The 288,358-nt window shown below is 42.4% G+C and overlaps 8 protein-coding genes, 1 long non-coding RNA gene and 1 other non-coding gene across 14 annotated transcripts in view; 2 read left to right on the top strand and 8 right to left on the bottom strand.

Annotated features, from left to right (window-relative positions):
* Window positions 1-911, top strand: part of LOC106565308 (sodium- and chloride-dependent neutral and basic amino acid transporter B(0+)) — a gene marked incomplete at its 5' end in the record, with an annotated part of 16,869 nt that extends 15,958 nt beyond the window's left edge. Inside the window, 2 exons of the mRNA XM_014132254.3 lie at window positions 1-100; window positions 279-911. The exon at window positions 1-100 is cut by the window's left edge and continues 68 nt beyond it. Of these exons, the coding sequence (XP_013987729.3) occupies window positions 1-100; window positions 279-440 (262 nt within the window). The remainder of the gene's footprint in view (window positions 101-278) is intronic.
* Window positions 912-19,919: 19,008 nt separating this feature from the next.
* LOC106565087 (acidic mammalian chitinase) lies at window positions 19,920-23,842 on the bottom strand. Its single transcript, XM_014131770.3, has 11 exons — window positions 23,774-23,842; window positions 23,336-23,365; window positions 22,943-23,144; window positions 22,499-22,555; window positions 22,249-22,414; window positions 21,936-22,060; window positions 21,667-21,790; window positions 21,320-21,505; window positions 20,983-21,105; window positions 20,520-20,658; window positions 19,920-20,352 (listed from the first exon to the last, which is right to left on the bottom strand). The coding sequence occupies exons 1-11, from the start codon at window positions 23,811-23,813 to the stop codon at window positions 20,066-20,068; spliced, it is 1,479 nt and encodes a 492-aa protein (XP_013987245.1). The 5' UTR covers window positions 23,814-23,842; the 3' UTR covers window positions 19,920-20,065.
* A 22,539-nt stretch (window positions 23,843-46,381) lies between these two features.
* On the bottom strand, window positions 46,382-50,357 carry LOC106565088 (acidic mammalian chitinase). Its single transcript, XM_014131771.3, has 11 exons — window positions 50,294-50,357; window positions 49,833-49,862; window positions 49,440-49,641; window positions 49,005-49,061; window positions 48,753-48,918; window positions 48,387-48,511; window positions 48,130-48,253; window positions 47,783-47,968; window positions 47,438-47,560; window positions 46,975-47,113; window positions 46,382-46,808 (listed from the first exon to the last, which is right to left on the bottom strand). The coding sequence occupies exons 1-11, from the start codon at window positions 50,331-50,333 to the stop codon at window positions 46,552-46,554; spliced, it is 1,449 nt and encodes a 482-aa protein (XP_013987246.1). The 5' UTR covers window positions 50,334-50,357; the 3' UTR covers window positions 46,382-46,551.
* Window positions 50,358-79,157: 28,800 nt separating this feature from the next.
* Window positions 79,158-81,387, top strand: LOC106565089 (uncharacterized). Its single transcript, XR_014379736.1, has 2 exons — window positions 79,158-79,471; window positions 79,820-81,387. It is a non-coding gene; the product is annotated as an uncharacterized LOC106565089 (transcript).
* Window positions 81,388-81,593: 206 nt separating this feature from the next.
* On the bottom strand, window positions 81,594-84,691 carry LOC106565091 (uncharacterized). Its single transcript, XM_014131773.3, has 2 exons — window positions 84,381-84,691; window positions 81,594-83,139 (listed from the first exon to the last, which is right to left on the bottom strand). The coding sequence occupies exons 1-2, from the start codon at window positions 84,604-84,606 to the stop codon at window positions 82,256-82,258; spliced, it is 1,110 nt and encodes a 369-aa protein (XP_013987248.1). The 5' UTR covers window positions 84,607-84,691; the 3' UTR covers window positions 81,594-82,255.
* A 367-nt stretch (window positions 84,692-85,058) lies between these two features.
* On the bottom strand, window positions 85,059-106,346 carry LOC106565092 (zinc finger CCCH domain-containing protein 11A). Of its 5 annotated transcripts, none has more exons than XM_014131775.3 (19): window positions 106,240-106,346; window positions 105,470-105,516; window positions 104,137-104,691; window positions 99,899-100,025; window positions 99,659-99,778; window positions 99,120-99,243; window positions 98,694-98,876; window positions 98,202-98,291; window positions 93,911-93,991; window positions 93,702-93,809; window positions 93,489-93,560; window positions 93,001-93,096; window positions 89,537-89,599; window positions 88,852-89,376; window positions 88,652-88,719; window positions 87,964-88,546; window positions 87,683-87,852; window positions 86,987-87,171; window positions 85,059-86,863 (listed from the first exon to the last, which is right to left on the bottom strand). In XM_014131775.3, exons 4-19 carry the CDS (start codon window positions 99,950-99,952, stop codon window positions 86,635-86,637), a joined length of 2,751 nt encoding a protein of 916 aa, XP_013987250.1. In that variant the 5' UTR covers window positions 99,953-100,025; window positions 104,137-104,691; window positions 105,470-105,516; window positions 106,240-106,346; the 3' UTR covers window positions 85,059-86,634. The 5 variants fall into 5 exon arrangements, with proteins under 5 accessions (XP_013987250.1, XP_013987251.1, XP_013987249.1 ...); XM_014131776.3 differs by having other exon boundaries at window positions 104,137-104,207; XM_014131774.3 differs by having other exon boundaries at window positions 104,137-105,516.
* Window positions 106,347-125,537: 19,191 nt separating this feature from the next.
* On the bottom strand, window positions 125,538-127,652 carry LOC145859335 (uncharacterized). Its single transcript, XR_014379538.1, has 3 exons — window positions 127,477-127,652; window positions 125,824-125,910; window positions 125,538-125,677 (listed from the first exon to the last, which is right to left on the bottom strand). It is a non-coding gene; the product is annotated as an uncharacterized LOC145859335 (long non-coding RNA).
* Window positions 127,653-144,206: 16,554 nt separating this feature from the next.
* On the bottom strand, window positions 144,207-149,667 carry LOC106565093 (acidic mammalian chitinase). Its single transcript, XM_014131779.3, has 11 exons — window positions 149,542-149,667; window positions 148,871-148,907; window positions 148,467-148,728; window positions 148,175-148,231; window positions 147,433-147,598; window positions 147,058-147,182; window positions 146,802-146,925; window positions 146,279-146,461; window positions 146,005-146,121; window positions 145,689-145,821; window positions 144,207-145,466 (listed from the first exon to the last, which is right to left on the bottom strand). Exons 2-11 carry the CDS (start codon window positions 148,893-148,895, stop codon window positions 145,219-145,221), a joined length of 1,440 nt encoding a protein of 479 aa, XP_013987254.2. The 5' UTR covers window positions 148,896-148,907; window positions 149,542-149,667; the 3' UTR covers window positions 144,207-145,218.
* A 5,969-nt stretch (window positions 149,668-155,636) lies between these two features.
* Window positions 155,637-160,196, bottom strand: LOC106565309 (acidic mammalian chitinase-like). The gene is made up of 12 exons (XM_014132255.3): window positions 159,950-160,196; window positions 158,923-158,989; window positions 158,749-158,778; window positions 158,282-158,486; window positions 158,124-158,180; window positions 157,728-157,893; window positions 157,394-157,518; window positions 157,048-157,171; window positions 156,683-156,865; window positions 156,424-156,540; window positions 156,191-156,317; window positions 155,637-156,050 (listed from the first exon to the last, which is right to left on the bottom strand). Exons 2-12 carry the CDS (start codon window positions 158,945-158,947, stop codon window positions 155,842-155,844), a joined length of 1,368 nt encoding a protein of 455 aa, XP_013987730.1. The 5' UTR covers window positions 158,948-158,989; window positions 159,950-160,196; the 3' UTR covers window positions 155,637-155,841.
* A 72-nt stretch (window positions 160,197-160,268) lies between these two features.
* LOC106565094 (contactin-2) lies at window positions 160,269-278,143 on the bottom strand. Its single transcript, XM_014131780.3, has 22 exons — window positions 277,847-278,143; window positions 189,939-190,067; window positions 181,542-181,683; window positions 181,243-181,415; window positions 180,856-180,951; window positions 179,809-180,021; window positions 179,299-179,401; window positions 178,788-178,969; window positions 177,004-177,140; window positions 176,724-176,853; window positions 176,447-176,597; window positions 175,911-176,038; window positions 175,540-175,715; window positions 172,454-172,574; window positions 172,029-172,187; window positions 171,714-171,934; window positions 171,356-171,590; window positions 171,050-171,165; window positions 170,126-170,312; window positions 169,065-169,177; window positions 168,437-168,605; window positions 160,269-165,381 (listed from the first exon to the last, which is right to left on the bottom strand). Exons 2-22 carry the CDS (start codon window positions 189,994-189,996, stop codon window positions 165,272-165,274), a joined length of 3,120 nt encoding a protein of 1,039 aa, XP_013987255.1. The 5' UTR covers window positions 189,997-190,067; window positions 277,847-278,143; the 3' UTR covers window positions 160,269-165,271.
* Window positions 278,144-288,358: the final 10,215 nt, after the last annotated feature.

Genomic DNA, 288,358 nt, shown 5'->3' with positions numbered 1-288,358 from the left:
GGGCGTGGCACTAGGATGGTGTATGATCGCCTTCTGTCTCATCTGGATCCCCCTCATCGCTGTCTGGAAAATACGCACCTCCCAAGGAAACCCCTGGCAGGTGGGTGTGGTTGGCAGAGATGTGGATCCTTAGGACGTCTGAGAGTGTTTGGAACTCCTCCTGCAATTGTCAGAATCTTTTTTTAGGATCTAGCATCTAAAGTCTCTGTCTGTGTGTCTCCAAGTGTTTGAAGTGGGTGTGCATCCATTACAGTACATGGATGTGTCTCTGTCTGCAGCGTCTGTGTGCTGTTTGTTCTCCTGTGGAGAGTTGGGGTCCGTACCTGGAGGTCCACCATGGCGAGCGTTATGCAGACGGACGACGGTACTACAGGAAGAACTCTGTCCACCTGCAAGACAACAATGTTTACATCATCCCCAACAACCTCACACGCCTCTAACCCCAGTGTGTGTGTGTGTGTGTGTGTGTGTGTGTGTGTGTGTGTGCGTGTGTGTGTGTGTGTGTGTGTGTGTGTGTGTGTGTGTGTGTGTGTGTGTGTGTGTGTGTGTGTGTGTGTGTGTGTGTGTGTGTGTGTGTGTGTGTGTGTGTGTGTGTGTGTGTTTTAGTGTAAGCTGCTTAGGAGGACGGCTCATAATACTGGCTGAAACGGAGAGAATGGAATCAAACCATGTGTTTGATGTATTGATACCATTCCACTCCTTCCGATCCAGTCATTACCACGAGCCCGTCCTCCCCAATTAAGGTGCCACCAGCTGGGTGTGTGTGCGTGTCTGCATGCGTGCGTGTGCACTAGATGACAAATCTGTCATTGTGCCCATTGTGCCCAAATCTGTCATTTCGCTACACTCGCATTAACATCTGCTAACACACGTGTATGTGACCAATAAAATTTGATTTGATTTAACCCTAATTGCTCATGTAAGTCACTCTGGATAAGAGAATCTGCTAAATGACTAAAATGTAAATATGCTATCACCAATTTTAATAAGATTTCAAAAACGTTTTATACGTACACTCCCCTACGTATTTAGTTGGACAGTGAAGCTAAAATGTTTAATTTGGCTCTACGTTTTATATTTGACCTATGTCACAGAATGCCACCTTTTATTTGAAGGTATTTTCATACATATCTGTTTTACCGTTTATTTATGAATACACTTTATGTATCGAGTCCCCTCATTTGAAGGTGTCATAAGTATTTGGACAAATTAATTTGTAATTTAGTTAAGAGTTTAGTATTTTGTCCCATATTCCGAGCACGCAATGACTACATCAAGCTTGTGATACTCAAAAGGTCAAATAGGGTGTGCTTATATTTATCCTGCATGTACAAGTGGGTAACTTGTACAAGTGTGAAATGAAAATGTGTTTTTTGTATATTGCCAGCAGCATACCACCCTGCATCCCACTGCTGGCTTTCTTCTGAAGCTAAGCAGGGTTGGTCCTGGTCAGTCCCTGGATGGGAGACCAGGTGGTGTTGGAGGGCCAGCAGGAGGCACTCTTTCTGTGTGTCCCTCGCCAGCCTGGTGGGGAGGGACATGTGTAGGGTGCTGTCTTTCTGATGAGATGTTAAATGGGTGTCCTGACTCTCTGAGGTCATTAAAGATCCCATGGCACTTTATTGTAAGAGTAGGGGTGTTGACACTGGTGTCCTGGCTAAATTCCCAAGCTATCCAGCATACCATCATGGTCACCTATTCATCCCTCTCCCCTGTAACTATTCCCCAGGTTGTTGCTGTAAATCAGAATGTGTTCTCAGTCAACTTACCTAGTAAAATAAAAAAAATATTGCAACTCCCCCTGAGAGTTGGGTCAGAGCCAGGGATTAGCCGTTATTGACAGGGACCCTGGCGGAATTAGCTTTAAGTGCAGATCAACAGATTTTTTTATCATGTCGGCTCCGGGATTCGAAATAGCAACCTTTCAGTTACTGTTCCAACGCTCTAAACACTGTCATCTCTAGGCTACTTGCCGCTCTCTACAACCTTGTTGGATGCATTTGCAGTTTGTTTTGGTTGTGTTTCAGAATGTTGTACCCAATAGAAATGAATGCTAATTAATGTATTATGCCAGATTGGAGTAACCTTTATTGTAAATAAGAATAGAATATGTTTCTGAACACTTCTACATTAATTCTACCATAATTAATAGTGAATAATGATGACTAAAAAAGTTTTGACTACAAAAGTTGACTACTTTAGTACATTTCTCCAAATACTTGACACCTTCAAATGGGCGGACTAGATACATAAAGTGATATCATTTTTAAACGGTAAAACGGATATGTATGAAAATACGCTAAAATAAAATTCGACATTCTTTACTGTTGCCTCATGTAAAACATTTAAGTATAGAGCCAAATTAAACGTTTTAAATTTACTGTCCAAATAAATATGTAAGGGAGTGTATGTGTGTATATCATACGTGTGGTGTCATCATTATGATTTATTGTGATTTACTTAATTATTTAATTATGAATTCTTAGTTTCACTTTGCACTGTGGTCTTGTCTGTTGTTTTTAATATTTTAATTCTTAAAACCACAGGTTTTACATGAAGTTGAAGTAGTTTTCTATTTACTGTTGTCTACATGATGTTTACTATGTTCCCTTTCAGTTAGTCACTCGGTATCACATACTATGGGGAGTCAACAACCAATCCTATCACTTGAAGCAAACTAAAATCACGCCCAGCAGGTCAATGGATGCAGAGCCCGCCCTCGGAAGCCCCACCTTCCTGGCTATAATACCAGGGCTCGCATCCATTTCCTCAATTCTTCACTCTTCAGCTCGCTTGAAGCAATTTGATTGTGATCGGATGACATCAGTCCGGGGCAGCCTGAAGCCCCGACTTCGGATTTGGTGGGGGAGAGTGAACCATTGGTGGTGAATGCACCATTGATGGCATTTTTTCCCCCACAGCGGAGTTACTCCAGGATTGGGGGAGGTATTTACCTCTTGTCCCTGCAACTTTGAAGTGTCACTTACCTCTGTTGAACCTCTCTGGGGTATGTGGGATGGTAGCATCCCACTCGCCAATAGCCAGTGAAATAGCAGAGCGCCAAATTCAAAACAACAAAAATCTCATAATTGAAATTTCTCACACATTCAAGTATTATACACCATTTTAAAGATAAACTTCTCGTTAATCCAACCACAGTGTCCGGTTTCAAAAAGCATAGCATTAGATTATGTTAGGACAGCACCTAGACAAGAAAAACCACACAGCCATTTTCCAAGCAAGGAGATGTGTCACAAAAACCAGAAATACAGCTAAAATGAATCACTAACCTTTGATGATCTTCATCAGATGGCACTCATAGGACTTCATGTTACACAATACATGTATGTTTTGCTCGATAAAGTTCATATTTATATCCAAAAAACCCATTTTACATTGGCGTGTAATGTTCAGAAATGTTTTGCCTCCAAAACCACCGGTGAATGAGCACATCAATTTACAGAAATACTCATCATAAACGTTAATAAAATACACAACTGTTATGAATAGAATTAAAGATACACTTTTCCTTAATGCAACCGCTGTGTCAGATTTCCAAAAAGCTTTATGGCAAAAGCACACTTTGCAGTAATCTGAGTACAGCGCTCAGTCACCAACACAAGCCATACAGATACCCGCCATGTTGTGGAGTCAACAAAACTCAGAAATAGCATTATAAATATTCACTAACCTTTGATGATCTTCATCAGATCGCACTCATAGGACTTCATGTTACACAATACATGTATGTTTTGCTCGATAAAGTTCATATTTATATCCAAAAAAGTGGTCGATCAGAGAACAATGAGACTGAGGCGCGTGCATGAGGCGACACCATGTTTTTATTTTTTCGTCTTTGAACTAAAACAGGGTTTCCCGGTCGGAATATTATCGCTTTTTTACGAGAAAAATCGCATAAAAATAGATTTTAAACAGAGGTTGACATGCTTCGAAGTACGGTAATGGAATATTTAGAAATGTTTTGTCACGAAACGCATCGGGTGCGTCACCCTTCGTCACCCTTCGGATAGTGTCTTGAACGCACAAACATAACAGAGGATATTTGAACATAACTATGGATTATTTTGAACCAAACCAACATTTGTTATTGAAGTAGAAGTCCTGGGAGTGCATTCTGACGAAGAACAGCAAAGGTAATCACATTTTTCTAATAGTAAATCGGAGTTTGGTGAGGGCCAAACTTGGTGGGTGTCAAATTAGCTAGCCGTGATGGCCGGGCTATGTACTCAGAATATTGAAAAATTTGCTTTTGCCGAAAAGCTATTTTAAAATCGGACATAGCGATTGCATAAAGGAGTTCTGTATCTATAATTCTTAAAATAATTGTTATGTTTTTTGTGAACGTTTATCGTGAGTAATTTAGTAAATTCACCGGAAGTTTGCGGGGGGTATGCTAGTTCTGAACGTCACATGCTAATGTAAAAAGCTGTTTTTTGATATAAATATGAACTTGATTGAACAAAACATGCATGTATTGTATAACATAATGTCCTAGGAGTGTCATCTGATGAGGATCATCAAATGTTAGTGCTGCATTTAGCTGTGGTTTGGGTTTATGTGACATTATATGCTAGCTTGAAAAATGGGTGTCTGATTATTTCTGGCTGGGTACTCTGCTGACATAATCTAATGTTTTGCTTTCATTGTAAAGCCTTTTTGAAATCGGCATTTCTAAGGTATTTGAATAACGCGCCACGGGATTCCACTGGCTGTTGAGTAGGTGGGACGATTTCGTCCCACATACCCTAGAGAGGTTAATCTAACCACACTGTCCGATTTCAAAAAGGTTTTACAACGAAAGCAAAACATTAGATTATGTCAGCAGAGTACCCAGCCAGAAATAATCAGACACCCATTTTTCTTAATGACTTTGCCGATGAGTAGCAAGTTACTTAGCTCCAGAGGCTAAGAAGGGCGATAATCCTGGCATGGTGCTTCAGAGGAAACAGCGCCGGTTCTCAGGATTCCTGAGATGGACAGGCAGATGTATTTGGATGAGCCAGTTTTGCCAACAAGTTTCTATGGCTCTGGGCCTTCGTCCCCAAGCATTTACTGTTCTAATAGTGCTCCCAAGTGGCTCAGTCAATGGGGCAAGTTACTGGTTGCAGAGGTCCCCATAGCTGGTGTTTGCCTGGTATCAGAATGCACAGTTCCTTCCCCACGTTCGGACACACGGTTGTGGAACACTGACCTGTTCACCGGACGTGCTACCTGTCCCAGACCTGCTGTTTTCAACTCTCTAGAGACAGCAGGAGCGGTAGAGATACTCTCAATGATCAGCTATGAAAAGCCAACTGACATTTACTCTTGAGGTGCTGACTTGTTTCACCCTCGACAACTATCAAATCAATCAATCAAATTTATTTTTATATAGCCCTTCGTACATCAGCTGATATCTCAAAGTGCTGTACAGAAACCCAGCCTAAAACCCCAAACAGCAAGCAAAGCATGTGAAAGAAGCACGGTGGCTAGGAAAAACTCCCTAGGAAAAACTCCCTAGAAAGGCCAAAAACCTAGGAAGAAACCTAGAGAGGAACCAGGCTATGAGGGGTGGCCAGTCCTCTTCTGGCTGTGCAAGGTGGATATTATAACATAACATGGTCAAGATGTTAAAATGTTCATAAATGACCAGCATGGTCAAATAATAATAATCATAGTAGTTGTCGAGGGTGCAACAAGCACGTCCAGTGAACAGGTCAGGGTTCCATAGCCGCAGGCAGAACAGTTGAAACTGGAGCAGCAGCACGGCCAGGTGGACTGGGGACAGCAAGGAGTCATCATACCAGGTAGTCCTGAGGCATGGTCCTAGGGCTCAGGTCCTCCGAGAGAAAGACAGAAAGAGAGAATTAGAGAGAGCATATTTAAATTCACACAGGACACCGGATAAGACAAGAGAAATACTCCAGATGTAACAGACTGACCCTAGCCCCCCGACACATAAACTACTGCAGCATAAATACTGGAGGCTGAGACAGGAGGGATCAGAAGACACTGTGGCCCCGTCCGATGATACCCCCGGACAGGGCCAAACAGGCAGGATATAACCCCACCCACTTTGCCAAAGCACAGCCCCCACACCACTAGAGGGATGTCTCCAACCACCAACTTACCGTCCTAAGACAAGGCCGAGTATAGCCCTCAACGATCTCCGCCATGGCACAACCCAAGGGGGGGGGGCGCCAACCCAGACAGGAAGACCACGTCAGTGACTCAACCCACTCAAGTGACGCACCCCTCCCATGGACGGCATGGAAGAACACCAGTAAGCCAGTGACTCAGCCCCTGTAAAAGGGTTAGAGGCAGAGAATCCCAGTGGAAAGAGGGGAACCGGCAAGGCAGAGACAGCAAGGGCGGTTCGTTGCTCCAGCCTTTCCGTTCACCTTCACACTCCTGGGCCAGACTATACTTAATCATAGGACCTACTGAAGAGATAAGTCTTCAGTAAAGACTTAAAGGTTGAGACTGAGTCTGCGTCTCTCACATTGGTAGGCAGACCATTCCATAAAAATGGAGCTCTATAGGAGAAAGCCCTACCTCCAGCCGTTTGCTTAGAAATTCTAGGGATAATTAGGAGGCCTGCGTCTTGTGACCGTAGCGTACGTGTAGGTATGTACGGCAGGACCAAATCGGAAAGATAGGTAGGAGCAAGCCCATGTAATGCTTTGTAGGTTAGCAGTAAAACCTTGAAATCAGCCCTTGCCTTAACAGGAAGCCAGTGTAGGGAGGCTAGCACTGGAGTAATATGATCAATTTTTTTGGTTCTAGTCAGGATTCTAGCAGCCGTATTTAGCACTAACTGAAGTTTATTTAGTGCTTTATCCGGGTAGCCGGAAAGTAGAGCATTGCAGTAGTCCAGCCTAGAAGTAACAAAAGCATGGATTAATTTTTCTGCGTCATTTTTGGACAGAAAGTTTCTGATTTTTGCAATGTTACGTAGATGGAAAAAAGCTGTCCTTGAAACAGTCTTGATATGTTCTTCAAAAGAGAGATCAGGGTCCAGAGTAACGCCGAGGTCCTTCACAGTTTTATTTGAGACGACTGTACAACCATCCAGATTAATTGTCAGATTCAACAGAAGATCTCTTTGTTTCTTGGGACCTAGAACAAGCATCTCTGTTTTGTCCGAGTTTAAAAGTAGAAAGTTTGCAGCCATCCACTTCTTTATGTCTGAAACACAGGCTTCTAGCGAGGGCAATTTTGGGGCTTCACCATGTTTCATTGAAATGTACAGCTGTGTGTCGTCCGCATAGCAGTGAAATTTAACATTATGTTTTCGAATGACATCCCCAAGAGGTAAAATATATAGTGAAAACAATAGTGGTCCTAAAACGGAACCTTGAGGAACACCGAAATTTACAATTGATTTGTCAGAGGACAAACCATTCACAGAGACAAACTGATATCTTTCCGACAGATAAGATCTAAACCAGGCCAGAACTTGTCCATGTAGACCAATTTGGGTTTCCAATCTCTCCAAAAGAATGTGGTGATCGATGGTATCAAAAGCGGCACTAAGATCTAGGAGCACGAGGACAGATGCAGAGCCTCGGTCTGACGTCATTAAAAGGTCATTTACCACCTTCACAAGTGCAGTCTCAGTGCTATGATGGGGTCTAAAACCAGACTAAAGCGTTTCGTATACATTGTTTGTCTTCAGGAAGGCAGTGAGTTGCTGTGCAACAGCTTTTTCTAACATTTTTGAGAGGAATGGAAGATTCGATATAGGCCGATAGTTTTTTATAATTTCTGGATCAAGATTCGGCTTTTTCAAGAGAGGCTTTATTACTGCCACTTTTAGTGAGCTTGGTACACATTCGGTGGATAGAGAGCCGTTTATTATGTTCAACATAGGAGGGCCAAGCACAGGAAGCAGCTCTTTCAGTAGTTTAGTTGGAATAGGGTCCAGTATGCAGCTTGAGGGTTTGGAGGCCATGATTATTTTCATCATTTTGTCAAGAGATATAGTACTAAAACACTTTAGTATCTCCCTTGATCCTAGGTCCTGGCAGAGTTGTGTAGACTCAGGACAATGGAGCTTTGGAGGAATACCCAGATTTAAAGAGGAGTCTGTAATTTGCTTTCTAATGATCATGATCTTTTCCTCAAAGAAGTTCATAAATGTATTACTGCTGAAGTGAAAGCCATCCTCCATTTGCGAAGGCTGCTTTTTAGTTAGCTTTGCGACAGTATCAAAAAGAAATTTCGGATTCTTCTTGTTTTCCTCAATTAAGTTGGAAAAATAGGATGATCGAGCAGCAGTGAGGGCTCTTCGATACTGCACGGTACTGTCTTTCCAAGCTAGTCGGAAGACTTCCAGTTTGGTGTGGCGCCATTTCCGTTCCAATTTTCTGGAAGCTTGCTTCAGAGCTCGTGTATTTTCTGTATACCAGGGAGCTAGTTTCTTATGGCAGATGTTTTTAGTTTTTAGGGGTGCAACTGGATCTAGGGTATTGCGCAAGGTTAAATTGAGTTCCTCGGTTAGGTGGTTAACCTCTTGGGGCTAGGTGGGACGCTAGCGTGCCACCCGTGGTGCACTCCATCAACAGCAGGTGCATTTCAAGAGCGGCAAATTTGAATCCAAATAAATGTCAAAATTCAAATTTTTCAAAAATACAACTATGTTACACCATTTGAAAGATAAACATCTCCTTAATCTAACCACGTTTTACGATTTCAAAAAGGTTTTACGGCGAAAGCATAAATTTAGAGTATGTTAGGACAGTACATTTACAAGAGTTGTGTGTAATGTTTTGTCAAGTCAAAGACAGGGTCACCAAAACCATAAAACCAGCTAAAATTATGCACTAACCTTTTACAATCTCCATCAGATGACACTCCTAGGACATTATGTTAGACAATGCATGCATTTTTAGTTCTATCAAGTTCATATTTATATCCAAAAACAGCGTTTTACTATGGCATTGATGTTGAGGAAATCGTTTCCCTCCAATAACCGGCAGTCAAGTCAGCGTCAGAAATTAAATAATTAAAATTAGAAAACATTGGTAAAATATTATATTGTCATTTAAAGAATTATAGATTTACATCTCTTGAACGCAATCAACTTGCCAGATTTAAAAATAACCTTACTGGGAAATCACACTTTGCAATAATCTGAGCACTGCGCCCAGAAAAATACGCGTTGCGATACAGACTAGACGTCATGTTGGGGAGATCTAAAATCGAAAATACTATGTAAATAATCCATTACCTTTGATTCTCTTCATCAGATGTCACTTCCAGGTATCACAGGTCCATAACGAATGTAGTTTTGTTCAAAAAAGCTCATCATTTATGTCCAAAAATCTCCGTCTCGTTAGCACATGATGTAAGCCAGCCGGACTTCTCGTCATGAACGAGGGGAAAAAATATATTTCCGTTCGTTCAAACATGTCAAACGTTGTATAGCATAAATCATTAGGGCCTTTTTTAACCAGAACATGAATAATATTCAAGGTGGACGAATGCATACTCTTTTATAACGTATTGGAACGAGGGTACCCAACATGAACTAGCGCGCCAGGTGTCTAATGGGACATCACCGTTCCATGGCTCTTGTTCGGTCAGATCTCCCTCCAGAAGACTCAAAACACTTTGTAAAGGCTGGTGACATCTAGTGGAAGCAATAGGAAGTGCCAAAATATTCCTAAACCCCTGTGTTTTTCAATGGGATAGGTTTAAAGTCAATACAACACATCAGGTATCCACTTCCTGTCAGAAAATGTCTCAGGGTTTTGCCTGCCAAATGAGTTCTGTTATACTCACAGACACCATTCAAACAGTTTTGGAAACTTTAGAGTGTTTTCTATCCATATATAATAAGTATATGCATATTCTAGTTACTGGGTAGGATTAGTAACCAGATGAAATCGGGTACATTTTTTTTATCCAGACGTGCAAATGCTGCCCCCTAGACCCAACAGGTTAACTGATTTTTGTCCTCTGACGTCCTTGGGTAGGCAGAGGCAGTCTGGAAGGGCATCAAGGAATCTTTGGGTTGTCTGAGAATTTATAGCATGACTTTTAATGCTCCTTGGTTGGGGTCTGAGCAGATTATTTGTTGCAATTACAAACGTAATAAAATGGTGGTCATATAGTCCAGGATTATGAGGAAAAACATTAAGATCCACAACATTTATTCCATGGGACAAAACTTGGTCCAGAGTATGACTGTGGCAGGTCCAGAGACATGTTGGACAAAACCCACTGAGTCGATGATGGCTCCGAAAGCCTTTTGGAGTGGGTCTGTGGACTTTTCCATGTGAATGTTAAAGTCACCAAAAATTAGAATATTATCTGTTATGACTACAAGATCCGATAGGAATTCAGGGAACTCAGTGAGGAACACTGCATATGGCCCAGGAGGCCTGTAAACAGTAGCTATAAAAAGTGAGTGAGTAGGCTGCATAGATTTCATGACTAGAAGCTCAAAAGACGAAAACGTCATTGTTTATTTTTTTGTAAATTGAAATTTGCTATCGTAAATGTTAGCAACACCTCCGCCTTTGCCGGATGCACGGGGGGTATGGTCACTAGTGTAACCAGGGGGTGAGGCCTCATTTAACACAGTAAATTCATCAGGCTTAAGCCATGTTTCAGTCAGGCCAATCACATCAAGATTATGATCAGTGATTAGTTCATTGACTATAACTGCCTTGGAAGTGAGGGATCTAACATTAAGTAACCCAATTTTGAGATGTGAGGTATCACAATCTCTTTCAATAATGGCAGGAATGGAGGAGGTCTTTATACTAGTGAGATTGCTAAAGCGAACACCTCCATTTTTAATTTTGCCCAACCTAGATCGAGGCACAGACACGGTCTCAATGGGGAAAGCTGAGCTGACTACGCTGACTGTGCTAGTGGCAGACTCCACTAAGCTGGCAGGCTGGCTAACAGCCTGCTGCCTGGCCTGCACCCTATTTCATAGTGGAGCTAGAGGAGTTAGAGCCCTGTCTATGTTCGTAGATAAGATGAGAGCACCCCTCCAGCTAGGATGGAGTCCGTCACTCCTCAACAGGCCAGGCTTGGTCCTGTTTGTGGGTGAGTCCCAGAAAGAGGGCCAATTATCTACAAATTCTATCTTTTGGGAGGGGCAGAAAACAGTTTTCAACCAGCGATTGAGTTGTGAGACTCTGCTGTAGAGCTCATCACTCCCCCTAACTGGGAGGGGGCCAGAGACAATTAATCGATGCCGACACATCTTTCTAGCTGATTTACACGCTGAAGCTATGTTGCGCTTGGTGACCTCTGACTGTTTCATCCTAACATCGTTAGTGCCGACGTGGATAACAATATCTCTATACTCTCTACACTCGCCAGTTTTAGCTTTAGCCAGCACCATCTTTAGATTAGCCTTAACGTCGGTAGCCCTGCCCCCTGGTAAACAGTGTATGATCGCTGGATGATTAGTTTTAAGTCTAATACTGCGGGTAATGGAGTCGCCAATGACTAGGGTTTTCAATTTGTCAGAGCTAATGGTGGGAGCCGTCGGCGTCTCAGACCCCACAACGGGAGGAGTAGGGACCAGAGAAGTCTCGGCCTCCGACTCCGACTCGCTTAATGGGGAGAACCGGTTGAACGTTTCTGTCGGCTGAATAAGCGACACCGGTTGAGCATTCCTACAGCGTTTCCCTCCAGAAGCCATGAGAAAGTTGTCCGGCTGCGTGGACCGTGCGAGGGGGTTTATACTAACGTTACTATCTGTACTTACTGGTGGCACAGACGCTGTTTCATCCTTTCCTACACTGAAATTACCCTTGCCTAACGATTGCGTCTGAAGCTGGGCTTGCAGCACAGCTATCCTTGCCGTAAGGCGATCGTTCTACCCTGTATATTATAAGTACAACGACTGCAATTAGAGGGCATCATGTTAATGTTACTTAGCTTCGGCTGTTTGAAGTCCTGACGAACCATGTCCAGATAAAACCTCCGGGGTGAAAAAGTTGAATGGAAAAAGTTGAGTGAGGGAAAAAGTAAAAATATGAATGAAAAAAGTTGAGTGAGGGAAAAAGTAAAAATATACGGTAATGAAAAAGTAAAAAACCGTCAGGTAGCAAAGTAAGATCGGCAACAAAACGCACAGCAGCGTAAACAAGTCTGCAAGTTGTGACCGGAAACAGGAAACCGGTTGTGTATTAGTTTGCAGAATATTCTCCCAATCTGGCCCATGAAAGGAAAAAAGCCGTAATACTGTGAGTATTATTATTTGACCATGCTGGTAATTTATGAACATTTGAACATCTTGGCCATGTTCTGTTATAATCTCCACCCGGCACAGCCAGAAGAGGACTGTGGTGTGGGGGCTGTGCTTTGGCAAAGTGGGTGGGGTTATATCCTGCATGTTTGGCCCTGTCCGGGGGTATCATCGGACGGGGCCACAGTGTCTTCTGATCCCTCCTGTCTCAGCCTCCAGTATTTATGCTGCAGTAGTTTATGTGTCGGGGGGCTAGGGTCAGTCTGTTACATCTGGAGTATTTCTCTTGTCTTATCCGGTGTCCTGTGTGAATTTAAATATGCTCTCTCTAATTCTCTCTTTCTCTCTTTCTGTCTTTCTCTCGGAGGACCTGAGCCCTAGGACCATGCCTCAGGACTACCTGGTATGATGACTCCTTGCTGTCCCCAGTCCACCTGGCCGTGCTGCTGCTCCAGTTTCAACTGTTCTGCCTGCGGCTATGGAACCCTGACCTGTTCACCGGACATGCTTGTTGCACCCTCGACAACTACTATGATTATTATTATTTGACCATGCTGGTCATTTATGAACATTTTAACATCTTGACCATGTTCTGTTATAATATCCACCCTGCACAGCCAGAAGAGGACTGGCCACCCCTCATAGCCTGGTTCCTCTCTAGGTTTCTTCCTAGGTTTTGGCCTTTCTAGGGAGTTTTTCCTAGCCACCGTGCTTCTACACCTGCATTGCTTGCTGTTTGGGGTTTTAGGCTGGGTTTCTGTACAGCACTTTGAGATATCAGCTGATGTACGAAGGGCTATATGAATACATTTGATTTGATTTGATTTGACTGGCCAGAGGAAACAGCGCCTGGTTCCTCTCTAGGTTTCTTCCTAGGTTTTTGGCCTTTCTAGGGAGTTTTTCCTAGGGAGTTTTTCCTAGCCACCGTGCTTCTTTCACATGCATTGCTTGCTGTTTGGGGTTTTAGGCTGGGTTTCTGTACAGCACTTTGAGATGTCAGCTGATGTAAGAAGGGCTATATAAATCGATTTGATTTGATTTGTCAAGAGTGGTGGATATGAAAACGAGCATAACAAAATATAATAATATATATATTATCCCAGCAGTCAGGGTGGCCTTTTACCCCTTCAGGAGATAATTTATGGGAGACTGGCAGCGTGCTTTGTCCAGTGGCGGGCATGCAGTGTTTCACCATGGGTGATGAAAACTGTGACACAGGGGTAGGGTCTGCAGTTCGCTGTGCTTCCTCCTCATTTTCGTGGCGTCATTACATCATTGGGTCCCCAAGGTCCTAGCGTCTGTCTTGAGAGAGGAGATTTCCTCTCTCCTTCAAAAGTGGGGTATTCAGTTGGTCCCTATGTCAGAAGTACAGAGTGGTTGGTACAGCTGGTACTTCTTAGTTTTCAAGAGTGATGTAACGTTGCATCCTATCCTGGACTTGCGTGTTATAAAGAAGCACCTCAAAATGCTCACACTTCACCCGCTATTGGTTCATGTCCATAGATCTGAAGGATACATATTTTCATGTGCTATACATCCTCCCCATCTCCCTATTGCCTGCACCTTTTCTATAGTGGTGGAAGCGGCTTTGTGACCGGTGTGGTGCCAGGGGATCCGAGTATTGGCCTCTCTGGATGATTGTCAAGAAACCAGGTGCCAGCAGCATACCACCCTGCATCCCATTGCTGGCTTGCCTCTGAAACTTAGCAGGGTTGGTCCTGATTGGTCCCTGGATGGGGGACCAGACATTGCTGATGGTAGGAGGCACTTTTTCTTCTGGTTTAAAAAAATATACCAACTCCCCAGGGCAGTGATTGGGGACTTTGCCCTGTGTAGAGTCCTGCTTGTGTGGAGCGGTGCGCATTCCCTGTTACTCAGGGCAACGTATCTTCTCAGATCTCTCAACGTGTGTGCGGATCAACTTTACAGGTGGTCCTATCTCTATGGAGTGGAGACTGCACCCCTCGGTTGGAGCCTAGATATGGGATCGGGCCCAGACAACCCTGGTTCCCGGAGATCATCCGCCTGGTGGGCGGGGACGCATGGTGGGTTCCGTTTCGTCTGGATGTATTGTCCCTGGCGCACGGGAGGATTTGGCACCCATGAAGGTTGAAGATTTACATGGCAGCCATTTTGGTATTTTATGTAGGGATGGCTCTACCCTGGGATCTCATCCTCTGGTGGTGTGGTTCCTGAAAGGCCCGGACCATAGAGTCAATGCGTATGACACCGACCTGGGACCTGCCGTTGGTCCTGGACACTCTGTATGAGCCTCCGTTTGAACCATTGGAGTCTGTGGACCTGAAGGTCCTTTCCTACAGCACTGCCCTGCTCATGACCTTTGCGTCGGCCAAGACCGTTGGGGATCAGTACACTCTTCCTGTTCAGAGTTTGCGTCTGTTTACTCCAAAGTGTGGTTAAGTCCTAATGCAGTTGCTCCTAAGTTTATGCCTATGAGTAGGGTAGCTCCTGTCTAACTATCTTTCACACCTCGTTGATTTATGAGGGGGGCGGGACTTCCGCCTAGGATTTGAATATCACAACCAGGTGTGACTTCACACCAGGATGTAGTAAATATCACACCCATTGTTCTGAGTGGACGGGGCATTACCACATGTTGTATATAAACATCCCACCCCACTGTTCTGATTACAGTATTGTGGATGTGAGGAGGGGTGCTAGTGTCTGTGTGCAGACATGTTGTGAAAGGTGTTGGTGGGGTGACAGAGACTATTGTGTTGAACAAGGGGCTATTGTATTGGGGCCTATGGTGAGACCGTAGGGGTTGATGTGATGGGTTAGTTAGGATGAGGGTTCCATGTCTTGGCATAACACTTATACTCCTTTGTCCAAATTCCTTAAGTGAGAATTCTTGAAGTTGTGATGGGCTAGTCAGGATGGTTTGTGTGTTTGTGTGTATTGGTGGGGAAGGGCTGGTGATGTGGGTCTGGACAGTTCAACTCTAAAAATGCTTGGTTGACAAATCTTGCGATTTATTAGGGCGTGGGAGGTCATACCAAGATGTACATTTCACACCCATTGTTCTGAGTGGCCGGGGCTTCACACTAGGATGCAAATATCTCACCCATGTGATTTCCCATAAGGATGTGAATATCACATCCTCATGTTTTGAATTTATGTACCACGATTTGTATGTAAATATCATACCCCACTGTTCTGATTATTGTACTCTGGATGTGATGGGTTAGTTAGGAGGGGGTCCGTGTGTCTGTGTGCGACATGTTGTAAAAGGTGTTGGTTGGGGGACCAAGACTATAGTGTTGATCAAGGGCTAATGTATGCATGTCGCGTCTGGGCATGAACACTGTACATTTCTATATTGTATACCTCATAAATGTATCAAATTGACATCAATTTATGTTTACATTTACATTTTAGTCATTTAGCAGACACTCTTATCCAGAATGACTTACAGAAGCAATTAGGGTTAAGTGCCGTGCTCAAGGGAATCAAGTCATATATGGATGTGGCTGCACTACATCATCATTCTCCATCTACCAGCTTCAATAGGACAAAGTGGCAAGAGTCACTCATGTGCTACCATTTGGAATTATAGTGTACTATAAACTGGGTGGTTCAAGCCATGAATACTTATTGGCTGAAAGCTGTGTTACGACAGACCGTATGCCACAGGTATGACTAAATATTTATTTGTACTGTTCTAATTATGTTGGTAACCAGTTTATAATAGCAATAAGGCACCTCAAGGGTTTGTGGTATATGGCCAGTACACCACGGCTATGGGCTGTGTACAGGCACTTCATGTTGAATTATAAACTTGATCTCCATTATAAAAAACATTTAGACTTTCGATCGCCAGCTGTCCCATAGTAATGAATGTGTCAGGAGTCAGGACAAGACAGACAGGCAGACAGCTTTTCTCAACCATTCGAAATTATGAATCAGCTGGCATTATTTTTATGGGTATATACAAAGAAATGTCAATAGAAAACAGGTAAAACCAAATGAAGTGTAGTTAGTTTGCAGTCTTTCCAGCTTCAGTTTGAAGTGATTGTGTTAGCTGTGCTGTTGGCTAGCTCCTCTGAACAAGTGTCCTGAGGAGAGAGCACATTCTCTATGCCAGGCAAAATCGCGCATCATTTGCTCATTGTTATGGATGTATCCAAATAAATGTCACTAGAAAACAGCTTAAACAAACACAAGTGCAGCTACTTTGCTCTTATTCTGGCTGCATTGTATGATGTGACTGTAAATTAGTCGTAGTTGGCTAGATATCAAACGTTACCAGCTAGTATGACAATGGAACATTTAGAACAAACGACTGGGTCGTGTTCATAGATACAGAACAAAAAGACTTAACAACTTTGTCGCATCTCTGGCAACTGAACCAATAGAACGAACGACTAGCCAACTTGGGTAGAAATCTTAGATTCGTGTCAGGACTATATCTCATGGAAGGATGAAATAGTATGAATAAATTCACCAAAATAATGTTTTTTATTTATCCAGGCAAGTCAGTTAAGAACATATTTTAATTTACAATAACGGCCTAACCCGGCCAAACCCTCACCTAACCAATTGTGCGCCGCCCTATGGGACTCCTGGTTGTGACACAGCCCGGGATCGAATCCGGGTCTGTAGTGATGCCTCCAGCACTGTGATGCAGTGCCATAGCCTGCTGCGTCACTCGAATGAATATGTTGGTAACCCGACTTCGTCTTGGGCCTAACAACACCCGTGCCAATATATCCTACAAACACCGGCTTCGAGGGAATTATCACTTAAATGCCACAGCCCCTCGTGCTTTATTGCTCAAGTGTACAATGCACTGCTTAAATTACCTGAGTTATATAAACTCTGCAAAAAAAGAAACGTCCCTTTTTTAGGACCCTGTCTTTCAATGATAATTCTCAAAAATCCAAATAACTGTCACGTCCTGACCAGTAGAGGGAGTATTTGTATTGTAGTTTGGTCAGGACGTGGCAGAAGGGTATTTGTTTCATATGGTTCGGGTTGTGTGTGTAGTATTAAAGGGGTGATTGGTTTATGTATTCCGGGGTTTTAGTGTATGTTCTGGTTTTGGTTATCTATGGTTTTCTGGTTTGTCTATTTCTTTGTTGTCTGTGTGGCTCCCGATCAGGAACAGCTGTACGTCATTGTTCCTGATTGGGAGTCATATATTAGGAGCTTGTTTTCACCTGGGGTTTTTGTGGGTAGTTGTTTTTTGCACTGCTAGTTGTCATAGCCTGTAAAACTGTCGTCTGCCATTCTTTGTTTTGTTATTTTTTTCGTGGTCTCTTTATTTAATAAATATAAAGATGAGCATCCACATTCCTGCTGCGTTTTGGTCATCAATACACAACGACACCCGTGACAATAACTTCACAGATCTTCATTGTAAAGGGTTTAAACACTGTTTCCCATGCTTGCTCAATGAACCATAAAGAATTAATGAACATGCACCTGTGAAACGGTTGTTAAGACACAGCTTGCGGTAGGCGGTAGGTGGTAGAAGGTAGGCAATTAAGGTTACAGTTATGAAAACTTAGCACACTAAAGGGGCCTTTCTACTGACTCTGAAAAACACCAAAAGAAAGATACCCAGGGTCCCTGCTCATCTGCGTGAACGTGCCTTAGGCATGCTGCAAGGAGGCATGAGGACTGCAGATGTGGCCAGGGCAATAAATTGCAATGTCCGTACTGTGAGATGCCTAAGACAGCGCTACAGGGAGACAGGACGGACAGCTGATCGTTCTCGCAGAGGCAGACCACATGTAACAACACCTGCACAGGATCGGTACATCCGAACATCACACCTGTGGGACAGGTACAGGATGACAACAACAACTGCCTGAGTTACACAAGGAATGCATAATCCCTCCGTCAGTGTCAGACTGTCCGCAATAGACTGAGAGAGTCTGGACTGAGGGCTTGTAGGCCTGTTGTAAGGCAGGTCCTCACCAGACAACATCGGCAATACCTATGTGAGAATGCTGTTCATTGACTACAGCTCAGCGTTCAACACCATAGTGCCCACAAAGCTCATCACTAAGCTAAGGACCCTGGGACTATACACCTCCCTCTGCAACTGGATCCTGGACTTCCTGATGTGCCACCCCCAGGTGGTAAGGGTAGGCAACAACACGTCTGCCATGCTGATCCTCAACACTTGGGCCCCTCAGGGGTGCATGCTTAGTTCCCTCCTGTACTCCCTGTTCACCTACGACGGAGTGGCCAAACACGACTCCAACGCCATCATTAAGTTTGCTGATGACACAACAGTGGTAGGCCTGATAACCAACAACGATGAGACAGCCTATAGGGAGGAAGTCAGAGACCTGGCAGTATGGTGCTAGGACAACAACCTCTCCCTGAATGTGAGCAAGAGAAAGGAGCTGATCATGGACTACAGGAAAAGGCGGACCGAACAGGCCCCCATTAACATTGACGGGGCTGTTGTGGAGCGGGTCGAGAGTTTCAAGTTCCTTGGTGTCCACATCACCAACGAACTATGATGGACCAAACACACCAAGACAGTTGTTAAGAGGGCACGACAACACCTTTTCCCCCTCAGGTGACTGAAAAGATTTGGGATAGGTCCCCAGATCCTCAAAAAGTTCTACAGCTGCACAATCGAGAGCATCTTGACCGGTTGCATTACTGTCTGGTATGGCAACTGCTCGGCATCTGACCGTAACGCGCTACAGAGGGTAGTGCGTACGGCCCAGTACATAACTGGGGTCAAGCTTTCTGCCATCCAGGACCTGTATACTAGGTGGTGTCAGAGGAAAGGCCAAAAAATTGTCAAAGACTCCAGCCACCCTAGTCATAGACTGTTCTCTCTGCTACCGCATGGCAAGCGGTACCGGAGCGCCAAGTCTAGGTCCAAAAGGCTCTTTAACAGCTTCTACCCCCAAGCCATAAGACTGCTGAACAATTAATCAAATGGCCACCACGGACTATTTACATTGACCCCCCCGTCCCCCCCCCCCCCCCGCCCTTTACCCCTACCTACATGAGCAAATTAACTTGACTAACCAGTACCCCTGCAAATTGACTCAGTACCAGTACCGCCTTCATATAGCCTCGTTAATATCTTATTGTGTTACTTTTTACTTGATAAATATTTTCTTAACTCTTTCTTGAACTGCATTGTTGGTTAAGGGCTTGTAAGTAAGCATTTCACTGTAAAGTCTACACCTGTTGTATTCGGCGCATGTGACAAAGAGTTTGATTTGAAATAAAACAATGTGCATGTCAAGTTATATTCAAATTCTGTATAGAAAATAATATTTACTATATATTCTTACTTTTCAGCATTTCAAAAATAACAGTTTTGAAATGGGTGTCTTGTATTTTTGATATAGGATTAAATGGTAGTTAAAAAGACAAATGGTGAGCCTATCATTATGTCATGGTAATGATGAGTCAGTCTAAGCTCTGCGTGCTTTATACCGTGTCTGTCAGCCTGGTAAAGTTTGACTGCAGTAAAGGACTTATCTTTTACTGCGATTCTCTGTTGTGGAATGAATTGTATAAAATCTAAACTGACAAAAGGTGTTTGAGGGAATCAGTTTGAGAAGGGCGAGGAGTAGAATTGCTATTCTTGTTCAGATAATGACTAGCTATGTGGGATACAAGGTGATTCTGCTCAAAGTACAATGAAGTTGACCTAAAACTCACACAGAGCAGAATAAGTAAAATTCCTGAGACAGCAGGATGCATTCATATGTTGGGAGTTTATTAGAGTGGATTTGACATGTTACATGGAGCTGATGTTAAAATAGGCCACGACAACAGTGGTCCTAACAACCACACAACCTTCAGACCCAGCTCCTTCATTAATAAGGGGGGAACCATGGTTTCTTAGGCCCAGTTGCAACACTTGCAGCTGGTGTCGAACACCAGGCCGGCAGCACACTGCTGGTCGTAGGTCTTGCCCTGGCTACAATTGTAGAAGTGGTTGGCATTGGTGGGGTCAGGGTATATTCCGTCAGCCTTCCCGGCGCAGAAGCCAGATCCGCTACTACTACTGCCACCGCCACTGCTGCCGCTGCCACCGCTGCTGCCACCTTGACCACCGGGCTGTGGGGGGTTAAGTGGGTGCTGGGTAGGGGTCACTGGGGCGATGGGGTCCTTACGGGCGGCACAACCTGGGAGATATGGAGGACATAGGAGTGGGGGGAGTTAGAAGAGAAAGGGGGTTGAGATCTTTTCAACTACTATTTCAACCCAGGTCTGGTTGAGATAGTGATAGAGAGGGTTGTTATTTTATGTTTGTGTGTGCATGCAGGCTTGCGTTTGTGTCTGTGTCTCTCACCGGCTCCGGTTCCCAGTCCAGATTTGAGGGTGTTGATCAGTGGGTATCTGCCCTGTCCGCAGAAGGTTCCAGAGAAGTCATCCAGATCCAGACTCCATACCATGGCTCCTCCGAAGCCAGTGTTCTTCAGCCACTCGATCTGTAGGGGAGAAAGAGAGGGGAGAGGAGGGTTTACTTAACTGGGTAAAATTGGATAAATATGTATAGGTGGTAGAACTTCATCATTTGCCCTATGTTGCTCAGTTGGTAGGGAATAGATCTTGCAACGACAGGATGGTGGATTCGATTCTCGCTGGTGTCACCCATAACAAAATGAATGCACTCACTACTGTAAATCACGAAGATAAAATCGACTGTTTAAATCCATATATTATTAGGCTTATTGTAACAGAGTAGGATGCTACGCCATTACCCTCTAGTTATATCTTTCCCCCAACAGACAAACACCCACACAAACACAGACCTTGTCCTGGTAACTCTTGACGTTGTCATAACCAACCCAGACGTTCTGCTGGGTGTAGCAGTAGGGCACCATCTGGGCAGAGTCCCAGGCCTGGGTAGCTCCCTGCTTCAGTAAGGTGCAGATCTAATGACACACACACACACTAACGTTAGGGTTGGAAGTTGCATGATTCAGGAAGCTGCAGATGTAATCACTCAAAAACATACACTGGGTTTGCGTCCAAAATGACACCCTGTTCCCCAGGACACTACCTTTGACCAGAGCACACAAGTAGTGCACTGTGTAGGGATTGGAAGAGGGTGTAATTTCAGACCCATCTTAATCCTGTGTCAATTACCTCGTAGTAGGCCAGGAAGCCAGACTGTCTGGTGAATGGTCCGGCAGGGCCGGGGCCATTGGCGGGAGCGCCCACTCCAGTGTTAGAGCCACTGGCCAACTGGAAGGTGTGGCCGTAGGTGGGGAATCCAACCAGGAGCTTCTCAGCGGGGGCACCATTGCTCTTCCAGTACTTCATAGCATAGTCCTGAGAACACACACAGTATGTGGTAGTGAGAACACTGGAGAGAGAAGAATTATTAAGAAATATGTGCTACTCACTCTCAGCTCAAAACTAAATAGGCAGGAAGAGATAGATGAGCAGAGGAAGAGAGAGAGGAAGAGATGGGTACAGAGAGAGAGACTCACCACATCGAAGTAGATGTAGGCTCCCTGATCAGCTGGTCCTCTGTAGAGAGGGCTGTTTTCTCCAGTGTTGTGTTCCCAAGATCCATGAAAGTCATAGGTCATCACATGCAGATAGTCCAACACCCTGAGAGGGAGAGAGAGAGGGAGAGAGAAGGGAGAAAGAGAGTTTCCAATATGCCAAGAAGTGTTTGATAGATCATGCATGTTTTAATGTACACATTTTTCCTAAGAACTAATATATGAATGAGACCCAGTGTGTATGTACTGACGATCCAATCTCGGCGATCTGGTATCCGGTGTCGATGGTTCCCTTTCCGGCAGACACAGCTGCAGTCAGCATCAGACGAGGACGGTTGGTGCTCTTTCCTTCAGCCTCAAAGGCAGCCATCAGCTCCTAGAGGGAGACAGTGCACAGAGGGGTGTGTGTGTTCATTTGGGTGTTCAAGTGTTCATTCTTGTCTGTGTGTTCATTTGTGTGTGCAAGAGCTATTTCGTGTGTGTGTGTGTGTGTGTGTGTGTGTCTGTGTGTGTGTGTGTGTGTGTCTGTGTGTGTGTGTGTGTGTGTGAGTGTTTGAGTCTAACCTGCAGCAAGGTGGTGAATCTGGCCTTGTCTGCGGGTGGGGAGCCTCTGGATCCGGGATACTCCCAGTCAATGTCCAGGCCGTCAAACTCGTACTGCCTCAGGAACTTGATAACACTGCTGATGAATGTCTGGCGGTTGGCTGCACTGGACACCATTGCTGTGAACCTGGGTACACACACAGAGCTCAGACACAGGGTGTGTGTGTAAATGTGTGTGTGCACTTGCATGTTTATATGCATCTCCACTTACGGCTGAGTGCCAAAATTCCATCCTCCAATGGCCAGCAGAGTCTTCAGGTTGCTGTTCCTGTTACCAAATACAAGAATTAGGGTTAGTCCTGGCTTAGGCGTGCATGTGTGTGTACCACGGGAGGCTGCTGAGGGGAGGACAGCTCATAAAAATGTCTGGAATGGAGCAAATGGAATGGCATCAAACACATGGAAACAATGTGTTTCACAAATTTGATACCATTCCACTAATTCCGCTCCAGCCCTTACCACGAGCCCGTCCTCCACAATTAAGGTGCCACCAACCTCCTGTGGTATGTACATGCCTGAATGAGAAATTGTTTGCCTGCATTTTATCTATGTGTGTGCGTGCCTGCATGCATGCATGCGTATGTGCATGTGTGCATGCCTGCTTGAGTGTGTGTTTGTGTGTGTGTGTTTGTGCATGTGTGTGTCTCTCTCTCACTGGTTCTTGAGAGCCTGGAACTGTCCGTAGAGTTTCTCATCGTCCCATTCGTAGGTCTTGATCTCGTTGTTGGCCATGCCGGCAAAGGCATAGATCAGATGGTCACAGAGACAGGGGTCCACGTTGGTGGGGAAATACTTGCCTGCTCCTGGCCGGTACTGGCCCCAGTTAGTGAAATAACAGGAGAGGATGTAGGAGGATCCTTTGGAAGGGTAGTAGTAATGTTAGAGTTTGGAGTTAGGCAGTTTTAGAGTCAGGGTTGTCATGCTCTCTAAGTTGAGTTATTGTTCTCTGATTGGCTACTTACCTAGATACTGGCTACATGTAAATGAAATGTACTTAAAACGTACCTAGATGCTGGCTACATGTAAATTAAATTAACTTAAAACTTACCTAGCTGCGCATGCAGCAGGAGAGCCAGTCCTAGAGAGGGAGAAAGAGGAGAATAGTGAGAGAGAAAGCGAGAGAGAGAAATAAAGAAGGGAGAAAGAAAAAGGGAGATTTTATGTTACCTTAAACTTTTTAAAAAGTCAACATAATTCAGAACTGTAATGATAATGATATAAAGTGCAGTTCTTCTCCTCAGACATGAATATAGGTTGGTCATGGGGCTGGCAACCTCAGTCCTTAGAAACAGACATTGAACACAGTAGCATAGACAAAATGCATAGCTAGAGGACATTCGTCAGTTGCCAATTCTCTCCATAGGGAGCCTTTTATGTTTGAATGTTGGTAATTGTTTTACAATGAAAATGTAAATGAAAGGTTTGAAAGAAAGATAGAGTAAAAGTACAGTTATACGCTAAGTAAGGCAAAATAAATTCCACTTACCAATGCAGATGAGTAGTTTGCCCATGTTTTCTCTGTACATTGCTCCATGGGCTGCTGGACCCTTTTATACTCTCAACGACCACTCCTATCTTTCACATATCTCCATGACTTTCCCATTCCGCAGCAAAACTCAATCAGCCTCAGTCACTTGTTTGAACAAGGGTTTCCACTGCCTTAACAAAAACACTGATAAACTTCATATGTCCTTGATTTAAGACATGATAAGCTGACAATTAAAAAAGCAAGTCTGTTTTTGGTTGTAATCATTTGGTGAAACTGACAACCATAGAGATGGGTGCATTAGTCACCCCTTAGCCTCTTCAGTATAGTCCCTACAACTAGCCCCTGCACCCTAGCTAGCACCTTTCTCCTACCACCAAACCACCTATGTACTTGTGGAGATTGCCTATTGTTCTTCTATATATTTTATATGTATATATTCCTATTCCAATCCTTTACTTAGATTTATGTGTATTAGGTAGTTGTTGTGGAAATGTTAGATAACTTGTTAGATATTGCTGCACTGTCAGAAATAGAAGCACAAGCATTTTGCTACACTAACAATAACATCTGCTAACCATGTGTATGGGACCAATACATTATCATTTGATTTGAGATTGACCTTGAAATGGGATAGATATAAAGAATATGGTGACCATTCTACCAAGTCAAGCTCAAGGTTGAGATTTCCCCATAATTAATTTATCTATCTTATGTTTCAGTTGTACTAGCAGTGGGCTGAAGTTTGGGGGGAAGTGCCTATGGGATAAGGGTAAAAGGTGTGACTAGAGGGTAAGGGGCAAGGGGTCTATTTAAAATTGAGCATCAGGCTTGAGACAGACCTGTATAACCTCATGGTCTGCCTAGCAAAAGTTTTGGTACTTGCCATAGCGTAATTGATAATAGTAATAATGTATTACAATGCAACCATATAACAAGTAATTATTAAGAAATCAAGTGTACTTTTCAGCATGTTACCATATTTGTTATAGTTTATTAGAATCTGTTATTATTAATAATAGTTATGACTTATCCACAATGTCAAAAAAAACAATTGTCAGAAAATAATGTTTATTTTTTTCATTACAGTCACAATCAGGTTAACTTATTTGTACTGGTGTTTCTGTAGCTATACAATGAATTGTTCAAAAGGAGTTAAGTGCTCTGATATCACATTTAACATAGTGTATCAGTCCTTATAAGTACCTTGAAAACAATCACTGCCTAAGTTGATATCTTGGTTGAAGGATAGCATGTGCACAGCACACTCTGACTAAGCGTTTTGTTGTTTGCAAAGTTTTTAACACATGCAAACTCTGCCTGATTTGCCCAGCGCAGGAAATGAATCAGGAACTAGTAAATGTCAAAGCATTGCTGGAACAGCGACGTGGAGCCTGGAAAGTCAGATTAAATGTCTGATGCCATACCGATTGCAAAACAGCTGTGTCTGATTCATTGGCGAGGGGAATTCTTAGTAATTTATTGGTAGCAAAAACTGATATGATTGGTTGTCGCAACCCAACATTTTCTAGACTCACACCTTTCGTGCCAGGGGGGAAGCACGTTCCGATGGCGAGGAATCGTCTTATGGAACAGTTCAATTAAACCATGCCTCCCCTGCACATCTGGTGGTCAACCAATAACTCGTGCTGACTCCAGATTAGAAGGTTGCGTGTTCAAATCATGTTGGGGTTAAGGTTTTTATGCACTCAGCCCTGGCTTAAGCTATGTACCTTTTATTCCTTTTATTGTATTATTCTTGTTTTTGTTTTGTAGTCTTTGCTGTAGTACAGTGTCCTTGAGTTTTTTGAATGGCGAGACTGAAAAAACAGCTTCTATCTCAAGGCCATCAGACTGTTAAATAGCCATCACTAGCCGGCTACCACCAGGTTACACAACCCTGCACCTTAGAGGCTGCTGCCCTCTATATACATAGACATGGAATCACTGGTCATGTTAATAATGGAACACTAGTCACTTTAATAAGGTTTACATATATATATATATATATATATATATATATATATATATATATATATATATATATATACTGTATTCTATTCTACTGTATTTTAGTCAGTGCCACTCCGACATTGCCCGTCCTTATATTTTTCTTAATACGATTCTTTTACTTTAGATGTGTGTGTATTGTTGTGAATTGTTAGATACTACTGCACTGTTGGAGCTAGGAACACAAGAGTTTCGCTACACCCGCAATAACATCTGCTAAATATGTGTATGTCACCAAAAAAATTGGATTTGATTTGACGGCACTGTAAATCCCATGTATTGTTTTTATTATTCTTACTATTATTTAGGAGTTAGGGACATCAGATCACAGGTGTGGAGGACAGCACAGATGTGGAGGACAGTACAGGTGTGAAGGACAGCACAGGCGTGGAGGACAGCCCAGGTATGGAGGACAGCCCAGGTATGGAGGACTGCACAGGTGTGGAGGACTGCACAGGTGCGGATTACAGAGGTCTTGGTGGAAGAGTAGAATGTGGAGGAGCGGAGGACAGCAGACTGACTGATGCGTGTAGAGGTGTGGACTGGATGCTGGCAGATGGGGTGGGAGCTCCAGGTACTCCTTGAAAGTAATATTATTGGCAGAATGCTTTTTTGTGTCATTCCTAGCTGGCTGAGAGACAGATTCTCGAATCTCTCTGCATCGATGCCACCAGCATAGCCCAGAGCATATTCAGCCACCCACTTGAAGGTCTGCTCCCTATAAAGGCTGAACTGCATTCTGTGTTGACCCAGCAAGTGTGCCCTGCTGTCAGAGAACTATAGCCCTCCTGGCTGAATTTATCAGGAGACATAGCCCTGGTGCACTCTCTTTAAGAACTGTCTCCTGAAATGGCAAGCATCCGTACCATCAAAAACCAAAAATTTGATTAAATCAAATACAAGTTTTTTCATCATATACACAGGATACAGTGGGGTGTAAAGCAGTACAATGAAATGTAAATTGCAAGCTACCTCTCAACATAGCCCTTGATCATGACTCTCAGTTCCATTGCATTACACATAAGCGCTATTGGATGAAGGTGTCTTCTGTACGGGGGAGATTTGTTATCCTCTTTGGGGTAGGGGGCAGTATTTTGACGTCCGGATGAAAAGCGTGCCCAAGGTAAACTGCCTGTTGCTCAGGCTCAGAAGCTAGGATATGCATATAATGAGTAGATCTGGATAGAAAACACTCTAAAGTTCCTAAAACTGTTAAAATATGTCTGTGAGTATAACACAACTGATATGACAGGCGAAACCCGAGGACAAACCATCCCCCCCAAAAAATAATTCTGCCTACCACTGTTTTCCATGGCTGTCACTTTTATTATAAGGCAAAATCCTCCCAGATTGCAGTTCCTAGGGCTTCCACTAGATGTCAACAGTCTTTAGAAAGAGTTTCATGCTGGTTTTTTGAAAAATTTGCCAGAAATTTTAGTTTTTCTAGGTTGCTCCAATTTTGGCTGTAGTGTTTCCAAGCGTGTGGAAGAGAGCGCGTTCTTTGGTATTTTTCTCCGGTAAAGACAATAACGATTCTCCGTCTTAAATTGTATCATTTATTTACGTATTAGGGTACCTATGGTTTGATTATAAACGTTGCTTGACTTGTTTGGAAAAGTTTATTAGTAACGTTTGGGATTCATTTTGTATGCAATTTGATGGAGGGAAACTGGGTGGATTATTGACTGAAGCGCGCCAGCTAAACTTTTTTATGTTTTACGGATATAAAGAACGACTTTATCGAACAAAAGGACAATTGGTGATGTAACTGGGACCTTTTGGAGTGCCAACAGAAGAAGATCATCAAAGGTAAGGCATGTATTATATCTCTATTTCTGACTTTCGTGGCGCACCTGCCTGGATGAAATATGTTTTTCATGCTTTTCTATGTGGGGCGCTGTCCTCAGATAATCGCATGGTGTGCTTTTGCCGTAAAGCCTTTTGGAAATCTGACACAGCGGCTGGATTAACAAGAAGTTAAGCTTTATTTTGATGTATTACACTTGTGATTTTATGAAAGTTAAATGTTTATAATTCTGTAGTTTGAATTTCGCGCTCTGCAATTTCACCGGATGTTGGCCAGGTGGGACGCTACCGTCCCCCTGCCCGTAAGAAGTTAAGAGCCCCAACGCTCGGTCTGAACATTAACTTCTTTGGGATAGGGGGCAGTATTTTCACGGCCGGATAAAAAACGTACCCGATTTAATCTGGTTATTACTCCTGCCCAGAAACTAGAATATGCATATAATTAGTAGATTTGGATAGAAAACACCCTAAAGTTTCTAAAACTGTTTGAATGGTGTCTGTGAGTATAACAGAATTCATATGGCAGGCCACAACCTGAGAAGATTCTATATGGGAAGTGCCCTGTCTGGCCTTCAGTAGCCTCTTTATCGAAAATACAGGATCTCTGCTGTAACGTGACATTTTCTAAGGCTTTCGTTGGCTCTAGGAAGGCGCAGAACGTGGAATGATAACTCTGCAGTCTCTGGGCGAAAAACAGTAGGGGTTTTGGAGAGTGGTACTTCTGAGAACAATGACACTGGCGCGCGCATGCATGTGACGACTCCATGTTTTACTTTCAGTGTTTGTACGGATACAACGTCTCCCGGTTGGAATATTATCGCTATTTTACGAGAAAAATCGCATAAAAATGTATTTTAACCTGTTGGGGATAGGGGGCAGTATTGACACGGCTGGATAAAAAACGTACCCGATTTAATCTGGTTACTACTCCTGCCCAGTAACTACAATATGCATATAATTATTGGCTTTGGATAGAAAACACCCTAAAGTTTCTAAAACTGTTTGAATGGTGTCTGTGAGTATAACAGAACTCATATGGCAGGCAAAAACCTGAGAAGATTTCATGCAGGAAGTGGCCTGTCTGACAAGGTGTCGTTCTTCTTGTCTCTGTTTATTGAAGAGTGAGGATCTTAGCTGTCCCGTGACACTTCCTACGGCTGCCATAGGGTCTCAGAAGGTGGCAAAAAGTTGAATCGTGGCTTTGCAGGCTCTGGCTGAAACAAAGTAGCGCGTTTGGGTAGTGGCTGGTTAAAGTACTGTGAGACTCAGGCTCGTGCCCGCGTCGACCGAAAGCTTTGTTTACTTTCCTCTGTTTAGCTAAATGGACATTCCCGGTCGGAATATTATCGCTTTTTTACGAGAAAAATGGCATAAAAATGGATTTTAAACAGCGGTTGACATCCTTCGAAGTACGCTAATGGAATATTTAGATTTTTTTTGTCACGAATTGCGCCATGCGCACCACCCTTATTTACGCCGCTATTCGGATATAACGATGGATTATTTTGGACCAAACCAACATTTGTTATTGAAGTAGCAGTCCTGGGAGTGCATTCTGACAAAGAACAGGAAAGGTTAGACCATTTTTGTTATAGTAAATGGGATTTTGGTGAAGGCTAAACTTGCCGGGTGTCTAAATAGCTAGCCCTGTGATGCCGGGCTATCTACTCAGAATACTGCAAAATGTGCTTCATCCGAAAAGCTATTTTAAAATCGGACATATCGAGTGCATAGAGGAGTAATGTATCTATAATTCTTAAAATAATTGTTATGCTTTTTGTGAACGTTTATCGTGAGTAGTTTAGTAAATTGTTAGTAAATTCCCCGGAAGTTTGCGGGGGGAATGCTTTTTCTGAACGTCACATGCTAATGTAAAAAGCTGGTTTTTGATATAAATATGAACTTGATTGAACAAAAAATGCATGTTTTGTGTAACATAATGTCCTAGGTGTGTCATCTGATGAAGATCATCAAAGGTTAGTGCTGCATTTAGCTGTTTTCTGGGTTTTTGTGACATTATATGCTAGCTTGAAAAATGGGTGTCTGATTATTTCTGGCTGTGTACTCTGCTGACATAATCTAATGTTTTGCTTTCGTTGTAAAGCCTTTTTGAAATCGGACAGTGTGGTTAGATTAACGAGAGTCTTGTCTTTAAATAGCTGTAAAATAGTCATATGTTTGAGAAATTGAAGTAATAGCATTTCAAAGGTTTTGAAAATCGCGCCACAGGATTCAACTGGCTGTTACGTAGGTGGGACGAATTTGTCCCGCCGGTCCCATAGAGGTTAAACAGCATTTGACATGCTTCGAAGTACGGTAATGGAATATTTTGAATTTCTTTGTCACGAAACACGCCGGCGCGTCACCCTTCGGATAGTGTCTTGAGCGCATGAACAAAACAGAGCTATTTGGATATAACTATGGATTATTTGGAACCAAAACAACTTTGGTTGTTGAAGTAGAATTCCTGGGAGTGCATTGAACAAAACATGCATGTATTGTATACCATAATGTCCTAGGAGTGTCATCTGATGAAGATCATCAAAGGTTAGTGCTGCATTTAGCTGTGGTTTTGGTTTTTGTGACATATATGCTTGCTTTGAAAATGGCTGTGTGATTATTTTTGGCAGGGTACTCTCCTGACATAATCTAATGTTTTGCTTTCGTTGTAAAGCCTTTTTGAAATCGGACAATGTGGTTAGATAAAGGAGAGTCTTGGTGAAAAATAGTCATATGTTTGAAAAATTAAAGTTTTTGCATTTTTGAGGTATTTGTAATTCGCGCCACTCTATGCCATTGTATATTGGTGAGGCGTTCCGCTAGCGGAACTTCTGTTCCTAACAGATTAAACAGAAGGCACTGTGAATTTTGGGCCTGCTCTGAAATGTGATAGTTGGCTTCTAAACGAGTTGGAAAAAGTGGGTGTGGTGTCAGTTTGTATCAGTATAGTGTCAGAATGATATCTAATTGACTGATGGACGGTGACTTGCTGGCTGACTTTTGTCCATTTGCAATATGTTTAAACAGTGATAGACCATCACCAAATTGACATTCTGAAATTAACACCAACGAGCGATGGAGAGGAACAAGAATCACTGCCCGGCCATCCCGAATTCATTGGGCCAGTCAATTTGGCATTCCTGCAGTTTTTTTGAGCATGTCAAATTCGTGATGGTAAATGCCCATTGAAACATATTGCAAATGGACAGCCAGGCACCTAATGATTGGAATGGGTTACAAGGAGCACATTTTTTAAATGTTTTTTAATGCCTTTAGGGGGTGCAAGGGGTCCACGGTTGGGACAGGGAGCACCCCCCACCCATGCCCATCTAATAAGGGGTGCCCCTGGTCATTTTGGACATTTTTCCAAAAATCATTAAAAAACAACAGAGTCCCACTTCTCCCATGTCACCATCCAGCGATGGAGAGGAACCACTATCACTGCCTGGCCATCCAGAGTTCATCGGGCCAGTCAATTTAGCATTTCTGCAGTATTTTTGAGCATGTCAAATTTGTGATGGTAAATGCAATAAGATTCAACAGTGAAAAAACATCACCAAATGGACATGATGAAATCAACACAACAAGCGATGGAGAGGAACCACTATCACTGCCCGGCCATCCCGAGTTCATCGGTGTAACGAATCTCATATGGAGTAGACCAAGGCGCAGCGGGTTGAGTGCTCATATTTACTTTATTGAATACTTAAACAACAAAACAACAAAACGAACGAACAACAAACAGTCTTGCAGGCTAAGTATGACTCCCAATCAGCAACAATGATGAACAGCTGTTCCTGATTGAGAGCCATACCAGGCCAACAAAGAAATACACAACATAGAAAACCCATACAAATACAAAACATAGAACAATACCCAAAAACCCCGGAACACATAAAACAAACACCCCTCTTACATAAATACATATCCCAACAAACCCTGAACCACATAAAACAAACACCCCCTGCCACGTCCTGACCAAACTACAATAACAAATAACCCCTTTACTGGTCAGGATGTGACAGTACCCCCCCCCCCCAAAGGTGCATACCCCGGATGCACCTCACACAAAAATAACCCCAAACTAAAGGGAGGGAAGGGAGGGTGGCCACTGTCACCGACGGTTCTTGTGCTACACCCCCCCTCCCCAACCCACCTACTATGGAGGTGGCTCAGGCTCCGGCCTTACTCCCCCACCTAACCTAACCACCCCAGCTAAATAATTATTAAATGTTACCCTTCCCGAAGTCTCTGGGCTATGGCGCATCGCTGAAGACCTCGGGCTGATGTGCGTTGCTGGAGACCTCAGGCTGATGCGCGTCGCTGGAGACCTCGGGCTGAAGGGCGACTCTGGCTGCGCCGATTCCGGACTGTAGGGCGACTACGCTGCGCCGATTCCGGACTGTAGGGCGACTCTGGCTGCGCCGATTCCGGACTGTAGGGTGACTCTCGCTGCGCCGATTCCGGACTGTAGGGTGACTCTCGCTGCGCCAATTCTGGACTGTAGGGCGACTCTCACTGCGCCGATTCCGGACTGTAGGGCGACTCTCGCTGCGCCGATTCCGGACTGTAGGCCGTCTCTCTCGGCTCCGGACTGTGGGCCGTCTCTCTCGGCTCCAGACTGTGGGCCGTCTCTGCTGGCTCTGGACTGTGGGCCATCTCTGCTGGCTCCGGACTGTGGGCCGTCTCTGCTGGCTCCAAACTGTGGGCCGTCTTTGCTGGCTCCGGACTGTGGGCTGTCTCTGCTGGCTCCGGACTGTGGGCCGTCTCTGCTGGCTCCGGACTGTGGGCCGTCTCTGCTGGCTCCGGACTGTGGGTCGTCTCTGCTGGCTCCGCACTGTGGGCCGTCTCTCTATTGGGCACTGTCGCCGGAAGCTCTGGACGAGGCACTGTTGCCGGAAGCTCTGGACGAGGCACTGTTGCCGGAAGCTCTGGACGAGGCACTGTTGCCGGAAGCTCTGGACGAGGCACTATCGTCGGAAGCTCTGGACGGGGACTGCGCACTGAAGGCCTGATGCGTGGGGCTGGCTTAGGATGCACCAGACTAAGGACACGCACCACAGGGCTAGTGCGAGGAGCAGGAGCAGGACTGGGCTGACGCACTAGAGGCCTGGTGCATGGGGCTGGTAGTGGAGGTACCAGATTGGAGACACGCACCCCAAGGCTAGTGCGAGGAGCAGGAACAGGACGAGCTGGACTGAGCTGATGCACTGGAGGCCTGTGCGTGGGGCAGGTAGTGGAGGTACCACAATGGAGACACGCACCCCAAGGCTAGTGCGAGGAGCAGGAACTGGATTCACCGGGCCATGGGTAAGCACTGGAGGTCTGGAGCGCACCTCCTGCACAACCCGTCCTGGCTGGATGGTAATAGCAGCCCTGCACGAGCGGAGTGCTGGCACAGGGCGAACTGGGCTGTGCAGAGGCCTGATGGTTGCCGTGCGTAGAGCAGGCGTAGGGTAGCCTGGGCCTAGGAGGCGCACCGGTGGCCAGATGCACTGTGCAGGCATCCTCCTTCCAAGCTGGATGCCCACTCTAGCACGGCACTTGCGAGGGGCTGGGATCACTCGCACCGGGCTGTGCATGCGCATGGGCGAGATCGTGCGCACTTCCACATACTCCGGCACTCTCCACTTCATATGCTCCCCATAATAAGCACGGGGAGTTGGCTTAGGGCTCACCCTTGGCCCAGCCAAACTACCCGTGTGCCCCCCAAAAAAATATTATTGGGGGTGCCTCTTGTACTTGCCCCTCGGCGCGTATAATGCCTCATAGCATCATCCCTCCGCCTTGGCTGCCTCTATTTCCTCCGGTGGGCGATGGTATTCACCAGCCTGGTGCCATGGTCCAGCCCCATCCAAAATTTCCTCCCATGTCCATGATTCCCCATAGTCCATATAGTTCCTCTGATGCTCCTTACCCCGCTGCTTGGTCCTTTGGTGGTGGGTAGTTCTGTAAGGGGTGTTGTAATGATTGGACCAAGGTGCAGCGGGAACGTGTATACTCATCTTCTTTAATTGGTAAAAAGAAGGAAAAAACAAACAAAACACGTATACAAACACAACGAATGACACTATCAGTCCTGTCATGTGCTCAGACACTAAACAAGGAGACAACTACCCACAAATCCTATTACAATAACACCCCTCTTAACCTGTTAGGGCTAGGGGGCAGTATTTGCACGGCTAAATAAAAAAAATGTACCCGATTTAATCTGGTTACTAATCCTACCCAGTAACTAGAATATGCATATTCTTATTATATATGGATAGAAAACACTCTAAAGTTTCTAAAACTGTTTGAATGGTGTCTGTGAGTATAACAGAACTCATTTGGCAGGCAAAACCCTGAGACATTTTCTGACAGGAAGTGGATACCTGATGTGTTGTATTACCTTTAAACCTATGCCATTGAAAAACACAGGGGCTGAGGAATATTTTGGCACTTCCTATTGCTTCCACTAGATGTCACCAGCCTTTACAAAGTGTTTTGAGTCTTCTGGAGGGAGATCTGACCGAACAAGAGCCATGGAACGATGATGGCCCATTAGACACCTGGCGCGCGAGTTCATGTTGGGTACCCTCGTTCCAATACGTTATAAAAGAGAATGCATTCGTCCACCTTGAATATTATTCATGTTCTGGTTAAAAAAGGCCCTAATGATTTATGCTATACAACGTTTGACATGTTTGAACGAACGTAAATATATTTTTTCCCCTCGTTCATGACGAGAAGTCCGGCTGGCTTAGATCATGTGTTAACAAGACGGAGATTTTTGGACATAAATGATGAGCTTTTTTGAACAAAACTACATTCGTTATGGACCTGTGATACCTGGAAGTGACATCTGATGAAGAGAATCAAAGGTAATGGATTATTTACATAGTATTTTCGATTTTAGATCTCCCCAACATGACGTCTAGTCTGTATCGCAACGCGTATTTTTCTGGGAGCAGTGCTCAGATTATTGCAAAGTGTGATTTCCCAGTAAGGTTATTTTTAAATCTGGCAAGTTGATTGCGTTCAAGAGATGTAAATCTATAATTCTTTAAATGACAATATAATATTTTACCAATGTTTTCTAATTTTAATTATTTAATTTGTGGTACTGACTTGACTGCCGGTTATTGGAGGGAAACGATTTCCTCAACATCAATGCCATATTAAAACGCTGTTTTTGGATATAAATATGAACTTGATAGAACTAAAAATGCATGCATTGTCTAACATAATGTCCTAGGAGTGTCATCTGATGGAGATTGTAAAAGGTTAGTGCATCATTTTAGCTGGTTTTATGGTTTTGGTGACCCTGTCTTTGAATTGACAAAACATTACACACAACTCTTGTAAATGTACTGTCCTAACATACTCTAAATTTATGCTTTCTCCGTAAAACCTTTTTGAAATCGTAAAACGTGGTTAGATTAAGGAGATGTTTATCTTTCAAAGGGTGTAAAATAGTTGTATGTTTGAAAAATTTGAATTATGACATTTAATTGTTTTCAAAATTGTCTCTCTTGATATTTCACCTGTTGTTGATAGGGTGTACCAGGGGTGGGACGCTTGCGTCCCACATAGCCCATAGAGGTTAAATAGTACCCACAAAACACCAGTCTCAACGTCAACGGTGAAGAGGCGACTCCAGGATGCTGGCCTTCTAGGCAGAGTTGCAAAGAAAAAGCCATATCTCAGACTGGCCAATAAAAAGAAAAGATAAGATGGGCAAAATAACAGACACTGGACAGAGGAACTCTGCCTAGAAGGCAAGCATCCCGGAGTTGAATTTTGACATTTATTTGGATTCAAATTTGCCGCTCTTGAAATGCACCTGCTGTTGATGGAGTGCACCACGGGTGGGACGCTTGCGTCCCACCTAGCCCATAGAGGTTAACATAGTGCTATATATCATTTGGGTAGTATAAATGCCATTTGGACATGGTTCACTGACTTTTAGGTTTGGAAACCGACTCCCTATGATCGTACATGGCAAATGGACATAACATCCTGATTTGGCACTTTCAATACTTTCATATTGCATTTGGACATTTCTTATGGCATTTGGTAATGGTTCACTGACTTTTGACTTCGACTTTTGACTTCCTATGAAATCATATTGCAAATGGACAAAACATATGCCTTATGGACAAGTAAAAAATATATGACAATACAATATGACAAAAGTATGTTCATACAGTTCTTATACATGTATAATTGACCAAAAAATCTAAAGAATTTCGAAAAACGGTCCAGAAAGCACTTTTTTAAGGGGGTGAAAAGTGATTCAAAATTTGACTCTTGGGTCTTGACTTGATGTGCATTTGCAATATGAAAATCTTCCGTGGAGCGCGCTCGCCATCTATAGGATTTTTGCTGTTTGACACTTGGCATTTGCCATATGACATTTGCAATAAGTTTTGAATGAAACGGCGTCCATTTGAGTGGTATTGTACATCGTGTATATGTTTCATACGGTGCCAATAAGATCCCATTCATTTTTGTCTGTTTCAGGGGGGTATTCCCTTACATAGGTATTCCTCTTATCCAGATGGGTTAGGGCAGTGTGCAGTGTGATTGCGATTGCGTCGTCTGTGGACCTATTGGGGCGGTAAGCAAATTGGAGTGGGTCTAGCGTGTCAGGTAGGGTGGAGGTGATATGATCCTCGGCTAGTCTCTCAAAGCACTTCATGATGACAGAAGTGAGTGCTACGGGACGATAGTCGTTTATCTCAATTACCTTAGCTTTCTTGGGAACAGGAACAATGGTGGCCCTCATGAAGCATGTGGGAAAAGCAGACTGGGATAGGGATTGATTGAGTATGTCCATAAACACACCAGCCAGCTGGTCTGCGCATGCTCCGAGGACGTGGCTAGGGATACCATCTGGGCCGGAAGCCATGCAAGGGTAAACATGTTTAAATGTTTTACTCATGTTAGCCGCAGTGAAGGACAGCCTGCAGGTTTTGCTAGCGGGCCATGTAAGTGGCACTGTATTGTCCTCAAAGCGGGAAAAGTAGTTGTTTAATTTGTCCGGGAGCAAGACGTTGGTGTCCGTGACGGGACTGGTTTTCTTTTGGTAATCCGTGATTGACTGTAGACCCTGCCACATACGTCTCGTGTCTGAGCCGTTGAATTGCGACTCTACTTCGTCTCTATACTGACGCTTAGCTTGTTTGATCGCCTTGTGGAGGGAATAGCTACACTGTTTGTATTCGGTCATGTTTCCAGTCGCCTTGCCATGATTAAAAACAGTGGTTCGCGCTTTTAGTTTTGCGCGAATGCTGTCATCAATCCACGGTTTCTGGTTGGGGAAGGTTTTAACCTCTATGGGACCGGCGGGACGAATTCGTCCCACCTACGTAACATCCACTGCCAGCCTGTGGCGCGATTTTCAAAATCTTCAAAATCCTATTACTTCAATTTCTCAAACATATGACTATTTTACAGCCATTTAAAGATAAGACTCTCGTTAATCTAACCACACTGTCCGATTTCAAAAAGGCTTTACAACGAAAGCAAAACATTAGATTATGTCAGCAGAGTACCAAGCCAGAAATAATCAGACACCCATTTTTCAAGCCAGCATATAATGTCACCAAAACCCAGAAGACAGCTAAATGCAGCACTCACCTTTGATGATCTTCATCAGATGACAACCCTAGGACATTATGTTATACAATACATGCATGTTTTGTTCAATCAAGTTCATATTTATATCAAAAACCAGCTTTTTACATTAGCATGTGACGTTCAGAACTAGCATACCCCCCGCAAACTTACGGGGAATTCGCTAACATTTTACTAAATTACTCACGATAAACGTTCACAAAAAGCATAACAATTATTTTAAGAATTATAGATACAGACCTCCTCTATGCACTCGATATGTCCGATTTTAAAATAGCTTTTTGGTGAAAGCACATTTTGCAATATTCTAAGTATATAGCCCAGGCATCACGGGCTCGCTATTTAGACACCCGGCAAGTTTAGCACTCACCATAATCATATTTACTATTATAAAAATGTCATTACCTTTTGTTGTCTTCGTCAGAATGCACACCCAGGACGTCTACTTCAATAACAAATGTTGGTTTGGTCCAAAATAATCCATCGTTATATCCGAATAGCGGCGTTTTGTTCGTGCGTTCCAGACACTATCCGAAATGGTAAAGAAGTGTCGCGCGCTTGGCGCAATTCCTGACAATAAAATTCAAAGTATTCAATTGCCGTACGTCGAAGCATGTCAACCGCTGTTTAAAATCAATTTTTACGTCATTTTTCTCGTAGAAAAGCGGTAAAATTCCGACAGGGAATCTCCTTTTCGGCAAACAGAGGAAAAAATCCCAAAGGCGGGGGCGGTCGGGGTCACGCGCATAAGCTAGTGTCTCTTGATGGGCCACTTGAGAAAGGCGATAATGTGTTTCAGCCTGGGGCTGGAATGACGACATTCTCTTTTTTCCCGGGCTATGAGAGCCTATGGACGACGTGGGAAGTGTCACGTTAGAGCAGAGATCCTTAGTAAATGATAGAGATGGCAAAGAAGTTCCAGAAATGGTCAGACAGGCCACTTCCTGTAAAGGAATCTCTCAGGTTTTGACCTGCCATTTGAGTTCTGTTATACTCACAGACACCATTCAAACAGTTTTAGAAAATTTAGGGTGTTTTCTATCCATATGTAATAAGTATATGCATATTCTAGTTACTGAGTAGGAGTGGTAACCAGATTAAATCGGGTATGTTTTTTATCCAGCCGTGTCAATGCTGCCCCCTAGCCCTAACAGGTTAACCTCTCTCGGGTATGTGGGACGAAATCGTCCCACCTAGTCAACAGCCAGTGGAATCGAGTGGCGCGATATTCAAAAACCTTAAAAATGCTATTACTTCAATTTCTCAAACATATGACTATTTTACACCATTTTAAAGACAAGACTCTCGTTAATCTAACCACATTGTCCGATTTCAAAAAGGCTTTACAACAAAAGCAAAACATTAGATTATGTCAGGAGAGTAGCCAGCCAGAAATAATCAGACACCCATTTTTCAAGCTAGCATATAATGTCACAAAAACCCAAACCACAGCTAAATGCAGCACTAACCTTTGATGATCTTCATCAGATGACACTCCTAGGACATTATGTTATACAATACATGCATATTTTGTTCAATCAAGTTCATATTTATATCAAAAAACAGCTTTTTACATTAGCATGTGACGTTCAGAACTAGCAAACATACCGAAAACTTCCGGTGAATTTACTAAATTACTCACGATAAACGTTCACAAAAAACATAACAATTATTTTAAGAATTATAGATACAGAACTCCTTTATGCAATCGCGGTGTCAGATTTTAAAATAGCTTTTCGGCAAAAGCACATTTTGCAATATTCCGAGTAGATAGCTCCGCCTTCCCGGGCTAGCTAATTTGACACCCACCAAGTTTGGCGTTCACTAAACTCAGAATTACTATAAGAAAAATTGGATTACCTTTGCTGTTCTTCGTCAGAATGCACTCCCAGGACTTCTACTTCATCCACAAATGTTGGTTTGGTTCAAAATAATCCATAGTTATGTTCAAATATCCTCTGTTTTGTTCTTGTGTTCAAGACACTATCCGGATGGTGACGCGCTGACGCATGTCGTGACATTAAAAATCAAAATATTCCATTACCGTACTTCGAAGCATGTCAAACGCTGTTTAAAATCAATTTTTATGCGATTTTTCTCGTAAAGTAGCGATAATATTCCGACCGGGAGACGTCGTTTTCGTTCAAAGACTCAAAGAAGAAAATGGACTCTTCAAGTGCACGCGCGCCCCCGTTTCATTGTTCTCAGATCGACCACTATCCAAATGCGCTACTGTTTTTCAGCCAGGGACTGCAGAGTCATCATTCAACGTTCTGGTGCCGTCTGAGAGCCTCTGGGAGTCTTAGAAAATGTCACGTTACAGTAGATATCCTCTGTTTGATAAAGAGGCTATAGAAGGCCAAGAAATGGTCAGAGAGGGCACTTCCTGTACAGAATCTTCTCAGGTTTTGGCCTGCCATATGAGTTCTGTTATACTCACAGACACCATTCAAACAGCTTTAGAAACTTTAGGGTGTTTTCTATCCAAATCAAACAATTATATGCATATTCTAGTTTCTGGGCAGGAGTAATAACCAGATTAAATCGGGTACGTTTTTTATCTGGATGTGAAAATACTGCCCCCTACCCTAGAGAGGTTAATAGTCACCGTGGGTACAACATCACCGATGCAGTTGCTAATAAACTCGCTCACTGAATCAGCGTATACATCAATGTTGTTGTTTGAGACTGTCCGGAACATATCCCAGTCCACGTGATCGAAGCAATGTTGAAGTGTGGAATCCGATTGGTCGGACCAGCGTTGAACAGACTTGAGCATGGACGTTTCCTGTTTTAGTTTATGTCTATAGGCTGGGAGCAACAAAATTGAGTCGTGGTCAGATTTGCCAAAATGAGGGCAAGGGAGGGCTTTGTATGCGTCGTGGATGTTAGAGTAGCAATGATCCAGCTTTGTTGTCAGATTAGCTTTGTTAAAATCCCCAGCTACAATAAATGCAGCCTCAGGATATAAGATTTCCAGTTTACATAGTGTCCAATGAAGTTCTTTCAGGGCTGTCGAGGTGTCTGCTTGGGGGGATATACACGGCTGTGATTATAATCAATGAGAATTCTCTTGGTAGATAATGCGGTCAGCATTTGATTGTAAGGAATTCTAGGTCAGGTGAACAAAAGGATTTGAGTTCCTGTATGTTGTTATGATCACACCACGACTCTTTAATTATAAGGCATACAACCCCGCCCTTCTTCTTACCAGAGAGATGTTTGTTTCTGTCGGCGCGATGCGTGAAGAAACCGGGTGGCTGTTCCGACTCTGATAACATATCCCGAGTGAGCCATGTTTCCGTGAAACAGAGAATGTTACAATCTCTGATGTCTCTCTGTAAGGCAACCCTTGCTCGAATTTTGTCAACCTTGTTGTCAAGAGACTGGACAATAGCGAGTAGTATACTCGGGAGCGGTGAGCGATGTGCCTGTCTACGGAGCCTGACTAGACCTGTCCCTTCTGCGGCACCGTTGTTTTGGGTCGCCTACTGGGATCTGATCCAATGTCCTGGGTGGTGGTCCAAACAGAGGATCCGCTTCGGAAAGTCGTATTCCTGGTCATAATGTTGGTAAGTTGACGTTGCTCTTATGTCCAATAGTTCTTCCCGGCTGTATGTAATAAGACTTGGGGTAACAATGTAAGAAATAATACATAAAAAAACAAAATACTGCATAGTTTCCTAAGAACGCGATGCAAGGCGACCATCTCTGTTGGCGCCATCAGGATCTTGTATTGAAACCTCAGCTTCTTCAAATTACTAAAACATTGCATCATTAACGTGCTATCCAAAGAGTCCACGAATAACATATTAACATTCACATACTGTCAAAAATCATTAAGTCAACCCTCCTTATCAACGTCTTTGTCACTGTCACCCATCGTAAGGTTTAGAAAATAAAATAAACCAAACCATGATTATTCTCTCCTTACTAGAAGGCAAGGTTTTCATTGTAGTCTACCCTAACAATATTACTCTACTTTTAATACCAACGTCTTCTTCACACTTATTAAACATCTATTAATTCAAGATTAACCTGTTTAGGATAGGGGGCAGTATTTTCACGGCCGGATAAAAAACGTACCCGATTTAATCTGGTTATTACTCCTGCCCAGAAACTAGAATATGCATATAATTGTTTGATTTGGATAGAAAACACCCTAAAGTTTCTAAAACTGTTTGAATGGTGTCTGTGAGTATAACATAACTCATATGGCTAGTTGACTAGTTGTGCTGCTGGCAATTATTGAATTATGTTCTTTTCTCTAATGTTTACTGACACCGGCTATATCCAACGGGTGTTGACCATTAGTGAATTCATCAGTTATTCTGCGCTCTGGTACATTCAGACGAGTGCTCTGAAATCCGAACAAATAGCCAGAGCAAATTTACAAAGCACCCCATTTAACAATGTCCATTGAGAATGCACAACGACTGTACCATTTAGCTAAGATAAAAATATAAAAATAATCAAGTCAACAAATGTTGGTAATTGGCTTGCTTATAGTTAACATACTAGCAAGTTCAATGAAATGATATGCTACGCAGTTCTGTCCCTGAACAAGGCAGTTTACACACTGTTCCCCGGAAGGCCATCATTGTAAATAAGAATTTGTTCTTCACTAACTTGCCTAGTTAAATAGCGTAACCAACTAATTTGTCAGCCAACTTAACCTGTTATGGCTAGGGGGCAGTATTTTCACGGCTGGATAAAAAACGTACCCGATTTAATCTGATTATTAGTCCTGCCCAGAAACTAGAATATGCATATAATTATTAGCTTTGGATAGAAAACACTCCAAAGTTTCTAAAACTGTTTGAATGGTGTCTGTGAGTATAACAGAACTCATTTGGCAGGCCAAAACGTGAGAAGATTCTGTACAGGAAGTACCCTGTCTGACCATTCCTTGAACTTCTTTGCCATCTCTATCCATTACAAAGGATCTCTGCTCTAACGTGACACTTCCTACGGCTCACATGGTCTCTCAGAGCCCGGGAAAAACCTGAATAACGTAATTCAAAGCCCTGGCTGAAACACACGAGCGCTTTTGCTAAGTGGTCTATCAGAGGACAAAGGGCTTAGGCTCGTGCACTGGCCACCCCCGTCTTTCTGTTTTTCCCTTTATTTGCCGAAACACAGATTCCCGGTCGGAATATTATCGCTTTTTTACGAGAAAAATGGCATAAAAAATGATTTTAAACAGCGGTTGACATGCTTCGAAGTACGGTAATGAAATATTTAGAAATCTTTTGTCACGAAATGCGCCATGCGCGCGACACTTATTTACCATTCGGATAGTGTCTAGAACGCACAAACAAAACGCCGCTATTTGGATATAACGATGGATTATTTTGGACCAAACCAACATTTGTTATTGAAGTAGAAGTCCTGGGAGTGCATTCTGACGAAGAACAGGAAAGGTAATCAAAGTTTTCTAATAGTAAATCTGATATTGGTGAGTGCTAAACTTGGTGGGTGTCTAAATAGCTAGCCCTGTGATGCCGGGCTATCTACTGAGAATATTGTAAAATGTGCTTTCACCGAAAAGCTATTTTAAAATCGGACATATCGAGTGCATAAAGGAGTTCTGTATCTATAATTCTTAAAATAATTGTTATGTTTCTTGTGAACGTTTATCGTGAGTAATTTAGTAAATTCACCGGAGGTTTGCGGGGGGTATGCTAGTTCTGAACGTCACATGCTAATGTAAAAAAGCTGGTTTTTGATATAAATATGAACTTTATCGAACAAAACTTACATGTATTGTGTAACATAATGTCCTAGGAGTGTCATCTGATGAAGATCTTCAAAGGTTAGAGCTTCATTTAGCTCTGTTTTGGGATTTATTGACACATGTCCTTGCTTGGAAAATGGCTGTGTGATTATTTTGGACTATGTACTCTCCTAACATAATCGAATGTTTTGCTTTCGCTGTAAAGCCTTTTTGAAATCGGACAATGTGGTTACATCAAGGAGAAGTGTATCTTTAAAATGGTGTAAAATAGTTGTATGTTTGAGAAAGTTGAATTATGACATTTTGTTTCACTGGCTGTGTCCCGCAGGTGGGGCAACTGCACCTCTTCAACCTCAGGAGGCTGAAGAAATTTGGATTGTCACCCAAAACCCTGACAAACTTTTACTGATGCACAAGCGAGAGCATCCCGTCGGGCTGTATCACCGCCTGGTACAGCAACTGCACCATCCTCAACCTCAAGGCTCTCTAGCGGGTGGTGCAGTCTGCACAATGCATCACCGAGGGTAAACTATCTGCCCCCCGTGACACCTACAGCCCCTGATGTCACAGGAAGTCCAAAAAGATCATCAAGGACAACAACCACCCGAGCCACTGCCTGTTCACACCGCTACCATCCAGAAGGCGAGGTCAGTACAGGTGCATCAAAGCTGGGACCAAGAGACTGAAAAACAGCTTCTATCTCAAGGCCATCAGACTGCTAAACAGCAATCACTAAAGAAGGAGGATGCTGCCTACATTGACATTCCAATCACTGCCACTTTAATAAATGGATAACTAGTCACTTAAACAATGCCACTTTAAATAATGCTACATTAATAATGTTTACATATCTTACATTACTCATATCATATGTATTTTATACCATCTATTGCACCTTGCCTATGCTGCTCGGCCATCGCTCATCCATATATCTATATGTACATATTCTCATTCACCCCTTTAGATTTGTGTATATTAGGTAGTTATTGGGAAATTGTTAGATAACTTGTTAGATATTACTGCACTGTCAGAACTAGAAGCACAAGAACTTCGCTACACTTGCATTAACATCTGCTAACCATGTGTATGTTACCAATAACATTTGATTTGATTTGATTTGTTACCGATGGGCTTTTGCAGCAGACGACCACACTGAGTTCCACTCCTATCAGCTAAAAACAAGGAGCGGCTCCAGTGGGCACGTGATCACCAACACTGGACAACTGAGTAGTGTAAAAACATTACCTGGTCCAAAGAATCCCGGTTCTTGTTGCGCCATGCCGATAGCAGAGTCAGAATATGGCCTAAGCAGCATGAGTCCATGGACCCATCGTGCCTGGTACGGTGGTATACTGGTGTAGGGAATGTTGTCCTGCCACACGTTAGGTCCCTTGATACCAATTGAGCAACAAACATTTCCAATACCTTGTAGAATCCATGCCCAGAGGCTGTTCTGGAGGCAAAGGGGGGTCCGACCCAGTCCTAGATGGGTGTACCTAATAAACTGGCCAGTGAGTGTATTTGTTTGGATAGTTCAGCTAATGTTTAATATTGTCCTAAACACCAGCATTTTAGATTTGAGATCAAATGTTTTATATGAGGCGACAGTGCAAAATGTAACCTTTTATTTGTGGGTATTTTCATACATATCTTTTTTACCGTTCAAAAATGAAAGACCTTTATGTTTCAAGTCCCCCCATTTCAAGGTGTCATAAGTGTTTGGACAAATTAAGTTGTATTGAATTTAGTGAAAAGTTTTGTATTTGGTCCCATATTTCTAGCATGCAATGATTACATCAAGCTTCTGACTCTCAAAAGGTAAAATAAGAGGTGCTTATATCTGTCCTGTTTCACTGCATGTACAACCTGTACGAGTGTGGAATGGAAATGTGTTTTTTGCATATCCCAACTACCCCTGAGAGTGGGGTCGTGGCCAAGGATAAGTCATTGTTAATGGGTACCCTGGAACAATTAGGATTAAGTGCCTTGCTCAAGGGCTGATCGACAAAATGTTCACATTGTCAGCTCAGAGATTTGAACTAGCAACTTTTCGGTTACTGGCCCAACACTCTAACCGCTCTAAATGCTGAGCTACTTGCCACCCTCTAAAATCTTGCTTGATGCATTTGCAATTTGTTTTGGTTGTGTTTCGGAATGTTGTGCCCAATAAAGTAAATAATGTATTGTTTCATTTTGGAGTCACTTCTAATCTAAATAAATGAACACTTCTACATTAATGTGGATGCTACCATGATTACGGATAATCATGAATGAATTGTACATAATGATGAGTTAGAAGTTACAGATGCACAAAGGTCATGCCCCCTAAACATGCTAACCTCTCAGTCTTACCAATGTCAGGGGAGGTTCACATTTTTTGATGGGGTAATAAATATGTATGCCTCTGTAACTCTCTCACTCATCATTATTCACGATCCATTCATGATTTCCATAAATGTCATAGCATCCATATTAATATAGAAGTATTCAGAAGCATACAATGTCACTTAGATTAAAAGTGATTCCAAAATGACACAACAGATTATTTACTATTAATTTCTATTGGGCACAACATTATCCGAAACTCAACCAAAACAAACTGCAAATGCAGCCTACAAGTTTATAGAGTCACTAACTTAATGTCATTGCATGCTTGGAATATGGGACCAAATACTAAACTTTTGACTACTTTAATACACATGTAAGTGAATTTGTCCAAATACTAGACACATTCAAATGGGTAGACTAGATACATACAGTGCTTTCATTTCTAAACGGTAAAACAGATATGTATGAAGATACCCTCAAATAATAAATTACATTTTGTACTGTCACCTCATTTAAAACACTTGATCTCAAATTGAAAAAGCTGTAGTACAGAGCCAAATTAAAAGTTTTAGCTTCACTGTCCAAATAAAAATGCAGGAGAGTGTATGTGTGTATTTTATACGTGTGTGTGTGATCATTGTGATTTACAATTATGAATGCTTAGTTTCACTTTGCACCGTGGTCTTGTCTGTTGTTTTACATTTTTGAACATCACAGATTTTACATTAAGTTGAAGTACTTTTCTATTTACCGTTGTCTATATCTTTATGTCAGTTGCTTAACTTTAACTGTCATGGTAATGATGAATCAGTCTAAGCTCTATGTGCTTTATACCGTGTCTATAAGCCTGGTAAAGTTTGACTGCAACAAAGGCCTTAACTTTTACTGCGATTCTCTGTGGTGGAAGGGAATTACTGATAAGGGAATTAGTGAGGGAATCAGTTTGAGAAGGCAAGGAGCAGAATTGCTTATCTTGTTCAGATAATGACTAGCTATGTGGGATGCAAGTTGATTTGTAGATAACAGATTTTTTGCAGTCAAAGCGCAATGAAGTTTACCTAAATCCCACACAGTGTGGATGAAGTAAAGTGACAGAGACAGCAGGATGCATTTATATGGTGGATGTTTATTGGAGTGGACTTTAAATGTTAAGTGGAGCTGATGATAGAATGGGCCATGACAACAGTGGACCTAACAACCACAAAACCTTTAGACCCAGCTCCTTCATGACATACGGGAGGGGTAGGAACCATTAATAGGGGGGAACCATGGTTTTTTAGGCCCAGTTGCAGCACTTGCAGCTGGTGTCGAACACCAGGCCGGCAGCACAGTGCTGGTCGTAGGTCTTGCCCTGGTTACAATTGTAGAAGTTGTTCTTATTGGTGGGGTCAGGGTATATGCCGTCAGCCTTGCCGGCGCAGAAGCCAGATCCCCCACTGCTACTGCCACTGCCGCTGCTGCCACCTTGACCTCCGGGCTGTGGGGGGTTGAGTGGTTGCTGGGGGGCGATGGGGTCCTTACGGGCGGCACAACCTGGGAGATATGGAGGACATAGGAGTGGGGGAGTTAGAAGAGAAAGGGGGTTGAGATCTTTTCAACTACTATTTCAACCCAGGTCTGGTTGGGATAGTGATAGAGAGGGTTGTTATTTTATGTTTGTGTGTGCATGCAGGCTTGCGTTTGTGTCTGTGTCTCTCACCGGCTCCGGTTCCCAGTCCAGACTTGAGGGTGTTGATCAGTGGGTATCTGCCCTGTCCACAGAAGGTTCCAGAGAAGTCATCCAGATCCAGACTCCATACCATGGCTCCTCCGAAGCCAGTGTTCTTCAGCCACTCGATCTGTAGGGGAGAAAGAGAGGGGAGAGGAGGGTTTATTTAACGGGGTCAAATTGGATAAATATGTATAGGTGGTAGAACTTCATCATTTGCCCTATGTTGCTCAGTTGGTAGGGAATGGATCTTGCAACGACAGGATGGTGGATTTGATTCTCGCTGGTGTCACCCATAACAAAATGTATGCACTCACTATTGTAAATCACAAAGATAAAATCTACTGTTTAATTCAATATATTATTAGGCTTATTGTAACAGAGTAGGATGCTACGCCATTACCCTCTAGTTATATCTTTCCACCAACAGACAAACACCCACACAAACACAGACCTTGCCCTGGTAACTCTTGACGTTGTCATATCCAACCCAGATGTTCTGCTGGGTGTAGCAGTAGGGCACCATCTGGGTAGAGTCCCAGGCCTGGGTAGCTCCCTGCTTCAGTAAGGTGCAGATCTAATGACACACACACACACACACACACTAACGTTAGGGTTGGAAGTTGCATGATTCAGGAAGCTGCAGATGTAATCACTCAAAAACATACACTGGGTTTGCGTCCAAAATGACACCCTGTTCCCCAGGACACTACCTTTGACCAGAGCACACAAGTAGTGCACTGTGTAGGGATTGGAAGAGGGTGTAATTTCAGAACTATCTTAATCCTGTGTCAATTACCTCGTAGTAGGCCAGGAAGCCAGACTGTCTGGTGAATGGTCCAGCGGGGCCGGGGCCAGTGGCGGGAGCGCCCACTCCAGTGTTAGAGCCACTGGCCAGCTGGAAGGTGTGGCCGTAGGTGGGGAATCCAACCAGGAGCTTCTCAGCGGGGGCACCATTGCTCTTCCAGTACTTCATAGCATAGTCCTGAGAACACACACAGTATGTGGTAGTGAGAACACTGGAGAGAGAAGAATTATTAAGAAATATGTTCTACTCACTCTCAGCTCAAAACTAAATAGGCAGGAAGAGATAGATTAGCAGAGGAAGAGAGAGAGGAAGAGATGGGTACAGAGAGAGAGACTCACCACATCGAAGTAGATGTAGGCTCCCTGATCAGCTGGTCCTCTGTAGAGAGGGCTGTTTTCTCCAGTGTTGTGTTCCCAAGATCCATGAAAGTCATAGCTCATCACATGCAGATAGTCCAACACCCTGAGAGGGAGAGAGAAGGGAGAAAGAGAGTTTCCAATATGCCAAGAAGTGTTTGATAGATCATGCATGTTTTAATGTACACATTTTTCCTAAGAACTAATATATGAATGAGACCCAGTGTGTATGTACTGACGATCCAATCTCGGCGATCTGGTATCCGGTGTCGATGGTTCCCTTTCCGGCAGACACAGCTGCAGTCAGCATCAGACGAGGACGGTTGGTGCTCTTTCCTTCAGCCTCAAAGGCAGCCATCAGCTCCTAGAGGGAGACAGTGCACAGAGGGGTGTGTGTGTTCATTTGGGTGTTCAAGTGTTCATTCTTGTCTGTGTGTTCAATTGTGTGTGCAAGAGCTATTTCGTGTGTGTGTGTGTGTGTGTGTGTGTGTGTGTGTGTGTGTGTGTGTGTGTGTGTGTGTGTGTGTGTGTGTGTGTGTGTGTGTGTGTGTGTGTGTGTGTGTGTGTGTGTGTGTGTGTGTGTGTGATGAGTGTTTGAGTCTAACCTGCAGCAAGGTGGTGAATCTGGCCTTGTCTGCGGGTGGGGAGCCTCTGGATCCGGGATACTCCCAGTCAATGTCCAGGCCGTCAAACTGGTACTGCCTCAGGAACTTGATAACGCTGCTGATGAACGTCTGGCGGTTGGCTGCACTGGACACCATTGCTGTGAACCTGGGTACACACACACAGCTCAGACACAGGGTGTGTGTGTAAATGTGTGTGTGCGCACTTGCATGTTTATATGCATCTCCACTTACGGCTGAGTGCCAAAATTCCATCCTCCAATGGCCAGCAGAGTCTTCAGGTTGCTGTTCCTGTTACCAAATACAAGACTTGGGGTTAGTCCTGGCTTTGGCGTGCATGTGTGTGTACCACAGGAGGCTGCTGTGGGGAGGACAGCTCATAAAAATGTCTGGAATGGAGCAAATGCAATGGCATCAAACACATGGAAACAATGTGTTTCACATATTTGATACCATTCCACTAATTCCGCTCCAGCCCTTACCACGAGCCCGTCCTCCACAATTAAGGTGTCACCAACCTCCTGTGGTGTGTACATGCCTGAATGAGAAAGTTTTTGCCTGCATTTGTCTATGTGTGTGTGTGCCTGCATGCATGCATGCGTATGTGCATGTCTGCTTGAGTGTGTGTTTGTGTGTGCGTGTTTGTGCATGTGTGTGTCTCTCTCTCACTGGTTCTTAAGAGCCTGGAACTGTCCGTAGAGTTTCTCATCGTCCCATTCGTAGGTCTTGATCTCGTTGTTGGCCATGCCGGCAAAGGCATAGATCAGATGGTCACAGAGACAGGGGTCCACGTTGGTGGGGAAATACTTGCCTGCTCCTGGCCGGTACTGGCCCCAGTTAGTGAAATAACAGGAGAGGATGTAGGAGGATCCTTTGGAAGGGTAGTAGTAATGTTAGAGTTTGGAGTTAGGCAGTTTTAGAGTCAGGGTTGTCATGCTCTGTAAATCGAGTTATTGTTCTATGATTGGCTACTTACCTACATGCTGGCTACATGTAAATGAAATGTACTTAAAACTTACCTAGCTGCTGACTACATGTAAATTAAATTAACTTAAAACGTACCTAGCTGCGCATGCAGCAGGAGAGCCAGTCCTAGAGAGAGAGAAAAGGAGAAAAGTGTGAGAGAAAGTGAGAGAGAGAAATAAAGAAGGGAGCAAAAGAAGGGAGGAAGAGAAAGGCAGAGGTTTTGTGTTATATTAAACTTTTTAAAAAGTCAACATAATTTAGAACTGTAATGATAATGATATAAGGTGCAGTTCTTCCCCTCAGACATGAATATAGGTGGGTCAACCTCAGTCCGTAGAAACAGAATTTGACCACAGTAGCATAGACAAAATGCATAGCTAGAGGACATTCGTCAGTTGCCAATTCTCCCCACAGGGAGCCAAAGCCTTAGCATAGAGCATAGTATGTCTGAATGTTGATAATTGTCATTACAATGAAAATGTAAATAAAATGTTTGAAATAAAGAATAAGCAATAGTACAGTTATAAGCTAAAGAAGCCAAAATAAATCCCACTTACCAACGCAGATGAGTAGTTTGCCCATGTTCGCTCTGTACATTGCTCCATGGGCTGCTGGACCCTTTTATACTCTCAACGACCACTCCTATCTCACTCATATCTCTATGACTTTCCCATTCCGCAGCAAAACTCAATCAGCCTCAGTCACTTGTTTGAACAAGGGTTTCCACTGCCTTAACAAAAACACAGATACACTTCATATGTCCTTGTTTTAAAACATGACTTGCTGACGATAAAAAAAAGCAAGTCTGTTTTCAGTTATAATAATTTGGTGAAATTGACAACCATAAAGATGGGTCCATTAGCCACCCCTTATGTAAGGGAGTGCGTAACTGGCGGCAGGGAAGTCAAAGCAAAACTTGGTAATCAACGGAGCAGTTTTATTTATAAAACCACCGGTAACTAGAACCCCAAACAAATGGGTACAAAAACCATCGCGCACCAGAGAAAACGTGCACATGCACTTACAATAAACAATTCCGCACAAAGACATGGGGGGAACAGAGGGTTAAATACACAACATGTAATTAGGAGAATTGAGACCAGGTGTGTGAGAAGACAAGACAAAACAAATGGAAAATTAAAAGTGGATCGATGATGGCTAGAAGACGGGCGATGCCGACCGCCGAGCGCCGCCCGAACAAGGAGAGGAACCGACTTTGGTGGAAGTCTTGACACCTTAGCCTCTTCAGTATAGCCTCTATGACTAGCCCCTGCACCCTAGCTAGCACCTTTCTCCTACCACCAAACCCACTATATACTTGTGGAGATTGACCTTGAAATGGGATGGATGTACAGAATATGGTGACCATTCTACCAACTCAAGCTCAAGGTTGAGATGTCCCCATAATTAATTTATCTATCTTATGTTTCAGTTCTTCTAGCAGTGACTTGAAGGTTTGGGGATAAGTGCTTAGGGGATAGGAATAAAAGGTGTAACTTGAGGTTAAGGAGCAAGGGGTCTATTTAAAATGAAGCATCAGGCTTGAGACAGACCTGTAAACCTCATGGTCTGCCTAGCAAAAGTTTTGGTACTTGCGGTAGCTTAAATGATAATCGTAATAATGTATCACAATGCAGCCATATAACAAGTAATTATTAAGAAATCAAGTGTACTTTTCAGTGTGTTACCATAGTGTTACCATATTTGTTTTAGTTTAATGGAATCTGTTATTATTACTAATAGTTATGATTTATCCACAATGTAAAAAAAAACAATTGTCAGCAAATATATATATATTTTCATTACAGATTCACAATCAGGTTAACTTGTTGTACTGGTGTTTCTGTAGCTGCATCATTAATTGTTCAAAAGGAGTTAAGTGCTCTGATATCTACCTTATCACATTTAACATAGTGTATCAGTCCTTCTAAGTACCTTGAAAACAATCACTGCCTAAGTTGATATCTTGTTTGAAGGATGGCATGTGCACAGTATACTCTGACTAAGCGTTTTGCTATCTGCAAAGTTTTTAACGCATGCAAACACTGCCTTCTTTGCTCAGCGTAGGAAATGAATCAGGAACTAGTAAATGACAAAGCAATGCCCGAACAGCGACGTGAAGCCTGGAAAGTCAGATTAAAAGTCTGATGCCATACCGATTGAACAACAGCTGTCTTTGATTCGTTGGCGAGGAGAATTCTTAGTAATATTTTGGTAGCAGAATTGTTATATGATTGGTTGTCGCAACCTGAAATGTTCTAGACTCCACTTTGTCAGGGGGTGCCATACGGGCACTGGACGTGCTGTCACATCCCTTTCGTGCCAGGGGGGAAGCACGTTCCGATGGCGAGGAATCATCTTGTGGAACAGTTCCATTAAACCATGCCTCCCCTGCAGATCTGGAGGTCAACCAAGACCTTGTGCTGCAACAGTAGTGGGCCTGACTCAAGATTAGAAAGGTGCATGTTTAAAAAATTTTGGGGTTAAGGTTTTTATGCTCTCAGCCCTGGCTTAAGCTATGTAGCTTTTATTCCTTTTATTGTATTATTCTTGTTTTTGTTTTATAGTCTGCTGTACAGCGTCCTTGGGTTTTTTGAATGGCGAGATACTGAAAAAACAGCATCTATCTCAAGGCTATCAGACTGTTAAATATCCATCACTAGCCGGCTACCACCCGTTTACTCAACACTGCACCTTAGAGGCTGCTAAACGCAGCAAAAAAAAAAAAATCCTCTCACTGTCAACTGCGTTTATTTCAGCAAACTTACCATGTGTAAATATTTGTATGAACATAACAAGATTCAACAACTAAAGAAACTTGCGTGGACTTATTGGAAGGTTCTGTAATAAATGTTTTATATATAAACTCAACAAAAAAATTAAAGTCCTCTCAGTGTCAACTGCGTTTATATTCAGCAAACTTAACATCTGTAAATATTTGTATGAACATAACAAGATTCATCAACTGAGACATAAACTGAACAAGTTCAACAGACATGTGACTAACAGAAATTGAATAATGTGTAATGTGTCCCTGAACAAAGGGGGGGTGTCAAAATTCTAAGTAACAGTCAGTATCTGGTGTGGCCGCCAGCTGCATTAAGTACTGCAGTGCATCTCTTCCTCATGGACTGCACCAGATTTGCCAGTTCTAGATGTGAGATGTTACCCCACTCTTCCACCAAGGCACCTGCAAGTTCCCATTTCTGGGGGTAATGGCCCTAGCCCTCACCCTCCGATCCAACAGGTCCCAGACGTGCTCAATGGGATTGAGATCCGGGCTCTTCGCTGGCCATAGCAGAACACTGACATTCCTGTCTTGCAGGAAATCACGCACAGAACAAGCAGTATGGCTGGTGGCATTGTCATGCTGAAGGGTCATGTCAGGATGAGCCTGCAGGAACGGTACCACATGAGGGAGGAGGATGTCTTCCCTGTAACGCATAGCGTTGAGATTGCATGTGTCATGACGTTGGCGTGTGGGTAAGGTTTATGACCCCCCCCCATAAATACCTTTCTCCCTTCCCCTCTCTTTCTGACCCTACTGAAGGACTTGAATAGCCTGTGTTAAATATAGAGAGTCTGGGAACATCAAACAAATGGGGAAAAGGAACCATATTTTGGTAATAAAACCAGTTGGAAATGTGCTTGGGAACGTAATGACTATGGATGTCAGTTCGGTTGTCATCTGAGACATTATGACTGATGACAGGACGACATAAACTGTACCTGAGAAAGTATACACTCTCTAGTTATCAGAGTAACATGGAATTGTTATGCAATTGAAATGTTTGATATCGAAATTGTTTGTTAGGAGATTAAATGTAATTTTAGCTTCCAAATGAGAGAATTGGGTTTTCATAAGGAAAGTGCCCTGCTTGATCAGTGGCCCACCCCTGTGAAGAGACAGGGGTTATAAACGATGAAACACATCCTTCCCCCTCTCCACTATATAAGCCTTTGACGAAAAGATAACCACATGTTCCAGTACGTGAGGTCTGCAGCCTCTACGTTAGAAGGACACACGTCAAGTACAGAACTAAGCCAACCTCAGCGTGAGCTTTGGTGGCGAATGGTATGAACTTTGAGCTTATTCACTACAGAAGTGATACTTCCTAGCCGTTGAGTTAGCAGCGGCCGCTGTAGACGTGGGCTAGGAAAGGACGGACGACGGATCCAGTCTAACAACCAGACGAAGATACCACCACGTATCCACTTTACCACCATTGACATTCTTCCGAGGACAGGAAGATCTGTTGCCAGCATCTACGACCAACCTACCGAAGCGCAGCTCAGAGTAAATATTTATTGCATTTTCCTTTTCCAAATGGGCGGTAATTTAGTAATGCATAAGATAATGTATTTACGTTAGCATAGCTGCTGTTTCTTTGTTCCTAAATCTTCCCGCTCTTTCATTCAAGCCCAACCCCCTTTCCTTTGTGTAACCAGCCATCATGTATGACATCATTTGTATTCGGTGTATTTGTAATTCTGTGTGATTAGTTTAGGTATTTAGTAAATAATTAAACCCAATTTTGTATTGCTGATTCAACTTGTTAGCCAGGGTTCGTGAAGATAGCCAAGAATTTACAACTTTCATTATGAGACTGAAAATAAGATAAGGGTTAATATTGACTGCTATCGATGTAAAATATGACTAAGTATTTTAAGAGTTTATTCGGAAGATAACGGCTCTATAAACGTTCTTCCGTGGTGCCCCGACTTTCTAGTTAATTACATTTACATGATTAGCTTAATCAGGTAATATTAATTACAGAGAAAGGATTTTATAGGTTAGCATGTCATATCACTTAATCCGGCATAGCCAAAGACACGACACATGCAATGACAACAAGCTCAGTCCGATGATGCTGTGACACACCGCCCCAGACCATGACAGACCCTCCACCTCCAAATCGATCCCGCTCCAGAGTACAGGCCTCGGTGTAACGCTCATTCCTTCGATGATAAACGGGAATTCAACCATTACCCCTGGTGAAACTTGCCAGTGAAGAGCACTTTTTGCCAGTCCTGTCTGGTCTAGCGACGGTGGGTTTGTGCCCATAGGCGGCGTTGTTGCCAGTGATGTCTGGTGAGGACCTGCCTTACAACAGGCCTATAAGCCCTCAGTCCAGCCTCTCTCAGCCTATTGCAGACAGTCTGAGCACTGATGGAGGGATTGTGCATTCCTGGTGTAACTCGGGCAGTTGTTGTTGTCATCCTGTACCTGTCCCACAGGTATGATGTTCAGATGTACCAATCCTGTGCAGGTGTTGTTACACGTGGTCTGCCACTGCGAGGACGATCAGCTCTACAGTCCTGTCTCCCTGTAGCGCTGTCTTAGGCGTCTCACAGTACAGACATTGCAATTTATTGCCCTGGCCACATCTGCAGTCCTCATGCCTCCTTGCAGCATGCCTAATTGCCTACAGTTTGTTAGCTGTTAGTGTCTTAATGACCGTCCACAGGTGCATGTTCATTAATTGTTTATGGTTCATTGAACAAGCATGGGAAACAGTGTTTAAACCCTTTACAATGAAGATCTGTGAAGTTATTTGGATTTTTACTTATTATCTTAGAAAGACAGTGTCCTGAAAAAGGGGTGTTTTTTATATATGTGAGTGAGTGAGAAGTTAATACAATTGCTGAACAGTGTTTTCATCATTCTTGATTGCAACCGCTAGCAACAAGAAGAAGCGTTGCGATATGTGTGGACCAAAGAAGAACAGGAAGTCACAGTACACATGCATCAAGTGCAAGAAATACATTTGCAACACACACACAGTAAAACTCTGTCCCTCATGTGGTGTGTAGACCGGCCTTAATTTGTGTTCAATGGGGCTCATTTAATATTTCCATAAAATACTGTATGTAAAATTTGTCCTTCCAAGCTGTTCAGTTCAAAGCAATAAACATCAATAGTGAGGAAAACCTTGTTTAATTTATATTTGTTCAAAATAAACATGATTTATTCTACCCATGTCTTGCTTAAAACAAATTTTTGTTTACAAAAATCACTTTTTTTTTTTTTTAAATAGCGCTTTTATTGATAAATGTGATCTAGCAGAGGTAAATGGCAAATATTAACCATGTATGCTGTCTATATTGGTTGTAATTGATATAAGTCAACATCTAAGTATTTTTATGTGAATTGTTATGGCTGTATTGTTTCAAAAAACCCAATAATGTTGTGCGTCCATCAGACCCGCGAACATTGGGTGAATTACAAAACATGAACACCACCAGGGGTTAAACTTTATTCCTCAATTTTACCGTTTATTGTAAAAGATAAATGCGAACTTCATCATCCAAGCATCACACGGAACACATGCACAGCCAAACTCATTCCATAAACCGGTCTAAATAACAGTTCGCGCTGACAAAGAAAACCCATAAGTTAGCCACCTAACAGCTAGACTTTACAATGTACCACAGCTCTGGTGAGCACAAGGGACTAATGTAATATGGTTTCTAAAATAAATTTGTGTCAGCTAAGCTAACAGCAGCTAAATTCTTTAAGATGACAGTCATGTTTGTTTATCTTTGACAAGAGAAAACTCCCCAATTCCAGAATGACATTCACTATAATGCCGCATTCAAAACAATTGGGAACTCGAAAATCTCTGACTTCAGTGATTTCAAAACAACTGGGAACTGAGCTCCGACTGGGAAAAATAGATTTGAACGGTCGTCCAACTCGGAATTCCAACTCTGGGCCTCTTTCTAGAGCTCCAACTTTCTGATCTAAATATCACTGATGTCATGCTTTTACCTTGTATTTTTCTGAGTTCCCAGTTGTTTTGAATGCAGCATAAGACACAAATAAACAAAGTAAAAAATGGCTGCGCTCATTGCCTGGAAAATATCAACTTAGTTTGGCCATTGTCGTCGAAATTCATAAACAATCATCATAAATTAATATTCTGCCCTCGCAAAATAGTCCCCTTCTTAAGCTTAGCAGATAGATTAACTCGGTACAGCTACTGTAGTGTTGAAGGATGATTTATTGCCACCGCTTCGTAGGTACAGTAATAGTGACTGAAATGATTAAAACTGAAATATAGAAAGTAAAGAACAATGAGTATGACTTATTGTATGCTAGCTGATTACTAGGCTTCATTCTCAATATGAATATGAACATGTATTTGTATACGTGTTCATAAACATAGAAATATGCAGCATTATGCATTAAATCAGATGTAAATGATTCCCCAAAACATGACAGATCAAATGCACTGAACAGATATCCATGTGGCTATCAAGAAGATTTATACATCTCATTAAAACGATCATCCGTACAAAATATCATTATGAATTGAATGCCAAATATGTTATGATTATTTTTACTTACAGACAATACTTATACAAAATGATAGCAAGAAGGATGGAGTTTGATAACGTCTGCAGCTCTACAGTGTGACTTTCACCATTTTGGAATGTAAACAATTCTTCTTCTACAGGGTTTAGCATATTAAACGAAACAACACACATCAACACAGGACAGTGGCCCCAAGTGGCGGTTTCAATGCACCTAGTCTTGCGACTCTGGGATATTTCTAAATGTCGCCATTTTCGTGATGGTCAAAATGATTGAACATATTGCAAATGTACGAGGCTGTTTCTCGGTCTGAGAACCTTCTAGAGCCACATAACTCACCGTGCACTATCGACTTGAGCTCTAGAACAGGTTTCTAAAGTTTCAGAGCTCTAGGTCTGACGGTTCTTTGATCGTTCGAACGAAGGTAACTATTGCAGGCAGTCTATGTCTCTGAGCCCCACACTGTCACTATGTCCTAGCTGTGTGTGTGTTAGTTTTTTTGCAAATCTGATGGGATAAATTACTGATTTACAGTTCATGAGGGTTACCTAGTCACACATATAAAGTTTTGAAATGATCTGACTTTTTTAACCCTTCGAAACAGCCCCTATAACCCATATGTAAGGCACTTCCGGTTGGCACAGGAAGCTTAGAATCTACTCATGTTGTCATTGGGGTAGGCTTTCACAGAATCCAGAGTTTTAAGTCTTTATGTTAAGAATTGACTGATTTACACAGGGTTGAATTCAGTGATTTTCACAATCAGTAGGTTGGTTATATCAAAACAACTTTAGGGTGTTTTTAACAACTTCCGGTTGCTCCAGGAAGCTTAGAATCGACACAGGTAGACCTCACAGTAGCAGTAAGGCATTCATAACCCACATATGTTTCAGGTTGAATTAAGGGGAATAGGCAATGTATTCCTATGGGGAGAGAAGTCATTGCAAACTGAGATTTAAACACCTTTTAATTGTTAAGGGTTAATGCCACACGGTCAAGGCTTGCACAGATCGGGAGGACCTAAGGAACGTTTCTGAGGTCGAATTGTGCTTCTAACCCTAACGGTTCTCTCGCTGTCACCCAAAAGCACTTGAAATGTAGGGCCAGGCTTCATTTTAGGCCTACTTTATCTCACGGTCGCTGCGCTTAGACCGAGCTAGCTACGGTCAAGCGGGGCATCTCGTTGAACTCGGCACAGCCTAGAGATAATGGTAATGCCATTGCAGACTCTGTGTGTCTTTAAGCACCGCACTCTGTCACTCCATCCTTGCTGCTGTGTGTGTGTGTGTGTGTGTGTGTGTGTGTGTGAGAGAGAGAGAGCTTTTCTTTGATATCTGTTTGAAGAAATGACTGATTTACAGTTCATGAGGGTTGCCTAATCACACATATGAAGTTGTGGAAAGATCTGACCTTTTTAACCCTTCGAAACAGCCCCTATGACACCATTTTAAGGCACTTCTGGTTGACACAGGAAGCTTAAAGTGAACACATATCCTCCTGGGGTTAGGTTCTTATAGAATATTGAGTTTTAAGTCTTTACGTTAAGAACTGACTTATTTACAGAGGGTTGAACGAGTGTGTGTTGTTTCAGAAAATCACAGAGAATCACAGAAATCTCACAGAGCTCCGAAACCCACCTTAACGGATTCATCTGAACACGCTGCAACTGGATCTGTAACTTTTTTGGGGAAAAAACTCATTTTTTTGAATATCACCAATTTGAAATTGTACGATTTCTCTTAACCTGTTAGGGCTAGGGGGCAGCATTTGCACGTCTGGATAAAAAAAATGTACCCGATTTAATCTGATTACTAATCCTACCCAGTAACTAGAATATGCATATACTTAGTATATATGGATAGAAAACACTCTAAAGTTTCTAAAACTGTTTGAATGGTGTCTGTGAGTATAACAGAACTCATTTGGCAGGCAAAACCCTGAGACATTTTCTGACAGGAAGTGGATACCTGATGTGTTGTATTGACTTTAAACCTATCCCATTGAAAAACACAGGGGCTGAGGAATATTTTGGCACTTCCTATTGCTTCCACTAGATGTCACCAGCCTTTACAAAGTGTTTTGAGTCTTCTGGAGGGAGATCTGACCGAACAAGAGCCATGGAACGATGATGTCCCATTAGACACCTGGCGCGCGAGTTCATGTTGGGTACCCTCGTTCCAATACGTTATAAAAGAGTATGCATTCGTCCACCTTGAATATTATTCATGTTCTGGTTAAAAAAGGCCCTAATGATTTATGCTATACAACGTTTGACATGTTTGAACGAACGTAAATATATTTTTTCCCCTCGTTCATGACGAGAAGTCCGGCTGGCTTAGATCATGTGCTAACAAGACGAGATTTTTGGAAATAAATGATGAGCTTTTTTGAACAAAACTACATTCGTTATGGACCTGTGATACCTGGAAGTGACATCTGATGAAGAGAATCAAAGGTAATGGATTATTTACATAGTATTTTCGATTTTAGATCTCCCCAACATGACGTCTAGTCTGTATCGCAACGCGTATTTTTCTGGGCGCAGTGCTCAGATTATTGCAAAGTGTGATTTCCCAGTAAGGTTATTTTTAAATCTGGCAAGTTGATTGCGTTCAAGAGATGTAAATCTATAATTCTTTAAATGACAATATAATATTTTACCAATGTTTTCTAATTTTAATTATTTAATTTGTGACGCTGACTTGACTGCCGGTTATTGGAGGGAAACGATTTCCTCAACATCAATGCCATAGTAAAACGCTGTTTTTGGATATAAATATGAACTTGATAGAACTAAAAATGCATGCATTGTCTAACATAATGTCCTAGGAGTGTCATCTGATGGAGATTGTAAAAGGTTAGTGCATCATTTTAGCTGGTTTTATGGTTTTGGTGACCCTGTCTTTGACTTGACAAAACATTACACACAACTCTTGTAAATGTACTGTCCTAACATACTCTAAATTTATGCTTTCGCCGTAAAACCTTTTTGAAATCGTAAAACGTGGTTAGATTAAGGAGATGTTTATCTTTCAAAGGGTGTAAAATAGTTGTATGTTTGAAAAAATTGAATTTTGACATTTATTTGGATTCAAATTTGCCGCTCTTGAAATGCACCTGCTGTTGATGGAGTGCACCACGGGTGGCACGCTAGCGTCCCACCTAGCCCATAGAGGTTAAATGACGATAGATAAATGTCTGGTTCTTTTTTACCTAACACCGTAGGCTCATGTACTTTGGCGTGAAGCGGTCAAATTAGCGATCTATTTTCATTTTTGACCTTTAATCCCAGAAAAATGGCCTTAACTCAAAAAGCGTTGAGGCCTCGACTCCATCTTGTTCGGGGCCAACTGCCCATTATGCCAAACCAATGCTCACCAAGTTTCGTCTTCGAAGTCTTTTCCGTTTAGGAGAAAAGGCCACGTCGTGATTGGTGATGTTTGTTACATTTGCAATATGATTTCATTCGCCCTCCTGTGGTATAATCCGTGACAGGTGAAAAATGACAAAGATTTCAACATTTTATAAAACGGAAACCGAATGTCCGAGAGACTCTGTTCGATGACTTCCCGGAAGATCCGGCCCCGGTGCACGGCCCGACGCCATCCGTGAATTTTACAAACGTTCGCGGACGTCTAGTAAGGGACCGTACATTTGCAATATGGACTTTCTCATCAACAATACAGCAAATGCCGAAATCTTCCCTTCATGTATGGAAAGTCACAGAAAATGCAAGTTTCGAAAGACTTGCTTCTGAAGGAAGGTGAGCATTAAAACAACACCCAAACAGGGACTTGAATCCTGGACCCTCAGATTAAAAGTCTGATGCTCTACCGACTGAGCTATCCGGGCTCTCCATTTGATTGTTTTCATACACCTAACCTGCCGGGCAGAGGCACGTGCTGACGAGTGGGCATTGTCAGATGGCACATTTCCCCAGAGAACGAGGCCTCCATTCCAAATGATACAGTCAACGAAATCTGAATTAGGCATCCTCTCCAAAGATGCAATTTATCCAAGACCTCGAGCAGGTTGCTGTCTTCAGATAATGGCATGGTATGCTTTCGCCGCAAAGCCTTTTTGAAATCTGACAAAGCGGCTGGATTAACAAAAAGGTAGTCTTTAAGCCAATGTATAACACTTGTATTTTTGTGAAGGTTTATTATGACTATTTCTGTATTCTGAATTTGGCGCTATACAATTTCACCGGATGTTGTCGAGGTGGGTTGCTAGCGGAACGCCTGCGCCAGAGATGTTAAACCTGGAGGTTCAGATTGAAAATCCTAAAGTCTTTAGACTAAGCTGTTTTGGCTCTAGGAGTGTCTTGTCCACAGGTGAACATGTCATGGAAAGTCATAGAAAATGCAAGTATAGAAAGACTGTCTAAAGAAGATGCTGTGTGATTGACAGACTTAAATCAGTCTTGGCGAGCGCGCTCCACAGCAAATTTTCAAATTGCTAATGGACATAAAGTCAAGACCCAAGTGTCAAATTTTGAAAATGTATCACCTTCTAAAAAAATGCCTTCTGGACCGTTTTTCGAAATTCTTTCAATTTTTTTGTTAACTATACATGAATTAGAACTGTATGAACATACCTTTGTCATATTTTATTGAGTTGTCCATAAGGAATATGCTTTGTCCATTTGCAATATACTACCATAGGAAGTCAAATGTCAGAAGTCAAAAGTCAGTGAACCATTGCCAAATGGCATAAGAAATGTACAAATGCAATATATAAGTATTGAAAGTGCCAAATCAGGATGTTATGTCCATTTGCCATATATGATCATAGGAAGTTGGCTTCCGAACCCAAGTCAGTGAACCTTGTCCAAATGGCATTTATACTGGCCAAATGATATATATCATTTTGTTAAGCCCTGAATCAACCTAGAAGGTCTATTTGTCATGCATGATGAGAGAGAAGTGGGTATCTGTCGTTTTTTAACCATTTTTTAAAAAACATCCAAAATGACCAGGGGCATTCACTATTGGATGGGCATGAGTGGGGGGGTGCTCCTTACCCAGCCGTGGACCCCTTGCACCCCCTAAAGGCATTGAAAACCATTTTAAAAAATGTGCTCCTGGTAACCCGTTCCAATCACAAGGTGCACGGCTGTCCATTTGCAATGTGTTTCAATGGGCATTTACTATCACGAATTTGACATGCTCAAAAATACTGCAGAAATGCGAAATTGACTGCCTCAATAAATTTGGAATGGCCGGGCAGTGAGAGTGGTTGCTCTCCATCATTCGTTGTGTTAATTTCATCATGTCCATTTGGTGATGGTTTATCACTGTTTAATCTTACTGCAAATGTACTGTCCATTTGCAATATGTTTCAATGGGCATTTACCATCATTAAATTGACATGCTCAAAAATACTGCAGAAATGTGAAATTGACTGGCCCAATGAACTCAGGATGGCCGGGCAGTGATAGTGGTTCCTCTCCATCGCCCGTTGTGTTGATTTCATCATGTGAATTTGGTGATGGTTTTTCACTGTTTAAACTTATTGCAAATGTACAAAAGTCAGACAGCAAGTCAGCGTCCATCAGTCAATAAGATATCATTCTGACACCAAACTGATACAAACTGACACCAAACCCACTTTGTCCAACCCAGTTAGAAGCCAACTATCACATATTTCAGGGAAGGCACAAAGTTCACAGCGCCTTCTGTTTAAACCATAATAAAAACATAAAACACGTAGTTATGTTCTAGCTGTGGGTCCAGTTCTGACATTATGTGTATGCCTAGCTGAGGCAACCCCGAATCCCGAGTTTTAGCTCGATAGGTCATTCGGAGCCCGAGCATTGACCTTAATTGGTGCTGAAAATCCACTTTTTCCGGGATTTGCTACGGGGTCCTTGAATGAGCTATCGGACAGAAACGTTAGGGTCCGTCTCTATGGGCCGAGGCGGTTTTAATGCACCTAGTCTTGCGAATCTGGGATTTTTCTAAATGTCGTCACTTTTGCGATGGTCAAAATTAATTGAAGTTATTGCAAATGTACGAGGCTGTTTCTCTATCTGAGAACCTTCTAGAGCCACATAACTCACCGTGCACTATTGACTAAAGTTTCAGAGCTCTAGGTCTAACAGGTTCTTTGATAGTTCTAACAAATGTAACTATTGCAGGCTCTGTGTGTCTGTAAGCCCCACACTGTGTCACTCCATCCTTGCTGTGTGTGTGTGAGTTTTTCTTGGAAATCTGATGGGAGAAATGACTGATTTACAGTTCACGAGGGTTGCCTAATCACACATATGAAGTTTTGGAAAGATGTGACGTTTTTAACCCTTAGAAACAGCCCCTACAACCCCAATTTAAGGCACTTCCGGTTGGCACAGGAAGCTGAAAGTAAACACATATCCTCATTGGGGTAGGCTTTAAGATGAAAGCACTAACTGTGGCAGACCAGGTGATTGGGTCAAAACATTTACACAGATCAGACACAGACAGAGTAGGATTAGCTCAGTTTCAAATGTGTTTATTAAAATCCAAAGTCCAAAAGAAAAGAATAGGTCTCCCCCAAGAGACCCTCTCTGGGATACCGTCTTCTGGGCTCCGGGTCTTGCTGTATCCTGTGGGGATCAAAAACTGAACTCCCTCCTGTTACCCCTGGTACCATCCCCAACTATACGGGAGTCATTTCCTCCCCCAGTCTCTCCTGTGTGCTGCCCTTCTGGCAGCTTTATGAGACTTGTACAGATGGTGAGCAATCAGCCCTTGACTACTCACCAATCCCCAATCAGCCCCAATTAGTCTTGGCCGGAGAGCCCATCGAGACCTGGCACGTCCAGCAGATGGAGCCATCGCCTCGTGATGTATACTCTGACTGTCACCAGGCCTCAACGAGTCTCCCCCTGGTGGCTGACCTGCTGTACGCCACAGTACACTACCGTTGAAAAGTTTGGGGTCACTGAGAAATGTCCTTGTTTTTTAAAGCAAATTTACAATTTTGTCCATTAAAATATCATCAAATTGATAGAAATAGAGTCTACACATTGTTAATGTTGTAAATGATAATGTAGCTGGAAACGACAGATTTTTTGTGGAATATCTACATCGGCGTACAGAGGCCCATAATCAGCAAACATCACTCCTGTGTTCCAATGGCACGCTGTGTTAGCTAATCCAAGTCTATCATTTTAAAAGGCGAATTGATCATTAGAAAACCCTTTTGCAATTATGTTAGCACAGCTGAAAACTGTAGTCCTGATTAAAGAAGCAATAAAACTGGCCTTCTTTAGACAAGTTGGGTATCTGGAGCATCAGCATTTGTGGGTTCGATTACAGGCTCAAAATGGTCAGAAACAAAGAACTGTCTGCTGAAACTCATCAGTCTATTCTTGTTCTGAGAAATGAAGGCTAACAGAATAGGAAGAGGAGTGGGAGACCCCTGTGCATAACTGAGCAAGAGGACAAGTACATTAGAGTGTATAGTTTGAGAAGCAGATGCCTCACAAGTCCTCAACTGGCAGCTTCATTAAATAGTACCCAAAAACACCAGTCTCAATGTCAACAGTGAAGAGGCAACTCCGGGATGCTTGCCTTCTAGGCAGAGTTCCTCTGTCCAGTGTCTGTTATTTTGCCCATCTTATCTTTTCTTTTTATTGGCCAGTCTGAGATATGGCTTTTTCTTTTCAACTCTGCCTAGAGGGCCGGCATCCCGGAGTCGCCTCTTCACTGTTGACGCTGAGACTGGTACTGCTCTCCCCGACATGTTGAACCGGTTCGTCTTCATCTACCTCGAGGACATCCTCGTCTTCTCCCGCTCCACCCAAGAACACATACTCCACATCCGACATGTTATCCAACGCCTCCTGGAGAACCAGATTTTTGTAAAAGCAGAGAAGTGCAAATTCCATCGCTGCACTATCCCCTTTCTGGGTTACATCATCGCTGCAGGGAGTGTACAGATGGATCACGGGAAGGTGAGAGTGGTGGTGGATTGGCCCCAGCCTACGTCCAGAATACAGCTGCAAAGATTCCTGGGATTCGCCAATTATTATCTCCGCTTTATCTGGGGCTACATCACTCTGGATTCCCCCGTATGAACTCGCTTCTCCCAAAGTTTCGTTCACATGGTCCCTAACTCCTGACCGGGCGTTCCGGAATCTCAAACATCTCTTCACCACAGCTCCCATCTTGGTTCATCCTGACCTGTCCCGCCAGTTCGTGTGGAGGGCGATGCTTCGGATGTCAGAGTGGGGGCTGTCAAATCAAATCAAATGTATTTATATAGCCCATCTTACATCAGCTGATATCTCAAAGTGCTGTACAGAAACCCAGCCTAAAACCCCAAACAGCAAGTAATGCAGGTGTAGAAGCACGTTGGAGGTGTAGAAGCACATCCCAGTGGTCTACCCTGGACCTCAAGTTATATCCCTGCACCTTCTTCTCCCACCGCCTCAACGCCATGGAGAGGAACTACGATATGGGGAATCGTGAGCTTCTCACGGTGAAGATGGTGTTGGAGAAGTGGAGGCACTGGCTGGAGGGGGTGGAACATCCTTTCATTGTGTGGACCGACCACAAGAACCTGGAATATCTCTGCACCGTCAAGCGCCTCAATTCCAGGCAAGCTAGGTGGGCCCTACTGTTCACCTGGTTCAACTTCTCCCTCTCATACCGGCCGGGGTTCAAGAATGTCAAGCCAGATGCGCTGTCACACTGCTATAGCCCCACGGCTACTACCCCAGAATATGACACCAGCCTTTCAACCTCGTGCCTGGCGACGGCACTCAGCTGGGAATAGGGAAGCAGGTTCGTGAGGCATAGCGTTCCAAGCTGATGTCACGTTCTGACCTGTAAAGAGGTTATTTGTTATTGTAGTTTGCTCAGGACGTGGCAGGGGGGTATTTGTTTTATGTAGTTCGGGGTTTGTTAGTATATGTGTTTATGTAGAGGGGTGTTTGGTTAGAGTATTCCGGGTTTTTTGAGTTATGTTCTTTATTTCATATTTCTATGTTCTGTCTATGTTGTGTATTTCTTTGTTGACCTGGTATGGCTCTCAATCAGGAACAGCTGTACATCGTTGTTGCTGATCTAGAGTCATACTTAGGTAGCCTGTTTTCACCTGTCCCTTTGTGGGAAGTTGTGGTTGCATAGCTGTGTGTTTAGCCTGCAATCCTGTTAGTTCGATCGTTTTCTTGTTTTGTTTGTTACGTGTTCAATAAAGTCACTATGAGCACTCAACCCGCTGCGCCTTGGTCCACTACGTACGACGACCATTACAGCTTAACCCTGGGGAGGGGGCGCAGATAACCAAATGTTAGTTCCTGACGCAGTTCATTCCTGACGCGGTCCGCTCCTCGGTCCTGGAGTAGGCCCACTCCTTCAGGCTTGCCTGCCACCCGGTCTCCCGTTGGACCCTGGCTTTTGTGCGACAATGCTTTTGGTGGCCTACCATGATTTCTGACATCTCCGCATTTGTTGCCGCTTGCATGGTCTGTGCACAGAACAAGACTTCTCGGCATGCTCTGGCTGGTCTCCTCCAACCTCTGCCTGTCCCTCACCGTCCTTGGTCTCGCATCTTCCTGGACTTTGTCACGAGTCTCCCCCACATCTGATGGCAACTCCGCCATCCTGACCTTAGTGGATCGGTTTTCCAAAGCCACCAACTTCATTCCTCTCCCCAAGCTACCCTCTGCCAAAGAGACGGCCCAGTTCATGGTGCAGCATGTCTTCCGGATCCATGAACTGCCAGTAGACATGGTCTCCGACCGGGGTCCTCAGTTCTCGTCCCGGTTCTGGAAGGCGTTCTGCACCCTCATTGGGTCGTCAGCCAGCCTGTCCTCCGGATTCCACCCCCAGTCCAACGGCCAGTCGGAGCGAGCCAGCCAGGAACTAGAGACTACTCTGCGCTGCCTGGTCTCCGCCAACCCCACCACCTGGACCCAGCAGCTTGTGTGGTTTGAAAATGCCCGCAACACCATTCCCTGCTCTGCCACGGGCCAATCACAGTTTGAGTGTTCCTTGGGGTATCAGCCCGTGCTCTTCCATGAACAAGAAGAAGAGGTAGGCATACCTTCGGCCCAGATGTTTGTCCGCCGCTGTCGTCGTACCTGGAGGAGAGCCCGGTTGGCCCTCCTCAAGACCACCTCCAGGTATCGACGACAAGCGGATCGCCACTGGACCCCGGCTCCCCGGTATCGTCTCGGGCAGAAGGTATGGCTGTCCACCCTGTCCAATCCCGCAAACTCTCCCCTCGGTTTATCAGCCATTTTCCCATCTCCAAGGTCATTAGCCCCTCTGCTGTTCGTCTTCTGTTTCCCCATACCCTACGTATACATCCCACCTTTCATGTGTCCAGAGTTAAACCCATGTATCACAGTCCTTTGTCTCCTGTTTCCAGGCTCACCCCTCTCCCCCATCTCATCGACGGCCAACCGGCATACACGGTGAGGCGTCTCCTGGAGATTCGACCTCGGGGCAGGGGGTTCCAGTACCTGGTTGACTGGGACGATTATGGCCCGGAGAAGGGGTGTTGGGTCCCCGCTAGGGACATCCTGGACCCAGGCCTCAACACGGATTTCCAACGCCAGCACCACGGTCAACCAGGTATGTGCCCAGGTAGGACGCCAGGTGGCACCCCTAGATGGGGGTTACTGTCACACACTAATCTGTTTCCCCTGTCTTTATGCTTGTCTCCACCCCCGCCAGGTGTCGCACGTCTTCCCAATTTTTATCTCCTGTGTATTTATACCTGTGTTCTGTTTGTCTGTTGCCAGTTTATTTTGTTTCGTGAAACATACCAGCGTTTGTTCCCCTGCTCCTGTCTGTCTTGTTCATGTTTTCTAGTCCTTCCCGGTTTTCACCGTTCTGCCTCCCTTGACCCTGAGCCTGCCTGCTGTGCTGTACCTTGCCCCACCTCACTGGATTATTGACCCCTGCCTGCCCTGACCCTGAGACTGCCTGCCGTTCTGGACCTTTTGCACCCTCTCTGGATTACTGACCTCTGCCTGTCGTTTGCCTGCCCTTGTACTAGAAATAAACGTTCGTTTTTTTCGACACTGTCTGCATCTGGGTAATACCTGAAACTTGATATTATGGTTAGATGATGTGGACCAGAGGTGATCTTTTAAACACTTTATAAAGTACTGTAATGTGTCATGTTTAATAATGTACTGCAATGTATCACATTTTATTATGTACAGTATTGTATCATGACATGTCCTTATGCATATGAGCCAAGGTGTTGTCGTACCGTGCTACCTTAGATGAATGAACCAACTGAAGCCTGAGTGGCTCTGGATAAGAGTGTGCTAAATTAATAAATTGTAAAAGAAAAAAGTAGGCCTAATATTCAAATAAGTCTAAACCTAAGAAGAAAAAACAATATGCCGGTGCGCTGGAATGGGTCCAAACTGTGAAGCTGTAGACTAGACTTAGTATAAATTGCTCTTAAAAAAAGATTATCTAAAGTTCTGAGAACATAGTATCCACATTCTGGGTATGTTCTATTTGACATTAAGGGAATGGTGTCTTGGAAACATTCCTTGCACATTACAGGAACATTCCTATGAAAATATTAGTTCATTACCTAATGAGACTCTAAGGGAACGTTCTCTAAAGTTGTGGGAATGCAATGAATACATCAAGCTTGTGACTCTACAAACTTGTTGAATACATTGGCAGGTTGTTTTGGTTGTGTTTCGTTTTATGTTGAGCCCAATAGAAATTAATTGTAAATAATGTATTGTCATTTTGGAGTCACTTTTTATTGTAAATAAGAATAGACTGTGTATCTGAACACTTCTACATTCATGTAGGATGCTACCATGATTGTGGATAATCATGAATGAATTGTGAGTAATGAGTGAGAAAGTTAGAGGTATAAATATCATACGGCCCCCCAAAAATGCTAAACTCGACGGATATTGGTAATGGTGAAAGGTTAGCATGATCTTTGTGCGTCTAAATTTCTCATTATTATCCATGATTCATTCATGATTATCGGAAATCATGGCATCTATGTAAAGCTGTTTTAACATGTATTCATAGAATTTATATCAATAATTGCATTTTCGACATCAATAATTACATTAAAAAAATAAAAAAATATTGATATGAAATGTCAATTAATATATGTTAAAACGGCTTTCCATATAGCATCCAAATTAATGTAGCAGTGTTCAGAAACATTCTATTCTTATTTACAAAAAGTGACTCCAAAATGATGCAATACAATACTCTGAAACACAACCGATTTGTAGAGTCAAAAGCTTGATGCAGGCCTAGTCATTGTGTGCTAGGAATATGGTAATAAATAATAAGTGAATTTGTCTAAAAACTTATGACATCTTGAAATGGGGTACTAGACACATAAAGTGCATTCATTTTTAAATGGTAAAACAGATGTGTATGAAAATACCTTAAAATTAAAGGTGATATTCTGTATAGGTCCCTTATATACAACATATTAACTAAAATACAAAATGCTGGAGTATAGAGCGAAATTAAACAGTTTAGCTGCTCTGTCCAAATAAATACGTAGGGGGTCATTCCACCTCAAAAAGTACAAAGAGGATTTCGACACCCACCATACAATAAGAAGCGTTTTTAGATCTCTGTTTACAAAACACAGCAAGATATGTCTTATGCGTTTTATTTACATTAGGGCGACCCTTAAGTTTAACTTAGTTATCTAAGTAAGTGGTGGAATTAATTAATCTAAGTAAGGGGTGGCACCATATTGTGTTCTTTCTGCCTTGTTTGAGAAGTTAAAGGACTTTGAATGAGTTATCTGTAGCTGCCACTGCAGCTTGATTTCCTTGCGTTTTTTCACCTCTCAGTTCTGGGCTGTCTGCTCCTCCCCTATCACTATCTTCTCTGAGCAGAACAGGCAGGGCTGTTGCACTAGCGACTCCCAGACTCCACACAGACAGTGCTGTTCTTCCTTCAGACAAAAATGCAGCAAATCTTTGTTCATTTGCCCAATGTCTCTTGTTCACATTCGCCTGTAAATGTCTAAACTCAAATGTCTAAATGCAAAAATGACATTCGGTACTCCTACCTATATACTGTATAGTGCATTCGGTAAGTGTTCAGACCCTTTACTTTTTCCACATTTTGTTACGTTACAGCATTATTCTAAAATGTATGAAATATTTCCTCATCAATCAACACACAATACCCCATAATGAGACGGTGAACATTTTTGAAAATGTATTATAAATAAAAACAGAAATACATTATTTACATAAGTATTCAGACCCTTTGCTGTGAGACTCAAAGTTGAGTTCAGGTCCATCCTTTTTCCATTGATTATCCTTGAGATGTTTCTACAACTTGGAGTCCACCTGTAATAAATTCAATTGATTGGACATGATTTGGAAAGGCACACACTTGTCTATATAAGGTCAGAGCAAAAAACAAGCCATGAGGTCGAAGGAATTGTCCGTAGAGGTCTGAGACAGGATTGTGTCGAGGCACAGATCTGGGGAAGGGTACCAAAATATTTCTGCAGCATTAAAGATCCCCAAGAACACAGTAGCCTCCATCATTCTTAAATGGAAGAAGTTTGGAATCATCAAGACACTTCCTAGACGTGGCCGCCAGGCCAAACTGAGCAATCGGGGGAGAAGGGCCTTGGTCAGGGAGGTGACCAAGAACCTGATGGTCACTCTGATAGAGCTCCAGAGTTCCTCTGTGGAGATGGGGGAACCTTCCAGAAGGACAACCATCTCTTCAGCACTCCACCAATCAGGCCTTTATGGTAGAGGCCAGACAGAAGCCACTCCTCAGTAACAGGCACATGACAGCCAGCTTGGAGTTTGCCAAAAGACACTTAAAGGACTCTCAGACCATGATTAACAAGATTCTCTGGTCTGATGAAACCAAGATTGAAATCTTTGGCCTGAATGTCAAGCGTAACGTCTGGAGGAAACATGGCACCATCCCTACGGTGAAGCATGGTGGTGGCAGCATCATTCTGTGGTGATGTTTTCAGCGGCAGGGACTGGGAGACTAGTCAGGATAGAGGAAAAGATGAACAGAGCAAAGTACAGAAAAACCCTTGATGAAAACCTGCTCCAGAGAGCTCAGGACCTCAGACTGGGGCGAAGGTTCACCTTCCAACAGGACAACAACCCTAAGTACACAGCCAAGACAATGCAGGAGTGGCTTTGGGACAAGTCTCTGAATGCCCTTGAGTGGCCCAGCCAAAGCCACGACTTGAACCTGATCAAACATCTCAGGAGAGACCTGAAAAAAGCAGTGCAGCAACGCTTTCGCTTTGTCAACCTGACAGAGCTTGAGAGGATCTGCAGAGAAGAATGAGAGACACTCCCCAAATACAGGTTTGCTAAGCTTGTAGCGTCATACCCAAGAAGACTCAAGGCTGTAATTGCTGGCAAAAGTGCTTCATCAAAGTACTGAGTCAAGGGTTTGAATACTTCATGTAAATGTGACATTCAATTTTTTTTTTTTTTTAATAAAGTTGCCAAATTTTCTAAAAACTTGTTTTAGCTTTGTCATTATGGGGAATTGTTTGTATAAAAAAAAACATTTTAATCAATTTAGAATAAGGCTGTAACCTAACAAAATGTGGAAAATGTCAAGGATTCTGAATACTTTCCGAATGTACTGTATAACTTTATTAGCTGGATTGCCTGTCTTTGCAATTTGTTTATTTTCTTTTGCGCTTATCAGCGTATTTAGCTAGCAGCCTCCATGGAAATCCGCTATTATTTGTGCTAATTTTGTTAGCATTCTGGTAATAGTAGCATTTTTGGCTCCCCCTTGTGTACTTAATCGGTAATACTGTAAATTCCGGGTTGAGAGAAGGACAGTATGAGGATATGAAAATCTGGATACCGCCCAACCCTACTACTCAAGGAGAGTTCGGTGGAAGCTTTAGGTTGCTAAAAGAAAGACAAACTGAATTACTTTCGCAGAGAACTGACTTGACCACACAATTTATTTTAATCTTGAGCAAAAGCCATTGGTTTTCTACCCAAAGAAAATGTTGTGATGAATTTAATAAACAAGAGACCAGCAACAAAGGTGTGACAGTAGCAGAAACAGCAGCATCTAGTGGGCAAAACCTGGTACTTTCACACTGATTTATTGTAAATAATGCAAACGACTTCAATTACTAATTTCTCTAAACAGGAGAGAGAAAATCATCACCAGATTCACAGGGAATACATTACAAAGGATGAAGATGCAATACTCCAAGCTGCAGCTCCCTACTACTTGTCAGACTTAGAGGAGGGATACTGTATACTGGTTGTTGGGGTGGGATTGGCATGGGTTGGGGGGGTCCGTGCGTGGCTTTTGACCCTTTTATTGGATTCCTCAGGTCTTACTCAATTGTAGGAATAAGTTTTGTCCAAATCGGATGTCGGGTACTATATTTATTGAATATTATATGAATCCTGTCAATCAAAAGGCCAATTTGGGTGCAATCAATTATCTTAATTTTTCAGAGATCAAATAAAATGTTAAAAATGCAATGTTTCAGCAATGCTAATCTTATCCATTTCTAACTACAGAAACGATTTCAAAACAATCTGTGGGTGTCATGACTTGCTGAAATTTCATGACATTCAATCTCAAAAAGCACAAGAAAGAGGATTTCGACACCCAACATCTCTGATTGTTCGGAAATTCTTTGTGTAGTTAGTAACAGACACGATTAGCATTCCAGAAACATATTGTAGAAATATAATTTGACCTCTGAGAAATTAAGCTAATTGATTGCACTCAAATTGTCATTTTAGTTTATAGGATTCAGATAATATTAAATAAATATACTACCCAATATCTGATTTTGACCAAACTTCTTCCTACAAATGACAAAGACATAAGGAATTGTCTAAGCCATTGTAAAAATTTGTCATAAGCCATCCAAGGACCCCCCACACCCCATGCCAATCCCACCCCAACAACCAGTGTAGGTTCTCTCTATGTTTGACAAGTAGTATGAAGCTGTGGCTTGTAGTAGGCTATTGCCTCTCCATACTACGCAATGTATTCTCTGTGAACCTGGTGATGTTTCCCCCCTCTTCAGAGAAATTAGTAATTGAAGTTGCTTACATTATTTACCATAAAGTAGTGTGAAAGTTACAGGCTGTGACCGCTAGATGCCGCTGTTCTTGCTATACCGCCAAACCCTTTTATCCATTGTTTTGATCTCTTGTGTTTATTAAATAGATCAACAATTCCTTAATAATGTGACTTCAATGAAAAATTGAAGTCACAAATTGAACATCACCTGATTCACAAGGAAATACATTACATAGTATGGAGAAACAATACTCCAAGCCACACCTTCATACTACTTGTCAAACAGACAACTGATACTGTATACTGGTTGTTGGGGTGGGATTGGCACAGTGGAGACTGGTGACTTGAACAATTTAGGAGGATGGGAGACCCACGATATAGGCGCGGAACGCACGGCGATGACAAAAATCATCAGACAAATTATTTTAACCTAAAGCGTTTAATAAAGACATTTATATTACAATATTATGGGGAATGGGAATGAGAGGGCTACTTACACAGTGTTGGGAAGGGATCACAGCAGTGATCGCTTGAGGGTATGAGGCATGAGTTGAGGTGTTCAGATGCTTGACTTCAGTGCAGGACAGGATTTAACTGGGAAGACAAAAAACAATAACACAACACACTACACAGTTAGACAAAATAACTAATAATGAGTTAGTCCAAGCAAGGAATAAAGTCATTGATGTGTAATAATGTGATTGTGTTTGTGTAAGTGATTCTCTACATACAGTAGTGAAAATTGATAGGGATACTCACAGTGCTTGGAGAGGAAACATTCAATGTGCCAGTGGATGAGACAGCACATGAGACGTGGCTTCGGTTCATGTCAGGAGAGAGTTGACAATAGTAGTGGAGTGGAATGGTCATCACCTCTTAATCAGGGAACAGGAGGGGACTTAGCTGTAAATACAAATAGCAGATACATTCCATTACAGCTGTGCCATCGTAGGTTTGAACAACAAGTTTCCCCATGAAGTTAAACTCAGACATCTCAAAATTCACAAAGTCAAACACAGACTTCGCATCTCGCCCACTTGACACATCAAAGTAGCCCAAGAAACGTTCCTGACGCTCTGTTCATCGACAATGACTGACCACTGCAAGCAGACTGGTGGCACCATAGGTCCCAGAGTGGTGGGGCAATTTTTACCCCCTAACCTAACCAGGAAAACTTTGGACACTATAAGGTATGACTGATTAATCATTTGTAAAAAGGTTTTATGAGGGCTATGATGGGACCAGTTATTCTTAATCAGGTCACATGTTTTTTTTAAATGTCCTACACTTGTGGGGATGAAAACCCTGTCAAACTGCAGCAACCTTATACTTGTTCATATGAATTATATTTAGACTAGAATAGGAGGGGGATTTCCTCTACCCAGACACAGAGACAACAGATAGACAATAGAACTCACAGGGCTGAGCTTGATTTATGCATGTTTGCATCATGCAGGCCTATACAATTGTAGGCCTTATAAAACATTACCACATATGTCATCAATATTATGTTGACTGATTAATTCCAGTTGATAATTTTGGATTGAAAACGTATAGGCAGCCTAGCCAGCATGATTTTGAATATAAACCAAATTTGATCACATTCACATTTTCTCCCGACACACACATGGAATATAAATACATAACATTACCAATTAGTTACCCTGACCAGATGGACAGCGCACATTGGATGTACGCAGCTGCTCTTATTAGTAGCCTACAGTTGATCAGACTGAAAAAATTGTCTCGTTTTCATCCCATACCGCATGTCAGATCTCTAATGTTAAGGTGTAGCCTAGGCTGCTGCAACGTTCATGTAATGAGTGTTTGCTTGTGTCTGTCTGTGATTATGTGTTATAATATTTGCTAAATAAATACTGGAGGATAGTGAAAAGCCTACTTGAGCGAAAGTGAAAAAATGCTCTGCGTCAGAGTCCGCATTATGGAAGCTTTCAAATCGTTCTGAATTGATTTCGAAATCCCAGAAAATACAGTAGAAAGTTCCATATGTTCAGCAAGTAATGCATCGTAACGTGCAATTACGGCTGCAAGCTCCTTGTAGTTGTTAACGGAACTTCCCCTCTAGTCGTGTCTTCTAAAAACCAATTATTGCATGCCCAAAAACGCAGTTGTGAGAAGAAATATATATATATATAACTAGGCAAGTCAGTAAATAACAAATTCTTATTTACAATGACGGCCAATCGGGGAACAGTGGATTAGCTGCCTTGTTCAAGGGCAGAACGACAGATTTTTTTTTTACCTTTTCAACTCGGCGATTCAAGCCAGCAACCTTTCGGTTACTCTCTAACCTGCCTTTCAATTACTGGCCCAACGCTCTAACCTGCCTTTCAATTACTGGCCCAACGCTCTAACCTGTATTTCAGTTACTGGCCCCAACGCTCTAACCTGCTGCCCCAAATAAGCATCTTGAAAACATCCCTGTTTCTCCTTACTTTCTTGTTGTGTTGCGCAGTTTGAATACCCAGAACTTCGCCATGATTGATGCGGCTTTTTCCCAGAAACTTGAATCTGATGTGGGCATTTATATGCTCCTTGTTTTTGTTTTGCCGTTTAGCTGAATGGTCACTGTACCCCCATTTCGCCCAAGACTTTCCAAAAAACAGGCAAGGCCAGCAATACAGGCAGATTGATGAAATGCTCCCTGTTAACCAGCTATACTTTTGATAACAATTGGTATTGAACGTCCTAACCTTTGCATCATTCTTCATGAATTGATCTCAGGCAGAGGTCGACCCTCGGTTTTCACACTTTTTCCATGTACCCCAGAGAATGAAAGCGGTTCTTCATCAAAATTTCAACAAAAATTTGAGGTAGTGTTGGCGGCGAAAACAACACACTTGAGCAGCTAGGTAGCTAGCTAGCTACTGAAGTTAGCAAGGCAAATTTGTATAAATTGCACTAACTGGACACAAAAATAAAGTTCTAAAACCAAGAAAACTATTTATAATCTACCTCCTCCATCTCCTGTAATTTGAAGAAACTGATTTGAATTGAAGTGTCCAAAAAATGCTCAACTATCACTTTTCAATCTCTATCCAATAATGTCATCCCCCCCATAATGCTCTGTGGTACAACCCCAATTCAACACACTAGGTTCATTCTCTGATCTTAATACTATGATTGGATGAACAACATGTCAGTTCATACTGATTGGTTGGTTGGAGGTCGTCCTCTGGAAGTGGTCCTAATTACCATGTAGGTCCATGGAAGGGGGTGAGGCCTATGAGCCTCCTAGGTTTTGTATTGAAGTCATTGTACCCAGAGGAGGACAGAAGATTGCTGTCCTCTGGCTACACCATGGTGCTACCCCAGAGAGTGCTGTTGAAGTTACTATAGACCTTCATTGCAAAACAGTGTGTTTTAATCAATTATTTTGTGACATTTGAATGTATTTAATATAGTTTTATCTAAAAAGGATAACTTTTTTAGTGTTTCACTATTTTCTTTTTATACAATTTCACTGAGGATGATGGTCCTCCCCTCATCTTCTGATGAACCTCCACTGGATTGGCATGGAGTCTGGGGTTCCGTGATTGGCTTTTGACAATTGTTTTGGATTCCTCATGTCTTACTCATTGATTTGAAGAAGTTTGGTCCGGATGCTGGGTACTATATTTTCTGAATATAATATTATCTGCCGTTCAGAGTGAAAACAATGAATGTGTCAATGATGTGGAGAGTGGAGGGCTACTGTCAGGGTCAGAGCCGCTATTGACAAGGAGAGCACAGACAAGGAAAAGCAAAAGACATGACAACCACAAATTTGCTCCCCCTGAAATCACCCAGTCAAAGCCATGCTCCTTATTGTTGCAAGGTATGTGGGAGGTATTTTAACAAAAAAAAATCAACATCAGAAAACACATCAGTGTGAGTAGTGCATCAACTCTGAGAAAGCATTCTGACAAAATGTTTAAAATCCCACACCTTGGAGAAACCATATAGCTGTCATGTGTGCAGTAAATGTTTCCTTACAGAGGAATACCTTCAAAGACATACAGTATGCAAATACATACAGGGGAGAAATAATTTCATTGCCATGTGTGTGGCACTCACTTTACCCGGAAGGGACACTTGGCAGAGCATTTCAGGAAGTTACACCCAGAAGAGAAACCATTCCACTGCCAGGTTTGTAGTAAAAGTTTCAAATGCGCTAGTATTTTGAAGGATCATATGAAATTACACAAGGGGATACACCATATACATGCTCCCAGTGGGCTAAATGGGCTAAACATCCATCGGCTAGTTCACACAGGGGAAAATCCTTTTTGCTGCAATGTGTGCAGCAAATATTTCCCTAGGAAGGGATACATTGACATACACTACATATGAGGATACACACAGAGGAAAAAAAAACGTTTTGTTGCCATGTTTGCCATAAAGGCTTCCATCCAAAGGCACACCTGACAGAGCATATGAAGAAGACAAGACACAAGGGTGGAAGTGCTCTATGAGGGGAACATAGTTCAGTCAGAATATCTGAAGAAATTGTTTCAATGTAGGACATTCCCCTCATGTCACTTCTGTTAGTTGAATGAATCGAACGTATTGATTTATGTGGGCAATTGATATGTGTTAGTGTATTTCTTCACGTTGTCTTCTATTTGGCACTATATCAATTTATCACAAAGCATAGTACATTTGTACTGTTTTGGCATATCCAAGGGAGACAATGTCAAACAGAGTAACCGTCCATGGTTGAACTAAAATGTTGGGATATTGGTGTCATTCATAAGAAAACTGCAAATATTGACACTCCTGTCCATATATAAATAAATAGGCCTAGATATGTTTTTCTGCAACTATCTTTTAACAGATGACTTTATCCAACAAGGAGAAGGCTGCATGACACAGGGCACAGATAAATGCTGATCCTCTATCAAAAGAGGAATACCTTGCCAAGAGAACAGCATGGTATTATTTCCATGAATGTCATTGTACATTTCAACTTAATTAGTTCATTGTACACTGAGTGTACAAAACATTAGGAACACCTTCCTAATATTGCGTTGCACCCCCTTTTGCCCTCAGAACAGTGTTGCAGTTCTTCACACACTCAAACTGGTGCCCCTGGCACCTACTACCATACCCTGTTCAAAGGCACTTAAATAGTTTGTATTGCCTATTCACCCTTGAAATGGCACACAAAAACAAACCATTTCTCAGTTGTCTCAATGTTTAAAAATCCTTCTTTAACATGATTGAAGTAGATTTAACAAGTAACATCAATAAAGGATCATAGCTTCCACCTGGATTCACCTGGTCAGTCTGTCATGGAAAGAGCAGGTGTTCCAAATGTTTTGTACACTCTTATGCCGTATCATGAACTACCACAGCTATCTTCAACATCAGTGAGAGACGTTCAACCAGAGTAGTTCTAAATCCTAACACTACAAATAAAAGAGCAGATTTCATAAACAATGCAAAAGAGAAGTCAGTTAGTTAAACAGCTACGGATGGTTGAACAGCAATTGCAACAAAGCAAAAGAAAGGGAGGGACATTACCAAAATGTTGAGAGGTCAAAGAAAATGAAAGCAAGTGAGTAAACATAAGAGGAGAGGGGGGGAAAACTATTTTGAGAGAAAAAACAAAGTCAATAAGTTCTTATGAAAACATGAAAATAGTGGGATTGAATTCTACTGTATGTTATAAACCATGATGCCTTTATGATGCAAAAACTAACCTCGGGAATAAGAATTTGACATGGCCAGAAAAGGTGAGGAATGTATCTGCAATGGTTATGATATATTCGAGAAATGTGACATTACAGTATTCAGAAGTGCAATACTTCAACCACTTAAAACTGTGCTTAAGCATGGTCTAAAGTTTGCAGGAGGATAAGCACATTCTCACCTCAAGTTTTTATAAATTCCAACTTTTGCGTGAAAACTAGCGCACGCATGTTTTGTGCGTATGTAGCGTTTATAAAAATAGGCACCTGGGTAGAAAATGTGTTGTTCAGTCTCATCCATAGATCAGATCACAGAAACCAACAGTGCAGAGGCCTGGCATGCCTGCACAGTAGGTGGCGGTAATACAAATACTTTCAACGTCGTGTAGGCTACATCACTGACTCAAAGGGTGCAAATATACAGCCATTGGGGCAAACTCTTATCGCTTCTCTGTATGATATATATCAATGGTATACACTTTACTGTATCTGACATAAGAGGTCAACTGCTTCTTTAGAAAATGTCTAGACTACAGTTGTTACACCTATTTGTCAGTGAGCGGCTAAGAGCGGCTGCTGCTGAAATATTTGGGGCCGTGGAAAAAACAATAACGGATTACCAGGAAGAAATCTCCCGTTCAAAGGAGGACAACGACCGTTTACGATCGCTGTTCGATATCGCTTTCCAACCTCAGTTACCGAAAGCAGGTTTGCAGTTTACTGATTTTCTTTTCTTTAACTAAAACCACATTCCGTCTTCCTATGTCTGATGTCCTTCCAAAGGGCTTAACAATGGAGAGAGTGTATTCCATTCACATTAGGATGTCAAATTTCATTTAGGATTGCTATGGCAAAGACATTTTCTTTTAAAGCTATACATTAAGTTTCATACACAAAAACAAATATTTATTTTTGTAATGATTTGGTCACAGAAATCAAGGGAAATTACCAATAAGCATCTGGAACTTGTGTCAGAGCATATAGTCTAATTATATTTAGATTGTATGTCTCATTTCAGCATATGTGAGTTAGCTATGTTTTTGTTGTTCCCTCCAGACCCACTGCATCTCACTCTCTCAAAAGAGCTTCTCCCTGAGCATCAGCACCATGAGCAGGAGTGGAGCCCCAGTCTGGACCAGGGGGACCCAGAGCCCACGCAGGTTAAAGAGGAACCAGAGGAGTTTGGGACCAGTCAGAGGGAGGAGTTAATAACCAAAGACTCCATTTTGAGGGACTGTAATCAGAAACCACCTGAGCCACATCTTTACCACATCCAAATAGTGGAGAACAGAGAGAGGGACTCACTATCGATCAACACAACAGGAGAGATCAAAACAGAACCTGGTGAAGAGTGTTATGGTGGGTCTCACTGGGAACCAACCAGTGACTCTCAGTCCCTCTCTGCAGTAAATCCTGACAGTTCTGCAGCTCAGACTGAAAACAGTGAAAGTGACGATGGGGTGGACAGTGGAGTACGACCATTAGGGCTACAACCATTACAATCAAACAACACCCAAACCACTTCTCAAGATAAGACGTTTCCATGCCGTACGAAATCACGCCGCCAAAGACTAGCCACGCCGTGTTTTTGCAAAGTGTGTGAAAAGTCTTTTGACTTCATAAATCATTTAATCAATCATGTGCGAATGCATGCAAAGGATAAAGGTCATGTCTGTGGTGTATGTGGAAATGGCTTTGAGTCCACAGACGGCATGCTGGATCACCTGCTAACACACATTGGAGCCAAACCTTTTTGCCAGATGTGTGGTAAATGTTTCACTAATAAGGCGAACCTGAAAGTGCATATTGTGAGGGCTCATGCCGGTGAGAGACCATTTGAGTGTCCTGTGTGTGGAAAACGCTTTCAAACATCATTCATTTTAAAAACACACCAAGTCATTCACACTGGGGAGAAACCATTTCAGTGTCAAGATTGCGGTAAACATTTCAGTCGAAAAGGAAGCTTGCAGATGCATCTGAGGACACACACAAAGGAGAAGCCGCATCGTTGCCATGTTTGTGGAAAGGGCTTCCCTGTGAAGAGATCCCTGACCACACATATGACGACTCACACAGGGTTGAAACCGCATCGCTGTGAAGAATGTGGCAAGGCCTTCGCTGTGAGTGAAGCTCTGACAGTGCATATGAAGACTCACCTAGAGGAGAAACCGCATCCGTGCCATGAATGCAGCAAACGCTTCAATCGGATGGGATCCCTTAGAAGGCATATGAGCTTGATTCACAAACTGGAGAAATCGTGATTTGTGTGGGGAAAATGTGTCAGTTTAAACTAGGTTGAAAAGTACTAACTGATGTCTAGAATTATATACATACTGTATCTCAGAAGACACTGCTTTAGGTTGAAAAAGGTAGACAATAATGAATGCATGAAGTTGCATAACATTGTGGGGAGCCACAGAGAGGTGTGTCTAACAAAGACCTGTTACTGGATTAATTAAAATTGCATGTTTAGAAAATGTGTATGTGACTGCTTGAACTGAAAGACCTTCCATGTGTGTGGTTTGAGAAGGTGGCTCTTTGTTTAAATATTGAAATATGTCAAATCTATTTTGACTGTGTTGCACAAAATGTAATGGTTTAATAAAACAAATGTTGCAAATGTTTTTTGAACAAAGGTCATTTTGGGAAAGCCTTTTTCTCTTGCCGTATTGTAAATTAAATTGGGTAGGACTTTTGGTAATAGTACGAATAGTGTAACAGTGAGATTCTTATATACAGAAGACGCCACCACAGTACACACTTGACATGGTACTACACCCACACATATTGCTGCTGCCTGGATGGTAGAAGATTGCACAAATAGTCATCCTGACTTGAAACAGACCAATTATTTATTAAAACAGTTAAAGATGCACTATGCATAATTCGCTCCGCCATTTCCTGGTTGCTAAAAAAACATTTAGCACAGCTGCCCCCAAACTCTGGAAGTCTCTCCCACCAAGCCACCTGCAATTCAGACTCCCATCACCATTTTCAAAAACAATATCAAAGCCTACTTGTTTAGTCTTGCATTCCCCTAAGCGTAGCTCACCCTAACTCAGCCCTAGCCTAAGATAAGTAGCTTTTATTCATTTTATTGTCTTGTTTTAATTCTCTTTGGTGTGCAGTGTTCTTATGGTTTTTGAAAGGTGCTTAAAGTCCCATGTATTATCATTAGGGATAAGGATAACTGTGGCAAGACCCGAATAGGCTAATCATACAGCCCAGCAGTCAGGTCCAAGTCCTAAGGGGAAATAGATAAGGATGATCAAATAAATTGATTGATTGCATCTAGTTAGGTTGAATAAGATGGATTTTCTACCCTCTGCATCTAGTATAATTACAAGAGAATAACATCACCAGTCCTCACTGTATTGTAATGCATTGTTCAAACATCAATCACTGGTTCTTCTAGTGTCTTAAATCCTAGACAATAGTTAAACTGCCCAGATGTACATGTTACTCTCCTTCTGAGTGTAGATGTCTCTGCTGTTAATGTTTTGACTGAGCAATTTTCCAGCTGTGTGGTCTCTCCCCTGGGTGAATTTTAAAGTGGGTGTTCAGGTGAGCCGACTGATTGAAACATTTCCCACAAATGTGACAGCGGTAGGGTTTCTCTCCAGTGTGAATGCGGTGGTGTCTCCTCAACAGGCTAATGGTGGTGAAGCTTTTTCGGCACACAGAGCAGCTGAATGGTCTTTCCTTGCTGTGCCATCGCATGTGGACTTCTAACTGACAAGAGAAATTGAAGCACTTCCCACACTCCCGGCAAGGATACACTCTCTGTATGCCTTGGGCTTGATAGGGGGATCTCTGTTGAGGCAGCTTGGTGGTGTTCTGGTCTCTAACGTGTATGTGTAGACCAATGCTTTCTCTTTCATATGTTCCCTGTGGCTGTGGGGCCTCATATTCTGAGAGTCCTCTCTGAATTCTATTGTTGATATTGGGTTGGGCACTGTTTTCACTCCGAGCTGCAAGACAGTCTGAATTCATGGTGAAGATGCGCTGTAAGTCACTGGTTGGTTCTGATGTGCTGTAGCCTTCTCCTTCATTCTCTATTTTGATACGCTTATTAGATATGGTTCTGGCTAAAGAGTCTCCTTCTCTGTTGTCCACAGTTTGGGGAAGATGTGAAGGCTGAGGTGGGTCCTGATCACAGTTACTTTTCACAAAAGGAGGCGTATATATGGATTCTCCTTTGGTTTCAGACTCCAGCCCTTGAAGCTGCTCTTTCTCTGGACTGTTTCTGAGCTCCTGTTCCTCTTTAATCTGTGTGGGCTCTGGGTCCTCCTGGCCTAGACCGGGGGTCCACTCCTGCTCACGATGCTGCTGCTCAGGTGAAGATGCATCTTCGGTGAGATGGATAGTATGACAGTCTAGAGGGAAAAGAAATTAAGCAAGTATGGTAAAGGCAATTCTATTTCAGCGAACAACACAGCATACACAATCAATTCTAACTGAAGCTGGAAAGACAGAACTATCAATAGAAAACTGGTAGTTTGCTTTGTATATATCCATAAAAAGTATGCTGATATATGGCTGAGAAAAGCTGCCTGCCTGTCTGTCTCATCCCGACATGTTCATTATTATGGGACATCGAATTTAAATATTGAAACAATGTTGCAAATGTCAGACACAGACAGCAAGGTTTATACAAGTCTCTGCTGTTGAAAACTAAATGTTAGTCTAAATGAAATGTGAGATAAAAAGCATCTAGATATTATAGTCGAGATCAAGTTAATAAATTGTCTGGCTGGGCTGATGAGACAGTGGATTGTGCCGTCAGATGGAAGAGTAAACAGGCATTTTAACATCTTAGAGTTAGCCGTTGAGAACTTGTGGAATAGACACCGGCTGGAATGTGTTTTTTTTTACCAATCAGCATTCAGGATTAGACCCACCCGTTGTATAAGGTGTCTTAGAGTGTGTTAGTAAATTCAAACTGTGCCAGAGTGCGCTCTGGGCGTTTGTAAATTTAGCTCACGGAGCATTCAGAGCGCACACTGGACGCTCTGGCCGAGGAGTAAGGTTGATCCAAGCTCTCTGACCTCAATGCAGTCAAGCACCCAAGCTAACTGGCTAACATTGGCTAGTTTGCTAACTACTTCCAGACACATAATGAGAGAACACCCCACTCTGACCATTTTACTCGCCCTAGCAGAGCTGGTTTGGCTGTTTTCATGTTATCCGGAGTCTTGGTGACTAACTGTGCTGCTGGCAACAATTTAATTACGCTATGTTTACTGACATCAGACCCATTCAATGGGTGTAGAGAATTCGTAAATTCATCAGTTATTCTGCCCTCTGGCACACTCAGACGAGAGTGCTCTTAAATCGGAGTAGATAGAGTGAATTTACAAACGCACACTTAATGTAACAATGAATGCGTTCAGACCCCAGTGCAGCGCAGTGTAAACAAGCGTAATGGTAGGGTCGGTATCTGACGTTAGTAGGCTTTTCATTTTCTCAAATGCTTAGCAATAACGTATAAACAAATTCTGGTAATGTATTTTCCTATAGATTAATTAATGGAGTCCAACAACAACCAATTCCCTCATTTTGAGAAATAAAAATAGGTTGGTAGCCTAGCGTTCATTTAGCTAACTACCTACTATACCTGTTTGAAGTAGAACGCGCTGAACAGCGATATCCAGCAGCTTTCGGAGATGATTGTTCTCCTCCTTGGAGCGAACGATTTCTGTCTGGTACTCAACTATCGTACCCTTCACAGCCCCAAATATCTCATTGGCAGCCGTGGTTAATCTCTCGGTGAGAAATATATTCAACAATTCCAATTTTTTCATTTTGTTTTCTGTGTGAGTAGTATTTTCACAATCCACCATCTTTGTTTACGTCTAGTTTCACGGAAGTGACGATGATTGTGATCTTTGTTTCCGCTCTGACCGAACTAAAGAGCACCATCTGTGTATTGAAAAATTATAATAAAATCGAATAGGGCACCAGATTTGTCTAGTAGGGGTTCTCAAACCACTCAGGGAATCCTAGCTATTCCATATATTTTAACTATTCCACAGCTAGCACACCGGATTCAAATAGTAAATCAATCATCAAGCCCTTGATTGAGTTAGTTCAGGGCTACAACAAAATTGTGAAATGTCTGGGGTGTCCCCAAGGAGAGGTTTGAGAACCACTGACATAATGAACTGAAACATGACCTCCACGGCACTCAGTTTTCCAAATGTAGCTATAACGAAACACTTTCTCAGTAAGATCAACATCTTTGAAGGTCTTCTCTTTGTGGGACATCTGGAATAAAGAGCCTGATGAAAGCAAATTTTCATAAAAGCATTTTTATTTAGTTTCAACACCCTTTAGAGATTTAGATCATGAATATCAGGACAGGCCCAAGCAGGTAGATACACAACAGGCTCCTTGCTCCAGATAGTAAAACTGATCAGCATATATAATCTGATCACAGTCAACATGGAACAGGAGGTACTCAGACAACGAAATGTGACATGATAGCAGAGAAAATGGAAATTGTCTGTTGAATTGTAACATTGTGTATGAACAGTACAAATAGGTTCAAACTCAGACAGCAAATAAGTACTCCCTGAGAAGCTGCTTTTTCACATTTTAAGAGCAAAAAAACAATTTGTAACAAAAGTTCAATAGCAAACAGGCTGGATGTTGAAACGTGAAAGGAGTAATGTTTCATATTCAACTGTTTTGAGTGGGTCATAGTCAGATAAATTGGATAGGTTAAAATGTGGTCCGAACACTTTTTGGACCAAAAATACACTGGGAGCAGAAACAGAGGAACATGGTGGGTGTATTTAAAAAAAATTGACTTATTTCAGTGAGTTAGCTTTTCTGTTTGTCTTACAGACGCTAACTTTCACAGCCAAAAAGGGTACACACACCTTCATTTCATACTTCAAACCATCGTTCCATGCTTATTCAATTAACCTCAAATCCAACTTAGTCCGTTCCAACAGTTCCACATTTACCGTGATCAGTCCAAAACTAAGAGAACAAAAACTTTGTACATGAGTTTGAGTCAGTAGATGTGGGACATGACAGATACAGGAAGAAAAGCAGGTTAACTATTTTAAGTGCAGTAGAATGTGTAGTTACTGTTACTCCATTTAAAGCAGTCTAGGCATACACAGTACACAAATTCACTCTTTCTGCAACAATGATTTAACATCCATAGGCGACAGGAAAAACATGCTTTTGTCCTTACAATGCAAGATGGGGAATTACCTGAGGATGTTAGATTTTTTTTAAATGTAATTCTCCAACCAAATGGTTGCTTTTTCATGTTCTCTTTCGGGACAAAGAGCATAAAAGGAAAATGAACAAAGCTAAAATCATTACATGAGTATTTCACTTGCACTGTAATCAAATAATAATAAAGGTGCAGAAATTAAAATACATGAAAGATTGTTTTTCCAGGACAAAAAAAAAGGTAACCATGAATTAAAAAGTAAAGCGTAAAAACAATACCATCTAAAACACAATGTGTTTTAATTGAAGAAAAATAAAATAAGCCCACCAGTCCCCTCTGACATATTGTAGAAACCTTAGTCTACACCGATGACATGGGCTGATAGACAGTGGTGGTTGGGAATCAGTAACAAATACATATATCCTCCCCAAATCAATGAAGACATCTGTCAAATCAACCCTCTATGGCAGTGATAGGTGATACCCAGCCAGTTGCGCTGGTAGTAGGTTGACGTTCAACTGGTGTTTAGTTCTGGTGATCATTTGAAATGATATTGGTGTTGATGAATGTAGGAGTTACTGTAGGTCAACGGTCAGTCAGGGGGTCGTGAACAGGGTATCAGGTGACATTAACATAGGCGTTGGTCAAGGGTCATGTACGGGGTATCAGGTAGGCCAGTCTAGCTGTCAATCATCTCAGACAGCTCCAGCAGGTAGTCATCCTCTCCCTTGCCTGGATCCAGCTCCAAGTCATCGTCCAGACGGTCATCTGTGAACTCGTTCATCAACTCGTCAAATTCGTCCATGGCGGAGGTTGAGGAGCTAGCGGAAGGGGCTGTTGCAGACGAGCGAGACATCGCAATGCTGGGCCGCCGGGGCTTGGGCTGGATGGGTGTATTCACCACAGAGCTGGAGAGGAGAGGGGAACAGAGTCAAAGTTCATTTAGCCATTGATGTTTGGCTTAATGCTAGGTTTAACCATATGACAGTATACGGGTGAGTTGTAACCGCAGAGCAGTTTGCCAAAGTTACCTCTGTGGGACTATGCAAGTCTCTGGGGCTGCTGTGGTGATGGCTGGGCTGTGTTGGTTGATAGGGACCGCCTGGAACTCCTCTCTCAGGGGGCTGGAGCTGAGGCCAGGGCCCGGGATGGTGGGGGGTCTCCTGGAGACCACAGGGCTCATCTGCACCTTCACACTGGAGGAAGTAGAGGACACCTGGAGAGAACACAAAGTTAAGTGGTTGTACGAAGTACATCTCCATAAAATCACAAAAGGAACCCCTACTATGCTGAGAGAGCAACTTACTCTGTTTCACTTCGGAATTTGACGAAATTGGACCATCGGCTATTTTTGACCAATTAATTCAACGTGGTTACAGGGTTAATTATGTATGGTTACAGGCTTAAAACAGAAGCAAAGGAGTTTAGGTATTTATTCAGAGTGGTTAAGGTTAGGGCTATGGTTTGGGGAAAGAATAAAACTAAACTAATCAAGTACTCTCCCTGCTTGCTGGACAATTTTGAATTGTTGAGGTGCAGTGGTCTGAGCAGAGCACCCTGGTTCTGAACGTTGTGAGTTTGAGCCCAGTGTGTGTGTATAAATATATATGTATTTTGTTGTGAGCGCCGACAACTGCATATATTGACGTTCTCAGGACCTTTTCAAACATCCAAAATTGCTGTGTGTTTCTAGTGACCAGCCTGAGAGAGCGAGCTTTGAGACATACCTCTCTCCGTTTGCAGGGCAGCTCCTGCAGTGGCTCCTCCTGCACTGCATAGGTGCTATTGAGGGGTTTGACTGCAGCGACAGCAGATCTAGCCGATGTTCTCTTCTGGCCTGGTTTCAGCTGGGCAGCCAGCTTCATCACAGAAGGCCTCACGTTCAGCTTGGGCCTCACTGCAACAACAGCACACAGGATGTCAGACATACTTTGGAGTTGATCTTTGCATAGGCTTTCTAGAGAAGTGTAGAGAGTTTGTGAGAGGATTTCTCTCTGGAGGCATATACCTTTAGCTTCAGTAGCTTGCCCAGGGGACGACTTCTGGGCTCCATCCAGAGCCTTCTCAACCGGAGAACCTTTCACAGAGGGCCCAGGGGAGGCGGCTGCTGCTGCGGCAGCCTGCTTTGGGGGACTGGAACCTCCTGGGGAGCCTCTCTTCCTCTTGCTTGGGGCAGCACTGGAACTCCTGGGGCTGAGTGAGGGGGAGTCTGCCTCTGCCTGCCTCAGTGGAGACCCCTGCTGGGGGGAGGTGGCGCAGTGCAAAGGAGAGGCAGCCTTGGGTTTGAGGGTGATGCGCTGGCGAAGGGGGGCTTTGGGTGCCTGGGCAGGTGCCTCCAGGGTGATTGAGGGGGGAGAGGAGGCGGCAGGGGGGCTCACACGCACCCTCTTCTCCCGCTGGAGGGCGGGGCCTGTGGCCTGTTTTGGGAAAGAGTCTGCCTCGGCAGAGCCCTCTGGTTGGCTGGTGGACGAGGCCTGCTCTTCCTGCAGCTGTTGCCTGCGGAGCCTCTTCTCACGCATGATCTCCTCAAAGGTCTTCACCTTCACACTGTCACCAGACACAGCATTGCTCCTACCGTTAGCAGGGCTCGCCTAAGGACCAGAGGAATAGTGACATTCAGTGACTAACAGAGCTGATTCAGAGTATAACTACATATTTGGATGCACAGTATTCATACAGAAGGATACAATTCTTACCTCAGTAGCAACAGAAGACTCCGTCTTCTCGGTCACCTCAGATGTCTTCTGGGTGGTAGTGCTGGCAGCTGTCAGGACAACAAAAGAATGTCTTGGAATTATACAAAACACTGCAGCTACTTGGGCCAAGCCACCTTACAATGTAAATTACTATGAGCAATTCTAAAAGGTTTATATCAAATCAATAACAAACTCCTTACCAGAAGAAGCTGCTTTGTTGATGCGCAGTCCCAGGGGCTTCTTGGTGCCTCCCTCTCCAGAGGCTGAGCCTGGGCTTTTTCCGTTGGACGCCTCCTGTCCCCGGGCCTGCATCTTGGCTGCCTTCTCCCTGCGGATCTCCTCCAGGGTCTTTACCTTAACTCCACCTCCAGGAGGTGCGCCCCGGCTGGGCATGGCTGGCTCAGTGGGTCCCTGGGCGTTCCCTGGAGATGCATCCATAGCCTCCTGCTTGGCCTTTCTGAGGCTGGGGCCTTGCTGCTGGTCCTCCTCCAGCTTTCTCTTGGCGTGGAGGATCTCCGAGAAGGTCTTCACGTGGAGGCTGGCTGCAGGTTTGCCAGTGGTGCCTCTCTTTGGGGCCTTGCTGGTACTGGTGGTATCAGGGGTTGAAGGGAGAGGGTGGTCCCCCGGAGCTTGTCCTTGGGACTTGGCCAACTTCTCCTGCCTGATTTCCTCCAGGGTTTTGATGCGGATTATTTCAGGTGCTGTATTCTCACTGTTGCTCTCAGCTGAGGGAGAGGTTAGAGATTAAAATACAAACAATAATACATTTCATTCAACATATACAAAAAAAATTGTACCGTTTCTAATTAAGATTGTATGAGTCACCCAAAGCTCTTTTTGCAGGACATATGTTAATTGTGAGAGGAGGCGAGTTAATGATTTTACCTGATTCAGAGGCAGTAGTGGGTTCAACAGGTAATCCCAATCTATCCCTGACAGGTTTCAGAGCTAAGGGTTGAAAAAACAAACATGAAATGAATCCAAATTATCAATGACAATTACTTTAAACAATGCTTTTACTTAGTATCAAACAATAGAACAATTATGCATCTCCTGTGGTAGATGGTCCTAGAGGGAATCTAACGTGGATTCCTTTGTTCCAGAACAGACACCTGATTCTGCTTAACCACTAATCAGGGACTTGAACCAATGATGGGATTCAATTAATGCCTTGGGCATGCCCCATGTGAACCTGGTTAGTGTTGATTGCATTTGATTTGGAAGCAGGCTGCCTCCCAGGTGTGAGCAAGGGGTGTAATCATTAGTCCAAACAGTAAAACAAGTTCAGGTAGGTCCCTCCCTATTTAGTTTACTTCCATTTAAGAAACACTTTGCAACAGATTTGCCATAATGAATACACCCCAGGTGCCCCGTTCTAAAAGTGACCTAGGTTAAAGAGCCACTGCCCCTAAAAAAACAACTAATCCCTTTGAAAATGGCATCGATGAGTCAAACATTTAATCTTGTCTCAAAATTGACTACAAAGTGTAAATGGGATGATTTGTCAGTCTTGCCTAAAACAAAGTTAAGGTTGGGTTTGAATTACAATTGTGTCAATAATTCATGCCTCCCTTTGCCAAGCTCCACATACAAATCGCCCCTTCACCTACCTTCGCTTCCCTTCATTGAATGGGACTCTGTTGTTTCATTGCCCCTAGCACGTTAAAAGGATCACTGCCGTTTGAGAATGAATAGCCCTATACAGATTGACTATGGCTCTCCAGTTTGCATGCCCTGCTGAAGGACCCTAGTACCATACCATGCGGAATAAGTGGTTGAAGCTTGTTGGTCCCCAATGATGGTGAGTATAATGTTAGCTAGACCATACTGCTGGTTATGTATATTTTAACAATCATTATCATCGCTAGCATAGCTGACGTTACCTAGCTAGCCACCTAGCCAGAAACAGACTAGACGTTCATTACATTCTCTCAAGTCGGAACGTAGCTATGCCACGACCAGAACAGTGTGGAGCTGGCGTGAGACATGACTTGGAAAACGTACCTCAATTCAGGTATGGGAGATGGCAGCGTACTCCTAATTATCCCATTACCTGAACTGACAAATCAAGAAGCTTGAAAGACTGCTAGTTTTTGTCAGCATGCTAGGCTAGATAATGCTATAACAGCCCATTGGATTCAACAACAGTTCTGGTAGCTACTCACCTCAATGCTAGACGTCACATTTTAATGGAATCCAATGGGCTGCTATAACATTATCAAGCCTAGCATGCTGACGAAAAGCTAGTAGCAAAACCTTTGTCATGTTTGTGATGTTGCCAGATTGACTTTAGATGCACTATAAATTCAGCCAGCTAAGATTCAGGGGACCACAGTATTTCAGCTAGCTAACATCAAGCATGGCTAACAATTTTTTGACAAACTGTTAGTAATAGTAATGGCAACATTGCCATTTCTCAAGTAAATTTGACATATGGCAAAGTTGTTTCCTACTAACTATTTGTCCACTCTAGCAATGTTATCATATTTCTATGCCACTTTAAATTAGTGTAATTTATACTAAACAGTCAGCCTCCGAGGTGCAACCCATGTTTAGGGCACAAAAATATATTCGATGCAGCTATGGCTAATACAATATTTTCTTGTATTAAATCATTATAGTGAATAAATTGCATAGGCTGTGATTTACTTAGAATTAAATAAACAAAAAATACCTTTAGGCTCAGTCTACAGTGGCTTTGAATTCACTTTTAGAAACACGTTTAGCCAGTCTGTTTTTTCCGGCTTATGGGAGAGCAGGCCAGCAGTAGAGAATACCATCTCCGCACTTGCAGAGCCACTGGGGATGCTAAAAACCCTTCTGGCCAGGGTGGGCAGGGATGCAGAGTTTTTAAAATGTTCTATCAGTAGGCCTAAAGGTTTTTAGGCAAATTAACCCTATCAACAGAAAGCTCCTTGAAAAGAGGTGATATATCAGGCCTAATGGACCAAAATCCAGAATAGCCTTTTGTATAGATAATAGAACGAAAATGAATGCAACTTAAAGAGAACAGATTTTTTATTTATAAATACTTTTCTACAATGACACAGCTAGCAAAACACCTCGTTCCTTTCTGTTAGCATGTGCACTATCATGCTTTTTTAAAAACCTTTATTTAACTAGGCAAGTCAGTTAAGAACAAATTCTTATTTTCAATGATGGCCTAGGAACAGTGGGTTAACTGCCTTGTTCAGGGGAAGAACGACAGATTTGTACCTTGTCAGCTTTTGGGATTTAGGTCTTTTCAGATTGCACAATGATTCTTTAGTTGTGGACACTACATCACCACACTCCCTCTCTTGCTTTTGGTCCTCCTCGTCTTTGTAAGTCACCTTGATTTTGTACCTGTATGTTTAATCACTTCCTTTATGAAATATTAAGCAAACTGCAGCACACAAGTAGCCTACAAATGCATACTGGGGCGAGCATGCCCTAAGCTCGTAAGTGAGCACTACTGGAACGCTCCAGTCAAATTGGGCACGCTCTGCTCCAGCTCCGCTCACATACTCTGGTCCAGGGCATAAGCTAGCCCAGTGGAACCAGCCTGATCACTGTGTTAGGTAGGTTTAGTCTGACCTGTTCAGACTTCAACTTTAAAACACTATCTGCCTTCCAAATGAAAACTACACTGAACAAAAATAAACGCAACATGTAAAGTGTTGGTCCCATGTTTCATAAGCTGAAATAAAAGATCCCAGAAATGTTCCATATGCACAAAAATCTTATTTCTCTAAAATGTTGAGTATTTCTGTCTTTGTGCCCTCCCAGGCCCACCCATGGCGGCTTCCATTGCAGTCATGTGAAATCAATAAATTAGGCCTAATTTATTTATTTCAATTGACTGATATCCTTCCATGAACTGTAACTCAGTAAAATCTTAGAAATTGTTGCGTTTATATATTTTTTCAGTATAGTTGGAAAATTCTAACATTTTATAGGAAAGAGTTGTTTCTGAACAATACACGACGCTGCATTGTTGACAGAATGTCACAGATTACCATTCCAGTCAAGCAGGCAGTGTGCCTCCCTCACTGGTTTCGCTTGGTCATGTGACGAGCCATAGCCTGGTTCAACCCAGTTCCATCTTAATGTAACTCAATTAGTACAACCAGGGTCATTTTCATCAGGCACAGAAGACAAACCGGGAGGGACCATTAATACCTGTCCAATAAACGCTCATTTTGGTTTTCCATTGCCAAAAATGTCTAAATGTTTTCTGCAGCAAACATAAAGAACAAAGGCTAACATGCCATTTCAATTACATTTTCTAAATTAAGAACTAGTATTCCTGATAGTCCGAGGTAAATCAATCCATTGGGGATATTTGGTTATCATTTCCCTTCGCATACCTTTCTGAGGCAGGTCCGTTTCACCCTCGTCCATTTTCCTCCCGAGGCGCTCGGCCAGACAGCGTTTCATTGGCAGGTCACCCCCGGCAGGAACTTCTAAAAGGTCAGAGGTCATGGAAGCTTAGTGTTGGTGACCAATGGTACCACCAATAACGAGTAATTTTGTAGTTCATTTAACACTGTACATTTACCTCTAACAATTATTATTATTATTATTATTTGGGGGTGCCTATATTTTTCCACTTAGACTTGACAAATATGTAATGGAAATGTGTTTTTTGCATATCCCAACTGGGGTCACAGCCAGGATCAATTGAGGTTAAGTGCCTTGCTCAGGGGCACAGCGACAGATTTTTTTACCTTGTCGGCTCCGGTATTCGAACCAGCAACATTTTGGTTACTGGCCCGACACTAACCTCAAGGCTACCATTGACTGGCAGTGACTTCCTTACATTTTATAGATAAACAAGATAATAGAAAACATTTACCTTTGACTATTCTCTTCCCAAGCCTGTCCGCAACATTGCGTCTCACGGTCTCTTCACCAAAGACCACAGTGTCTGAGGGGGCAGCAAGCATATGTTACAAATGACATGTAGCAAGTGTGTGTTCATATGTACTCGTGCGATTCACTTCAACAATATTCAATCTGGGATCTTGTGTTAATCTATACACAAGGCTCAGTGTTCAATGATTCTTACCATCCTTGGCTGTAAAGAGAGATGGACGGATGAAGGATCTCATGTTCTCCTTCTCTCCGCTGGCACCATTGTTCCGCTGATCTGAGCCCTGGCCAGGAACTGGATAACCTGACAAAGTACAGTTGATAAACTCACACATCATTTACAGCATAATAACACAAAAGGCAATAGTAAATGTATTTGGGAGGTAAGAGGAAGGATGAACTCACCAGCTCTCCTCATACTGGCTTTCAGCGCTTTTCTCAGTCTGATCTCCTCCAAGGTTCTGACACCAAAGTCCAGCGAATCATCTGTGCCAAAAAAACACTGTTAGCCAATCACAGAGTCATAGGGGCCGCTCAAAGAAAATGGGGTCACTCCAGTCTCCTTTTCCTCATTGAACTCCTCAATAGGTGGTCAAGGTACAGTGCCTTCAGAAAGTATTCACACCTCTTGACTTTTCCCACATTTTGTTGTCTTACATCCTGAATTTAAAATAGATTCATTCAGAGTTTGTACAGACAGTGGCAAGTCAAATTCAAGGACTTAACCTGTTAGGGCTAGGGGGCAGTATTGACACGGCTGGATAAAAAAACATACCCGATTTAATCTGGTTACCACTCCTACCCAGTAACTAGAATATGCATATACTTATTACATATGGATAGAAAACACCCTACATTTTCTAAAACTGTTTGAATGGTGTCTGTGAGTATAACAGAACTCATTTGGCAGGCAAAACCCTGAGACATTTTCTGACAGGAAGTGGATACCTGATGTGTTGTATTACCTTTAAACCTATCCCATTGAAAAACACAGGGGTTTAGGAATATTTTGGCACTTCCTATTGCTTCCACTAGATGTCACCAGCCTTTACAAAGTGTTTTGAGTCTTCTGGAGGGAGATCTGACCGAACAAGAGCCATGGAACGATGATGGCCCATTAGACACCTGGCGCGCGAGTTCATGTTGGGTACCCTCGTTCCAATACGTTATAAAAGAGTATGCATTCGTCCACCTTGAATATTATTCATGTTCTGGTTAAAAAAGGCCCTAATGATTTATGCTATACAACGTTTGACATGTTTGAACGAACGTAAATATATTTTTTCCCCTCGTTCATGACGAGAAGTCCGGCTGGCTTAGATCATGTGCTAACAAGACGGAGATTTTTGGACATAAATGATGAGCTTTTTTGAACAAAACTACATTCGTTATGGACCTGTGATACCTGGAAGTGACATCTGATGAAGAGAATCAAAGGTAATGGATTATTTACATAGTATTTTCGATTTTAGATCTCCCCAACATGACGTCAAGTCTGTATCGCAAGTCTGTGTCTAACATAATGTCCTAGGAGTGTCATCTGATGGAGATTGTAAAAGGTTAGTGCATCATTTTAGCTGGTTTTATGGTTTTGGTGACCCTGTCTTTGAATTGACAAAACATTACACACAACTCTTGTAAATGTACTGTCCTAACATACTCAATTTATGCTTTCGCCGTAAAACCTTTTTGAAATCGTAAAACGTGGTTAGATTAAGGAGATGTTTATCTTTCAAAGGGTGTAAAATAGTTGTATGTTTGAAAAATTTGAATTTTGACATTTATTTGGATTCAAATTTGCCGCTCTTGAAATGCACCTGCTGTTGATGGAGTGCACCACGGGTGGCACGCTAGCGTCCCACCTAGCCCATAGAGGTTAAGTACTTTTTAAATTACTAATATTTATTTTCAAAGACCATCAATTTGGCCAGGTCGCAGTTGTAAATGAGAACTTTGTAATAGTTCATATTATGCAATTGTTTCTAGTTGCCACCAGATGGCAGTATATAGCTACAACCTCATGAAAAAACGAACTTCGTATTCATCACTACCTTGCAAGTTCTACTCAATAATACATTGTTTCACTACTTATTTAATACATGAGTGTTAGTACTAGTGATTTTGTGATTTGAGTAGTGATGAGAAGAGAATTGGGACATGTCTACTGGTTTTGATTATAGCTAGCTTAATTTCAGTCAAATGCTGCTGCCGAGGTCAGGCTCCATTCAACGTTAGCTTCTAACTTCATCCTTCTAGCAAGCTAGCTACCTAGCTAATAGCCAGAGCCCTTGAACTACATTGAAATCGGACTTAAATATAAGCGACTATTTACCAGTTGTATATTCACTCTACGACTGAATCTACATTTGCCCGGAATTTTAGCTATCGATGTGACATTTGGCGGCACTTAATCAGTTCTGCACCTGGCTGGCTGAGTGGCATTGTTGGTGGAATGAGCGTGTTCGCCTGGCAACCAGAGCGCAAAACACGTAAGGGTAAAAAAAAAACATCTGCAGTCTGCCTGGAAATTATTTTGCAAGACCAATATTTTTCATAAACATAATTTTCTGTTCTCTCATTTTAATTAAAGTAACTTGAGAAAATGTGATTTAAGGTATTCCAGTACTTGAATTTCAGGACGCCAAATTCAAGTAATTTAAGCACCTCAAGCACCTTGTGCGAAACAAGTGTGTTCATGTGGCTCTTCAGGGCTGACTGAAAAAATATATAAAACTCAACATGTAAAGTGTTGGTCCCGTGTTTTATGAGCTGAAATAAAATATCCCAGAAATGTTCCATAGGCACAAAAGGCAGACTTGAATCTACATTTGCCCAGCATTTTAGCTATCGGTGTGACGTTTGGCGGTACCAAATCAATCAGTTCTGTACCTGCCTGAGTGGGTGGAATGAGCGAGCTCGCCTGGCAACCAGAGAGTGAAACACGGGAGAAAATAAAACTAAGTAGTCTGCCTGGAAATTAATTTGTAAGACCAATACAGAGATGAGGTGGTCATTCTAAAACCACGTTAAACCCTATTATTGACAGTGAGTGCAACTTCTTTTGAATGGCTACCTCATCTCTGTACCCCACATATAGAATTATCTGTAAGGTCCCTCAGTCGAGCAGTGAATTTCAAACAGATTCAACCAAACACCAGGGAGGTTTTCCAATGCCTTGCAAACAGTTGTTGGAGAGGAAGGAAACCGCTCAGGGATTTCACCATGAGGCCAATGGTGACTAAAACAGTTTGTTTATTGTGATAGGGGAAAACTGAGGATGGATCAACAACATTGAAGTTACTCCACAATTCTAACCTAATTGACAGAGTGAAAAGGAAGCCAGTATAGACAACAAAAAAAGGATCCAAAACATGCATCCTTTTTACAAGGTACTAACATAATACTGCAAAAAAAGTGGTAAAGCAATTCACTTGTTGTCCTGAATACACCATGTTATGTTTGGGGCAAATCCAATACATTACTGAGTACCACTCTCCATATTTTCAAGCATAGTGTTGGCGGCATCTTGTTATGGGTATGCTTGTAATCGTTAAGGACTGTGGAGTTTTTCAGGATAAAAAATAAATGGAATGGAGCTAAGCACAGGCATAATCCTAGAGGAAAACCTGGTCCAGTCTGCTTTACACCGGGAGATGAATTCACCTTTCACCAGGACAATAACTTAAAACCCAAATCTACACTGTAGTTGCTCACCAAGACAGTGAATGTTCCTGACTGGCCAAGTTAGTTGTCTTAAATCTACCTGAAAATCTATGGCAAGACCTGAAACTTGTTATCTAGCAATAATCAATTTGACTGAGCTTGAAGAATTTTGAAAATAATAAAATGGGCAAATGTTGCACAATCCAGGTGTGGAAATCTCTTAGAGACTTGCCCAGTAAAACTAAAGTCTTATCGCTGCCCAAGAGGTGCTTCTACAAAGTATTGACTCAGGGGTGTGAATACTTATGTAAATGAGATATGTATTTTATTTTCAATACATTTGCAAACATTTATAAAAATATGGTTTCACTTTGTCATTATGGCGTATTGTGTGTCGGTGGGTGAGAAAAAAAATCGATTTCATCGATTTTGAATTCAGGCTGTAACAAAATGTGGAATAAGTCAAGGGGTATGAATACTTTGAAGGCACTGTATGTCACAATGACTGCCTATCCCGGCCAAACCCTAACGACGCCGGGCCAATTGTGCACCTCCCTTTGAGACTCCCAATCACGGCCGGTTGTGATACATCCTGGAATCAAACCAGGATCTGTAGTGATGCCTCTAGCACTGAGATGCAGTGCCTTAGACCGCTGCGCCACTCGGGAGCCCTTAAGGGGGAGGCCAATGACATACCGGATTCCCATCAGACCAACTCCTTGAATGCCCTACCCTTTGAAGTTTACAAAAAATACTACTTTCCTCAAATGTATTACACCTTAGTATGTGTACTTTAATGAATTTATACTTGGGATATCGCTTTTCAACAGTAAAAATAGCTGGAGGATGTCTTTAAAGGGATTGTTCCAATCAAAGGTCTTTCAATTACAACACTGTTTTGTCAATGAGGCACTGAAAAGCGAAGCCATCAACTGAAGTTTGAGCCTACCCTTGTAGCATTTCAAACGAAATCTGTGTTAAACAGATTAAGATGTTTATCTATTCTATGTGTTCTGTTTCTTTGTCCTCTTACCTGAGGTGGAGCCCACGGCCATCTTCCTGGGAGAGACCACTCTGGATCCGTCTGAGCCAGACCTGCTGTCCTCCCCCTCTGACAACTGATCTGCGCACGCGCACACACACACACACACAAACCCCCTTTGTCAAATGGTATTTCTCAAATTGTTCTGGGAAAAACTATTATACTGTACCCAAAAAATATCAATACCATTTCCACCATTGAATATCATTTTCACCTAGCACTTTAATCACCTTAAAGGTCTGCTCCACTGTCTCTGCACTACTGCCCCTTTAAGAGCTCCTTTCTGTTTCTGCGCTGTCTATCTTTCCACTGTGTATCTTTCCATTGCCGAGCTCCTTCTTGCCCTACGGACTACATGCGGTTCAAATTTTATATTGTTTTTATTGTTTATTTCTACATTGTTTGCTCTTCCTTTCTAGTGATGAAAAGTGTGTTGTGACCTTTGTAAATTGCACTTTAAATAAACTTTATGACGTTTCTCACCATCTTCATCCTCATCTTCGTCATCTGCCGGGTTAATAACCACAGGCGGGTGAGTGGGGCTGGGAACGTTCTCCTGAGTCTCTGCCTTAATGACCCCACGGAGCTGGGGATTGGCTGGGCTGGGGATGGGGACAGGAGGCAAAGAATCCTCATGAGGCTCCTCCTCTTCTTTCAGGGCCGAACCTGAGTGACAAGACAATCAAGCTCAGAAACTATGGATAAACTCTGGTTCTGGTGAAGAATAGATTCATAAGTGAGTCCAAATATGTTATTCATCTCAATCATCATTTATCTGCTGATACACTACCATGTCAAGTGAAAATCATGTCAATAATGTGTTTAAGAGCCATGCGATGCTAAGGAGATAAAGATCTCTAAGCTAATGGTGGTTTGGTCAGGGTCGGCCTCTTCAGAGCGACTACTCACTTTTGTTGGGCGGTACGTATTGGCCGTCTATTAAGCGTGGTTTCTCGTGGTGGAAGGCACAGTGCGGCTTCTGGCAGCCAGCAGGCTGGTTCTCCCAGTAACAAGCAATCTCCTTCCTGTTTTTCTATAAGAGGGGAAGAGGTATAGAGAGGGCAGGTCAGAAAATGTAGCACAATGTCTTGCAACATATGAGTCTTTATGAAAGCTCACTTTAAAAAACAGTGAAATTCATCCCTCAAAAGCTATGACGGATTGCCTCAAAATGGCCAGGTGAAAAACTAGAGAATATGGTATTACTGCAAGGAGACCAAAAAAATATTTAAAATGTCCCCCCCCGACAAGTCCAGAGGCACACAACCCCTGACCCAGGTTAAGAGAGCGTATTTCTCTACACCTCCGTAATGGCAACTCGAGACACACACAGCCTTGAGTATGCAAAGCCTTAAGGGGACATTTCTGAAATACTTTTTTGGTTTGTGACAAAATTGAGGCAATAATGAGCAAAGATGGTCTACTGAAAAAGAGAGCACTATCCTTACCTTGATCTCCATGTGGCGGAACTTGCAGACCTGTCGGAAACAGCGGCTCTCCTGCCACAGGCTGCAAACAACCTCACTGCCCATTGCGGCTTCACAGTGTCTGAAGGGGCAACTGTCACCCTGCACCAGGAGACAAAAACACAACCATGTTAATACTTACATCTGAGAGCTGCATTTACACCACCAAAACACAACACAGAAAATGCTACAGTGCTAGTTTCTCTTTGTTATGACCCCTACCTTAGCACAGTTGGAGTAGTAAAAGAAATAGCAGTCATCTCCATGGTTAGTCATGTTCAGGATGGTTGACTGGATTCACGTCCGGGTCAGGGATGTTCTCTTCAGGGCCAACAGGACTCTCCCTGGGCTGGCAACAGTGAAACAGAAGCAATGGTCATTTCTCTGCCATTAGTGGATTTGATTGCTTCACTGTGGTGGCAACAGAACTCCACAGAGTTGAATTTGAATTTCTTTGAGGACTATGGTGACATACAGGTAACTGACTAAATTAAGGAAACACCAACATAAGTGTGTCTTAATTAATAGGGTGCTGGGCCACGACGAGCCGCCGGAACAGCTTCAATGTGACTTGGAACTCTACTGGAGGGATAAAACACCACTCTTCCACAAGAAATTCCATCATTTGGTGTTTTGTTGATGGTGGTTAGTGCTGAGCGATTAACCCCAAAAAAATATATATATACATTTTAAGCACGAATTGACTGACGTCGGTTCAATTATTTGAATTCCACTTCGTTACGTATTTTTCTTCCTGTGAGCTCAATGTGCAGATCTTGTCAAGATAAATCAGATGAAGCCTGAACTATGTGATGTAGAAGGGAGTTGTAGTTTCCAGTAGGCCAACATTGTACATAGTTTAGCTCAGAAAACATGGTAATTAACTACAATGACCATAATCCATTGTGCGTTCACTTAAACCCAGAAATCTGCTCCTTTTACTCTCCGTTCCCAACGCACTAGACGATTTCTTACAGCCTTTAGCTGTACCCTTATCCTACTCCTCCTCTGGTGATGTAGAGGTTAACTCAGGCCCTGCAGACCCCAGTACCACACCTATTCCCCCAGGGACTATCATTTGTTGACTTCCGTAACCGTAAAAGCCTTGGTTTCATGCATGTTAACATCAGAAGCCTCCTCCCTAAGTTTGTTTAATTCACCACTTTAGCACACTCCGCGAACCCTGATGTCCTAGTCGTGTCTGAATCCTGGCTTAGGAAGGCCATCAAATTCTGAAATCTACATCCCCAACTACAACATTTTCCACCAAGATAGAACTGCCAAAGGGGGCAGGGTCGCAATCAACTGCAGAAATAGCCTGCAGAATTCTGTCACACTATCCAGGTCTGTGCCCAAACAGTTCGAGCTTCTACTTCTCAAAATCCACCTTTCCAGAAATAAGTCTCACTGTTGCCGCTTGCTTATAGACCCCCCTCAGCCCCCAGTTGTGCCCTACTCCATACGCGAATTGATTGCCCCTCATTTATCTTCAGAGTTCGTACTGTCAGGTGACCTAAACTGGGATATGCTTAACCTCTCTTGGGTAGGGGGCAGTATTTTCACGGCCGGATGAAAAACGTACCCAAATTAAACGGCCTACTACTCGGGCCCAGGAACTAGAATATGCATATTATTAGTAGATTTGGATAGAAGACACTCTGAAGTTTCTAAAACTGTTTGAATGATGTCTGTGAGTATAACAGAACTCATATGGCAGGCAAAAACCTGAGAAATATCCAACCAGGAAGTGGGAAATCTGGTTCTTGTAGTCTTTTCAAGTCATTGACTATCTAACAGAGTGACAGGGTTCATTTTGCACTTCCTAAGACTTCCACTAGATGTTAACCTGTTAGGGCTAGGGGGCAGCATTTGCACGTCTGGATAAAAAAATGTACCCGATTTAATCTGGTTACTAATCCTACCCAGTAACTAGAATATGCATATACTTATTATATATGGATAGAAAACACTCTAAAGTTTCTAAAACTGTTTGAATGGTGTCTGTGAGTATAACAGAACTCATTTGGCAGGCAAAACCCTGAGACATTTTCTGACAGGAAGTGGAAACCTGATGTGTTGTATTACCTTTAAACCTATCCCATTGAAAAACACAGGGGCTGAGGAATATTTTGGCACTTCCTATTGCTTCCACTAGATGTCACCAGCCTTTACAAAGTGTTTTGAGTCTTCTGGAGGGAGATCTGACCGAACAAGAGCCATGGAACGATGATGTCCCATTAGACACCTGGCGCGCGAGTTCATGTTGGGTACCCTCGTTCCAATACGTTATAAAAGAGTATGCATTCGTCCACCTTGAATATTATTCATGTTCTGGTTAAAAAAGGCCCTAATGATTTATGCTATACAACGTTTGACATGTTTGAACGAACGTAAATATATTTTTTCCCCTCGTTCATGACGAGAAGTCCGGCTGGCTTAGATCATGTGCTAACAAGACGGAGATTTTTGGACATAAATGATGAGCTTTTTTGAACAAAACTACATTCGTTATGGACCTGTGATACCTGGAAGTGACATCTGATGAAGAGAATCAAAGGTAATGGATTATTTACATAGTATTTTCGATTTTAGATCTCCCCAACATGACGTCTAGTCTGTATCGCAACGCGTATTTTTCTGGGCGCAGTGCTCAGATTATTGCAAAGTGTGATTTCCCAGTAAGGTTATTTTTAAATCTGGCAAGTTGATTGCGTTCAAGAGATGTAAATCTATAATTCTTTAAATGACAATATAATATTTTACCAATGTTTTCTAATTTTAATTATTTAATTTGTGACGCTGACTTGACTGCCGGTTATTGGAGGGAAACGATTTCCTCAACATCAATGCCATAGTAAAACGCTGTTTTTGGATATAAATATGAACTTGATAGAACTAAAAATGCATGCATTGTCTAACATAATGTCCTAGGAGTGTCATCTGATGGAGATTGTAAAAGGTTAGTGCATCATTTTAGCTGGTTTTATGGTTTTGGTGACCCTGTCTTTGAATTGACAAAACATTACACACAACTCTTGTAAATGTACTGTCCTAACATACTCTAAATTTATGCTTTCGCCGTAAAACCTTTTTGAAATCGTAAAACGTGGTTAGATTAAGGAGATGTTTATCTTTCAAAGGGTGTAAAATAGTTGTATGTTTGAAAAATTTGAATTTTGACATTTATTTGGATTCAAATTTGCCGCTCTTGAAATGCACCTGCTGTTGATGGAGTGCACCACGGGTGGCACGCTAGCGTCCCACCTAGCCCATAGAGGTTAACAGTCTTTAGAAAGTTGTTTGAGGCGTCTATGGTGAACAGAGAGCGTCCCACCTCCCCAACAGAGGTTAACATCCCGGCCGTCCTACAATCTAAGCTAGATGCCTTCAATCTCACACAAATTATCAAGGAACCTACCAGGTAAAACCCCAAAACCGTAAACACGGGCACCCTCATAGATATCATCCTGACCAACCTGCCCTCTAAATACACCTCTGCTGTCTTCAACCAGGAGCTCAGCGATCACTGCCTCATTGCCTGCGTCCGTAATGGGTCCGCGGTCAAATAACCACCCCTCTCCATCACTGTCAAATGCTCCCTAAAACACTTCCACTCCGGGTTTCCTTACAGTTCTCTGCAGCCAATGACTGGAACGAATTGCAACAAAAAAAAAATCACTGAAGCTGGAGACATATCTCCCTCACTAACTTTAAGCATCAGCTGTCAGAGCAGCTTACCGATCACTACACCTGTACACAGCCCATCTGTAAATAGCCCACCCAACCACATCATTCCCCAAATTGTTATTTATTTTTGCACCCCAGTATCTCTACTTGCACATCATCATCTGCACATCTATCACTCCAGTGCTAATGCTAAATTGTAATTATTTCACCACTACGGCTTATTTATTGCCTTACCTCCCTAATCTTAATACATTTGCACACACTGTATATAGATTTTTTTTCTATTGTGTTTTCCCCCCCCATTGTGTTATTGACTGTACGTTTGTTTATCTCATGTTAACTCTGGGGTGTTGTTTTTGTTGCACTGCTTTGCTTTATCTTGACCAGGTCGCAGTTGTAAATGAGAACTTGTTCTCAACTGGCCTACCTGGTTAAATAAAGGTTACATTTTTTTTTTAAGTTAAAGATTGGGGTGAGATCTGGTGACTGACACAAACACACCCTTTAAACTCTACGCTCCTTTGAGACCCCCTTTCAAAGTCACAGCTCTTTTCTTCTAGCCACGGTAGCCAAAATAACAAGACAACCAGCCCTAAACATGATGGGATGCCAATTGCTTAATTCATTCACGAACCACACCTGTGTAGAAGCACCTGCTTTCAATATATTTTGTATCACTCATTTACTCAAATGTCCATGACAGGAATATGACCCAGAGTAGAAGTTGCAGAGAAACTAATCTCTGCTTGAAAGGGTTGTGGGGCTAAACTCACCTGTAGTGGCTAAGAAGATTCCTCCCTTCCTCACACACTTCTGATAGGGTGTCTCCGTGGCAACAAAGGTCCTGAAGGAACACTTGATCCGTGAGATAAGAGGAAAAAGGGAAGGTCCAGAGACACTCGTCGTCCTATGACCTCCCTTATGACTCCTTCCAGCCAGACTGCTAAGCATTACAGATGGATGGTGCAAGAACGTCCTTTTTTTTGTTGATTATTTTTTGTTAATGGGGGAGAATAATGTGAGATAGAAGCGAATCCAAAAAGACAGCCAGAGAAAAAAAGGAGAGGTTTTGAAAGGACAAAAATGGGGTGAAAAGAGGGGGGGAAGAAAAATCTTCGACTTCTTCTTAAACTTGATGGCATAAAGGATGCTGTAGAAAAATATAAGTAAGGGTGGGGCTTCTAGGGATTCCTTCAGGCAAAAAGTTTGGAGTGGAAAAAAAGTGGTGGGAATTTCACATAAAATCTTCTGGGAATCTACTTTCTTTATAATGAACTCTATCCCCCATCCAAAGATCTTCAGGAACGGACAAGAAGCTGCTTCTTAACCTAGATTTAAATAAAACAAAAACACTCCCCTGGAGAACTGAATAGAAATTGGTTAGAGTACAGGACAGAGAGAGACTTGCACACAAACACAGTATCTGAACTGCAGTTTCTCACCAAAGTGTAGTTAACACCAAGAGAGAAAATGTAGAACATGACAAGGATGCCAACACCATCCACAATAGCGTATGATTAAGCATTGTTTCCCAACTCCGGTCCTGGAGTATCCACAACAGCACACATTTTTGTTGTAGCCCCTGACAAAAACATCTGTTCCAACTTAGCAATGGCTGGATGATTAGTTGACAAGTAATATCAGGTGTGTTTGTCCAGGGCCACAACAGAAATATGTACTGTTGGAGATACTAGAGGAAAAGAGTTGGGAAACATTGTAGAGCATGGGTCAAACTGAATTTTACTATAACAGACAACACAACTGGGTAATTGTGTAATCCATTATTGGGAGCTCAATCAGCTCATACTACTTGATATGTTTGGATATCAACCCATTGCTTCAATTTTATGCATTTAATTTGGAATAATAAAATGTTAAACTGTATGTTGTTTAACATTTGACACATCTGTCCAGAGGCCCCCACATCTTGTTAACTTGGAGGGCCTCGATGTAGGTTTGCAATTTCGATGAGTAACATACCGCACTGTTATCGTACAATCAAGGACAGACATTTCGAATAATGTAATTAGGTAGTTACACAGCTAAATAACACGTTCTTTAAACGTAAAATTATAAGACACTAAATATATTGGCAAGACGAATTACCAGAATTACTGGGCGAATGCGATTTTCATCCTCATACGTGGTAGTTACTGAAAACACAAAATGCATTGCAACATTTAGATAACTAACGTTACTCATGTTTACGTCACAATATGCATGATTTAGAAAAATAACGTTCCAAATTACGATACGCGTTTGTAACTATCTTGCCCCACATAAAAATACAAAATAACTAACGTTAGTTAAGGTACCTAGAAATAAATCTTTCTGCTTGTATTTATATTGACGTGTGTATTATGTAAATTGTTATTCACATTCAGGGTTCCCTAACATAAGACTCCCTGATCAAATAAAGGCTGAATAAACTCCAAAGCCAAGTTACCTGGCTAACGTTAACTAGTTACAGTAACAGTTAGCTAAACAATAGAAACAGTCAATTGCCATTTTAGGTACGTTATTGCAAATGAAATGTCTAACCGTCCTTAGCTAGCTAACGTTAAACTCAGTCACCGTTATGTCATTGGCAAAATTAACTGGGTGGTAATTGTATTTAACTAACGTTAGCTAGTTACCAGCTATGTATAGAATCTGGTTACAAGGCCTCGATGCTAGCAACTAACATTATACTTCTTGGCCTAGCCAAACTCTGTGGCCTGGTTGTTAGCGACGAGGCTCGAGCTAACTCGTTGTTGCTAACATTAGCTAGCTAACTCGGACGTTTTTACACCTCGCTTCCAAGTAACGATCTACCCTTAAATAGTAATGCAATGACATCAAGACAAAACAATGATTTAATAAAGCGAGTTAGTTACCAGTATTACAAAAAAAGGTTAAAATGTTTGTCCCACTACAAGAGAACAACACGTCCGCCGGGTTCCTTGCTGCGCAGCACTGGAGCCTGGAACAAAATGGCGACGACTCACACAAAGAATAGACATAGAAATGTAATGCTAGATCAGAGATGAACAATTCAAAGTGATCTTTTTGGAGCTTTACAGACATAACTATAACGCACGTGTGTATTTTAATATACAATTATATGTTATCATGTTTACGTGTAAACTTTTTTTTTATCCATAAAGTCTGAGATCTTATTGGATAATGCATGCACATTCTATTTACTTTTTGTCTATGGTCATTAGTCACCACAGACAAAAGGGAAATCAGTATCTTCGACGTCACTTACTGTATATTACCTCACGATTTATGTCAGTCTACATGCTAGTTGAACAATTCAAGTTGAACAATTCAAAGTGAACTTGTTAGACCTTTAAAGACATAACAATCACACATGTGTATTTTAATAACAATTATATGTTATCATGTTTATGTATAAACTAACTTTTTTCTCCATAAAGTCTGACATCTTATTGGAAAATGCATGTGCATTCTATTTACTTTTTGTCTACGGTCAATAGTCACCACAGACAAAAGGGGAAACCAGTATCTTGTCACTTACTGCACAATTTGTGCCCCCCCACTTACTGTCACAATTTATGCCCCCCAAATGTATTTGATTTTATTTCCAATCTGATCACAAGCGGAATATCATGCCCATCATGTGTACATGCTTTTTAGTGTATGAATACAATGGGGATGTACGATATGCCTTGTACGCTAGACTCAAAAATAGAGATTGTGTATACAGTTCTTTGCCTAAAAATATCTAGACACACTTTATCTGTTTATTCCATGTGTAGCTGAGGTAAGCAACATATAAATTATATGTTTGTCTGGATTGTTTTGGAATGAGGGTCTGCACAGACCACCCTTTTTACATCAGTAATTTTAGCAGACACTTCATATCCAGAGTGACTTATAATCAGTGCATTCAAGCAAAGAACATTACAGTACACAAACATCTTCCATTAATTGATTGCTTGATTCACTTATTTACAGTTTTTCCCTATTAATTTAACTTCATTACTTTCTCCCCCAATCCTAGTCAATAATTCACTCATGAGTTTCATCTTATTGCACATTGTTCAGTAGCTCATTTGTGCAAATACTGCTACAAACATGCCTGCCAGATTTCAGTCTCAACATATGGCTGAATTGTCCTCTACAGCTTTCAGTAGCTATGTTTCAGTAGCTTGTCCAGTGATTTCTTTTCAACATTTAGAAAGGTAGCATAGAAAATAGAAGCAGCAGCTGCCTCAAGGGTGTGTTATCATTTAACTAACTATCTTGTCCAAAAAAACAGCTGGACGTAATGACGTCACACCAACAACAACAAAAAACTACAGTAACCAAGTTTCTATCCAACCTTTTTATGCGAGAAAAGTACATGTCAGATAAAAAAAATGATGAAAACAGAACATGTGTAGGTAAACTTCCCAAATGTCGACAAAACAATGTCTTTTTGTGTTGGTAAAATTAATGTGAGTAAAAAACTACAATGTAAAATAACAATTTAGTGGTGGAAGTGTTTCAATTACCCTTTTTAGGCAAATTGCACATTAATACATTTCAGACAGTCTGTAAGCCCTCCCACCGATCTGTCTAATGTCACAGGTAGCACGAGAAAGCCAGCATGGATAGAATGTAATAATTAGCCATATTCTAATAATTCCCTTGTGCCAACATATTGCCACGGTCCGTGGTGAAACTTGCACTCATATTGATCTGAAATACAGTGAGGGAAAAAAGTATTTGATCCCCTGCTGATTTTGTACGTTTGCCCACTGACAAAGAAATGATCAGTCTATAATTTTAATGGTAGGTTTATTTGAACATTGAGAGACAAAATCTCAGCTCGTTCCCTGTATAAAAGACACCTAGGAGCCAGAAATCTTTCTGGATTGAGAGGGGGTCAAATACTTATTTCCCTCATTAAAAATGCAAATCAATTTATAACATTTTTGACGTGCGTTTTTCTCTCACTGTTCAAATAAACCTACCATTAAAATTATAGACTGATCATTTCTTTGTCAGTGGGCAAACGTACAAAATCAGCAGGGGATCAAATACTTTTTTCCCTCTTTGTAATTAGCCTGTGAAACTTGCCAGCCATCCAGAAAAGCAAGGCGAAACAATTCAAGCATTCTTGAAAGTCAGGACAATCCTTATCCTGCAAAGAAACATATTTTTTTATAGTTGAAAAATTGATTTTGCAAGCAGTACACATTTAGAATTGAATATGGAGTGGAGCTTTATAGTTAGATCTATGTGGTGACATCATATGCACCACACCTTCAAAATGATTCAGCAATCATAATTTGTTCGAAAAACACAGTTTCCACGATCATTTGTCACAATAAAGAAAGTTAGAAAAAATTAAAACCCACCCCTGTTGAACTTATGGCCATTTTTCAAAAATGTCTCCAATATATATATGCTGTTTCCAGTGGTTATTTTAGCATGTAAATCTTGGTGGGGCAAACTCAATTGACAGCAAAGCCACTACATAACACTAAACAATACATTAATTACACTATAACGGTGAAAAACGGTGCCGACAAACTGTTAGGGCCTACATAAAGCTGTCCCAACAGCAGTCCTAACATCTTACTACTGCTACACCTGGCTATCAGCGGAGCCTTGTCTGGCAGCGAAACAGTTAATTCAGCCTCATTTACTGCCTTTTAATAACATAGCTGATATGGCTGACTTGCTTAAACAAATGTGGTTTCTACTGACAATTGAGATGTACAAACTATGGCATAAGGGGACTACGAGCGGATAAGAGGCAATCCGTAATTTCGATCAAGACATTAATGAGCTAGCTAGGATGGACGTAGTCACTATAACTATTTGTTCAACACTTGTTAAATGTACGGCGACAGATTTCAGAACATGGGTCATTCTTACAGTATTCACCCTCTACACTAAGTCAGAACTGTAGGATATAAAAAGAGGGCATATAAGCAGACAATATTACAATATTCAATGACAACATTTCTCTAAAACAGGCTAAAGGCTGAATATGCACCACCACGTCAGAATTGTAGGCTAAGTTATGAGGTGAAAAGGGAGCAAATTATTAGGGTGAGGCACATGGCCTACTAACAGCTTACTACACAACATACACTTAGTATTACTTTCTTAGCTACAGTATACATATCTCCCTGGCAAATTACATAAATTATGCAGCAGCATATAATAAATTTTTGGACTCACCTTGTTGGTCTGTGCTCAAATGAACAGGAATGTGGCGCGGCGGTCCTTCTTGTGGGCTCTAGAAAGAGGCCAGAAATCCCAACTTGGAATTCAGAGTTGGATGACCGTTCAAAACTATTTTGCATATTTTCCCAGGTGGAGCTAGTTTTATCCTAGTTCCCAGTTGTCTTGAACTCACTGAAGTCTGAGATTTCCCAGATCTGAGATTCCAGTTGTTTTGAACGTGGTAGAAGTCATGCTGGATTTAGAGCATGGCCAATGTATTCAAACTTTTCTGGCCCATGGCGTTACCCTCTTTTTCGTGATCGCTGCAATTCCCCTACGGACTCGGCGAAGGTCGAGAGGCAAGTCGCACTGCTTATTGACAAACTACCCGGAAGCAAGTCGTAGCAATGTGTCGGAGAAAACACAGTTGAACTGACAAACAAAGTCGACCGATGAGACAAGGACATCCCGGCCAGCCAAACCCTCCCCTAACCCGGACAATGCTGGGCCAATTGTATGCCGTTCCCATGGGTCTCCCCGGGTCAACAGTGGCACCTTAGCACTCATTGTTGAATTTGCAATTTCCAACTTGTTGTGTAATGTTTATGTCCAATGGCTGATGAGCACCAATATGTTTTATCTATCATTTCTCTTCATATGATAAAGCTTGAAAAGGATTTACCTGTAGATTGCTGACTTGATGCATGATGATGACTGCTTGTCTCGCTTGCTAGCTAAGATTTTGAAAGTATGATGTTGACATGATCAGTCCAATCAAAGCTAAGGTAGATACAAAGTGATTTGATGTTATACAATCTGTGGCCAATGACCTTGAGCCTTCTTGGATGGGCACTTCTAATTTAAGTCTATGACAGCACCCAAGGGGCTTGAATTTTCGAGGTCTACCCATAGATTTTGTGGTGACGTAGTGTCCCCATGAGTGAAGGAACACTGAGCCAATCACGGCACAACTAGAGAACATTACCAACCCCTACGCTCCATATTTTTTGTTAGCTGCCCCACCACCACAGAAAGCACTGAGCTAGGCTGAAACACCTGCATTTTGTAGCGGCCTTACTCAAGAAAGCAAAAAGAGACCATGTTTGTATGCGACTTTATTAACTCAATTATCTTTTAAATTTTTTTAAAATATTGTTTGCTTACTGTTATGTAACACGTATTAACCTCTACGGGATCGGTGTCCCTATACCAGGATGGTTGTTGCTAACGTGCGCTAATGTAACTAGAACGATGTTGTAAGTCACAGCCAACTTTCCAGGACATAGACATGTCTTATATGGCCAGAAAGCTTAAATTCTTGTTAATCTAACTGACGTGTCCAATTTACAGTAGCTATTACAGTGAAAAAATACCATGCTATTGTTTGAGGAGAGTGCACAACAACAACAAAATCTTTTATCACAGTAGCTCTTTTCTTACTTTTATCTCTGAAGGTAAATACTGTGCTTAAATGCAGTAATCTTGCTCCTATTTGTTATCCTGAGAGTCCCAGAGATAAAATGAAGCATAGTTTTCTTTAATAAAATACATTTTTATATTCAAAATGTAGGAACTGGGTTCTACAGTTTGAACCCCTGCTGTATCTTTTACCAGATCTAATGTGTTATATATAATTTAACATTTCCACAAACTTCAAAGTGTTTCCTTTCAACTGGTTTCAAGAATATGCATATCCTTGCTTCAGGTCCTGAGCTACAGGCAGTTAGATTTGGGTATGTCATTTTAGGTGAAAATTGAAAAAAAGGGTCAGATGCTTAGCCAAAATAACATGCAAAACAGGTGTGGCTCAAAACAGGTGGGGCTCCACTGGCCGTTTCCATTACACATCAAAGATTTTTTATTTTGCGAATTGTTAAATAAACCTGGGTCAATGGAAACCTGACTAGTGTTGAATTGAAAAGTCAGTAGCTATGTTTCCATTTTTTTTTTACATTTAGAAAGTTTGCATAGAAAATAGATGCAACAACTGCCTGCTAGGTTGTGTTTCCATTTAACTATCTTATGTCAATAAAAGACAGCTGGATACAGTAACCAGGTTTCCATCCAACCTTTATACAAGTAAAGTAGGGGAGACCGGGAATGGTTGAAACACTTTTAGCAAGTTTGTCAATTTCTCAGAGATTGTTTGAGCTACTACATTCAAAATGTGATAGGAACAGCTTTCATCTGTCTGCTACAAATGAGTATAGGTATCATCTCTCTAAATCAAACAGACAAGTTGTGACTGTCTCAAACACAAGGAGTGAAATGTTAACATATCCCACCTCCCGGGTCAGTTGTAACAGGGATTGGTGTGAAATGTAACAGTTTGAAAAAAATGCAGAAATCATGAAATGCAACGAAAAATGTAGAAATCTTTCACAACATTGCCATGTTGAACATTTTGTGCAGCTGAAACAATAAAATAATAATACAAATCATAGATCGGTTATTATTTTTACATTACGTTAATAATTTTAACTGGTCTTTCTCGACTAAACAACAATCAACAACAACAAGTAAATGTTTGTGGTGTCCCTAATGGAAAAAACTAATGAATTCCACGTGATCAGATTTTTGTCAATAAAATCTGCTGTCTATCCCAGGGTCTTGCTTCTTCACATGAGGGTTGAGGACTAAACTGACCATTTGCACAGTGAGTCATATGATTCTAGCTTGTTCCTGTTTAGAGATATTGAGAGTGTTACAACTATCCGGTGATACAACCATCCCTGGTTTCCCCTACATCTCAGATAAAAACATGTAATCACAGGCCTGATGGAAACAGAACATTTGTCAGTAAACTTGTTGACAAAACAAAATACGCTAGACAAGGTGTGATATTTTTGTGTTGGTAAAATGAATTATGTGAGAAATTTCGGTGGAAATGGCAAATATTTATATGATAACCATCATTTCGAATTAAACTTGGAGTAACACAATGACATGTTGTGTGGTCCTCCAACTACTACTCATTGGGAAAGCATACAGTTTATTAGGCTACAGATGAAATAAGTTCTGAAGAACTTCACAGGGTGGTGAAAGTGCAAGGTGATGAGCTTGATGCTCCTTTCCAATAAATATTGAGGGTCTTATTCTGTTGACATGATCATCAACACTTGGCTGCCATTAGACAAATAAAAATTATCTTGCTCTTTTTTCCATAATAATCTCATCATGTAGGCTATAGGCCTACCCGCACTGTTTCTGCAAGCTGTTAGCTGGAGTGCACATGCCAAGACCAGAGTAGGCACATTTGCTTTTCAATGCAACAGTTATTTTGACTATCGGTAGAGTTAAAAATGTGATGGAAGCAGATTGAAGATTTTTATTCGGTACATGAAAACGTACATTTTGTGTGCACCATGTCATCATGCACTGATTTTTATCCACAAGAAGTCCATTTGGAAACACCACTGGTGGGAAAATGTGAATATTTTCTTTATGCAGATTTTTGAATATTGGCATGAAAATCTGTCGCCAATTGGATGTAAACCTAGCAACTGCCAAAGAGGGAATAGTCTAAAATTGGAGTGGAGGATACGTCTATGAATCATAATGATTTGATTCTTGTTGGGATGCGTTTGTTGAGTAAGAATGCATATGTTGGAAACCCTTTTGAGGTGTCGAAAATGGCTGGGAAAAGTGGAGTCTGACAGAGTGACCGGGACTCAGGAGTGGTCTTATTTTGATTAATTGTATTTCTGAAGAACAGAGGAAGATCGTGAGGGCTTATGCACCAAAGCCTTTAAGATGTTATAACTGCCAGAAGTTTGGGCATGTGGAAAAAGCCTGTGAAGAGAAAAAGAGCTGTGCCAGATGTGGAGGGGAGTATGAGTTTGGGGCAGTGGTGAGGAAAAGCAACAGGGCATTTGGAGTACAAAGAAAGAAAGAAAGAAAGAAAGAAAGAAAGAAAGAAAGAAAGAGAGAGAGAGAGAAGCACCCTGGAGAGCTGGGTAGGAGGGAGGATGTAAATGATGCGTGGAAGAGATGAAAATGGCAATAGGTAGGGCTGGGTTAACTTCATCTGGGAAAGATGAGGTGAGCAATGTCATTTTGACTCATCTTAGTAATGAGGCACTGGATAAGGTATTCGTGTTGTACAACAGTGTGGGAGGAGGGAAAACTACCAGGCAGCTGGGAAGAGGGAGTAGTGGTACCAATCCGGAAGACAGGGAAGAAACCAACGAGCTATCGGCCAATAGCTTTAACATCACATGTATGTAAGATTATGAAACGTATGATTATGGAGAGGCTAACTTACTTCCTGGAGAGCAGGGGGCTAGTATCGCCACACCAAAGTGAGTTCAGGAGGGGAGGGAAACTATGTACCCAGTGCTCTGCTTAGAAGCAGATGTCCGGAGGCTCAGGCTTTCTTTTTTGATGTGGAGAAGGCGTATAGGATATGATGTGGAAGGAGGGGTTGTTAATCAAGCTTGATATTATGGGGTTAGGAGGAAGAATGCGCAACTGGATAAATTATTTCCTGTTTGGAAGGTCTATCCAGGTGAGGAAGTCTCTATCAGGCAGCTACCTGGTGGATAACAGTACACCGCAGGGGAGCTTGATTAGGAGACAGCAGCTGGCAATTAATTATTAAGTCAACCTACAGGGACATGGGGTGTCTCATCCTGCATGCTGGGAACATGAGCGAGGACAGAATACGAGCTTTGGGTGGGTGGGTAATACCCAGGCGAGGGAGATGGGACTGTATGTAAGGGAGTTTTGTCCAACTTTAGCTATTCCTGTAAACCCATCATGGCAACTACCACCTCCAGTAGTTGATCTAGAAGTGTTGGAGAGACTACAGAAAGATATGGATGGGTGTTGATCCATCTGGTTTGTTTAATAGACGTCTAGATACTGTGTATTAGGATTTTGGGGCTGTTTACAGAGATGGTTATAAAGATCCAAGGACAGGACGTACTTGGCCAGCATTTGTAGTGCAGGAATGTGGGGTGGCAGTCAGGAAACGTATTACAGATCATCTGGCTGTATATACGGCGGAGCTGATGGCCATACTGTTGGCCTTGCAGTGGTTGGAGGAAGTCAAGCCAGACAGACTAGTTATTTGCCCTGATTCATATGCAGTGTTGATGAGTCTGCAATCCTTTAGAACACGTAGCAGAAAATACCTGCTTTATGACGTGCTACGAACCCATGGCAGGATTAGACAGATGGGTATACAGATAAGATTTACTTGGGCCCCAGCCCATACGAGGGTGGAGGGGAACGAGGCAGTTGACACACTGGCTGAACAAGCACTTTGTAGTGGGAATGGTGATGTTGTAGTTTCAAGGAGCAAGGCAGAGGTAAAAAGCCTGATATGAACAGTGACGGTGCAGAAATGGCAGGAGCAGTGGAATAGAGATACTAAGGGCAGGCATTTATTTCAAGTACAGAGGAAAGTTGGGGAGGGGAGGACGGCAGGAAGGCACAGAAGAGAGGAGGCTATTTTTACAAGATTAAGGGTGGGACACAGCCGGTTGAATAAGACTTTAAATGTGATAGAAAAGAGTCCAGCAGGAAAGTGTGATTATTGCCAGGAAACAGACAGTGGAGCATTTATTGATACAGTGTGAGCAGTATGAGAGGGAAAGAGAGAGGCTGAGCTCTAGTATGAGGGAGAAGGGGATACAGGAAATTAGTTTAAAGAGTATATTGAGTAGAGCGTCATTAGGTACAGTCTCAAATATTTTGTTATATTTTTTAAGAGAAATGGGGCTGCCAGGTAGGATTTAGTCTCTGGCCCACACTCCAGTACAGTAGGAAGCGGTAATGCACCATAACATTGGATGACAACTGCCAATAAACCCCACCAAAGAAGAAGGAGGAGGAGTTGTTTTTGGATGGCCAGATGGCTACCAACAATGATAAACTCCCCAAATACAGGTATGCCAAGCTTGTAGCATCATACCCAAAAATACTCTAGGCTGTAATCACTGACAAAGGTGCTTCAACAAAGGACTGAGTAAAGGGTCTGAATACTAATGTAAATAAGGTATTTTTATTTTATTTGTAATAAATGTGCTAACATTTCTATAAACCTGTTTTCACTTTGTCATTATGGGGTATTGTGTGTAGATTGATGAGGATTTTTTGTTATTTAATCAATTTTAGAATATGTCTGTAACGTAACAAAATGTGGAAAAAGTCAAGGGGTCTGAATACTCACCATAACTAACCATTCAGTTATTAGGTACACCACCCCGTTCACGAAAATGGATCACTCCTACAGACAGTGAGTCGTGTGGCTTGCTACATAAATCAGGCATTGATTCATTCATTCAATTACTGTTCGATTGAATGTTAGAATGGGCAAAACGAGTTGAGTAGATGATCATCGGTACCAGGGGCGCCGGATCTAGTGCCTTAGAAACGGCCGCCTTCTGGGATTTTCACGCATGACAGTGCCTAGGTTTTCCCGAAAATGGTGCGACAAACAACATCCAGTCAGCGGCAGTCCTGTTGGCAAAAACAGCTCGTTGATAATAGAGGTCAAAGGAGAATGTCAAGAATCATGCAAGCTAACAGGCGGGCAACAAACAGACAAATAATGGCGCAGTACAACAGTGGTGTGTAGAACGGCATCTCAGAACGCACAATGTGTCAATCCTTGTCACGGATGGGCTATTGCAGAAGATGACCACACCGGGTTCCACTCCCATCAGCTAAAAATGAGAAGAAGCGGCTCTAGTGGGCACGTGATCATCAACATTGGACAACTGAGGAGTGGAAAAACATTGCCTGGAACTTGACAGCGAATTCAGTTTACTTGAGTGGCCTGCGCATACCCCAGACCTCAACTCAAAAGAGCATCTTTGGTATAAAATGGAAGGGCTGTTCGCAGCATGAAGGTACCTCCGTCCAATCTGTGGTAGAATAAAAGGTGATGTTAGGGTCTTCCATTCTAACAAAGAATATCAGAAAGAGAAATAAACATTTACCCCATAATGTCAAAGTGGAATTATGTTTTTTCTAAATGATTTCAAAATGAAAAGCTGAAATGTCTTGAGTCAATAAGTATTCAACCACTTTGTTATGGACAGCCTAAATAAGTTCAGGAATTAAAATGAGTTGCATGGATTCACTGTGTGTGCAATAACAATGTTTAACATGATTACCTCATCTCTGTGCCCCACACATACAATTATCTCTAAGGTCCCTTGGTTGATCAGTGAATTTCAAACACAGATTCAACCACAAAGACCAGGGAGGTTTTCCAATGCCTCACAAAGAAGGGCGCACAATGGTAGATGGGTAAAAAAAATAAGAAAGCAGACAATGATTACCCCTTTGAGCATGGTGAAGTTATTAATTACACTTTGGATGGTGGATCAATACACCCATTCACTTCAAAGATACAGGCGTCATTCCTAACTTAGTTGCCGGAGAGGAAGGTAACCGCTCAGGGATTTCACCATGAGGCCAATGGTGACTTTTTTCTTCAGGATTTTGGAAAATCACCCATGACCCCATTTTCATATCAGGCAATTTTTTTGTACATTATGAAGGGCTTGACATTAATTAATGAATTATTTTTTTACTTGGTCTGTAACACCATGGGCCAAATAGGTGACTACAACTTGCATTGTATTGTTTTTAGGGCTGACCCCAATTAGTCAACTGGTAGATGGTTTGGTCATTAAGCTGTTGGTCAACCAAGATTGTTTTAGTCACAACACAAACTCACTTCTTTGACAACAGCTCTGCACTGCTCCACAAAGCGCAATAAGTATGAATGCCCTGACTTCTGCTGAGACCATATCACCATAAATGCTGCATGACCAATGCAGACTTCGGATTGACCATGCGCCCAGATACACAATGCACTTCTCTCTCCAGAACGCGCTCTCTCCCGCCAATTAGTGCACATTCATTGTTTCATAACTTCATTGTGTGAATTGTTTGCTTTTGATTGTTATTGTATATCAATTACCCATTACATATATTACCAGTAGTACATTTACCTTTAATTGCTATAATTTCAAATCTACAATGTTTCTTACTTTGCATTAAATATTATTATTCCAGTCTTCCCGTTCTCATTGTCAGAGTTTATTCCATTTTTGAGTTTTGTCAATTTAGATATTGTCTTTTGTTTTGAGCGCTCCTGTCAATGTCATTAAATAGGCCTACCTGATGACTTCTTATCAGTGGACTTGGACTGAAATAGGTTCCAGTACTTATTTTTGGTGCTGGTACTGTTTATATTTAGGTGCAGGAGCTCCAAAATACTTTCAAGCTAATATTCTATAAGATGAACAGGAGCTCAAGCTGGTGCCGGTACTCAGCTCCGGTGAGCTCCTGCCCAAGTCAAGCAATGCTTCTTATCCCTTGTGCAAATAGCCTACAGCTGTGTCTGTCCTGGGCTCACTGGCTCAGGAAACCCAGAGGGCCCAGAATATTTTATACAATGTTGCAAGTTCGTTGATGCAAGTTTCGGGCCTGACCCAATAATGTTTCAAGTTCGTTGCAGACAGGCCATGTGTACCTAATTCAGTGGTGATTTTAGCATTTAAATGTTGGTAGGTAAACATTTAAAAATATATATTTTTATGCATGCCAGCAAAGCCACTGCACAACACAACACATTAATTGCACTATATCGGTGACATATGGTGCCCACAAACTGTTAGAGCCTACATAAAGCAGTCCCAACAGCAGAGCTTTCTTTTCAGCACCATGGAGTGAATCCTTACCACTGCTACACCTGGCTATCAGCGGAGCCTTGTCTTGCAGCAAAACAGTTAATTCAGCCTCATTTACTGACTTAAAAAAAACCATAGCTGATATGGCTGACTTGCTAAGGATCCACACCTTTTTTTAAATTTTAGTCTAAAATGACACCCAAATCTAACGGTCTGTAGCTCAGGACCTCAAGCAAGGATATGCATATTCTTGATACAATTTCAAAGGGGACATTTTGAAGTTTGTGGAAATGTTAATGTATGATAATATAACCCATTAGATCTGGTAAAAGATAATTCAAAGAAAAAAACATGCATTTATTTTGTACCATCATCTTTGAAATACAAGAGAAAAGCCATAATGTATTATACCAGTCCAGACACAATTTAGATTTGGGCCACTAGATGGCAGCAGTGTATGTGAAAAGTTTTAGACTGATCCAACCATTGAATTTCTGTTCAAAATTTTGTATCAAGACTGCCCAAATTGGTTTATTATTACATTTTCAAGTTCATAACTGTGCACTCTCCTCAAACAATAGCATGGCATTATTTCACTGTAATAGCTACCGTAAATTGGACAGTGCAGTTAGATTAACAAGAATTTAAGCTTTCTGCCAATATCAGATATGTCTATATCCTGGGAAATGTTACTTACAACCTCATGCTAATCACAATAGCCTAAGTTAGCTCAACAGTCCCACAGGGGGACCCACCAATCCTGTAGAGGTTAAACAAATGTGGTTTGTACTGACAATTGAGATGTACAAACTATGGCATAAGGGAATGATGAACAGAAAAGAGGCAATCCGTAATTTCAATTAAGATATTAATGAGCAAGTTAGGACGGACGTAGTCAATATAACCAGCTGTTCAGCACTTTTGAAATGTACGGCGTCAGAATTCAGAACATGGGCTGTTCTTACAGTATTCTCCCTGCACACCAAGTCAGAAACTTAGGCTAAATAAAGCGCTTACAATATTCGATGATAACATTTCTCAAAAATAGGATAAAGGCTAAATGTGCACCACCAAGTCAGAACAGTAGACTAAGTTATGAGGAGAAAAGGGAGCAAATTATTAGGGTGAGGCACATGGCCTACTAACAGCTTACTACACAACATACACTTAGTATTACTTTCTTAGCTACAGTATACACATCTCCCTGGCATATTACAATTTATGCAGCAGCATACAATACATTTTTGAACTCACCTTGTTGTGTTGTCCTCACTCAACAGGAAGGTGGTGTGGCAGTCCTTGTGGGCAAATTTCATCATCAAACTTTGTCATTAAAGTCTGGCATTCTCTGGATTCATGGTTCTTTCAAGACAACTGGGAACTCAAAAAAACAAAAACAAGGTTGAATCATGACGTCAGTGATCTTCAGCTCGGAGCTCTAGAAAGAGGCCCGCGTTGGATGACCATTCAAAACGTATTTTCCGAGTCGGTGCTCGTTCTTTCATGATTTCCCAGTTGTCTTGAGCTCACAAAAGTCAGATTTCCCACCTCCGAGTTTCCAGTTGTTTTGAACATGGCAGAAGTCATGCTGGATTGACAGCATGGCTAATACATACAACCTTTTCTGGCCCATGATTTTGCATGTGAATGTTTATCCTGTTAAGCTTGGAAAAGAGACGCTTAAACCCAAACATTGACCACACACACACCCTCTCCACTGAATAGCAGGCTAGTGATGGCTTTGCAACACTTGCAGTTAGCCACTGATTCCTTCCAAACCAGTCGATGTTGAATTTGCGATTTCCAAATTGTTGTGTAATGTTTGTGTCCAATGGCCGAGGAGCACCGATATGTTTTATCTATACTTTTTCTTCATATGAAAAGGATTGGAAAGAATTTACCAGTAGATTGTCGACTTGATTCATGAAGATGACTGGTTGTTTACCTTGCTAGCTAAGATTTTGAAAGTATGATGTTGACATGATCAGTCCAATCAAAGCTAAGGTAGATATAATGTGATTTGACATCATTTTATCTGTGGCCAATGACCTTGAGCCTTCTTGGATGGGCATTTCTAATGAATCCCCATGTGTGACAGAACACTGAGCCAATCACGGCGCAACTAGAGACCATGTTTTATGCGGCTTAATTTTCTAAATTCTAGAATAGTAGTGAAGATATCAAAACTATGAAATATTACATACGAACAAATGAAAATGTATTTTATATTTGAGATTCTTCAAAGTAGCCACCCTTTGCCTTGATGACAGCTTTGCACACTCTTGGAATTCTCTCAACCAGCTTCACCTGGAATGCATTTCAATGAACAGGTGTGCCTTGTTAAAAGTTCATTTGTGGAATTTCTTTCCTTCTTAATGCTTTTGAGCCAATAAATTGTGTTGTGACAAGGTAGAGGGGTATACAGAAGATAGCCCTATTTGGTAAATGACCAAGTACATATTATGGCAAGAACAGCTCAAATAAGCCAAAAGAAATTACATTCCATCATTACTTTAAGGTCAGTCAATATGGAACATTAAGAACTTTGAAAGTTTCTTCAAGTGCAGTTTCAAAAACTATCAAGCGCTATGATAAATCTGGCTCTCATGAGGACCGCCACAGGAAAGGAAGACCCAGAGTTACCTCTGCTGGAGAAAATAAGTTAGAGTTACCAGCCTCTGAAATTGCAGTTCAAATAAATGCTACAGAGTTCAAGTATCAGACACATCTTAACATCAGCTGTTCAGAGGAGACTCTGTGAATCAGGCCTTCATGGTCGAATTGCTGCAACGAAACCACTACTAAAGGACACCAATAATAAGAAGAGACTTGCTTGGGCCAAGAAACATGAGAAATGGACATTAGACCGGTGGAAATCTGTTCTTTGGTCTGATGAGTCCAAATTTGAGATTTTTGGTTCCAACCGCCTTGTCTTTGTGAGAGACAAAGTAGGGGAACGGATTATCTCCGCATGTGTGGTTCCCACCGTGAAGCACGGACGAGGTGTGATGGTGCTTTGCTGGTGACACTGTCAGTGATTTATTTAGAATTCAAGGAACACTTAACCAGCATGGCTCCCACAGCATTCTGCAGTGATACGCCATCCCATTTGGTTTGCGCTTAGTGGGACTATCATTTGTTTTTCAACAGGACAATGACCCAACACACCTCCAGGCTGTGTAAGGGCTATTTGAGCAAGAAGGAGAGTGATGGAGTGCTGCATCAGATGACCTGGCCTCCACAATCACCCGACCTCCACCCAATTGAGATGGTTTGGGATGAGTTGGACCTCACAGTGAAGGAAAAGCAGCCAACAAGTGCTTAGCATATGTGGGAACTCTTTCAAGACTGTTGGAAAAGCATTCCAGGTGAAGCTGGTTTGAAAGAATGCCAAGAGTGTGCAAAGCTGTCATCAAGGCAAAGGGTGGCTACTTTGAAGAATCAAAAATATATAATGATTTGTTTAACACTTTTTTGGTTACTACATGATTCCGTGTTATTTCATAGTTTTGATGTCTCCACTATTATTCTACAATGTAGAAAATAGCAAAAATAAGGAAAAACCCTTGAATGAGTAGGTATTTCCAAACTTTTGACTGGTACTGGTTAAAACAAGTATTATGTTTTAAGTATTTCCTGTTTACAAAATATGTTGTTCAGAACAAGCTGTTCAGTTTCTAGGTACTCTGCCAGCTCCACGGTGGCATAGGTCTGAACATTGCTTCGATATAAGTGGGAACTTCCCCCCCAAAAAATCACACTATTTCATAGCATAAATTATAACAGCACAAAATAAATAGACTGTCCTGGGGCGCTCAAATGTGCATTCAGTCAAAACTTCTGAGTCTGCTCTAATCTCCTCCTCCCAATGTGTCTCTCGTGCCAGACGGCTTACTTCCACACGTGAGACTGGATCTGATCTTAGGTACAGATGGAGCTAAAGCAAACATCAAATTGTAGTTCACTTGTAAATAAATAAGCATAACAGTCATGGGAGGCTGGGACCTGAAACCGGACAACTACATCCAACAAGAATCAAAGGATCTGGTGGGATAAAAACCATGGCCATTTTTTTCATTCCCCCTGATGCCATTTATAGGATTCTACTGTAGGTGACAGGGTGACATGTTGGGACTAAAACAGCATAAAACCAGGTGTATCACAAAGAATGATCATATTAATTTGCCAGCTACAGAAACATTGAGAAATAGTTGGTTGAATTAGTTTTTTTGGGTCAAATTAACCAGCTACCTAGTTAGCTCCCATGGCAATTGTAAGTCTTTCTAAACTCATATCTGACGAACTCGGAAATAGGAAGATATTTCAGAATGAAAGTTAAATGTCTAGTGCATCATGCATTGTGACATTATGTTAGCTAGCAATCCTGGTGCACTCACTCTTTTGTGAGAAGGCAGCTCCTTCTAAACAGCATAATTGAATCCAGTGGAGGCTGGTGGGAGGAGCTAAAGGAGGATGACCTCATTGTAGAGGCTGTATTGAAATAAATGGAATGGAGTCAAACATGCGGTTTCCATGTCTTTGATGTGTTTGATACCGTTCCATCAATTCCATTCCAGTAATTACAATGAGCCTGTCCAGCTTCCACTGATCTAATCTGTTCAAAACAGTGGCAGCATGTGCAGCAGTGGTCATTAGTTTTTTTGACATGCAAAAGTGAAATGGGTGTATTTATGCTGTTGTTCAAAATCACAGCTATATATATATATATATAATATATCTGTCTAACGGTTGTTCGAAAACTTGGCATCATCTGTCTGTCAGCCAATCAACGACCGCTGCAGGTATGTATCCATCCTCACCGATAGTCAGCAGAGGTTTGTCCCTTGTCCACAGAACTGCCCAGAGAAGACATCCATGTCCAGAGCCCACACATGGGCACAACCATACTGGTTTTCTTACAGATAGCGGACCCGGTGGAACTAGATAGATAGAGAAAGACCAGTATTATCAGTGTAAAAGATATGCATGAAAGAAACACACAATCACAAAGAAAAAATCCTCAGATTTAGACAGAGGTTGAGTCTGTTGGTCATGCATGTCTGGAGATTTTGTTAGAAGATCTTACCTTGGCCTCATAACTCATCTGAGGAAAGCGTAGATCTGAGGGAAAAAACATTGGATTATGATGAAATGGATTTCAGTCTTTGAAAAAGAGGAGTGCAAGACTTCTGAAAACATGTGAACCCTATAAGCGGGGATTCCCAAACTCAGTCGTCGGGACCCCAAGGGGTGCACATTTTAGTTTTCGGTCCTAACACTACACAGCACATTCAAATAATCAACTAATCATCAAGCTTTCATAATGTGAATCAGCTGTGTAGTGTTAGGGCAAAAAACAAAACGTGAGTTTGGGAAACGCTGCCTTATAGTAAGCCCAGAGGCCCATCTCCTGAGTGTAGGGCCCAGGAGAAGCGGATCCACTGACAGGGGCCCCACATAGTCCTGCAAGGAAGGAAAAGAGTTAGTGGAGCAAAATACTACCCTAATCTGAAGGCTTCATTAAAACAGTAAACAAGCAAATGTACTTTTTGCAACTTTACCAAAGAGACATTTGCAACTGTGTTTTTGACTCTTGCCTCAAAGAGTCCTGTTTTCCTTACTGTTAGTGTATTTGTCATCTCCAGTTCGCCCTGATAGTGGGCAGTGACACTCCCCGAGGCTCCATGGAGGTTGAACGTCACTGATGAAGTCCAGATGACTTAGACACACAAAAACAGAGACATGTAACTCTAACAGTGACCGAGGAGTATCACTTGATCAACCAGATGCAGGCCATACTTGGACAGCGCAGTGATTTCAGTCATCCCTCCTGGCTGCCAGTGCAGTTGACAGAATCAGTCTTGAGTTTCCCCTGGCCTTGCTTTCTGCGACATAAGCCTCAGAACTCCTGTGGGTGCAGATAAAGACACAGTAGTGAGTACAGTGGATGTGTTTCTATTTCTATCATACTAGTTAATGTATTTTTTTGTGAAACATTGTTAGTTTAATCAATGCTGAGCTAGAACAAAAACGTGCACCACATGGGTCCAGCAGGAATGGATTGAGAAGCTAGGTGTAACTCACCTGGCAGAGCAGAGTAAACCTCGTCTTGTCCTCTGGGGGGCTCCCTTGGGACCCAGGATGCTCTATCCAGATCCAGACTGTCAAAGCCATGTCCTTAGGAAGCTGATGGACGGTGAGGATAATTCCCTGTAACACCCTGTTTTTATGTGAGTGTCACGGCTGTCGTAGTGATGAGACCAAGGCACAGCGGGTTGCGTGCTCAACATATTATTTATTAAAGATGTGAACACGAAAAACAAGAAAATACAGAAACACGACAGGAACAGTTTTGCAGGCTAACCAAACACAGTGCAAAAACAACTACCCACAACTAAACAGGTGAAAACAAGCACTTTAAATATGACTCCCAATCAGGAACAACGATGAACAGCCATTCCTGATCGAGAGCCACACAGACCACAAAGAAATATACAAACTAGAAACCTAGAAACCAAAAACCCAGAACATACACCAAAACCCCGGAACACATAAATACAACACCCCTCTACATACACATAACCCCCAAACCACATAAAACAAATACCCTCTGCCACGTCCTGACCAAACTACAATAACAAATACTCCCTCTACTGGTCAGGACGTGACAGTGAGGGTAACTAAGATCATTGTTTCTTCGACCAATGTGACATTTCACTTTGTACTATGTGAAATTTGTAATATAAACTTTATAGAAGTTTAGAAGCACTGAGTCACTCCTTTCTGTTATAGTGTAACATGTCAATGTTCTTAGTTTGGTCTCTAGAGGGAGACCTTTCATAGGGAGTAGATGTGCTGGCTGCTTCGGCGTACCTTCCATTGTAGAGTTCATGGTTCCTCCCTCTCACCAACAGTAAAGTCATCAGTTTGGGGTTTTTGTACACAAACAAGAAAAAGAGAAGGCCTCTTCAATATGAATATCAGAATATGTGTATATCTCACTCTCTCCCGGTGTGTGTGTGGTAGAGAGAGAGAGAGAGGGGGAAAAAAAGAGAGCAAGAGGTGGCAGGTAGCCTAGTGGTTAGAGCATTGGGCCAGTAACCGAAAGGTTGCTGGATTGAATCCCCGAGCTGACAAGGTAAAAATCTGTCGTTCTGCCCCTGAACAAGGCAGTTAACCCGCTGTTCCCCAGTAGGCCGTCATTGTAAATAAGAATTTGTTCTTAACTGACTTGCCTAGTAAAAAAGAGAAATGTAGTGTTTTACCAAATGAGCAACAAATTACCATTTTAATAGATACAAAATTGATTTAATTGTATTCATCATCAGAAACTATTACTTGGTCTTCAAGGCGGTGAAAGACTTGTAGAGGGTCTTGTCGTTCCACTCGTAGGTGATGAGCTCATTAGCATAATTCATGATGGCAAAAGTGTAGACCAGGTGGGTGCACAGGTAAGGATCCACATTCTCACCAAACTGAATAAGTAGACTCAGACCTATAAGACACATTACAGATATAATTGTGTGCAGCTAAAATAAATGTATAGAGTTTGGTAAATAATAATACGGTCTGACAAAAGCAACAGTACAACCAAAAATATGTAGCCATCTACAAAGAAAACAAATTCTGTGGAAATCGCACCTGCTAAATATGCTATGCCTCTCATTATTTTATCTGTCCTGGTGTGCTTCTGGCTCTGGCAGTGTGGAAAGTCCCGTGGAGAGGTACCTGAGAGAGCAGAGAGGGAGTGAAAAAGAGAGAGAGAAAGAGTGGGAGGAAGATGCATACATTGCATAACGCCAGATGAACATTACCTCTCCGGTTACAGACATACGGTGAGCCAGGTGGAATGCTATTCCACTGGTCAGAACATTTATACAGCATAGCCTAAAATAGACTTCTATTTGTCTTGTTGAGAAGTACAATGACAGACTGCATGACATGTAGACAAGAGTACATGGTGTGGACCAACAGATTTTTTTACTCAGTTGACAGCCTCATTTATCAGTTTAAATAGTATGCCTATATTAGCCTACATGCACAGTACAGCTTTGGTTGGCCTGACTGTTCTAAGACCAATTCATAATTTTAGGTCATACAGAGTGTATGTCACTGTCTCCGCCTTCCCTTCGGCAGGCGGGCCATTTGGCAAAGACCCAGAGTTACCTCTGCTGCAGAGGATAAGTTCATTAGAGTTACCAGCCTCAGAAATTGCAGCCCAAATAAATGCTTGAGAGTTCAAGTAACAGACACATCTCAACATCAACTGCTTAGAGGAGACTGCGTGAATCAGGCTTTCATGGTCGAATTGCTGCAACGAAACCACTACTAAAGGACACCAAAAAGGACCCAAGCCTATGATCACCATGCGCAATGCCAAATGTCGGCTGGAGGGGTGTAAAGCTTGCCACCATTGGACTCTGGAGCAGTGGAAATGCCTTCTATGGAGTGATGAAATCACGCTTCACCATCTGGCAGTCCGACAGACAAATCTGGGTATGGTGGATGCCTGGAGAATGCTACTTGCCTGAATGCATAGTGACAACTGTAAAGTTTGGTGGAAGAGGAATAATGGTCTGGGGCTGTTTTCATGGTTCGGGCTAGGCCCCTAAGTTCCACTGAAGGGAAATGTTAACGCTACAGCATACAATGACATTCTAGACAATTCTGTGCTTCCAACTTTGTGGCAACAGCTTGGGGAAAGACCTAGCCTGTTTCATCATAACAAGGCCTCTATGCACAAAGCAAGGTCCATAAATTAATGGTTTGTCGAGATCGGTGTGTAAGAACTTGACTGGCCTGCACAGAGCCCTGACCTCAACCCTTTCGAACACCTTTGGAATTAATTGGAATGCCGACTGGAGCCAGGCCTAATCGCCCAACATCAGTGCCCAACCTTACTAATGCTCGTGACTGAATGGAAACAAGTCTTCCCAGAAGAGTAGAGGCTGTTATAGCAGCAAAGGGGGACCAACTCCATATTAATGCCCATGATTTTGGAATGAGATGTTCGACTAGCAGGTGTCCACATACTACATTACCAAAAGTATCTATTTTTAGAATTGTGGGAACGCTTGAACAGTTTTCCTAAATGGAACACATTTTTTGCTGAATTCCTGATTTTTTTTTTCACCCAAAACTAAAATCTCCCTTCTTTTTTGTTGTGCTAAAGGACTTTGTGAGCAGCAATTATTCAGGATGTTATGGTTATGTATTTTTTAATCATTTTAATTTACTCCACTAGCCTCACATGTATCATAAAATTCTATCACTTACTGCTACAGTTTACACTACCTGATAGCGCTGGATTAGCACACACACCCACGGCTGTCCCATTGCATGTGTCGGTCATCAACTGTGGGCTACTAAACTATGCTGTGATGTCAAACAGCTTTTCTTATCCCTTTCCCCTCTCCCCTGGTTGGAGGACTGAACACTAATATAAACACTAATGTAAAGTGCTGGTCTGATGTTTTATGAGCTGAAATAAAAGAGCTCAGAAATGTCAGGTGTGGCATATCAAGAAGCTGATTAAACAGCATGATCATTACACAGGTGCACCTTGTGCTGGGACAAATCCACTAAAATGTGCAATTTTGTAACAGAACACCACAGATGTTTTGAGGGAGTGAGCAATTGGCACGCTGACTCCAGAGCTGCGAATGTGAATTTCACTACCATAAGCCACTTCCAACATCATTTTGGAGAATTTGGCAGTACATCCAACCTACCTCACAAGCACGTGTTACATCCCCCAGCTAGAAAACCAAATAATGTCACTCAAACAGAAAGGGGAACTGACAGAGTCTCTGACAACAACCAAAACAGAACAGGTGAGGTTATAGGAGGGGATTCTGAAAGACACTCATGGGGGTGTCCACAAAAAGTTGACCAGCAACAACTCAAACTAAAAGGCACCCACTAAATTTGCCCAAGAGGCAAACACAAGAAAAACACACACCAAACTTAAAGACAGGAAGCAAAACAAAGGGAAGATCAACCAAATGACTGTTTTTTTCTTTTCTTTTATACATCAACTAGGGGAGCACCAACTTAAGGTGTTGACCCTCCACAACTGGAACACTGTGGCCAGCCACTCTTAAATAGCACTTGGGCCAGCACAGGTGAAACACCTTCTGACTAACGAGATGGACAAGCCAGCACAGGTGTAACACATACTGACTAATCGGTGCACTCTACATGCTAAAAGTTTAACCTCAAAATATATATGGAAAAAACTAAACCTGTAACAACCTCCTCCTTAAGACAACAAATATATTCTCTATTTTTGATGGAGAAGTTCACCACCAACACAAAATAACATTTATTTCACAACATAATCAACTTAAAAACATTGCCTTCTCCAATATAAACATGCCATCTACTGGCTGTCAACAATTAAATACAAGACAAAAAACACTTTTGTCCCTTTTTTATAATGTATGTTTTTATATGTAGTTGCCTATATATAAAAGCGTGTGCAAAGCTGTCAAGGCAAAGGGTGGCTATTTAAAGAATATCAAATATAAAATGTATTTTGATATGTTTAACACTTTTTTAGATACATGCTTCCATGTGTTATTTTGTAGTGTTGATGTCTTCACTATTATTCTACAATGTAGAAAACAGTAAAAATAAAATAAAAACCCTTGAATGAGTAGGTGTTCTAAAACTTTTGACTGGTAGTGTACATCCACCTTTTTGTTGAAAGGTGGTACAAGCCGGCTTTTCCGACAAAGATCAAACTCTGTTGAGGGTGTAGGATGGCCTGACTGGATTTGGAGCATTTCCAAATCATCTGTCAATCAAATGACATGCACACATTCTTTTTGTTCTTCTCCTAGTCTGGTTGCATGTTCCTCTTGGCTTTCCCTGTGCTCCAACCTCTCGCCACGTTCTTTTTCCCCTTTCCTTGTGCTCAAGCTCTAATCTCTCTTCACATTCTCATTTCTTGTGCTCGAGCTCTGATTTCTGTTAATCAAGCAAATTTTTGTTGCTCCAACTTTGCCTTTAGTTCTAACTCCCTTAGTTGCACATCTACGGGATGTACTCTACTACATGTAGCACCCTTTTCATGAGTCTCTCACTCCGAGAGGATTTCATTCTCCACCAAAACAGTACCTATCAACTCTTTAGCTATTGCTTTTGGATCGCCAGATGCCACTGATGTCAATGCTTTGCATTGACAAGCAGATTCGCCTTTGTACATTTAACTACCATCTCCCATGTAGGGTTTTCCACAAATTCTTCCAACTTAAAGTTCATGGCTTTTTTATTTATATGCCTGTGTTTATACAACATTTAAAATGTATCCATTATTATTTATAACCTCTCAAGGTGGATGTCAGTGACAGAAACTCTACCACAAAAGTGTATTTTGAACACTCAAATAACTGTAAACAAGATCCCGGACGATCCCCCATTTTGTTATGTTCCCCAGCTAAAGAAAACTAATAATGTTGCTGAAACAGAAAGGGGAACTAACAAAGAGTCCCTGACAACAACCAAATCAAAACAGATGGGGTTATAGGAGGGGTTCTGAAAGACACTCATGCAAGTGTCCACAGAAAGTTAACTCGCAACAACAACTGGAACCTAAAAGACACCCACCATGAGCACCCACTAAATTTTCTCAAGAGGCAAACAAAAGAAAAACCAACACTAAACCTACACAGGAAGCAAACGAAAACAGGGATGCTCAGACAACAGCATGTTTTTCTGTAACTCAGCTAGGGAGAGCCAATTAAAGGCAACTGGACCAGACACTCTTAAATAGCATCTGGGTCAGCACATGTGAAACACCTTCCAACTAACGAGATGGACAAGCCAGCACAGGTGCAACACATACTGACTAACGAGGTGACACCAATCGTTGCTCCCTACATGCTAACGTGCTAAAAGTCCAACATCAAGACATAAATGGAAAAAACAAAACCTATAACACCACGCCAGCCTAGGACCTCCAAATCTGACTTCTTCATCTGCGGAATCATCTGAGACCAGCCACCACAAACTGTGGGTTTGCAAAACCAAAAAGTTTCTGAACAAACTGTTAGAAATCATCTCAGGGAACTTCATCTGCATTGCTCATTGTCTTCACCAGGGTCTTGACCTGACTGTGATTCGGCGTCGTAACCGACTTCAGTGAGAAATTTGCTCACCTTCGATGGCCACTGGCATGCTGGAAAAGTGTGCTCTTCAAGGATAAATCCCGGTTTCAACTGTACTGGGCAGATGGCAGACAGCGTGTAAAGCTTTGTTGGTGAGCGGTTTGCTGACGTCAAATCGAATCAAATGTTATTTGTCACATGCGCCGAATACAACAGGTGTAGACCTTACAGTGAAATGCTTACTTACAAGCCGTCAGCATTGTAAACCGAGTGATCCATTGTGGCAGTGGGGTTATGGTATAGGCAGGCATAAGCTACAGATGAAGAAATCTTTCAGCATGATAATGCATGGCCCCATGTCGCAAGGATCTGTATACAATTCCTGAAAGCTGAAAATGTTCCAGTTCTTCCATGGCCTGCATAGTCACCAGACATGTGAGCATGTTTGGGATTTTCTGCATTGACGTATGACGGTGATCTAGTTCCCTCTAATATCCAGCAACTTCGCACAGCCATTGAAGAGGAGTGGGACAATATTCCACAGGCCATAATCAACAGCCAGATAAACTCTATGCGAATGAGATGTGTTGCGCTTCATGAGGCAAATGGTGGTCACACCAGATACTGGCTGGTTTAATGGTCCACGCCCCTACCTTTTTTTTTAAAGGTATGTGTGACCAAAAGATGCATATCTGTATTTCCAGTCATGTGAAATTCCCAGTCGTGAAATTCCTAGTCATGTGAAATCCATCAATTGACTGATATCCTTATATGAACTGTAACTCAGTAAAATCTTTGAAATTGTTGCATGTTACGTTTATATTTTTGTTCAGTGTATAAACGCAACATGCAACAATTTCAACGATTTTACTGAGTTACAGTTCATATAAGGAAATCAGTTAATTGAAATGAATTTATTAGGCCCTAATCTATGGATTTGCCTGCATAGGCCCATCCACCTGGTTGCCAGGCCCACCTACTGGGGAGCCGGGCCCAGTCAATCAGAATTAGTTTTATTACAGACAGAAATACTCCTCAATTTCATTAGCTATCCGGTTGTTTGGTCTCAGACAATCCTGCAGATGAAGAAGCTGGATGCGGAGGTCCTGGGCTGGTGTGATTAGACATGGTCTGCGGTTGTGATGCCGGTTGAACGTACTGCCAAATTCTCTAAAACAACGTTGGAAGCGACTTATGGTAGAGAAATTAACAAATTCTCTGGCAACAGCTCTGGTGGACATTCCTGAAGTCAGTATGACAATTGCACAGTCCCTCAACATGAGACATCTGTGGCATTGTATTGTGTGACAAAACTGACATTGTAGTGGCCTTTTATTGTCTCCAGCACAAGGTGCACCTGTGTTATGATCATGCTCTTTAATCAGCTTCTTGATATGCCACACCTGTCAGGTGTATAGATTATCTAGGCCAGGGGTGGGCAATTCCAGTCCTCGAGGGCCTGATTGGTGTCACAGTTTTGCCCCAGCCCGAGCTAACACACCTGACTCCAACAATCACCTAATCATCAAACTCTGTTGAGGGTGTATCAATCTTCAGTTTAGAATGCAATTTGATTAATCAGCTGTGTTTGCTAGGGATGGAGAATGTGTGACACCAATCAGGCCATCAAGGACTGGAGTTGCCCACCCCTGATCTAGGAAAAAGAGAACTGCTCGCTAACAGGGATTTAAATACATTGGTGCACAATATTTGAGAGAAATAAGCTTTTTGTGCGCATGGAACATTTCTGGGATCTTTTATTTCAACTCATGAAACATGTACATGGGACGAACACCTTACGTGTTTCGTTTATATTTTTGATCAGTATACTTTCTCCTGAACCTAAATATACTGCACTGCCAGCAAATTCTGTAACATTGTCTACTCTGAAAAAAATTAAAACTACAGTATGTTATAAACCTCGCTCCCTTTCAGATGCATAGAACAAAAACGTGAAATTATAATAACCTATCTAATAAGCCTAATTAAATGATAGATGCGCATGGAAATTGGTTGTATGGCTACTTCGGGAATAGGAACTCATTATGGCCAGAAAAGGTACAATGGTTATGATCAGGGGTTGAACCGAAAACTGTAAAATAACACATTTTTCAAGGAACCAAAACGGAACCAGGAATGAAAGTGATCCATACTGTTTCGGAACAAAACTGTTAGTTTGAAAGCATGGGAACTGGTTACTAACGTTATTTTACATTCCATGCATTCTGTTCTAGTCCCACAACAAAATGCAACAATGCACCTATGCAAAGCCCTCACTCTGTCACTCAAAAACGTATTCCAGTGTCTGCCTGCAAACTGGAGATCGGAAGGTCTACCTCTATAGCTCGGATGGGGCTGTTCGTGGGCCTAGTTGGTGTCGGTGTGTTCGTCAGTCGAGGAAAGATTGTGGAAGCGGATGATGAAGTGGATTCTGAATCTAATGGCAGTAGAATCAAGGACAATTGGAATATTGTCCAAAAGAATATTGTGAAGAGAATGATCCTTCGTATCTTGTAGGAGTATGGTTTGTTAATGAGGAGCAGCTGATCGGATTACCAATCTTGAAGAATCCATTTGAGATATCCAAACTGGTGGAGAGACTTGTGGATAAAGTGAAGGCTGTGAGGATCACGAGAGGCGGGCTTGTTTAGATTTTTTTGTGCTTCTGCGGATCAGAAAGAACTCATGTTGCGTCTCACCTGATTTGATAAGTTTGAAGTGTCATGTGTGTCTCTTCAGAACAAGGCACCCCTCGAGGGTTATGTCTGGCGTCTCATGGGAAGACGATGTTGAAGAGATTAAAAATATTCCTTGAATATCGTATGAATCGTGTGGTGAATGAAGAAAAAGTTATTTTGTATTTTGAAATGGAGTCTCTACCTACTCAAGTGTAATTGGGGTATATAAACTACAGTCAGAGCATTTATCCCAAGACCAATGCACTGTAATTATTGTAAAGCTTTTGGTCATGATTCAAGTGTTTGCAGAAGGGAGAAGCCAAGATGTTCAAGTTGTGGAAAAGATCATGTTGTGTTTTAAAAGTGATGAAAATGTGACATTTTGCATTTGTGGTGGAAAAAATGAAGCCACGTCTTTCGAATGCCCGTCAAGGTTGAAAGAGAATGGAGTGGCCAGTCAGGGCAGTCCAAAGCATTTCATATGTAGCAGCTGTTAAAAGGGTTGAGGCTTTGAATGGTGCACATGAAGAGTCCATGGTGGTGGATAGGCCTTCAATGCAGACTGCAGGGGTTAACTTTCACCAGCAGGAGCAATGGTGATTAATGGCACTGCCAATGTGGAGAGAAGGTCCAACAAGATGGATATCGTTGTGGAAGCGGCAGAGCAGTTCCTGGGGCTGAAAAAGTTCTCGGAGGTCGAGTTATATGGAATTTTGCCACAAGCCATACCACCCTCTCAGGCCCTAGAACCTGAGAAGGAAGATATGGAGATTTGAAAGAAGGATGAAGTGGGCGTTTTTATTTGTTTTTTCAACCCGTCCAGTTGGTGGCGGCAATTCACCTTTTGGGGTTGGAGTCCACCATAAAACCCACAGAAGAAGAAGAAGAAGAAATGCCTGCAAGCTGCAAATCTTTGCCTGTGCATGTTTAGGCTTCCTGCCCCTCCTCCCTCTGAAGCATAGGCTACTGGCATTACATTGACACTTGCTTCAGAAGATAGGGAGAGGGATTTCTGTTAGCTAGAGAATAATTAATTCACTTTTTCAATGCTAGTTAAGGACACTATAGGCCTAGTTATCACGTTTCACGTTGGATTTATTAACTACAAAAAGGTGTTCTTAATTATGGTGCCCCTGTGCAAACACAAACTTGTTAGCTAGCTAGCTAGCTCAAGCTTGTTAGCCAGCTACCTCAAAGGACATTCAAAGTTCCTCCTTAGAGTCTGCTCCTCCTAGGTATAATTCTGTGGACATAATTCATATAATGCATGTCATAACAAGTTGCCCAGCGCATCAAGCCTCCTCCTCAACTCTCTCACCCCCCCACCTGCAAAAGTCAGATCTTGCACTATAGGCTACACTTGTCTGTCCATCACACACATAAAGAACTAGATTGCCTGCTCTATCTGCACTGATTGGTGAAATAATTTAATGAGTTAAATGTATGTAAAAACTGTTTATTTCACAGGTTAAACCGGTTCAGAACTATATTTTGCTAGTCGGAACAGTGGAACGAAATTAACTAAATTGTGGTTCTGTTCATGTTCTGTTATGATATACACTGAGTATATAAAACATAAAGAACACCTGCTATTCCATGACATGAAAGCTATTATCCCTTATTGATGTCACTTGTAAAATACACTTGAATCAGTGTAGATGAATGGGAGGACACAGGTTAAAGAAGGATTTTTAAGCCTTGAAACAATTGAGACATGGATTTTGTATGTGTACCATTCAGAGGGTGAACGGGCAAGACAAAAGTGCCTTTGAATGGGGTATGGTGGTAAGTGCCAGGCGCAATGGTTTGTGTCAAGAACTGCAACGCTACTGGGTTTTTTGCGCTCAACAGTTTCCCATGTGTATCAAGAATGGTCCACCACCCAAAGGACATCCAGCCAACTTGACTCAACTGTGGGAAGCATTGGATTCAACATGGGCCAGCATCCCTGTGGAACGCTTTCAACACCTTGAAGAGTCCATGTACTGCCGAATTAAGGCTGTTCTGAGGGAAAATGGTGGGGGTTGCAACTCAATATTAGGAAGGTGTTTGGTATACTCAGTGTATGTATTATGTTTATAAATTAAATGTTGTCTAGGGTATTTGACATTACAGTATTCAGATGTAGCCTAAAAATGCCAATGGAAAAGGTGAACCGTCTGTTCTACCCTTATACTGTGCTTTGGATCAGATCGCGTAGAGCCAAGTACTTTAAATACCGGTAGCTCATCTATTTACTATTGGGAAGTGGGTCCAATTAAATGAGAGGTGGGATGAATTATAGCATATCCTAATTTATGGGCCTTTAGGCTATTTTGTGAGTATGAAACCATCACAATCAAAAAAGATAAGGAATTTGGAAATGATCATGGAAATGAAATAAATAATCGGAAAAAGATTTCTAATGATTTTAGAATGTAAAGATAAAATAAATAGATTTTCGTCTCTTCTCAACTAACAGAAAGTTATTCCATCTTGTTATAAAATGTAGCTACCTGTTTTTTTTGTTATGAATAAGTCATATATTCCTCATTTACACAAGTCTACTTTTGCCTTCTTGCAATGCAATACTTCAATCACTGGAACCTTTTCTTATGCATGGTCTAAAGTTTGGAGGCGAAGCACATTTTCACGTCAAGTTCAGTTTTTATGAATGCCAACTTTTGTGTGAAGCAGTGAGCATTCTTTTTTTGGTGCGTTTCAAATAATAGTTAAATTTGAAAAGAATGGATTGATGCATCAGTTGTTTTGTATATCAGTTCATAAATCCTATGCCATGATATTGGGACATAAAAAATATGTTCCAACTATTTTGAATTTTATATGGCATAGTTGTCAAACTAGTGAAACAGATACATTCCACGATTTACACTAGTCATTTTAAGCCATGCACGGTTTATCATTGGAGGCAGACAAACCAATACATTCCTTTCTCTTTTGAGTAATTGCCCCTTGAGTAATTGCACCTAACCAAGAGTTGGTTATACTTTCGTATTGAGCATACATCTCCATAAACCTTTGTTATTTGCTTGTGTGACATAATTTTACAATATAATTCATAAACATTATACCTTCCTTATACAGTACCAGTCAAAAGTTTGGACACACCTACTCATTGCAGTATTTTCTTTATTTGTACTATTTTCTACATTGTAGAATAATACTGAAGACATCAAAACTGTGAAATAACATATATGGAATCATGTAGTAACCAAAACAGTGTTATATCAAATCAAAATATAATTTAGATTTGAAATTGTTCAAAGTAGCCACACTTTGCCTTGATGACAGCTTTGCACACTGTTGGCATTCTCTCAACCAGATTCACTTGGAATGCTTTTCCAAGAGTCTAGAAGGAGTTGCCACATATGCTGAGCACTTGTTGGCTGCTTTTCCTTCCCTCTGCAGTCCAACTCATCCCAAATCATCTCAATTGGGTTGAGGTCAGGTGATTGTGGAGGCCAGGTCATCTGATGAAGCACTCCATCTCTCTCCTTCTTGGTCAAATAGCCCTTACAGAGCCTGGAGGTGTGTTGGGTCATTGTTCTGTTGAAAAACAAATTATAGTCCCACTAAACGCAAACCAGATGGGATGGTGTATCATTACAGAATGCTGTGGTAGCCATGCTGGTTAAATGTGCCTTGAATTCTAAATAAATCACTGACAGTGTCACCAGCAAAGCACCCCCACACCATCAAACTTCCTCCTTCGTGCTTCACGGTGGGAAAAACAAATGCAGAGATCATCCGTTCACCTTCTCTGCATCTCACAAAGACACGGTGGTTGGAACCATAAATCACAATTTTGGACTCATCAGACCAAAGGACAGATTTCCAATGGTCTAATTAATGTCCATTGCTCGTGTTTCTTGGCCCAAGCAAGTCTCTTCTTCTTATTGGTGTCCTTTATTAGTGGTTTCTTTGCAGCAATTCAACCATGAAGACCTGATTCACGCAGTCTCCTCTGAACAGCTGATGTTGAGATGTGTCTGTTACTTGAACTCTGTGAAGCCTTTATTTGGGTTGAAATCTGAGGTGCAGTTGAACTGCAATGAACTTATCGTCTGCAGCAAAGTAACTCTGGGTCTTCATTTCATGTGGCGGTCCCCATGAGAGCCAGTTTCATCATAGCGCTTGATGGTTTTGGCAACTGCACTTGAATAAACTTTCAAAGTTCTTAACATTTTCCGGATTGACTGACCTTCATAACTTAAAGTGATGAATGAATGTCAATTCTATTTGCTTATTTGAGCTGTTCTTGCCATAATATGGACTTGGTCTTTTACTAAATAGGGCTAACTTCTGTATACCACCCCTACCTCGTCACAACACAACTGATTGTCTCAAACGCAATAAGAAGGAAAGAAATTCCTCTAATTAACGTTTTAGGGTATAGGGGGCATTATTTTCGAGAGTGCCCAGAGTAAACTGCCTAATACTCGGGCCCAGAGTCAAATATTTGCATATTATTAGTAGATTTGGATAGAAAACAAGCTGAAGTTTCTAAAACTGTTTGAATGATGTCTGTGAGTATAACAGAACTCATATGGCAGGCAAAAACCTGAGAAAAATCCAACCAGGAAGTGTGGAAATCTGAGAATTGTAGTTCTTCTTTTGAATCCCTATCGAAACTACAGTGTCTGTGGGGCCACGTTGTACTTCCTAAGGCTTCCATTGGCTGTCAACAGCCTTTAGAAAGTTTTTTCATCATTCTCCTGTTACTGGGCAGAGAATAGTAGCTCAGTCAATGAGTGGACTGCCTGAGGGCAAAGGGATTGGTGACGCGCGATCCCGCGAGCACGCCGTTCCTTCTTTTTCTCCTGGAATGAATACGCTATTGTCCGGTTGGAATATTATCAACGTTTTATGTTAAAAATACCCTAAGGATTGATTGTTAAACAACGTTTGACATGTTTCTACGACCGGTAATGGAACATTTAGACTTTTCGTCTTTGGTACTGCGCTCGCACGTTATGCCTTTGGATAGTGATCTAAACGCACGGAAAAAAAACGGAGGTATTTGGACATAAATATGGAGTATTTCGAACAAAACTAACATTTATTGTGGAAGTAGGAGTCCTCGGAGTGCATTCTGATGAAGATCAGCAAAGGTAAGAGAATATTTATAATACTAATTCAGAGTTTTGTTGATGCCAGAACTTGGCAGGTAGCTGTATAGCTTGCTTCGATGGCTGAGCTATGTACTCAGAATATTGAACAATGTGCTTTCTCCGTAAAGTTATTTTGAAATCTGACAAAGCGGTTGCGTCAAGGAGTAGTGTATCTATAATTCTTTCAATAACTGTCGTAAATTTTATCAACGTTTATGATGAGTATTTTTGTAAATTGATGTGCACATTCACCGGTTGTTTTGGTGGGAATACATTTTCTGAACATCACGCGCCACTGTTTTTGGATATAAATATGAACTTTATCGAGCAAAACATACATGTACAGTGGGGCAAAAAAGTATTTAGTCAGCCACCAATTGTGCAAGTTCTCCCACTTAAAAAGATGAGAGAGGCCTGTAATTTTCATCATAGGTACACTTCAACTATGACAGACAAAATGAGAAAAAAAATCCAGAAAATCACATTGTAGGATTTTTAATGAATTTATTAGCAAATTATGGTGGAAAATAAGTATTTGTCAATGTTTACGATGAGTATTTTTGTAAATTGATGTGCACATTTACTGGACGTTTTGGTGGGAATACATTGTCTAAACATCACGCGCCAATGTAAAATGCTGTTTTTGGATATAAATATGAACTTTATCGAACAAAACATACATGTATTGTGTAACATAATGTCCTAGGAGTGTAATCTGATGAAGATCGTCAAAGGTTAGTGCTTCATTTAGCTGTGTTTTGGGTTTTATTGAGACATGTCCTTGCTTGGAAAATGGATGTGTGATTATTTTTGTCTATGTACTCTCCTAACATAAACTAATGTTTTGCTTTCGCTGTAAAGCCTTTTTGAAATCAGACAATGTGGTTAGATTAAAGAGAAGTTTATCTTTAAAATGGTGTAAAATAGTTGTATGTTTGAGAAAGTTAAATTATGACATATTGTTGTTTTGGAATTTTCCACCCTGATATTTCACTGGCTGTGTCCCGCCTAGCCCATAGAAGTTAACTTTTAACAAGACACACCTGTTAATTGAAATGCATTCCAGGTAACTACCTCATGAAGCTGGTTTAGAGAATGCTAAGAGTGTCCAAAGCTGTCATCAAGGCAAAGAGTGGCTACATGAAGAATTACTAAAATTCATTAAATTACTGACAGTGTCACCAGTAAAGCAACCCCACACCATCACACCTCCTCCTCCACACCTACTCAGCGTCACACAAAGACACGGCAGTTGGAACCAAACATTTCAGATTTGGACTCATCAGACCAAAGAACAGATTTCCACCGGTCTAATGTCCATTGCTCGTGTTTCTTGGCCCAAGCAAGTGTCTTCTTCATATTGGTGTCCTTTAGTAGTGGTTTCTTTGCAGCAATTCGACCATGAAGGCCTGATTCACACAGTCTCCTCTGAACAGTTGATGTAGAGATGTATCTGTTACTTGAACTAGCTAATGTTGAATATTTTAATCCTGCTAATTTGCTGTTGGTCTAAATATGTTTTACAAGATAGTGGTGAGAATATCATGCATGAACTTAATTTCATGTTTTTTCTTTGTCATACCTCTGGAAGAACAGTCCACCATGTACTGCCTGCTGGTCAGTCAGCTGAGATTAAGGTACACAGACAGTGAGTGGTCCCATAAAGACATGGACTGACTGTAACATTGTTCTACATCTTACAATTTTCTCAAGGATTTTGATGCATATAACCATTGCTAATACACCACACTGACTCAGATGCAGCTGCAAATCGGTATTGGACTGAAAGAGAGCGGCATAAGTCGCCGTCTGACACCCCACACAAAGAGAGCAAAGGAATGGGAAATAAAAAAGCGTTTAACACTTTTTTGGTTACTACATGATTCCATGTGTTATTTCATAGTTTTGATGTCTTCACTATTATTCTACAATGTATAAAATAGTAAAAATAATGAAAAACCCTGCTATGAGTAGGTGTGTCCAAACTTTTGACTGGCACAGTACATTTATTTCAAGAAAATTGGTCTTTCCTCTGTCAGTACGTTGGAGTTCAGCCATGTGGCAATGGTGACTTTAAAACAGTTACAGAGTTTAATGACTGTGATAGGAGAAAACTGAGGATTGTAGTTTCTCCACAATACTAACCTAATTGACAGAGTAAAAAGAAGGAAGCCTGTACAGAATAAAAATATTACAAAACATGCATGCTGTTTGCAAGAATGCACTAAAGTAATACTTTTTAAAAATGTGGCAAACCAATTAGCTTTATCCCTGACACAAAGTGTTATGTTTGTGGCAAATCCAATACAAAACATTACTGAGTACCACTCTCCATATTTTCAAGCATAGTGGTGGCTGCATCATGTTATGGGTATGTGTGTAATCGTTAAGGATTGGACAGTTATTCAGGATAAAACATTTATGGAATGGAGCTAAGAATAGACAAAATCCTAGAGGAAAACCTGTTCAGTCTGCTTTCCACCAGACACTGGTAGATTAATTCCCCTTTCAGCAGGACAATAACCTAAAACACAAGGCCAAATCTACAGTGGAATTGCTTACCAATAAGACAGGCAAGTGAACGAGTTATAGTTTTTGATTAAATGTACATGAAAATCTATGGCAAGAGTTTAAAAAAAATTCCGCTTGAAGAATTTTGAAAAGAATAATGGGCAAATGTTGCACAATCCAGGAGTGGAAATCTCTTAGACTTACCCAGAAAGACTCACAGCTGTAAATGCTGCCAAAAGTGCATCTGAAAACCTATGTAACTGAAAACATTTCTAAAAACATGTTTTCACTTTGTCATTATGGGGTATTGTGTGTAGATTGGTGAGAAAAAAGGATCAATTTAATCCATTTTGATTTCAGACTGTAACAAATAAATTTAGAACAAGTCAAAGGGTATGACTACTTTCTGAAGGCACTGTATACAGTGCATTTGGAAAGTATTCAGACCCCTTCACTTTTTCAAAATTTTGTTACATTACAGCCTTATTATGAAATTGATTAAATCATTTGTTTTACTAATCAATCTACACACAATACCCCATAATGCAAAGTGAAAACATGTTTTTAGAAATGTTTTACCTTATTTATTGAAAATTAATTACTGAAATATCACATTTACATAAGTATTCAGACTAAAGGGTGACTCAGTACTTTGTTGAAGCACCTTTGGCAGCGATTACAGCATTGAGTCTTCTAGGGTAGGACGCTAAAAGCTTGGCACACCTGTATTTGGGGAGTTTCTCCCATTCTTCTCTGCAGATCCTCTCAAGCTCTGTCAGGTTGGTTGGAGAGCATCGCTGCACAGCTATTTTCAGGTCTCTCCAGAGATGTTTGATCGGGTTCAAGTCCGGGTTCTGGCTGGGCCACTCAAGGACATTCAGAGACTTGTCCCCAAGCCATTCCTGCATTGTTTTGGCTGTGTGCTTAGTGTCATTGTCCTGTTGGAAGGTGAACCTTTGCCCCAGTCTCAGGTCCTGAGTGCTCTGGAGCAGGTTTACATCAAGGATCTCTCTGTACTTTGCTCCATTCATCTTTCCCTCAATTCCAATTAGTCTCCCTGTCCTTACCGCTGAAAGACATCCCCACAGCATGATGCTGCCACCACCATGCTTCACCGTAGGGATGGTGCCAGGTTTCCTCCAGACATGATGCTTGGCATTCAGGCCAAAGAGTTCAATCTTGGTTTCATCAGACCAGAGAATCTTGCTTCTCATGGTCCGAGAGTCCTTTAGGTGCCTTTAGGCAAATTCCAAGCGGGCTGTCATGTGCCTTTTACCGAGGAGGGACTTCCGTCTGGCCACTCTACCATAAAGGCCTAATTGATGGAGTTCTGCAGAGATGGTTGTCCTTCTGGAAGGTTCTCCCATCTCCACAGAGGAACTCTGAACTCCAATCAAGTCTTGGTGGTTCCAAACATATTCCATTTAAGAATGTTGGAGGCCACTATGTTCTTGGGGACCTTCAACGCTGCAGAAATATTTTGGTACCCTTCCTCAGATCTGTGCCTCAACACAATCCTGTCTCTGAGTTCTACGGACAATTCCTTTGAACTCATGGCTTGGTGTTTACTCTGACATGCACTGTCAAGTGTGGGAACTTATATAGACAGGTTTGGCTTTTGCAAATCATGTCCAATCAATTGAATTTACCACAGGTGGACTCCATTCAAGTTGTAGAAATATCTCAAGGATGATCAATGGAAACAGAATGCACCTGAGCTCAATTTCGAGTCTCATAGCTAAGGGTCTGATTACTTATGCAAATAAGATATTTCAAGTTTTATATGTAACAAATGTGCAAAAAAAACAAAACAGTTTTTGCTTTGTCCTCACGGGGTTTAGTGCGTAGATTGATAAAGAAAATGTTTTATTAAATCCATTTTAGAATAAGGCTGTGACGTTAAAAAATGTGTGAAGGCACCTGAATGCTTTCCGAATGCACTGTATATAAATATAAAAGCAAATGATTTTAAAACATTCCCAGATTTTGTTGTTTGTATCTTTATCAGATGTGTTATGTTATTTTATTTTTCCCGATTTTAAAGACAATCCCAGACATGCATAGTGTAAGGCAGTGGAGGCTGATAGGAGGGGCTATAGGAGATCTGGCTCATTGTAATGGCTGGAATGGAATAAATGGAACAGAGTCAAACATGTGGTTTCCATATGTTAGATATGTTTGATACCGTTCCATTAATTCCATTCCAGCCTTTACATTGAGCCTGTCCTCCTCTTATTTAGGACAACCATGGAGTTGTCTTGGTGTCCCAGATCAGTTGCTTTTCAATGTACAGTTTATCATTTATGAGAGCTACACACCTCCCTTTAAATGTATTCTCTTTGAAGAGTGGGCACAGTACTTTGCGCCATTCTGCAATTTCCTTAGGTAACTGATCGTTCATGCCTATTTTAGTGCCGACGAGTGTTTTGCCCTGGCTTCTGACCGTTGTTTTGTCTTTAAAGGATACAAATTAGCCAATGATTGGGCGCTCGTATCAATGTACACTCTGTTCGAAACGATGTGCGCATTCGATTTTGATGTCAGTCAGTTGTCTGTACTGTTGTTATAGTGATCTGGAGCGACTCTTGAGGAGCAGGTGTTAGTGGATTTGTCATCTGTCACTCTGGCTGAATGGTTCTCACTTCCTGCATTGTGTTGGGTGGCAGGATCCTTGTTAATCCCTGTCACTTATGCTGTCAGCCCGACTGCTGCTCACATAGCTAAGGGCTGTTGCATACTGTCCTGTACACAGAAACATAACCTACAATGTCATGACGTCTGTCAGTCCAAAAATGTTAGTGAACTAAGGAATATTACACTGCAATTTATTTCTAAATACATTTTTAATTTTGTGTTCTGTGTTAAAATGCTGTGTGTGTGTGTGCATTTGATTGAGATTGCAAAGGTTTAAAAGAAAAAATCTCTCTGGGAGGTTTTTCATTAATGTTTGTATAAGAGGAATTTCAACGCTTGTATTCTACTGTATGTAATTCACAATGCAAGGTGCTCCATCCCTGAAGATAGTGGCTATGCATTCCAACACCATCATTTGAAAGTGTTTCCTACTATGTTTTCACTCCCCTTTCCCATTGCCTTGTGTCAGTAGGAATATAGGCCACATTCATTTCTGACTTGGACCTGCTCCGGTATTGTGATTTATAAACATATTTGTATTACTAAACCCCACACCAGAGACAACCCACATAGACCATTGACATAATCTGCTCAAGTTCTCCCTTAAACCATTTGATTTCCACTAATGCTTCGTCCTTCACCACGTGACCGGCTGTAACACTTTTTGTCCACTATGTAACCCAACCCCAACCCTTTTTATACATGGCCGTTTTGGCTGGGTCTCCAAAAATGCTTTTAACATTTGAATACTATATTGTATCACCAGTGTATTTTCAAATGCCATTTGATGAGGAGTCATTAATTAGAAGGGAAAAGAGACAGATATTCAAGTAGAATAAAGACTATAGAGATACAGTATATGGCTCTGGGTTTGTAGAAGTATCACAAATGTGTTTGTCATGCAAAACCAAGAAGGTAATAAATGTTTTAGTGTACGAATTAAAAGTATTAAACATGTCAAACAAAGGGAAAATACAAGATAAGGCAGAATCTTTTATTTTTTGAGCTCATTCAAAACAAATCCTTTTCACATCTACAAAACAAATTGCATCTCAATTACTGTCAACACAGAGCATTCTTCCCTTCCCACACAACATGTTTTAGCACCACAGTAACACTTAAAGATGCACTATGCAAAAATCGCTCCACCATTTCATGATTGCTAAAATTCTAATAGTTTGCCTAATTTCAGTTTATGTGACAAAACAAGCAAGTATAGTGTAGAGAATCATTGTACGATCTAAACCACTGTGAAATACATTCTCATGTGTATGAAGCTGGTGTACAAAACCGAAAGTAAAAGACGCAAAAACTAAACTTGAGCATTAGAAGCAAAGAAATACCACACATAGAACAGATCTACCACTTCTTAGACTTGCTTTCGATGAGCATGACAGATCTATAACTCACTGTTCTATGTGAATTTGGATGGGTCACCCAAAAAGCTTAATATAGCATCTTTAAATCCCCGATGCAGTCTTTTTAATTGCATTTTCAAATCCTCACTGTATGTCTAATAAATCACTGTGTGTGTTTCATGAAAATATCTAATAAAATAACTAAATATATTGTTTCCCTGTGCCTCCTTTTCCATTTGAACTACTCAGTCTGGTGATGTGGGCGTGTTGATACAAATTTAAATATATTTACATACACAGCCCTGATTGGCGGATAGGAGCATCAAGACCATACAATTAGAAACTAAAATACTAATTTAGTAGAATCTCCATGGTCTAGACTCTAGAGCTTACCCGTCTTACCCCTAGGAGGAGGATACATATGCAAATAAAAGATGACTGGTCATTGGTCAGAATAATCAGAGGGTATTATCATAACATTTTACAATGTCCTAGTGTTATTTCGACCTCATATTGTGGAAATATATATTTAAAAAAAGTAAATTAAAGGGGCAGTGCAGTCTAATTTAAAGTTGGTAAATACAACGTTGGCATTAGCGATGCTAATTCACACCCTTACTTCCTCACAACACGCTTAAGGCCACACGCAGATCTTGGAGCTGGGGTCGAAGACCGAGCCGTTGCTGCAGGTTTTGAGGTGGGTGAGGCCATGGGCGCACATGTAGAAGGTGGTGATGTCGTCTGGGTTGGCGTAGATGCCATCAGGCTTTCCGTTGCAGAAACCTGTCCCAGGGGCGTGGGTGGTGACAGTGGTGGTGGTGGGGCGGGTGGTGGTGACTGAGCCAGGTTTGGGGGTGGTGGTAGGGGGCAGAGGGGGTAGTTCTGGATGGAAGGAAAAATAAAAGAAGAGAGGGTTTTACCATGAAGGACAGAGCTGAGGTGATGAAACAGTGATGACATTTCGGGACATTATTTCATCTGACTGGATTTATCATAGTGGCCCATCACACAGTGGGATAATCTGATCTAGTAGTTGATTCATTTCAGATTACACATTAGTTTTTGAATATCAGGTTTGCTCCTTCACTAAAACCTCAGACTTACCGATGTCAAGAAGTTTGCGCAGATGTCCCAACAAAGGGTGGTTGCCCTCAGCGCAGAACTGGTTGGCGAAGTCATCAAGATCCAGGGCCCACACGAAGGCACCGCCAAACTTGTTGTCCTTCATGTAGCGGACCTGTGCAGCAGATCGAATGAGAAGACAGCGGTAGATAGACATAGATAGAGAGGGTGAATATATTTAGAGGATATGCCACAGAAGTATCATACCAGACTTTTTGTTGACCACTTTAATGACTATGGGCAAAAATGTCTTCTTATCTAAATTACAATATTATGTTAACTGATTAGGGGAAATGACCTTGGTCTCATAGCTCTGCCTGGAGTCAAATCCAACCCACTCATTGCCCTTGTAGGCATAGGGAACCATCTGGTCTGCAATCATCTCAACTGTTGCGTCATTTATGAAGGTGCAGATCTGAACAAAACACACAGAAAGGGAGTTTGTTTCGTGAAAAACTCATGCAAAGGTCTCCGTTGTACAGCATTCTTGGAATAACAATGAAAAACTGATTTCTAACTTTGCTTAACATTTTGGTGTTGAATGTTTTGGCCCCCAGCAGCCAGGCTCTCACCTCATAGTAGGCCCAGAAGCCAGCTTCGCGGGTGTAGGGCCCGGCGGAGGCAGGGCCACTGGCTGGTGCTCCAACGCTGGTGTCAGATGATGTCAGGCGGAAGGTACGACCATAGGTGGCGAAGCCCATGTTCAGCTTCTCCACTGGGGTGCCATTGTCTCTCCAGTACTTCATGGCGTAGTCCTGAGAGAGAAAGAGGGGGTTAGAGGGTTGGAGAGATGGATGGAGAGAGAAGTGAGAAATGTAGCAAGTACTTCAGCAGTGCTGTGGAATAGCACACCACAGTAAAGTGGCACTATACTTTTTCTATCATGGTGAAAATGTGTAGCAAATGTCATGATTATACCACACTGTTATAAGTAAATAACATCAGTAAAGCTGTATGATGTTTAAAACCTATTTTCCTTTATAAAGATGGAATGACAAGGGTTTTAAACGCACTACTTGCATACTATGGGTTTACAATAGTATCATTATACACACTGATAAAGATTCTGTCAGTCTGTGTGTTATTTTTCCTTACAGTGTTGAAGTAGATAAGCTCTCCCTCGTCATGAGCACCGCGATACAGGGGGCTGTTGTGTCCAGTGAATCTCTCCCAAGTTCCGTGGAAGTCGTAGGTCATCACGTTGATGAAGTCCAGAGACCTGGAGACGCACACACAAACTATAACCACTGAGAACAGAAATGGCACCTGGAAACTGTTTCTAAAGCTCCATAGCTATTTAAACTGATTGACCTCAGGAAACATTGTTATTCAAAATGGCTGGCAGACTCACTTGGCAATCTCGGCAATCTCATATCCAGCATCGATGGTTCCCTTTCCAGCGGACACGGCAGCGGTCAGCATGAGCTGGGCATTGCCGGTGGACTTGGCCTCAGCTGCATAGGCTGCCACGAGCTCCTGTAAAATACACACACACACACACAAAACATCATGGGTCAAAGAGCGTTGGGGATGCACAGTAGAGACCTATTATGGGGAACCATAGGAACTGGGAAAAATATATGAATAGTATGCTAGGGAATAAGGAGAGTTTTTCTTCTTTTGTAAAGCTCTTTGAACGCTTAGAAAAGCACTATATACATCCAAACCATTATCTATCTACATTACTATCATTGAGTAATAACTGTAGTGGAGGAGCCACACCCACCTGGCAGAGCAGAGTGAACCTCTTCTTGTCCTCCGGGGGGCTCCCTCGGGCCCCGGGGTACTCCCAATCCAGATCCAGACCGTCAAAACCATGAGTTCTCAGGAAGCTGATGGACGACTGGATGAATGTCTGACGGTTGGCAGCATTACTCACCATGATGGAGAACCTGAGGAGAGGAAGACGGTTTTATCATGAGGCTGTATTACAATACACCATATGGTTTCTAAATACTACCTTACTACTTCCACAGATATAGTACTTGCTAGTCTCTCATGGACAAACTAGGTAAACATAAATCGAGCATATGACCAGATTATGCAAAATTTTAGTTCTGGGTTAATTTAGAGTTTTCTACTACCACAGCATGATGGAACACCTAAAAGATGATCAAGGTTTTATCATGACGCCATAATATAATACACCATATTGTTGCTAAAGTGTACTAAAAGTAAATTAGTACAGATACCAGTATTCATACAGTACTGATAGTCATGATCAAACGTGTTGTCTTCTGTCAAAAGCACTTGGAACAGCATCTTCACTGAAAAACATGATAGTTGTGTGATTTCACGTACACTAGTAGCTATAGTTAACACACTTCCAGAGAACCTAAATTCAGCTACAGAGATTATCTCACAAACACTACGATACAGTAGGTACAGTTGCAGATACTCTAAATCTAAGTAATCCAAATGTATGGTGCTTTTCATAGCCCTGTAGCATGACTAAGGGAGGTACTCACTGGGAAGAACCAAAGTTCCATCCTCCGACGGCCAGCAGAGTCTTAAGATGAGGGTTCCTGCAGAGAGACGGCAAAGAGAGGAGGAGTTGAGATTATTCAGCAATTTTGTATATGAGTAGATTGATAATTCTGCAAGTGGCTGCTAAAAACAAGCTCCAGTTCAGAGGAGGGATTAATAAAACCAAAGAAATATCCCTGGACCCTTGAGAAACTAAATTCCTCATTCAACACCAACACTAATAAGTTGTGAGCTATTTACAACACCAACACTAATAATAAGCGAGCTATTTACTTGTTCTTCAAGGCGTTGAAGGACTTGTAGAGGACGTCATCGTTCCACTCGTAGGTGACCAGCTCATTGCGGTGGTTGAGGATGGAGAAAGCGTAGATCAGGTGAGTGCACAGGTGGGCATCCACATTCTCGGGCTTGTACTTCCCTTTGTCTGGTCTGTACTGAGACCAGTTGGTGAAGTAGCACACCATTTTGGGAGAAGCAGCAGCTGCGGTGGAAACTGAGGTGGAAGCGCCCAACTGGCACAGCACCAGGCACAAGACTAGAGCGAGAGAGAAAGAGTTTTGAAAGGTAAAGCAAATGTCCATGTAAATAGCCCCAAAAACATTTATCAAAGCATATCATTTTATTACACGATAAAAGGCAGTGATAGTGCCTGATGTAAATGATGGAGTCATAGTCACCTGCTAAGATTGTCAGCTTAGACATCTTGACTATTTGCTATGAGACAAAGAGAGAAAGAGAGAGAGAGAGAGTAAGAGAGAGAGAGAGTAAGAGAGAGAGTGAGAGACAGACAGAGAGATATTTTCAACAATGATACTTGGACCTGTTATCATGATATTTACACTGGGTTATGCCAGCATGGAACAGATGCAAGGTTTTGAACATTACCTGCTCACTACAGACAGAACAACAATAAACTACCACCACTCACATTTCCCCATTAAATTAACATTACCCACTGCACTGCACAGGGTACTGTCCTAAACAAGTGCCACAGATTGAAATATTGAAATAATAGTTAAATAATAATTTGTGCATTCACTGACTCTCATTACTACATTGATGTAGTTAAATTATTTAGTAAATTAATATAGCAATGTACTTAGATTCACACTAAATCCTTTCGAATAGCTATATTGCATCAGTTGTTGTCAGAGTCCAATACAAATAATAGACAGAGACTAAAGGTATACAGACCAAGACATTGAAAGCAACAGTTGCTAGCAACTGAAACAAAAAACAAAAAAACAAACATCGAAGGCCCATTTATCCAATTATACAATGAATCAAGTTGGTCCTAATGACCAAGGAAACTGTCAGCTGTGACTAGTGAATTTCCTTCTAAGCTTACCTTGGGAACTTCACAGATGAAACCGTCAGTGATGAGAAGTTAAGTCTGGCTTTTTATATAGTTTATCCAGGGGTGGGTGGGCCCACGGGTGGGTGGGCACCCATGGAACCAAATGGGAGGGGGGGGGTTGATCAAATGTGCAACACAATCAGATAAGTACAGAAGAGTCCGGACTGGGGTGGCGATTAATTTATGACCGGCCAGGTAATGTACAGTAATCAGCTCAGAAACACTAAACAAGACAGATAAGACACCAAACACATAAGAAGACACATAACCTGAGCATAAACAGATGAACAACAGTGCACGTTAGATTGGTAATGTTGCTTTTCTGTTCATTTCCCATTTTAGTAGAGATTTTGATGTCAAAGTAATTAATTTGAAGCATATACACTGTGAGAATGTTCATTCTGTATTTGCAAAACAAATTTATGTACAGTATTAAAAAAAACTGTAGCTGGGATTATACAGTGAGTCTACAAAACATTAGGAACACCTTCCTAATATTGAGTTGCACCCCCTATTGCCCTCAGAACAGTCTCAATTCGTCAGTACATGGACTCTACAACATGTTTCGAAAGTGCTCCACAGGGATGCTGGCCCATGATGACTGCAATGCTTCCCACAGTTGTCAAATTGGCTGGATGTCCTTTGGGTGTTGGACCATTCTTGATACACATGGGAAACTGTTGAGTCCAAAAAACCCAGCAGCGTTGCAGTTCTTGACACACTCAAACCGGTGCACCTGGCAACTACTACCCTTCCCTGTTCAAAGGCACTTAAATCTTTTGTCTTGCCATTCACCCTCTGAATGGCAAACGTACACATTCCATGTCTTATTGTCTCAAGGCTTAAACATCCTTCTTTAACCTGTCTCCTTCCCTTCATCTACACTGATTAAAGTAGATTTAACAGGTAATATTAATAAGGAATCATAGCTTTTGCCTGGATTCCTCTGGTCAGTCTATGTCATGGAAAGAGCAGGTGATGGTAATGTTTTGTACACTCGGTGTGCATTGCAGGCATTTAGAAAAATGTTAATCATAATTGGCACAACTATCCATTGGTTGGAATTGTGATAACACATTAATTAGACATTATGTTGGCAAGTTTAATATTAATGACCATTATTTGTTCAGATTACGCTATCTGTGTCCCGAGCTGTCAAAAAACATCCCAAAAATAAAATTGTTGACACTTCTCAAATGTATTATGGCATATCTGATTGTCTTTGATCCAGCAGGTTCATAGCTGTACTGAATTATATATATAAAAAGTGTACTTTTTCAACTTTGATCTCTTATGATAACGATATGAATTTCTAGCAGTGGTTTGTTAGGTTCATTTGGTCAAGTCACTGCCAACTGTTTTTGGCAGATGCCTTGGAGCAAAGTTTACTTGGATATTTAATGTCAGCAAAATTGTAGTTTTGTTGGCGCTCTGCCACGCATGTGCACTCACATACGTAATAAAATCAACGTAAGATATATAAAGTTGTCAGCAGTATTTTATTTTATCTTTCATTAGAACACCACTTTAGTGGGATTATTTCTTTGTCATATCAGTTGAAGTCCGAAGTTTACATACACTTAGGTTGGAGTCATTAAAACTGGTTTTTCAACCACTCCACAAATTTCTTGTTAACAAACTATAGTTTTGGCAAGTCGGTTAGGACATCTACTTTGTTCATGACACAAGTCATTTTTCCAACAATTGTTTACAGACAGATTATTTCACTTATCATTCACTGTATCACAATTCCAGTGGGTCAGAAGTTTACATACACTAAGTTGACTGTGCCTTTAAACAGCTTGGAAAATTCCAGAAAATGACGTCATGGCTTTAGAAGCTTCTGATAGGCTAATTGACATAATTTGAATCAATTGGAGGTGTACCTGTGGATGCATTTCAAGGCCTACCTTCAAACTCAGTACATCTTTGCTTGACATCATGGGGAAATGAAAAGAAATCAGCCAAGACATCATAAAAAAAATGTAGACCTCCACAAGTCTGGTTGATCCTTGGGAGCAATTTCCAAACACCTGAAGGTACCACGTTCATCTGTACAAACAATAGTACACAAGTATAAACACCATGGGACCACGCAGCTATCATATCGCTCAGGAAGGAGACGCGTTCTGTCTCCTAGAGATGAACGTACCTTGGTACGAAAAGTACAAATCAATCCCAGAACAACAGCAAAGGACCTTGTGAAGATGCTGGAAGAAAGTATCTATATCCACAGTAAAACAAGTCCTATATCGACATAACTTGAATGGCCACTCAGCAAGGAAGAAGCCACTGCTCCAAAACGGCCATAAAAAAGCCATACTACTGTTTGCAACTGCACATGGGGACAAAGATCGTACTTTTTGGAGAAATGCCCTCTGGTCTGATGAAACAAAAATACAACTGTTCGGCCATAATGACCATCGTTATGTTTGGAGGAAAAAGGGAGAGGCTTGGTTGCAAATGGGTCTTCCAAATGGACAATGACCCCAAGCATACTTCCAAAGTTGAGGCAAAATGACTTAAGGACAACAAAGTCAAGGTGTTGGAGTGTCAATCACAACACCCTGACCTCAATTCCATAGAAAACTTGTGGGCAGAACTGAAAAGCAAGGAGCAAGGAGGCCTTCAAACCTGATTCTGTTACACCAGCTCTGTCAGGAGGAATGGGCCAAAATTCACCCAACTTATTGTGGGAAGCTTGTGGAAGGCTACCTGAAATGTTTGACGCAAGTTAAACAATTTAAAGGCAATGCTACCAAATACTAATTGAGTGTATGTACACTTCTGACCCACTGGGAATGTGATTAAGGAAATTAAAGCTGAAATAAATCATTTTCTCTACTATTATTCTGACATTTCACAGTCTTAAAATAAAGTGGTGATCCTAACTGACCTAAGACAGGGAATTTTTACTAGGATTAAATGTCAGGAATTGTGAAAAACTGAGTTTAAATGTAGTTGTCTAAGGTGTATGTAAACTTCTGACTTCAACTGTAAATTACAACATTTACAAATCCCTTACTACTGCTGAGACTACTGATTACAGTAATAGAAAACAGATATGCAACAACCTTTAGTAACTGTCTGTCAATAAATATGAAAGCCTTATGTAAACTGTCATTGTGGATTATGGCACAACTTGCAGTGTTGCATTTGTTTGTTCTTTTTTATTACATTGACTTGTATTGTTCAGTGACAGGAATGACAGTTCATATTAATCATGTAAATATATATTTTTTTGCAATATCTACATAACATAACAGTTACTTTGGTGTCTATTTGTAATTTCCTTAAATTGTGCGCCCTTCATTAAAACACTCAACTTCAGTCCCTGTGGGATGCACTATGCTGTGTACAGGGCTGCATTGTGGCTGCAAACAAACAGCATATTTCTCCCACTAGACTTTGTTGATTATAATGAGAGAAATCAATACCACCATGCATAAGTGTTCACATAAACAGCTATATTTGTTGGTACCCTCATTACTGGGATTTACATTGAAATGTCATTGAAACTTCTTTATTACATTATCATCACCTGCTAATTAATACTTTTTAGTTTCTTTAGGAATGATTTGATTGAAATATGTGCAATTTGTGCATATGGTAACATGTAATAATAATAATGATTCTATTGAATTATATATTTTTTCACCCTAAAAGCCTCCTCCTTCTAAACTGTAACATAAATGAATTAGCTACCATGACCTCATTCGGAGTCCATCTGAATCCTGGAAACAGAAAGTGTGCTATCTACACTGATGTACAAAACATTAGGAACACCTGCTCTTTACATGACATAAGACGGACCAGGTGAATCCGATTGAAGGCTATGATCCCATGTGCAGACATCCGGGAAGTAATAATAATGCAGCACTTTGGACAAAGGCATGGAGTTTATTACTCTCCTAATGGCCATTATCTGAGGATAAGTGTCGGCAATGTAAACCACAGCATACACTCTGACTGCTCTGCTACTATGACTATGGGAGCACAGTTTTTCATTTGGCATGTTTTCTGGTAAACATGCAGGTTTGTTGGAATGAAAATATAAAATGTTGCTTTATTTATTTGTCTATGATATTAAATTAGAAATGACTTGGTAAACTGGTAGTAAAATAACATTATGGCTGTTAGCATCATCTTGTGTGAGATTACTTGACCCCCTAACAATGTGAAGTTCTCCGAGACCAAGTGAAAAGTGCTAAACTACAGTTGTAGTGATTATGACACATTCTTATATGTCTGTGGTTGTATTTGCAGGGAGGAGAGGGACCGTTGACTAAATGCTTGATATATGCAGTTTAATCATAGCTAATAAAAGTGACAAGCGGACATAACAGTGTATGTGCTTTAGTGCTGTGACATGCAAGATTTGTTTCCACAATGAATCACGGGTAACAGGTTGAAACATTACAGCACTCTTCAATTTCATGTAAAAATACAAACATTTTACATATGTGAGCTTATGTACAGTACCAGTCATAGTTTGGACACACCTACTCATTCAAGGGTTTTTCTTAATTTATACTATTTTCTACATCTACAAACTATGACATAACACATATGGAATCATGTAGTAACCAAAAAAAGTGTTACAAATCAAAATATATTTGAGATTTTAGATTCTTCAAAGTAGCCAAACATTGCCTTGATGACAGCTTTGCACACTCTTGGCATTCTCTCAATGAGCTTCACCTGGAATGACTTTTCAACAGTCTTGAAGCAGTTCCCACATATGTTGAGCACTTGTTGGCTGCTTTGCCTTCACTCTGTGGTCCAACTCATCCCAAACCATCTCAATTGGGTTGAGGTCGGGTGATTGTGGAGGTCAGGTCATCTGATGCAGCACTCCATCACACTCCTTCTTGGTCATATAGCCCTTTCACAGCCTGGAGGTGTGTTGGGTCACTGTCCTGAAGAAAAACAAATGATAGTCCCACTAAGCGCAAACCAAATGGGATGGCGCATCACTGCAGAATGCTGTGATAGCCATAATGGTTCAGTGTGCCTTGAATTAATAATAAATCACAGACAGTGTCACCAGCAAAGCACCCCCGCACCATCATACCTCCTCTGTCATGCTTCACGGTGGGAAATACACATGCAGAGATAATCCATTCACCTACTCTGCATCTCACAAAGACACGGCTGTTGGAACCAAAAATCTCAAATTTGAACTCATCAGACCAAACGACAGATTTCCACCGGTCTAATGTCCATTGCTCGTGTTTCTTTGCCCAACTAAGTCTCTTCTTACTGGTGTCCTTTAGTAGTGGTTTCTTTGCAGCAATTCGACCATGAAGGCCTGATTCATGCAGTCTCTTCTGAATAGTTGATGTTGAGATGTGTCTGTTACTTGAGCTCTGTGAAGCATTTATTTGGGCTGCAATTTCTGAGGCTGGTAACTCTAATGAACTTATCCTCTGCACCAAAGTAACTCTGGGTCTTCCTTTTCTTGTGGCAGTCCTCATGAGAGCCAGTTTCATCATAGCACTTCATGGTTTCTGCGACTGCACTTGAAGAAACGTTCAAAGTTCTTGAAATGTTCCGGATTGACTGACCTTCGTGTCTTAAAGTATTGATGGACTGTCATTCTCTTTGCTTATTTGAGCTGTTCTTGCCATAATATGGACTTGGTCTTTTACCAAATAGGGCTATCCTCTGTATACCCCCCCACCTTGTCACAACCCAACTGATTGGCTCAAATGCATTAAGAAGGAAATATATTCCACAATTTAACTTTTAATTAACAAGGCACATCTGTTAATTGAAATACATTCCAGGTGACTACCTCATGAAGCTGCCAAGAGTATGCAAAGCTGTCATCAAGGCAAAAGATGTCTACTTTGAAGAATCTCAAATATAATTTGATTTGTATAACACTTTTTTGGTTGCTACATGATTCCATATGTGTTATTCTATAGTTTTGATGTCTTCACTCTTATTCTACAATGTAGAAAATAGTAAAAATAGAGAAAAACCCTTGTATAAGTAGGGGTGTCCAAACTTTTGACTGGTATAGTATGAAAAACTGACAAGCAAAATGAAACATTCATAATATTGTATTCAGTCTTACAATATTGCGAGTATGGCATTATTTTTATTTGAGAAAGACAGTAACCCGACAAATACAAAACGACAAAATGAAAATAAGTATATTTTGTAAAATTTTGCCAGTTGCAGTTCAGGATCAGTTCCTAGGGTAAGTAATTGCCGTTACAGCTAGTTGTCATTGAAGGTTGTTATAACATTCTAACTAATTGGTCCCACATAGCTATCAGTCATTCAGGGCCAGTCACAGCACTTGCAGGCATCAATATAGACGAGGCCGGGCTGGCATCTGTGCAGGTAGGTGTTTCCACGGAAACACTGGAAATAGGTGGTGTTGTCGATGGCGTTGACGTACAGGCCATCTGGGCGTCCGGAGCAGAAGCTGAGGATGGGGTCAGCGGTGGTGGTGGGGGCCCGAGTTGTTGTGGGCTTGGGGGCGAAGCCTAGGAAGGAGAAATGGAAGGATGGGTGGAGGAAGGGAAGAGAGTGGGAGATGAGATGATATAAAGACCTACCTTTACTGTACTTGACTTATGGGTTTATAAAAAAAAATTGAATTTAACTTTAATGGAACTGAATTTACCCAGAGAGTTGCGGAGGTGATTGACAAGAGGGAAGGAACCATCAGCACAGAAAGCGCCAGTGAAGTCATCCATGTCCAGCGTCCACACGGAGGCTCCTCCCAGGTTCTTGTTCCTCAGCCAATGGACCTGATGGAGAAAAGGGGACAAAGACAGATGTGTAATCATGGACATGGGTATATGGAGAACTTGATTGATTAATGGATCGATTGACTGAGATGTTCCTGGCATGTACCTTGGCAGCGTAGCTCTCCTTGTTGTCATAGCCCACCCAGGAGCTGCCCTGGACAGCATAGGGGACCTTCTGCTCATCAATCCACTCAACAGTGGCGCTGGAGGTGAAGGAGCAGACCTGGGAGGAGAGAGAAGCATTCTGTTAGCTAATGACAAACAAACAGATAAACAAACAACAACACAATATAACGTAGAGTGTTTTGAGATCCATGGCCTGTATGCTTTGAGTTTGAGAAAAAGGCCTCATAGATCAAATGTACCTCGTAGAAGGACCAGTATCCTGCTTCGCGGGTGAATGGGCCGGCGTCAGCGGGGCCGTTGGCGGGGGCTCCTAGGCCAGTGTTGGAGGTGGTGAGATGGTAGGTACGGCCATAGGTGGAGAAACCCATCAGCAGCTTCTCAGCAGGGGCACCGTTGTCCAGCCAGTAGGTGATGGCAGAGTCCTAAATCACATGGACAGGTGGAGGACATCAACACCAATATTTCCTATATGTAAATAGTTTATTTACAAGTTTCCTATATATAATCATGGTCAATAACCCAATGGTTTACAAGTACTTCCTGGTTTAATTCTCAGCATGGAATAAAATCAATCCTAATAAAACCAAGTGTGTGTTAGTCTTACGACGTTGAAGTCGTAATGTGTCACTGAGTCGTGACTGCTACGGTACAGGGGGCTGTTGTGTCCGGTTGCTCTCTCCCAGTGTCCGTGAAAGTCATAGGTCATCACGTTGATGAAGTCCAGAGAGCTGCAGAGACATAAAGAGACAAGTATATGGAGTATAGTGTGCTTGTTGAGTTTGTAAGATTCATGAATTGGATGTATGGTGTTATTCTCCATTATAAGGTTTTCCTTCATTGACTAATTTGTCTTTTTAGATCAAATGTAATTTACCCCAACTCTGGCATAAAATAATTTCAAAATGTGTTTGACTAATGTCTCTTTCACCCCTCAGTCACATGCTGCCTACCTGGCGATCTGGGCCACCTCATAGCTGGAGTTGATGGTGGGCCGAAGAGCAGCCACGCTGGCAGACAGCAGCAGCTGGGTTAGCTTGGTGTCTTTGGCGTCATCCATAAAGGCCTTCTGCAGCTCCTGTAAAGACATACAGAAACATAACGTTCTAACAGAAAGTAATATAAACTATTTGGCCCTTCAGACCGAGCTAACCTCTTCAGCAGGTGGTACATCGCTATACAACCATAAATAGTCCCGGGAAATGACAGTAACACATTGAAAGATATTGGTGCAAATCCTCACTCATGTTATAACTGTCAGAAAAAAAAGGTTCTGTGCAAACTTACCCTGATGAGCTCGGTGAACCTCTTCCTGTCTCCGTCGGGGCTGCCGTTCTGAGTGGGGTACTCCCAGGCCAGGTTGAGACCGTCAAATCTGTGGGAACGCAGGTAGTTGATGGCTGACTTGATGAAGGCCTGGCGGCTCTCAGGTTTGGACACCATGCCGATGAATCTGGAGGGGGAAGGAGAGATAATTTAACTGTTATTCTGGTTGTGAGCCTATATGAAAGGACTGAAACCCAACAGACACAGCAGTCCTCCAGATTAGGACAAAAACAGGGAAACACTATGATAATTATAATTGATTTCTCAGATGCTGGGTATAAAAAGACAAACCTGCCTTATGTGGAATTGCACAATATAATATTGTGATCAACCAATAAGAATCATCACTAGACTTACGGGCTGAGTCCGTTGACTGTGCCTCCGACAGACAGCAGAGTCTTCATCATTGGGTTCCTGCAGCTCAGAGAGGTAAGATGAGGAGTCAAACCTAGTGTTCATCATGGAGTTATCAACTAAGGCCCAACTCTCACTGAAGTCAACCCAGAGTCACTCACGCGTTCTTCAGGTTGTTGAGGCTGCGGTATAACGTTTCGTCATTCCACTCGATGGGGGCGACCTGGTTGAAGCTGTTGATGGTGGCCAGGCTGTAGATCACATGGGTGCAGAGGAAGGGGTCGATGTTCTCAGGGGTGAATTTCCCACTGCTGGGGCGGTACTGGGCCCAGTTGGTCATGTGGCACACCAGTTTGGTGGAGGCGGCTGAAGGTAGAGAAGGAAAACTATTCAGAGACAGAAGTTCCCGTTGACCTTTTGGGGTACCTTAAAATAGTGGGCTGGACAATGTGTTTATTGGGATGCTCTCTTTATTATTCCAAATGCTTATGGGGGATCTGTGGTTTTTGATGGGATTGCCAAGCATCTTGAGTATGAACCACAGAATTAGATAGAGATAAATTATGTATTCTATGGTCTAAATATTTCAATTGAGAAATGTAAAAAAGTTGATGAGGGAAATGCTTACCAATCTGCACCATCAGCAGAAGGCCCAGACCTGAGGAGAGATGACAGTGTTAACATACACTGAATGACCCAGGCCCAGAAAATCATATTGAAGAATAATGATAAGAATAACATGAGGATGATGATAATGATGAGGATGATGATAGGGATTATAATGACTGAAGAAGCCATGTACCTGCAAGCACAGTGAGTCTGGCCATTGTGTTGTGAAATCAAGTCTGTCGTCCTTAGAAACAATGTACCTGTATAAATAAATACAAAATATGACATAAATACATGAATAGACACAAACATTTTTTTTTACAAATGAACTAATACAGAATTACTTAAATATAGATATATAACAACATGTTATAATTATACAATTTTAACATTTAATTATTTAAATACTTTTTTAAAGTACAGAGCAGTTCAGTTGTTATGTTGTTAATTCAGATGAAACAAGTTTTTAAATATTAAGTATTGGATACTGTTCGTAATACACAATCCATAATATTTAGCAATGAACCTATGTTTCTATAATAGCGAGATAGCAAACAAAGCCAGATTTATGTATGTCCCGACCTAGGTCAAATGAATAAACAATTTAAAATACTTGAGGTGCACTTTACATAACTTGACTAGTACAATGGAATCGATAAAATGTTCCCAAAAGTGCAAACTCCACCCACACCGCACCCCGTGTTCAATAATGTATTTGAACCAAGTCTGTTGCATGCATACAGATGTAGGATCTTAATTTGATCACTCTTTTATTGCTGATAAATGTCCTGCACAGCAGGAAATTGAAACTTGTAGTGTATTGCAGGTGCAAAAAAGATTCTAAAGTTTGTAATTTATACTTTGAAATTTCTGAATTATTTGCCGTAATGAAAAATGTATGTACCCCTACGAAAAAGTTATTTTAATTATAATTTACGTAATAATTCACATTTCCTGTTGCTGCAGGATTATTTTCCTACTGTAGTTAACTGGCTCAAATGAATATCCTACATCTGTACACACACTCATTCACTGTTAACAAACCTCCTAGATCTCTTTACATGCAATTCACAAGTTAATTAATAAACACACTTTCATCAATGTCATCCGTGATAAGTAAGGTGCAATATAGTAGGGATATTACCTCTGATATTACAAGCAATGTTACATAAATGAATATAAAGTTACATATTGCATACAATACATGAATACCATATTACCTTTCTCCACCAGTGACAGAGGGAGAGTTCCTACAGTAGCTGTGCTGTGTTCTTGCTGATTTATACTTCTAATTTTCCCAAATAATAATTGGTACCAAAGTGCAAGTGATAAGATTCCTGGGTATTCCGGGAAGTGGGAGACGAACTGATTACCTAATAGATTAAATTACACACACTAGGTAAAATGGCAAGTATTTGAAGGGGATATTCATGCTGATAGGTCGCAACTGAGATAATAAAGCAATCTGATACGATCATGCTACATCTGCCATGCAAATTCAACAGTGGTAAGGAAATAAAAAACACAGTGGAACAAGCATGATTTAAATACAATCCCAAGGTGTTTATTGAGTAATATTTACAAGTGCCACACCTCCCCTTCACATTCCCATTTAATCACAGATTTAGAACGGCCCAATGGTATCAGAACATTTCAACATTTCAGCCCAGCCAGCTGACAGACAAACACATCCTAGCAAACAGGTTGCCCTTAACCACTGATACAGGGACAGATTTGTTTTCATCCCTTTATGGTTCAGGTTATGATTAGGGGGGGTGTAATCTAATCCTAGGTCTGTGGTTAAGGGCAACCTCAACCTCAATAGCCATTGTAGCTTCCACCAGGAAGTGAGATTTGAACCGAACAATCAGACTTCTTGAAAATGACACATAATATTAAGAGAACAGGGGTTTGAAAAGATGTCATCTTAGTATTACAGAGATGCTGTAAGATGGTAATTACTTTTAATGGGTCTTTAGCTGATTGGAACTTTGCATACGAAAAGCGTTGGGTTAACAAAAACATTCACACACACATACGCAAATGAGCTAGCAAATGAGCTAGCATTACGCAAATAAGCTCGCATTAAGTACATAACCAAAAAGGCAGTGTTTCCAATATTTCCCATTGGGTTAGAAACCAAGCAAGGGCAGATCACGTGTACTTGTGTGTCTTTCAGGCCTATACCAGTGCTGGGTGAAGAAGGAACAACACTAGCCACCAGAGAGTAGGCAATTTTTTCTGAGTTTGTGAGCTAAGTGTGTGCTAACAACTGTACTCTAGCAGTACAGTACCACACAGTATCTACAGACCAATGATGAGTGAGATTCAGTGTATATATATTTCTTTTCTACAATAACTCCTATCCTGCTCTTGAGGGAACATAGGCTGCTTCCCAGTTGGCGGCTCTATTCATTTATCTTGAACATTATTGAACAGCTAGATGAGATATAGGGTATAGTGATCTCAGAGCTGGGTGATCCAGTAGCTTACAGCATTACCGGCCATCTGTTAGACCCTGCAGTTGCTGCTACATGGAGGAGAATGAGATATCATATCACCAGCAACGTTTGACTAGAGTTTGACAGGCAGGTTGAAAGAGAGTCAAGTTGACTCCCTTGTCCTGCAGTTTCGTATAGCCAGCCAGTAGTACCAATTACACATTCACTGTCTTCAACTACGAAGTGTGAGTTTGAGTTTCCCCAAGTAAAGTCATCACTGCGAGACATCTGGATATTCACATATTTTTAAGCTGCCCTCTTTCTTTTAAGGTACATTGAGCCACATACAAAAACAGTTTATAAAACACAACACTCCCAATCCAATATAAAATTACCCTGAACACCGTCAGGCACAGGGCTAAGTAGCTTCACACACTAAAATCAAAACAACATCATTGGTCTAAACATAAAAACTGTCAGGTGGGGACTAGTGTAGTGCTGAATATGTCTATGTATTATAAAAGCAACATTGCAGTCACTACTGGGCACTCTGGGTATACACGTTGAAATAAAATGCTATCCAGAACCTAAAAGGGTTATTCGAATGTCCCCATATGACAACCCTTTGAAGAACTATTTTTGATTCCTGGTAGAACCCTTTTGGTTCCAGGGTTCTACTTGGAACCCAAAAGGGTTATCCTATGGGGACAGGTGAAGAACCCTTACGGAACCATTTTGTTCTAAGATTGTACTGGTGTTGTTGCTGTACTAACAGATTGTCATCCACATGTTTCATGTCCAGAGTGTGTTTGTGTCTTGCTCATTCTGATGTTGACAATCAATCGATGTCTGTTCAAGAGAGTCAATAACATCATAATAACTTCTATACAGTTGCGGGCACAACAAAGTGAGATGTAGCTAACAACCAAACAACACCAGAAAAACCATCATCCAACCACTTACTCAACAAACCTTTTTCACCTTCCAGACTTTTTACAAATAACAAAACACAATATGATTTTGGCTTCTCCGGACCGCTTGCAAACCAGAAAAAGTATTGTTTGATTCCTACACTCCTGAGATGTATCGAAATCATAAACTTACAATTACAATTTATGATGACCCACAAACCCCGAAGTGCCACAAAACGTCTTGATGCCTTGCACTGTTCTACTGCATAGAACAACATGTAGCAGCAGAACTGTATTGCTGCTGGCCAACCTGCGTACGAATGTTTCAGAGCAACAGAAATGAAAAAAAAAGAGACAACATACAGTAGTTGCCATTTTGTTTCCTGTTGCCTAAGCTTCATCTACCGGTAGTTATATTCAGAACAGACACATTGTGTTGAAACGGCTGTTTACCATTGAACTACTTGACTATTCCCAAAATCAATAGTTCAAGGTATTATACAGAACACACATTCAACAGACTTTACAGGTGCAAGGGGGTATCAAATATGGGAAAAGAATACCAACTGTTCAAAAGCTGCCATGGTTTTAATATACAGTGGCAACAGGCTTGACAAGGACAGTGGTTGGTTGACATGTTAGTATTGTAACTGTAGGAACATTGGGAACATCTAAACAGTGTGCGGGTATTATCCTTGCTGTCCATCCAAATCAATCCCACAGGGGCTTCATGATTAACTAGCAGATGCGGCATGTTCCTTAGATGACGTATCCTTGCTGTGAACTCTCCTCAGACAGGCAGTGTTTATGGCAGAAGTGTTGCATGATTAACAGTTAATGAACAACAGGACATGTTATGTAATAGGTGAACGATAACACTGTACTTTGTGATCGGTCTTCAGTACCTGCTTTCATCGTTATATCGCAACAATTGCCATGGCGAAATACTCATCTTACACTTCAGCATAGATGGGTTTCATAACCAACCCCAAAACACTGAATGTAAATTGTTTTCCATTTGTGTCTGAATATTCTACACAATGCAGGCACAAAAAAAGTGTAAACAAAGAACTGATAAATATCTTTATCAAGTTGAGTTCTCAACATAAACATAAAGGTAAACATTCATATAGACGAGGGAAGTTATTCATCCGGACGCTGTCACCGCCATAACTACATCACATAAAACAAACAAACCAACACACAGGCAGAAAATCCTAGGACGAGACAAAGAGTTGTGTCATAAGAAAGTAAGCAAGCGTCCATTCACAGGGAGTTCAATTTGAAGTAGACTTCCTGAAGAACCATGAGATGTATGAATGACATCACTGTTTAATCCCCCTTCATCTTATTCAAGAGAAAAAGAGTTGGTCAGTGTCTGAGTGAACCAGAGATGTCTACTGTTCTGTATGATGTTCTACATACAGAAGTTGATGTTGGGTGACATATAGTGCTAAGCGATTAACCAAAATGTTATTTTTTTGTTTTTAAATTAACTAATTGACCGATGTCGGTTCAATTACTTGAATTCCATGTATTTAACTTTTTTTTACTGTAAGCTCAATGCGCCGTTTCTCTACATAGACATCAGATCAAGCGCAAACTGTGATGTAGTAGGGAGATGTAGTTTTCAACAGCCCAATATTCTATACAGTTTACTGCAGAAAATGTGGTAATTAACTATAATGACCATAATCCATTGCGTGCCTACTTGTCCGGTCAAGTTTGTGGAGCAGATACGGAGAGGGAGAGAAGGGAGGGATAGAGAGAACAGTTGTTTCTTTGTGAGGTATCTCTACCCGACAATACAGGTGATTGATAGTTGGTATTCAGCAGTCATGAAAGTATGCCTTATTTACTTGGAAGAACTACTAAAATAGTGATTTCGTCAGACAGCATAGGCAGCAGCTCTATAGCCAGATAATATATAGGATGACTCATTGGGGAGCACAGAGATAGAAGGCTGGCTGGCTGCAACTACATGAGCAGAGATGAGACAATGACTTGGGAATAAAATAAAAAAGGGCCCAATCAGATCCGCTTTAGCCACCATCCGCATAACTGACGTTTTGACCGTGTAGTAGGTAGAACTGTGTTAGAGCTGTCAAATCCCCAATCAGCTCCCGGCATTATACCTAAAGTGGACATTACCATTGGCTGCAATGAGTCACATTAAGATAAATCACATGCAGCCTTGTTTACAAATTTGAACACTAGAATGTGAGATGTAATCTACACCTTGATTAGGCTGATAGAAATCCTTATTATTTAAGTTGAATGATTTTACAATTTCATTGTAATTATTTCTACATAGCCTACGCTTTCTTATTCTGAACTTCTAACGCAAATGGGGCGGGTGTAGTTTCGTGACAATGATCGCCAGTGCAGCTGCTCACGATTTGACCGCAATACAGTTTCACCTCTGACACCTCCAAAACAACCCACTATGCGGGTGTCTGCTATTGCCAGTTACTGCTTTATCTGATTGAATCTAGTCCAAAGTTATCAAATAAAACAAATGTATACCTACACAACTGACCTATTTTATTAATAAAGTAATGTGAATGGTTAATAAGTGATACGCCGTATTGGGTAGTCACTACCATCATGGGGCTTTTAAAAAAAAAAAAACTGTTATTACAGCATTCAACCCACGTTATGCATAGTGCATATATTGTAAATAAAAATAACATTGAAACCCGAAAACCATTTTTTTTTTTTTTTTTTTTAAACGACACGAAACTGAACCGACTTCAGAAAGCACGACTGACATACGCTACCGAGCTTAGGGTTCATAGCAGAGTAGGGGAAGCCAGGAGACATGGAGAGTGTGACGCATTGCCCTGGTGCTGTGAAAGAGGACAAAAGCCTCTCGTATCCCCATAAGGCATGGTTCTAATGACACCAATGTAATTGACAATCAGGTAGTCTGACCCCCCCCCCCCCCCAAAACCCATAGACACACACACTTAAAAAATGTTCCCGATTTGATGTTCTTATAAAAAGAAGAATACAATAACCATTAGTAATTTTAATTCCCCCCATCCCCCTTGCTTCAAAATATTACCCCACACACCCCTGTCCACCTGTTGAAATTCCCCTCCCCGCCACAACAAAACAATAGATAGGTGAATCTGAACAATAGGCTTGACACCATGACTATGACACAATGTCCAGGGACTGGCGGAGATCACAGGTCCAGTAAGCCAATAAGAGTGAGGGAGAGTGTGGCGGTGAGAAGGAGAGGAGCGTGATTGGACCATGGGGATCTTGCTTGGTTCTGCACCATCATTCCAGTTCCTGTTTGAGAGAAAGAGAGCGACAGAGCGAGAGAGAGAGATGGGGGGGTTCAGAATTGCAGACATGATCTAGTACAGTATTATCCCAACAGTTGCCTTCTTGCCTCCTTTGCTTTTTTGAGGAGTCACAGCTAGGGTCTCAGAATAGTGAAAGACAGGTCCTAATATGGAGCACAATGGAAAAACGAATTGACTCACACGGACTCATTTAAACCTGCGTCTCTGACTGGCTAAAACAGCTCTATTGTGTTCTAACTTTAAGCAGGTTAAAGGTGCAATATGTAACTTTCTGGGTGACACAACAAAATTATCATAGAAATGTGAGTTATAGATCTGTCATTCGCATTGAACGCAAGTCTAGGAAGCGGTAGATCTGTTCTATGTGCTCTATTTCTAAGCTTTCGTTTTTAAGTTTTGTTTTTGCTCTTTTACTTTCAGTTTTGTACACCAGCTCCAAACACCTGAAAATACAATGCTTTTGGTTATAGAAAATATATTTCACAGCGGTTTCGATGGTACAATGATTCTCTACACTATACCTGCTTGTTTTGTCACATATTTTTGACATTTCTGCAACTAGGAAATGATGGAGCGATTTCTGCATAGGTCATATTTAAGCAGAATCTAAGTACTAATGTGTGTGTGTGGTGCCAGCGAACACATGTTTTCCAGTACAGAAGTAGGGTCTTAATTCAATCACTCTTTTGTTGCTGAGATGTTTCCACACTAACACACGGTTATATTAACAGTATTCTAATTTCATGTAGCCTTGTTTTGACCAGATAATAGCCTAACCACCGATCAAGCAACATTAACCTGTTAGGGCTAGGGGGCAGTATTGACACGGCCGGATAAAAAACGTACCCGATTTAATCTGGTTACTACTCCTGCCCAGTAACTAGAATATGCATATAATTATTGGCTTTGGATAGAAAACACCCTAAAGTTTCTAAAACTGTTTGAATGGTGTCTGTGAGTATAACAGAACTCAAATGGCAGGCCAAAACCTGAGAAGATTCCATGCAGGAAGTGGCCTGTCTGACAAGTTGTGTTTCATCTTGGCTCTTTTTATTGAAGACTGAGGATCTTTGATCTAACGTGACACTTCCTACGGCTCCCATAGGCTCTCAGAGCCCGGGAAAAAGCTGAACGATATCGAGGCAGCCTCTGGCTGAAACACATTATCGCTTTTGGCAAGTGGCCGATCAGAGTACTATGGGCTTAGGCGCGTGCCCGAGTCGACCGAATGCTTTATTTTCTTTCGTCTGTTTACCTAAACGCAGATTCCCGGTCGGAATATTATCGCTTTTTTATGAGAAAAATGGCATAAAAATTGATTTTAAACAGCGGTTGACATGCTTCGAAGTACGGTAATGGAATATTTAGATTTTCTTTGTCACGAATTGCGCCATGCTCGTCACCCTTATTTACCCTTTCGGATAGTGTCTTGAACGCACGAACAAAACGCCGCTGTTTGGATATAACTATGGATTATTTTGAACCAAACCAACATTTGTTATTGAAGTAGAAGTCCTGGGAGTGCATTCTGACAAAGACAGCAAAGGTAATAACATTTTTCTTATAGTAAATCTGACTTTGGTGAGTGCTAAACTTGCTGGGTGTTTAATTAAATAGCTAGCCCTGTGATGCCGGGCTATCTACTGAGATTATTGCAAAATGTGCTTTCACCGAAAAGCTATTTTAAAATCGGACATATCGAGTGCATAGAGGAGTTCTGTATCTATAATTCTTAAAATAATTGTTATGCTTTTTGTGAACGTTTATCGTGAGTAATTTAGTAAATTCACCGGCAGTGTTCGGTGGGAATGCTAGTCACATGCTAGTCACATGCTAATGTAAAAAGCTGTTTTTTTATATAAATATGAACTTGATTGAACAAAACATGCATGTATTGTATAACATAATGTCCTAGGGTTGTCATCTGATGAAGATCATCAAAGGTTAGTGCTGCATTTAGTTGTGGTTTGGGTTTATGTGACATTATATGCTAGCTTGAAAAATGGGTGTCTGATTATTTCTGGCTGGGTACTCTGCTGACATAATCTAATGTTTTGCTTTCGTGGGAAAGCCTTTTTGAAATCGGACAGTGTGGTTAGATTAACGAGAGTCTTGTCTTTAAAATGGTGTAAAATAGTCATATGTTTGAAAAATTGAAGTTTTTGCATTTTTGAGGTTTTTGAATAACGCGCCACGGGATTACACTGGCTGTTACGTAGGTGGGACGATTTGGTGCCACCTACCCTAGAGAGGTTAAGGACTAAATGTTCAAATCCTGCTACTTCAGGATTATTTTGCTGAGACAAATTACGATCTTTCATCTCTATGTGCATGTCTGCGTGCACTAATACAGAGCCCAGTGAGGCAAACCCCCATCAACCCTCACTGCCTCTTACTAAACCCTGTCACTCAGTGACAAACCTCAACTTCCATCAGCAGCCTATCAACCTAACCTCACAGGCAGCTGTCGTGTGTAGCCACCGGTTGAGACAAAATACTAATTAGTCCCTCTTGGTTCAAATTAGCACTTATGTTCTTGTACCCTTCTGTGTGTGACAGCTAGCTAATCCTGTTAGCCTCAGGCCATGCTAGCTGTTGGGGTAGACTCGGTGAAGAACAGGAGGAGAGATTTGGTTTATTTCCTCCTGTAGTCACAGCAGGAGTGGTGTTGCTGCTAGGCAAGTCCCAGGAGGGGATGTAACTTAAACCTGACACAAAACCTTGCCTGGATAAGCTCTGGGGCTATGTGGTGTGTGACTGAAAAAATGTGTTGTGCCGAAATCTCATTTCCATCAAACCTCAGTGTCAGTGGCTACGTCCCTATTATATCTCCTTCCTCCCAAAGTGTGGAATTGTTCACTTCCCTTCACTGATTTGAAAGGAAATGACTGGCATATAAATATGGTGGAAAATTCCCTTTAGTATAGCCCATCCTTCCACCAATCCAATGCTTTTAGATTTGTGGGAAGTAGGGAATGAGTGTACACTTCAGGAAAAAAGGAGATATTATTACGACATACCCAGTCAGTCTGTCTCACCTGAGTCGCGGGAAACAATGGTCTCGTGTGCTGCTCCGTCTCCTCCTTCCCCCCAGGAGCGTATCTCCAGGACCACATAGCCGTTGTCTTTGGGTAGGGGCAGGGTGACGGACGTTTTCCCCTTGTCCAGAACCTTCAGTGCAGACTGGCCCTCATGCTTATACAACACCTGAAAGAAGAGAGAGAGAGGGAACGGCTTCACTTCAGATTCCGACAAATTGTACAGAGGAAATGCAGTTATTTCATGTTTTTCCTTTGCCCCTTTGTTCAATGTTTGTTGAAGTATTTTTTGTTTAAGAAGCTAATGTTTTAATTCCTTTTCTTTTTTTCTCTCTGCACAGTATCACATTATAAAAATAATAAATGATTGTTATTGTTATCTGTTGATGATATGCCGTATCATGCTCTAAGATTTTTTATATGACCTTTTTATTGCTCTGCAAATCTGATTATTTACAGAAGTAGCTCATTATGATTTATCCAAACAACATGAATCATTTTGACCGCATATCCCCTTTCCCTTCACACATTTTAACATTATTTTAAATATTTTGACCGTGCATTTGCAATATGACAAACACATATCCACCTGCACACACACCTCTCCTTCAAAACAGACACCACTCACCTTGTAGCCCAGTACAGCTGATTCGTTGTCTAGGGCCTTGACATGATCCCACCTCACAGTTACCCATGAGCCATCAGTCTTCCAGAACACGTTGCCAGGGGGGCGATTAGGAGCTGTTAACATAAAAGAACAGAGAACAACTTACTGGCCGGTCTCTCACCTTCTGAAACTTACTTGACCAAGACATGACCAGGAAGTTATTGAGGAATTACACTTAGATACTTAATAACTTGATAATACAAAGGTCTCACGCACATATTATAGATACAGCAACGTTATTATCCAAACTGTAACCGAACTGCAAACTAAAAGGCATGATATCATATATAATATATTAATATAGGTATATTTGTGCGTAATGTCGATGTTCGTGTGTTCCGAAAGGATTCTTCAGCTGTCCCCATAGGAGAACCCTTTTTAGTTCCAGAGAGAACCCCAGGAGAAGAGGAGAAGAGAGAGGAGAAGATCCTCTGTATTAGGATCTAAATCCCCCACTAGAATCCCTTTACACCCTTAAAGGAAAATTCTCAAACCCTCAAACTATCTTTTGGTATTTGTTTCATCAGTCCATTGTTGATATAAACCCAAAATGTTTTGTATGTCAGCGATCAAGTTTTCAAGAGATATGACAAAATGCATCATACAGGCTGCATTTCTACATTTTAAAAGTTACATATCTTGAAAACTTGATTGCTGACATGCAAAACATTTTGGGAACTACAGTGTATATCAATGGACTAATATACAAATGTTTTTAGGAGGAGTTTTTCTTGAAGCCCAGTGCATACCGGTAGTCAGGCGCATGGTGGATATCTCCCCTCCCAAACACACTGTGTGTTTGAACCCCTGGGGTATTCTCAGCTGGTAGGGACAATCCATCTTATCCCACATGGGAGAACTCATACTTACACTACTGGCCTAACCCAGTTATGTCACATCTGATCCCTCGAAGAGGGTTGTGGCCAGGGGACTGATATAATATCTGAGTGTGGGTGTTTGTTATGTCACACACACAGTACGGTATGTTGGTGGTGGCAATACTGTGTGTGTGTTCTACATACGTGGTCTCCTGGTAGTGACAGTGGATTTGGGTGAGGCTGGTCCTGTGCCAGCGCTGTTGTAGGCCAGCACGGTAACATGGTACCGGGTGCTGGGTCTCAGTCCTGCCACGCGAGCTGTTGTCTCCAACCCGGCTGTACGCACACGGTCTGCAGCTGCCTCCCGCTCATGCTGACGCCAGTACCGGATCTGTAAACACACATTTTAGTGTGCTGATGCCACCAAGAGTACATCTCTGTGAGAAACTGGGGGCCTTCCCCAAAAAAGAAACGATCAAATAATTAAGACTGTTTCTTTCTCACAATATACTGTGAGGTAAATATGAACAGATCACTTGAAGGCCCTAAAATGAAAGCATTTTGTTATCTCTTAAACAGTTTCTTTTTAAATGTGTACAATGAACAATAACCAGATTAAAGAGCAAAGTTTCCTCCAGCTGCCCTGTCATAACATTAATGACTCTCACTCTGACTCTCCCATTTTTTCCCCTAAGGGCCATCATGATAACCAACCATCAGACCTAATCAGCCTGGCGACGGACAAAAACATGCTGATCCCAACCAAACAACACATCAAATAAATGAATAAAACCTTTATTAGTCGGGGGATATAAGATATCAAGGCTGAGGAGATGAGGTGAGGTCATCTCCAGGGCAGTGTCACTGTTGCCTCAGGATGGTAATAGCACCATAGCTGTTACCTCAGTTAACTTTCACACCAGTACTGACTGGTTCAGACTGGATTAAACCTGAAGTCTAGATATGCATCCCAAATTGCATGCTATTCCCTTTATAATGCACAACTTTCGACCAGGGCCCATTGCATGTCACATTGTTAGGGGTAAATGCACATGTCGGGGGATATATCGTATGATATATTTCATGGTATATGTATATGTTTATGTGTATGTTGTGCAGATCCTTAACCTCGTAACCTCTGAGGATGCCATTGGCGCTGAGGTGTTGGACGGGGTCCCACGACACCTGCATCTCGAACGCCGTCAGAGCCGTGGCGTTGATCCTCGAGGGCGCCACCGTGGGCTCTGCATGGAGGGGCAGGGGTCAAAGGTCACGGGTCAGGGGTGAAATTAGGGTTGAGGATTATATCCAACACAGTGAACAAATGTGGTTGGTAACTTCATTTTGTTTTTTGTGTTTTTGATCGCCCTCTTGTGGCAATGTAGCATAATGTTCCTCATCCTTCTTGTATAACCCAGATCTGTTCTGACTCACCCTCCTCTGCAGAGTGCACCAGGGCGATCTGGCTGAAGGGACCCTCTCCTTTACGGTTGTAGGCTTTGATCTTCACCTCAAATGGGCAGTAGGGGGACAGGCTCTGGTTGGAGTACACATAGCGAGACGACTCCACGTTGGAAATACGCTCCACCACCCATGTCGGAGTGTTCCGCTTCCGGAATGCCAGGATGTAGCCAAAGCCATCTCCATTCTGGTACTCTCTGGCCATGGGCTGGGATCAGATTCAAACAAAACTTCATGTCAACTTTGACAAAGCTCTCCATCTAACTCTCTCTTTAAAATGCACACACACACACTCAGGCACGCGTACACATACACAGACAGACACACTTACGGTCCAGGTGATGATGAGTTCGTTGCGGTCTCCTCCTCCTCCACCTAGTCCACTAGGGGCCACGGTGGGAGCTGCTTGCTGGGTGCGTACGGTGTGAGAGGACATGCTAGGCTCTCCACTACCCAGGATGTTACTGGCTATGACCTGGAACTCATAGTCCATCCAGGGCAACAGGCCAACCACACGAGCCGATTCAGCATTGCCTTCAATGTTAGATGGGTCTGTGCGGGGAGAGGGAGAGGTCAGGGACGGATTGATTGATACAAAAACATACATTCATACCCACGCGTGCACACACAGCGGTGGTCCTCTCACCTGTCCTCATCATCCTCCATCCGGATGACAGTGGGGAGCATCCCATGATGACATACTTCCCAATGGGGCTGTGGTTGTCATAGCCACGACTCCACCGCAGCTCCGCCGACGTCTCAGCAATGTTCTTCACCACTAAACCACCAGGAGGTCCTGGGGGGCCTGAGGAGAGACCGTTGGAGAATGCTTAGTCAGGACATTTATCCAACTTCCTTCATTTACATGCAACTACAAATCCTCACCCAGAAAGTAGTGGACGGAGCTCATTGTGGCCTGGGGATGAAGAGGATTATGCAAGTAAGTAATTAAGTAAAAATCCTCATAAAATGTAGAATCGAAATCCTGCAATGCTGTAACACAAACATTTCATGAGGATGACCACCATAGAAAAAGGACAGGTGAGTTGTTGTGATATGGTCGGGTCTTACCTCTGACCACCAGTTTAGCGGAGGCTGAGGCGCTGTCCACCACGGTCTGAGCTGTACAGCTGTATGTACCTGCCTGACTCAGCTGACCACTCACTATCAACAGATCCCCTATGGTCTCCTTCTGTTAGAGAGAGAGAGAGAGAGAGAGACAGAGAGAAAAGTGAGAGAAAGACAGAGAGAGACAGAGACAGAGAGAGAGAGAGAGAGAGAGAGAGAGAGAGAGAGAGAGAGAGAGAGAGAGAGAGAGAGAAATAAAGAGAAAGAAAGAAAGACAGAGAGAGAAAGAAACAGACAGACAGACAGACAGACAGACAGACAGACAGACAGACAGACAGACAGACAGACAGACAGACAGACAGACAGACAGACAGACAGACAGACAGACAGACAGACAGACACAGACAAAGAGAGAGACAGAGAGACAGATAGACAGAGAAAGAGACGAAAGAAAGAGATAAAGAGAGAGAGAAAGAGAGAGACAGAGAGAGAAAGACAGAGAGAGAAAGACAGAAAAAGAGACAGAGAAAAATAGACAGAAAGAGAGAGACAGAGAGCGCAAGTGAGAGAAAGACAGAGAGAGAGAGACAGAGAGAGAAAGAGAGCGAGAGAGAAAGACGCATGCAGGGCAGAATTAGGCCAATATCCACTAATAATAAAAACTCAAAAAAGAGCAATTAAGTTTTGGAAACATCTAAAATACAGTGACCCCCTCTCATATCATTACCAAGCCCTGCAATGCCAAGAGCTGAGCAAAGAAAAGAGTCCCCTCATCCAGCTGGTCCTGGGGCTGAGTTCACAAACCTGTTCTACTAACACACTGAAGCCTCAGGACCAGAACATCCAATCAATCAGAATAAACCAAATTACAACACAGTCAAAACAAAACTACATTGCTTATTGGGAAACACAAGCACAAACACAAAGCAAAATGCAGTGCAATCTGACCCTAAATCGACAGTACACCGTGGCTAACTATTTGACCATGGTTACTGATCAAAACCTTAGAAAAACCTTGACAAAGTACAGGCTCAGTGAGCACAGCCTTGCCATTGAGAAGGGTAGACACAGGAAAACCTGTCTCCCTGTAGAGGAAAGGCTGTGCAACCACTGCACAACAGCAGAACCTGAGACGGAGTGGCATTTCCTGACAATATGTCAAAAATGTAAAACAATTAGAGAGTGTCATTTTCCCAAATTTGAAACCCTTATTCAAGGTTTCAAAGACCTCTCTGATGAGGATAGGCTACCCGTCCTGTTGGGGGAGGACGCAGAAAGCTGTGGGTTGGCAGCACACTACATTGCTGCCTGCCATAAGTTGAGGGACTGTCTGACAGACCAATCAACCTGCACATGTCCTCTACTGTATGCTTATTGTTATTGTTGAATGTATGTGTCACAGGAGTCGTAGTGAACAGACCAAGGCGCAGCGTGTAGAGTGCTCATTCTTAATTTATTTTAGGAGAACACTTAAACAGAAAAAATAACAACGACCAACAGTTCCGCAAGGTACCCAGACGATATGGAAAATAACCACCCACAAAACCCAAAGGAAAACAGGCTGCATAAGTATGGCTTCCAATCAGAGACAACGAAAGACACCTGCCTCTGATTGGAAACCATACTCGGCCAAACCTGGAAAACGAAGCATAGAAAATGAAAACTAGAACAGATTCCCCTTGAACCAAAAACCCCCAAAACACACAAAACAACCCCCCCCTGCCACGCCCTGACCATACTACTATGGCAAATGACCCCTTTTACTGGTCAGGACGTGACAGTATGGTTATTTTGACCCTTGGTTATTGTTGTTACTGTTGTCCCGTTGACAATTTTAATTATCATTTTAATTTATTTTTATATTGTAAATATCCTAAATAAGCTTTGGCAATATGTACATTGTTACGTCATGCCAATAAAGCGAATTGAATTGAATTGAGAGAGAGAGAGAGAGAGCGAGAGAGAGCGAGAGAGAGAGAGAGAGAGAGAGAGAGAAAGACAGACAGACAGACAGACAGACAGACAGACAGACAGACAGACAGACAGACAGACAGACAGACAGACAGACAGACAGACAGACAGACAGACAGACAGACAGACAGACAGACAGACAGACAGACAGACAGACAGACAGACAGACAGACAGACAGACAGACAGACAGAAAGAGACAGAGACAGAGACAGAGAAAGAAAGACAGAAAGAGACAGAGACAGAAAGAGAGAGACAGAGACAGAGACAGAAAGCGCAAGTGAGAGAAAGACAGAGAGAGACAGAGACAGAGACAGACAGCGCAAGTGAGAGAAAGACAGAGACAGACAGACAGACAGACAGACAGCGCAAGTGAGAGAAAGAAAGACAGAGAGACAGCAAAAGTGAGAGAAAGAAAGAGAGAGAGAGAGAGAGAGAGAGAGAGAGAGAGAGAGAGAGAGAGAGCGAGAGCTTGTTCAGAATTAGAGGCACATTCGGTAATTGGAGACATGGTCTGTCTGATACAGAGAAACAAGCCAGGTATTCAGTATTCATATAATCACAGTTCACAGCAGTACTGAAGGTAATTTTAATTCAAATGAAATTCAATTATATCCAACACTGTGCTTTGAAAGTCTATCCCATTATAAGACGACTCCAGTGACAGTGAAACCATAGTGCTGACCGTAATTTGTTTGGGTCAGGATTATAAACTTTAATCCCCAGTAAACCCAGGGGCATGGAAAACGGCAATGTCACATTATCAACATAGAAGTGTTTCATCAGCAAGACGTGAACAGTAGGGTTTGACTCTGCACATTGAATGGATAGTTTCCTTGATATGGTCCGCAACTTAGATTGAAATGAGGCATATATCTGACTAATGTGTTGTAAATACACCCTGCTTAATGGTTATTTTCATTAACCCTACTATTCATTAAAAAAATCATACTAAATGTTTTTTCGATAAAGAAAATAATCTGTTAGGCAGTTTGATTCAATTTCAAACAGTTTGATTGAAAATAACCCCACGTGAACCTGTGGATTTTTTTTGTCTTATTCATCATGACGCACCCCCATTCCTGCAGTGGTACATTCTACTGTGGCCTGACCAACTCACCCCCTCCACACGGTGGTATGGTCCGGCGGGGTCCTCCAGGTCCAGCAGAGCTCCATTATGAGCCCAGGTGAAGGTGAGGTCCATGGTGGGGTCATGTGACGCGTGACACTGCAGCGTGACGTTCTCTTCCTGGTTGATGTCAGCGTTGGAGGGAGCCAGGGTGATCTTAGTGGCATCTGGGGAAGAGAGGGGAAGGAGAAAGTGAAGGAGGAGAGTAGGGGAGGAGTGAGACTGTCTTAAAACTACACAGGTGTTTCAGTGGGCCAGTGTGTGTGTACACGTGTGTAGAAATGTGCATGCCATGTGTGTGCGTGTGCAAATGTGTGTGTTTTTGCCTGTGTATGTATGTGTGCGTCCATGCTTTTGTGTACCTCTAACTGACAGGTGTCCAGTGCTGTTGGCCTTGCCCAAGTAGTTCTCAGCAAAGCAGGTGTACTTCCCCTCATCTGCCCTGCTGATGTTGTGGATCCACAGGATCCCATCTGGAGTCACTGTCACCCTGGGAGAAGAAGCAGGAAACGTCATCTTTATTATCCCAAATGTTTTCATGTGTTTGCAGTTTGCACTTGTTGTTAGGTGGGAGTATTGGACAAAAATCAAAGCTAAAACATGAGACACTTTTCCTTCAGATCACATTTCTCTTTTAATCTCCATTTTACATTTACACACACACACCACACAACACACACACACACACACACACACACACACACACACACACACACACACACACACACACACACACACACACACACACACACACACACACACACACACACACACACACCACCACACACACACACACACACTACACCAGAACTGTTGAGGCTTTCTGAATCAAGCCTCAGTAAGTCTGAATCTAAGGTTAAAGTGAGGTTCAGGGTCAGGTGTGTGTTTGTGCGTGTACCTGCTGCTGTTGGTGAGGAGCTCAGTGCCACGGCTCCAGAACAGGGTAGGTTTTGGGGCGGCTCGTGGCCGACATTCCAACATAACCTGCCCCCCTCGAGCTGCTGGGACCAACCTCCTCACCGGGTTGGAGCGGAAGTCTGGGGCCTGGACTGGAGACCACAACACGGGGGAGGACAGGGAGATAGAGAGGTTAGAACTCGGGTGTTAAGTTGCATTTCTCTTGGGCTGCAGTGTTTACAGGGTTTGGTTTTAACCCTTGAACCCTGACCTCTCACCTTGCACCCTCAGTTCGGCGTTGGAGTAGATGGTGTCGTGTTTGTTTTCAGCCACACACTGATACATCCCAGAATCCTCCAGTGCCAGGTTGATGACTTTCAGACGACCCCCATTGACCTCCACTCGGTCCTGATGTCAGAGGGATGGATGGAGAGATAGAAGAATGGATGGAAGGAGATATAGGTAAATGAATAGGGAGGGGGAAAAACATCACATAAGGGAAGGGAGAGACAAGCAATATTGGCTTGTGTGTCTGTGTACGTGTGAGTGTGTATATACCTGTGTGCTAAGGGGCTGTCCATTACGTAACCAGCGTATGGAGGGTCTTGGTTTTCCAGCAGCCACACAGGTCCAGTGCAGCTCTGAACTGATCTCCACCTCAGAGTCACTCATCACCTGCAGCCACTCTGGCTGGGCTGAAGGGACCAAACATATACAGGGACAAGTTCACAGACAAATTCAGGTAAACGCAGATGGTTCTGATGGTCATATAATGGTGATATTCAGGGGGAACAGGGTTTCAGACTTGCTGCTGGATACTACACTGAACAAAAATATAAACGCAACATGTAAAGTGTTGGTCCTGTGTTTCATGAGCTGAAAAAAAGATCCCAGATATGTTCCAAATGCACAAAAGGCTTATTTCTCTCAAATATGCACAAATTTGTTTACATCCTGTTAGTGAGCATTTCTCCTTTGCCAAGATAATCCATCCAGTTGACAGGTGTGGCATATCAAGAAGCTGATTAAACGGCTTGATCATTACACAGGTGCACCTTGTGCTGGGGACAATAAAAGGCCACTCTAAAATGTGCAGTTTTGTCACAAAACACAATGCCACCGATGTCTCAAGTTTTGAGGGAGCGTGCAATTGGCATGCTGGCTGCAGGAATGTCCACCAGAGCTGTTGCCAGAAAATGTCATGTTAATTTCTCTACCATAAGCCAACAGGCCTCACACTCAGACCACGTGTAACCATGCCAGCCGAGAACCTCCACATCTGGCTTCTTCACCAGCGGGATTGTCTGAGACCTGCCACCCGACAGCTGATGAAACTGTGGGTTTGCATAACCAAAGAATTTCTGCACAAACTGTCAGACACCGTCTCAGGGAAGCTCATCTTGTGCTTGTTATCCTCACCAGGGTCTTCACCTGACTGCAGTTCAGAGTCGTAACCGACTTCAGTGGGAAAATGCTCACCTTCGTTTACCACTGGCATGCTGGAGAAGTGTGATCTACACAGATGAATCCTGGTTTCAACTGTACCAGGCAGATGGCAGACAGCGTGTATGGTGTCGTGTGGGCGAGCAGTTTTCTGATGTCAACATTGTGGTATGGGCAGGCATAAGCTGCGGACAATGAACACAGCTGCATTTTATAGATGGCAATTTGTTTGCACAGAGATCCCGTGATGAGATCCTGAGGCCCATTGTTGTGACATTCATCCACTCCCTTCACCTCATGTTTCAGCATGATAATGTACGGCCCCATGTCGCAAGGATCTATAGACAATTCCTGGAAGCTGAAAATGTCCCAGTTCTTCCATGGCTTGCATACTCACCATACATGTCACCCATTGAGCATGTGTGGGATGCTCTGGATTGACGTGTACGATGGCGTGTTCCAATTCCCGCATATATTCAGCAACTTCACACAACCATTGAAGAGGAGTGGAACAACATTCCACAGGCAATAATCAACAGCCTGATCAACTCTATGTGAAGGAGATGTCGCGCTACATGAAGCATATGGAGGTCACACCAAACACTGACTGGTTTTCTGATCCACGACATACCTTTTTTTTAAGGTATCTGTGACCAACAGATGCATATCTGTATTCCCAGTCGTGAAATCCATAGATTAGGGCCTAGTGGTTTTTCAATTGACTGAGTTCCTTATATAAACTGTAACTCAATAAAATCTTAGAAATTGTTTCATGTTGCGTATATATTTTTGTTCAGTGTAGATCAGGTTATGAGGAATGTAAGCTTTATTGTTTTGGGCTTGTGTGTGTGTGTGTGTGTGTGTGTGTATGTGTGTGTTTGTTTGTGTCTCTACCCTACCTTGCACGTTGATACGTCCCTGGTGTTTGTCGCGGCCCTCAGAGTTGTATGCCTCACACTCGTACACGCCCTCGTCATGGAAGGTCACCTCAGGCAGAGTGAGGATGGGTCCCTCTGCACTGGCCCCGGCCTTAGACGGCAACAGACCATCCACCTTCCTCCAACGCAACTTTGGGACGGGACTAAGGTGAGGGAAGGGAAGCAGTGGTGGATAAAGAGGGAGAGAGGCATAGGCAGAAGGAGGGGGAGGTGGAGGAGAAAGAGGAAATTGGAGGAGGGAGAGGTAAGAAGGGGAATGCAGGGCGAGAGTGTGTGGATACAGAATACAACAAATCCTGTATAGAGAATGCTTACATACTTTATCGTGTTCCTCTTATTTTTATTTCTTGAGTGTTTTTGTTCTACCTTGTTATTTTTAGTATTAAATTGTTATTGATTACTGCATTGTTGCAAGCTTGCAAATTGGAGATATTTTAACAATATGGGATAATAACATGGATCAGGGACATACTTTCCGTAGGCAAAGCATTCCAGCTGGGTGGTGTGTCCTGCCAGGGCGTAGGTCTCTGCTGGGAAACGCACTTTGATAGCAGGAGCTGACTTTCTGGCATTGGCTGTGGTTAACAGAGAGGACGTGTCAACAACAGAGAAAATAGCTGATGTGAAATAAAGCAAATTATAAGCTACACCTGCACTTCAAGTCTCTCTTCTTAGAGGAGAACTGTACAGCACTGCATTCTTTGTAGTTCCTTGTCAATTGAAATGTCAAAAGCTTTTCAAAGCTGCACAATTACCGTGTAAGAGTAACAGAGTGCTTGAATAGACCTTTTCTCTCTCTCTCTACACACACACACACACACACACACACACACACACACACACACCACACACACACACACACACACACACACACACACACACACACACACACACACACACACACACACACACACACACACACACACACACACACACACACACCCCCCCCTACACATATACACACACACACACACTCCTGTACCGTCTGGCTGCACGGTGAGCTGGTTGGCCTTGCTGAAGGTACTCTTGGTACTGATGTCCATGTCGATGGTGGTGAAGCAAAAGTAGCTTGCTGTATCGTTAGGCTCCGCCTTGGCCAGGTACAGGTTGCCCGTTACCTGGGAGACGAACCACCGACCCCCGTCAGGCTTCACGAAGCTGGGGAAGTCGTTAACGAACCAGCGATAGGACAGCGCTAACGAGAGGAGAAAGGGACAGAAAGAGAGAGAAGGGAGAGCAAGAGCGAGAGAGAAGACGAGGAGGAGAGTGAGACTTAATCAATGTGCCATAAATAGGGGCTTATCAATGAAAACATTCCACAAACTAGTTCAAGGGAGCACTCAGAGAGAAAGCAGAGATTGGAATAAAAGGCTTCTCAACAGTTTTTACCCCCAAGCCATAAGACTCCTGAACAGGTAATCAAATGGCTACCTGGACGATTTGCATTGTGTCCCCCCCCCCAACCCCCCCCCCAACCCTGCTTCTCTCTGTTTCTCATATATGCATCGTCACTTTAACTATACATTCATGTACATACTACCCAATTGGGCCGACCAACCAGTGCTCCCGCACATTGGCTAACCGGGCTATCTGCATTGTGTCCCGCCACCCACCACCCGCCAACCCTTCTTTTACGCTACTGCTACTCTCTGTTCATCATATATGCATAGTCACTTTAACCATATCTACATGTACATACTACCTCAATCAGCCTGACTAACCGGTGTCTGTATGTAGCCTCGCTACTTTTATAGCCTCGCTACTGTATATAGCCTGTCTTTTTACTGTTATTTTTATTTCTTTACTTACCTATTGTTCACCTAATACCTTTTTTGCATTATTGGTTAGAGCCTGTAAGTAAGCATTTCACTGTAAGGTCTATTGTATTCGGCACACATGACAAATAAACTTTGATTTGATTTTGATTTGATTTGAGCATGTGTGTGTCTGTGTGTCTGTGTGTGTGTGTGTGTGTGTGTGTGTGTGTGTGTGTGTGTGTGTGTGTGTGTGTGTGTGTGTGTGTGTGTACCTGGGTAGTGGGCGGGGGCCTGACAGGCCAGGAAGGCACCTGCACCCTCGTACACTGTCTGTGGGCTCTGCCCTTCCCCAGAGAAGTCATGGAGATCTAAAAAAAACAGTAGAGAAGGATATCACAAGATAGAAAACAAACTACACAAAACAATTTAAAAACACCTCAATTAAATCCAGTCAAGAGTACCACTAGACGAAAGTGTACTTCTCATTGAGCAATTTCTTCTTTTCACTATATAAACCAATCAATCGAATGAGATGAGATCCACACAAAATAGAGTTTGATGAATAACAACGGGGATCCAATACATCTTGATTAATATGCATCAACACAGAGAATGGTAAATACATAAATATAAATAAATGAATAAATGAATGTACTCACAGCCGAATTTGAGATTGGCGACGCGGCTGAGTATGGTGCCACAGCGGTTCATGGCCAGACACTGGTAGGAGCCTCCGTCACTGCCGTACTGGGGACCACTGATCACCAGGTTACCGGCTACCAGTGTATACCGGGGGTCCCCTACCGGGACATTCGTACCATTCACATGCCACCTACCGGACAGGGAGGGGAAGAAGTTACATAATGCTGTAGAGATGAGCACTTAGTACCTGTACCACCTCTCTGATGACTGCTTCTCTGATGTGTGTGTGTGTGTGTGTGCACATGTTTGTTCTTACCTGTACGTAGCAGCAGGGCTGGCTCTAGCCTGGCAGTTGAGAGTAACTGTTCCCTTACTAAGACCCTCTGGGTAAACCACACTGCTGGGCTGCTCCTCAAACACTGGCCCACTGTCATGACCCGTTATGCACACGTCCCCACCTGTCAACACACACATACACAAAATCAGAATTACCAACCACCCAATTTCCTACTCCCAGCCCCTTCCAATCAATCAGGATTTAGAGTAAACAATTAGATTCCAGATTTTTTTAAGGGTCTTTCACTTTTCAAACTGTATTCAACTGAAACTGTGTTTTTTTTGTACTGGCCCCCCATGGGAATTGAACCCACAACCCTGGCATTGCACACACCATGCTCTACCAACTGAGCCACAGGGAAGACCAACATATTCTGTATCACTATAACATATTTTTTCTTAATTAAATGGAAAGGAAGCATCCCCAAAACACCATGTATCACCATTCAGAAATTCAGTTAGTGGTAAATATGAGTTTCATCTGTGCTTTGGGAAGCCAAAGTCAGAAAATGTGGAATTGTCTAATTGAAAGAGAAATGTTCACAAATTACAGTGGAAGTATTTGATTAAATGTAATCCAATCCATTTTAATCTCATCTAAATAATGTACTCTGGGATGGTGTTGAGATGGCCTGTTTTCCCCTATTCCCTGTTCCCCTGACAGAAAACCCATCATTATGTGTTCATGACTCAGAGATGTGTGTGCGCGTGTGAGTGTGAAGCAGGAGTTGTGCAGGCAAGCATTATGGTAAAACAACCATCTGCACTAAAAGCGGGAGTGAGATCCAAAGGTGTGGGAGTCTGGAGGGGATACAGGCTGTCAGGGACAATACTGTTCGGTACTACAGTGATGAAGAGAGAAAGAGGAGAGGGACTTAAATGGGGAGAGGACATATAGGTGAAGAGTGAAAAGAGATTGAGTGTTGGGGTGGCTAGAGGGAGGAGAGGCGCAGGTAAAGGTGGAGAGGGGGATGAACAGAGGAGAGTAGAAGAGTGGAGGGGTGGAGAGAGAGGTAGATGAGAGAAGCAGAAGGTGCGGTAGAAACAGCCGGTTGGAACAGACAGCTAGCTATTCTCCAGGTACACAGAGAATCTGTCCGTGTTATACAGCGCAAATTGGGTTAGAGACGCCTCATGAACATATGGGAATCTAATGCTGAATCCTCGTGGCACAAAAAGTGTGTGTGAGAGAGAGGGAAAGAGGGAGGGAGGAAAAAAGAGATAAAAGAAAGAGATGGGATGTGTGCACATGAGCATGCATGTGTACGTGTGTGTGTGTGTGTGTGTGTGTGTGTGTGTGTGTGTGTGTGTGTGTGTGTGTGTGTGTGTGTGTGTGTGTGTGTGTGTGTGTGTGACAAAGTGAGCTCTTAAAGTCCCAGTGCAGTCAAAACTATGAGGTTGGAATAATACTGCAACATTTTGACAATTATGATAATGCCCTTTTAGTGTAAAAGTTGTTTAAAAACACTGCTTTAAATTTCAGTCTGTTTTGGTGGGATGGAGTGTGGGCTTGCCTGGTGACAGCACCAGGCAGTACAAGTTAATAGACCAATAACAAAGACAGAGTTTCAAACCTCTCTGCCAATAACAGCACATTTTCTGGTATTTTTGTTTGTTTTCAATTAAAATGGTCAAAAAGAATTCACAGTAAGGTACTTCAATTATTACCCAGACATGATTTGATATTGAGATAAAAATAGCTGCATTGGACCTTTAAATCTGGGGCAGTGAGAGACACACAGGCTGTTTGGGGACTCTCTAATCAGTCTCTCCTCTCTCTGGGTGTTTGCTATGCTGGGGTGCTAGGATGCTGTGTTTGTGTGTGTGTGTGTGTGTGTGTGTGTGTGTGTGTGTGTGTGTGTGTGTGTGTGTGTGTGTGTGTGTGTGTGTGTGTGTGTGTGGGAGGGGGACTGCAATCCCCCAACCATACAGAAGATACATTTCCAAATAATTTCATACCCTGGAAACATCCCAACCTACCAGCTAACAGTGCTGCATGTTAGAAATCTGCCATACAAACCACTGTTCGTGTTTATTTTGAGGTGTGGCAATGAGAGAGGACAATGAGTATCTCTCAATATCTAAATATCAAATCATTTTGACTCTCTCTCTCTCTCTCTCTCTCTACTGCACCTGCTGTCTCGACCTTTGAATGCTCGGCTATGAAAAGCCAACTGACATTTACTCCTTAGGTGGTGACCTGTTGCACCCTCTATAACCGCTGTGATTATTATTTGACCCTGCTGGTCATCTACAAACGTTTGAAGAACGATCTGGCCTTTAATGGCCAATTACTCATATAATCTCTACCCGGCACAGCCAGAAGAGGGCTGGCCACCCTCCGGAGCCTGGTTCCTCTCTAGGTTTCTTTTTAGGTTACTGATTTTATAGGCAGTTTTTAATAGCCACTGTGCTTCTACATCTGCATTGCTTGCTCTTTGGAGTTTTAGGCTGGGTATGTTAACAAGCACTTTGACAACTGCTGGATGTAAAAAGGGCTTTATAAAATACAGTTGATTGATTGATTTGATTGAACGAATAGGCCTATTCTTTTACAGTAACACAACAGAATAACCTGAGGTAGGCTACCTATGAACTTCCCAACCAAACAGACCAACAGTTCTATATCGTCAGATAAATTCAATGTTCTTGTTGTGTCCTTGGGTGTGTTTGTGTGTGGGGTGGTATGTGTACTGGTTTTCCTCCATTCTTAGGACCCCAATATCCTAACATTTTACCTGAAAGAATAATTCTTCTACGGTGTAGATCCTCTCGCAAATTGCTTGATCTGTTGCTCCATTAATGGAAATATGACAGGTAAGCTTGCATGCACGATACAGGCTATGATTTTTTTTTAGCTTTTTTTAGGAATAGTCTTGGTGGTTCGACATTTCTTCCATTTAAGAATGATGGAGGCCACTGTGTTCTTGGGAACCTTCAACGATGCAGAAATGTTTTGGTACCCTTCGAGTCTGTGCCTCGACACAATCCTGTCTCGGAGCTCTACGGACAATTTGTTTGACCTCATGGCTTGGTTTTTGCTCTGACATGCACTGTCAACTGTTGGACCTTACATAGACAGGTGTGTGCCTTTTCAACTCATGTCCAATCAATTGAACTTACCACATGTGGACTCCAATCAAGTTGTAGAAACATCAAGGGAATCAATGGAAACAGTATGCACTGGAGTTCAATTTCGAGTCTCAAAGCAAAGGTCTGAATACTTATACCTTATTTATATATCTGTTTTTAATACTAATGTAACATGCATTGGATACAAAACAAACACTGGCATTTGATAAATGATAACATGTCCAATATAATTACATAAATGCATATCTAAACAGGAATATATATATACACTGCTCCAAAAAATAAAGGGAACACTTAAACAACACAATGTAACTCCAAGTCAATCACACTTCTGTGAAATCAAACTGTCCACTTAGGAAGCAACACTGATTGACAATAAATTGTACATGCTGTTGTGCAAATGGAATAGAAAACAGGTGGAAATTATAGGCAATTAGCAAGACACCCCAAATAAAGGAGTGGTTCTGCAGGTGGGGACCACAGACAACTTCTCAGTTCCTATGCTTCCTGGCTGATGTTTTGGTCACTTTTGAATGCTGGCGGTGCTTTCACTCTACAACCCACACAAGTGGCTCAGGTAGTGCAGCTCATCTAGCATGGCACATCAATGCGAGCTGTGGCAAGAAGGTTTGCTGTGTCTGTCAGCGTAATGTCCAGAGCATGGAGGCGCTACCAGGAGACAGGCCAGTACATCAGGAGACGTGGAGGAGGCCGTAGGAGGGCAACAACCCAGCAGCAGGACCGCTACCTCCGCCTTTGTGCAAGGAGGAGCAGGAGAAGCACTGCCAGAGCCCTGCAAAATGACCTCCAGCAGGCCACAAATGTGCATGTGTCTGCTCAAACGGTCAGAAACAGACTCCATGAGGGTGGTATGAGGGCCCGACGTCCACAGGTGGGGGTTGTGCTTACAGCCCAACACCGTGCAGGACGTTTGGCATTTGCCAGAGAACACCAAGATTGGCAAATTCGCCACTGGCGCCCTATGGTCTTCACAGATGAAAGCAGGTTCACACTGAGCACGTGACAGACGTGACAGAGTCTGGAGATGCCGTGGAGAACGTTCTGCTGCCTGCAACATCCTCCAGCATGACCGGTTTGGTGGTGGGTCAGTCATGGTGTGGGGTGGCATTTCTTTGGGGGGCCGCACAGCCCTCCATGTGCTCGCCAGAGGTAGCCTGACTGCCATTAGGTACCGAGATGAGATCCTCAGACCCCTTGTGAGACCATATGCTGGTGCGGTTGGCCCTGGGTTCCTCCTAATGCAAGACAATGCTAGACCTCATGTGGCTGGAGTGTGTCAGCAGTTCCTGCAAGAGGAAGGCATTGATGCTACGGACTGGCCCGTCCGTTCCCCAGACCTGAATCCAATTGAGCACATCTGGGACATCCTGTCTCGCTCCATCCACCAACGCCACGTTGCACCACAGACTGTCCAGGAGTTGGCGGATGCTTTAGTCCAGGTCTGGGAGGAGATCCCTCAGGAGACCATCCGCCACCTCATCAGGAGCATGCCCAGGCATTGTAGGGAGGTCATACAGGCACGTGGAGGCCACACACATTACTGAGCCTCATTTTGACTTGTTTTAAGGACATTACAGCAAAGTTGGATCAGCCTGTAGTGTGGTTTTCCACTTTAATTTTGAGTGTGACTCCAAATCCAGAACTCCATGGGTTGATAAATTAGATTTCCATTGATTATTTTTGTGTGATATTGTTGTCAGCACATTCAACTATGTAAAGAAAAACGTATTTAATAAGATTATTTCATTCATTCAGATCTAGGATGTGTTATTTTAGTGTTCCCTTTATTTTTTTGAGCAGTATATATACACACACACACACACACTATACACCGCATTGTAATGTTATTGATGGTTTTATCTCTCCTTGCAGTGGCTTAGACAAATGAACTGCAATCACTAGATGCCCAAGCTTGAAAACAAGAAACGTATTGAGACATTAACACTTGTAAATTTAGAGTAAATGTTAACATTTGTATTGGTTTTCCTGTATATGTGCATGAGTCCTAAAAACACTGTCCATTGTACAAAATAAGTAATTCCCAAGTGAGGGACATCTCATGGCTTGTTCAGTACAGGAGGGCACATTTTGTCACAGGTTTTTTTATACACAGGACAGGAGTTTACAGGTTTTTTTTCCGGCCCTTCACTAACAGCTCATTCAACTAATTGTGGTCTAAATTGAAGACTTGAACACTGTGCAAATCACATCTGTATTTTCGAATGAGCTTTATAAATTACAATGTCCTGACAAATGTGGATGATGAATTATAACCAGGTTTCCATCCAGTGTTTTTATGCGAGTAAAGAATGTTGGGGGAAAAAATGGCACGACAGCCCTGATGGAAACTGAAAATGTTTTATTTCTTTATTTTTGCCGACAGTGGACAGTTTTGACGGCATCTCCCAACTTCCTGGGGACCTGCAAAATGTTTAAATTTCGACTTGAATCTCTGGAGTGATCTCTCTGGTGTAGAAGTGTTTGACATTCAGCTCAATTGAATAGAGCATTTGTTTCCTTTCAAAATGTGTCTAGTGGGACATGTTTGTGTTGTGTTTCAGTATGTGTTTATGAGTGTAGCCTTGTATGTGATTGTCTGTGTATGTTATTCACTTCTTGTTTACTGAGCATAGAAAGTTAACACATACTACGTGTCAAAGTGTGTCCATTGGGATGTATGAGTGTGTGTGTCTGTTTCTGGGTTTCTGTGGCCTTGCATCTTTTGCCAGCATATGTATGTATACTCAGCAAAAAAAGAAAAACGTCCTCTCTCTATCAACTGCGTTTATTTTCAGCAAACTTAACATGTGTAAATATTTGTATGAACATAACAAGATTCAACAACTGAGACATAAACTGAACAAGTTCCACAGACATGTGACTAACAGAAATGGAACAATGTGTCCCTGAACAAAGGGGGGGTCAAAATCAAAAGTAACAGTCAGTATCTGGTGTGGCCACCAGCTGCATTAAGTACTGCAGTGCATCTCCTCCTCATGGACTGCACCAGATTTGCCAGTTCTTGCTGTGAGATGTTACCACACTCTTCCACCAAGGCACCTGCAAGTTCTCTAACATTTCTGGGGGGAATGGCCCTAGCCCTCACCATCCGATCCAACAGGTCCCAAATGTGCTCAATGGGATTGAGATCTGGGCTCTTCACTGGCCATGGCAGAACACTGACATTCCTGTCTTGCAGGAAATCACGCACAGAACGAGCAGAATGGCCGGTGTGCATTGTCATGCTCGAGGGTCATGTCGGGATGAGGCTGCAGGAAGGGTACCACATGAGGGAGGAGGATGTCTTCCCTGTAACGCACAGCATTAAGATTGCCTTCAATGACAACAAGCTCTGTCCAATGATGCTGTGACACAACGCCCCAGACCATGATGGACCCTCCACCACCAAATCGATCCTGCTCCAGAGTACAGGCCTTGGTGTAAGGCTCATTCCTTCCACAATAAAAGCTAATCTGACCATCACTCCTGGTGAGACAAAACCACAACTCGTCGGTGAAGAGCACTTTTTGCCAGTCCTGTCTGGTCCAGCGACGGTGGGTTTGTGCCCACAGGCGACGTTGTTGCCGGTGATGTCTGGTGAGGACCTGCCTTACAACAGGCCTACAAGCCCTCAGTCCAGCCTCACTCAGCCAATTGCGGACAGTCTGAGCACTGATGGAGGGATTGTGCATTCCTGGTGTAACTCGGGCAGTTGTTGTGGCCATCCTGTTCCTGTCCCGCAGGTGTGATGTTCCGTTGTACCGATCCTGTGTAGATGTTGTTACACGTGGTTTGCCACTGCGAGGACGATTAGCTGCCCATCCGGTCTCCCTGTAGCGCTGTCTTAGGTGTCTCACAGTATGGACATTGCAATTTATTGCCTGGCCATATTTGCAGTCCTCATGCCTCCTTGCAGCATGCCTAAGGCACGTTCACGCAAATGAGCAGGGACCCTGGGCATCTTTCTTTTGGTGTTTTTCCAGAGTCAGTAGAAAGGCCTCTTTAGTGTCCTAAGATTTTATAATTGTGACTTTAATTGCCTACCGTCTGTAAGCTGTTAGTGTCTTAACGACCGATCCACAGGTGCATGTTCATTAATGGTTTATGGTTCATTTGAACAAGCATGGGAAACAGTGTTTAAACCCTTTATAATGAAGATCTGTGAAGTTATTTGGATATTTACGAATTATCTTTGAAAGACAGGGACCTGAAAAAGGTTTATTTTTTTACTGAGTTGATGGATGTGTGACTCCCCATTCATGTTGAGTATTGATTAATACTATACTAAGTTTTGTTTATGCATTTTGTGTGACTGTGTGTGTGTGTGTGTGTGTGTGTGTGTGTGTGTGTGTGTGTGTATGTGTGTGTTCGTGTGTGCATGTGTGATTCACTTCATCAACAGTCCAACGGAGCATTGATGAGCCTAATAATTACAATTTCATGGACTGTGTGCTGTCCCCAGGGATTGACTATGCGCAACTGCACATTTGGCAACAGTGGAAAATCTTGTTCATTTCAACAAAGGAACGTTACACCATCTTCATCTATCATTGATGAGATCGCTGCATTATTTCAACTCTGTCGTCAAATAAATAAATAAAATAAAAAAATAGAATCCCTTGTGCCCGCTGGTCTAAAATAACAACATGAAATTTTAATCTGGCCTGAAGCCCCCAAGAGGTGCAGAACCCTTACTTTTGGTTCTCCAGACACACACTCAACCCCCAAACCCACCCAACGCACACCAAACCATCGGTCTGATAAGATGCATGGTCATGTTGAGTGTGTGTACGTGTCTGGAGTGAGAGGCAGTGGGGGCTTGGGAAGCACAATAACTGAAAGAGGTTGCATGTCGGTGGGAGAGGGAGATTTTTAATAACAACGACTGAGATAGTGGATGTGTTCATATTGATGGGGAAGTAGCCCGGAGCTGAAGTCCATCCTAATTTACTAGTCAATTCAGGAAGTGAACAGCACTCTTATGGAAATGTCATTTTATCCAATTCTCTGTCCAGGACTGACAGTAGCCGCATTCCTTGGTAGTTTTGAAAGATTTGAACTAATGGAGTGGACGTGAGAGGAGATCTGACAGTAAATGGTGATGTGAGGAGGAACAGAACTGACATTGGAACATAGGGTAAGGAGAATAAAATACTAAAGGGAGGAGAGGGAAATAGAGAAGACAGGAGGAGATGAGTGGAGAGGAGGGAGGGTAAACAGAATATATAACAAAAAGAGAGAGAGAGAGAGAGAGAGAACTTACCGACAGCGTAGCTCAGAGCTAATGAGCTAAGGCTCAACAGAATCAGCAAACGCACCATTCTCACGCTCAGATCAGAACTGAACCGGATCAGAACCACACCAGGAGGAAGGAGAAGAGGCTTATCAGTGCCTGTGGAGAACAAAAAGAAAGACAGATTTATTCCTGGTTGAACTACAAGGCTAGCTCTCTATTGCTAATAAGCAGCCACACTCTATTTTTCTAAATATCCTCACAGTACAGGGTCTCTAATGTCTGTCGACTGAAGCAATGTGTAACACTACAGCTGGGGTTTGTCCAAATGGCACACTATTCCATACATAGTGCATTACTTTTGACCAGAGCCTTATGGGCCTAGGTCAAAAGTAGTGCGCTATATAAGCAGTAGGGTGCTATTTGACACGCATCCCTGCTAAGTATGCTCCAGTGGCCTTCTCTCTTCAATAGCTATATCTCCCGCTGCCTTTCACACACCCAGGAGACTGTCTTCCCGCACTCTACTTCAGGTTACATTACAAAATAAACACTATAGCCTAAGGTAGATAGACAAACAGATAGTATGGGTCAATCTTGGTACACAGCATTGCAATTATCTCTCTCTGGCAATGTGAAAAAGCAGCTTGCGGGAAAAATGGGCGAGGTAAGAGCATTTGCAGTGTTTTAAGCTAGATTTTTATTGAGCTTAAATAAATCGTATTGCTCTTAAATATATCGTAGTACTCTTACGTTCAATGCATGACTCTTTTACAAGGTGCAAACAGAACAACTCCTTGACAATGTCTTCTCTGACCTTCTTATATTCCCTCCCTCTTTCTCTTACCCTCCTCTCCTTTCCTGTCTCGTTTTCTCTCTCTCAGCTGGAAATGCTGGCAAAACACTCACTAAAAACACTTCCACCTAATCTAAAAATCAGCATTGCATGGCAAAAAATAACTTAAAAACACAATAGACTAACACGATCGTGGAAATCAATGAGAGGGTTTTCATTCATGAAGTGTTTTATTCTCTTCAAATCCAATAGGTCCATGGTCTTTAGAAAGAAACATCCATAAGCCAGGGAAGGTTCTGGCTCTTTTACTCGGAAGCTGGCACGGAAGGTAGAATTAGATCTAGTACATCTGTCGGAACTTCTCCAGACAGCTCACAGCCTAGTAGGCTCATTTACAGACCAGGAACAAGTTACTCCATGGCAGAATTCCCTGGACAGACCCGGCTAACATAATCTACTCTGTCAGCCTGTGTTCTCCCTCTGTGCTCTCCCTCTGTGCTCTCCCACTCTCCCCAAACTGTCACCTTCTGACACTTCACTGGATACTACTGTTATTAAACACAGAGAGCGAGGGAGGGTGGGGATAGGAAAGAGAGTGAGATAGAGATATGAGAGGGGGATAGGGAAGAGAGAAAGAGAAAGATAGCAATAAAAAGAGCAGAGAGAGGAGAGACAAAACAGACAAAAAGCGAGCCAGGCAAAGACAGAGAGATATATCACATCAAATCAGCTCACAGCTTAATGACTGTGGAAGGAGGAGATGAGAGCGGAGCAGCATATCACATTGCTCTCACGCCTTCATCACACCACAGCCAAACAACTGGGTCTGGTTCAACAGTCAGCTCAAAGTAGATAGAAACATTCATATGACATGCTGTAATAGGGCTTGGATACACTGAAATGATGACATGACAAGACAGTTAGTTAGTAGTGACAACCAGGAAAAGTATCTGGTTGCTTTGCAATGGAACATGACTCCTTCATGACTCCTGCAGATGCAGGTGCGTCACTTTAAAGATCAACGCCGTCAATTTGTTGCACCTGATGATTTCCATACGGCATCTCATTGCCAGCCAAACCGACTACCAACAACCAGGTGTTGTGCATTTAGCAATCAACGGAACCACAACTGAACAAAACACGTCTCACCCCTCAGGGAATGAGAGTTTCCTGTAAATCGGTCCATATGAATTGTCATATCAGGGTAAAATCTGTCCAATATGTGCAGTCAGTGCAGACCCTTCCATTTCTGTGTGTAGCGCTGGGGAATATTGTGTCCCATTGACGATCCTCAGGGTGAGTCACCCATCAGTGCACACCTCTTCCTCTCTTCCTCGCTCTTCCTCTCCTCCTCATCTCTCTGCTCCTGTAATTGGAACTCAGAACTCTGACACATTCTGACAGATAACAGTAATGGAACTAGCACTGTTCCAGTCTAGACAGGAAGCATTCCTCCCGTGGGCACTGATCTAGGACCTGCTTTACCCTCTCCTAATCCTATGACCACAAGGGGGAAATCACAAAACTGACCTTAGATCATTGTTTTCTGTTTTGATCTCGGCCGAATTATTCTGGGCTGTTTCTAAGGGCCGGCTGGTCCAAGCAACTTAACCAAGGACCACAGATGGGCTGTTTATGAGGAGTGGTTAAAAACTGATTGTGTCTCTGGAGAGGAGAGGGCCCAGATTGGTGATTCTACAGTTTAGAGTGAGCAGCAAAGAGAGGGTACACACACACACACACACACACACACACACACACACACACACACACACACACACACACACACACACACACACACACAGATCCTGAAATTAGATAAATGTGCGATTGATTTTATTATTAGTGTCATGCAAGGATGCACAGCCCACATGGGCTTATAAGACACTATATTCGCTGTAGCAAAATAAAATAATCTGTCTGAGTGTCTCTGATGGCTGATTGCAGACTCAATGTGTACCACTCTACCACTCTGATGCTCGTTTTCTCAGTTTGGGTTCAGCCAGCTATACTGCAGTGCTCTTAGCAGCCCCTTCGCTATCAACAAAACGCCACACACACGCTCTCCACACAGTATGGATGGCTGGAGACCGAGCTAAGCCTTTTAAGGTTGCTCCTCTGTCAGTGTGGGTGTTTTCCCAGAGGCCCCTCAGTTATCCACCATTATATGCACATTCTTCACATAATATGGATGACTGGGTCCGGATCACAGTAAAGGGTGGCTGGTGCTGTATTCCATCTTTGCAGTGTGCAAGGCTAGTGTGTGTGTGTGTGTGTGTGTGTGTGGGGTGGGGGGGGTGGGGGGGTATGCTGTAGTTGAGTGCTTGAGTTAACACCGACTTCACTTGTGTGGAGTGGAGTGTTGGTCTGATTGCTGGAGAAATCTCTGTACCTCACTCCCTCTCTTCTCTCCCCTCCTCTTCACAGTATTCTCCTATGTGTTCCTATCCTCCATCCATATACACTGAGTCAACACAGACTGCACAATGGCGCTAACAGAGATGGTCGCCTCATTTCAGGTCCTTAGAAATCTATGCAGTTATTTGTTATTTGATGTATTATTTCTTACATTGTTAGCCCAGAAAATCTCATGTGTTATTACATACAGCCGGGAAGAACTATTGGATATTAAAGCGATGTCAACTTACCATCATTACTCCCAGGAATACGTCTTTCCCGTAGCGTATCCTTTGCTCTGACCTCCACCCTGGACATGCGATCTTATCCCAGAGGCCGACCCAAAACTACGTGGTCACCGCAGGAGAGGCCGAAGGAGCGGCCTACTGGTCAGATTAAGAAGGCGAGCACACCATCCACCGCTTCCGAGCATATTACTTGCCAATGTCCAATCTCTAGATAACAAGGTGGACGAAATTAGGGTACGAGTTGCCTTCCAGAGAGACATCAGATATTGTAACATTCTCTGTTTCACGGAAACATGGCTCTCTCGGGATATGTTGTCAGAGTCGGTACAGCTACCCGGTTTCTTCATGCATCGCTCCGACAGAAACAAACATCTCTATGGTAAGAAGAAGGGCGGAGGTGTATGCCTTATGATTAACGACTCATGGTGTATTCACAACAACATACAGGAACTCAAGTCCTTTTGTTCACCTGACGTAGAATTCTTTACAATCAAATGCCGACCGCATTATCTTCCCCCCCCACACACTTCAAGATTGCTTCAATCACATGGACGGGGATATGTTCCCGGATAGCCTCAGGCAACAACATTGATGTACAGTTGAAGTCGGAAGTTTACATACACTTAGGTTGGAGTCATTAAAACTTGTTTTTCAACAACTCCACCAATTTCTTGTTGACAAACTATAGTTTTGTCAAGTCGGATAGGACATCTACTTTGTGCATGATACAAGTCATTTTTCCAACAATTGTTTACATACAGATTATTTCACTTATAAATCATTGTATCACAATTCCAGTGGGTCAGAAGTTTACATACGCTAAGTTGACTGTTCTGCTTGGAAAATTCCCGAACATTATGTCATGGGTTTAAAAGCTACTGATAGGCTAATTGACATCATTTGAGTCAAATGTAGGTGTACCTGTGGATGTATTTCAAGGCCTACCTTCAAACTCTGTGCCTCTTTGTTTGACATAATGGTAAGATCTGTAACGGCTGTCTGAAGGAGTAGACCAAGGCGCAGCGTGTTGAGTGCTCATATTTAATTGTAATCGAGACACTTTGAATAAAACAAGAAAATGACAGCGAAACAGTTCTGTCAGGTATAACAAAACACTAAACAGAAATTAACCACCCACAAAAACCCAAAGGAAAACAGGCTGCCTAAGTATGACTCCCAATCAGCAACAACGATATACAGCTGTCCCTGATTGAGAGCCATACCCGGCCGAAACAAAGAAATACCAAACAAAGAAAAAAGGACATAGAATGCCCACCCCAACTCACGCCCTGACCAACCAAAATAGAGACATAAAAGGATCTCCAAGGTCAGGGCGTGACAGTAACCCCCCCCCCCCCCCCCCCCCCCCCAAAGGTGCGGACTCGGGCCGCAAAACCTAAACCTATAGGGGAGGGTCCGGGTGGGCATCTACCCGTGGTGGTGGCTCAGGAGCAGGACGCAGACCCCGCTCCACCGCTGGCTCACCCCACTTTAATGGCTCCCCTAGAGCGTGGTCTCTTGCCGCCGACCACGAACTTGGGAACCCTCGCAGGGGGCCCCGGACTGGAGGCCGACTCTGAGAGCTCCGGACTGGAGGCCGACTCTGGGAGCTCCGGACTGGAGGGCGACTCTGGGAGCTCCGGACTGGAGGGCGACTCTGTCGGTTCCGGACTGGAGGGCGACTATGTCGGTTCCGGACTGGAGGGCTGCGTCTGTCGGTTCCGGACTGGAGGGCTGTCTCTGTCCGTTCCGGACTGTGGGCCGAGTCTGTCCGTTCCGGACTGTGGGCCATCTCTGCTGGCTCCGGACTGTGGGCCGTCTCTGCTGGCTCTGGACTGTGGGCCATCTCTAGACGGGGAACTATCGCCGGAAAGCTCTGGACGGGGCACTGTTGCCGGACACTCTGGACGGGGCACTGTTGCCGGAAGCTCTGGACGGGGCACTGTTGCCGGAAGCTCTGGACGGGGACTGCGCACTGAAGGCCTGATGCGTGGGGCTGGTACTGGAGGTACCAGACTGGAGACCCGCACCTCAAGGCTAGTGCGAGGAGCAGGAACAGGGCGTACTGGACTGTGGGGTCGCACTGGAGATCTGGTGCGTAGGCTTGTTACCCATCTTCCAGGCTGAATACCCAACCTAGCCCGGCACAGGCAGAGCGCAGGCACAGGACGGACTGATTCATCACAGCACTCCGGAGACACAGTACGCAGCGCCGGCACAGGATAACCTGGACCGAGACAGCGCACCGGAGACCAGATGCGCTGAGCTGGAACACTCCGCCCCGGCTCAATGCCCACTCTCGCCCGGCAGATGTTAGGAGCTGGGATGTAGCGCACCGGGCTCTCAACGCGTACTGGGACACCGTGCGCTCTACTGCATAACACGGTGCCTGACCAGCACTACGATGCCTCCTGTAAGCACGGGAAGTTGGCTCAGTATTCCACCCTGACTCAGGCCAACTTCTCGTGTGGCCCCCGAAAAAATGTTTTGGGGCTGCCTCTCGTGCCTGCTGCGCTGCCTTGCCTCATATCGCCGCCTCTCAGCTTTAGCTGCCTCCAGTTCTTCTTTCGGGCGGTGAAATTCCCCAGCCTGTCTCCAGAGTCCCTTTCCGTCCAGAATTTCCTCCCAAGTCCACGAATCCTGAACCCTCTGCTCCTTGTTACGACGCTGCTTTGTCCTCTTATGGTGGGTGGTTCTGTAACGGCTGTCTGAAGGAGTAGACGAAGGCGCAGCGTATTGAGTGCTCATATTTAATTGTAATCGAGACACTTTGAACAAAACAAGAAAATGACAGCCAAACAGTTCTGTCAGGTATAACAAAACACTAAACAGAAATTAACCACCCACAAAAACCCAAAGGAAAACAGGCTGCCTAAGTATGACTCCCAATCAGCAACAACATATACAGCTGTCCCTGATTGAGAGCCATACCCGGCCGAAACAAAGAAATACCAAACATAGAAAAAAGGACATAGAATGCCCACCCCAAATGTCTTGACCTCCACAAGTCTGGTTCACCCTTGGGAGCAATTTCCAAACGGCTGAAGGTACCACGTTCATCTGTACAAACAATAGGATGCATGTATAAACACCCTGGGACCACGCAGCCATCATACCGCTCAGGAAGGAGATGCTTTCTGTCTCCTAGAGATGAACATACTTTGGAGCGAAACATGCAAATCAATCCCAGAACAACAGAAAAGGACCTTGTGAAGATGCTGGAGGAAACAGGTACAAAAGTATCTATATCCACAGTAAAACGAGTCCTATATCGACATAACCTGAAAGGCCGCTCAGCAAGGAAGAAACCACTGTTCCAAAACCGCCATAAAAAGCCAGACTATGGTTTGCAACTGCACATGGGGACAAAGATTTTACTTTTTTGGAGAAATGTCCTCTGGTCTGATGAAACAAAAATATAACTGTTTGGCCATAATGACCATCGTTATGTTTGGAGGAAAAAGGGGTAAGCTTGCAAGCTGAAGAACACCATCCCAACCTTGGAGCACAGCGGTGGCAGCATCATGTTGCGGGGGTGCTTTGCTGCAGAAGGGACTGGTGCACTTCACAAAATAGATGGCATCATGAGGTAAGAAAATGATTTGGATATATTGAAGCAACATCTCAAGACATCAGTCAGAAAGTTAAAGCTTGGTCGCAAATGGGTCTTCCAAATAGACAATGACCCCAACCATACTTCCAAAGTTGTGGCAAAATGGCTTTAGGACAACAAAGTCAAGGTATTGGAGTGGCCATCACAAAGCCCTGACCTCAATCCTATAGAAAATTTGTGGGCAGAACTGAAAAAGTGTGTGCGAGCAAGGAGGCCTAGAAACCTGACTCTGTTACACCAGCTCTGTCGGGCCAAAATTCACCCAACTTATTATGGGAAGCTTGTGGAAGGCTACCCAAAGTGTTTGACCCAAGTTAAACAATTTAAAGGCAATGCTACCAAGTACTAATTGAGTGTATGTAAACTTCTGACCCACTGGGAATGTGATGATAGAAATCAAAGCTGAAATTAATCATTCTCCACTATTATTCTGACATTTCACATTTTTAAAATAGTGTTGTGTCACGTCCTGACCATAGTAAGATGTGATTTTCTATGGTAGAGTAGGTCAGGGCGTGACAGTTTTTTTTGTGTTTTTCTATGTTTTCTATTTCTATGTTCTTAGGTTCTAGTTTTTGTATTTCTATGTTGGCTTGTTTGGGATGATCTCCAATTGGAGGCAGCTGGTCCTCGTTGTCTCTAATTGGAAATCATATTTAAGTAGTTTTTCTTCCTGGGTTTTGTGGGTGATTGTTTGTGAGTAGTGTTTGTTCTCCTCTGCATCACGGTTTGTTGTTTTTTGTCTATTCAGTTATTTTTATGTATTGCATGAGTTTCACAGAGGAAATAAAATGTGGAACTATCAACACGCTGTGCTTTGGTCTGCTCCTTTCGACAGCCATGACATGTTGATCCTAACTGACCTAAAACAGGGAATTGTTTCTAGGATTAAATGTCAGGAATTGTGAAACTGAGTTTAAATGTATTTGGCTAAGGTGTATGTAAACTTCCAACTTCAACTGTATACGCTGACTCGGTGAGCGAGTTTATTAGCAAGTGCATTGGAGATGTCGTACCCTCTGTGACTCTTAAAACGTTCCCTAACCAGAAACCGTGGATTGATGGCCACATTCACACGAAACTGAAAGTGCGAACCACCACTTTCATCATGTCAATGCAACAGGAAACATGACCGAATGCAAACAGTGCAGCTATTCCCTCCAAGGCAATCAAACAAGCAAAGCGTCAGTATGGAGACAAAGTAGAGCCGCAATTCAACGGCTCAAACATGAGACGTATGTATCAGGGTCTACAGTCAATGGCGGATTACCAAAAGAAAACCAGCCCCGTCGCGGACATTGACATCTTGCTCCCAGACAAATTAGACAACGTCTTTGCTTGCTTTGAGGACAATACAGTGCCACTGACACAGCCCGCTACCAAAGTCCGTCGGCTCTCCTCCGTGGCCAACGTGAGTAAAACATTTAAACGTGTTAACCCTTGCAAGGCTGCCGGCCCAGATGGCATCCCTAGCCGTGTCCTCAGAGCATACGCAGAAGAGCTGGCTGGTGTGTTTACGGACATATTCAACCAATCCCTATCCCAGTCACCACATGCTTCAAGATGGCCACCATTGTTCCTGTTACCAAGAAAGCTAAGGTAACTGAACTAAATGACCATCGCCCCATTGCACTCACTTCAGTCATCATGAAGTGCTTCGAGAGACTAGTCAAGGATAATATCACCTCCACCCTATCTGATACCCTAGACCCACTCCAATTTGCTTACCGCCCCAAAAGGTCCACTGACGATGTAATCACCATCACACTGCACACTGCCCCTATCCCATCTGGACAAGAGGAATACCTATGTAAGAATGCTGTTCATTGACTACAGCTCAGCATTTAACACCATAGTACCCTGGGTCTCGACCCCGCCCTGTGCAACTGGGTCCTGGACTTTGATGGGCCGCCCCCAGGTGGTGAAGGTAGGAAACAACATCTCCACCCCGCTGATCCTCAACACTGGGGCCCACTAGGGTGCGTTCTCAGCCCTCTCCTGCACTCCCTGTTCACCCATGACTGCGTGGCCATGCACGCTTCCAACACAATCATCAAGTTTGCAGACGACACTATAGTGGTAGGCTTGATTACCAACAAAGACGAGATGGCCGACAGGGAAGAGGTGAGGGCACTCGGAGTGTGGTGTGAGGAAAATAACCTCTCACTCAACGTCAACAAAACAAAGGAGATGATTGTGGACTTCAGGAAACAGCAGTGGGAGCATCCCCCATCTACATCAACGGGACAGTAGTGGAGAGGGTGGAAAGTTAAGTTCATCGCTGACGATCTGAAATGGTCCACAGACAGTGTGGTGAAGAAGGTGCAACAGCGCCTCTTCAACCTCAGGAGGCGGAAGAAATTTGGCTTGTCATCTAAAACCAATCAACTTTTACAGATGCACAATCGAGAGCATCCTGTTGGGCTGTATCACCGCCTGGTACGGCGATTGCACCGCCCTCAACCGCAAGGCTCTCCAGAGGGTAGTGCGGTCTGCACAACGCATCACCGGGGGCAAACTACCTGCCCTCCAGGACACCTACAGCACCCAATGTCACAAGAAGGCCAAAAAGATCATCAAGGACAACAACCACCTGAGCCACTGCCTGTTCACCCCGCTATCATCCAGAAGGCGAGGTCAGTACAGGTGCATCAAAGCTGGGACCGAGAGGCTGAAAAACAGCTTCTATCTCAAGGCCATCAGACTGTTAAACAGCCATCACTAACATAGAGAGGCTGCTGTCAACATATAGACTCAGATCTCGGGCCACTTAAATAAATGGACTGAAAAGGTATTACTAGTCACTTTAAATAACGGCACTTTAATAATGTTTACATATCCTACATTACTCATCTCATATGTATATACTGTATTGTACACCATCTTGCCTATGCCGCACACCATCGTTCATCCATATATTTATATGTAGAGTACATATTCTTATTAATTCCTTTACATTTGTGTGTATAAGGTAGTTGTTGGGAATTTGTTATATTACTGTTAGATATTACTGCATAGTCAGAACTCGAAGCACAAGCATTTCGCTCCACTCGCATTAACATCTGCTAACCATGTGTACGCGACCAATACAATTTGATTTGAGTGTGGTTGACTACTTTTGCCAATTGACGTTCATATGAGTCGTTTATAATGCTCCCTCCCAAACCACATCCCACAGACAGACACCACGACACCTCTTTTTCCATCTATCCCCACCATCGTTCAGCCCTCTCCTTGTCTACCTTCTCCTCCCTCCAGCCCTCCATCCCTCCCTCTAAAGTTGTCATGCTCCATAAAGGAGGGAAGGACTGCCTGAGGCCATGGAGCTTTTAGCTCAGCCCAGACATCTGCCGACAGGACACACACTCCCACAAGGACCACACACACACACAGGACACTCTCATAATGGCACTTACCACCCCAGGTGGGCTGTTTGGGACACCACTCTGTGCAGGGGGGAGGAGAGAGGGAGGGGGAGAGGATGAAAAATGAGGTGGGAAGGGGATCAAATCAAATCAAAAGTATTTATATAGCCCTTCTTACATCAGCTGATATCTCAAAGTGCTGTACAGAAACCCAGCCTAAAACCCCAAACAGCAAGCAATGCAGGTGTTGAAGCACGGTGGCTAGGAAAAACTCCCTAGAAAGGCCAAAACCTAGGAAGAAACCTAGAGAGGAACAAGGCTATGAGGGGTGGCCAGTCCTCTTCTGGCTGTGCCGGGTGGAGATTATAACAGAACATGGCCAAGATGTTAAAATGGATGACTGACAGGGACACCAGAAGACAAAACCTTTAATTATTGAAGTCATTTTTTATCAGCTAAGATCCCAACAGTCCTGCCCTACACTCTGTGGTGACAACTAATATCCTGTCTGCTCTGGCCTTGGAGCGTGACACACACACACACACACACACACACACACACACACACACACACACACACACACACACACACACACACACACACACACACACACACACACACACACACACACACACACACACACACACACACACAGCTCTGAAATGTCCTGTCTTCTTGGCGATAACAATCTCTTTAGCAGGTGTTTGATGAGAAAGCAGAGGGTGTTAGCTGTCCCTGCCAGGACCCCTGAGAACATCAAACATAACACTGATCTGGTCCCTAAATCCATCTCTGGGATGAACTGTGGTGATTGGGAGCTTTGGATGGCTTCTACATCATACACCTCTGTGAATAGCATACACACGCACCAAGACACACACACACACACACACACACACACACACACACACACACACACACACACACACACACACACACACACACACACACACACACACACACACACACACACACACACACACACACACACACACACACACACACACACCCTGATCCCTAGCTGTTGATTCAAAGATAAAGAGGCTTGAAGATGGAGATGGCTGATATTGCAGCTGATATTCCAGCATGACTGGAATCATAACTTAGTCATCTCATCAAACACACACACACACACACACACACACACACACACACACACACACACACACACACACACACACACACACACACACACACACACACACACACACACACACACACACACGAAGGTAGAGATCATTACCAAACCTTAGTAAGGAAGGTCAGGGACTGCTTAGCTGCAATTTCACAGCTAAATTGTTAAATAGCTCAAGATTTCAACACCTAATAATATAATGCACATCATGTCAATTTCACAGCTGGAAGATGTAGCACCTCAGACAGATATCTGTGACAGTCACATTAGTATTATCCTGCACATGCACACACAGTATATCCTCCGGGGGAAATGGAATTCACACTCAACCTGACTTTAAATGGTTTGACTACAATTCACACTATTGGGCTTGTAAATCTGACAGACAAAGAGTACTCTACACACATACATTGGCAGGCACAGACTGTATTGGTTTTGACTTGCGGTTATTGTTTGCCAGGTAGGTTGGGCCAACCGGAGAAAATATTGCTTTCTCGTTTTTGTTTGTGAGGGAATGAGTCCCGTCTGGTCCATGAAGTCTACACCAATACGAAGGACTCATGTAAAAGTCAGTATGGACATACACTTTTCATAAACCCTTAAAACATTGGAAATAACTTCAAAACAACTGTTATTTTGCATGGGTTGTTTTAACAACATAAATGTTCACACATAATAATATAACAAACAATGAGCTCTGGTTTCTCAAGAAAAGTCCTGTACCTCAGGCCTAAAAGATTCCAGCCCGGGAAAGGAGTTCAGTGAACTCAAGTGACCTTAGTCACGCAATGTTTGTCCGTTCATAGAAGTGTAGTGTAAACCCAGTCTCAATCATACAATCAAAATATCAAACACTTTTACCACACAACCCTAAAGAGTATCAAATCTCAGTAGTCTTTAACTACAACTTGTCACGCCCTGATCTGTTACACCTGTTCTTGTGATTGTCTCCACCTCCTCCAGATGTCGCTTATTTCCCCAGTGTATTTATCCCTGTGTTTCCTGTCTCTCTGTGCCAGTTCGTCTTGTATGTTTTCAGGTCAACCAGCGTGTTTTCCCATGCTCCTGTTTTCTATTCTCTTTTCTAGTCTTCCTGGTTTTGACCCTTGCCTGTTTTTACTGGACTCTGTACCCACCTGCCTGACCCTTCTACCTGCCCTGACTTCAAGCCTGTCTGCCACTCTTTACCTCTTGGACTCTGGTTTTGACCTTTTGCCGGTCCACGACCATTCTCCTGCCTACTCCTTTTGGATTATAAATAAACTACAAAGACTCTAACCATCTGCCTCCTGGGTCTTGCCTTGTGCCCTTATACAACAGACCACAAATCAGCATGGTATAAATCACACTCAAACAAATGAAATACCGTATGTAAAAAAGTTGTAGACAGACAATCCAATCCGCCAACAGATCTCCAGCACAGAAAGGCCACAACGAAACAACGGAGACCAAATGGGATGTGTAGTCCAAAGGAAGAAATGAGTGGATCCGATCCTGCTTAAACTTGAGACAAAGCTTCAAAGCACACTTTTAAATACAACTAAACAAACGGAGTAGGGTTTTCTTTCTGGGTTTTATTTCTCATTGCTCTCTTTTTTATGAGCTAAAGCCATCTTCGTTTCCTTCAGACCGATCTAAGATAGCGGATGTTATTACGCTAATGTCGGGAAGGGTGCTCTCCTGGGCTACGGCAGTTTGGGAGCAACAATCCACCATCTGTTGTCATCTGGAGGATTTCATGGCAGAAGTGAGGAAGGTATTCAATTCTCCGGTATCCGGGAGAGAGGCGGCCAGTAAACGTCTTGAATTACGTCATCTCCCGTAGTGTGGCAGACTACGCAGTTGATTTTCACACGTTGGCCGTCGAGAGTGCCTGGAATCCGGAGTCTCTTTTTGAAACTTTTCTTCACAGATTATCTGAGGTGGTAAAAGATGAGCTAGCTGCTCGGGAATTACCGGTGGACCTCAACTCCCTCATTGCCCTCACCATTAGAATTGATGGACGCCTAAGAGAACGCAGGTGTGAGAGGAGGTCTGGTCTCGGGCACACTCGTTCATCCACAGTGGCTCGCTCACCTCGCTCACCTCTGAGGGAACCCGGAAGTCCCCGAGGATGGTTTTTCCGAGAGGATCCGAAGCCACCCGAGCTCCCTCAAGAATCATCGACGACGCGTGAGTCGGATACACCAGAACCTATGCAACTGGAAAGAGCTAGATTATCGCCTAGGGAACGTTCACATGGGCTAAGCTCCAACAGTTGTCTGTATTGCGGTGCTGCGGGGCATTTCATTGCTACCTGTCCAGTGACCTGGCAGCTCCCCTCTCTGCACTCACCTCTCCCAAGGTACCGTTCACATGGTCCCCAGCAGCAAACAGGCTTTTGTGGATTTGAAGCAACGATTCACCACTGCCCCCATCCTCATCCATCCGAATCCGACCCATCAGTTTGTGGTGGAGGTTGACACTTCCGACATGGGAGTATGGGCCGTTCTTTCCCAGCGATCAATCAAGGGCCAAAAGCTTCATCCCTGTGCCTTCATATCCCATCGTCTCAACTCGGCGGAGAGGAACTATGACGTTGCCAACCGGGAACTCCTAGCAGTAAAGATGGCCCTGGAGGAGTGGAGGTATTGGCTGGAATGGGCAGAACATCCATTTTTGGTTTGGACCGACCACAAGAATTTGGAATATCTCCGCACAGCCAAGTGCTTTAACTCTAGGCAGGCCCGGTGGGCTCTGTTATTCACTAGGTTTAATTTAACCATCTCCTACCGCCCAGGGTCCAAAAATGTGAGGCCGGACGCCCTTTCCCGTCTGTACAGTTTCGCTGCCACACCCTCAGAATCAGAGACCATTCTCCCTGCCTCGTGTTTGGCGGCTGCGGTTGTCTGAGGTATTGAGTCTCTGGTTCGCAAAGCACAATGTTCCAAGCCGGACCCTGGGGGAGGTCCTGGAATGGGATCACTCCTCCAGGCTTACCTGTCATCCTGGTGCTCGTCGTACCTGGTGCTCTGGCTTTCCTCCAACAGTGCTTCTGGTGGTCCACCATGGGTCCTGATGTCTTGGCCTTCATTGCCGCATGCATGGTGTGTGCCCAAATCAAGACTCCGTCTGGTCTCCCTCAGCCACTTCCTGTTCCTCATCGCCCCTGTTCCCATATTTCCCTGGATTTTGTCACTGGGCTTCCTCCGTCAAATGGCAACACCACCATCCTGACGGTGGTTGACAGGTTCTCCAAGGGCACCCATTTCATTCCTCTTCCTAAATTACCTTCCGTGCAGCATGTCTTCCCGAATCCGTGGACTCCTGGTCAACATTGTCTCAGATCGGTGTCCTCAGCTTTCATCCCGATTCTGGAAGGCGTTCTGTACACTTATCGGGTCGTAGGTCAGCCTGTTCTCCGGGTTTCATCCCCAGTCCAATGGCCAATCGGAGCGAGATAATCAAGATATGGAGACGGCACTCCGGTGTCTTGTTGCCAGTAATCCCGCCACCTGGAGTCAGCAACTGGTCTAGGTTCAATATGCCAGGAACACTCTCCCCTGCTCGGTTACTGGACTATCCCCCTTCGAATGCTCCATGGGATATCAGCCCCCGCTCTTCCCATAGCAAGAAGTGGAGGTCAACATCCCTTCAGCCCAGATGTTCGTCGTCGCTGTTGGCGTACCTGGAAAAGAGCACAGAAAGGCCACGACGAAACAACGGAGACCAAATGGGATGTGTAGTCCAAAGGAAGAAATGAGTGGATCCGATCCTGCTTAAACTTCAGACAAAGCTACAAAGCACACTTTTAAATATAACTAAACAAACGGAGTAAAGAAGCTTCGGAATTGACGGTTGAACACATCGTCATTCGCACCACCATCACAACTACCTATTTCACAGCTAATGCTGGCTATTTAACCTGATATGGATAGGGGGCAGTATTTTCACGGCCGGATGAAAAAACTTACCCGATTTAAACTGGTTACTACTCTTGCCCAGAAACGAGAATATGCATATTATTAGGAGATTTGGATAGAAAACACTCTGAAGTTTCTAAAACTGTTTGAATGGTGTTTGTGAGTATAACAGAACTCATATGGCAGGCAAAAACCTGAGAAAAATCCAAGCAGGAAGTGGAGGATCTGAGAATTGTAGTTCTTCTTTCTAGTCTCTTTCGAAACTACAGTATCTGTGGGGTTACGTTGCACTTTCTAAGGCTTCCATTGGCTGTCTAAAGCCTTCAGAAATTAGTTTTAGCCTTCTCCTGTCACTGGGCAGAGTATAGGAGCTCAGTTACTGAGTGGTCTGCCTGGCAACAAAGGGATTGGATATGCGCGGTCCCTGGATATGTGCAATTTTACGTTAAAAATACCATAAAAATTGATTTTAAACAGAGTTTGACATGCTTCTAAGTACGGTAATGGAACATTTTGACTTTTTGTGTCTCGAATTGCGCTCGCGCGTTAGCCAAGGGATAGTGACCTGAACGCACGAACAAAACGGAGGTATTTGGACATAACTATGGATTATTTCGAACAAAAACAACATTTCTTGTGGAAGTAGCAGTCCTGTGAGTGCATTCTGACGAAGATCAGCAAAGGTAAGAGCATATTTCTAATACTAATTCTGAGTTTAGGTTGCCCCGAACTTGGCGGGTGTCTGAATAGCTCGCCGTGATGGCGAGCTATGTACTCAGAATATTGAAAAATGTGCTTTCTCCGTAAAGCTATTTTAAAATCTGATACAGCGGTTGCATAAAGGAGTTCTGTATCTATAATTCTTAAAATAATTGTTATATATTTTGTCAACGTTTATGATGAGTATTTTTGTAAATTCACCAGAAATTTTTGATGGGAATACATTTTCTGAACATCACGCGCCAAATATGAACTTGATTGAAGAAAACATACATGTATTGTGTAACATAATGTCCTAGCAGTGTCATCTGATGAAGATCGTCAAAGGTTAGTGCTTCATTTAGCTGTGTTTTGGGTTTTATTGACACATATCCTTGCTTGGAAAATGGCTGTGTGCTTATTTTGGTCTATGTACTCTCCTAACATAATCTAATGTTTTGCTTTCGCTGTAAATCCCTTTTGAAATCGGACAATGTTGTTGGATTAAGGAGAAGTGTATCTTTAAAATGGTGTAAAATAGTCGCGTGTTTGAGAAATTAAAATTATTGGATTTTTGAGGTTTTGTATTTCGCGCCACGCTGTTCCATTGGATATTGGCTAGGCGTTCCGCTAACGGAACGTCTGTCCTCAATTATTTGGAAATTAAAGGGGAAGCGCCCTATTGGAAGGAGAAGCAAAGAGCATTTTTTCTTATACTCACTCAGTGTCCTTCCCTGACTCTCTCTCTCGCTCACTCGCTTACTTACTTTCTCTCTCACACTGTGAACTACTCCCCACCCCGACCCAATCCCCCACCCCCAGCCGCCACATGGCACAGAATGATGTTGTCAGAGTTGGCAAGGATGTGTGTATCACATTCTCTCTCTGTGTCTCTGTGTCTTTGTGTCTGGCCCTGGGCATCTCAGACCGGTAGTCACTGACATGGACAGACACTGAAGGTGACTCCAGTCATGACCAAGTCTGAGCTAATACACCCAGAGATGCACCCACTCAGACACACACACACACATACACAGACAGCCAACAGACGGCAGGAACTGTGCTGGTCATGCATTATGTATTGAATCATTCTAGGATGTTCCACATTGGCTGTCAGTTAGTCACTGGGGCAGTACCAACCAGATTGAAGTATGAAACTATGAAAGGGTTAGAGGGTTTTAGAGGGTTTTCCATATTCAAACTATGGACACACACACATATACACTGTCAAACACAACCACAATTATACACTTGGCTGTCCACACGCCCGCCATTCCTGCACACACCACTTCTAAGGGCAACGTTTGACCATGATGAGGACAGAGTTCAGAAAGCTCAGATGTGACTACTGGAATCCTATTGTTGAAAAGACATAAGCACAAATCAATATCAGCATTATAATCACAGGTCTATATCCTACAGATAGAGTTTAAAGTTAGGATTTAGAGTTTCCATTTTAGTTTAGAGTTGGGATTTAGAGATTAGAATGTATGGCCAGATATAGTGTTTACACAGTTTAGAGCAGGGCTATTCAACTGGTGTCCCTCCAGATTTGGACAATTGTTGTATTTTATTAAACTGGCCCTTTGATCAATTCTGAATATTAAAAAAGGGTATGCAAAACAATCCCAGCAAAAATCTGCCATTCAATTCCAGAATGACAAGCTCTATTGTGGTTGTCTATAGTGTGATTTCTAGTGGGTTTTAGAGGTTTCTAGAGCCTACAGTGCATTCGGAAAGTATTCAGACCCCTTGACGTTTTCCACATTTTGTTACGTTACAGCCTTATTCTAAAATGGATTTAAAAAAATCCTTATCAATCTACACACAATACCTCACAATGACAAAGCAAAAACAGGTTTTTAGACATTTGGGACTCGTTTCAGGAAACAAGGCCTATGTCGCCCGTCCCTACTTCACAGGAGATCCGTTTGAACTTAAAACAATTTTGAAAAATCAAAATGCGTTTGTTTGGCAGAAATGCCTTCTGGAACTTTCATGTGCCTTAATAACAAACTTGTATGCCATCTGTAAATACGAATAACATTTTTAAATTACGAGCCTAGTTGGTTTAGCCCACAAAAAAAGACATCAAACTTCCCGCTAGCCATGATTGGCTGAGATAATGAGTGGGCTGGACATGCCGAGAGATGAGTTCGGATTGGTCTGCCATGTAGCATGCATGTGTAGGTAATCCTTTCTAAACGGCTTTTTTGAAAGATCTAATTTAGTAGAACTGCATAAGTGTTGCTCTCCACTTTCTGGAGGACCGAGTTTTTAAATCAGTGTTATTAGAGAATTATATCTAAGAGATGGAGAAAACTCTGGTGTTTGATTGCAAATATGCAGACGAAAAGTCAAAAAGAGAACACACAGAAGGTTGTTGTATAAAACACCTGTCTCTGGATCACATCTTCAAACTAAGGGTATCTATGGCTTCCGTGACAGAGAGGGAGAAGCGTCCTTCCATGTATACGTGTAAGATAGCCTAGCTAGCTACATTTTCAGATATTACACATTTCTAATTTGTCAGAAAGTTGTTTTTATTTCACCTCCTTAAATGTATAGTCCCCCATATTTGGGGACCATATAAGATTTTTTTATTCAGTTCAGTCTGGTATGAGAATGGTAGCCCATATCTGCAAAAGCAGGGTGTCTGCGGAAAGCTGAATATCTTCGCTATTGATCTGTGCCTTAAAATCGTTGGTGTGACTTACTACCATATATGGACATACAAATGTATAAGTGCAGGCCGAGCCGATGACGATGGTTGCCATCCAAACACTTAAAAGACACTCTCGTCCACTTACCTTCGCCTTATGCCCTTGGTGGAATCCCCATCGCCATCTTGGAGGGCGGTCCAAATGATTAGCCAAGCAAGGGAAGTTTGCAACATAAGCCCCATAGCCCTAATTTTTAGTTGACTTTGCAAGTGTACAATTATGTTCCCTTCGGGGCCTGAAACTCCCCATAATTCAATTCGCAACGATTGTACATCCGCTAAGAAAAGTCTGCAAAAAATTAAAAACAACATCAAGGGTGCGTCTTTTAAGTGTTTGGACCGCCAAAAATATGACGTCGCCTGTTTATGCGTATGCAACCATTACATAGGGGATTGGCTACTATGGCACCTTGACAGTCTTTTAGCCAATGAGATTAGCTTTCCAGGGATATGCAGTTGACCTGGGTGGGACAAAGCAAGGCCTAGAACCCCTTTATGTGTAATGTGAACTATTGCTACCTGGCTCAGAGACGAGACGCACCGAGCACGCTACATTACATTGTAAACAGATTTCATGTCTTTAATTTCATTGCTTTCATAAAAGATCGCTTCTCAAGGGGGGAAAAAAAGCTAAAAACTAAGAATATTGAACAGGGAGCTAAAAAAAAGGCAGCTATGAATAAGTATAGCGCCATAGAAGCTTTGAATAAAATACTGGTCGGACTCGGATCAGGGGAGCGATTTGGACAACGAGTATTTCGACTCGGTCGATGAAGATTGCTTTCTAGAAGGATTGGATCAATTTTTAGATCTGTAAGTAATTTATTTTCATGACTTTATATAGCTAATTTACTATATGTATTTCGTTTTTTATAAGTTGTCTGCTTTTTGTGCTTTGGATTTAGTTTACATAGGCCTATGTAACTAGTAATTTCATTGTTATATAATTCCAAAGTAGTCATTATCTGTGTTTCATATTAGTTCACTGTTTGCTGTTCTAAGTTCCATCCTTGTATCTTTGGAGAGGCCACTAAACTCTCATGGGCATTATTTATTTGTTGTTCACACCGCTGTCTTTGTCTCTCTTATTGACAGTTGTGGCTGCTTTGCGTGATGTATTATTGTCTCCACCTTCTTGCCCTTTGTGCTGTTCTGTGCCCAATAATGTTTGTACCCTGTGCTGCTGCCATGTTGTGTTGCTACCATGTTGCTATCATGTTGCGTTGCTACCATGCTGTGTTGTCATGTGATGCTGCCATGCTATGTTATTGTTGTCTTAGGTTTCTCTTTATGTAGTGTTGTGTTGTCTCTCTTGTCGTGATGTGTGTTTTGTCCTATATTTTTATTTTTATTTAAATTTAAATTTAAATGTTTAATCCCAGCCCCCGCAGGAGGCCTTTGGCCTTGTGGTAGGCCATAATTGTAAATAAGAATGTGTTCTTAACTGACTTGCCTAGTTAAATAAAGATGAAATAAATAAAATAATAAATACAAGTCTTCAAAGTGTTACTGTTTGCATTGTGTGTGTGCTTCACACCTTCTATGTGAGTCACTGTACAGATACAGTTTAGGCTTAATGGTTTTACATTACAGTAATGTTGTTTTGTAAATTTAGTGAACTGTAATTCTGTTTTACAACAATATATCCCTTTATTTTATTCACCACAGAGTGGAGAATGCAGATTTTTGGATGATGACATTTGGGAGCCGCCCCTCCCCAGCAAGCACCCCCGCCGGTCAAGGCCTTCACTCCTCACTGCTATGTCAATCACCCTGTCTGATGGTTCTACATCCACTTTACATAGACCTCTTGAAAAATAAAATAGGGGCTTGTGGCACCATTCATCCTAACATAATCAGTTTCCCCAAGATCAAGGTAAACGACATGACAAAGACAGCAGAGAGGGGGACCATAAGTTGGATCAGGACTAACAAGATGCTTTTTGTGAAATGGAAGGACACTAGGGAAGTAACCATGCTCACCTAACAACCAAGGAGGGTGAAAAAGGAAGAATGTCCCCATTTCTGTGAAGGACTACTATGCCAGTATTGGGGGGTGTTGACCTATCTTGTGCTCTGAAAGGCCACTACCAGGTCCTCCACAAGACCAGGAATAGGTCTAATACTTTTTTTTTACCACTTTGTGGACCATGCTACAGTAAATGCTTTCATTCCCCACAAGCAGATGGCCAAAGCAAAAGGTCAAACCCCTCTCTCCCAGTTGGCCTTCCGAGAGCAGCTGGTGTTGGAAGTTGCTGAATTGGGGGCCCAAAGCAACCTCACAACCATCACAAGACCCCCCCACTCAAGGTGAGCGCCACTATCCAACACACATGCCAAAAGACAAAAGGAAGAACTGCAAGCATTGCACAAAACACAGGGGGGAAAGGGTGAAATGCCAGATCTTCTGTCCGAAATGCCAGTTCGCTTTTTGTTTCCTGCTTCAAAGACTATCACGACATGGACAAGCTATGGTGAAAGTGAAATCTAATCATCTACAGCTGGGATGTAAAATGAACACGAATGCCAATGGTAAATAGTTCCGCATATTTCTATTTTTGCACCTTTTTTAGTGAAGAACTCGTGTGAAACCAAGTTTGTGTTTGATAAGACATTTTATATATTTGTAATGTACATCTGTTGCTTTTATATTCTCTTTGTAAACAGTTCATTTGTATGTGGGACCAATACAATGGATATGCCTAGGCTAAACTTTCAGGCACTTTGGAGAGGTTGAAAAAAACACTTGGATATTCCCTGTCTGTCCCCCGACACCACCACAATGTTTGAGAGAGGTTGGTGTTGTATACATTTAGTTTTTATAGTGAACAATAACTTTTAGACACATCCAGTCTGCAAAAAAAATGCAATTACCACATTCGGACACTTTGGAGAGGTTGAAAGGACACAAGAATGTATCCTGGATACCCCATAACAACACCACAATGTTTGAGTGAGGCTGATATGGTAGACATTGTTTTTATACTGAACAAATAGCATTTAGGGATTGCAAATATGTAATAGCATTGGAATTATGTAATTTACAGACATATTCCACTTTGGAGAGGTTTAGGGACACTTGGAAACGTCCCGTGGCAACACCTGACACCCCTTACTAAAACATCTGTCCATTTCTAGTTGTTAGGTCTATCAATCCCATTTTTTTTCCTGATATTTTTCACATCTTGTGGAAGCTACTTGTTGTGTTTCCAGTTCTGGGAATCAATAATTCACTTATAGCTTGTCAATGAAAAATGACTTTAAAAAAAAACAATAAAAAAACAAGGTTATTTTGTGTGTGATTGATCTTGTGTATTCTGAACTATGTATCGCTTATCTTCTGATCATTTCCTCATTATCTCCCAGATGTCTTCTTTCCAAATATACCCCGTTTTGGCACATTGGAATCATGTAATTACACATGAATAGCAGTTACTTTTGGGTATGTCTATTTAGACGGAATTCTAAATTTTGCCATTACATTTAAGAGGTTAAAGTGTACTGTTAGCTGGCTGGCTGGCTCGCTAGCTAAAGTTACGTATATGATCTGTGTATTAATGATATTCGTATCTCAGAACCATTTGCATTGCTAGTTATAGCCTAATGTTAGCTAGCTAACATTGAACTTGGTTAGTTAGCAACCTGCAGATTCATGCAGGCTAGTAACGTTATGAGTTGGGATGATGGTTCATTGTTTAGCTAGCTACATATCTACACAAAATACTCCACTACGCAAGAAACCATTTCAATAGAATGTTCATGATGTCACAGCGACAACTGTCGATAGACATAGCTGGTAAATTCACTCTGGCTATCTATTCCGATTTCAGAGCACTCTCATCTGAATGTGCCAGAGCGGAGAATAACTGACACATTTACGAACGCTCAACACCTGTTGAATATGGCCGGTGTCAGCAAACGTTGGCAAAAAAGCGTAGTTAAATTGTTGCCAGCAGCACAGTTGCAGTCACCAATGCACTGGATAACATAAAAACAGCCTAACCAGCTCTTCTAGGGCGAGTAAAATGGTCAGAGTGAGGTGTTCTCTCATTTGTGTCTGGAAGTAGCTAGCCAACGTTATCCAGTTAGCTTGGGTGCTTGAATGTTGCTGTTAGGTCAGAACGCGCAACACTGCTCCTCGGCCAGAGCTTCCAGTGTGCGCTCTGAATGCTCCGGGAGCGAAACACTCTGAATTTACGAACGCCCAGAGCACCCTCTAGCACTCCAGATTAACTTTACAAACACACCCATAGTATAAACCAGCCTTTAATCTTGAAATCTTGGTTGTTTAGTACATGGCCTCACATGTGACTGCTTTAAAGGATGGGTGGTGCTAAAGCTTAACCCTTGTGTTGTCTTAAGGGTCAAAAATGACCCGCCACTATGTTTAACAGCAGAGAAAACCCCCTAAATTATATTTTTTCAACTTTAAATTTGATTACTTTTCCTACAGTGACCCCAACATAAATTTTGACCTGTCAGTTATAAAATCATTTACACACCACAAAACCACACACACACACACCACACACACACACACACACACACACACACACACACACACACACACACACACACACACACACACACACACACACACACACACACACACTCGATTAATGTATATTATTTCTATTGCTTTGTTTGCTGTTTTCCATATTATGTCCATCTCTGATAACACAATGATAAATGTAGATTATATGTGCTACTGATTGAACTCAAACAAAACTAAAACTGTATTGTGCATGTGCAGCATCTCCCCTCCCCGACCCCAAACATGACTCAAATTAACAGATAAAAAAAAATTAACAGATTAAAAATGTGTTGAAAGCATTGTTTACTTATGGGGAATGCAGTCAGAGGCTATAAAGGTGCTGCAGATGACAGTTCCCCCCCCCCCCGTTCTCTCTTTGCCGAAGCCATGAGTGCACGTTTCAGTGCCCAACAGGTCGTAGATCAGATTTTTTTATTCAGATGTCCAGGAGGAACAAGAGAACAATGATTTAGAAGAGGAGGAGGTATCTGAAGAAGATGGGGAAGAATACAACCCAGAGCACGATGCATCATGAAGAAGAAATCAGATGAAGAAGAAATCCATCAAGCTGAAAGAGAGACATTTTTGTCAAAGAACAGCAAAATAACGAGGTACATGTCACCATATGACAACCAGTGCAGGATGGCAGCACAAAATGTCATAAGGATGATCCCAGGGCGCACAAGACATGCAATTGCCCATGCCCAGAACATTGCCTCAACATTCTACATGTTCATCACACCAGCCATCAAAAAAATCATCCCAGAGATGACAAATTTGGAGGGTTTCCGTACATATGGAGACAACTGGAAAAGGATGGATGAGATTGACCTGCGTGCCTACATAAGGCTGCTAATCTTAGCGGGTGTGTATAGGTCCCGAGGCGAGGCTACATGTAGTCTCTGGGATGTAGAGAGTGGAAAGGCGATTTTCCGTGCTACAATTCCACTGAAAGTCTCACACTTTCTCATGAATGCTAGGATTTGATAACCGTGAATCAAGACCTGCAAGACGTGTGAGAGACAAACTGGCGGCCATTAGAGAGATCTGGGAGAAGTGGGTAGAGCGTCTGCCAAACCTCTACAACTCTGGGCCTGAAGTAACAGTGGATGAGCAAATGGTTCCATTCAGAGGTACATCTGTATTTGTATGTGATTTTCACTGTTCATTTTATTATGTATTGCTGTAATATCATTGATTTATGTGATTGTTTTATGTGACGCTGATACTAATTACTGATAGTAATCTCTTTTGTTAAAAGGTCACTGTCCTTTCCAGGCAGTATATGTCCAGCAAGCCAGCAAAGTATGGCATCAAGATATGGGTGGCCTGTGATGCACAATCCAGCTACACTTTGAAGATGCAAGTCTACACAGGGAAGCCGACCAGTGGAGGCAAGGAGAAGAACCAGGGGATGTGGGTTGTGCTAGATGTGACAGATGGACTGAGGGGGTACAATGACAATTTCTTCACTTCTTATGAACTCAGGCAGCAGCTCCTGAAGAGGAAAATCACCATGGTTGGCACAGTTAGAAAGAACAAGCCTGAGCTCCCCCGTGCCCTCGTTGCAACAAGGGGGAGAGGCTTTCTCGTCAAAGTTTGCCTTCACCTCCACCACCAGTCTAGTTTCTTAGCTCCCAAAGAGGAACAAGAATGTGGTCCTCCTGAGCACACTGCACAAAACGGCTGAGATCAGTGATCGTGAGGACAGGAAGCCAGTCATCATCCTGGACAACAATCACAACAAAGGAGGCATGGACAACCTGGACAAGGTGATTAGAACTTAGAGCTGCAGGAGGATGACTGCCCGCTGGCCCCTGGTCATCTTCCATAACATCATTGATGTGTCCTCATACAATGCCTTCGTGAAATGGAACAAGACCAACCCTACCTGGATGCCTGATAAGCAGAATAAGAGGAGTGTGTTCCTGGAGCAGCTGGGAAAGGCACTTGTAACCCCACACATTCAAAGAAGGGAGGGTCTCCCCCGCACAGCAGCCTCTGCAGCGCTTGTGAAAGCTGTTCATGGGACTGAATCTTGTCCTGGTCCACCTGAGGCTGCAGCTGGGGCAGGCAAGAGGAGGAGATGCCAATTCCGGCCCCCAAAGAAGGACTGTAAAACAAATAATATGTGCTGCACAGGTGAGAAATACATCTGCAAAGTCTATGCACACACTTGCGTACTGTCCCACATGTGCTAATTAGAGTTGATTTGATTTATGTTCATCACATTTTTGTTTTGTATCTATTATTATTATTATCTTATTTGATTATTATTTATTGTTGTTGTTTATACACCTTGTGGGTGGGGGCAATGGTTAAAAAAATGGGAGAAGACTAGTATTTTGTAGTTGAATTCCTCATTGTACAGTATATAAGAATATACCACTATGTTGTCAAAAGAGTTCAAGACTGCTATGGTTTCCCTTCAATAAAATGCATTCAAAACTACTTTCTGCACATTTATTATACCTTCTTAGGCTATACAAATGCTATCTCTTGCTAAAAAGGTTATGTTTACGCCTATGCAGTACCTTTAGCAATAATAATAATAATAATAAACCTCTACTTTAGTAAAGAAAACAATTATTACAGGTGTGTTGTAATAAAACAAGTGGTGTCCACTGATTAAATGCAGTCTTTCTGCATTGTGAAGAGGGGAAACACAGATATTCACAAAGTTTGTGATGAACGACAGGTTGTTTCTTCATGCAAAATAGATTTGGGGTTTAAAATTCAATTAATCTGCTTTATTTTAGGTGTTTAGTGAAGGCGGGTCATTTTTTACCCTATACAAATGCTATCTCTTGCTAAAAGGGTTATGTTTACGCCTATGCAGTACCTTTAGCAATAATAATAATAATAATAAACCTCTACTTTAGTAAAGAAAACAATTATTACAGGTGTGTTGTAATAAAACAAGTGGTGTCCACTGATTAAATGCAGTCTTTCTGCATTGTGAAGAGGGAAAACACAGATATTCACAAAGTTTGTGATGAACGACAGGTTGTTTCTTCATGCAAAATAGATTTGGGGTTTAAAATTCAATTAATCTGCTTTATTTTAGGTGTTTAGTGAAGGCGGGTCATTTTTTACCCTTAGGACAAGGAGAGTATACAGAATGCTAAGACTACATAAGCGTTAAGAGGGTGTGAACGATGCTGAATGGGTGTTGACAAGAAAGAGCTCTTCAGTACGTGCACGAAAACATTCAAATTACATTTTCTCAAAAGTGAGTTTGCATGTTTAACTTCAAAGCAGAATTACTTTCCCATTGTAGTGTATGATATACCATTTTCTAGCTCTACTTTTATCCAGTGTAAAAAACACCATTTCAAATTTTGCTACGTAAAACCGGTCGGTCACATTTTTGCAAATGTATAGAAAAAAAAACACGGAAATATTATATTTACATAAGTATTCAGACCCTTTGCTCAGTATTTTGGTGAAACACCTTTGGCAGTGAATACAGCCTCGAGTCTTCTTGGGTATGATGCTACAAGCTTGGAACACCTGCAGATCCTTGCAAGCTCTATCAGGTTGGATGGGGAGAATCGCTACACAGATACTTTCAGGTCTCTCCAGAGATGTTCGATCGGGTTCAAGTCTGGGCTCTGGCTGGGCCACTCAAGGACATTCAGAGACTTGTCCAGAAAGCCACTCCTGTGTTGTCTTGGCTGTGTGCTTAGGGTCATTGTCCTGTTGGTCCTGTAAGCCTTCTCACCAGTCTGAGGTCCTGAGTGCTCTGGAGCAGGTTTTCATCAAGCATCTCTCTGTACTTTGCTCCATTCATCTTTCCATCGATCCTGATTTGTCTCCCAGTCCCTGCCGCTGAAAAACATCCCCACAGCATGATGCTGGCCAAAGAGTTCAATCTTGGTTTAATCAGACCAGCTGGCTGTCGTGCCTTTGACTGAGGAGTGGCTTCTGTCTGGCCACTCTACCATAAAGACCTGATTTGGTGGTGCTGTAGAGATGGTTGTCCTTCTGGAAGGTTCTCTCATCTCCACAGAGGAATCTGGAGCTTTTTCACAGTGACCATTGTGTTCTTGTACACCACCTTGACCAAGGTTCTTCTCCCCCGATGGCTCAGTTTGGCCGGGCGGCCAGCTCCAGGAAGAGTCTTGGGGGTTACAAACTTCCATTTAAGAATGATGGAGTCTACTGTGTTTTTGGGGACCTTCAATGCTGCAGACATTTTTTGGTACCCTTCCCCAGAGCTCCGAGCTTCCTTCGACCTCATGATTTGGTTTTGGCTCTGACATGTGGGACCTTATATCTTGGTGTGTGCCTTTCCAAATCATGTGGGAACAGGATGCACCTGAGCTCAATTTCGAGTCTCATAGTAAAGACTCAGAATACTTATGTACATAAGGAGTTTCAGTTGTTTTATTTGGAATATATTGGCAAAAATTAAAACAAAAACTGTTTTTGCATTGTCATTATGGGGTATTAATTGTAGATTGATGAGGAGCATTTTTTATTCAATACATCTTAGAATAAGGCTAAAATGCATTGTATGTGGCATGTTGATGATTTTTTCGTCATATGAATTTGGCTCCAGCATTTGAACAATTTAATCTAGAAAATATTATGACCCCATTCCTGAAAGCTCTCAGGAACACATACATGCTTTCTTTTCCCCTCTGATGCTCACTGGGAAATTCATTAAAATAATACTCCCTTCAGACTGGAAATTGGCATTACGTGATTTGACGTATCTTTGTATTATTTATTTAGATGCTTAGTTTTAAAATGATCTACTTACTTTTAAGAAGCTTTTAATAGCTGTTGGATTAAAAAATGACTGTTTGTTCACACACTCCTTTCTGTACGTAGTGTGTAGAGATGGCTTGGTAAATACAAATTCTTTATCAACAATACATGCAGTAGGTGGGTCGTAGAAGGGATTGCTTTATCTTAGACAGAATGTGTGTGTGTGTGAGAGAGAAAGAGTAGAGAGAGAAATAAACAAAGATGAGATAGTATGTACAGAGTGAGAGTGAGAGAGAAAGTAGACTGAGCAGGAGAAACATAACAGCTCTAAACAGCAGAAAAGTGTAAATCAATCCATTGGTTCATATTTCACCCAAATGCAAACTGTCTTTTACGTGCTTCTTCTATTTGGAGCTCAGTGTGCTAGGTCTATGTTAGGAGAAAAAGGGCTTTTTAAGCTCTAATGATGGTACAATCACTTTGTGTGTATTTGAACAATGCTCTGCTGGGACAGACTGGGACGCTGGGACAGACAGCGTATGGAATACTCCAATTTAAAGTTTCAGATTTAAAACATTCGGCAGTGGAACCAAATATTCCAGAATGTTCTAGTAAGAATCTAAATGCTAATTTTCATTGCCTGATATTTACTAGAAAACATATGTCAAAGGTTAATTGCATTACTATGTGTGTGTATGGGGAGCAAAAAAGTTAAATCTGAGGAAATGCTACCAAATTTTTATCAACACATCGCATGCGCAACTCGCTCATCAATAATTCTTGACCATTGCTACTCCATCTTACGGGACGGCTACAAGGCCCTCCCCGCCCTCCCTTTGGCAAATCTGATCACGCCTGCATTCTGCTCCTCCCTTCCTATAGGAAGTACCCGTGGTAAGGACTGTTCTACGTTGGTCTAATCAATCGGAACCTATGCTTCAAGATTGTTTTGATCACGCGGACTGTAATATGTCCCGGGTTGCCCCTTAAAATAACATTGACGTATACACTGACTCGTGACTGAGTTCATGAGGAAGTGCATAGAGGATGTTGTTACCACTGTGACGATTAGAACTTATCCAAAAACTAAATGTATGTGGCAAGGACATCAAACAATCACAGATTATAAAGGGAACACCAGCCACAGTCCTCAAGAAGCTAAACACCTTCTTTGCCCACTTCGAGGAAAACAGTGGCCGGCCACCGCCACTCATGAGGGCTGAGAGCTCGCCTTCTACGTGGCCGACTTAAGAAAGATATTTTAAGTGTGTTAAACCTCTCTAGGCTAGGCGGGACGAATTCGTCCCACCTACGTAACAGCCACATCTATCCTGTGGCGCGATTTTCAAAACCTTAAAAATCCTATTACTTCAATTTCTCAAACATATGACTATTTTACAGCCATTTAAAGACAAGACTCTCGTTAATCTAACCACACTGTCCGATTTCAAAAAGGCTTTACAACGAAAGCAAAACATTAGATTATGTCAGCAGAGTACCAAGCCAGAAATAATCAGACACCCATTTTTCAAGCCAGCATATAATGTCACCAAAACCCAGAAGACAGCTAAATGCAGCACTCACCTTTGATGATCTTCATCAGATGACAACCCTAGGACATTATGTTATACAATACATGCATGTTTTGTTCAATCAAGTTCATATTTATATCAAAAACCAGCTTTTTACATTAGCATGTGACGTTCAGAACTAGCATACCCCCCGCAAACTTCCGGGGAATTCGCTAACATTTTACTAAATTACTCACGATAAACGTTCACAAAAAGCATAACAATTATTTTAAGAATTATAGATACAGACCTCCTCTATGCACTCGATATGTCCAATTTTAAAATAGCTTTTTGGTGAAAGCACATTTTGCAATATTCTAAGTACATAGCCCAGGCATCACGGGCTCGCTATTTAGACACCCGGCAAGTTTAGCACTCACCATAATCATATTTACTATTATAAAAGTTTCATTACCTTTGTTGTCTTCGTCAGAATACACAGCCAGGACTGCTACTTCAATAACAAATGTTGGTTTGGTCCAAAATAATCCATCGTTATATCCGAATAGCGGCGTTTTGTTCGTGCGTTCCAGACACTATCCGAAATAGTAAAGAAGTGTCACGCGCTTGGCGCAATTCGTGACAATAAAATTCTAAGTATTCCATTACCGTACTTCGAAGCATGTCAACCGCTGTTTAAAATCAATTTTTACGACACTTTTCTCGTAGAAAAGCGATAATATTCCGACAGGGAATCTCCTTTTCGGCAAACAGAGGAAAAAATCCCAAAGGCGGGGGCGGTCGGGGTCACGCGCATAAGCCAGTGTCTCTTGATCGGCCACTTGAGAAAGGCGATAATGTGTTTCAGCCTGGGGCTGGAATGACGACATTCTGTTTTTTCCCGGGCTCTGAGAGCCTATGGACGACGTGGGAAGTGTCACGTTAGAGCAGAGATCTTTAGTAAATGATAGAGATGGAAAAGAAGTTCAACAAATGGTTAGACAGGCCACTTCCTGTAAAGGAATCTCTCAGGTTTTGACCTGCCATTTGAGTTCTGTTATACTCACAGACACCATTCAAACAGTTTTAGAAAATTTAGGGTGTTTTCTATCCATATGTAATAAGTATATGCATATTCTAGTTACTGGGTAGGAGTGGTAACCAGATTAAATCGGGTATGTTTTTTATCCAGCCGTGTCAATGCTGCCCCCTAGCCCTAACAGGTTAACCCTCGCAAGGCTGCCGGCCCAGATGGCCTATCCCATCTGGACAAGAGGAATACCTATGGAACTGGGTCCTGTAGTTCCTGGGTCCTCGACTTCCTGATGGGCCGACCCAAGGTTGGGAAGGTAAGCAACAAAACCTCCGCTACACTGATCCTCAACATGGGGGCCCCACAGGGGTGTGTGCTCAGACCCCTACTGTACTCCCTGTTCACACATGACTGCGTGGCCACGTACGTCTCCAACTCAATCATCAAGTTTGCAGACGACAACAGTGGTAGGGATGATTACCAACAACGAGAAAGCCTACAGAGATTAGGTGAGGGCCCTGGCAGAGAGAGTGGTGCCAGGAAAATAACCCTCTCCTTCAACGTCAACAAAAAGGAGCTAATCATGGACTTCCACATCAACGGAGAGGGTGAAATGCGTCAAGTTCCTCTGTGTTTACAACATGAAATCGTCCATCCACACAGACAGTGTGATGAAGAAGGTGCAACAGCACCTCTTCAACTTCAGAAGGCTTAAATTCGTCTTGGCCCCTAAGACCCTCACGAACTTCTACAGATGCAGGATTGAGAGCATCCTGTCGGCTGTATCACCATCTTTTACGGCAACTGCACCGTCCACAGTCGCAGGGCTCACCAGAGGGTGGTGCGGTCAGCCCAACCTGTCACCGGGGAAGTAGTATGTATCTGGCTTAGGGTTCTAGTTTCTGTAATACCAGTCTGACAGTCAGCAAGACAGTATGTGTGTGCGTGTGTGCGTCTGTGTGTTCTAGACCGATATTGGTTAAGATAGGGCTGCAGAGCGTTCTGCCTCTATTGAAGGGTGATTGTGCACATTTGCCCTTTCAGAAAACGGGAAGAAAAAGACGTCTAATAGCTCTGACCTTTAAAGAAGACCACAAGAGGGATTATTTTGCATTCAGACTAAATGTCTGGAAGTTTAGTAGCCCAAGGAATGAGCTAAGTTTAGCTAGCAGACATTTTTATACATGCATGATTTAAAATCTACCTCATGATTTAAAATCTACATACACCCTTCATAGAAACGAATAGAGGCCTGCTTTACACATTCACATACAGACACACAAACAAACACACAAGCCCCTGCTCTAGAGAACAAAATGTCATGGGGTTGAATGCTAGATCAGAATGTCAAAATGTCATGGAGACAAGTGTTTTATTTGTCCACCCATAAATAAATAACACAGGAATAACAAACAAACATACACAACCAGACTATTTCCTTCCTCTAAGACCTTAATCAAGACAACAATGGATTTCCAATATGAAAACATCATGATTGTGTTCTTCAGTTTGGCCATGTGGCCAAACCATGAAAACGTCTGGGCCATTGTTGAATTGGTAATTTTGGCCAATCCTGGAGTAAAAAAAAGAGTAAAAAATATCACCATTGCCTCGATGGCACTAACACTCGCACTTGTCTTTTATTTTTTGCCGCTGACTTTCCTGGTAGCTACTTCATTGAGGAGAAATGTAGTTACTATGGTTGTGATATGTGGTTGTCTCACCTAGCTATCTTAAGATGTATGCACTAACTAAGTCTCTCTGTTAAATTACTAAAATGTAAATGTTCTTAGTCAGGTCATGTGGCCATGAAAACCCTCCTGGTCCCCCTCATTGAATATAGGCAGTAAATATTCAGATATCATTTCTACATTCTCTGGGACTGAGTCTAACGCATGCAGAACAGCAGTGAGTGATGGGAAGGGTTGATACCAATAGTGACTTCATCTGTGGATGGATGATCCCAGCATCTGTGTTTGTGTGTATGTGCATGTACTGTTCATTGGGGAACAATGCAGGGTCTATGGGTCCCCTTAGCTCCTTCTGCTTCAGTTAAACAGAGAACCATTTACAGGATTAGCACTCTACTTTAATGACAGGGACACAGAGGGACACAAAGTAAGACATGCGCTTACGCACACACATACTTGCAAAATGCACAACCACACACACCTTGACTGGGCCGCAGTGGAGAATGTCAAAAGCTTCAAGTTCCTCTGTGTGCACATTATTGTCGACTTGAAATTGTCACACAGTCAGCATGGTGAAGAAGGTGTAACAGCGCCTCTTCAACTTCCGGAGGCTGAAGAAATTTGGCTTGGCCCCTAAGACCCTCACAAACTTGTACAGATGCACCATTGAGAGCATTTTCGGGCTGTATCACCACCTGGTACGGCAATTGCACTGTCCGCAATCACAGGGCTCTCTAGAGGGTGGTGCGGTCAGCCCAACACAGCATCAGGGCACAATGCCTGCCCTCCAGGATATCTACAGCACCCTGTGTCACAGGACGGCCAAGAAGATAATCAAGGACCTCAGCTACCAGAGCCACGGCCTGTTCACCACGCTACCATGTAGAAGGAGGAGACAGTACAGGTGCATCAAAGCTGGGACAGAGAGACTGATGAACAGCTTCTATTTCCAGGAAATCAGTGTTAAACAGTCACACAAGTACCTTGCCCTGAACCTTAGTCACTGTTATTAGCCGGCTATCACCCGGTATTTGTTTGGTGCTGTTGGTGGTAGGTGCACTTGATTCAGCAGCCATAGCGCTGGGAAGGCAAAGTGTTCCCATTTTGAACCATTTCATGTGTCTGAAGGGTACAACTCAACCTACCCGGCAGGCCCAGATAGCAAATGAAGTGCACTTACAGGCCTACCGCTGGCCAATCAGATAACTCAGATCACCATGTCTGCACAGTTTCCTCACGCCATAGACTGTAAAAAAAAGCCTTCAACGCACAGCAATGTTGATAATGTGAGATAAAAAAAAATAAAAAATCATGACTAGAGAGACTCAATGAATAAAGCAAAGAGCTGCTGTTTTTAGGAGAATGTTTATGTCGTCCCTCCCACTCTGTCTGCTGGGATCTCCTGTTTGGTAGTTTGTTTGTGTCATGACGTTGGCCTCTTTGAGTACAGGGAAGACAGTTGACCCCCTCCCCCCTTGCACCATCCCCCAACCTACCTTCCCCCACCCAGTCCCTGTGTGAAGGAGTGGTAAAATTCCAGAGAAGAGTCTCTGGCCACATGGCCCATAGAGAGACACAGGAAATTCTTCCAACTCACAGAATTGGGGAGCCAAGCGACATTTGTGTTCTGGAGCGGGTATGAAAGATTGGTGAAGAATCTAGCTACGAACTGGTCCGCTTGGTACAATTTTGTGATACTCAGAAGAGACAATATAGCCATATTACCATAAAACGGTTTATATAATAGCCACAGCCTTGAGACTTGCATCCACATGGTTGTATAAAATGTATTAATAAGGATAAAGCTATTTGTAATACATTGAGATGCTATGTACTGATGTTAATGTGATAGAATTGTATTTCTGTACCAAGCTTAACTCAGTCATCGGCACGCCCCCAGGGACACAGACAGGACCAGGCGTCATGTGACAAGCCTGTTCTATGTCACTATAAAACCCACCCTGATTTACATTTCTCCAGACCCGGCCTCCACTCCATTGCGAGTTGGCCAATAGGTTTGACCATCCAAGTACTCTACTGAAAGTGAACTATACCACGCGCCGTCCGAACCTTCGCTCTCTCTCCTCTTCCATCCTATCATCTCTTCCCTCTGCTCAAACCTTCTCCAACCTATCTCCTGATTCTGCCTCCTCAACCCTCCTCTCCTCCCTTTCTGCATCCTTTGATTTTCTCTGTCCCCCATTCTCCAGGCCGGCTCGGTCCTCCCCTCCTGCTCCGTGGCTCGACGACTCACTACGAGCTCACAGAACAGGGCTCCGGGCAGCCGAGCGGAAATGGAGGAAAACTCGCCTCCCTGCGGACCTGGCATCCTTTCACTCCCTCCTCTCTACATTCTCCTCTTCTGTCTCTGCTGCTAAAGCCACTTTCTACCACTCTAAATTCCAAGCATCTGCCTCTAACCCTAGGAAGCTCTTTGCTACCTTCTCCTCCCTCCTGAATCCTCCTCCCCCTCCCCCCCCTCCTCCCTCTCTGCGGATGACTTCGTCAACCATTTTGAAAAGAAGGTTGACGATATCCGATCCTCGTTTGCTAAGTCAAACGACACCGCTGGTCCTGCTCACACTGCCCTACCCTGTGCTTTGACCTCTTTCTCCCCTCTCTCTCCAGATGAAATCTCGCGTCTTGTGACGGCCGGCCGCCCAACAACCTGCCCACTTGACTTTATCCCCTCCTCTCTTCTCCAGACCATTACCGGAGACCTTCTTCCCTTCCTCACCTCGCTCATCAACTCATCCTTGACCGCTGGCTACGTCCCTTCCGTCTTCAAGAGAGCGAGAGTTGCACCCCTTCTGAAAAAACCTACACTCGATCCCTCCGATGTCAACAACTACAGACCAGTATCCCTTCTTTCTTTTCTCTCCAAAACTCTTGAACGTGCCGTCCTTGGCCAGCTCTCCTGCTATCTCTCTCAGAATGACCTTCTTGATCCTAATCAGTCAGGTTTCAAGACTGGGCATTCAACTGAGACTGCTCTTCTCTGTGTCACGGATTTTCTCCGCACTGCTAAAGCTAACTCTCTTTCCTCTGCTCTCATCCTTCTAGACCTATCTGCTGCCTTTGATACTGTGAACCATCAGATCCTCCTCTCCACCCTCTCCGAGTTGGGCATCTCCGGCGCGGCCCACGCTTGGATTGCGTCCTACCTGACAGGTCGCTCCTACCAGGTGGCGTGGCGAGAATCTATCTCCGCACCATGCGCTCTCACCACTGGTGTCCCCCAGGGCTCTGTTCTAGGCCCTCTCCTATTCTCGCTATACACCAAGTCACTTGGCTCTGTCATATCCTCACATGGTCTCTCCTATCATTGCTATGCAGACGACACACAATTAATCTTCTCCTTTCCCCCTTCTGATAACCAGGCGGAGAATCGCATCTCTGCATGTCTGTCAGACATATCAGTGTGGAAGACGGATCACCACCTCAAGCTGAACCTCGGCAAGACGGAGCTGCTCTTCCTCCCGGGGAAGGACTGCCCGTTCCATGATCTCGCCATCACGGTTGACAACTCCCTTGTGTCCTCCTCCCAGAGTGCTAAGAACCTTGGCGTGATCCTGGACAACACCCTGTCGTTCTCCACTAACATCAAGGCGGTGACCCGATCCTGTAGGTTCATGCTCTACAACATTCGCAGAGTACGACGCTGCCTCACACAGGAAGCGGCGCAGGTCCTAATCCAGGCACTTGTCATCTCCCGTCTGGATTACTGCAACTCGCTGTTGGCTGGGCTCCCTGCCTGTGCCATTAACCTCTTGGGTCTAGGTGGGACGCTAGCGTGCCACCCGTGGTGCACTCCATCAACAGCAGGTGCATTTCAAGAGCGGCAAATTTGAATCCAAATAAATGTCAAAATTCAAATTTTTCAAAAATACAACTATTTTACACCATTTGAAAGATAAACATCTCCTTAATCTAACCACGTTTTACGATTTCAAAAAGGTTTTACGGCGAACGCATAAATTTAGAGTATGTTAGGACAGTACATTTACAAGAGTTGTGTGTAATGTTTTGTCAAGTCAAAGACAGGGTCACCAAAACCATAAAACCAGCTAAAATGATGCACTAACCTTTTACAATCTCCATCAGATGACACTCCTAGGACATTATGTTAGACAATGCATGCATTTTTAGTTCTATCAAGTTCATATTTATATCCAAAAACAGCGTTTTACTATGGCATTGATGTTGAGGAAATCGTTTCCCTCCAATAACCGGCAGTCAAGTCAGCGTCACAAATTAAATAATTAAAATTAGAAAACATTGGTAAAATATTATATTGTCATTTAAATAATTATAGATTTACATCTCTTGAACGCAATCAACTTGCCAGATTTAAAAATAACCTTACTGGGAAATCACACTTTGCAATAATCTGAGCACTGCGCCCAGAAAAATACGCGTTGCGATACAGACTAGACGTCATGTTGGGGAGATCTAAAATCGAAAATACTATGTAAATAATCCATTACCTTTGATTCTCTTCATCAGATGTCACTTCCAGGTATCACAGGTCCATAACGAATGTAGTTTTGTTCAAAAAAGCTCATCATTTATGTCCAAAAATCTCCGTCTCGTTAGCACATGATGTAAGCCAGCCGGACTTCTCGTCATGAACGAGGGGAAAAAATATATTTCCGTTCGTTCAAACATGTCAAACGTTGTATAGCATAAATCATTAGGGCCTTTTTTAACCAGAACATGAATAATATTCAAGGTGGACGAATGCATACTCTTTTATAACGTATTGGAACGAGGGTACCCAACATGAACTCGCGCGCCAGGTGTCTAATGGGACATCATCGTTCCATGGCTCTTGTTCGGTCAGATCTCCCTCCAGAAGACTCAAAACACTTTGTAAAGGCTGGTGACATCTAGTGGAAGCAATAGGAAGTGCCAAAATATTCCTAAGCCCCTGTGTTTTTCAATGGGATAGGTTTAAAGTCAATGCAACACATCAGGTATCCACTTCCTGTCAGAAAATGTCTCAGGGTTTTGCCTGCTAAATGAGTTCTGTTATACTCACAGACACCATTCAAACAGTTTTAGAAACTTTAGAGTGTTTTCTATCCATATATAATAAGTATATGCATATTCTAGTTACTGGGTAGGATTAGTAACCAGATTAAATCGGGTACATTTTTTTTATCCAGACGTGCAAATGCTGCCCCCTAGCCCCAACAGGTTAAACCCCTACAACTCATCCAGAACGCCGCAGCCCGTCTGGTGTTCAACCTTCCCAAGTTCTCTCACGTCACCCCGCTCCTCCGCTCTCTCCACTGACTTACAGTTGAAGCTCGCATCCGCTACAAGACCATGGTGATTGCCTACGGGGCTGTGAAGGGAACGGCACCTCCATACCTTCAGGCTCTGATCAGGCCGTACACCCAAACAAGGGCACTGCGTTCATCCACCTCTGGCCTGCTGGCCCCCCTACCTCTGAGGAAGCACAGTTCCCGCTCAGCCCAGTCAAAACTGTTCGCTGCTCTGGCACCCCAATGGTGGAACAAGCTCCCTCACGACGCCAGGACAGCGGAGTCAATCACCACCTTCCGGAGACACCTGAAACCCCACCTCTTTAAGGAATACCTAGGATAGGATAAAGTAATCCTTCTAACCCCCCCCCCCCCTTAAAATATTTAGATGCACTATTGTAAAGTGGTTGTTCCACTGGATATCATAAGGTGAATGCACCAATTTGTAAGTCGCTCTGGATAAGAGCGTCTGCTAAATGACTTAAATGTAAATGTCATGTAAATGTATACCACGTGGTTAACTTTTAGACTATTGATACCGACAGAATAAGAACAAGTCTTTGATATTAATTATTAGTCTGCAGCGAAGTAAATTATATCATTGAACGCGAAGACCAACGAAACATCCATTCTATAACGACATTAATGAATGTCGCTTTGAAAGATCCATTCTAACCGAGAGAGAGAGAGAGAGAGAGAGAGAGAGAGAGAGAAAACTCTCCAACAACGCTCCAACAAGGATCCCGACGACACACTGTGCATAAATATATATTGATTGCAATTGTTCTCGAATGAGTGAACGTTCATGTGCAATTGATTAGCATGTCAATTGTTAATATTAATGAACTCTGTGTACCTCCTCAGCTGAACATTTTATGACCCATTGTTCTACAAGACACCAGCCATGCCTGTTAGCCACTAGGGCACATTACTCTACCAATTCTTTGTGATGATAATTACTGTTTGTATACTTTCTGTGAATTACTTAGTTTAGTAAATAAATGATTTTAAGACAATTGATGTATGGATGATTTTAGTAAAGACTGGGTTCGTGCAGATACAACAATTTACGACGTTTGGAATGAGACTGGACGCGAGGTAAAATACACCATTTAAACCAGAAGATAATCGGCCTATACTATAACAGAATATAATATATAATGTTAGAATATAGAAAGTTATATTAGGAAAATTATAGCTTTGTAATCTGAATATTTTCCTTGGTGCCCCGATCTCCTAGTTAATTACAATTAAACGATTAATCAGTTTAATCGCGTGATAATAATTACAGGGAGTTAATTGATAAACATGTCTTCAGTTTAATGGTACCCCAAAGACACGACATTTGTTACAGGAGGCCAGTGGGTAGAGCTAGGAGGATGTGGTGCACAAGGTAGGCTTGGCCTGCAGGCTATAAAGGGTAGCCACATCAGCTAACCCTGTCTCTTCCCTGACTGGCAGGCTGGCTTCCACCACCTTTTGGGTTTTTGGTCTGTTTTCACCATACAACACCCTCTCCACTCATCCACACACTGCATACACTACTGATCCTACAGATGTCCACAGCTTATGTTACATTGTTTTGTTAATATTTAGTTTAATACATTTACTCCTTTTTACATTTAAGTAATGCGTGGTCTCCCTTTGTTGTTACAAACTATGAGTCAGGTCGTAACGCAGTGGGGGCTCGTCCAATTGGAGATTTTGGTTATATGGTAGTTTTGGTAGTATGTTATTTGCAAATTTGGCAAATTTGTTTTGTTTGGATGGCATTTGGTTTGGACTCCCTGTTTTGTGCATGGTCAGCTTGGAGCACAGTGTAGGATTAGTAATAGGGGCCAAATTGGATTCAGCTGTGTTGCTGCAGTTTGTTTGGCAGTCTTTGTTAAAGCCAAAGTTTGGGATTATCACTCATAAAAAAAAATTCAGGGTTTTTCCTTGATTGTGTTAGCTTTAACGGTTTTGTTTTGGTGGATGCTGGAAAGGAAGCAGCCTTTGTCCCCTGTGTTGGTCTACAAATGTGTTTGTGCCTATTTCCTAGTCATTGGTGTTTGGGGTGCTGGTACATGTGTTACATTGATTTGGTAAGGATTGCCAATTCAGTAGGTAGGAGCCACATATCCCCTTCTAGGTTTCAGTGACTTTATCTCAAAAGGAGATCAGTAATTTTGTTCTCGCTCTAGTGTGGTGCAGACTGTGGGTCGAGCCCAGTCGTGATAAATTGCCACGGGAAAACTTCCTTGAATTCAGATCAGTCACTGGATTTCCGGTTGCATTTCTGTTTCCAATGGAACCAGTTCATAAATACCCCATTCCAGTATCTGCACGAAGACTAGGGTTGAGATTAGATAGGTGTATTCATTAAAATAGTCCCGGGGAGGTTCCATTTTGTCTTGGTTGCCCTTTACCTTATCAGTGTACACTATGTACCAACACTAGTTTTGTAGGGTTTTGTCTTAGTCTAAATTGGTAATTTAGTTGAGTTTATCACGGCTAGTAATGTAGACAAGTTTGAGTGCCCGTCTGACTCACTTTTGTAGCAGTGCACTACAGAGCAGACAGCACAGATTGCTGAGTACTACAATATTGAATTAGATCGTAAGCAATTGAAAGACATTATGAAGGCCAGTCTAAAAGCCAAACTAGTTGAGGAAGGAATCTTAACTGTTTGAGATCCAGTTTGTTACTCCAGTTGCATCACCAGGTGTTGCTGGTTTAAGTTTTGAGCAACAAACAACTAGCAAAATAGCAGATGAAACACATTGAGTTGACAAATTGAGCTACACCTAATCAGAGAGGGTAAGCTTAAATTAGTCATCAGTTTCGCCAGTAACAAACTATCCAACTGAGGACATTGTAAGAAATGTGCGTTTATTTCCTAAGTTGAATGGAAAGGACCCACTTTGTTACATCCAATTGGTAGTTACAGTTTTGTCCCATCGCTACAACTCCCGCACGGATTTGGGAGAGGCAAATGTCGAGAGCCGTGCGTCCTCTGAAACACGATACTGCCAAGTCGCCCTGCTTCTTGACACAATTCACGCTTAACCCAGAAGCCAGCTGCACCATGTATTGGAGGAAACACCGTACACCTGGCGACAGTGTCAGTGTGCGTTGCGCCTGGCCTGCCCAGGAGTCGCTAGAGCGCGATGAGACAAGGACAACCCGGCCAGGCCAAGCCCTCCCCTAACCTAACCTGGATGACGCTGGGCCAATTGTGCACCGCCTCATGGGTCTCCTGGTTGCAGCCGGCTGTGACACAGCCTGGGATCAAACCATGATCTGTAGTGACGCAGCTAGCACTGTGATGAAGTGCCTTAGACCACTGCACCACTCGGGAGGCCCCCAACCAAGTAGATTTTGCACGTAATTTAGTGTCTCAGTTTAATTGTTGGTGTTCTGCCTCAGAGGTACATTGGGGGAAAAAAGTATTTGATCCCTGCTGATTTTGTATGTTTGCCCACTGACAAAGAAATGATCAGTCTGTAATATTAATGGTAGGTTTATTTGAACAGTGAGAGACAGAATAACAACACAAAAATCCAGAAAAACGCATGTCAAAAATGTTATAAATTGATTTGCATTTTAATGAGGGAAATAAGTATTTGACCCCTCTCAATCAGAAAGATTTCTGGCTTCCAGGTGTCTTTTATACAGGTAATGAGCTGAGATTAGGAGCACACTCTTAAAGGGAATGCTCCTAATCTCAGTTTGTTACCTGTATAAAAGACACCTGTCCTCAGAAGCAATCAATCAATCAGATTCCAAACTCTCCACCATGGCCAAGACCAAAGAGCTCTCCAAGGATGTCAGAGACAAGATTGTAGACCTACACAAGGCTGGAATGGGCTACAAGACCATCGCCAAGCAGCTTGGTGAGAAGGTGACAACAGTTGGTGCGATTATTCGCAAATGGAAGAAACACAAAAGAACTGTCAATCTCCCTCGGCCTGGGGCTCCATGCAAGATCTCACCTCGTGGAGTTGCAATGATCATGAGAACGGTGAGGAATCAGCCCAGAACTACACGGGAGGATCTTGTCAATGATCTCAAGGCAGCTGGGACCATAGTCACTAAGAAAACAATTGGTAACACACTACGCCTAGGACTGAAATCCTGCAGCACCTGCAAGTTCCCCCTGCTCAAGAAAGCACCTATACATGCCCGTCTGAAGTTTTCCAATGAACATCTGAATGAATCAGAGGACAACTGGGTGAAAGTGTTGTGGTCAGATGAGACCAAAATGGAGCTCTATGGCATCAACTCAACTCGCAGTGTTTGGAGGAGGAGGAGGAATGCTGCCTATGACCCCAAAAACACCATCCCCACCATCAAACATGCAGGTGGAAACATTATGCTTTGGGGGTGTTTTTCTGCTAAGGGGACAGGACAACTTCACCGCATCAAAGGGACGATGGACGGGGCCATGTACCATCAAATCTTGGGTGAGAACCTCCTTCCCTCAGCCAGGGCATTGAAAATGGGTCGTGGATGGGTATTCCAGCATGACAATGACCCAAAACACACGGCCAAGGCAACAAAGGAGTGGCTCAAGAAGAAGCACATTAAGGTCCTGGAGTGGCCTAGCCAGTCTCCAGACCTTAATCCCATAGAAAATCTGTGGAGGGAGCTGAAGGTTCAAGTTGCCAAACGTCAGCCTCGGAACCTTAATGACTTGGAGAAGATCTGCAAAGAGGAGTGGGACAAAATCCCTCCTGAGATGTGTGCAAACCTGGTGGCCAACTACAAGAAACGTCTGACCTCTGTGATTGCCAACAAGGGTTTTGCCACCAAGTACTAAGTCATGTTTTGCAGTGGGGTCAAATACTTATTTCCCTCATTAAAATGCAAATCATTTTATAACATTTTTGACATGCGTTTTTCTGGATTTTTGTTGTTGTTATTCTGTCTCTCACTGTTCAAATAAACCTACCATTAAAATTTTAGACTGATCATTTCTTTGTCAGTGGGCAAACGTACAAAATCAGCAGGGGATCAAATACTTTTTTCCCTCACTGTAGATACATTTCAGGAATTGTCTGATCTGCTGGTCCTTGAGCAGGTAAAAAAATTCAGTACCAGAGCGTGTTGCAATTTATATCAGTGAGCACAAGGTGAAAACTCCTAAAGAGGTATCAGTTCTATCAGATGAGTATGTCTTGATACATAAAAGCTTTTTTATGGGTCCTGTAGTCATGCTGAAACTGCCCGTAAAGAGTACTCTCCCCTCGCCAAAAAGTTTTCAAGGTTGGGAGTAGATCAATGTTTTCCTAAGGTTGTTTGTGGTCTATGAGGTAGAAATGATCTAAAACGAGTTTAACTACTGTCAAGGTAAGGGACACTGGAAAAATGAGTGTCCTGTCCTTAGAGCAAAAGCTAAATTCTGGTGGCAACTCAAATATATATATTTTTGTTGGGGCCTAGCTATATCACTTAGTCCAAATACTGTATCTCTGCTTGAGAAGCATGCATAGACATTATAGAAAAGCCAGTGCTTCTGTCTATGCTGCATACATTTCTGAGGGTTACATGTGACTGACCAGCTCGATTCAGTCTTATGTCGCAAAATTTTTAATTGTGTTTTTTACATTGGATAAAAGTAGAGACTCAGCGCTAGAAAATGGTATATCATACACTACAGTTGAGGAACAATGGGAAAGTAATTCTGCTTTGAAAGTTGATAAGGGAGTTTTTCCTAGCCACTGTGCTTCTACACCTGCATTGCTTACTGTTTGGGGTTTTAGGCTGGGTTTCTGTACAGCACTTTGAGATATCAGCTGATGTAAGAAGGGCTATATAAATACATTTGATTTGATAAACTTTTGAGAAAATGGCCTTTGAATGTTTTAGTACACCCACTGGTACACCCATTGAGCATCATTCAAACCATTTAAGCTATAGCCCCATCGTAAACGCAGAGTGTTGTCAGATTGTCCGTTTGTAAATTCAGAGCGTTTCGCTTTCGGAGCGCTCAGACCGCACACTGGACGCTCTGGCCGAGGGGTAGGGTTGATCCCAGCGTTCTGTCCTAACAGCAGTCAAGCACCCAAGCTAACTGGTTAACGTTGGCTAGCTTGCTAGCTAATTCCAGACAAATGAGAGAACACTTTGACCATTTTACTCACCCTAGCAGAGCTGGTTAGGCTGTTTTTATGTTATCCAGAGCTTTGGTGACTGCAACTGTGCTGCTAGCAACAATTTGAATTATACTTTTTTGCCAACGTTTACTGACACCGGCGATATTCAACGGGTGTTGAGCGTTTGTAAATTCGTCATTTATTCTGAATCATAATCCCAACTCATGATGTTACTACCCTGCATGAATCTGCAGGTAACTAACCAACCAGGTTCAATGTTAGCTAGCTAACATTAGGCTATAACTAAGCAAAGCAAATGGCTCTGAGCTAACAGTACACTTTATCTTGAAATGAAAATGACTTTCTGACAAAATTAGAAACGTGTTATATCTGAAAATGTAGCTAGCTATACTATTTTACCTGTAAACATGAAAGGACGCTTCTCCCTCTCTGTCACAGATGCCATGGTTTCCCTTAGTTTGAAGATGTAATCCGGAGACAGGTGTTTTCTCCATCTCCTTAGCTATCATATATTATATTCCACTGATCTCTCAGCATGTCCAGCCAACACATTATCTCATCCAATCATGGCTAGCGGAAAGGTTGCTGCCTTTTTCCAAATAGGCTTGTCATTTTAGCAATTTTATTCATATTTACAGATGGCATACAAGTTTGTTATAAAGGCACATGAAAGTTCACATGTTCCAGAAGACTTTTCTGCCAAAAAACACATTTTGATAAAAATAAAAAAACTTTACTTTCAAATGGCTCTCATGTGAAGTAGTCATGTGCCTAGTTTCCTGAAACGAGTCACACATCTCCCTGGTAGAACGTGATGAGAAAGTGCCAGTCAAAATATTGTGCGACACAGGCTCTGTGGAATCATTTGTTTGCGAATCCATATTGCCATTCTCTTCTGAGTCCGATACAAATTATTCTATACTCATATGTGGGATGGGGTTGTTCGTTTTTCCTGTTCCTGTGTATACATTTCAACTTGACTCAGATCTTGTGAAAGGAAAGGTGTGAGTCCTCATCTACCAGTTGAGGGTATTAATCTCATTCTGGGTAACCAGTTAGCTGGTGCAGAGGTCTGGTTTGAGGTGCCACCACCTTGTGGTTACACAGCAAACCCATGTTCTCCCTGCTCCTGAGGAGTCAGAACTCTCCAGATAGTGCATTATCAATACAGCTTGTGCTGTATAGATAACTTGTGCCATGAGCTGTGAGGTGTCAGTAACTGAACAAAATTGTGTCTGTTACATAACTGTTTGACTCGCCTGAGCACCTTTTGTCTGTTTCTTGTGATGAATTGGTGTAGAAACAGCAGCGTGACCCCTCTTTGAAGGAGCCGTTTGACAGTGTTGCCAGCTGATGCACAGCTCTGCACAAGGTTACTTGTTTCAAAACAGTATGCTAGTTCGCAGGTGGGTGCCTAATGGGGAAAGATTTGTAAGTGATCCTATCATGCAGATTGTAGTGCCCTCTAAGTTTCGCCAGACAGTGCTTCAAACCGCCCATGATAATGTTGCTGGACATTTGGGAGTTAGGAAAATGTATGATTGTATTTTGCGTAACTTTTTCTGGCTAATGTTGAAACGTGAGTTCTCTGCTTACATTAAAACATGTCACATATGCCAGTTGACTGGTAAGCCAAATCAGTCAATTAAACCTGCTTCTCTATATCCTATTCCTGCCGTTGGTCAGCCTTTTGAACATTTGATCATTGACTGTTGGTCCTTTGCCCCGCTCTAAGTCTGGCAGTAACTATTTCTTTACAGTGATGTGCCAAACAACCAGTTACCCTGCTGCTTATCCACTACACACAATAACTACTAAATCTGTGTACATACTGTATCCTATATACTTAATGAGTGTATATACTACATACTAAAAACTATTACTTCAATTTAGTATACTGTAAACGAATGGTATCATTTCAGTTGAGCATATTAGCGCTTTGCCTGTCTAACATAAGTTGATGCTTTTGCTAGGCAACCTCTTGAGAGCTTGTTAGCATAACAAATGACTTGCTAGACATTTTACAATTTCGGTTCAATCTGGATTGTCAGAGCGCGCTCTGGACATTTGTAAATCCAGAGCACTGTTGGATTTACGAACGTTGGATTTACGAACGTCCAGAGCACACTTTGGCACTCCAGATTTGAATTTACAAATGGACAGAGCATTTTGCTCTCTGAGTGTTCAAAGCACACACTGGAAGCTCTGGCCAAGGAGTAGGGTTGAGCCGAGCATTCAGCGGCAGTCAAGCACCCAAGCTAACTGGCTAACGTTGGCTAGCTACTTCCAGACACAAATGAGAGAACACCTCACTCTGACCATTTTACTCGCACTAGCAGAGCTGGTTAGGCTGTTTTCATGTTATCCAGAGCATTGGGGACTGTACCTGTGCTGCTTGCAACAATTTAATTATGTTTTTTTGCAGATTTTTACTGACACTGGAAATATTCAATGGGTGTTGAGCGTTCGTCAATTAATCAGTTATTCTGCGCTCTGGCACACTACGACGAGAGTGCTCTGAAATCGGATTGCATAGCCAGAATGAACAATTGAAACGCACATTGACTATATCACTTAGCTAAGAATGAAGTGAATAATCAAGTCAATAAACGTTGAGTAGTTAGTTAGCCTGGTAAGTTCGATGTATTAGTAGTCAGCTAATGTTAGGTAACTAGCTAACATACTGGTACATACTGCTGTAATGCTATGCTGTTCGTAAGGATAGCATAGCTAACAAATTGGCAGGCAACGTATCATAACTTATTTGAAAAGTCATTACTTTATTACATTGCTCAACATTTTCTTAATATTTGTCATAATTAGTTAAAGCAATGAATTTGTATCCGCTCTCGTCGGACTTCGGCTCCATATTTTCCACCATTTTCTTCAAATCTGAAAACATTGAAGCCATGCCCATTTTCTGAAGAATTGCATTATGGGCCCTAAAAGCACGGAAATAGTGTCCACTGCTTGTATACTTCGTATTTTGGCGAATTTAGTATGACATCTGGGAACTTTTGACATGCTAACTATATCCATACCATGACCAATAAGCATACTATATACTCAATTCACGTCACAAAATAGTATGGTTTGTATGAGTATTTGAACACAGCTTAAGTTTGCTGGCTTTATCTCAGTTCATCTCTGTATTTGGCATTCCGAGTTCATTCAGAGTGATCAAGGCTCTAATTTTACCTCTCACATGTTTGCACAAGTACTACAGCAGCTTCGTGTCAAGCATAACCAGTCCTCTGACTAGCATGCAGTATCAGGGTGCGTTAGTATTCATCAAACCCTGAAGTCTCTCCTGCTTGCATACTGTACAGAGCTAGATCGTGATTGGGAAGAAGGTTACTGTTGGCAGCTAGAGATGTTGTCCAGGAGAGTATGGGATTTAGTATTTTGGTATTTTATTAGGATCCCCATTAGCTGTTGCAAAAGTACTCTTTTCTATTTTTACCAATGACCTGCCACTTGCATTAAACAAAGCATGTGTGTCCATGTACGCTGATGATTCAACCATATACGCATCAGCAACCACAGCTAATGAAGTCATTGACCACACGACTGGACAATAATCAAGATAAGACAAAATTAGAGTGTGGTGTCAAAAAAGCAGCACATCTCTTTATTACGGACAGACCTCTCCCCAGCTTTACAACCATTTAATCTATATGTTTTGACCATGACAGTTTACAATCTAAGGTAAGGCCAAGTAATTTTGTCTCAACTTGTCAACAGCCACAACATTCATTACCAGATTCAGCTGAGGTCTAGCACTTAGGGAATGATTTGTCCAAAATACAATGCTCTTAATTTTAGATGTTCAGGACAAGTTTATTACTGGCCACCCATTCCAAAACAGACTGCAACTCTTTGTTAAGGGTTTCAATAACTTCATTAGCTGTGGTTGCTGATGCGTATATGGTTGAATCATCAGCGTACATGGACACACATGCTTTGTTTAATGCAAGTGGCAGGTCATTGGTAAAAATAGAAAAGAGTAGAGAGCCTAGAGAGCTGCAGTACACCACACTTTCCATGTTTGACATTAGAGAAGCATCCATTGAAGAAAACCCTTTTGAGTTCTTTTAGATAGATAGAGGTTGAAAAGCCATAATACATACGTTCTTTCAAAACAGGTTATGGTTAATAATATAAAAGGCTGGACTGAAATCTAACAGTACAGCTCCCACAATTTTATTATCAATTTCTTTCGACCAATCATCAGTCATTTATGTCAGTGCAGTACATGTTGAGCCCCTCTCTATAAGCATGCTGAAATTCTGTTAATTTGTTTACAGAGAAATTGCACTGTATTTGGTCAAACAATTATTTCCGCCATCAGTTTGCTAAGAGCTGGCAGCAAGCTTATAAGTCTGCTGTTAGAACCAGTAAAGGCTGCTTTACCACTCTTGGGTAGCGTAATTACTTTGGCTTCCCTCCAGGCCTGAGGACAAAGACTTTATTCTAGGCTTAGGTTAAAGATATGACAGGAGTGGCTATAGTCAGCTACCATCCTCAGTAGCTTTCCATCTAAGTTGTCAATGCCAAGTTTGTCATTATTGATCAATAACAATCTCCCACACTAACTTTACAAAATTATTTTTCTTTCATTATTAGTTTTTTTATTCATGAATACGACGGCTCACTGTTCGTTGTTGGCATTTCCTGCCTAACTTTGCCCACTTTGCCAATGAAGTAATCATTAAAGGAATTGGCAACATTAAATGCTTTAGTGTTGAATAAGCCATCTGACTCGATGAAAGATGGAGTTTAATTTATCTTTCTGCCCATTTCATTTAGAGTACTCTAGTTTTTCACCCATTCTTTATATCATTGATCTTGGCTTCATAATACAGTTTCTTCTTTTTGTTTTTGTTGTTTCTCAATTTGCAGTAAGTCAGCCAGTCCGATGTCCAGCCAGACTTATTAGCCATTCCCTTTGCCCCAATTCTTTCAATCATACAGTTTTTCACATCCTCATCAATCCATGGAGCCTTAACAGTTCTAACAGTCAGTTTCTTATCAGGTGCATGCTTATCAATAATTGGAAGAAGCAATTTCATAAATGCATCAAGTGCAGTGTCTGGATGCTCCTTAATAATCACATCAGACCAACAAATATTTTTAACATCATCCACATAAGAGTCACAGCAAATCTTTTATATGATCTCTTATACACTATTTTAGGCCCAGCTGTTGGAACTTTGGCTTTCCTGGACATAGCCACTATATCGTGATCACTGCATCCAATGGGTACAGATACAGCTTTAAAACAAAGTTCTACAGTATTAGTAAAAATTAGATTGATACATGTGGATGATCTTGTCCTGTAATGTTTGTAAACACCCTGGTAGGTTGATTAATAACCTGAACCAGATTACAGGCACAGGTTACAGTGAAAAGCTTCCTCTTGAGCAGACACCTTGATGAAACGCAGTCAATATTCAGGTCCTCAAGAATGTAGACCTCTGTTTACATCACATACACGATCAAGTCTTTCACACACATTATTTAGATACTGACTGTTAGCACTCGGTGGCCTATAGCAACACACCAAAAGAAAAGGCTTTAAATGTGCCAAGTGAACCTGCAGCCATAAGATATTTTCTAAGCATTGCAGGGATATGGCTCTGAATATATACAGCAACACCTCCCCCATAAGCATATCTGTCTCTTCTATAGATGTTATATCCTTGTATTGCTACTGCTGTTTCAGTAAATGATCTAAGTGAGTCTCAGAAATGGCTAATATATGAATGTTATTTGATGTTAGCAAGTTATTGATTTCATGAACCTTATTTCTAAGGCTACGTATATTAAAATGGGCTATTTTCAACCCTTTTCTGGCTAGCTTATCAGAGATGGACAGGATCCTCTCAATTGTGCATCGGTAAAATTTGGTGAGGGTTTTAGGTGCCAAGCCAAATTTCTTCAGCCTCCTGAGGTTAAAGAGGCGCTGGTGCACCTTCTTCACCACACTGTCTGTGGATAATTTCAGATCGTCAGTGATGTGTACACTGAGGAACTTGAAGCTTTCCACATGCTCCACTGTGGTCCCGTTGATGTGGATAGGGGCGTGCTCCCTCTGCTGTTTCCTGAAGTCCACGATCAGCTCATTTGTTTTGTCGACATTGAGTGAGAGGCTATTTCCTGGCACCAAACTCCCAGGGCCCTAACCTCTTCCCTGAAGGCTGTCTCGTCATTGCTGGTAATCAGGCCTTTTACTGTTGTCATCTTCAAACTTGATGATTGAGTTGGAGGCATGTGTGGCCATGCAATCATGGGTGAACAGGGATTACAGGAGGGGGCACAGGAGGGGGCTGAGCATGCACCCTTGTGGTGCCCCTGTATTGAGAATCAGCGAAGTGGAGGTGTTGTTTCCTACACCACCTCGAGGTGGCCCGTCAGGAAGTCCAGGACCCAGTTGCATGGGGCGGGGTTCAGATCCAGGGTCCCGAGCTTAATGATGAGCTTGGAGGGTACTATGGTGTTGAATGCTGAGCTATAGTCAATGAACAGCATTCCTACATAGGTATTCATCTTGTCCAGATGGGATAGGGCAGTGTGCAGTGCAATGGAAATTGCATCATCTGTGGATCTATTAAGCAAATTGAAGTGGGTCTAGAGTGTCAGGTAAGGTAGAGGTGATTTGATCCTTAACTAGCCTCTCAAAGCACTTCATGATGACAGAACTGAGTGCTATGGGGCAATAGTCATTTAGTTCAGTCACCTTTGCTTTCTTGGGTACAGGAACAATGGTGGACATCTTGAAGCAAGTGGGGACAGCAGACTGGGATAGGGAGAGATTGAATATGTTTGTAAAAACTCCAGCCAGCTGGTTTGCACATGCTCTGAGGATGCGGCTAGGGATGCTGCCTGGGCCAGCAGGCTTGCGAGGCACTGTTATCCTCAAAGAGGGCTAAGAAGGTGTTTAGCGTAGCGAGACGTCGGTGTCCGCAACATGGCTGCTTTTCCCTTTGTAGTCCGTGAATGTCTGTAGACCCTGCCACATACCTGCAGTGCATTCTCTGTTTGGCTTGTCCCCATCTCCATTTCTAAAGAGCACCTCTTGTCCAATTACCAAAGACTCGGTCCACCAAACATATTCAAAATGTTCAGTCCTGTAACGCCATATAAACTGTAGGTCTAGGCTATGTCTTCCTTACTAAGAATGTGCCTCACATATAAAATACAGTTTACGGAAGTTTTGTATTTTTTTATTTATGGAGAACTGTGATGTGTAAAGGCCTATACTACTTAAAACCAATTACAACAGTGTTGTTTTACTGTGTGCTATTTAATAAACTGTAGTATCAATATACAAAGGACTAGGATGAGAATATTCCGCATCCCGAGCTGAATTGGAGAACAGAACTTGAGACAAACACATGCACTATTAAGCCATGGGAGGGGTTGAATGGAGCTGAAGGGTGGACTAATAACAACAAGATAACCAACGTAAAACATTGGTTTATAAAATGTATATAGGTTCAGAAATTTTGTGAATTAGCACAGTTACAAATAGAAATCAAACTGGATCAAATCAAATCAAATGTATTTAAAAAGCCCTTCTTACATCAGCTGATATCGCAAAGTGCTGTATAGAAACCCAGCCTAAAACCCAAAACAGCAAGCAATGCAGGTGTAGAAGCACGGATACACATCAGAAATAGAGGAAGGACTAAAAACAAACAAAATATAACTATTGTAAAATAGATTGTGTCTGTAAAATGTGTATAGTATGTATAAACTGAAGGTAGAAGCCTAAGTATTATTGTTTATTAGTTTATTCCAATTGGGGGAGGGGTGGTAGGGTTTGCGGGGAATAATAAAGGTATATTCAAAAAGTAGTGTGTGTGTGTGGATATATATATCTATATAATTTTTTATATATTTAAAAAAAAAAATGTTACCCCAAAAAATATATGGGGGATTGGAAATGATGCAGACAATTAGATTGATAGAAGCAACAACCTATCCGCAATATTAAAGCTGATCCACCCCTTTAAAATTATATATATAAAAAATATTTGAAAAATGTAAAAAGCCATGGAACGCCTTGATTGGCCAGTGAATGGCCAAATTCACGTCACACCTACAACTTGTCTATTCATCAAAACCCAACCCCTTGGCACCCCCGCCAGCTATTGTGCTCAAAATTCTGGCTGTTAAAATTGCTAAAATATTTCTGACACAATCCCGGATCTATAGAGCAATTGCCAGCGCTTAGATTTACCATTGCTTTAGGTTTGTTATCATATAGCCCTCTTTCTCATTCCCCAGAACACCTCACAGAAAGTGGGAGTGTGCCACATGCACAGGGAATAGCATTGGCTATTTTCAAAGCCAGATTTACTCACAAATTACCTTGATGAATCCCAAATTCACCATACAACAGATAGCTCCAACATCCAGAGTGCCATAGGCTATTAACCAAAATTGACAAACAACTTTCACCAAATGTAAATACCAATGTAGCCAGGATACACAAGTGATAGCCTCCGATGGCGACATACTTCAATTTCATCCGACAAAATGACATAATGCTCAACTCAGCTCAGCCATAGACCAATGTAGCATTCACAGTTACAACTGATAGGTGGCACTAAATTACCAATATGGTCACATTTCATTCAAATAATCTGCAACACAAACTCCATAGCCTTTCACAATGAATTTACAATTCTTCCAATGCGCACTGCGAACAAACACAAAATAATACTATTATGTGAAATATTATTACACACACATATATAATAAGATCTAACAACATTGACATATCAACAGTTTAAATGACTGAAAAATGTGTTTAAAACATAAAAAACATCAAGATCAAATGCATTCAAAGGGATGTTGTCTATGCTCATGATTCAACAGCATCCCCAAGGCCCATTATGTCCACAAAACAAAAGTAAATGTCCTAGATGGGTAAAAAGTATTAATTGGTAATACAAAAGTGGACAGTCCAGTACTCACTTTGCCTGCATGACTGCTAGCAGTGAGGGAGATGGTGTCATGGTGGTTGCCTGTAATGCCACGTCTTGTGTGTAGAGCTCCTGTATGCTGCCTCTGTCTGGTCTTAACTTTCATTATAGTTGATGTTCCACTCTTTCACTCTGACATTTCCAATGGCATGTTACATTATTCCAAACTGGAAAATTGTTTAAGGTCCAACATATAGAGAAAGATGGGGGACTGAACACCGCAGTGTAGATCACCTTAAGATAAAAATGGAGTATGTGACTCACCACCTGGATTTGATTTTATGTAGCAAAATATTGAAATTGTGTTTTTTACATTGGATAAAAGTAGAGACTCAGATCTTGAGGTACAATGGGAAAGTAATTCTGCTTTGAAAGTTGATCAACTTGTAAACTCACTTTGAGAAAATGGCTTTTGAATGTTATGGTATCTAGTGAAGAGCTCTTCTTCGTATACACCCATCCAGCATTGTTCACACCCTCTTAAGCTTTAGCCCCACTCATCTCGTTTCGCACACTTGACGCTCTGACCGATGATTTGTTTACCTCTGGATAATATGAAAACAGCCTAACCATCTCTGCTGGCAACAATTTCATTATGCATTTTTGCCGAAGTTTACTGAGACCAGACATTTTCAACGGGTGTTTTTACACTTTAGCTTAAACTTCTTACGGATACGTGGGACGGTAGCGTCCCACCTGGCCAACAAATTGCAGAGAACGAAATTCAAAAATACCAAATTCAAATATTTAACATTCTTGAAAATATACGTGTTATACATCAAAATAAAGCTTAACTTCTTGTTAATTCAGCCAAGGTGTCAGATTTCAAAAAGGCTTTACGGTGAAAGCAAACCATGTGATTATCTGAGGACAGTGCCCCGCACACAAATGCATGACAAATCATATTTCAACCAGGCATTTGCGACACGAAAGTCAGAAATAGCGATATAATATATGCCTTACCTTTGAAGATCTTCTTCTGTTGGCACTCCAAAAGGTCTCAGTTACATTACAAATGGTCCTTTTGTTCAATAAAGTCCTTCTTTATATCCATAAAAACTCAGTTTAGATGGGCTTAGCTTCAGTCAATAATCCACCGATTTCCCTCCTTCAAAATGCATACAAAATGAATCCCAAACGTTACCAATAAACTTATCCAAACAAGTCAATCAACGTTTATAATCAAACCTTAGGTAGCCTAATACGCAAATAAACGATACAATTTAAGATGGAGAATTGTTATTATCTTTACCGGAGATAAATAACAAAGAACGCGCTTTCCTCCACACGCTTGGAAACACTACAGACAAAATGGGAGCCACTTAGAAAAACTACAACTTCTCCCTCATTTTTCCAAAAACCAGCCTGAAACTCTTTCTAAAGACTGTTGACATTTTTTTGTATTTTTTTTTCACCTTTATTTAACCAGGTAGGCAAGTTGAGAACAAGTTCTCATTTACAATTGCGACCCGGCCAAGATAAAGCAAAGCAGTTCGACACATACAACATCACAGAGTTACACATGGAGTAAAACAAACATACAGTCAATAATACAGTAGAAAAATAAGTATATTTATAATGTGAGCAAATGAGGTGAGGTAAGGGAGGTAAAGTCAAAAAAGGCCATGGTGGCAAAGTAAATACAATATAGCAAGTAAAACAGAAAGTGCAAAGTAGAAATAGAAATAATGGGGTGCAAAAGAGCTAAATAAATAAATAAATACAGTAGGGGAAGCGGTAGTTGTATGGGCTAAATTATAGATGGGCTATGTACAGGTGTAGTGATCTGTGAGCTGCTCTGACAGCTGGTGCTTAAAGCTAGTGAGGGAGATAAGTGTTTCCAGTTTCAGAGATTTTTGTAGTTCGTTCCAGTCATTGGCGGTGACCCGATCCTGTAGGTTCATGCTCTACAACATTCGCAGAGTACGACCCTGCCTCACACAGGAAGCGGCGCAGGTCCTAATCCAGGCACTTGTCATCTCCCGTCTGGATTACTGCAACTCGTTGTTGGCTGGGCTCCCTGCCTGTGCCATTAAACCCCTCCAACTTATCCAGAACGCCGCAGCCCGTCTGGTGTTCAACCTTCCCATGTTCTCTCACGTCACCCCGCTCCTCCGCTCTCTCCACTGGCTTCCAGTCGAAGCTCGCATCCGCTACAAGACCATGGTGCTTGCCTACGGAGCTGTGAGGGGAACGGCATCTCCGTACCTTCAGGCTCTGATCAGGCCCTACACTCAAACAAGGGCACTGCGTTCATCCACCTCTGGCCTGCTCGCCTCCCTACCTCTGAGGAAGCACAGTTCCCGCTCAGCCCAGTCAAAACTGTTCGCTGCTCTGGCACCCCAATGGTGGAACAAGCTCCCTCACGACGCCAGGACAGCGGAGTCAATCACCACCTTCCGGAGACACCTGAAACCCCACCTCTTTAAGGAATACCTAGGATAGGATAAAGTAATCCTTCTAACCCCCCCCCCCCCCTTAAAATATTTAGATGCACTATTGTAAAGTGGTTGTTCCACTGGATATTATAAGGTGAATGCATCAATTTGTAAGTCGCTCTGGATAAGAGCGTCTGCTAAATGACTTAAATGTAAAATGTAAAATTGGCATCAGAGAACTGGAAGGCGAGATGGCCAAAGGAGGAATTGGCTTTGGGGGTGACCAGAGAGATATACCTGCTGGAGCGCGTGCTACAGGTGGGTGCTGCTATGGTGACCCGTGAGCGGAGATAAGGGGGGACTTTTCCTAGTGGACATCTAGTGGAAGCCCTAGGAACTGCAATCGGGGAGGATTTCGCCTTATTATAATAGTGCCAGCCATTGAAATCAGTGTTATGCTGAATTATTTTTGGGGGGATGGTTTGTCATCGGGGTTTCGCCTGCCATTTCAGTTCTGTTATACTCACAGACATTATTTTAACAGTTTTAGAAACTTTAGAGTGTTTTCTATCCAACTCTACCAATTATATGCATATTCTAGCTTCTGGGCCTGAGTAGCAGGCAGTTTACTTTGGGCACGCTCTTCATCTGGATGTCAAAATACCGCCCCCTAGCCCAATTAACAAACAAGGCTCATAATTTAACAATTTTATTCGTATTTACAGATGGCATACACATTTGTTCACATGTTCCAGAAGGTATTTCTGCCAATAAAAACGCATTTTGATATAAATGTTAAAATGGCTCTCCTGTGAAGTGGTGACTGCGACATTCGACCTAGTTTCTTGAAACGGGTCACATATTCAATATCGGTAAGTTAGACCAAATATTAGCACTTCACAAACTGTGAGTTATAACCGTCAATCTGGCTAACAACACAAAACTAATCTTAAGGCTAGAGAAATGTATCGACAAATATTCCGAAAACAAGCAACACATGATGGAGAGTTAAAGGGGAACCAATCCTGAAAAGAAAATGTTACTCTTCGACAGACACAGACAATTTAGTCTTTTAAATGGTAAAGGGTGGAAACCGATCTGTTAAAATAAATTACTGACAAACTGGGCATACTTGAATTAGTCAGTAAGGATATAAAGGAGTTGAAGGCAAACCTTGAGATGAGTGGTGAAAAAGCTGCGACATTGGAGAAAGATGCAAACAAGCTGAAAGGGACAGTTAATAAGATTGAAAACGATGTTAATGAACTTAACATTTTCACACGTACCAACACACGGGTGTGATCATTGTACAGTTGTCCCTGTAGCGTACGATCAAACCGGTGTGATTAGAACGCTTATTTAGAATGTCCAGTTTCTGTATGACGCAACAATCAGCATTTGAGCTGGCCACACTGTTTTTTCAGAAACATTTTGCACAAACACAGTCCTTACAAAGTTATGTCCAGAATGTGAGAAGTTTATTTTTGGATGCAATGTTCAGACATTCACAAAAGTAGCTACAGCATAACACAATCATCAAAATAGGAGAAATGTAGGCTACATTTGTCTTAGCGCTAACTGAGGAAAGATTGACATAACACAAGCGATCACGTTTTTATAACTCTCGGCTGACAGAAACTACAATATGAATTAGCTAATAGCAATTACTATTTATAATTAATCTCATCACGGGTGAGCTCACCAGTGATCTAAATAATTGGGTAAAACACTTTCTAGAAATCAAAAGTAATCCGACGATGGGTAGTTTCGGCGCGCAGGCATGTTTGTTTTTTCACAGAAACCAAAGATAAGAGGAGACAAGATGAGTTTGGTCTGTTTTATAGTATGCATGTTGATGGGATTTTGTCATCTACCATCGTTCACATCCCGGAAGTTCTCGAAAAATGAGTGTACCCTTACTCACCTTATTTTGTTATAACATCTTTGGTACGACATACAATTACGTGAAACCCAGTATGCATTGTATGTCAACAAACATGGCTCCACACATAGCTGGAATTAGCTTAGCTCATCATAATCAGTACAAACTTCAAAAAAGTATTTTACACACACTGTGTTCATTACAATCTATGCAAGAATCGGAATGCATGTTTTGTCGCCAGTACTTGAAAACATGAATAACACAGTAAATATATAACTAATTACCACACAAAACATTTTCTGATAGTGATCTATTGATACAAGTGGCGCGTGGTGGCAGTCAATCACGTAACCTCTCACTCCCACTTTGAGCCATTCAGTGTTGTTGTTTATATATGTAGCTAGTGTGCTAAGCTGTAGCATTAGCAATGTCTTTCAAAAGGAGACAACTCACAAATGCAGAAATTCTGGAGATTATTTTTAAATTCTGACAATGAGTCTGAGTATGAAAGTCAGGAATTAGATTCTGACAGTGACAGTGAGGAGCTGCCCCCCAACCTTGTAGCCATTGAGGACCCTGAATCTGAGGACCCCTTGTCCACTGACGAAGTCCCAGGTCCCGTTGAAGATGCTGGTGGTGATGGAGGCAGACCGACAGTGGATGTAGTACAGGAGTTCTGTGGTAGCTGGAAGGCCGTCAGCCATTTCACCCCTCCTGGCCCTGCTGTTTGCTTTGATGAGTCCCAGTCTGGAGTGCAAAGCCCCTTGCCATTTCCATCTGAGGCAGAGTGCTTCAAGTTGTTTCTGACATAGGAGCTGGTGGGAGACATAGTAGAGGAGACCAATCGCTCAGCCTTGGAGCTACAGGAGAAGAGGGAGCCAGGAGTGAGGGGGAAACTCACTAAATGGGTGACAACCATAATTAGTGAAATGTATACCTTCCTGGTGACAGTCCTTCTCATGGGAATAGTAAAGAAGAACTCCCTAAGAGAATACTGGAGCACAGATCCTATGTTTGTTCAACCAACCACCACCAATACTGCAATAAAATTGGCCAATATGTAATAGTCGTCTATGTGTTTTCATCCAGTGAAACTGTTAAGGAGTGTACACTAGCATACAAAATCTGGCCTCAATCTTCAGCTCAAAAGATGTTCAGCTCCAGTTCCAGTTATGATATTGGCAAATATTGTTTGTGTGTGTGTGTGTGTGTGTGTGTGTGTGTGTGTGTGGGTTTCTGAAAGTACAGAATAAAGAGGAATTATTAGTAATTAGAATAAAATATCAGGAAATAAAACAATATTACAAAGTAACATAATAAACACTGCTATAAAAATAATATATTGCATTGACAAAATCACTAAATGAGTTATAACGGTAAGAAACAGTAACTGTTGAGCTCCACAAGGGGGCAGGGCAGAACAGAGCCATGCTAAATAGGTCAAATGAAAACAAACCACAGTCATCTATTTTTATTTATTTAACTAGGCAAGTCATTTAAGAACAAATTATTATTTACAATGACGGCCTTCACCGGCCAAACTCGGACTACGCAAGGTCAATTGTGCGCCCTATGGCACTCCCAATCACGGCCAGTTGTGATACAGCCTGGAGTCAAACCAGGGTGTCTGCAGTGAGGCCTCCAGCACTGAGATGCAGTGCCTTAGACCACTGTGCCACTTGGGAGTCATAAGGCCAGGGTTGCTTCAAAATACAACACAAGCTAATACTTCTCTGACGCAATTAGCATTGTTTTAAAGAGCTAATAGAAGAATATAGCTAGCTACTTAACCTTTCTGGGAAGGGGGTTCCGCTAGCGGAACACCTGACCTACAGCCAGTGAAATTGCAGGGCGCCAAATTCAAACAACAGAAATCTCATAATTAAAATTCCTCAAACATACAAGTATTATACACCATTTTAAAGATAAACTTATCGTTAATCCAACCACAGTGTCCGATTGCAAAAAGGCTTTACGGTGAAAGCACACCATGCGATTATGTTAAATCAGCGCCTAGCCATAAAAAAACCATACAGCCATTTTCCAAAGAAGGAGAGGTGTCACAAAAGTCAGAAATAGCATTAAAATTAATCACTAACCTTTGATGATCTTCATCTGTTGGCACTCCCAGGACTCCATGTTAGACAATACATATTTGTTTTGTTGGCTAAAGTTAATCTTTATGTCCAAAAACCTCATTGGAAATTGGCATGTTATGTTCAGAAATGCATTGTCTCAAACAAACATCCGTTGAAAATGCAGAGAGCCACATCAAATTACAGAAATACTCATCATAAACATTGATATAAGAAACAAGTGTCATACATACGATTAAAGATACACTTCTTGTTAATCCAGCTGCTGTGTCTGATTTCAAAAAGGCTTTACGGTGAAAGCACACCATGCGATTATGTTAGGTCAGCGCCTAGCTACAAAAACCATATAGCCATTTTCCAACCAAGGAGAGGTGTCACAAAAGTCAGAAATGCATTCAAATGAATCACTTACCTTTGATGATCTTCATCTGATGGCACTCCCAGGTCTCCATGTTAGACAATAAATGTTCATTATGTTCGATAAAGTTAATCTTTATATCCAAATACCTCCTTTTTGTTTGCGCGTTTAGTCCAGAAATCCAAATGCACAAAGCGCGGGCACTAGACGAAAAGTCAAAAAAGTTCCATTTGAGCTCGTAGAAACATGTCAAACGATGTTTCTAATCAATCCTTAGGGTGTTTTTATCATAAATATTCAATAATGTTTCAACCGGACAATACTGTTTTCATTAGAAAGGAAAGGGAACGGAGCTCGCGCTCTCACGGCTTACAACTGGGCCATCTGCTTAGAGTGCTCTTATTCGCTCCCCTCTCACAATAGAAGCCAGAAACAACTTCTAAAGACTGTTGACATCTAGTGGAAGCCTTAGGAAGTGCAATCTGACCCCACAGACACTGGATATTCGATAGGCATTCACTTGAAAACAACAAACCTCAGAATTCCCACTTCCTGGTTGAATTTTCTCAGGTTTTTGGCTTGCCATATGAGTTATGTTATACTCACAGACATTATTTTAACAGTTTTGGAAACTTTAGAGTGTTTTCTATCCAAATCTACTAATTATATGCATATTCTAGCTTCTGGGCCTGAGTAACAGGCAGTTTACTCTGGGCACACTTTTCATCCAAACTTCCCAATGCTGCCCCCTATCCCTAAAGAGTTTTAAGCATGATTGAATATAACACCGTAAAGGTTATGAAATGAGTAACGTTACCTCGTGTGTCCGTGGTTATAAGGAATATACACAAATATATTGTGCTCCATACAAACAGTGAGCTACAGTAGAAACGACATAACACGAAATACAGAAACTATGATAACGTAATAAGGCACTTTGTTAGAAAGGCACACATTTCCAAACATATTATTGGTAATGAAAACAACGACTGCGATGGGGGTACCAGACAGAAAATGTGAACACGTGTGTGTAGATCCTGTTCTGACGGGAGATGCACAAATGTTTGCAGACTTGAACTGCACAAACAATTGGGAAGTGCTTGGGGAATTTTGTCCGGGTCAGAAATTCCTAATAAATAAATTGTTCGCAAAAGTAAAAAGGCCTACTTTCATGTGAATTAATGAGGAGGCAGAATGCATCTCAATTCAAACAGTTTTTAGAACATTTAAACTGTTTCAACTTTAAAGTTGAAACAGCCAATAAATAAAAACAGGCAGCGTACCTTGGTTTGAGGGCAGCGTAACAATCACATTTTGGAATGGTGAGTGCATTCTAACATCACGTGCATAAAAAAGGCACGCTGGGGCGACCGTTAGATATTTGGAACTCACATATGAAAAGGTTAAAATGGAGAACATCTTTCTGAGAGAAGCCTTACTTGACATACAGACTAGGAAAATAGATTCAAAGGGAAAAGTGTAGCTCTCGTAGTCGATAAACTGTATATTGATAACCAAATGTTCAGAGACACAAAGACTACTCCATGGCTATTCTAAATATTACCAAGTTCCCATAGAAGAGTCGAATAATGGAACACACAATACTAGACATGGTAGGGATTGTAATAACAAAAATATATAGAAAAGCAATAAAATACATTCTAGATAGGGAATGTTGGAAAATAATTCGTTTTAGACTTTCCATTTATAGTATTTCATAAATTGAAAAGCCTGCATTAGAAGAAAGGATAATTAGCGAAATAATTTATCTTCAAATGTAAGGAACTGGAACACAAATGTACTCAATCAACATGGTAGAGATAAACACAGAGGACATACAAGGCACAGTATGTGGGTATGTGTGAATGTATTGTGACAGAAGGTGGGGTGTTTGTGTTTCCATAAAGTGTGGAAGTGAGTGAAAAAAGGATACGGGTTGAAAATCCCAGAGCCCATGTGTATTTGTGAGCAGGGGTTATGAGAGAGAGCTTTCAATTTTGTGTAGATATGGGATATACATTTAAAATATATATATATATATATTTGTATTTATTTATTTACTGTCCTATCATGATGGAATGGTCCCCAACCCTATACCCTAGACACCCACCTGAGAGACCCATACACTAAGGAGAAGTCCTTATCTGTTTTATGGGCCTACTGTAAGTAGCCTATACGCAGCCAAATCAGAAAGATGAATGTGGTCAGAGACCTACCAAAGCAGCACCGCCCCCTCAAGATTCTGAGCCTGCCTGGCAGGGTTGGTCCTACAAAGCCAAAGCCCCCTGATGGGAGAGCATAATATACAAGGAAATTCTCAAAGATGCTAATGAGAACCTTCACGACCTTGTACCTAGCTGGTGGAGATTCCAGTGGGGTGCCACCACCCAGGCAGTGGCAGTGCTGGCAACACTAGCTGCAGTAACCCATGGGGGGGGGGGGGGGGGGGGGTCACACTCGTACATTCAGAGAGGGGGCATATTATTCTGGCCCTGGTGGCACAAAATCATCAAAGGTCTGACTGCACGGAGATGCTTGGGAATAAGGTCACATTTGGGGACTGCGTGTGGGTGTTTCAGGGGAAGGGAGTATATCTGATCTCCATCACCAAGGATGTGACAATGGTTAATCAAATCTCCCAATTTTTGCTCAGTTTTGCATGCCTTCTCATACAGATGCAACTGTATATACATTCATAAATCAAGGCCTTTCTTGAGTTGAGCTCTGTGATGGAACAACTGTTTTGCATCTGAGTGTATGGTTGTTTGTGATGGAAAGGGGTTGAGTGTGTATGAATGTTAGTGTGTGTGTATCCCACAACTGTTGCTAGGGAGTAAAGACGTTAGGGACAATATAGGACGAATCACAATAATTGTTTGCAGCTAATTGTATGCCGGTCACTGGGATGACAACCCAACTCGGGATGAGGAGGGATTTTAGCGGGTGCAATAGTGGGGAGCAATTGGAGATTTACTCAGTAGCAAATATATGTAAATATCATGGTATGGCTATGGACACTCAATCAATATGGTACATTTTAATGGTGAGTTTACAAACATATATGATGATAAATAGATTTAAAACTTGTATTACATTATGGTAAATGGTGAAATAAGTATAGCCAGTTATAACTTTAATGCTTAGCAGATAATAAGAAACGACGGTCAGTATTTACCTGGCTAAAAGAGAAGGAATATAATATCTATTGTTTACAGGAAACTTATTCAACTATTTTAGATTAAGTTTTGTGGAAAAAGGACGGGGAGGGATATATTTCTCCCATGGGCAAAAAAATTCAAAAGGGGTGATGATATTAATTAACAGTAATTTTGATCCAAATGTGCAAATTGTCCAAACAGATCCTCAAGGTAGATGGATGATTTTAAATATGTTATTGGACTATAAACAGATGGCTTATTAACTTATACGGTCCAAATAATGATGATCCACGCTTCTTTAAAAATATATATAATAATTTATCAACTCTACAAGCAATACAATCCTCTATTATTATGGTGGGAGATTATAATACGGTTTTAAATACCTCTATGGACCGTAAAGGAAATCACACTACAAACTATCACCCACACTTAAGGAAATCATGAATGTCATGGATATATTGGCATTAGTGGATATATGGAGGCTTAAATACCCTAACCTAGTGAGATATACATGGCGGAGGCTCAATCAAGCTAGTCGTCTTGATTACTTTCTTATGTCATTCTCTCTGGCACCAAAAGTAAAAAAAAAAATTGTTGATAGGGGACAGAATGCGGTCGGACCATCACATAATTGGCATATATATTACTCTTACAAAATTTCCGCGTGGGCGTTGATTTTGGAAATGTAATCAAAGCCTACTGGATGATAACTTGTTTTTAACTAGGACAGAAGAATTTATAACTGACTTTTTCCAACATAACATATGTACAGCAGATCCCCTTATTGTATGGGAAACTTTTAAATGTGCCTTTAGAGGCCATACAACTCAGTACTCATCTATAAAACAAAATAAATGTAGGTCAAAAGAGTCCATATTGACAAAGGAAATGGAAGGACTAACAGTACAGATAGATAGCAATAAAAACTGTACCATAGAGGCTCAGAGTAAGTTAGAGTATAAAAAAATGGAGGAACTTATTCAAGAAAGATCCAGTGCAATATATTATCAAAAAAATAAAGCGAAATGGATGGAATGTGGGGAAAACATTTACCAAATTCTTTTGAAATCTTCAAAATAGAAATGCAAAAAAAAAATGTTTTACTGAAACTTGTTACAAATGATGGAGTCCCCCATGATTCACTAAACAATATTTTGAAAGATGAAGTAAATGTTTTCGTTTCAGTTTCATCCATCTCCACTAACCGAAGCTTATTGTATGGATTCTTTTCCCTATTAATAATGTAAACTTAACTGTAGAGAAAGACTCATGTGAAGGCCAAATAACAGAGGAGGACCTTCTTGATGCAATTAAAGCCTTTAAGTCTGGGAAAACTCCAGGGCTGGATGACATACCAGTGGAGGTATACCAAGCTTTTTTTATATACTCAGAGGACCGTTATTAGCATGTTTTAACCACTCCTATATAAATGGTAGATTATTGTACACTCAACAAAAAGGTCTGATTTCATTATTACTGAAACAGGATCCAAGTGGTAAATATAAAAGATCCAGTCCATTTCAAAAATTGAAGGCCTCTTACACTTCAGTGTTTTGGATGAAAAAATTCTAGCTAAATGCTTAGCACATAGAATTAATCAGACAGGTTTTTTACATGGACGATACATTGGAGGTAATATACTGCGCAAAAATATAAAGGGAACACTGAAACAACACAATGTAACTCCAAGTCAATCAAACTTCTGTGAAATCAAACCTTCCACTTAGGAAGCAACACTGATTGACAATACATTTCACATGCTGTTGTGCAAATGGAATAGACAACAGGTGGAAATTATAGGCAATTAGCAAGACAACCCCAATAAAGGAGTGGTTCTGCAGGTGGGGACCACAGACCACTTCTCAGTTCCTATGCTTCCTGGCTGATGTTTTGGTCACTTTTTAATGCTGGCGGTGCTTTCATTCTAGTGGTAGCATGAGGCGGAGTCTACAACCCACACAAGTGGCTCAGGTAGTGCAGCTCATCCAGGATGGCACATCAATGCGAGCTGTGGCAAGAAGGTTTGCTGTGTCTGTCAGCGTAGTGTCCAGAGCATGGAGGCGCTACCAGGAGACAGGTCAGTACATCAGGAGACGTGGAGGAGGCCGTAGGAGGGCAACAACCCAGCAGCAGGACCGCTACCTCCGCCTTTGTGCAAGGAGGAGCACTGCCAGAGCCCTGCAAAATGACCTCCAGCAGGCCACAAATGTGCATGTGTCTGCTTAAATGGTCAGAAACAGACTCCATGAGGGTGGTATGAGGGCCTGACGTCCACAGGTGGGGGTTGTGCTTACAGCCCAACACTGTGCAGGACATTTGGCATTTGCCAAAGAACACCAAGATCGGCAAATTCGCCACTGGCGCCCTGTGCTCTTCACAGATGAAAGCAGGTTCACACTGAGCACGTGACAGACGTGACAGAGTCTGGAGACGCCGGGGAGAACGTTCTGCAGCCTGCAACATCCTCCAGCATGACCGGTTTGGCGGTGGGTCAGTCATGGTGTGGGGTGGCATTTCTTTGGGGGGCCGCACAGCCCTCCATGTGCTCGCCAGAGGTAGCCTGACTGCCATTAGGTACCGAGATTAGATCCTCAGACCCCTTGTGAGACCATATGTTGGTGCGGTTGGCCCTGGGTTCCTCCTAATGCAAGACAATGCTAGACCTCATGTGGCTGGAGTGTGTCAGCAGTTCCTGCAAGAGGAAGGCATTGATGCTATGGACTGGCCCGCCCGTTCCCCAGACCTGAATCCAATTGAGCACATCTGGGACATCATGTCTCGCTCCATCCACCAACACCACGTGGCACCACAGACTGTCCAGGAGTTGGCGGATGCTTTAGTCCAGGTCTGGGAGGAGATCCCTCAGGAGACCATCCGCCACCTCATCAGGAGCATGCCCAGGCATTGTAGGGAGGTCATACAGGCACGTGGCGGCCACACACACTACTGAGCCTCATTTTGACTTGTTTTAAGGACATTACATCAAAGTTGGATCAGCCTGTAGTGTGGTTTTCCACTTTAATTTTGAGTGTGACTCCAAATCCAGACCTCCAGACCTCCATGTGTTGATAAATTGGATTTCCATTGATTATTTTTGTGTGATTTTGTTATCAGCACATTCAACTATGTAAAGAAAAAAGTATTTAATAAGATTATTTCATTCATTCAGATCTAGGATGTGTTATTTTAGTGTTCCCTTTATTTTTTTGAGCAGTGTATAAGACAAGTACTGGAAACAATAGAACACGATGAAATATCTGGGAAACCAGGCTTGGTATTCATAGCTGACTTTGAAAAGGCCTTTGATAAAGTATGACTAGAGTTTACATATAAATAACCTCGCTGGATTAAAACCAAATTATTTTTAACTGTACATTACCGTGTAGTTTACCAAGTAAATGGTCTGATGGGGATGTGGACATATTTAGAATACATATCCCGAAAGAAAGAAATGATCTCACTCCAATAAATGTTAATAGAAAGTTAGCAAAAATAGATAAGATCTTGCTAGCATGGAAAGGAAAATACCTGTCTATTTGTAGAAATATCACCCTGATGAACCCTTCAGTTATATCACAGTTTACCTATTTGCTTATGGTTTTTCATACACCTAGCAACCTGTTTTTAACCTCTCTGGGATAGGGTCTAGTTTACTGAATTTCAGCCTGACTGATGTGCCAAAAGTAAACTGCCTGTTACTCAGGCCCAGAAGCCAGGACATGCATATAATTGGTAGCATTGGATCGACAACACTTTGAAGTTTCATAAAATGACAACGCAGTTAGATTAACCTGTTATGGATAGGGGGCAGTATTTTCACGGCCGGATAAAAAACGTACCCGATTTAATCTGTTTATTACTCCTGCCCAGAAACTAGAATATGCATATAATTGTTTGATTTGGATAGAAAACACCCTAAAGTTTCTAAAACTGTTTGTATGGTGTCTGTGAGTATAACAGAACTCATATGGCAGGCCAAAACCTGAGAAGATTCCAAACAGGAAGTGCCCTCTCTGACCATTTCTTGGCCTTCTTTAGCCTCTTTATTGAAAACAGAGGATATCTGCTGTAACATGCCACTTTCTAAGGCTCTCAGAAGGCGCCAGACCGTTGAATGATGACTTTGCAGTCCATGGCTGAAAAACAGTAACGCATTTGGATAGTGGTCGATCTGAGAACAATGAGACGGGTGCGCGCGTGCACGTGAAGAGTCCATTTTACATTTTCAGTCTTTGAACGAAAACAACGACTCCCGGTCGGAATATTATCGCTATTTTCTGAGAAAAATCACATAAAAATTGATTTTAAACAGCGTTTGACATGCTTCGAAGTACGGTAATGGAATATTTTGAAATTTTTTGTCACGATATGCGCGGGCGCGTCACCCTTCGGATAGTGTCTTGAACGCACAAACAAAACGCCGCTATTTGGATATAACTATGGATTATTTGGAACCAAACCAACATTTGTTGTTGAAGTAGAAGTCCTGGGAGTGCATTCTGACGAAGAACAGCAAAGGTAATCCAATTTTTCTTATAGTAAATCTGAGTTTGGTGAGGGCCAAACTTGGTGGGTGTCAAAATAGCTAGCCTGTGATGGCCGGGCTATCTACTCAGAATATTGCAAAATGTGCTTTCACCGAAAAGCTATTTTAAAATCAGACACCGCGATTGCTTAAAGGAGTTCTGTATCTATAATTCTTAAAATAATTGTTATGTTTTTTGTGAACGTTTATCGTGAGTAATTTAGTAAATTCACCGGAAGTGTTCGGTGGGAATGCTAGTTCTGAACGTCACATGCTAATGTAAAAAGCTGGTTTTTGATATAAATATGAACTTGATTGAACAAAACATGCATGTATTGTATAACATAATGTCGTAGGAGTGTCATCTGATGAAGATCATCAAAGGTTAGTGCTGCATTTAGCTAATTTAGCTACAATCTAAAATAGCTTTTCGACGACAACCGTGACAGAATCTCCCACCAACTAAGGACCAAGCAGCAGAAGAAAAGGGATTTCGAGTTTGACTGGCGGGAGAGATGGACCTGGGAGGAAGTTCTGGACGGGGCTGGACCTTGGCACCAGGCTGGGGAGTACCATCGCCCACGGGAGGAAATTGAGGCAGCCAAGGCAGAGAGGCGGAGGTACGAGGCCTTGGACGCGCTGAGGGAGAAGCACGAGAGGCACCCCCAAGAAATGTATTGGGGGGGGGGGCACACGGGTAGTTTGGCTAGGTCTAGGAAGAGCCGGAAGCCAGCTACCCGTGGTTATATGGAGGAGCGTATGAGGTGGAGAGCGCCATGTTTCGCTGAGGAGCGCACTCTCACACCCATACGCACGCACAGTCCGGTGCGCGTTATTCCAGCCCCTCGCAGGTGGCGTGCTAGAGCGGGCCTCCAGCCTGGTAGGAGGATGCCTGCGCAGCGCATCTGGTCGCCGGTACGCCTCCGAGGACCAGGCTACCCAACTCCTGCTCTACGCACGGCTACCATCAGGCCCCTGCACAACCCAGTCCGCCCTGTACAAGCACCCCGCTCGTGCAGGGCTACTAGTTCCATCCAGCCAGGACGGGTTGTGCAGGAGGTAAGATCAAGACCGCCTGTGCGCCTCCATAGCCCTGGGTTTCCAGCTCCTGTCTCTCGTGCGGACCCGGAAGTGCGTCAGCCCAGTCCGACTCGTCCTGTTCCCGCTCCACGCACTAGCCTAGAGGTGCGTGTTCACAAGCTGGCATATCCGGTACCAGCACCACGCACCAGGATTATAGTGCGTCAGCCCAGTCCAGTACGTCCTGTTCCCGCTCCACGCACTAGCCCTAAGGTGTGTGTTTCACAGCTGACATATCCAGTACCAGCACCACGCATCAGGCATCTAGTGCATAAACCCAGCCTCGCCAGTCTAAAGTCGCCAGAGCTGCCCGCCAGTCAACAGTCACCAGAGCTGCCCGCCAGTCAACAGTCACCAGAGCTGCCCGCCAGTCAACAGTCACCAGAGCTGCCCGCCAGTCAAAAGTCACCAGAGCTGCCCGCCAGTCAAAAGTCACCAGAGCTGCCCGCCAGTCAAAAGTCACCAGAGCTGCCCGCCAGTCAAAAGTCACCAGAGCTGCCCGCCAGTCAACAGTTACCAGAGCTGCCCGCCAGTCAACAGTCACCAGAGCTGCCCACCAGTCAACAGTCACCAGAGCTGCCCGCCAGTCAACAGTCACCAGAGCTGCCCGCCAGTCAACAGTCACCAGAGCTGCCCGCCAGTCAACAGTCGCCAGAGCCACCCGCCAGTCAGGAGCCGCCAGAGCCGCCCGCTAGTCAGAAGCCGCCAGAGCCGCCCGCTAGTCAGAAGCCGCCAGAGTGGCCAGACTGCCCGGAACTGCCAGAGTGGCCAGACTGCCCGGAACTGCCGGAGTGGCCAGACTGCCCGGAACTGCCGGAGTGGCCAGACTGCCCGGAACTGCCGGAGTGGCCAGACTGCCCGGAACTGCCGGAGTGGCCGGACTGCCCGGAACTGCCGGAGTGGCCGGACTGCCCGGAACTGCCGGAGTGGCCGGACTGCCCGGAACTGCCGGAGTGGCCGGACTGCCCGGAACTGCCGGAGTGGCCGGACTGCCCGGAACTGCCAGAGTGGCCAGACTGCCCGAGTTGCCAGAGTGGCCAGACTGCCCCGAGTTGCCAGAGTGGCCAGACTGCACCGAGTTGCCAGAGTGGCCAGACTGCCCCGAGTTGCCAGAGTGGCCAGACTGCCCCGAGTTGCCAGAGTGGCCAGACTGCCCCGAGTTGCCAGAGTGGCCAGACTGCAGAGTGGCCAGAGTGGCCAGACTGCCCCGAGTTGCCAGAGTGGCCAGACTGCCCCGAGTTGCCAGACTGGCCAGACTGCCCCGAGTTGCCAGACTGGCCAGACTGCCCCGAGCTGCCAGACTGGCCAGACTGCCCCGAGCTGCCAGACTGGCCAGACTGCCCCGAGCGGCCAGACTGGCCAGACTGCCCCGAGCGGCCAGACTGCCCCGAGCGGCCAGACTACCCCGAGCGGCCAGACTGCCCCGAGCGGCCAGACTGCCCCGAGCTGCCAGAGTGGCCCGACTGCCTGGAACGGCCAGAACCGGAGCCACCTCCAGATATAGGTGGGTAGGGGAGGGGGGGTGTAGCACAGTGCCGTCGTTGACGGCAGCCACCCTCCCTTCCCTCCCTTTAGTAGAGGGGAATTTTTGTTTTGTTGTTTGGGGTTGTTGTTTTTTTTGTTTTTTGTTTTTTAAGGTGCTTCCGGGGTTAGCACCTTTAAGGGGGGGGGGGGGGTACTGTCACGTCCTGGCCAGTATAAGGGTTAATTGTTATTGTAGTTTGGTCAGGACGTGGCAGAGGGTATTTGTTTTACGTGGTTCGGGGTGGTGTTTTGGTAAAAGGGCGTTTGATTTAGTATTTCCGGGTTTTTGGTTTATGATCTATGTTTATGTAATTCTATGTTTAGTCTAGGTAGTCTATTTCTATGTAGAGTTAATTGGGGTGGACTTCCAATTGAAGGCAGCTGTGTGGTGTTGCCTTTGATTGGAAGTCCTATATTAGTTGGGTGTGTTTGTCTGTTTAATTGTGGGAGATTGTTCTGAGTTTAGCCTTGTGCCTTGCCAGACTGTTTTGTTGTTGTTCGTGAGTTCGTGTCGTTTTGTTGTTTTGGTGTTCATTTAGTTTGTAAATAAATACACACGATGAGCATACACATACCTGCTGCGTTTTGGTCCTCCATTACCGACGACAACCGTGACACACCCCATGTTCAAGAATGGCCTTTTTCCCTTTATTCACATTACAACTGCTCAGTTTCGGTTATTTTAAATTAAATAATCTCCAAAATAATGTTAAGCCATAGAAAGTTGGTTGAAATTTCAGTCACCAGAAAAGACCAGAACTAATAATACAACAAATATTATACTAATTGATCCAAAAAATATTTTTTTAATTAAATGTATAAAAAAGGTATAATCTTTATGAATTATATCATAAATAGGACTGGTGGAGTTATGTCAAACATGCAGCTAACACAAATATATGGAAAGGTCTGCTCTACCCAAAATTACAACCAACAAATTGCAGCATTACCGCAAAAATGAAAGAGGAAAGTGGAAGGGGAAAATGTAAGGAACTTGGCTGTCAGTCCTACATTAAAGACCAAAATTGGTTAAAGAAAATTGTGATAAATAAAAAATAAATACCAGTTTAATTTAAGGACCAACACATTGACAGCTGTGCTATATAGATTGCAAAATAGTTGGGAAGAGATTTTCAATGTACCGATTCCATGGCACATGGTTTATGAATTGACACGCAAAACAACGTCGGATTCAAAACTTAGAATTTTTTTATTTAAATGAATATACAAAATGCTTGCAACCAGTATAATGTTTTATATATGGGGGATACATTATCGCTATTTATGATTTTGTGACGCCTGTGCTGGTTTGAAAACATATGTTGTTGTGGGGCGCTGTCCAGGGGCGGAAATCCCGGGGGGGACGGGGGGGACATGACCCCCCCATCCTGGGAAAAATATGATTTGTCCCCCCCCAATATATTACTGAAACATAACTATGTAATTTAAATAATATTAATAATACGCAATGAAAGCAATTGTGCTGATTATAGACACTTAATAGCTCGTTTTTAAGTTTCAAAAGATTGCGACCCCCCCACCCTTTGCCTCACAATGGTTTGATCCACTGCCAGTTCCTTAGCTTGCAAGGTAACGTAGAGGTCGTATCTACTGTCTGAAAGGCACTCAATGCACGTAACTGACGTGAGGTTAATCCAGTCAATCGCGCACACACACTAGCTGAATATGCAGAGCTAGCTAAGTTAGTGCTTCAAAGTCCCTGTGATAAGGTTAGCGATAAACTGAACAGAACTACACTCTCTTCTACCATTGTTTTAAATATATTTAATGGTCTCGTTGCAATAGCTAAATTGTCGCAAGGGAACTTTTATTTATATATTTTATTTCACCTTTATTTAACCCGGGTAGCAAAGATTATAGCAAACACCACTGAATTGGTGCTCGCTAGCTTTGCAAATTCAGCTATTGTTAGAAGCCAGCCAATATGAAACAAACGATTAAAATGACAAAAGGTTGCAGCATATGTTGTGTAAATGGTGAACGCATACAGCTGTCAACTCTTGTCACTGCAATCCGTTTCACATTTGCTAGCTACCTTTTAGATCGAAGCCCATATAGAATGATAGAAGATAAGATGATAGAAGCCCATCTCCTACTGTAAACAACCTACATACTGTGTGTGTGTGTAGCCAACCAGCTAGAAAAATGGCAGAAAAAAGACAGTATTTTTCAGTACACCAAAACGCAAAGTAAGAACCCTAGTAGCCTAATATCTCAAAGACTAGTTGATAAAATGTTCATAAGAAAGAAATGAAATTCTAATGGAAATGTTTCACAATGATGTCATTAGGCAGAGCAGGCAACAGATGGCACACAGACAGCAGAGTTGGGGACAGATATGCAGGGACAGACTGGCAGAGACAGGGAGTCTCAGGTAAGTTTGTTGAGTCTTTGTTTGGCAACATTATGAAAGGTTCTCAATTTTTTTTACTTGTAAAATAGGAACATAATTGGAAAATGCCATGGATACCCCCACTCTCAACTTAAACTGGTGACTGAACTAAGATTTGTTAAAGGCAATGGTATTGCTGTTGTGATTAGTTGTGTAGTTTTGGGTACCGGTAGTTAGGAGTACAGCAAACACCTTATTTCTTTGGTTCCTCAATATACATTTACCATATTACAATGTAGGCTATGTGTTACAGCACTACTTTTGGTGTCCCCCTCAGGAATTGCTCTTGAGAAAATGTAATGTAATTGTCCCCTCCAAAGTTGATATCAGATTTTCGCCCCTGGCGCTGTCCTCAGATAATCGAATGCTATGCTTTCGCCGTAAAGCCTATTGTAAATCGGACAACGCGAATCGATTACCAAGATTCTAAGCTAAAGAATCATGTATGACACTTGTATTTTCATGAATGTTTAACAATACGATTTTGTATTTTGAATTTGGCGCGCATCTGATTTCACCGGATGTTGTCGAATTTGATCACGCTAGTGGGATCCATGCACTAAGAGGATATGGGGGATACAACTTTCCCAGCTCTGCAGATTTTGCTGCGAGGAGGGAGAGTCATTAGATAATTTATTTTGGTGCTGTCCATATGTAGCTCGTTTTTGGTCACAGGTCCAGGAATGGCTGAAGAATTGCAACATTTACCTAGAGCTAACGCTGCAGATGGCAATATTGGGTGATTTGAAAAGTCATATTCAATCGATAAATAATATAATAATATCTTAGCAAAAATGTTTATCTTTAATTTACAATCTGTAGAAACTATGAGAATAGAAAGGTTCAGATCTTTTGTGAAGCATCACAGCACAGTTGAAAAATATATGGCAAATAGAAATCCAATATGGATGGTGTTAAGAGATAGATGGGAGGGGTTGAATGGAGCTGAACGGTGGGACTAATAACAACAAGATAACAAATGTAAAACATACTGGGTCTGTAAAATGTATATAGGTTCAGAACTTTTGTGAAATAGCACAGTTACAAATATATGGCAAATAGAAATCAAACTGAATGGACATCAGAAATAGAGGAAGGCCAGGACTAAAAACAAACAAAATATAACCATTGTAAAATAGATTGTGTCCGTAAAATGTATATAGTATGTATAAGCTGGAAGTAGAAGCCTTAGAGGTATAGTTTATTTGTTTACTCCAATTAGGGGAGGGGTGGTAGGGTTTTCGGGGAATAATAAAGGAAACTATATTTTAAAAAGATATGTATGTCTGTGTCACGCCTGCTCCTGCTCTCTCCCCCTGGCGCTCGAGGGCGCCAGGCTGCCCTGCATTACGCACTCCTGCCACCATCACTACGCACACCTGTCTTCCCTCCTCACGCGCATAAGCGATTCATTGGACTCACCTGGACTCAATCACCTGTTTTATTACTTCCCCTATATCTGTATGTTCCCCAGATCCGTTCCCCGCTTCTGCATTAATGTTCATATGTCTTTGTATACCCGGTTCTGACGCTGTCTTTGTCCTGTTCGATGTCTGTTCCTCATTTACTGTTGACTCCCCGTATCTACTTCTCTACTCCAGCGACGGTTCTTACAATATGTGTGTGTTTATGTATGTATATGTATGCATGTTTATATAAACTACTGTTCAAAAGTTTGTTTTTGAAAGAAAATCCATTTTTTAGTCCATTAAAATAACATCAAATTGATCTAAAATACTGTGTAGACACTGTTAATGTTGTAAATGACTTGTGGCTGGAAATGGCAGATTTTTTATGGAATATCTACATAGGCGTACAGAGGCCCATTATCAGCAACCGCCACTCCTGTGTTCCAATGGCACGTTGTGTTAGCTAATCCAAGTTTATAATTTTAAAAGCTAATTGATCATTAGAAAACCCTTTTGCAATTATGTTAGCACAGCTGAAAACGGTCGTTCTGATTAAAGAAGCATTAAAACTGGCCTTCTTTAGAATAGTAGAGTATATGGAGCATATATGCATACTCACTTTAACCAAACCTACATGTACATACTACCTCAATTAGCCAGTGCCTGTATATAGCCTCACTACTGTTATAGCCTTGCTACTGTTATTTTTCACTGTCTTTTTAGTGTTGTTTAAAACCTCTTGAGGATACCCTAGGATAGGGGGCGCCACAGCGCATTTTGAAAAAAAATCGTTCCCATTTTCAACGGCCTACTAATCAAACTCAGAAGCTAGGGCATGCATATACTTATTATATATGGATAGAAAACACCCTAAAGTTTCTAAAACTGTTTGAATGGTGTCTGTGAGTATAACAGAACTCAAATGGCAGTCAAAACCCCGAGACCGATTGAAACAGGAAGTGGAATTCAGAATTGTGGACTCGACTTCTCATCTTTCCCTATAAATCACACCGTTAACCATGGTTCAGTGAGCACTTCCTATTGCTTCCACTAGATGTCGCCAGTCTTTTCACAGTGGTTTGAGCCTTATACAGTCGAAACTCAGTGAATGAGAGTCATTGGAAATTGGTCACAGGGGATGGGCCATCACCATTATGACGCCGGCGGCCATGTCTACCCCCACCTTTGGAAACGGTTTTAAAGGCAATGAAATCATCCCCCTCGAATCTTATTGGCTCTCTTGGTGTTACAGGCCCTGAAGATTAATGTTTTACAACGTTTGACATGTTTGAACGAACCTACAGGCGGGAGAATCTCATTTTATCCGGAACTTCAGCCCTGCGCTTGGAGAGAGCCCTAGGACGCGCTACCAACAGCAGGCTAATGGAACGTGAAGTATGGACTTTTTCGACCGAAAATACATCTGTTGTGGACCTGGGATGCTTTCTGATGAAGACAACTAAAGGTAGGCGATTATTGACAATATTATACAAGATGAGATGTGACATGCGATTGTGCCAAGATGGCGCCGAGCTCTGTATATTAGCTCATTTTCTGAGTATCGCATCTCCTTTTATCGCAAAGTGTGATTACCCAGTAAAGTTAATTTAAAATCTGGTATGACAGGTGTTCTCAAGAGATATTCATCTATAAATGTTAGATTGACAATATAAATTTAAAAAATCGTTATCGGATAGTAATTTAGGGAATTGTAGCATTGTTTACCGGGACGCATTTGAGGGGAAATTATTTAGTCAACGTCAGACGCCGATGTAAAATGCTGTTTTTATATATAAATATGACCTTTATTGAACAAAAGAATGCATGCATTGTATAACATGATGTCATAGGTGTGTCATCTGATGAAGTTTGTAAAATGTTAGTGCTGCATTTAGCTGTTTTTTGATTATATGTGATGCAAGTGGTTGGTCGGAAAATGGCTATGAAGCTGCTTTTTACGATGGACTCATCTAACATAATCTAATGATTTGCTTTTCCTGTAAAACCTTTTTGAAATCGGACGACGTGGGTCGATTCCGGAGAGGTGTATCTATAAAAAAAATATATATATATAAAAAATTTTTTTTTAAATTATGATTTTTTTAATGCTAATTGGCGATATGATTTTTCGCTGGATTTTGATCCCGCTGACGGGATGAGACGCTGGAGAGGTTAATTTCTTTACTTATCTATTGTTCACCTAATACCTATTTTTTTACTTAAAAATAGCACAGTTGGTTAAAGCCTGTAAGTAAACTTTGATTTGATTTGAAGTAAGTCTCAACGTCAACAGTGAAGAGGCAACTCCGGAATGCTGGCCTTCTAGGTAGAGTTGCAAAGAAAACGCCATCTCAGTCAGATCAATAAAACAAAAAGATTAAGAAGGGCAAAAGAACACAGACACTGGACAGAGGAACTATGCCTAGAGGGCCAGCACCTCGGAGTAGCCTCTCACTGTCGACGTTGAGACTGATGTTTTGTGGGTACTTTTTAATGAAACTGCCAGTTGAGGACTTGTGAGGCGTCTGTTTCTCAACTAGACACTCTAATTTACTTGTCCTCTTGCTCAGTTGTGCACAGGGGCCTCCCACTCCTCTTTCTCTTCTGGTTAGAGCCAGTTTGCACAGTTTTTTGAAGGGGGTAGTTCAAAGCGGAGTAGTACACAGCATTGTAGGAGATCTTGTATGAGATATTCTCACATGGAATAGCCTTCATTTCTCAGAACAAGAATAGACTGACGAGTTTCAGAAGAAAGTGCTTTGTGTCTGGCCATTTTGAGCCTGTAATCGAACCCACATATGCTGATGCTCCAGATACTCAACTAGTCCAAAGGAGGCCAGTTTTATTGCTTCTTTAATCAGAACAACCATTTTCAGCTGTGCTAACATAATTGCAAAAGGGTTTTCTAATGATTAATTAGCCTTTTAAAATGATAAACTTGTATTAGCTAACATAGTGTGCCATTGGAACACATGAGTGATGGTTGCTGATAATGGGCCAATGTACACCTATGTAGATATTCCATGAAAGAATCTGCCGTTTCCAGCTACAATAGTCATTTACAACATTAACAATGTCTATACTGTATTTCTGATCAATTTGATGTTATTTTAATGGACAAAAAATGTGATTTTCTTTCAAAAGCAAGGATATTTGTAAGTGACACCAAACTTCTGAACAGTACCATGTAAGTATATATGTGTGTATACAGTTGAATTCGGAAGTTTACATACACTTAGGTTGGAGTCATTAAAACTCGTTTTTCAACCACTCCACAAATTTCTTGTTAACAAACTATAGTTTTGGCAAGTCGGTTAGGACATCTACTTTGTGCATGACACAAGAAATGTTTCCAACATTTGTTTACAGACAGATTATTTCACTTATAATTAACTGTTTCACAATTCCAGTGGGTCAGAAATGTACATACACTAAGTGGACTGTGCCTTTAAACAGCTTGGAAAATTCCAGAAAATGATGTCATGGCTTTATAAGCTTCTGATAGGCTAATTGACATCATTTGAGTCAATTGGAGGTGTACGTGTGGATGTATTTCAAGGCCTACCTTCAAACTCAGTGCCTCTTTGCTTGACATCATGGGAAAATCTAAAGAAATCAGCCAAGACATCAGAAAATGGTAGACCTCCACAAGTCTGGTTCATCCATGGGAGCAATTTCCAATCGGCTGAAGGTACCACGTTCATCTGTACAATCAATAGTATGCAAGTATAAACACCATGGGACCACGCAGCCGTCATACCGCTCAGGAGGAGACGCGTTCCATCTCCTAGAGATGAACGTACTTTGGTGCGAAAAGTGCAAATCAATCCCAGAACAACAGCAAAGGACCTTGTGAAGATTCTGGAGGAAACAGGTACAAATCTATCTATATCGACTTAACCTGAAAGTCAGCTCAGCAAGGAAGAAGCCACTGCTCCAAAACCACCATAAAAAGCCAGACTACGGTTTGCAACTGCACATGGGGACAAAGATCGTACTTTTTGGAGAAATATCCTCTGGTCTGATGAAACAAAAATTGAACTGTTTGGCCATAATGACCATCGTTATGTTTGGAGGAAAAAGGGGGAGGCTTGCAAGCCGAAGAACATCATCCCAACCGTGAAGCACGGGGGTGGCAGCATCATGTTTTAGGGGTGCTTTGCTGCAGGAGGGACTGTTGCACTTCACAAACTCGATGGCATCATGAGGTAAGAAAATGATTTGGATATATTGAAGCAACATCTCAAGACATCAGTCAGGAAGTTAAAGCTTGGTCGCAAATAGGTCTTCCAAATGGACAATGACCCCAAGCATACTTCCAAAGTTGTGGCAAAATGGCTTAAGGACAACAAAGTCAAGGTATTGGAGTGGCCATCACAAAGCCCTGACCTCAATACTATGGACAATTTGTGGGCAGAACTGAAAAAGCGTGTGCGAGCAAGAAGGCCTACAAACCTGACTCAGTTACACCAGCTCTGTCAGGAGGAATGGGCAAAATTCACTCAACTTATTGTGGGAAGCTTGTGGAAGGCTACCCGAAACGTTTGACCCAAGTTAAACAGTTTAAAGGCAATGCTACCAAATACTAATTGAGTGTATGTACACTTCTGACCCACTGGGAATGTGATGAAAGAAATAAAAGCTGAAATAAATTATTCTCTCTACTATTATTCTGACATTTCACATTCTTAAAATAAAGTGGTGATCCTAACTGACCTAAGACAAGGAATTTTCCTTGGATTAAATGTCAGAAATTGTGAAAAACTTGAGTTTAAATGTATTTGGCTAAGGTGTATGTAAACTTCCGACTTCAACTGTATATGTAAATATATATATATATATTTACCCCAAAAATATTTGAGGGATTGGAAATGACGCAGACAATTACATTGATGGAAGCTACAATCTATCCGCAATATTAAAGCTGATCCAGCCACATAAAAAAAAGTGCAATAGTCACCATTAGTCTGGTAACAGGTTGTTTTTGCTCGCCAATTTTGTTCAGTTCAAGGGGGGTTGCGAGCTCCAAATTATGTAGACACACCCAAATGTGCACAGCTTTCGCAAGGGCAATACCCACACAACATGTTTAGGCTATAGGCATGCACAAAATATGAAATCGGCTCAATTTAAGCTACTTCAAGCAAGGCAAAGCAGCAATGCCTATGCTGACCCTGTCCATTAACATTGACTGGAGTCAGGAAAGGCTGCGCACGTCAAAGATTGCGGTGGCTTTGAATGGATGGAATGAAAGGCATGAATACCCTAGCACCTTTCCTGAGGTTTTAATGCCGTTTCAACACATTTTTAGATTTTGGCATAAAAAACACCAGAAGCATTGTGAAAAACTATTTTATATATATCTTTTCTTTAATTCGTTTTTTTTCATAACATCTTTCTTTATTAGATTATCACAGGGTAAGCACTGCCTACCCTGCCTACCCTGACTGCACGTCGCTGTAAGATGTGTTACATGTGTCTTGGCCGAGCTAGAACGTTTTTCATAGGTGCTGTATTTAATACTGTAGAAAAATCTGTCTGTGTGGTGGGCATAGTGTTGGAGAAAGTGTTGTGTGGATCAACCTTGAAATAATTTGAGATTCCCTATTGAATACAGATATGGTCATCTCGGACGGAGGTAGCAACTAGCTACTGTAACTAACAATCACTTCCCAAATGAGATGGAGTTATATCAGGCAGTAGGCAGTTTTCCATCTGGAGCGACAGAGCCCAGTGTTCTATAGGGCCTCTCAGCTCTAACAGACACACATGAAGAGCTGCAGCTTTGAGATACAGTAAATGAGGTCTGATTGAAGTGAGCTGATGCTAAGTGCTTTGTTACGGCTATCAGAAGCACAGGCTGGCTGGGTTAGAATAAGAGATCATTCAGAAGAACAGCTCATGCCTCAGCAAGGAGGAAGAAAGGCAGGCAGAGATTTAAACATCAGTGTTCAGGGTGGAAGACTAACAGGCTTAGGGAAGAAAGGGGAAATGTACTGAAGGACATGAGAAGGAGGGAAAGAGAGCGGAAAAATCTGAGTCCTCAAAAATGATCTGCAAACGAATAGCTGCACGCCATGTTTTGGATGGCTGATTGATTAGCAGGCACTCAAAATACAAATCTGGCCTGCAATTGTCAGTCATCTAAAACCTCCACAAATTATAATGACCATAGATCATATTCACAATGCACAATCGTTTCAGGGACATTTCTTCTCATCTAGGGAAATCTTACTTACTTTACATTTTCATAGTTCTGGTGCCAAGGCCCCCAAACCCCAACTCAGCGCAATGTCCTTTAGAAATAAGTACATCATTTTATTTCTGCCCAATACCTCAAAAAGCATTAGCTGTATCCATTATTCAAATGGCTTTCCTTGGTTTTAGGGAAACCCCAGTTGGATTCCGTGAGGCAAAAGCTGTGTCAAATGAAATGAGAAATATAATCTCTAAAGGTTACTCGCTCCCAAAAAAGCTTTAAGAGGTGCAGCCTAACTTTGGTGATGTAGCAGAGGCCCTCTCTGAAACAGTTAAAGTTTAATGAGGCTGTGTGTCTAGCCTACTGCCATTGAACTTCCCTTCACAGGTAAGCTCACTGAGAGCACAGCAATGATCTGGAGAAGAGTTACAGGGGAGGGGAGCTGGGCTAGCTGGGCATTATTATGTTAGTGTAGCAGTATGAGCTGCCAGGTTGGGAACTGAGCCAACCAGTACACTGGGGTTTAGTACACCCACTCCTGTGACAGGTTTTTAATGACTATTGAGTCGGGACCTTGGTTCAACGTCTCATCTGTTGCCTGTGTGAACGAATAGCCTTGCTAAAAAAAAGAGACAGATCTAGGTTCAGCTTCCCCTCACCCAATGTTCACCTTCAAACACAAAACCAACCTTAGATCAGCATTTAGGGGTAACTTCCTCCTACTGTGTGTATGCAGTATGTTGCCTGTGTGGATGTGAATGGCTGCCTGCTGCAGCGTGGGTGGCTATATATATATGTATTTATTTTTTAAATAAATGATTCAAGGTCAGCCAGCACTGGCTCTGAGCGAGACAGTGGTGGACCATTAAGGTTGTGAGACTGCACTGACTGTACCAATTGAACTATATCTCCCGGAAAGTGTCACAGTAATAAGGCCCTCGCATTGTTTATGCAAGTGTTGTGTGGATGTACCGGTGAATGATATTTGCTCTCTCTATCTAAAGTATCTCTGTTTGTGTGTTGTCCTCTCTTCCACTCTCCTTGAGTCCCGCTCTTTCTCTCTCTCTCGCTCTCTCTAGGCCTATGCCTTGCTCTTTCTAAGTATGTCTCTTACTCTCTTTCCCGCTTTCCCTTAAACCTCATGTTCTTTTCCTTGTAAACACCCAGTGCTCTGTCCTGCCATGGCTCGGTGTTAGCTTGCTAGAGCTGCCCTGACATTACCAATGTAGTAGTTAGCTACGCTGCCCTAACATTATCAGTGTAATAGCTGGCTAGCTGTGCGGGGACATAGCATTAGCAGTCTGCATCGTGTTCTCCTACAGCGCTCCACTGACTTTTAATTTGCACTTCTGCTGCTGCTGGGCTTCTATCTGCTGCCCTGACAGTCCCAGTACTCCCACACCCCTCCAGCCAACCAGTCTGCACTCAGACTGACACACACATTGGAAAGCACGCGCACATTCGTGAAGCAGATCACACAAACACACACCATACATTTATGGTGTCAAAAAAAAGAGCACATACATTGCTCTTTCTTTCACACATTTCAAACCCATTTTAACACGTGCGGTTGCAGACACACACACACACACACACACACACACACACACACACACACACACACACACACACACACACACACACACACACACACACACACACACACACACACACACCTCAGCTCTCTGTCTCCCACTCAGCTATCCATTTGCAGAGTGCTTTAGGTGGTTAATTCACAGGGACGTGTGTGAACTCCCCAGCAGTGTGAGACCAGATCAGAGCTCAGTCAGACGGAGGTCACATCTAATCACCCGGGGTCATAACTCTCAGCCCTTATCTACTGCACTGAGCTAGAAAGAACAAGTGTCACAGTCTCAACAGTCTCACCCCTCCAACTATTAGTCATGCACGTTATCACACTGACCACGATAGTTTCATGAGAAAAGAATGTTTGTGGTGTGTGTGTGTGTGTGTGTGTGTGTGTGTGTGTGAAATCAGACCCATTGAACTCATTCATCTCTGCAGGAGAGATAAGATGACCGGGAGGGATGGCGTGTCATCAGGATAGAACATTCTCACCAAACTACTGTCCCCTGCTGGGGGTTGGGAGTTCAGAAGAGGAATTTTACAAGTGAGACCACAGCAGAGAAAGAAAAAGAGAAAGAGCAAGAAAGAGAGAAAGGACGACAGACAGACAGAGCTAAAGACAGTCAGAGACAGGGAGAGTTTTTGCTACTTAAAAATGTGCTGTATGTTTTCATTGGATAAGAAGTAACTCAGTTTGATAATATGTTCTCCCGTTCCATGCCTTCTGAACACGACCCAGCTAAACACTATGACGTCATCGCTCTAGACAGAGACCGTGTGGCTCAGTTGGTAGAGCATGGTGTTTGCAACGCCAGTGTTGTGGGTTCGATTCCGACGGCGGACCAGTACAGAATTTTATTTAACAAAAATATTTTCAAAAATGTATGCATTCACTACTGTAAGTTGCTCTGGATAAGAGTGTCTGCTAAATGACTAAAATGTAAATGTAAAATGAGAGACTAGAAGGTCAGGGCAGAGATGGTCCAGTGGAATCATCTTGAGCAGGGGTATTCAACTCTTACTCTATGAGGTCTGGAGCCTGCTGGATTTCTCTTCTACCTGATAATTAATTGCACCCACCTTGTGTCCCAGGTCTAAATTAGTCCCTGATTAGATGGGAACAATGAAAAAATGCTGTGGAATTGGCTTCAGTGTTGAGATTGAGGGGTCTAGAGGGACTATCAAAGAGGAGCTTTGGAGAATTTAGATGAAGTAGGATGCAGATCACCCCCAGAACCTTCAAAACATTGCTGTGAACACCCCTATAAGGAGTTAGTTGGTCTAGTCCACAATTTCCAGGACAGTTACAACAGTCATTGTATAATTCAGATCCTAAAGGGGACCATTGTACCATGCAGCCAAACAGTTTGTCTGGTATCACAGGATACTGTGGAAGTACTACTGTAGCCTAATATTTCTATATCTGAGAGGGTTCCATACAGAGCAAAGCATTCCACCAACATTCTATTTGCCAGTCTGAGACAAAGAATTCCTCTCGCTTCCATTGGATGTTGATTTAAGATTCTGAGATGTTCTGACAGCTCCACAAGTTATTGGTTGGTGCCATGAGTCACTGAGTAAAACATGCACACATACAGTACCAGTCAAAAGTTTGGACACACCTACTCATTCAAGGGTTTTTCTTTATTTTTACTCATTTCTACATTGTAGAATAACACTATGAAATAAAACATGGATTAATGTAGTAAGCAAAAAAGTGTTAAACAAATATATTTGAGATTCTTCAAAGTAGCCACCCTTTTCCTTGATGACAGTTTTGCACACTCTTGGCATTCTCTCGACCTGTTTCATTAGGTTGTCACCTGGAATGTATTTCAATTCAAATAAAATAAAATAAAATAAAATTTTATTGGTCACATACACATGGCTAGCAGATGTTATTGCAAGTGTAGCAAAATGCTTCTTGTTCCGACAGTGCAGCAATACCTAACAACTAATATAAAACAATTCCACAAAAAAACCTTATACACACATATCTAAGTAAAGGAAGAGAATAAGAATGTATAAATATATAGATGAGCAATGTCAGAGCGGCATAGGCTAAGATGCAGAATATTGTATAGAATACAGTATATACATATGAGATGAGTAATGCAAGATATGTAAACATTGTTAAAGTGGCATTTTTAAAGTGACTAGTGTTCTATTTATTAAAGTGGCCAATAATTTCAAGTCTGTATATTTTATTACATTTTTATTTAACCATTATTTATCTATCTATAGGCAGCAGCCTCTCTGTGCTAGGGATGGCTGTTTAACAATCATATGGCCTTGAGATAGAAGCTGTTTTTCAGTCTCTCGGTTCCAGCTTTGATGCACCTGTACTGACCTCGCCTTCTGGATGATAGCGGGGTGAACAGGCAGTGGCTCGGGTGGTTGTTGTCCTTGATTTATCTTTTTGGCCTTCCTGTGACATCGGGTGCTGTAGGTGTCCTGGAGGGCAGGTAGTTTGCTTCCGGTGATGCGTTGTGCAGACCGCACCACCCTCTTGAGAGCCCTGCAGTTGTGGGCGGTGCAGTTGCCATACCAGGATGCTCTCAGGATGCTCTCAATTGTGTATCTGTAAAAGTTTGTGAGGGTTTTAGGTGACAAGCCAAATTTCTTCAGCCTCCTGAGGTTGAAGAGGCGCTGTTCCGCCTTCTTCACCATGCTGTCTGTGTGGGTGGACCATTTCAGTTTGTCAGTGATATGAACACCGAGGAACTTTCCACCTTCTCCACTGCTGTCCAGTTGAGTGAGAGGTTATTTTCCTGACACCACACTCTGAAAGCCCTCACCTCCTCCCTGTAGGCTGTCTTGTCATTGTTGGTAATCAAGCCTACTACTGTTGTGTCATCTGCAAACTTTATGATTGAGTTGGAGGTGTGTGTGGCCACGCAGTCATGGGTGAACAATGAGTACAGGAGGGGGCTGAACACGCACCCTTGTGGGGCCCCAGTGTTGAGGATCAGCGAAGTAGAGATGTTGTTTCCTACCTTCACCATCTGGGGGCGGCCTGTCAGGAAGACCAGGACCCAATTATACAAGGCGGGGACGAGACCCAGGGCCTCAAGCTTAATGATGAGCTTGGAGGGTACTATGGTGTCGAATACTGAGCTGTATTCAATCAATCAATCAAATGTATTTATAAAGCCATTTTTACATCAGCCGATGTCAAAGTGCTATACAGAAACACAGCCTAAAACCCCAAACAGCAAGCAATGAAGATGTAGAAGCACGGTGGCAATGAAAAACTCTTTAGAAAAGCAGGAACCTAGGATGAAACCTAGAGAGGAACCAGGCTCTGAGGGGTGGCCAGTCCTCTTCTGGCTGTGCCGGGTTGAGATTATAAAAGTACATGGCCAAGATGTTCAAATGTTCATAGATGACCAGCAAGGTCAAATAATAATAATAATTGCAGTGGTTGTAAAGGGTGCAACAGGTCATCACCTCAGGAGTAAATGTCAATTGATTTTTCATAGCCGAGCATTCAGAGTTAAAGACAGTAGGTGTTGTCAATGTAGTCAATGAACAGCATTCTTACATAGGTATTCATCTTGTCCAGATGGGATAGGTCAGTGTGCAGTGAGATGGCGATTGCATCGTCTGTGGAACTATTGGGGCAGTAAGCAAATTGAATTGGATCTAGGGTGACAGGTAAGGTAGAGGTGATATGATCATTGACTAGTCTCTCAAAGCACTTCATGATGACAGAAGGCCAGGTCAAGAATTTTGAAAGTTTCTTCAAGTGCAGTCGCGAAAGCCATCAAGCACTATGATGAAACTGGCTCACATGAAGACCACCACAGGAAAGGAAGACCCAGAGTTACCTCCGCTGCAGAGGATAAGTGCATTAGAGTTGCCAGCCTCAGAAATTGCAGCCCAAATAAATGCTTCACAGAGTTCAAGTAACAGACACATCTCAACATCAACTGTTCAGAGGAGACTGCATGAATCAGGCCTTCATGGTCAAATTGCTGCAAAAAAACACTACTAAAGGACAACAATAAGAAGAGACTTAGTTGGGCAAAGAAACACGAGCAATGGACATTAGACCGGTGGAAAGCTGTCCTTTGGTCTGATGAGTCCAAATTTGAGATTTTTGGTTCCAACCGTCGTGTTTTTGTGAGATGCAAAGTAGGTGAACGGATGATCTCAGCAAGTGTGGTTCTCACCGAGAAGCATGGAGGAGGAGGTGTGATGGTGTGTGGGAGCATTGCTGGTGACACTGTCAGTGATTTATTTAGAAATTAAGGCACACTTAACCAGTATGGCTACCACAACATTCTGCAGCGATGCGCCATCCCATCTGGTTTGCACTTAGTGGGACTATCATTTATTTTGACCCAACACACCTCCAGGCTGTGTAAGGGTTATTTGACCAAGAACGAGTGTGATGGATTGCTGCATCAGATGATCTGGCCTCCACAATCACCCGACCTCAACCCAATTGAGATGGTTTGGGATGAGTTGAACCGCAGAGTGAAGGAAAAGCAGTCAACAAGTGCTCAGCATATGTGGGAACTCCTTCAAGACTGTTGGAAAAGCATTCCAGGTGAAGCTGGTTGAGAGAATGCCAAGAGTGTGCAAAGCTGTCATCAAGGCAAAGGGTGGCTACTTTGAAGAATCTCAAATATAAAATATTTTTTGATTTGTTTGAAACTTTTTTGGTTACTACATAATTCCATATGTGTTATTTCATAGTTTTGATGTCGTCACTATTATTCTACAATGTAGAAAATAGTAAAATTAAGAAAAATCTTGAATGAGTAGGTGTGTCCAAACTTTTGACTGGTACTGAATATGCATGCCCAAACACACACACCACACACACACACACACACACACACACACACACACACACACACACACACACACACACACACACACACACACAGAGGGAGGATTGACCCCTGTGGTCTGCCCCTCGTTATAAGGAGCAGAAGGAGTCTTTGAGCTGGCGGTGGGTCACTGAGACACACAGACACAGGCAACGGGGGAAAGACAGACACTCCAGCCAAAGGAATATCCAGGGAGGGCTAACCTTGTCAAGTTGAAAGTGAAAGGAACCCCAGCATATCATCAGCAAAATAAGAAGAAAGGGAATGTGCATAGCGGCTGCCCATACAGTGTGGGCCACTCCCAGGCCTCACCCTGATCGTTATTCAGGTGGTAGTGATACAACATGCGGTGACCTTGCTGGCTTTCACATGGGAGGAGGACCCTGCTGCTACAGCAACACAGAGAAAAAGACTAGCGAGCTCCTCAAGGCTAAGTATATTCACTCTGTAGCTAACATCTCAACTGGAGGATAACCAGGGCATTCTCCTCACCAAAATGCAAGACTTTAACAGGTGTACAATGTCTAGATTATGGTTATTTAGAGTGATAGAGACCCATCTCTACCATCTCTATCCCTCTGTCCTTGCCTCTCAGCCTTCCCAATTTCTGCGCTCAACAATGCTACAGTGTTGCCTTGCCAAATAGACCAGATCAAAAAAGCAAAAACATACACCTTCACCCTCCACTCTCCACTTGTGTGTTTCTATTTTATCAATTCACAGTACTATGCATGTTATTAAAACTTACTTTAGAGGCGTTCTGTTGATATAATGGAGACTTTTTATGCACTAACTGTGCTGTCGCTCCAGATAAATGGAAAGCTGAATAGGCTTTTATATAAAAAGGGTAATATTAACATACAACATGAACTGTCTGGAGTGGTGCTTTAACATCTGGGAGAAAGACAGCGAGATATGCGTATCTTCTGAATGCCGTATGTCCTTCACCATTATATTAGTAATATGATATGTATCAATAAATTGCAAGTGCCCTTTCCTACTCTTGCTCAGCAGACCTTTAAAGGTAAACATCACTGTCAGAAGGTGCTTCATATTAATGTGTGTGTGTGTGTGTACCCACGCACGCACGCGCAAGACACTGTGCGCGGTATACCAGCCTGCCAGCAGACAGCCATACGCACCTGCCCGCGAAACGTGCTCATCAGCGGCGCATGATGATGGTAGGGCTGACGGAATAGCGCCCCGGGAGCAGCCGTGGGGTTTCTCTACCCCTGTACCACTAAGCTGGGCTGCCTATCACTTTAGGTGTAACAGACCCGAAACACAACCTACAGTTTTACTTTTTACCAATCAGGCGTCTGTCAATGGAGCATGAACCATCCCACTGGACATACACTGCTTGAATTAAATTACGTTGTACCAACGTGGAATATACATTGAATTGACGCCTGTGCCCGATGGGATGCCCCTGTTTGATCCTGCAAACTATGGGTATAATCCATAATGTGTCCCAAAACATAATGTGTCCCAAAACAAGATGAAACATTTAGCCCCTCATTCTAAATGGTGTATAAGTGCGTATCTCTATCCCATGCACAGTTGCGTCTAATGAAATGAAAACGGAAAATGGGAACCCTTTCATAACAGTCGAACCCCAACAACTGCTCTAGCAACATCATGCTTTTTGAAACCCTTAACGATAGGTAATGACAACCTTTAAACTGCATAAATCTTTACAGGTCAGAAAACAGAAATCTTATCTGATAGTGCGACAAGAAAATGTAAATGCGCGTTTACCTACCTCAAATAGCGGAGGAGAGCGGGTGTTTTTCTTTCTGTCTCTGGCGGAGAGATGTTGAGATATGTGTTGACTCCCGGCAGAAGGGGTGCGTAGACAGCTGATCATGCGCAAGAGACACACTGATGCTGCCCCTTCAGAACGCCCTGTAATAAAGGAGACCACACAGAAAATAGAAGCGTCTCAAGCCTCATCTGACAGATCTTTGTTGCCCCTCCCACCCTCTCTCTTCTTTTGTCGTTGCTCACTCCTTTTTCCTGTCTCCCCCTTCTGTACTAAGCAATTTAGTCAAGCTGCAGCCCCTGTCCTATTAGGATGCTCTCTCTCTCGAAAAGCAGGCGCTTTTCTTTCGCTGCTTGTACTCCCTGCCCACCTTCCTCCTCCTCCTCTCACCTTCTGTTCTCAGCTCCTCCTTTAAAATGAAATGAAGAAAAACAAAACAGCAGCAGCCTGTGCATCTCACTCGCCTTTGTTGCCTGCCTCTCCTACACAGTCAACCTGGACATAGGGTTAGACATAACATGGAACATCTAAATCTGTCTCTCTCTATTTAGTATGATATCATGTTTCATATGGTAAGTATTCATTTGTGGATGTCCATCATCCATTTTGTATGATATGTTAAGAATTGTATGATATATTACAAATTGCAATTCATACAATATGTTACAAATTTTCAATACATAAGATATGTTAGAAATTCAATTTTTTTTGTGGCTAATGTTAGCTAGGCTAGAGGTTCTGTGCTTCGCAATTGAGTCAAGCTGCAGCCCCTGTTATGGTTAGGGGTTTGGGTTAGGAGTTAGGTTAAAGGGTTAGGGGAAGGGTTAGCTAACATGCGAAATAGTTGCAAAGTAGCTAAAAAGTAGTAAGTAGTTGCAAAGTTGATAAAATGCTAAAGTTGTCCGTGATGAGTTTCAAACAGGCAATCTTTGGCTACTTGATGTTCTCGCTATATATGCCCACCCATCCACCCCGACCAACTACCCTCCTTTCATTTTTGATTTAAGTAACCTTCTGTGTTATGTAACCATACCAAACATAGCATATCATACTCATTTTAATGTCCTGGATCTACATTTACTATGTTATGTCTAGTCTATGAGACCAGGCTGACACAGCAGCTACTCATTTTAGAATAGTAGCCTTGGTGACTCCCCCTCCCTCCCCTCTCTGCCTTTTTCTCCCCCTCCCCATATCTCCAAACGTGTGGGCTGCGCACCCCTCCCCCATGCTCCCATCCCTCATTTCACACCTCACTAATGAACATCTCATGCCACAATATGCACACAATCTCATCAAGGAGCGGGACCTGCCTGTCGCACAGGGTACTCAAGCGCTTTCCTTAATGATTTCCTCAGACGTTATTACACCCAGGTCTCATCTACCCACACCTGAGCTTCCTGCTCATAGCCAATAGGCCACATATGGCGCTGACACTCACAGTACTAATGACAAAAGAAAACGCACAATATGAATATGTGCATTTGGAAAGTATTCATGCCCCTTGACCTATTCCACATTTTGTTGTTACAGCCTGAATTCAAAATGTATTTATTTTTTCACCCATCGACACACTGCATAATGACAAAGTGAAAAAATGTTTTTAGAAATGTTTCCACATTTATTGACAATTAAATGCAGAACTATATCATTTTGAGAAGTATTCACACCCCTTTGCTATGACACTCCAAATAGACCTCAGGTACATCCAATTTCCTTTGATCATCATTAAGATGTCAATACAACTTCATTGGAGTCCACCCGTGGCCAATTCAATTGTTTGGACATGATTTAGAAAGAAACACACCTGTCTATATAAGGTCCCACAGTTGACATTGCATGTCAGAGCTGAAACTATACCATGAAGTTCAAGGAACTGTCTGTAGATCTCTGGGATAAAATTATGATGAGACATACAGTACCAGTCAAAAGTTTGTACACCTACTCATTTAAGGGTTTTTATTTATTTGGACTATTTTCTACATTGTAGAATAATAGTGAAGGTATCAAAACTACGAAATAACACATGGAATCATGTAGTAACCAATAAGTGCTAAACAAATCAAAATGTATTATAGATTTTAGATTCTTCAAAGTAGCCACCCTTTGCCTTGATGACAGCTTTGCGCACTCGTGGCATTCTCTCAACCAGATTCACCTGGAATGCTTTTCCAACAGTCTCGAAGGAGTTCCCACATATGCTGAGCACTTGTTGGCTGCTTTTCCTTCAATCTGCGTTCCAACTAATCCCAAACCATCTCAACTGGGTTGAGGTCGGGTGATTGTGGAGGCCAGGTCATCTGATGCAGCACTCCATCACTCTCGTTCTTGGTCAACTAGCCCTTACACAGCCTGGAGGTGTGTTGGGTCATTGTCCTGTTGAAAAGCAAATTATAGTCCCACTAAGCACAAACCAGATTGGATGGTTTATTGCTGCAGAATGCTGTGGTGGCCATGCTGGTTAAGTGTGCCTTGAATTATAAATACATCACTGACAGTGTCACCAGAAAAACACCCCCACACCATCACACCTCCTCTTCCATGCTTCACGGTGGGAACTACACATGCAGAGATCATCTGTTCATCTACTCTGTGTCTCACAAAAAACACGACGGTTGGAACCAAAAATCTCAAATTTGGACTCATCAGACCAAAGGACAGCTTTCCACCAGTCTAATGTCCATTGCTCATGTTTCTTGGCCCAAGCAAGTCTCTTCTTCTTATAGGTGTCCTTTAGTAGTGGTTTCTTTGCAGCAATTCGACCATGAAGACCTGATTCATGCAGTCTCCTCTGAACAGTTGATGTTGAAATGTATCTGTTACTTTTACTCTGTGAAGCATTTATTTGGGCTACAATTTCTACAGTTGGTAACTCTAATGAACTTATCCTCTGCAGCAGAGGTAACTCTGGTTCTTCCATTCCTGTGGCGGTCCTCATGAGAGCCAGTTTCATCATAGTGCTTGATGGTTTTTGCAACTGCACTTGAAGAAACTTTAAAAGTTCTTGATATTTTACAGATTGACTGACCTTCGTGTCTTAAAGTAATGATGGACTGTTGATTCTCTTTGCTTATTTGAGCTGTTCTTCTTTAATATGGACTTGGTCTTTTACCAAATAGAGATATCTTCTGTATACAATGCCTACCTTGTCACAACACAACTGATTGGCTCAAACGCATTAAGAAGGAAAGAAAATCCACAAATTAACTTTTAACAAGGCACACCTGTTAATTGGAATGCATTCCAGGTGACTACCTCATGAAGCTGGTTGAGAGAATGCCAAGAGTGTGCAAAGCTGTCATCAAGGCAAAGGGTGGCTACTTTGAAGAATCTCAAATACAAACTATATTTGTATTTGTTTAACGTTCTTTTGGTTACTACATTTCAAAGTTTTGATGTCTTCACTATTATTCTACATTGTAGAAAATAGTAAAAATAAAGAAAAACACTTGAATGAGTAGGTGTGTCCAAACTTTTGACTGGTACTGTCACACCCTGATCTGTTTCACCTGTCTCTGTGATTGTCTCCACCCCCCTCCAGGTGTCGCCCATCTTCCCCATCATCCCCTGTGTATTTATACCTGTGTTCTCTGTTGGTCTGTTAACAGTTCGTCTTGTTTGTTCGAGTCAACCAGCATTTCCCCCCCCTGCTTTTTCTAGTCTCTCTTTTCTTTCCCTCCCGCTTTTGACCCTTGCCTGTTTTGACTCTGAGCCCGCCTGCCTGACCACTCTGCCAGTCCCTGACCCTGAGCCTGCCGACCTGTACCGCTGCCCCCCTCTGAATTATCCAGACCCTGAGCCTGCCTGCCATTCGGTACCATTGCCAGACCTCTGGTTTTCTGACCCCTGCCTGTCCTGACCTGTCTTTTGCCTGCCCCTGTTGAAACATTAAACTATGGTCTGCATCTAGGTCTGCATCTTGGTCTCCCTTCATACCTGATAGGTACTGTATATCTGGGGAGGGTATACAACCATTTTTAGTGTTGAAAGTTTCCAGGAGCACAATGGTCTCCATTATTGTGAAATGGAAAAAAATATGGGACTACCCAGACCTTGCCTAGAGCTGGCCGTCCAACCAAACTGAGCAACCAGGCAAGAAGGACCTTGGTCAGGGAGGTGATCAAGAACCAAATGACCACTCTGACAGAACTACAGAGTGGTTGAGATGGGAGAACCTGCCAGAAGAACAACAGACTCTACCACCCTTCACCAATCAGGGCTTTATGAGAGAGTGTCTAGACGGAAGCTATTCCTGAGAAAAAGGCAGATGACAGCATACCTGGAGTTTGCAGAAATTCATGTGAAACACTCTGAGAGTATAAGGCAAAAGATTCTGTTGTATGATGAGACAAAAAATGTGCTCTTTCACCTGAACGCGAAGTTTGTATTAAACCAGGCACAGTTCATCACCCGTCTAACATCACCCCTACCGTGAAGCATGGTGGTAGCAGCATCATGCTATAGGGATGCTTTCAGTGGCAGGGACTAAGACTGGTAAGGATAGAGAGAACAGTGAATGGAGCCAAATACAGGCAATTCCTTGATGATAAACTGTTTCAGATTGTAAACGACTTCAGTCTGGGGCAAAGATTTATTTTAAAACAGGACCCCAAGCATACAGCCAAACCAATGCTTAAATGACTTCAGAACAAGAATATTAAAGTTTTTGAGTGGTCCAGCCAAAGTCCAGACTTGAATCCCATTAAAAATCGGTGGAAAGACTTGAAGATTGCTGATTACCACAACTCCCCATCTAACTTAACAAAGCTTGAGAAAATATGCAAGGGAAAATGGGAGAAAATCCCCATATCCATATGTGCAAAGCTGATAAAGACGCAAGATGACTCAAAGCTGTAATCACCATCAAAGGTGCTTCTACAAAGTACTTACATATATAGATTAGATATTTCTGAATACAAATTTCAATACATTTTCTCACATTTCTAAAAACATGTTTTCATTTTGTCATTATGTGGTATTGTGTGTAGATGGGTGAGAAGATAATCTATTTAATCCATTTTGAATTCAGGCTGTACCACAAGTAATGTGGAAATTATTTTGTATTTACTTGAACCTTTATTTAAATAGGCAAGTCAGTTAAGAGCAAAATCTTATTTACAATGATTTCCTACCCCTGCCAGACCCTAACCCAGACGACGCTGGGCCAATTGTGCGCCTCCCTATGGGACTCCCAATCACGGCCGGTTGTCATACAGCCTGGAATTCAACCAGGGTCTGTAGAGACACCTCTAGCACTGAGGTGCAGTGCCTTAGACAGCTGCATTACTCTAGAGCCCCAAAATAATAAGAAATAAGTCAAGGGGTATGAATACTTTCTGAAAGCACTGTATAGCCTACCTATGACTTCACATTTCAAAAGGAATGTTAAGTACATGCAAAAAGACGCTTATTAGACACGCAAGGTTAGATTTGAGCACTATAACAAAGCAGGTCTGCTGAGTAACCATGGGTTAGACAATTAGCATTATTAGACATGCAAGACAGAACACACACTTACATCATCATGGTTATTAATAGTCATAATGCAGCCATGTAGATCAGTGGTAGGTTAATTACTTACATTCATCACACTACATATCATATCAAATCAAATCAAATGTCATTTGTCACATGCTCTGAATACAACAGGTGTAGATCTTACAGTGAAATGCTTACTTACAAGCCCTTAAACAAGAATGCAGTTTTCAGAAAATACCTAAAAAAAAAGTAAGGGATGAGAATAACAAATAATTGAAGAGCAGCAGTAAATAACAATAGCGGGGCTACAGTACCTTGCAAAAGTATTCATACCCTATGAAGTTTTTCCTATTTTGTTGCATTACAACCTGTAATGTAAATGGATTTTTATTTGGATTTCATGTGATGGACATACACAAAATTGCCCAAATTGGTGAAGGGGAAAAATTACTTGTTTCAAAAAACTAAAAAGAAAAAAAAGAAAAGTGGTGTGTGCATATGTATTCACCCCCTTTGCTATGAAGCCCCTAAATAATATCTGGTGCAACCAATTACCTTCAGAAGTCACATAATTAGATAAATAAAGTCCACATGTGTGGATAAAGTCCACATGTGTGGACTTTTAGTGTCACATGATCTCAGTATATATACACCTTTTTCCGAAAGGCCCCAGAGTCTGCAACACCACTTAGCAAGGGGCACCACCAAGCAAGTGGCACCATGAAGACCAAGGAGATCTCCAAACATTCAGGGACAAAGTTGTGGAGAAGTACATATCAGGGTTGGGTTATAAAAAAAATATCAGAAACTTTGAACATCCCACTGAGCACCATTAAATCCATTATTAAAAAATGGAAAGAATATGGCACCACAACAAACCTGCCAAGAGAGGGCCGCCCACCAAAACTCATGGACCAGGCAAGGAGGGCATTAATCAGAGAGGCAACAAAGAGACCAAAGATAACCCTGAAGGAGCTGCAAAGCTCCACAGCGGAGATTGGAGTATCTGTCCATAGGACCACTTTAAGCCGTTCACTCCAAAGAACTGGGCTTCAAGGAAGAGTGGCCAGAAAAAAAGCCATTGCTTAAAGAAACACGTTTGGTGTTCGGTCAGGTCTTTGACCTCCTCCCTATAGGCTGTCTCATCAGCAAACTTACTGATAGTGTTGGAGTCGTGCTGGCAGTGCAGTCATGGGTGAACAGGGAGTACAGGAGGGGACTGAGCACGTACCCCTGAGGGGCCCCAGTGTTGAGGATCAGCGTAGTGGATGTGTTGTTGCCTACACTTACCACCTGGGGGCGGCCCGTCAGGCAGTCCAGGATCCAGTTGCAGAGGGAGGTCTTTATTCCCAGGGTACTTAGCTTTGTGATGAGCTTTGAGGGCACTATGGTGTTGAACGCTGAGCTGTAGTCAATGAATAGCATTCTCACATAGGTGTTTCTTTTGTCCAGAGGGTTAATCATTTTGAATTAGTTCGACTCCATTTCACTCACTTTGTTTGCCACCGCTGCCACCTACAACACTTTCTCATTCATATGGGTTATGTCCTTCTTATAGGCAAGCAATGGGCCTATTCATATTATAACTTACATGAAGGGAACGATTTGGCTTTTCCCATATGACTGATGAGGATCTCCATATGGCAAATGTACGGTCCCTTACTAGACGTCCGCAAATGTTTTTAAAATAGGCTGACAGCCTCGAGTCAGGCGCCAGGGCCTGCTCTTCTGGGAAGTCATCAAATCAAGTCTCTTGGACATTTGGTTTCCGTTTTATAACATGTAGACTTTTTGGTCATTTTTCCTCTGTACCGGAAAATTCCACCAGATGGTGATGGGCAGCTTAATGCAAATGGACAAAACATCACCAAAGTGACATGGCCATTTCTCCTAAATGGAAAAGACTTTGAAGACGGAACTTGGTGAGCACGGGTTTGGCCAAATGGGCTTTTAGCCCAGAAACAAGATGGCATCAATGCCTCAATGCTTTTTGAGGTAAGGCCCATTTCTGGGATTAAAGGTCAAAAATGTTAATAGAGCGCTAATTTGACCACTTCATGTCAAAGTGCATGAACCTACAGAGTAAAGAAATAAAGAAAGAGCCATTTGTCTATTGTAATTTACAAGAAATTGGCCCATAGCGACGGACCCTAAAGTTTCTGTCCGGTAGCTCATTCAGGGATGCCGTAGCAACGCCTGGAAAAAGTGTATTTTCAGCACTAATTAAGGTCGCTGCTCGGGCTCCAAATGACCTATCGAACCAAAAGTCGGGATTCGGGGTCGCCTGAGCTAGGCCTACATATAAGGTCAGAACTGGACCCCACCAAAGTGACATGCTGAAATCAACACCAAGGAGCGATGGAGAGGAACCACTATCACTGGCCGGCCATCCCGAGTTCAACGGGCCAGTCAATTGGGCATTTCTGCAGTATATTAGAGCATGTCAAATTTGTGATGGTAAATGCCCATTGTAAGACATTGAAAATGGACATCCGTGCACCTGGTTACCTGAACGGTTTACCAGTAGCACATTTTTGAAATTGTTTTTAATGCCTTTAGGGTGGTGCAAGGGGTCCATGGCCGTGTAGGGAGCACGCCCAACACGTGCCCAACCAATAGAAGCCGCTCCTGGTCATTTTGGACGTTTTTCAATAGATCTTTAAAAATCTACAGAGTCCCACTTTTTTCTCATTGCACCAATGAGTGATGGAGAGGAACAAATATCACTGCTCGACCATCCTGAGTTCAACGGCCCAGTCAATTGTGCATTTCTGCAGTATATTAGAGCATGTCCAATTCGTGATGGTAAATGCCCATTGTAAGACATCGCAAATGGACAGCCGTGCACCTGGTTACCTGAATGGGTTACCAGGAGCACATTTTTTAAATTGTTTATAACGCCTTTAGGGGGGTGCAAGGGGTCCATGGCCGGGTAGGGAGCACCCTCCACCCGGGCCCATCAAATAGGGGGCGCCCCTGGTCATTTAGGATTTTTTTTCAAAATATCTTTAATAAAAACGACAGAGTCCCACTTCTATCTCATTGAACCAAATTCTTACTTCCTATGACTTCCTATGATCAAACATGACAAATAGACCTTCTAGGTTGATTCAGGGCTTTACATAGTGATGTACACTGCTCAAAAAAATAAAGGGAACACCTAAACTGTCCACTTAGGAAGCAACACTGATTGACAATAAATGTCACATGCTGTTGTACAAATGGAATAGACAACAGGTGGAAATTATAGGCAATTAGCAAGACACCCCAAATAAAGGAGTGGTTCTGCAGGTGGTGACCACAGACCACTTCTCAGTTCCTATGCTTCCTGGCTGATGTTTTGGTCACTTTTGAATGCTGGCGGTGCTTTCACTCTAGTGGTAGCATGAGACGGAGTCTGCAACCCACACAAGTGGCTCAGGTAGTGCAGATCATCCAGAATGGCACATCAATGCGAGCTGTGGCAGGAAGGTTTGCTGTGTCTGTCAGCGTAGTGTCCAGAGCATGGAGGCGCTACCGGGAGACAGGCCAGTACATCAGGAGACGTGGAGGAGGCCGTAGGAGGGCAACAACCCAGCAGCAGGACCGCTACCTCCGCCTTTGTGAAAGGAGGAGCAGGAGGAGCACTGCCAGAGCCCTGCAAAATGACCTCCAGCAGGCCACAAATGTGCATGTGTCTGCTCAAACGGTCAGAAACAGACTCCATGAGGGTGGTATGAGGGCCCGACGTCCACAGGTGGGGGTTGTGCTTACAGCCCAACACCGTGCAAGATGTTTGACATTTGCCAGAGAACACCAAGATTGGCAAATTCGCCACTGGCGCCCTGTGCTCTTCACAGATGAAAGCAGGTTCACACTGAGCACATGTGACAGACGTGACAGAGTCTGGAGACACCATGGAGAACGTTCTGCTGCCTGCAACATCCTCCAGCATGACCGGTTTGGCGGTGGGTCGGTCATGGTGTGGGGTGGCATTTCTTTGGGGGGCCGCACAGCCCTCCATGTGCTCGCCAGAGGTAGCCTGACTGCCATTAGGTACCAAGATGAGATCCTCAGACCCCTTGTGAGACCATATGCTGGTGCGGTTGGCCCTGGGTTCCTCCTAATGCAAGACAATGCTAGACCTCATGTGGCTGGAGTGTGTCAGCAGTTCCTGCAAGAGGAAGGCATTGATGCTATGGACTGGCCCGCCCGTTCCCCAGACCTGAATCCAATTGAGCACATCTGGGACATCATGTCTCGCTCCATCCACCAACAGACTGTCCAGGAGTTGGCGGATGCTTTAGTCCAGGTCTGGGAGGAGATCCCTCAGGAGACCATCTGCCACCTCATCAGGAGCATGCCCAGGCGTTGTAGGGAGGTCATACAGGCACGTGGAGGCCACACACACTACTGAGCCTAATTTTTACTTGTTTTAAGGACATTACATCAAAGTTGGATCAGCCTGTAGTGTGGTTTTCCACTTTAATTTTGAGTGTGACTCCAAATCCAGACCTTGATAAATTGGATTTCCATAGATTATTTTTGTGTGATTTTGTTGTCAGCACATTCAACTATGTAAAGAAAAAAGTATTTAATAAGATTATTTCATTCATTCAGATCTAGGATGTGTTATTTTAGTGTTCCCTTTATTTTTTTGAGCAGTGTATATCATTTGGTCAGTATAAATGCCATTTGGACATTTCTTATGCCATTTGGTCATGTTTCACTGACTTTTGGGTTCAGAAGCTGACTTTCTGTGATCATATATGGCAAATGGACATAACATCCTGATTTGTTACATTCAATACTTATGTATGGCATATGGACATTTCTTATGCCATTTGGCCATGGTTCACTGACTTTTGGGTTCGGAAGCCGACTTCCTATGGTCATATATTGCAAATAGACAAAACATAGGCCTTATGGAAAAACTCAATAAAATCAGACAAAGGTATGTTCATACGGTTAATACATATATATATAATTGAAAAATAATCTAAAGAAATTCGAAAAAAAAAGACCCTTAGGTCTTGACTATGTGACCATTTGCAA

This window comes from Salmo salar, chromosome 12 (assembly GCF_965601325.2).
Source record: "Salmo salar chromosome 12, fSalSal1, whole genome shotgun sequence".
NCBI classification, from domain to species: domain Eukaryota; kingdom Metazoa; phylum Chordata; class Actinopteri; order Salmoniformes; family Salmonidae; genus Salmo; species Salmo salar.
The sequence above is the reverse complement of the archived record's forward strand: the minus strand, read 5'-3'. Positions and strand labels throughout refer to the sequence as shown.

Excerpts from the sequence above, each read along its gene's own strand:
- LOC106565092 (XM_014131774.3), bottom strand. The coding sequence starts at position 99,952 with ATGACTAACCATGGAGATGACTGCTATTTCTTTTACTACTCCAACTGT. Across the intron at positions 93,097-93,488 it reads TGGGAAGAGAATAGTCAAAG|AAGTTCCTGCCGGGGGTGAC; the intron begins GTAAATGTTTTC and ends CTGACCTTTTAG. Across the intron at positions 89,600-93,000 it reads AACGGACCTGCCTCAGAAAG|CTCTGAAACCTGTCAGGGAT; the intron begins GTATGCGAAGGG and ends TTCAACCCTTAG.
- LOC106565091 (XM_014131773.3), bottom strand. The coding sequence starts at position 84,606 with ATGGTGGATTGTGAAAATACTACTCACACAGAAAACAAAATGAAAAAA. Across the intron at positions 83,140-84,380 it reads GCGCGTTCTACTTCAAACAG|ACTGTCATACTATCCATCTC; the intron begins GTATAGTAGGTA and ends TTTTCCCTCTAG.
- LOC106565087 (XM_014131770.3), bottom strand. The coding sequence starts at position 23,813 with ATGTACAGAGAAAACATGGGCAAACTACTCATCTGCATTG. Across the intron at positions 23,366-23,773 it reads CAAACTACTCATCTGCATTG|GACTGGCTCTCCTGCTGCAT; the intron begins GTAAGTGGAATT and ends CTCCCTCTCTAG. Across the intron at positions 21,791-21,935 it reads CAGATCGCCGAGATTGGATC|GGTGTTGGACTATCTGCATG; the intron begins GTCAGTACATAC and ends TCTCCCTCTCAG.
- LOC106565093 (XM_014131779.3), bottom strand. The coding sequence starts at position 148,895 with ATGTCTAAGCTGACAATCTTAGCAG. Across the intron at positions 147,599-148,174 it reads TGGAACTTTGGTTCTTCCCA|GTTCTCCATCATGGTGAGTA; the intron begins GTGAGTACCTCC and ends TCCTCTCCTCAG. Across the intron at positions 145,822-146,004 it reads GGCAGAGCTATGAGACCAAG|GTCCGCTACATGAAGGACAA; the intron begins GTCATTTCCCCT and ends TCTGCTGCACAG.
- LOC106565088 (XM_014131771.3), bottom strand. The coding sequence starts at position 50,333 with ATGTACAGAGCGAACATGGGCAAACTACTCATCTGCGTTG. Across the intron at positions 47,114-47,437 it reads TCAAGAGTTACCAGGGCAAG|ATCGAGTGGCTGAAGAACAC; the intron begins GTCTGTGTTTGT and ends TCTCCCCTACAG. Across the intron at positions 46,809-46,974 it reads TGGACTGGGAACCGGAGCCG|GTTGTGCCGCCCGTAAGGAC; the intron begins GTGAGAGACACA and ends CATATCTCCCAG.
- LOC106565094 (XM_014131780.3), bottom strand. The coding sequence starts at position 189,996 with ATGGTGCGTTTGCTGATTCTGTTGAGCCTTAGCTCATTAGCTCTGAGC. Across the intron at positions 171,935-172,028 it reads ATGGAGGATGATGAGGACAG|ACCCATCTAACATTGAAGGC; the intron begins GTGAGAGGACCA and ends CTCCCCGCACAG. Across the intron at positions 170,313-171,049 it reads GCATCCTCAGAGGTTACGAG|ATCCGGTACTGGCGTCAGCA; the intron begins GTTAAGGATCTG and ends GTGTGTTTACAG.
- LOC106565309 (XM_014132255.3), bottom strand. The coding sequence starts at position 158,947 with ATGGCCAGACTCACTGTGCTTGCAG. Across the intron at positions 158,487-158,748 it reads TCTGCTGATGGTGCAGATTG|CCGCCTCCACCAAACTGGTG; the intron begins GTAAGCATTTCC and ends CTCTACCTTCAG. Across the intron at positions 156,051-156,190 it reads TCACCTCCGCAACTCTCTGG|GCTTCGCCCCCAAGCCCACA; the intron begins GTAAATTCAGTT and ends TCTCCTTCCTAG.